The sequence below is a fragment of the Nerophis lumbriciformis genome, linkage group LG08, assembly GCF_033978685.3.
Source record: "Nerophis lumbriciformis linkage group LG08, RoL_Nlum_v2.1, whole genome shotgun sequence".
NCBI lineage: Eukaryota > Metazoa > Chordata > Actinopteri > Syngnathiformes > Syngnathidae > Nerophis > Nerophis lumbriciformis.
In genome coordinates, this window is record NC_084555.2 from 30,464,187 (window position 1) to 30,729,500 (window position 265,314).

The 265,314-nt window shown below is 39.5% G+C and overlaps 11 protein-coding genes and 1 non-coding gene across 23 annotated transcripts; 5 read left to right on the top strand and 7 right to left on the bottom strand.

Moving 5' to 3' along the window:
* Positions 1-1,130: 1,130 nt before the first annotated feature.
* LOC133611645 (kelch-like protein 28) lies at positions 1,131-22,465 on the bottom strand. Its single transcript, XM_061968627.2, has 6 exons — positions 22,299-22,465; positions 21,281-21,568; positions 20,543-21,180; positions 20,016-20,459; positions 13,945-14,153; positions 1,131-1,960 (listed from the first exon to the last, which is right to left on the bottom strand). The coding sequence occupies exons 2-6, from the start codon at positions 21,566-21,568 to the stop codon at positions 1,797-1,799; spliced, it is 1,743 nt and encodes a 580-aa protein (XP_061824611.1). The 5' UTR covers positions 22,299-22,465; the 3' UTR covers positions 1,131-1,796.
* Positions 22,466-22,863: 398 nt separating this feature from the next.
* LOC133611646 (TOG array regulator of axonemal microtubules protein 1) lies at positions 22,864-59,860 on the top strand. 6 transcript variants are annotated; one of them, XM_061968628.2, is made up of 23 exons: positions 22,864-23,122; positions 24,246-25,403; positions 30,188-30,254; positions 30,601-30,729; positions 33,341-33,598; positions 33,683-33,960; positions 34,083-34,306; positions 35,812-35,912; positions 35,991-36,155; positions 36,225-36,290; positions 36,447-36,586; positions 36,679-36,775; positions 36,997-37,233; positions 44,874-44,997; positions 47,639-47,744; positions 48,330-48,565; positions 48,645-48,803; positions 50,078-50,204; positions 51,002-51,117; positions 53,862-54,045; positions 54,117-54,336; positions 56,361-56,447; positions 56,514-59,860. In XM_061968628.2, exons 2-23 carry the CDS (start codon positions 24,372-24,374, stop codon positions 56,771-56,773), a joined length of 4,413 nt encoding a protein of 1,470 aa, XP_061824612.1. In that variant the 5' UTR covers positions 22,864-23,122; positions 24,246-24,371; the 3' UTR covers positions 56,774-59,860. The 6 variants fall into 6 exon arrangements, with proteins under 6 accessions (XP_061824612.1, XP_061824615.1, XP_061824616.1 ...); XM_061968631.2 differs by having other exon boundaries at positions 37,036-37,233; XM_061968632.2 differs by having other exon boundaries at positions 37,039-37,233.
* Positions 59,861-59,987: 127 nt separating this feature from the next.
* ccdc28b (coiled-coil domain containing 28B) lies at positions 59,988-74,373 on the bottom strand. Of its 3 annotated transcripts, none has more exons than XM_061968637.2 (6): positions 74,221-74,373; positions 70,571-70,824; positions 70,272-70,441; positions 65,128-65,282; positions 60,633-60,655; positions 59,988-60,553 (listed from the first exon to the last, which is right to left on the bottom strand). In XM_061968637.2, exons 2-6 carry the CDS (start codon positions 70,804-70,806, stop codon positions 60,499-60,501), a joined length of 639 nt encoding a protein of 212 aa, XP_061824621.1. In that variant the 5' UTR covers positions 70,807-70,824; positions 74,221-74,373; the 3' UTR covers positions 59,988-60,498. The 3 variants fall into 3 exon arrangements, with proteins under 3 accessions (XP_061824621.1, XP_061824619.1, XP_061824620.1); XM_061968635.2 differs by having other exon boundaries at positions 70,571-70,834; XM_061968636.2 differs by having other exon boundaries at positions 70,571-70,847.
* A 919-nt stretch (positions 74,374-75,292) lies between these two features.
* On the bottom strand, positions 75,293-98,935 carry tmem39b (transmembrane protein 39B). Its single transcript, XM_061968638.2, has 10 exons — positions 98,424-98,935; positions 96,864-98,353; positions 96,168-96,352; positions 92,848-93,067; positions 90,970-91,053; positions 89,183-89,337; positions 79,143-79,476; positions 75,937-76,124; positions 75,719-75,839; positions 75,293-75,645 (listed from the first exon to the last, which is right to left on the bottom strand). Exons 3-10 carry the CDS (start codon positions 96,296-96,298, stop codon positions 75,412-75,414), a joined length of 1,467 nt encoding a protein of 488 aa, XP_061824622.1. The 5' UTR covers positions 96,299-96,352; positions 96,864-98,353; positions 98,424-98,935; the 3' UTR covers positions 75,293-75,411.
* A 165-nt stretch (positions 98,936-99,100) lies between these two features.
* Positions 99,101-102,499, bottom strand: khdrbs1a (KH domain containing, RNA binding, signal transduction associated 1a). The gene is made up of 9 exons (XM_061968641.2): positions 102,135-102,499; positions 101,686-101,813; positions 101,361-101,477; positions 101,143-101,289; positions 100,954-101,069; positions 100,603-100,861; positions 100,411-100,487; positions 100,267-100,328; positions 99,101-100,156 (listed from the first exon to the last, which is right to left on the bottom strand). Exons 1-9 carry the CDS (start codon positions 102,223-102,225, stop codon positions 100,047-100,049), a joined length of 1,107 nt encoding a protein of 368 aa, XP_061824625.1. The 5' UTR covers positions 102,226-102,499; the 3' UTR covers positions 99,101-100,046.
* Positions 102,500-107,484: 4,985 nt separating this feature from the next.
* Positions 107,485-112,239, bottom strand: zbtb8os (zinc finger and BTB domain containing 8 opposite strand). 3 transcript variants are annotated; one of them, XM_061968643.2, is made up of 7 exons: positions 112,048-112,239; positions 111,145-111,169; positions 109,068-109,189; positions 108,906-108,988; positions 108,182-108,234; positions 108,023-108,059; positions 107,485-107,939 (listed from the first exon to the last, which is right to left on the bottom strand). In XM_061968643.2, exons 1-7 carry the CDS (start codon positions 112,127-112,129, stop codon positions 107,853-107,855), a joined length of 489 nt encoding a protein of 162 aa, XP_061824627.1. In that variant the 5' UTR covers positions 112,130-112,239; the 3' UTR covers positions 107,485-107,852. The 3 variants fall into 3 exon arrangements, with proteins under 3 accessions (XP_061824627.1, XP_061824629.1, XP_061824628.1); XM_061968645.2 differs by having other exon boundaries at positions 111,096-111,169; positions 112,048-112,123; XM_061968644.2 differs by lacking the exon at positions 111,145-111,169 and having other exon boundaries at positions 112,048-112,213.
* Positions 112,240-112,244: 5 nt separating this feature from the next.
* Positions 112,245-122,773, top strand: LOC133611649 (histone-binding protein RBBP4). The gene is made up of 11 exons (XM_061968640.2): positions 112,245-112,411; positions 113,399-113,546; positions 113,633-113,778; positions 118,530-118,703; positions 118,786-118,901; positions 119,017-119,177; positions 120,879-121,005; positions 121,084-121,161; positions 121,362-121,496; positions 121,592-121,702; positions 122,246-122,773. Exons 1-11 carry the CDS (start codon positions 112,393-112,395, stop codon positions 122,306-122,308), a joined length of 1,278 nt encoding a protein of 425 aa, XP_061824624.1. The 5' UTR covers positions 112,245-112,392; the 3' UTR covers positions 122,309-122,773.
* Positions 122,774-122,818: 45 nt separating this feature from the next.
* Positions 122,819-125,035, bottom strand: LOC133611651 (syncoilin-like). The gene is made up of 5 exons (XM_061968642.2): positions 125,003-125,035; positions 124,356-124,810; positions 123,566-123,976; positions 123,144-123,268; positions 122,819-122,963 (listed from the first exon to the last, which is right to left on the bottom strand). Exons 2-5 carry the CDS (start codon positions 124,803-124,805, stop codon positions 122,891-122,893), a joined length of 1,059 nt encoding a protein of 352 aa, XP_061824626.2. The 5' UTR covers positions 124,806-124,810; positions 125,003-125,035; the 3' UTR covers positions 122,819-122,890.
* Positions 125,036-127,931: 2,896 nt separating this feature from the next.
* LOC133611653 (uncharacterized) lies at positions 127,932-198,230 on the top strand. Of its 3 annotated transcripts, none has more exons than XM_061968647.2 (8): positions 127,932-128,212; positions 152,739-153,057; positions 184,928-185,071; positions 185,198-185,241; positions 185,324-185,450; positions 186,459-186,566; positions 193,262-196,909; positions 197,530-198,230. In XM_061968647.2, exons 2-8 carry the CDS (start codon positions 152,763-152,765, stop codon positions 197,583-197,585), a joined length of 4,422 nt encoding a protein of 1,473 aa, XP_061824631.2. In that variant the 5' UTR covers positions 127,932-128,212; positions 152,739-152,762; the 3' UTR covers positions 197,586-198,230. The 3 variants fall into 3 exon arrangements, with proteins under 3 accessions (XP_061824631.2, XP_061824630.2, XP_061824633.2); XM_061968646.2 differs by lacking the exon at positions 127,932-128,212 and adding an exon at positions 128,974-129,088; XM_061968649.2 differs by lacking the exons at positions 127,932-128,212; positions 152,739-153,057 and adding an exon at positions 181,493-181,764.
* Positions 198,231-198,448: 218 nt separating this feature from the next.
* LOC133611654 (zona pellucida sperm-binding protein 3) lies at positions 198,449-209,716 on the bottom strand. Its single transcript, XM_061968650.2, has 8 exons — positions 209,245-209,716; positions 209,066-209,178; positions 201,125-201,231; positions 200,887-201,061; positions 199,422-199,539; positions 199,267-199,346; positions 199,116-199,204; positions 198,449-199,034 (listed from the first exon to the last, which is right to left on the bottom strand). The coding sequence occupies exons 1-8, from the start codon at positions 209,641-209,643 to the stop codon at positions 198,508-198,510; spliced, it is 1,608 nt and encodes a 535-aa protein (XP_061824634.2). The 5' UTR covers positions 209,644-209,716; the 3' UTR covers positions 198,449-198,507.
* Positions 209,717-210,053: 337 nt separating this feature from the next.
* On the top strand, positions 210,054-210,127 carry trnai-aau (transfer RNA isoleucine (anticodon AAU)). Its single transcript has one exon. It is a non-coding gene; the product is annotated as a tRNA-Ile (tRNA).
* A 14,891-nt stretch (positions 210,128-225,018) lies between these two features.
* On the top strand, positions 225,019-227,282 carry LOC133611655 (protein L-Myc-1b-like). Its single transcript, XM_061968651.2, has 3 exons — positions 225,019-225,210; positions 225,447-226,030; positions 226,523-227,282. The coding sequence occupies exons 2-3, from the start codon at positions 225,499-225,501 to the stop codon at positions 227,104-227,106; spliced, it is 1,116 nt and encodes a 371-aa protein (XP_061824635.2). The 5' UTR covers positions 225,019-225,210; positions 225,447-225,498; the 3' UTR covers positions 227,107-227,282.
* Positions 227,283-265,314: the final 38,032 nt, after the last annotated feature.

Sequence of the window (265,314 nt, forward strand, 5' to 3'; positions counted from 1 at the left end):
AAACCATAGCTGATTCCATCTGCAGGGTAATCAGTCACAGTAAGAGCCTCCGCCCAGTGAAGAGCACCGCTTTCATCAGAGCTGGGGAGAAGTAAACACCGGCTGCCCGGAACACCTCTTCTGGCCTGTTGGCAACAGCACGCGACTGGGAGCTGTCAGTTGATCTAGGCAAGCAGTTTAAGTTCCCTGACGTGGTTGCCAAAACAACACTAAGGCCAGATATTGTGCTTACCTCAGTGGCCTCCAAGCAGGTAATCCTCTTGGAGCTCACAGTGCCTTGGTAGGACTGATTGGAGGAGGCCAATGAGAGGAAGAGCGCAAAGTACTCTCAGCTTGTGGAGGAGTGTCGGAGCAATGGGTGGCGAGCGATATGCAAACCCATTGAAATGGGATGTCAAGGGTTTGTGGGCAAATCCCTCTGCAGGGCCTACAGAATGCTTGGCATCACAGGGGCCAGCCAGTGAAGGGCCATAAAGATAGCCACTGATGCAGCAGAAGTGGCATCAAGGTGGCTGTGGATCAGGATTGATTGATTGATTGAAGCTTTTATTAGTAGATTGCACAGTACAGTACATATTCCATACAATTGACCACTAAATGGTAACACCCGAATAAGTTTTTCAACTTGTTTAAGTCGGGGTCGACGTAAATCAATTCATGGTAGGGGAGAGGCGTGGCATATAGGGCAGTAGCACTACCTGGACACAGGCTGGGGGCCTGATCAACCCTGGCTGGGTCGCCTAGGGGAGGGGGTCTGATTGTTGAAAGACCCGAAACCCCCTTTGATCCTAGGTTACATCACTAAAGATGTGTCCAGTTGCACCATTGGTGTATTTAAAAAGTTAATATTTTTAGATGGCATTATTTGTTATTCTCCAGTGTGGACGCCTCAAAAGGTGGCGTTTTTCCTCAAATCTTCAGTGCCATCATGCAATGTTTTTTTTTCATTGTTGCCAAAAGAGCTTTGTGTGTGTTTTTGCATTCGTAATGTGTTTCCTTCTCTTCTTTCTCTTGTATAAAGCACTTTGTGTTTGCCACTTACCTGTGTATGAAAAATGTGTGGTATTAAAATCAAATTGAACGAATTGATTTAATGATTTTGATGACGCAAATATTTTTTTAATCTTTTATTTTTAATGAAGATTTGACTGTAGTTTGTGTACAGAAACAATCAAAAGGTGGATATGACAAACTGTACGTGCAGATTTGTGCTAACCAAATATGGCATCACTACTACAGTAAAGCGACATGCACATATCCCTTTGAGCATACACACAGACATACACACATCTACAAACACATTGTCACAAGCAAACTACGGTGTTCTCCAGAAGTTGAACACGTGGTCCTTGTTGCAGCAAGGAACATTAGAAAACAGTATTACAAGACATGGAAGAAAAAAAAACTGGTCAGAGTAACAAAAATATTTAAATAAAAGTGACAGGTTTCTTCCCCAATCCTCTGGGAAATGGCTCCAAGTCCTCATTGTGTTCCCGCAGCCAGAGCAGAAGTCTCTTTTGTGGCCGGCAAATGATCATCAGGTCTTTTTTGTCGGCACAAGAGTGCAACTCTTCATCTCTGTAGCCACGTCCCCCTGGCCTATATTCCTCATGGCTAGCTAACTAGCCCATCACATCCATCCATCCATTCAGCAGGTCCAACGCCAATCATGCTGGTGTTTGGCAATCCTCTGCACCAGGAGGATGAATGTGGGACAGGAAGAGGATCCAACGGGGGGGAAGAGTCTTTGTGTCTAATAAGGTGTCTCATTAAGTGCTAGCTGGCTGGGCCATGGGTCAAAGGGAAGTCAGACCAAAGTTACAGCGACAGTAGATCATTCCGCTGGAGTCCAACCAGCGGTCTGAAATGGGATCGTATCGCTGGACAGTGTTCAAGTAAAAGGATCCTGAGTGACCTCCCACCACGTACAGGTAATTGTCCACAATAGCTGAGCCAACACCTGCAAGGCAATACAATCATCAGGTACAATGTAATATATATTTTTGATAAAGGCTAATTGTCATATCTTAGTGGAGATTACAATTTGGTCAAATAATGTTACGGTCAATGCAGAACTTTGGGTTACATTTTGCTGACAACACATCTTACAGCCTTGGAGTTGGTGGTGACACCACAAAATCTTTACACTTCAAATAAGACCATATCCACAATCACAAACATTGATATTTTCTTGTAGGAATGTAACAATTGATCTATATTGCAATAGATCAATTTATATATTCCTAAATTTCAACTATATCCATCTTGCCTTCCGGAAAATAGGTATTGATCTAATATCGTTTAAAAGGGAATTGATCGATTTTATCGATAGCAAAAAAAGGAAACAGATATAGGAACAGCAGACTTTATATGAAGTTTAGCACTTTCAATGGTAAGGACATTAAACAATAAGTCAATTGTGGAGTCTAAACAAAAATGGTGGATACCTACGGTGGTCCAAAAATGTCACAACAAATGAAAACGCTACAAGACAATATCATAAATTACAACACAAAAACTTTCAGTTACAGCACGATTGCAAAAGTCACAATTAAGACAAACGACAACACAATAACATAAAGCCGCAACACAACTTCAAGCCGCAATTGACACAACGGAAGTGACAGCACAGTAAGTTACGTACGACAATGCATAGACTTCCGGAACACAACATGAAGCGACAACAACTGGCAGCTTAAGAGAAATTATTTAATCAGAAACAAATACTGTGACTTCCGGTTGAGGACGCATGGCGTGAAGACTTGTTAGCCTCTAGCTCCTGCTTTACTCTTCCTTTTAACATGCACCCCACCTGTATTTCACGAGCATTTAACCTCTGGTAACTTTTTTTCTACCACAACAACGCATAACACGCTTCATGACCGACAATGCCTCCCAAATTCGCAAAATCGCAAGAGAAGGCAGAGGCCGATGCTGCAGCCGTTAGCAAATCTGAGCTGATTGCTATACTATCGGACCACACTTGCTAACTGAGCTCAAAACATCCTTTAGCGAGGTGAACGAGAAGCTGGTCGGACTTCAGGAGACGGTCAACAGTCATAACTACAGACTGACCTCTCTGGGGGGAAATGCTGAATCCCTACATCAGCGGGTGGAGCAGGTGGAGGCGGTTTGTGATATGCTACAGGCCAACAACCAGAAACTAAAGGCAAAGCTAACCGACCTGGAGGGAAGGAGCAGGCGGAGTAATGCCCGGCTCATTGGCTTACCTGAAGGGATAGAAGGCCCACAACCTACCAAGTTTTTCTCCCTGTTGCTGAAGGAAGTACTTCAATCAATCAATCTTTATTTATATAGCCCTAAATCACAAGTGTCTCAAAGGGCTGCACAAGCCACAACGACATCCTCGGTACAAAGCCCACATACGGGCAAGGAAAAACTCACCCCAGTGGGACGTCGATGTGAATGACTATGAGAAACCTTGGAGAGGACCGCATATGTGGGTAACCCCCCCCCTCTAGGGGAAATATTCGCCTCTCCACCGGAGCTGGACTGCGCTCATCGCAGCCTGGCTCCCAAGCAGGGACACGGGGACAAGCCCTGACCTATCCTGCTCTGTTTTCATCGCTTCCAGAGTAAAGAGCTGCTGATCCGGGAGGCTAGGAAGAGGGGTACGCTGCAATACCACGGGCACGCGTTCGGAGTTTACGAGGACTACTCTCCAGAGGTAGTGAATCAGCGGAGGGCATATCGGACAGTGATAGCGTCGCTGTACAAGATGGGACTCAAACCCTCGCTACTCTACCCGGCCAAGCTCCGCATCACACAGATGGACGGCACCCGCGTTTGGCTCGGGTCAGTAGCCAAGGCAGATAACTACATCAAGGCGTATAAAGACTCTTCATAACGGTCTCATCAACAAAGTGTGTTTATGAGCTACAGTGAGTTTAAGACCTGGACTCTATAATCAAATTACACGTTATACTCTCTACCTCAATCTACATCACTGTTGTAATATAACTCATTTAGACCAAATATGAGGGGAGTTTTTTTTTTTTTTTTTATTATTTTTTCCTATTTTATTTTTATTTTATTCCTTCTTTTATTTAATTTTTTATTTCTCCCTCTCACTGTGTTTCACCAAATACATATGTGGATGAGTAAACAATACTGGGTTGTTTATAGCTAGTTTTTATATCTGTGTAGATATAAGTTTGTAAAGTTTCAGCAGCATATAGTACATTCATTTAAGCCTATAATTTATTATTTTCTATTATTTTCCCTACCCCATTAGAGATGCACGTGTATAAAGGAGCCCTTTTTTTCCATTTTATTTGTATCTTTTTTGAAAATAATCAAGCTTCATTGGTTTATTTCATTCTGTAGGGTTTTGTCTCTATCAAGTTTTAATTTTATTTATTTTTCCTCTCTCATTTATACTTCTCCATAGGGTCCACAAATTGCAGACTGGTTTAAGCTGTAAAGGTTTAACATAGTTAATTTTTATTTCAATTTTGAAATGCTGCTGATCTAAATGTACTACTTACATGCAAGCTATGCACATGTAACAAGAATAGCTATTGAATTGTATTTATAGCTTTTGTTTTTTTTAAATTTTATTTATGTTTTGATTATATATACATTTAATAGTTTACCTTGTTCTATTCTATTTACATCTAATGTATCTCTCTGTACTCCGTTATTTTCCCTGTATCAGGTGGGGTTTTTGGGTTTGTTTTTTAAAGAAGTAATCTGGAAGTCTTTAAGTTAGTTAGGGAAGGTGTGCTGTTTTTTTAATAGCTGAATTCACTTAGGGTTAGGGGAAGTTGTTTTTGTTTTGCTGTCACTCAAGGCATAAAGGCTGTTCATTATTACCCGAGTACCTGGTTTAAACTTAATAGGCACCGTATCACCTGTTTGATGTTTAACTGTCTTTCCATATCACACATAGAAGCAGCATGAACTGTGACATCAACCTCGTTAACTGGAATGTCAAGGGCCTGAATCACCCGGTAAAGAGGAAAAAAACACTAGTACACCTCAAGCGTCTGAGGACGGGAATTGCCTTTCTGCAGGAGACCCACCTTCCAAGGTCAGATCACTCTCGTTTAAAATGTGGTTGGTGGGACAGCTCTTCCATTCTACTTTTCAGGCTAAGGCGAGAGGCGTTGCCATATTGATAAATAAGGATATATCTTTTACCCCCTCTGACACCATAGCAGACTCAAACGGACGTTATATTATAGTTACTGGCCAACTCTATAACACCAAGGTTGTACTGGCTAATGTATATGCTCCGAATTTTGATGATGCCCAGTTTTTTGATCGTCTCATCAAATTATTTCCAGATCTAAACTCTCACCAGCTCATTATGGGAGGTTATTTTAATTTTTGTTTAGAACCTGGGATGGACAGATCAACAGCCAGAAAAAGTTATGTAGCATCCAAATCAGTTTCCTATATACAAACCTTTCTTTCAGAATTTGGCATATCCGATAAATGGCGTTTTTTGCATCCAAAAAGTAGGGAATACTCCTTCTCGCATGTGCACCACACATATAGCAGAATCGACTAATTTTTCACTGATAATAAATTAACTCCCTACATAAGTTCTTGTGAGTATCAAACCATATTAATATCTGACCATGCTCCCCTTTTATTGAAGCTGAATTTGCCTGAATCAAGGACAATTAGAAGAAACTGGAGGTTTAATTCTCTATTATTAGCAGAGGAAAACTTTGTACTGGACGGCGTGGCGCAGTGGAAGAGAGTGGCCGTGCGCGACCCGAGGGTCCCTGGTTCAATCCCCACCTAGTACCAACCTCGTCATGTCCGTTGTGTCCTGAGCAAGACACTTCACCCTTGCTCCTGATGGGTGCTGGTTAGCGCCTTGCATGGCAGCTCCCTCCATCAGTGTGTGAATGTGTGTGTGAATGGGTAAATGTGGAAGTAGTGTCAAAGCGCTTTGAGTACCTTGAAGGTAGAAAAGCGCTATACAAGTACAACCCATTTATCATTTATTTATTTACTTTATCAGAACAAATCTTTCAATTTTTGGAAATAAACATGACCACAGATGTTTCAGTTGCAACTGTTTGGGAGGCCTTTAAGGCTTACTTAAGAGGGCAGATAATATTTTTATGGCTAATAAGAGAAAGAACTCAGAAGCAAAACAACTACCGGTAAGTCTGGACAAGCAAATAGCTGAGCGGAGGGGGGGGGGGGGGGGGGGGGGTCGGCCTGTGTGGAGGTAGCGGGGGTGTATATTGTAGCGTCCAGGTGTTGTGCCGGATAATGCACCTCCGGCGTAGAATGCACCCCCTGACGTGAGTGTTATATCAACTAAAGCCCACACTTAAAGTTTCCACGTGCAAGATTGAATCTATTTAAAGAAGTTATTTAATAAGAAGCCAAAAGTACAAAAACAATAATGTTCGTGTTGGAGGAGTTGTGAATGAATGACATGAAATCCGTGCTACAGTCTGCAGGTGTACCTAATGTTGTGGCCCAGCAGCGACTGCAGCACGGATTTCATATTTCATTCATTCACAACTCCTCCAACACGAACATTATTGTTTTTGCACTTTTGGCTTCTTATTCACGTCAGGGGGTGCATTCTATGGCCCAGGTGTATTATCCGACACAACACCTAGTGCTGCAAAGGGTTCTGGGTATTTGTTCTGTTGTGTTTATGTTGTGTTACTGTGCGGATGTTCTCCCAAAATGTGTTTGGTGTGGATTCACAGTGTGGCGTATATTTCTAACAATGTTAAAGTTGCTTATAGGGTCACTCTCAGTGTAAACTGTATCGCTGTTGATGAAGTATGCATTGCATTTACGTGTGTGTGCGTACAGGAGCCGCTCATATCTTGTGACTAGGCGGGCACGTTGTTAGAAAGGATGAAAAGCGGACGTGACGTCAGCTCGTAGAGGACGTTAAAAGCAGTGCCTGTAAGGCACGTTCCCAGGACTGTGGAATACGAGATATAATGACTGATTAACACCTTCGTTCGATTATGAAGGTTGCTTCAGCTCAAAGCCTGAGCCCTGACATTAATGAACTAGCATCCAAGAAAAGATGCCAGGTATCTGGCTTGGGCACATCAGATTAGATCAGTGTGTTGCAAACTGAGCAGTTTAAAGTCCTGAATGGTTGGTTTATTCATTATTATATTTTCAAATTTATTAGCCTGTGGAAAAAGTTAATGTTGATATTTACCTCAGAAGGCTGCAAATAGAAAAGAGGCATTCAATTTTTATTTAAATTGTTTTTGATATGCCATTAATATTTTTTAATTTTATTATTATTTGAAACTCGATTTTGCAGGTCACTATAAAGTTATATAAGCCTTGCTTGTTCAATATTCAATGCAAAACTTGTTTGGATCCCTATTAAAGGTTAATTTGTTCAACCTTGGCCCGCGGCTTTGTTCAGTTTTAAATTTTGGCCCACTCTGTATTTGAGTTTGACACCCCTGCTGTAGGGGGTCACAAAATAGTTGCCTTTACCACCCTCCTCGCACACCGCCTGATATTGTTGAAGTGGAAGGAGGCTGTCCCACCCTCAGTCTCAAACTGGATAATGGACGTGCTGGCAAACCTGAAGCTCGAGAAAATAAGATATACATTGCGGGACTCTGAAAACAAGTTTTTTAAAGTGTGGAGACCTTTTTTGACCAATCCTCTACACAAGTGCAGGAATAGCCCTAGATATGTACCTAAATATGACTGCCGACGTTTCAGGCCTTGTCATGCTGCTTCTACAGTGTGTTTCAGCTTTCAATTACTTTGTCTCAAGTGCCTTGTATTGAAATTTTTTTTTTTTTTTTTAAACTCCGGGTACTTTTTTACTCTTACTTTTGTTTTGAGTGACAGCAGGGGTAGGGGATGAAGAGGGTTTGAATTTGTTGTTAATGTGAAATCAATAAAAAGAACTATGAAAAAAAAAATGAAAAAAAGAAAAATACTGTAAGTACAAAATATGGATCAAAGGCTATGGAGATTAGGAAGCGAGGAGCAAACACCGTCAACAGGGACGAGGGGGGATATATACTTCCGCACACCAGGGACGCTATCAGTCATCGGAGACGCCAGGGTGGAGAACAAATACTGTATGACCAGGTCGGGTAACTTTATTTAGCATAATATGTTAGTCACTCTGGTTTTATTTAAAAATTACTTAAATGTTGAAAATGTGAGCAGAAAAGGTTTCCTCTTGTTAATTCAACCTATGGTGTCGGTTGCACTTTATTAAAATAAGATGTGGTGCATTAGCCATTATTTGTTGTTTACTTAGTTGTTTGTATGCATAATTCATTAATACAAAATTCCTTTACAAAAAATTTAATCATTAGAGGAAACTTCACCTGCAGTGTCCAGTATCCAGTATTTATTTCACAGTCACAATGCTTGATTTTTTTTTTTTTTTTTTGCTTAAAATGTTACTGAATGGATTACAACTCACTGAACCGTTTTAAACGTATGGATCGTCCCTGAAACATATCGGCAACCACAAAAATCAAATCTGATCATTGTAAAAACTAATCTTTACACACTTTCATTCATTACCATATGTGTACAATTAATATCTCATGTAAAATTATATTAAATGCTTATTATTAATGTGGTTTAATGCCCACTTTTGATCAGATTGCTACAATTATCTAATAAGACAAAAAAAAGACCCAGAAAGGTCCCATATGATTGAGTATTAATTTAAATGACTAATTATTGTATTTACAGTAGAAGAATACAATCTACCGAAACATTAAACAACAAAATTAAAACTGGCAAAACTAGTAGAAAAACATAGGAATTCATATTCCCTAGAATACAGATCGATCACTCTGTTTTAGGAGCGCACAGCTTGTAAATTTAATGAGAATATTTTAATTGCTTTGTTGCTCAGACAGCAATGTGTTTGTCTAAGTTTAGATTGGGGTACATCGTTTGTAACTGGGAAATACTTTAAAGTCTCTTGTTTTCATGTTAGCATTTAAAGGGATACTATTGGTATCCCCTAAACTGCCAAGATACCTGCGGCGGTAGGGGCGTGGTCACCATGACATTATCAAGTAATTTGCAATGATATGATTTTCTTTATAAAAGACAAAAAAAAAATATATATATATACACACATACATACATTTAAAACAAATCTGTTATGATGAATTAGTATTAACATATATATATGTAACGTTTTTCCATATTTACAATTGTTGCTGCTTTTTGTACAATGTACTTTGTTGAGATTTCTTCAAGTGTTACCAGACTTTTAATGACTTTTTAATTTAAAAAAAATAGCAACAAATCTAGCATCTTCTTCTGGTGGTGTTATAAAATGTAGTCGTGTTTAGGAACCCTTAACTTCTGCCCCTCGATGTCGCTGACAAAAGAGGCTAGCGGCAGCCAGCATGATGTCACACTTGACACACACACACACTAACTGGTTGTTTGTAATACATACATATACACACACACATACAGGTAAAAGCCAGTAAATTAGAATATTTTGAAAAACTTGATTTATTTCAGTAATTGCATTCAAAAGGTGTAACTTGTACATTATATTTATTCATTGCACACAGACTGATGCATTCAAATGTTTATTTCATTTAATTTTGATGATTTGAAGTGGCAACAAATGAAAATCCAAAATTCCGTGTGTCACAAAATTAGAATATTACTTAAGGCTAATACAAAAAAGGGATTTTTAGAAATGTTGGCCAACTGAAAAGTATGAAAATGAAAAATATGAGCATGTACAATACTCAATACTTGGTTGGAGCTCCTTTTGCCTCAATTACTGCGTTAATGCGGCGTGGCATGGAGTCGGTGAGTTTCTGGCACTGCTCAGGTGTTATGAGAGCCCAGGTTGCTCTGATAGTGGCCTTCAACTCTTCTGCGTTTTTGGGTCTGGCATTCTGCATCTTCCTTTTCACAATACCCCACAGATTTTCTATGGGGCTAAGGTCAGGGGAGTTGGCGGGCCAATTTAGAACAGAAATACCATGGTCCGTAAACCAGGCACGGGTAGATTTTGCGCTGTGTGCAGGCGCCAAGTCCTGTTGGAACTTGAAATCTCCATCTCCATAGAGCAGGTCAGCAGCAGGAAGCATGAAGTGCTCTAAAAATTGCTGGTAGACGGCTGCGTTGACCCTGGATCTCAGGAAACAGAGTGGACCGACACCAGCAGATGACATGGCACCCCAAACCATCACCCAACCATGCAAATTTTGCATTTCCTTTGGAAATCGAGGTCCCAGAGTCTGGAGGAAGACAGGAGAGGCACAGGATCCACGTTGCCTGAAGTCTAGTGTAAAGTTTCCACCATCAGTGATGGTTTGGGGTGCCATGTCATCTGCTGGTGTCGGTCCACTCTGTTTCCTGAGATCCAGGGTCAACGCAGCCGTCTACCAGCAAGTTTTAGAGCACTTCATGCTTCCTGCTGCTGACCTGCTCTATGGAGATGGAGATTTCAAGTTCCAACAGGACTTGGCGCCTGCACACAGCGCAAAATCTACCCGTGCCTGGTTTACGGACAATGGTATTTCTGTTCTAAATTGGCCCGCCAACTCCCCTGACCTTAGCCCCATAGAAAATCTGTGGGGTATTGTGAAAAGGAAGATGCAGAATGCCAGACCCAAAAACGCAGAAGAGTTGAAGGCCACTATCAGAGCAACCTGGGCTCTCATAACACCTGAGCAGTGCCAGAAACTCATCGACTCCATGCCACGCCGCATTAACGCAGTAATTGAGGCAAAAGGAGCTCCAACCAAGTATTGAGTATTGTACATGCTCATATTTTTCATTTTCATACTTTTCAGTTGGCCAACATTTCTAAAAATCCCTTTTTTGTATTAGCCTTAAGTAATATTCTAATGTTGTGACACACGGAATTTTGGATTTTCATTTGTTGCCACTTCAAATCATCAAAATTAAATGAAATAAACATTTGAATGCATCAGTCTGTGTGCAATGAATACATATAATGTACAAGTTACACCTTTTGAATGCAATTACTGAAATAAATCAAGTTTTTCAAAATATTCTAATTTACTGGCTTTTACCTGTATATGTATACATACACACGTGTATATGTATACACACTGTCCTGGGCATGACGTTAAAGTGCATCCGGCAGTGGAGGCTCCTCTATGGGGTCTTGGGGCACTAGGAGGTTAACCCCTTTCCTACTATTATCCCAGGTGGCCCTTGGCAAAGGCCTAGTACCTGACTGCCCCCTAGCCAGGGACCTCAACGGCGGAGCAGATGATGTATACATACAATATAATATAATATAATATAAAATAACAAAAATTTTGCTGTTAGGCCACAATACCCAGCAATATGTTTGGAGGAGAAAAGGTGAGGCCTTTAATCCCAGGAACGCCATGCCTACCGTCAAGCATGGCGGTGGTAGTATTATGCACTGGGCCTGTTTTGCTGCCAATAGAACTGGTGCTTTACAGAGAGTAAATGGGACAATGAAAAAGGAGGATTACCTCCAAATTCTTCAGGACAACCTAAAATCATCAGCCCGGAGGTTGGGTCTTGAGCGCAGTTGGGTGTTCCAACAGGACAATGACCCCAAACACATGTCAAAAGTGGTAAAGGAATGGCTAAATCAGGCTAGAATTAAGGTTTTAGAATGGCCTTCCCAAAGTCCTGACTTAAACGTGTGGACAATGCTGAAGAAACAAGTCCATGTCCGAAAACCAACACATTGAGCTGAACTGCACCAATTTTGTCAAGAGGAGTGGTAAAAAAATTCAACCAGAAGCTTGCCAAGGGACCATCCATCTATTTGCTACCGCTTATTCCCTTCGGGGTCGCGGGGGGCACTGGAGCCTATCTCAGCTACAATCGGGCGGAAGGCGGCGTACACCCTGGACAAGTCGCCACCTCATCGCAGGGCAACACAGATAGACAGACAACATTCACACTCACATTCACACACTAGGGCCAATTTAGTGTTGCCAATCAACCTATCCCCAGGTGCATGTCTTTGGAGGTGGGAGGAAGCCGGAGTACCCGGAGGGAACCCACGCAGTCACGGGGAGAACATGCAAACTCTACACAGAAAGATCCCGAGGCCGGGATTGAACTCACGACTACTCAGGACCTTCGTATTGTGAGACATGTAACCAAATATTAACATTGCTGTATGAATACTTTTGACCCAGCAGATTTGGTCACATTTTCAGTAGACCCATAATAAATTCATATAAGAACCAAACTTCATGATTGTTTTTTGTGACCAACAAGTATGTGCTCCAATCACTATCACAAAGAAAATAAGAGTTATAGAAATTATTTGTTCTTTACAAGTGTGTGCACACATACGCGGGCGCACACACACGTGTGGTGCTAATCAAAATGCCGTGGCGGCGCACTATATTCAATTACATTAAGGGGGAACCCTTAAAACCAACCTCTTTTATCTAATGTGCCGGTTTTGGTGTATTTGGGATCCCCAGAAGTCCCAAAAATGTGAAATCAAACCATGGAGACATGGCGAAGATGTTTAAAAAACAATTTTGGCTTATTCCGAACTTGCTCCAAACGAACCGTTAGAAAAAATATGTCACTAAAGTCTAAAATTCCAGAGTTATGTCAGCGGATATCTTCATATATGGTAGAGGTTTACCTGAAGAGCTTTGCGTTAGTACGCCATTTTTATTCAGTTGTAGTAAATAAGTTCTCTATTTTTCTCTATCCTCTTGTTGTGGGGCCGACAGGTTCGTACATGTGCATGCATGCTAAAATCATCTCCTGTTACCATTTCTAATAAAAAGTAGTGTATAGTTCTTGTAATCGGTCAAGAGACGCACTCGAAAGGATCTTGGCCAGAAGGACGACTTTGGCACGTAAAAAAAGACCACCCACAAACGGCGCATTTCTAAAGAAACAGAAAGCGGCTTGAATATGGTCTGTATAACAAAATCTATGCAACATTTTCACCAAAGCACCACCATTATGTAATGTACACCACAAAGAAGTGTTTTAAATGTAGAAAAAAATCATAATATGACCCCTTTAAGCTAGCTAGTGCAAGAGCTAGCACAAGCTTGTTTCTCCAGTAAATGAGCAAAGTCCCCAGTTTGTGAAATTCTCAAAGTGTGGTTATCAATCACAATTTTACAACAATTTAAATAAAAAAAAAAAGGTAATTCTTACTGTCGGGAGTTTTATTGCGGTTTATCATTAATACAGTTTAACGTTACATCCCTCGGCTGCACGTTCACTTCAAAACAGGTGACTAAGAGCCAAGGATAATTTGCAACCGACCGAACACTACGGTCTGTTCACCACTGCATGAACGTGCACTAAACGTATGGCAACAAATTATTCACATTGGGTTAGGCTTATATCTATGAAATAATGTACATTTCTTACGACACAACAAAGCAAGAATTCAGGAAAGTCCACTGAAATCATCAAAAACTCTTTCTTTAGGGAAAAAAGCCTATGTGTGTACAGTATGTGGATGACAAGCCAAAAGGAAGATAGCCAAGGCTAAAGAGGGAAGTGACAGCGTGTTAGGAGCATCAAGTTAGGCTAAGTGAGTCATTTACCTCACCTTTAACAAATTAATGAACATTTTAACAACAAATGCATGATTCGTAGTTAATAAGTAAAACTAATAATATAATTGTCCGGTAATGGTTTTTTGAATGACATCGATATATAAAAACAAAAAAAGGTAATGAATTCATGAACAAATGAAGAAAGAGATAAATCTCAGTTACTTGACTACAAGGGTTTTCCCTGAGTTGAAATTTATTTGATTGTACTTCCTGTAATTCCAGTTCAACATCTGGTGCAGTTGAGCCTATTCAATTCAAATTCTTCAAATTTAATTCCAAAAATTACACAAACCTGCTCCGCACAGCGCCTCATAAATAAATGTGTGGTTCTGTTATTTTTATAGGGGGAAAAAAGTAAAAGCACATTTCCCTGTACTATATGACGCTTACTCACCAGTGCGTGGATCATTCATTGGTCTACAGGCTGTCCACTGGTTCTGATGGGGATCGTACCGCTCGATGCTGGACAGGTGAGAGACTCCATTGTGTCCTCCCACCACAAATATGAAACCAAGCATGACGCCAACGCCAAAGTTGATCCTCTTGTCTGCCATGGGGGCTACCATTTCCCAGGCATCCTTGCTCGGGTCGTACCGCTCCACACTGTGTAAAGATGACACACAGTAGTTTATACTTACTCCTAATCCACAAGTGTAAGTGCATTTCTTTGTTCCTTAAACGTACCATATGAATATAGAACGGGTAATTAAGAGAATAAAGCCAATACAGTTAGACATTCAAACGCTACAAAGTTTAACTTACAATTGTGACATATAGACATGTATTTGTTAAATCTGTTCTCACTATTGGTAACTGCTAATGATGGGTCGTACGATACCGAAGCATCGATGCCTTATGAAACACAAGATGTGATAGTGTTTCTTGAAGCCTCAATTTAAGAAAAAATGTGTGATCGATACAGCTATGTTATTTGACTGTGAAGCGCCACACTGTTTATTAGGGAAGGCTTTGTTCTGCCTGCAAGTGACACCTCATAACCCACTAAAAGACAAAGTCGGAGGACTGTCACGCCACGCTTGACATCGATTTCCATCACCACCATCGATCTAAATGGAACTAAGTAAACAAACATTTCAGGATGATTTTAATCTTTTAGACCAAATAGCCTTTATTTCTGCTTGCTCATTGACTGGAATTACGGTTTTGATATCTTTCTTGCGCAGCCATTTGTTAAAAAAAAAAAAAATTTGCTAACAATATATTCAATTTATACGTAAAATGTAGTGACTTTTTAAATCCAATAGATAGCGGATGACCATTATTAAAAACAGCAACACAAACAGTATCAGAGCAGTGTCAATACAGCTAGTGAGTGTACCCCACTTTCACTGAGAAGTTATTTACCCATCAAAAGTAACACCATTGCTAAGATATGCCAGCCGTTAGTAGCGGTCTTATAGTTTTGGTTTGAAAAAAACAATTATACATCGGTACCCGCTGTAAACTGCACAATTACATTTGTGGGTTTTTACTGCTTTTACATTTGTAATGTATCTTGATAATTTTTGTATTTTTATTATTGCACTAATGAATAGCTACTAAGCTACAATGGACTGTACACCTCTCTGGCATTATTGTTTGGCCTTGGCAGAGGGCTGTGCTCTCGTAAATGGTCTTGTTAACCTGTACAGCAGTGACATATTTTGACCTTGACAAGTAATTCATTTTTATAATATTAGTATCACATACTTAGCACCTTCTCAATTATTTATTTTAACAAAATCAAAAAACATTTGTGGTCTTATCTTTTATTTGTATCAGAAGTAAATGTGGCTATCCTTCTCTATAAAAACTTACTATTGTATGATCACTTTTTGCAAAATTCAGTTTGGGTAGGTTTTTGAGCTTCCTCCATAATGGCAGCCATTCATTCAGTGGTCCTTAACGTGTTTTTCTTGAATTTGACTTAAAATAACATTGTTTATAGTGACAGGCACCTGCTAGCTCACGTTCACCCCCACTTCATGGTGACTCACACACACATTGTGGTAAGTCAGAATACTACAGCGCCTTTAAGTGTGTTTTTTCTGTATTTATTAATAAACCGATTAGCAAAAATAATCATCACATTTACATTCAATACATTAAACAGGCTGCCGATTGAGTGCAAACTAGAAAGTGGTGGTGTATAAATGTTTATATTGGACACATGCTGAAAAATAGCACAGCCAGTAAGCTACGTCCTCAGCTTCAGTTTAGCGGGCAGGAAAGCCAGCAAACCAGTCAGCCTTGAGATTTTTTTATTTAAAAAAATAAAAAAATAAAATAAAATAAATTCTAATGATTCTGATCAAACCAAAAATACATTAATAGCATAGTTTAATTAGCACATTTTTATTTTATGTTTATTTTTTTTTCATAATGACAAGAGGGGCTCTGCTTCACGTGCCTCATGACCGCACATCCCTGCTATATGGTAATAACAGAAATGTAATGTTTTAAAATCAAACAAACACACCAAGCATTACAGCAGTAAACTGACGGCTTCCAAATGTGTATTTGGTCATTGTTACAAATGGAATAGGTTCCATAAAGACTCACAGGAACATCAGCAATCAGGGATTGTTTTGCTTGAAGCACATGCACAAAAGCCATAGGGAGAAAGGGGAAAAAGCGTCTCGAGAGAGTCTCTGTCCAAACAGAAACTCTCAAAGGTATTCGGGAGTCTAGGAAACGAGCAACAGAGACAGTGCACACTGGAGATCCACAGCAACAGCAGAAGTCTTAGAGGCTGCAGGCACTCAATGAAACTTCAGCTACCACCATATCACTTTTGACTTCACTTCTCTGCAACATTTGACATCCTTCACTTAATTGCAACTTCTATTACCGTAGATAAATAACTACCGGACTAAGAGAGATGACAGGGCATAGGAGAGCAGTTTATTTACTTGCCAATGTCCACTGTTATTTCTTAAGTATCCTTTCAATCATGTTCCCCATAAAATTTACAGATAATCCTGTAATCATGTTTAATTGTGAAAAAAAACTGATTATTAGGGATGTACAATATTTTTTAAGTCTATACCAATACCTTCCTACTTCCCAAGAATGACGAAGACCAGAGGGCGGGAGCACATAACACCAGTTTTAAAATCACTGCATTGGCTCCCCGTCTGCTTCAGGGTTCATTTTAAGTTATATCATTAGTTTTTAAAATGTCCTAATGGCCTTGCGCCTTTTTATCTATCTGACCTGCTTTTACCGTACCAACCCTCGCGGATCCGGAGGTCCTGTGCCACTGGCCTTTTATCTTTTAGCAAAAAGGCAGCATTTAACCACTATGGCCCCCAGCTGTGGAACAGCCTGCATGAGCCTCAGGACTGCAGAAATGACTGAGAGAAAAACATTTTAAAAAGTCCAAAGACACACCTTTTTAAATCAGGCTTTTTACTGATCATGTTTTTATTTTATTTATTTTCTATCTTATTTATTACTATTATCACTAGTATTATTCTCTCAATGTTATGTTTTTATTAATTTACTGTTTTATTTAATTTTTTTTTTTACATACCCGGTACGTTTTATTATATGTTTCATACTATTTTTAGATGGCATTATTTTGTTATTCTCCAGTGTGGACGCCTCAAAAGGTGGCATTTTTTCCTCAAATCTTCAGTGCCATCATGCAATGTTTTTTTTCCGTTGTTGCCAATAGAGCTTTGTGTGTATGTGATGTGTTTTTGCGTTTGTAATGTGTTTCCTTCTCTTCTTTCTCTTGTATAAAGCACTTTGTGTTTGCCACTTACCTGTGTATGAAAAATGTGTGGTATTAAAATCAAATCGACCTAATTGATTTAATGATTTTGATAAAACAATATTTTACAATTTTTTTTTATTTTAAATGAAGATTTTACTGTAGTTTGAGTACAGAGTCAATCAAAAGGTGGATATGACAAACTGTACATGCAGATGTGTGCTAACCAAATATGACATCACTACTACAGTAAAGCAAACATCACAGCAATAAATCAGTGAAGTTTATGTTCTGATTAGGGATATATATCGTTTAGATTTTAACCAATAATAGTAGCAAATTGGAACTTTAAAAAAAAACGGTGCAGGTGCTTAAATGGTGGCCAAATCAGTACTGGAAGGGGAACTGCACTTTTTTTGGAAATTTGTCTATCGTTCACAATCATTATGAAAGACATGACGGATGTATTTTTTTAATGCAATCTCTGGTAAATAAAAGTCTGCAAATGGGTGGTCCTCTTTTCTGCCCAAAAAGCTCCAACAATACTCAATTTACATGTTGTTACTTAAATATTAACCAAGTATTGGTAATATTGTTATTATAAGCGCCAACGCAGACAAACTATTTAACGGCGCCGTGATCACAAGCTTGTGCACCTATGTTGACATGATTGACTGATCAGCTGCTTCCTCGTTTTTTTGCTCATCAAACTTTATTCTAGATCATAAATAATGCCGCTCACCTGGATAGTATAAGGACAAAATCATATTCCGACAAGGGAGTACACTTTGACAGTCAATTTAGACCCAAGAATGGCGGGAACAACATGAAAAGATGCTTGGTTCCAACCCACCTTTTCTTTGTGAGGATTATGAGTCATTCTTCATCTAAATGGTAATATATGAACATCCTAATGGTCGCATCCTAATGACAGTCACTCTACCACAGAGGTCTGATTGGTGGGTTGCTGCAGAGATATTTGTCCGTCTGGAAGGTTCTTCTCTCTCCACAGAGGAATGATGTACCTCTGACAGAGTGACCATCAGGTTATTAGTCACCTCCCTGACTAGGGCCCTTCTTCCCCGATAACTCAGTTTCTTCGACTGGGCAGCTCTAGGAAGAGTCCTGGTGGTTCCAAACTTATTTCATTTACGGATGATAGAGACCGCTGTGCTCATTGGGACCTTTAAAAGGCAGCAGATATTTTTCTGTATCCTTCCCAAGATTTGTGCTGCGAGACAATCCTGTCTAGGAGGTCTACAGACAATTCCTTCGACTTCATTCTTGGTTTGTGCTCTGCATGCACTGTCAAGAGTGGGACCTTATATATAGTACACATGTGTGTGTGTTTCCAAATCATGTCCAACTAACTGAATTTACCACAGGTGGACTACAATTAAGCTGTAGGAACATGATCTCACTCTCAAGCTTCATGGCAAAGGTAGACATTCTTGTATCTTGGAATATGGCTGTAACATAACAAAATGTGGAAAAGGTGAAGCACTGTGACTACCTCCCGGATGCACTATACTTGAGTTGTAATGTTTGATGATCAAAATTCCGGGTGTTCCTGAATGCAACCTCACTCACAGTAAAGTCATGAGGAAGTGATGTGTAGTTTTTCGTCGTGGCTACTGGGTAAGCTAGCGCTACAGTGCCAACAGTGTACCAAGGGTTGCTGTTGGCATGTTAAAGTCGTAATAAAGTGAAAAACAAAAGCGTCAGACTCTGTTTGCTCCTGTCAGGAGGCTACATTACTTACAAGAATGTTACTTGCAAAATTTTACCACCGAGCCCTGCTTTCACTTAGTAGGACCAATAGCTTCTTCTTTTTCAGTGTGGATACCAGTGACTGAGGTCTGATGTGTCAAAGATAGGTGTTTTTTCCCCTTTCCTCACAAAGTAGGTGGGTTTTTTTTTCCATTTCCTCGCAAAGTCTTTGCGGGGCATTTGGTTTGGGTGGCACAAGGTATGTCTTACTCGGATGAGTAGTGAAGTCCCGCAAGACCAACGCCATGTTTAACACATTGAGGTCCTATGATTTCAGAGGTTGTTTAGAACAGCCAACGAGGTAGGAGCGCTTGATTTGTTCACCCAAACCCAGTGCTTCTCAAATATTTTCTGTTACGCCCTCCAAGAAAAAATAAAATATTTCACCCCCCACTGAGACTATAAATAGTATAATTTGTTTATAAAAGTGTTATAACTATACCTCTGCATAACATTGTAAGCTTATTAACATTAAAGGAAACACACCAGTCTTTCGTCTCCCACCGCTACATACCATACGCTTCATCATATTCTGATACGGCAAAAAAGAGCATGTTCTCCGAGGTCACACGTGCCCCCTTTGGCATCGCATTGCACCCCCCCAGGAGCACCCGCCCCACTATTTGAGAAAGACTGCCCTAACCATGTACGAATAATGTCATTGTAGCGTTTTTTTTGGGGGGGGGGGGGTCCAGGGGTTGGATTATCGGTGTGACACCATAATTCCCCAATAACTATTGTCCACCTCTACCTATTAATGTATTATATAAATCGCTGGCTTACTTTTTTCCTCCTAGGCGGGTATTTGAGGAGAGGCATTTATTGAGGCATACCACTATTTGATTAGATAAGGTATAGTCCTGATTAGACTGTACTATTATTACTTTGATGTCTGTAACTGCTTTTGTATTTTTTTGGTTTCTTAAATAAACAAGGAAAATGGACATACCTCAAAATTTAGACAACCACAACAGTACCTGTTCATATGCGCTGGTCCATATCCTCCAATGGCATACACCATGCCGTCCAGCACAGCAGTGGCAAAGCAACTGCGAGACTTGGTCATGGGCGCCACAGGTTGCCACTCCTTCAACTTGGGGACGTATTTTTCCCCAGACTGGAGGTAATATTGGCCATCGTAGCCTCCCAGTGCGTACAGCTCTCCGGCCAGGACCACTACCCCAAGTGTGCTGCGACACTCTGTCATATGCTCTACCGAAGACCAGGTGTTGCTTTCTGGGTCCCAGCTCTCCACTGTGCTTTCATGTCTCCTGTAGCTGATGCTCTGACGCATGTGTGTCGCGATGCCGCCCACCACGTACACCTTATGGTCAAGCACTGCCACTCCAAACTCGTACCTGGGTACGCTGAGAGGGGCTAGTCCTATCCATGAGTCTTTTTGAGGGAAATACATTTCCATGCTGCCAGAGAGAAGGTACAAGACACATTAAGATTTAATTAAATACAATTGAGAAAATGCAGACATTATTTTAAGAGTTATTACCTTTCTAAGGTGGCAAACAGTCCAGCCTTGCCTCCTACTGCCAGCAGCACCTTTGGGGCACACCTGGGTCGTGCAGACAGGACAGTCTGATACGACAACCGGTGCTCTGGCATAAAATGATATTTGAGGGCCTCGTTTAGCAGGTGCTTGCATGCGTGGTCATCTCGTATAAGATGGTTGGCTTCATATAAACGAGTGAGAAATTTGACGCTGAGGAGTGGAAGGCGCACACAGTGAAGCAGCTGAGCTAAATGTTGTTGTCGTTCAGTTACATCATATTTAATCCACGACTCTAGGGCATAAAAAACTGTCTCCTCTGTCACCACTTTAAGGCAGTCATTGGACACAATTTCATCCAACTCAGCTCGTGTTAGTTCAAAAAATTCCTCAGTCTGACATACTTCCTCAAAATTTTCACAGATGAACTTAGTTGCAGCTAGGCACAAATCATGACAGCCATATGTCTCTGCAAAGCGGGAAATGCCGATACAGTTCCCAGCATCCAGCTGACTCTTTAAGAAGGAGCAACATTCCTTTAGTACTAGCTTGACCTGCAGTAGGTTGGCTGCTGGCAGCAGAGATTCCACAGTTTCCTGGGAGATAAACACTGTGCCAGTGTAAGCATACTCAACAATGGCCTACATGGAGTAAAAAAAAAAGAAAAAAAAAAAAAAAAAGTAATTAGTAAAAACTAGAACATAAATTAGTGAATACATTTTTAACTGTCTCCAAGCCTACCTGCAAGGCAGTCTCGTCAATGCATTGGAATTCGACTTCAGCAGTCTCCTTTTCGGACAAGTTACCCGTGAACATGGCCTTGAAGTAAGGGCTGATACTGGCCAGCACTACTTTGTGGGCATGGATCTTGGCGTCACCCACACGGAGCACGATGTCACATAGTTCGTGATCTTTCCGTAAGAGCTGAAGGCCTTGCAGCAGCTGTTCTGAATGAAGACCTTGCAGCAGCTGTTCAGAATGTGGTCGTGTGAGACGGGCAAACATATAGGCCTGGTCCTGTTGATCCATCTGACATGACAACAGAAGTACATAAATTAGTGCAATGTTGACATTTTGTACCACGAGTGTTATTGTTTAGCAGTAAGTCAATTGATTTTAAACATGATTTTATGTGAGAAGCCTAAAAAATATCAAAATGTATACCATGATAAAAACACACCACATATTAGGAAAATATGCTTTGCTCCCAGATATTGATAGATACATTGGTAAAATTGCAGCAAAGCACTGGTGGTGTTAGCTTCTATGCAAGAATGATCAGTCAGTGCTAACGATGTTAATCGCCCGTAATAATAGCAAAACGTCTAACGCTGCAGCGTGTCAGTGAAATTCTGCCACAGTGCACAGAGCTGTTTTTTTTTAAATGCGTTATTTGTATGATTGCATGATAATAATCCAATAATCACAGCCATGCTAGCTTTACACCAGTAGATGCTACTGCGCTAGCAAGCACACAGGGTACATTCAAACACCAACGATTTTAGCATTAAAAACGTTCCTGCCGACTGCGCGTTGGCACTTGCACTGACATTATGAATCGTCACAAATATTACATATTGATAAAAAAACCGAAATATATTTTGGTATTCGGCACACAGCAGAAAATAGCTGATAAAAATAAACACGGGTAGCTGCATCATTGATTGATATACACAGTAACATGGCTGACTGACACCAAACATAACGTTTTGGTTAGTTGTCCGCTAATGACTCGCGTTGCGACACAAGTAAAACCAACCTGGAACGTAATGTCCACCTGGTTAGCCGCTGTGGTATTCGATTAAGCAGTGATGGAGTTCAGCAGCGACGACGAGTGGTAACCCCGGGTGGCAATCAGGAAAACAAGCAATTGCCAAGCTAGCTACAAAGCTACGGATGAGCTCTTTAAATAAACGAGCGAGTAAACAGCACGCACACGCTTCCGCTACTTTCAAAATAAAAGCTGCTCAAAAAGCCTTCCTGTGTCGGACTTGCGGCGACTTATTCCTTTAGTTTGTATGCAATATAACACTATTGAAATAAAACAATATGAAGAACACAACGATTACTGATCGAGACATTTGTAAAAAATAAACACAGACGTAGACTACACAATATCGATCTAATCACGCAATTATAAGAATACTACAAAATACTTGTGAAGCGCCCATTGTGAATGTTATATTTCATAGCATTGATATTTTTTTTATACTTCAATTTCATTCACTATCCAATTTATGTGCGCGTGCACCCGTGTGGCGCGTGCACGTCAGAGCTCAGCTCGTCACCATGGAAGCGCTCCGTTTGCGACCTGGAGACGCCATTTTGCTTCCCTCTGCGTGTGTGTGCGTGCGTGTGCGTGAACGAGTGTACGTGTGTGCGTGGGCGCCCATCGGCGCAAATACCTCTGTAGCTCCCAAACATTCAACACTCCTCACGTCAGCCAAAACACAACCAACATGTTAACGCTCGGACAACAGCTAGCCTGCTCCACACTGGACAAGTAGACATGGGAACATGGACTACGTGACGTTTAATGGTCTCGACGAACGTCGTCGAAGTGTCACCGGATGGAAATACAAGGTCTGTTTTTTATTGTTAGTCCTAACTTTGCTAGCTTCAGGCAGCCAGCGTTAATTAACAGTAGCGAGCTAGCTTAGCACCGGCCACTGGATGTAATTATCACTTGCACGCCCTCAATGTATCGATCTTATGTTTGCTTCTTTACGGTGGCGTGTACAGCCAGGGTTCGGTTCGTTAACCCACTGAAGCCACGGTCGTGGTTTAATAGCCCAAGGCTGCAGTCTACATTTCTGTTACTTAATACTCTGACATGTTACACTAGAAGGGAGTCATGCACATCAGCAGATGTTATTGTAACCATGTGCAGAGAGGCAAAAAGCCACAGGTGGTTGGATGTCCAAGTTACTGTGTTTTGTACAATGCTTACATGAATCAGTGCTGCAACAGGTTTGCATCAATGCCAGTGTTGTCTTGATTTTTTGGGGATCTATAATCTACTCTGTGGTACAAAACACTATTCGGGTGCATTCTTCTGATTTTAGGTCAAGTTGATTTTTGGTAAGTGTGCTAGTGCGGTTCGTTCATTTGCTCGAGCGTCCAAAAAGACTGGACTAAAGTGTAGTTTTGGCAGGTGGTCTCGGTCCACCTGCAAGTGGACTGTAGTCCTGAGGGAGGCAAGTGTGAATGTGGACACGCCAACGGACCAAAACAACGGATATGATGTGATCAAATGTGACTGTACTGGAAAACCCCCAACAGAAAAACTGTTAAATGTAAGCCCAAAAGTGTAAACACAGTAAAAGTATACTAACCAACCTGACATGTTTTAACCAATGAGTGGTTTTGCTCATTAGAATTTGGTAAAGTCATTAGAAACGCTATCTGTTTGCAAGCACATCCTTTTGACGTCTTTGTATCATTAGCTAATGAAAACTTGGAAGACATGCTGTTTTAGATGCGTGAGGTAGTCTGATAATGTACTCGTCACATACACGTCTAACTTTATTTTTGATAAACCAAGGGCATTATTTTATCTGCTGCCAAAAGCACAAGTGGAAACACAAATCAGACCATACCAAAGTGGCCGCCAAGTATTAAGCTACCTAATTGTTAGTCTGTGAAAACAAATGGAGTTTGGCAATGCAAATCCAATCCTTTTTCATTTTCTGTGTTGCCTTCACAGTTGAGTGGCTTCCGATCATCAACGACTCAGGATGAACGCCAGAAGGAGAGAAGAGGAATGTATTCATCCTCACAAGATTGCCCCTGATTCCTCTCATGTTTGACCACATTTGCTACATCGTCAATCATGATTCTTGGCATAATCTCCCAGGAGTTGTACCAGCAGCTTCTGGACCCAAATAATTACCAGAATCGCACAAATGGCGTGGAAGAGCTGAAACAAATCCTGTCGGAAGTAAACCTGAAACTGGTCTCTTCTGACAGTATTGAAGAGTTCATTAATTTTCTCTCTAGACTTTTGGACGACAGTAATTTTAAAGTATTGTATGGCACCTTACAAGTTTTAAATTTACTCATTCGGAGATTAGACACGAGCATTGACAAATATGTCAAACAGATAGTCTTGGTGGCCCATAAGGCTCTAGGCGACACTTGCACCATTGCCAGGAATGAATACATGAACATATTTCAGCAGATGATGAAAACTGTTGCCCCGCAACAAGTTTTAGATCTTGTCATTGGCAACTTGAAACACAAAAATTCCAGGGTCCGGGAGGATGTTATGAACATTATTATTGCAGCAATGCTGACTCATCCAAGGAAAGAGTTCAACATCCCAAATCTTTGTTTTGAAGTTGCACCATACTTGGCAGACAGCAAGAAAAAGGTCCGCCACGCCGCCCTTGAGTTGTTTGCTGTTTTTGACTCCTGCCTGGATGCTGGGAAAAAACAGCCTCTCACAAAAGCGGTAGACATGGTTGAGCTGAATGAGGAGGCTGAGGGTCTTATGGCAGCTGTACAGGCCAGACGAGCAAGGCGTGTCCTCCCTAAACTTTCACCAGAGGGGGTAGTGGAGTACGGTCTGGTGGTACCTAAATCAGGCTTGCGCTGCTCGCCACAGGCTACTTCTGGAGCTGATCTGGACTGGGTGATGAATGGAGGACGTCTGAGTAGCGCAAGGAGTCAGAGAACTGAACTGGACTGTGATCAACTGCATGGCTATGGCAGCTTAGGCTGCCTCACTGATGAGCTTCCGTCTCAACGGAGGATTGTCAGCGCAGGTAAAGGGAAGAACAAACTACCCTGGGAAAGGTTGAGCTTTACATCTACTGAAAATAATCATCACTGCAGCTCCCCCAGTGGAAAGTGCTCGGAGCAGGTGAGGTCAAACCTACTACTGTGTTGTTAGTCGGTGAGAGTCAGAATGTTTTAGTCAGTCATCAATTTTCTATTTTTTCACATGCAAAATGATTGTTTATTGCATCTGCCTCACAATACGAAGGTCCTGAGTAGTCTTGGGTTCAATCCCGGGCTCGGGATCTTTCTGTGTGGAGTTTGCATGTCCTCCCCGTGAATGCGTGGGTTCCCTCCGGGTACTCCGGCTTCCTCCCACTTCCAAAGACATGCACCTGGGGATAAGTTGATTGGCAACACTAAATTGGCCCTAGTGTGTGAATGTGAGTGTGAATGTTGTCTGTCTATCTGTGTTGGCCCTGCGATGAGGTGGCGACTTGTCCAGGGTGTACCCCGCCTTCCGCCCGATTGTAGCTGAGATAGGCTCCAGCGCCCCCCGCGACCCCAAAGGGAATAAGCGGTAGAAAATGGATGGATGATTGTTTATCATTAAATATAAATACAAATATAATCCATCAGTTCTAGTGTCCCAAAGAAATTGACATTATTTTAAAAGCAATTGTTGTGAATACTGCTAAGTGTAGCTCAGTGAAATTGAACAGTTTAGTTGTTAAACATCATAAATTCAACATGTGCACCGCCTGGAACACGGCACATGTCAAGTCGGTAATTAAATTCTTGCCAAATACGCTGTAGCATGACTGTGGTAACATTATCAAGTGCGGAAGTGATTCTCTGCTTGAGTTCATCAATGCTAGTAGGAAGAGGGGGGACGTAGACCAAATTTTGATCTGTTTCTATGCATTTTGTGTACATTTTAGATTACTTCAACAAGATTTGCCCTAATTATTGGCCTGCTAAATGTCAAATTTTTTGGGACACCCTGTATATTAACCGTATGGCAATGTTTTTAAGCAAACATAATGGACAATAATTTAATTGTATCTTTTGTGAACCCTAAATTGACTACACATGGCCTGCCATAATCTTGGAGTTGGTGTTGATATAATAGAAAGCATCATTGTCATCGTTATAAATACTTAACAAACAATTGTTGCCACTCATGATCTGTGCTTTAAAGCAGTGGTCCCCAACCATCGGTACCGGTCCAAGGATCGATTGGTACCGGGCCGCACAAGAAAAATAAAAATAAAATAATGTTCATTTATTTATTTTAATTAAATCAACATAAAAAACACAAGACACCCTTACAATTAGTGCACCAACCCAAAAAACCTCCCTCCCCCATTTACACTCATTCGCACAAAAGGGTTGTTTCTTTCTGTTATTAATATTTCTGGTTCCTACATTATACATCAATATAGATCAATGCAGTCTTACAGTCTGCAGGGATACAGTCCGTAAGCACACATGATTGTATTTTTTTATTTGTCCCCTGGTCCGTGGGACAAATTTTCAAGCGTTGACCGGTCCGTGGTTCCAAAAAGGTTGGGGACCACTGCTTTAAAAGGATCATACTATATACTTTTTGTCTACATTTAAAACACTTAGTCTACATAAAATGTAATGGTGGTTCTTTGGTCAAAATTTTGCATATATTATATTTTACAGACCGTCTTTAAGCTGCTTTCTGACCATCTCTTCAGAATACAGCAGTTTTGTGGGAGGTTTTATTTACGTGCCTCAACTTCGACTGCGTCTTCTCCCTGCAAGCCAAGTCGTCGTTTTTCGCGCTTCCATATGGAGTCTACTGACTGATATAAGTTCGATCTATACCCGACTTTGTATTAGAAATGGAAACAGCGGGGGATGCATGTGCATGTACAAGCCAGTCAGCCCCACAACAAAAGGCTAGAGAAAAAGAAGGAACTTATTGACGACAACGTCGGCCGTCGGACTACAATGGCGGACTTGTCCAAAGCTCTTCTGGTAAACCTCTACCATATATGTAGCTATCCGCTGACATCACACTTGGGAAAAACGTCACAAATTTGGCAAATTCGTTTGGAGGGCATATGATGGAAGGCAAAATGGTTTTATAAATATCTCCGCCATGCCTCCATGGTTTGATTTCAAATTTATGGGACTTATGCAGATCCCAAGTACACAAAACCAGTACCGATAGGAAAGAAAAGTTGGTTTTACATAATAGGTCCCCTTTAAGACAATACAATACAATACTATTATGATACAATACAAAAACACTACTAAGGCTAAGACTACATGGATAAGACATGTAGCAAGTAAAACACACACTGTTAAAGATAAAACAGTTTGTAGAAAAGGGTTTTATGAAATTCAGGCCATTCACTTTCATTAGGCTGTTTTGACTCATGCTAATAATTGGCGAAAGGCAAACTAGCTCAATGCAACATGCAAGTATTGTCAGGACTTCCTGGTGTTTATGTTTTCCTTAATGTCGATTGGTGGAGAATGAGGAAGTAATGTGGTGTTGGTGCTGTGAGAACAGAGAGGGACGTGGATGCGTAGTTGGAATTGAGCCTGCTGTTGGTTTAGGTAGGACCACTCCTAGCTAAATTGGGTCACTGAGCAGAATTTTACTTTGAGGGGCCCCCCATAACGATTTGTTTTACAGTTTTCTTTAATGTGAAACAATTGTTATAATTTTTTTTAATATCAAACTTGAATTTAATTTGACGCATGTTTTGTACTAAAATGAATTGGTGGGAAATAAATTGTTTAACATTTAAGTTTATTTTGTGCAAAAAACACATTTTCCATCATTAAAACATAAATTGGCATATTTTTGGGATGCGATCCTTGTACAAGGGTTTACTAGCCCAGCACTGACGCTTGCGCGCCAATGCACATCTGTTGGGAAATTTGCCATTATTGTACATTATTATCAGTAAAGGAGCAGGAAGGGGGCTAGAAATATGTTTGCGGTAAAGTTTCATATAAAGTGCCTTGTCATTCATTAAATTACATTTTGAATGCACTTATTCTCACAAAACTGAGCATCAGACTCTGGGTGACTCTGTTTTATGCATGGAAAAAAAGGGACCATTTGTTTGTAAGGCAGTATTTAGTACTTTTTTTAATTTGTTACTATCCCAGGACTTTGTTAGTCATAGGTTTGCTCGGTAGCAAACCGAGTCGTTTGTTTATTAATCTTCACAGTACCCCACATTTTGTTATGTTACATATTACAAAATTATTATTATTTATTGTTTTCTTAAAATTCTACACAACACTCCATATGACAACATTAAAAAAAAATGTTTTAAACGTACTAAATAAAAAAAGAAAATAAACATCTCTGCAGCAATCCGTTAATCAGGCCGAAATGTTAGAATGGCCATACGGAAACCCCTCCTTAAAGGTACATTGCATTCTGCCTGAAGTTTGCCAAAAGGCCATTTCAGGGCCCTCAGACCACGAGAAACAAAATACTAAGGTCTTATGAGAAGAAGTTTTAAAATCTTTAGAAACCAAACAAGGCTCATCACTGCTCATCCCTACAGTCCAGCATGTTAGTCACTGGTGGCAGCATTGGGCTGTGGGGATGTTTTTCAACAACAGGATAGAAGAAAAGATGATTGCGCTAGTGGATGAAAATCTGATCCAGAGTGATCTTGACCTCAGACAGTGACAAGGGTTCATTTTTCATCACTCAGTCAAGATGTCAAAATATAGGTTTTTTTAAGACGGTTCTGTGATTGTTCTTGAGTGGTCTAGCCAGACCCCAGACCTGAAACTGATTGAACATCTCTGAAGGTACCTGAAAAGGGCTGATGCTCCCCATCCAATCTAGTGGAGCTTAAGCTGCAAAGAGGGAATGGGTATAACTGACTAAGCTTGTGGCAACATATTCAAAAAGACTTGAGGCTGGATTTTCTGCCAAAAGTGCATCAACAAAGTATTGAGCAAAGATTGTGAATACTTATGTTAATGTTTTTTGTTTTGTTTTTTTGTTAAAAAATAAATAAATAAATAAATAAAAGGCCATTATGTATGTAGAATTTTGAGAGTGGGAAATATTTATTTTGTCTTGAAATAAGGGTGTGACATAGCCAAATGTGGAAAAAGGGATTGATTGGTGAGTAGTCCAGGGTGTATCCCGCCTCTGGGATAGACCCAAGTGCATGAACATGATAAGCTGTACAAAAGGAAGGATAAGATGAAGAGACTTGAATGACTAACGAGAAGACAAACGACAGTAGAATCTCACAACACCAATCGGTGATACTATTTGTGGAAGATACTCTTGTGGGGATTCATTTTCTGGCACTTTTCATCACAATGCAATGCATAACACAAAAACAATGCTACAGTATGAGACACAATCTAATAACATATATGGATTGTGATGTTTTTCTTTCAGGTGATAATTGACTATGCTGTATTCTGTTCTGGTAACTGTTGCCCAGTATAGAGGCTTTCATTTCAAAACCTTCTGTTTACAGCAGAATCTGTTTCCCAGCAACCCTATTAGAGCACCTCTTATGGGTATGCATGTGTGTGTGGCAGATATAATTGGTAATATCACAAGGTTAGACTTGCAAAACATGGTTTATTTACCGGGTACAGCTCTAGTGTTAACTGCACGCTCATCAAGCGCTAGAGTGTTATCAAGCAGGCATATAGTGCCCTCCTTAATTGGAATTCAGACAGATTCTCATAATACATGAGATAAAACAGAATTGTTCCTGTGCTTTAGTTCTCTTCTTTAAACCACAGTTTTACACATTTCACTGTGACAGGAACAGAACTGAGGAGAGGTGACATGTGAGCAGTGGCAGCAATGAAAGATAAACTTAAAGGCAAAATATCTGCTGCATCCTATTGTTTGGGCTTGTGTATGGAATTGCACTTGTCTTTCCCCAGGTAACCATCGGAGATGTTATTCCGCTATCCAGGAAACTGAGCCCAGAGACCTACATCCCCACTTTTAGTAAGTCCCAATGTATACTTCTCTAATTCTCACATTAATCTGTGGTGACAAGTGCTGTTGTCATGGTCAACTTCAGCTGGCACACATTAGAGCCGCTTTGAATTGGATTAGCATGCTGAGTCAAAGAAGTCACATGGCCACGTGTTACAGAAAGCCGTGAGATGTGTGTGGCTGTAAGTCAACTTGGAAGATAACATCATACCAGACAAGCTTGCCCGGAGCAAGTATTCCGTGATAAAAACAATTATTTGAATTGACTCTACCACAGTTAAATACGGTTGACAGGTTTCGAACTGCCACAATGTTAGTTGCAAAAAGGAAATTGAAAGAAATTACTTTGTCTAAGGTTCTGCAGAACCACAGACACCCCAAACCTCTAGGAGAAGGCTGTCTCCTGCCCGGCTGAGAAGAAGCGGAAGCCTCAACTTAGATCCAGACATCTTTAAAACCACAAACTTCACAGAGACTGATAGCGGTAAGGAATCATTGTCTCAAAACAAATAATTCTGAATTTCATTGTCAACATAACTAGAGAGGATTAATAATAACCATATGGCACAGTGCCACAATTAATTGTTGGGTTCTTTGTCCACCCGAGTAAATAAATGTTACTTCTCATAATAACAAATGGTGTCATGAGCTAGTTTTAATTATATTTACTATGACATCAGATACCAGCAGTTGTCACAGTACATGTCCTTACCATAAGGGTGGCATGGCTTAAATGGTGGAGCGGTCATGCAGAAAAATAAGGGTTCCTGGTACAAATCCAGCGTCCGCCATTTTAGACACTGTCATTGTGTTCTTAGACAAGGCACTTCACCGATGGTGGTAGATGAATGTTTGGTGGTGGTAGGAGATGCTGTTGGCACAAATCGGCAAATATGTTTCCGTGGGGCTACAGATGCAGCTTACCACCATCTGTGTGCAAATGTGGAGGGAATAAATACAACGCCTGGCAATCATATGGAATCACCAGACTTTGAAGATGTTCATTAAGTTGTTTAATTTTGTAGAAAAAGAGCAGATAACAGATACAAAACTACAGTAATTTCAAATGGCAACTTTCTGGCTTTAAGAAACACTAAAATAAGTCCGGAATATAAATTGTTGTAATCAGTTTCATTTTTAGATCAAACAGGGTTAAAAAATTATGCAATCACTAAATTCTGGGGGGGGGGGAATAATATCAGCTTATACATTTTTATTTCCAAAGCTAACAATTGCATCACATTAAATATGTTAATTAGTCTGCAGTTAAAGAGAAGCATGCACTTCTTGGAGAGCAAATGTACCGGGTAGATTGACATGAATTATGGCTTCAACACAAGAGATGTAATTTGAAACAAAGAAGAGGATTATTAAACATCTTCAAGAAGGTATATCATCACACAATCTTACAACAGATGTTGATTGTTCACAGTCAGCTTTGTCTAAAATCAGGACAAAGTACAAACCACATGGGAAGGTTGTTAAAGTACTTTCTATTCTATTCTATTCTATTCTAAAAGGCAAGCACACTGGTAGACCAACGAAAACATCAAAGCGTCAAAAAAGAAAACTTAAAGCAATATGTCAGAAGTTGCACAGAAGAACAAATAAGCTGAATGAGAGTCACAGTCTGTGACCGATATGTAAGAAATTGTATGAAGAAAATAGGATTTAAATATAGAAAAACTAAACGAAAGTTGTCAGTAATATCTATAGAATAACAAACGACGTTCCAATGGGCTAAGGAAACAATTGTAGATTATGGATCACTGGATGAACGTCATATTCAGTGATGAGTTGTGAATCTGCATTGGGCAAGGTGAGAGATGGCTGGCATTACTTCTTCAATAAATGCACAAGTTTACATTGACATTTTGGACACTTCTTGTATTCCATGAATCAAAATGATGTTTGGGATAATGACATAATTTTTTCTAAATGATAATGCATCTTGCTATATAGCAAAAACAAGACTGTCCTTGTAAAAAAGATACATATGGTCAAAGTCATGGTCTGCAAATAGTCTGGATCTAAATTCAATTGAAAATCTGTAGTGGAAATTGGAAAAAAATGGTCTATGACGAAAATACTACATCCTGTAAAGCTGATCTGTCAACAGCAACCAGAGAAAGTTGGCGCAAGATTGATGAGTACTGTAATTACTGTTTGTCTCTGGTTTAAGCCCATGCCTTAGAAACTGCAAGCTGTTGTAATTGTTTGTTTTTCATGATTCCATAATATTTTTCTCAGAATTGAGGTATTCCATATTTTTTAACTCTGTTCAATCTAAAACGTAGTGTTTCTTAAAGCTAGGAATTTGCCATTTTGAAATGACTGAAGTTTTGTGTCATGTCTGTTATGTACTTTTTTTTTACAAAATTAAACGAAATGAACGTCTTACAAATCTGTGTGATTCCCTAATTTTTTTTAGGTGTTGTAATGGGTTACACTGTAAAGCGCTTTGGGTGTCAAGAAAAGCGGTATATAAAACCGAATCCATTACTGTTATAAGATCATGCATGCGTACCATGCATAGAGCAGCATCACATGGTTTCTATGAAACTGCAATTTATAATGCTGTAAAGAGAAAAGTGCTTATTAATGTTGCATAGCATTCCATAGAAAAAGTGCTAAACTCTCAAAAATTTAAATTGGAAAAATTTAACAATTTGATGTCCACCGATATGAGCATAACAAAATGAAAGTCAGCAAGTATTTGGCTTTATTCCATGCAGGACAAAAAAAAACAAATTAGTGTTCATTAAAATGATTTAAAAAGAAAGCAATAGATAACAATCCACCAGTGAGATACAATACAAAATATATATTATATATTCCCCATAATAAATGAAGAGTTAATTTGTGAAAACAATTTTCCCCTTTTACACAATGTTGATCTGATAAATGTTCTAAATTGAATTTTTTTGATGCAAATTCTCTCATCATATATAATTTTATTTCTGCAAAAAACTGGTACGCTCTGCAGTTACAGTAAAGTAAACACCCCACAGTCACTAGGTGTAATACAATGTTATCATACAGTTTTGATCGCACTTGATTTCTGGACGTGATAATGTATGAAACGTTTCTTACAGCGTCTTCCAAAGGACACATTCTCTCAAGGAATCCCAGTGTTGAGCGCACGCTTTCTCTCCCCTCAAACCACACGATCTCAGGTTCCTTCCTGCTGCCTTCCTACCCTCTGGCTGCACTCCCAGGAGGCGGGCTGACTCCAACACTTTCCCGTCGCCATGCCGACTCGTCACTCTCTATGTCCAACACCTGGCCCAACAAGCGAGAGAGCAGCCCTCAGCAGCGAGACACCAGCCCCTGGAGAGACGCAGCAGGAAAAGGCAGGGGTCATCTTGTCAGCAGAATACAGATTAGCTTGGTCATGATTTTGTAATAATCTTTTTTTCTGCTCCCATCCAATCCAGGGGACCAATCTATCAGATGTTCTCCAAGGCCAATCCGTGCCGCCCTAAAGAGTTCTTCTTCAACGTTGTCATTCCGTCGGGCGCTGAACAGTAATAAGACAGCACTCCCCATTTCACCAGTCATTGCTGCAGCGGATCAGACACATTTTTATGACCAGAGCTCCAATGCACGGTACAGCCCCCAAAATCAGCAACTCGAGAGAGACCATCACCTGGAGCCTGTTGGCTTTAACACAACACAAAACAATCAAGAGGAAGATGCTTTGGACATGCAGGAGGTATTTTCTTATGCATTCGTCTGATTGATATTTATTATAAAAGATTTAATTACATTAATTATGATTTGTAATCTTACACATTCCTCCTCTTGCTTTTATTTGCCAATCTGGTGTGCTCACAGATGTTGAACTCTCTGCGTTCCCTGCGAAACAGTGCTGCTAAGAAGAGGGCCAAAGTGAGCCTTAGCAGTTCAGACCCAGACCAGGAGAGCCAGGATCCTGTAAGGTTAGACCTGAGTCAAGACCCAGCTGTGCACACCTCTCGCATGCTTACCAGCTCAGCCAGCGAGAATGGTCTCTCCAGTTTGAGTCTCACCAGTTCCAGTGTCTTTGGCATCAAAACAAGGTAATAGGACCACAACTTTCAATATGCGGCCATTGTGGTACGTGCTTAAGTGTGCCTTAAACTTAAACTAAACAATAAACTTTTTTTTTTGTCTAGATCAGTGGGTATCAAACATTTGTTTTAACAAGTACCACCTCAGAAAACACTTGGCTCACTAAGTACCACCATAATGATCTAAATTAAAATACAGTGGCATAGTAGGCCTAAGTATTCATTTAAAACAAGGCAGAAGTTTTAAGATTTTGGGCCATCGTAACATTACACACAGTTTGAACAGTAACACTATGTTTGAATGAAGGAAAACAAAACTATTTTATTTAAGTAATTATTTGGTGTACCACAGATGTTACACCAATGTAATGTATTGGAGATATGCTTTGGTGTAAATTTTGCTCCACAGTCATTTTTATAACCTGTCTGTGTGCAAGATGTTTGTTTCTGGAGGTATTCTCAGATTGCAAAATAAACCACACCCACCCTCTCAAAAGTATCATAATTTATTTTTTGAAAATGCATACTGTTCAAATACTTATCTTGAAGTTGTCACTGGTATTTCTGTTCCAAACACAGTCAAAAATAAATTTCATAAACATCAGGATTCACCAGGTCACCTAGTATTCTCCTGGTCACAACATTACGTACACTTGCACACTCTCCAGTCGATTTAGACCTGCATAAAAAACAGCGGCTTTTAGCAGCATTAATGTCACTGCATGTCACACATGTCAGTGTTATTATGCACATCCCACGATTAGATTAAAATAATACTTTATCCTACCTTTTTTTGTGTTTCCTCATGGTCTAAAGCAGAGGGGGAGGAGCTCGACGTAATGTACAAATAAGTATGTCCACCTCTCTGTGACATCACAACGTAGCCAGACTGCAAATCCACGTCCACACAAATTCATGAACCCTATGATTTGACGCTTTGACATTGTTTAAAACAAGTATCTAACATTGTAACAAAATGTATAAGTCAGAAAAGACAAAAATCATCATTACGCCCCTTCAATAGAATTGAGGCAATGGAGATTTTGTACCAATCACATTTTTGTATTCCCTTTTAGCTAATGTAATGCCATTCAGTGGGCCTCACTGCTATGTAGATGAAGTGAAATAGTCAAGTGTTAGGGCATTATGAGGTTTAAATTCACACTCTTTTGTTTTTGTTTTTCTTTCAGCTGGTTATAATGTTGAGTCTGTTTCCCTACCGGCCTTGTCTGCTCTGTATCAAATGCACCAGGCATTTGATTATTAAGATGTTGGCTTATGGCCTAACTATTGCAAGGGAAACCCTGAGCTTGGTTGTGGTTATGGTTTAAGTGAGCTTGGACTAGGACTTATCTATGAGAGGCAGGAGTACTTTCTGTATCAGTGTCTTTATTCATGCTTGAACAATACACATGCCTCCATACCGATAGTTATATTTAATACAATTCAGCCAGTTATAAAGGGTGCAAGATTATTTTTTTCGGCCTAGACTCTTATTCTCCACCTGTCAATAGTCCTGGAAGCATGACCTCCTCAGGAGTGAAACCTCGTATGGCAAGAGTGTCTTCTGCAAAATTGAAGTCTTCTGTGTCCATGGACTTAAGCAGCCTTTCAGGTACAGTATTAAATATAATAATGGTTTAGCCTGTTTGCGTGTTCTTAATTTCATTATTATTTCTCTTTCGCGTCCAAGGATTATATCAGAGGAATGAACTGTCATCCCAGGTGGGTGTTGTTGGGCAGAGAGTCAGCTACTCCAATGGAACTTTTAGAAGCAATGAGGACACAACAGTACCCTCACCCCCCTTGATCAAACCAGCATTAAGTGAATCACCGAGAACTCTAAAGTCAAGTAACGGTAAGTCAACATGGGAAATAAAATAACAAGTTTATGGGTTGCATTGAAAGTTATTTGTATTTGTTTCAGAATCTCGCATCAACGGAAGAAGGAATTCACTTGCAAAAGACGTGTCTGAAGGAGTCATTGGAAGAGGTGGGCCAAAAGTTGTTAAATTGCATTTTCTTTGCTTAGCAAACTGAAAAGCTACAAATACAATGTTAAACCTTGACCATCTCTAACTTCCGCATCATATAGTCTACTTCACTGGTCCCACAACCTATCTGCAGATGTCCTCCTCATGTGTCTTAGGTATGTTTGATGCTAAAGTGTCCTCACCTCGTCCAGGGTTGTCATTCGAGCAGGGTGATACGGTGGCGAAACCCTCTGTTGAACCCCTCGGATGCCTCCATCTTTTGTCTGGTGATCACAGAACCACAAGTCCTGATGAGGTAACGTTTGCACCTATTTTTTAAATCACAGTGGGCCTTCTGTGTTTGTCACAGCCTGATGTGTCTTCCTCACCCCACCAATGTGTGAACAGATGACGAATACACGCTCCAGGCATAGGGACAAGATCCGGCACCGTGTCAGACAAATGCTTTCTGACTCACCCACTGAAGAGAGTACGAAGATTAAACGTAGGTCATTTTACAAAAATACATTTTATTCATATAGATTCACATTTGTAATGGTTTTTAAAAAAATGTTTCTGGCTTTTTTGTTAAATATTGAAATAACATGACTAAAAATCCTATCAGTTATATTTTTCCAACAAAAGAAAAGAAAATCGATAAAGCTGCCTTTCCCATGCAAAACACTTGCATGGTGAATGTTTTTGTGACCATCATCTCTGTTGTAGATCTCCATCTAAATGGTAGCACAATCACGTTCTGTACAGCAGACCTCTCCTCAGATGGGTCACCCATTAGCCCCACCAGCCCGCTCAGTCCACCTGGACCCCACAGCCCCATCAAGTGCCTCACTCCGCCCCACCAACCAAGCCCCCCCACTGTGCCTCCTAATCCCCAAAACATGTCCCGCGTGAGGAGAGCACCAAGCCTCACCAGGACGCGACCTTCGCTGTCCCACAGCTCAGGTCAGTGGCAAATTAACTACATTTGGTTTCAAAGGCCACAAGATTATATATATATAGTTATACATATATAACCGTCGAACCTCCACCTGATAGAAAAACTTTTACAAGCAAGACTTTTTGCTCTGTGTCATAAGAATTATGCAACATTATCTCATGTTTTAGTCGTTATTTAATGCCAAATCGTGAAGTTAGCTTACGTCTTACGTCTCTTCCATTTGTTGAGATAGAGCCGGGCACAACCGTGCACGCGCGTAAAAAGCGACTGAGCAACTAAAAAAAAAAACATGATGTAGCATCCTCCTTGTAGTGTGTATTGATGTTAAAGACAACATCTACTCCATTGCACATGTACTATATCGATGATTAAATGCTTTATAACTCACAAGAGTTTTGCAGCAGCACACGCACGTCTGTGCGCTTTATATAGGCACTTAAAAATGCAAAAAGGTTTCCTTGTCTCGTTGCTGTGTGCTGATTTTCGAAATATTGTACACTTCACTGCACATCTAATACATCACCATGTTGCTGAACATGGCATCACCATGTTGCTAAACATGTTATAATTCTATAAGTGTTGGGTTTCAGCAGCACGGTGCAACACTGGAAAAAAAGATACATAATGTTCCCAGGGCTCTGTGTACGTGCAGGCTGATTGTAAAGATAATGTACATGTCATTGTACGTCTAGTATGTCAAAATAAACATAATAGAGGTGTAATGCCACCAAATCAGCTGTTGCTGCTTTTTTCAGGCTTCTGATTGGACAACATGTGCATGACAGCAGATGTATGCTTTGTGTTTAGACAGACAATTTTGAAACTACACTTGTTTGGATGGAGATCATTTTAACCCCAGATATGCGTTTTTTAAACTCTCCATGTTCGTGTGTACGTGGCCTAAAAGGAGCCAAGCCCTTCGTTTAACTTCCTTTCCCCTTGCTTAATTTCCCTGGAGTCCCGGCGTGTGTTCGAGAGCGTACTTCTGCTATTAGATGACTACAGGTGTGGACAAGACAGACGCATTTGTCCCACGCTAAAAGTATACCGTGGAGGAGATGTGGCTTTCATTTTCCAAACACAGCGTCCTGCTGTGACCGAGAGTTAATGACGTGCGGAAACATGCAGCAGGCGATGTGTCGGGAACGTTGCCACAACTTGTTTATAAGGTCTTGCTGTTTGTTTATTGGAATGGTCACTCGTCCTTTATTTAGCTGATGACTTTCTTAGTGTTCCAATAACATCAATACTAGCTAAAATGTTTTGTCATCTCTTCGAATTGAACACAGGCTTTGAAGATTGTGTATTTCATGCGAGAGGTATCACTCCTGATTATTTTTGTTGGCTAAACTGTTGCACTGAACCACTTTGAGATGTTGTTAGAGAAGAACAAAGCTTGTTTATTTGACTTTATCTGCCAAACTGCCTTATGTTTTATATTGATATCAAAAAGTATACACCATATTTTTACATGTTGTGGATATGTTCATTTCACAAAGTTACTTTAAAAAAACATTTATGTGGCATAGCGCTTTGTTAATGTTTTATGGTGTATGGTTAATTCCTATACGACATATTTCTGCTCAAACTCTTAATGGATCTGTCCTAATACAGCATTTATATCTACATGTAAATGTACATAACTTAAAAAAATACTTCTCTCTTTTAAAATGTAAAAATAGAGTTAAAGGCATCATGTAATGTGAAAAGGTTGACCTGTTGATATTATTAATGAACATAAAGACAAATATGGATAACGTTTATAGTTTTATTCGACATTACATTCACATCCCAAACCAACACTGTTTTACCTAACATAATAAATAATCCTGATTAATTATCGGGATTTTACTATTGATAAAAAATAATCTTAATTATTCATTTGGCCATAATCGTGCAGCCCTATGTATAATATATATATATATATCAGCGACGTGCGGTGAGGTTGATGGCTGGTGAGGCACTGACTTCATCACAGTCAGATTTACAAACATATGAACCCTAAAGAGTATCTTATTCACCATTTGATTGGCAGCAGTTAACGGGTTATGTTTAAAAGCTCATACCAGCATTCTTCCCTGCTTGGCCCTCAGCATCAAGGGTTGGAATTGGGGGTTAAATCACCAAAAATTATTCCCGGGCGCGGCGCCGCTGCTGCCCACTGCTCCCCTCACCTCCCAGGGGGTGATCAAGGGGATGGGTCAAATGCAGAGGACACATTTCATTACACCTAGTGTGTGTGTGACAATCATTGGTACTTTAACTTAACTTTAACTTTACACATACAAACTGTAGCACACAAAAAAGCACATTTAAAAAAAAAAAACGTTATTATGGTCTTACCTTTACTTATAAATGAAGTAAAGTCCGCTGTTGTGCTGGATTAATGCACCCCTGATGGGAGTGTTATATCAACTAAAGCCCTCACTTAAACTTTTCACGTGCAAGATTGAATCTATTTAAAAAAGTGTAACCGAGGGTTTATAAATGTCGCCAATACTGTATGAAACCACAAAATAACAAACACGGAGGCTCCAGTTTACACAAGGACCACTTTATTTACCTTCTTTCAAAAACTTCCGCTCCACTCCCAACGTTTTATCACTTCCGCTCTTAGCGCCTTCAAAATAAGAGCTCAAGGCATATACTGTACAACAGCCCATAACAGGAACTTAACATCACAAAGAGGAAAGCCCATAAAATAGGTTACAAAAGTTATTTAATAAGAAGCCAAAAAGTGCAAAAACAATAATGTTCGTGTTGGAGGAGTTGTGAATTAGGTACACCTGCAGTCTGCAGGTGTACCTAATGTTGTGGCCCTGCAGTCATTCACAACTCCTCCAACACGAACATTTTTGTTTTTGCACGTTTTGGCTTCTTATGAAATAACTTTTTTAAATAGATTCAATCTTGCGCGTGGAAAGTTTACGTGTGGGCTTTAGTTGATATAACACTCCCGTCAGGGGTTGCAATCTACGGCGAGGGTGCAGGAGGCGGGATTACTGGAGCCTCAGCCAGTGCGTCTTTTGCAGCCGTTTTATGATCGCTCAGCACAAGAAATACGTTACACACATACAGTTGTTGACAAAATACACTGTACATTATATACCTCAGCTAACTAAACTATGGAAATATATAATATAGTTCATATAGCAATACGGTCTCACTGCACAGCAGGCCAGCAGTTAGCCGAGTCCGCAATCCATGGTGAGGCACAATTGAGTGACGTGCCTCAACTGGCTGCTGTTCACCGCACCGTCTCTTCTCAGTATTTGAACGGCAAATGTGAAAATCCAGCTATTTTGAATAAAAATAATCTAAAACTGGTGAAGTTAAATGGAAAATAACTTTATAGTATAATCACTGGATACATATAACAATTTAATAAAAATGTTTTCTTTAAATAAAATACCTTTCGGTCCAAAAACAAGATGAATATAGCAATAGCAATAGAATTATTGAGTGGGCGAACACAAGTATTACTGTTTCTCAGGCAACTACAGGTGTGAAGGCCAACTCATTCTTGACAAAATTTTAAATGTGCTGTAAATGTATTGAATCTCATTTAATTGTACAATTGTACAGGTGTACTTATTCCTTTGCCCAATGTGTTTAAATCTTGATATTGATTTGCACATTTTATTTGCATTATGAATACGGGGGACGGCGTGGCGCAGTTGCTAGAGTGCCCGTGCCAGCAACCTAAGGGTTCCTGGTTCAATCCCCACCTTCTACTAACCTCATCACGTCCGTTGTGTCTTTGAGCAAGACACTTCACCCTTGCTCTTGATGGGTCGTGGTTAGGGCCTTGCATGGCAGCTCCCTCCATCAGTGTGTGAATGTGTGAGTGAATGGGTGAATGTGGAAATAGTGTCAAAGCGCTTTGAGTACCTTGAAGGTAGAAAAGTGCTATACCCATTGTATAACCCATTTACAATTTATATGAATACAAAACAACAATGCTAGGTTGTGCATTTTGGCTAAACCATTAGATCAGGGCTAACTGGCGGCCCGGGACTGACACTATATCGGCCCGCGAGTTCAGCCTAAAAGTTGGAGACAAATATTTCTAAAGCAAATTCCTAAAAACACTAAAGTGCTCCTGTTGTATAGAGGAACTTGGACCACTATAAACACATTGGCAGATCCTTGCATTGACATTTTAACCTTGCTAGAAAACATAGAACACTGGGGTCCAAGCTTATGATTTACATAACTGAAGGGTTCCTCAAAGCACCTCTTTGACCTTGGATATGTGTTTTATGTTGCATGATTGCGCCAAGTAAAATTCCTAGTTTGTGAACCCGTTCTCAAACAATGGCAATAAAAACTCTTCTGATTCTGATTCTTCTGATTCTGATTCTGATTTCCACTGGATACCGCCACGGAACAGCGCCACCATTAACAGTCCAGCAAATCCCCGCCGCTATTCTGTTTAGGCTCTTTCATGCAGCAAAATATTGCAGACCTTTACGAGATCTTGTGAATCCACTCATAACCATGTGTTAAGGGAAGTTGTCGAAAAGCAAACCACAAACAGTTTATTCTCTCCTTCTAGGAGCAGAAGCAAATAAACTTGATCCTGCCATAATAACAGGTGCTGAACGGCAACAACAAGGACAGTTTTGCCTTGATAAACAACTTAATGTATTTATTATTTAGTAATAAAATTGCTGGCGAGCGTGTCACAACAACCACTCCCCTGCTTTCCTGGCCCCTGTATCAGCTGGTATTTGACACAGAGCCCCATATCCCATATAGTTGCCCGGGATATGCCTCTATGTTCTTTAACTTTGGACCTTCAGAATCAGCATGTCCTCATCCATTTGTGTCAACAAGGTGTTGAAATTACATTTGAAAACCTTTGACAAGTTGACTTCATGTCGGTCGCCACCCATTAGGATGTTTCAAAGTGTAAAATACGATTTACCTTGAAAACGGAGTATTTTATTTTAAAAGTAAACCAGATAATTTATTTTGTGTTTGTGCGTGACTTCCTGTCCAACGCAAGCAGATTTGAGCTAAATTAAACTGATTTGTTGCGGCGTCCGGCAAATATAGAAGCTCTGCATATATCTAGCGCTGAAACGTGGAACGTCAACGGCATGTGGGTGACGTTCCGCAGGCAGTAGAAACGGACACATTGACTTGAATTTTTTTTAAACGGAAAGAGTCCTTCGCTGTGCAGGTACTGATCCGCAGTCGTTTCGCATCCAATGGAAATCCGGGGTAGGTCCTCTCCTTTTTGGCAGTTACACATTTTTTTGTAATGTCATTTTTGTAACTAAGGTGTTGCTTTAGCTTGTGTACTTCAGATGCAGTCAGTAGTCACTTGTTCAACGTCTTTTACTTACAAGGCTCTTCTAGGATTATTGCCTGATTACATTTGTACAATAATTACAGAGAAAAGTATGCGCTCTTATGCTCTGATATCCAACGATTAGCTGTTGCTCTCTGTCCCTCTTTCTCGCACTGAGCTGGGGAAAAAGCTTTTGTCTATGCAGCTCCTTGTGCTGGAACATGTTACAAAGAGACTGGAAGCTGACTGAATGTTTATCCTTAAATGCTATTAAATCTAAACTGAGAGCATTTGAAGGAGCCTCAGTCATCTGTAGCTGTTTTACAAACCCCGTTTCCATATTAGTTGGGGAATTGTGTTAGATGTAAATATAAACGGAATACAATGATTTGCAAATCATTTTCAACCCATATTCAGTTGAATATGCTACAAAGACAACATATTTGATGTTCAAACTGATAAACATTTTTTTTTGCAAATAATCATTAACTTTAAAATTTGATGCCAGCAACACATGACAAAGAAGTTAGGAAAGGTGGCAATAAATACTGATAAAGTTGAGGAATGCTCATCAAACACTTATTTGGAACATCCCACAGGTGAACAGGCAAATTGGGAACAGCTGGGTGCCATGATTGGGTATAAAAGTAGATTCCATGAAATGCTCAGTCATTCACAAACAAGGATGGGACGAGGATCACCACTTTGTCAACAAATGCGTGAGCAAATTGTTGAACAGTTCAAGAAAAAACTTTCTCAACCAGCTATTGCAAGGAATTTAGGGATTTCACCATCTACGCTCCGTAATATCATCAAAGGGTTCACAGAATCTGGAGAAATCACTGCACGTAAGCCCGTGACCTTCGATCCCTCAGGCTGTACTGCATCAACAAGCGACATCAGTGTGTAAAGGATATCACCACATGGGCTCAGGAACACTTCAGAAACCCACTGTCAATAACTACAGTTGGTCGCTACATCTGTAAGTGCTAGTTAATACTGTCCTATGCAAGGCGAAAACCGTTTATCAACAAGACCCAGAAACGCCGTCGGCTTTGCTGGGCCTGAGCTCATCTAAGATGGACTGATACAAAGTGGAAAAGTGTTCTGTGGTCTGACGAGTCCACATTTCAAATTGTTTTTGGAAACTGTAGACGTCGTGTCCTCCGGACCAAAGAGGAAAAGAACCATCCGGATAGTTATTGGCGCAAAGTTGAAAAGCCAGCATCTGTGATGGTATGGGGGTGTATTAGTGCCCAAAGCATGGGTAACTTACACATCTGTGAAGGCGCCATTAATGCTGAAAGGTACATACAGGTTTTGGAGCAACATATGTTGCCATCCAAGCAACGTTACCATGGACACCCCTGCTTATTTCAGCAAGACAATGCCAAGCCACGTGTTACATCAAGGTGGCTTCATAGTAAAAGAGTACGGGTACTAGACTGGCCTGCCCGTAGTCCAGACCTGTCTCCCGTTGAAAATGTGTGGCGCATTATGAAACCTAAAATACCACAACGGAGACCCCCGGACTGTTGAACGACTTAAGCTGTACATCAAGCAAGAATGGGAAAGAATTCCACCTGAGAAGCTTAAAAAAATGTGTCTCCTCAGTTCCCAAACGTTTACTGAGTGTTGTTAAAAGGAAAGGCCATGTAACAGTGGTGAACATGCCTTTTCCCAACTATTTTGGCACGTGTTGCAGCCATGAAATTCGAAGTTAATTATTATTGGCAAAAAAAAATAAACTTTATGAGTTTGAACATCAAATATCTTGTCTTTGTGGTGCATTCAATTGGATATGGGTTGAAACGGATTTGCAAATCATTGTATTCTGTTTAAAATTACATCTAACACAATTTCCCAACTCATATGGAAACGGGGTTTGTACTTGATGTACATCCTGTCATTTTAATGTGTAATGTAAATGTAATATTGTGTGTAACTTTGCTGCCTCTTGGCCAGGACACCCTTGAAAAAGAGGTTTTTAATCTCAATGGGATTTTTTTCCTGGTTAAATAACATTTTAAAAAAATTACTTAGACTAGTAGTGTTCCTCAAGGTACTATTTTATGTCCTCTCTTTTTCATCCTTTGGGCTGTTATTTAACAGGTAGGCTGTGAATTCAGTTCTAAAAACGTTTGCAGCAAATATCCCTGCTCTAGATCATGGTTAAATATGATGTTTGGTCAAATATACAACAGTGCCTTGTTTTGACAACTAATGACAGTACTACCGCATCACCAACCCACCCCTATGCATGCACTCTTTGTTGTGAGCTTGATTGGGTTGGAATAGAAGACTGAATGAGTTGCACTTGTCTTTTCTCGTTTTCGGTCTTCTTAGAGGATCTTTCCTCTGTTGCTGTGGGCCACAAGAAAAACTCCTCTCAGCCTCCAGAATTGTGTCTTTCTTCCAAACCTGATCAAACACTGGTGCAGAGCTTGGACCGGCTGAGCTCAGAGTGCTGGTGAGAAATACTCACTTTAGACCAAAAATCCATCCCATAATACTGATAACATCATACAAAGGAAGTACGCCCCTCACATTTTAGCAACAATGTGAATATACAGTACTTTACAGTAGTCTGTGGACAGCTTGTAACCACTTAAAATGACTTGGGAAGCTGGGCCAAATGGCTGTTTTACAATATGATAAGTAGCCTAAACACACCTCCAATATGACAAGAAAGCTGAATATGATGGGCTATGATTCTAGTTGACTACCTGTGCATCTTGGGCAAAGTCCATGCCCAAGAGGATTAAAACAATGCTAGACAACAATGGCGCCAACACAATTTGGACATTCTCTGAGATGTACAGTGCTCACATCTATTGAGACAATGCGCGTTGACTTAGTTGCAAAGGACAGTAAATATGTGCTGCTATCCAAGCTGTACTACTTTAAATTGATATTTATTGTTTCATATTACTGTCACTTGAGAAGATATGATACGATTGATGAAATGTGAGGGGTGTATTCACCTTTGCAATATGCGCTATGTTTAACCCATGTGCAACCCTAGAGCCCAAAACGGGCATTACATGTGTTCCTTATGTGATAGAATTGTTCAGTTTGAAGGTTAGCGGTCTGAAATTTTGCCAGGGAGTTTTTCACAAGTTTCTCAATAATACAATTGCATTGTGTTTTTGATTGTAGCGTTGTTAGAATAGTATATGAACAGAAAGTATACACATCTTCTCTTAAGAACCTTTTCGGCCCCATTGAATCTTCTTATAACTACTGTTTTTTTTTTTTTTAACAAACTGTAATCCTGGTATATTATGATGCTTTTTCTCACGAAAGCCAAATGAATCCCATTAATGTTGTTTGAAATACAAGAACATATGGTTTTGGTATAATTGTGCTTGTTAACCACCAAATGGTGCCAGAAAACCATTTGCATAATTCTCAGAGATTTGATTAGCGTAAATGAGTTTAATTGCCATTAAACCGCTGAAATGCTATAAAAACGATCTTGGGCAATATATGTAACATATATAATACTCAGGTCTTGAAATGTCCGCGGAAATACGAAAGTCCATGTTTTTAAATATACATTTTCATGTCAAAATGTCACTTCTGCATTTTTTTTTAAATATAAAAAAATACAATCCAAACTAAATTTTTTGACCGCTCTCCTCAGCTGCAGGTACTCGCTTCTTCTTCCCTCTTGCCTTAAAGAGGAACTGCACCTCTTCTTTTTTTTGCCTATCGTTCACAATCATGTCAATCAAAAGTCAATGTTGTGTTGAATTATTGACCTATTCTAAGCTATAATTACCTAACCTTAAATATTCCACTCAGCAACTTATTTTTAAAAATAGTAATTTTTTTTGCATTTTCCCTTTCATAAAAAAATACTTATTTTTGACAAAAAAAGGCCACTAAACATAAAAAAACATTAGAAAATAATAGAAACATATCAATAGATAGCGCTGAAGTTGTCTAAATATTTCAAATGTTACACAAATGCATTGCTGACTTATGACACTTTTTGTGTGTGTTGCTTGGATTCAAAATGACGTCACGTCAGGCTCACGTCCGGACCATTAAATATGCATGGTGGTCAAGCCAGCGTCTGTTCTTATTGGATAGTAGGTGCCATTTAGCCTTTCTCGAAGAAAAATGGCTTACTCTTGCGTTGTTTTTCGGCTGTACAAATCGTTTAAATCACAAAAAGGATAAACGTGTAGAGTGCAAGATTTTATGAAAAAAGATGACAAAAGTACCACACACTACAGTACAAGGGAGCAGAGCCAAAGAACGCACAAGTTTGCAGTGATCACCTTGTTTGTTTGATATACTTTTAACATTTAGTGTTTCCCATTTAAGTATTATCTTGATTTTATTTGTATTTCTTAAAACACATTTTTGCTACAAGTGTTCTGTAAAGCACCAACTCAGCAAGTCTAAATAAAAGAAATGTGAGCAGAGCCTAAAAGAGTTTTAAGCTTTTACCAAAGGCAGCAATCACTAATGAAGCTTTCAGCACATACACAATGTTGACATCTATAGTTATGTTTTGATAAAGATGGGGGAAAATTCGCATGCAACGGCAACAAACATATCAGTAGACGTGAAGTTAAATCATGAAATGCAACCTTACCCGAGCAAAAACAATGCATATTTATCCTGAAGAGTCTTGATACCAATGTCCTTGACCCAGCCACCCACAAAGAAGTTGTAGTCCTCCATTGGTTTGCCAAGTTTTCATCTGTTTTGTCGTGTAGAATGGAGCATACGATAACTCAATATATATTTGGAAACTCCACCGACAAAGAATCCTTTATCACTCGACATATCTTTTTTTTTTTAAGAAAGTATAGGGATTTATTCCAATGCATACTTAGATTTTTTGCTCATATCTGCTTTTGGCAGGAATATATAGGCCCCTTGTGTACTCAGTGCGCACGCTGCTTGCTGTACAACAGTCATCTTAGCTCGGTTGACCACCACTGATTTTCACTTCCGGGAATAAATCAGTTGTCGGAATACACCTAATAGTCAATTTTAAGGTTGCACAAGGGTTAAACAACCTAAGGACCTAAAAGTTGACATCAATATATTTCTTCCAGAATGGGAAATGTCAATATTGTTTTGCTTTTAAGGGAGAAAAAGATTGAAGGTCTGACACTGCTGCGCTCTCTGGCTCAGTACCACTCAGACATACTTCAGGGCAGGCTTCATGATGTCTGCATCGCTCTCACTCAAGAGGTAAGATCACATTAATTTGTGCATCTGATGAAAATACAGTTGGCATCATGAAAATACAGTTGGCATCCCACTGCTCTAACACAATTAGCTTTTATTCTGAAATAACTATTACAGTGTGTCAGCATTATAAATATTGAAGGCGTAATGTAACATTGATCCACACTGCAATGTTTCTTTTATTGATATTTTTAGTGGATGCAGAACTTTGGAAATATGGTAAATGACAACTTGAATTATAGTATTGGGACACTGGCGAAGGCTTACTGCTTTGAATTAAGTCAGCTTATCTTACATAACTTTTGGTATAGTTTTATTCTCTTTTTTGAAGACTCCGTTACTTTCCTTCTTGCTGAGCTAAGATCTTCTGTTATGATGGTTAAAACTCAAGGTTTTGTTCATAATTTGGTGAAATTCTGAATTGCACAACTTTTATTTTGATTTCTGTAATAAATTCCTTTTTACTGTCAGTGCATTAAGCACATCTTCTCACCTCCCTGTAACAAACACTTCAACATGTTACGTTATTTGGGATAGAAGTCATATGTCATATGTATGTATACATATGACAATGTTTTCCTGAATTAGGTGAAGAACCTTAGATCAGGCGTGTCTAGGGCTGCAGTGAGCACACTTGGCGACTTTTACACGCACCTACAGAAGGCAATGGACCAGGAGTTGGAAGGGACCGTTAAAGCCTTGGTGCACAAGGGAGGAGAAACTAATGCCTTTATTAGGCAGCATGTTGATGACGCTTTAGACTGCATGGTGCAGCACTGCACTCCCACCCGCAGCATTCAAGCTTTACTCTCTGGGGGAGTTAGGTCAGTATACATTCAGCGCACCCAGCAGTGCACTTGAACTGTAGTTGTTGCAATTAACTGTTTTTGCCACCGCTCGTAGTCACCTCAATCCAGTGGTAAGGAAATGCACTGCCCAACACTTGGCCAATCTGGTGGAAAAGGTCGGTGCCGGTCGTCTCCTCAGTGGAGGTAAAGATTTATCGGAAAGAATTGTACCTGCAGTCAGCAGGCTGGCACAAGACTCCTCACAAGAAGCAAGGTGTGTAGTTGTGTCAGCGCACAAAATAACATAATCTAATTCATGACTTGAACAGTAACAACCCCTACCACAGTGCATCTGGAAAGTATTTACAGCGCTTTTCTTTTATCACATTTTGTTATGTTACAGCCTTATTCCAAAATGGAATGAATTCATTTTTGTTGTCAAAATTCTATCGACAATACCATATATGACAATGTGAAACGTTTTTTTTTATTTTGTAAATGTATTACAACTAAGAACATCATATGTACATACAGTAAGTATTCACAGCCTTTGCTCAATACATTGTTGATGTACCTTTGGCAACAATTACAGTCTCAAGTCTTTTTGAATACGATGCCACAAGCTTGGCACATCCATCTTTGGGCAGATTCACCCATTCCTCTTTGCCCATTCCTCTTCGCCCATTCCTCTTTGCAGCACCTTTCAAGCTCCATCAGGTTGGATGGGAAGTGTTACTTTTCATCCAGGATGTCTCTGTACGTTGCTGCATTCATCTTAGTCTAGTCGGGGAGGTGACCAAGAACCCGATGGTCACTCTGTCAGAGCTACAGCCTTCCTCTGTGGAGAGAGGAGAACCTTCCAGAAGGACAACCTTCGCTGAAGCAATGAACCAATGAGGCCTGTATGGTATAGTGGCCAGACGGAAGCCATTTCTTAGGAAAAACTTTGCCACATGCACCTGAAATACTCTGACCATGAGAAACAACATTTTGTGGTCTGGTCAATACCATCCCAGCAGTGAAGCATTGTGGTGGCAGCATAAGCTGTGGGGTTGTTTTTCAGGGGCGAGAACTGGGAGACTAGTCAGGATAGAAGGAAATGTAAAGGCAGGAATGTACAGAGACATCCTCGATAAAAACCAATGCTTCCCATCCAACCTGATGGAGCTTGAGAGGTGCTGCAAAGATGAATGGGCAAACCTGCCCAAAAATAGGTGAGCCAAGCTGTAATTGCTGCCAAAGGTGCATCAACAAAGTATTGAGCAAAGACTGTGAAAACATATGTACACATGATTTGTTTTATTTGGTTTTTATTTTCAATAAATTTGCAAAATAAAAATAAAAACTTTTCACATTGTAGTATGTGGTATTGTCTGTAAAAAAATGAATTTGTTCCATTTTGGAATAAGGCTGTAACATTAAAAAATGGTGGAAAAAGTGAAGCTGTGTGAATACTCTTCCGGATGCACTGCAAGTGTCTACTCTATGGATAGAAACACATGTGAAGGTTATAAATGAAGTAACCCTAACCCTCTATCTAATCTTTAGACACTATGGTCGTCGAATGCTGTTGTCCCTGTCCTACCATCCAGACTTTGATAAGATCCTGGAAAGAACTATTCCGTCGAAAGACCTGCAGCCTACCAGAGACACAATCTTAAGTCTCAAAACCAAGGTATAATCATTGTCCCCTCAGCCTAAAACATGTTTTTTACTAATGCTGTTAATTGATTATTTTGAATAATTCCACTTTTGAATGTGGATTCATTATGATTAACCAAATGTTATTAACCTGGTAACTGTTTAATCTAAAGTCCACTCAGGCTTTATTTTGAAGTGAAATTTGCCAGTGAGTACAACAGTAGAAGTCTCCTTACTTATCTTCGCATTGTTAAATGTTATATCACCACACCGCCTTTCAGGTAACCATCTGGGCTTAAGGTAAAGGAGCATACAGTATATGGTCAAAATGATTTTTGTGATTAATCAGCATGATTAATGTAATGATTTTGATTGGATGTATCTCATTAGGGGCAGCACGGTTGAATAGGGGTTAATGCTGGTGCCTCACAATAAGAAGGTCCTCGGTTCGATCCCTGGCCTCGGGGTCTTTCTGTGTAAAGTTTGTATGTTCTCCCCGTGGCTGTGTGGGTTCCCTACGGGTACTGCGGCTTCCTCCCTGCACCTCCAAAGACATGCACTTGGGGATAGGCTGATTGGCAAAACTAAATTGGCCCTAGTGTGTGAATATGAGTGTGAATGTTGTCTGTCCATCTGTGTTGGCCCTGCGATGAGGTGGCGACTTGTCCAGGGTGTACCATGCCTTCTGCCCAAATGCAGCTGGGATAGGATCCAGTCACCCTCGCAACCAAGAGAGGCACAAGGGGTAGAAGATGGGTGGATGGAATCACATGAGTTAACTTATTTTTGACAGCCCTAGTTTATAATATTGTCTACTGGGGGTGATTTTAGGGGCTAGGTGAGATGCCCCAGGACACCCACTCAGCGAGAGGCAGACGCTCCCTCCCAGGAAGTGGCACAGTCCGAGCCTCATCTCTCAACAGAGAGCCAGTCAACCACAGCATCAGGTATGTGTGTCACCGCCCGTCAGTACCACAAAGACAGACACTAAATGCACAAAGTACCCGGGGCACCTGTCTCTATTACTGTATAAATTGCAATACTTTCTACAAGATTTCAAGTCTGACTGTTCCAGAAAAAAACATGTGTGAGGTCAGAGATCAGTGATCTGAGACAAGAGGGCCTTATTCACAATTTGTTCACATGTTTAGCCCAAAGGTGTTTGAGTAATCAGGTTATTGTCAAAGATAGTCCTTGCAAAAAGTGGAAGTATAGCATTGTCCCAAATAACCCCTTAAAAGAAAAAAATGCAAAAATATTGTAAAAGAGGCATCTTAGTTTTTAAACATTTTGCAATTTAGTGTTTTTTTTACAGAAATATTGTAATGTTGCATCCCTGTGCTTGAAATAGCATAAGAAAAATCATCCAAAGAACTACTCAAATCTGGTCTAAAAAGATCAACTATTCAAACAAATCGTACAGTGGTACCTTGGGCTATGGCGTGTTGAATTGGTTCTGTGACGCAGCTCATACCTCGAAAAACTAGTATTGCAACACAGCGACACATTGAAATAAATCGAAATTAATTAACCTCCTTAAAACAATTTAACATTTAACATGCCTTTTTAAGAGAAAAAATAACTTTTACATAGGAAATATTGTATAAAATCAATACAATAGAATGTACTACAAACAACTACAGTAGGTTTATAAACTAATGTAAGAATAATAATGTACAGCATTTACCCCTATAGAATGGATTTCTACAGTATCTCTTTCCCGCTGCTTCTTTGTTAAACACACATTCAGCAGCTTCTCCATATTTTCATGGATAATTCTGCTTTGGTATAGTGCAGACTGGCAGTGCTACGTTTAAACTGCTTGCAAGTCGGCATGTTTTTGATGATTTCTTTCTTTAATTCAATAAATATCATCCAGCTTCTTTTTCTCTGCACTGTCCTTTACACTCGTTTTCTTCCTTCCCATAGTTTAAAATACAAAGTTATGTCGATCTCTGGCTATAAGCTAATGCTAGCTAGTAAGACTCCTAATGTTTAGGGCAGATCTAAGAAAGTTTACTGTGGCATTTGCTAAGCCAATTGTCGGTGGGGGGACCTGTACCCCGAATTTTTGCTTGCAACATTTAGCCGAGAGACACCTATTCATTGGCCTAGTGGTTAGAGTGTCTGCCCTGAGATCGGTAGGTTGTGAGTTCAAACCCCGGTCGAGTCATACCAAAGACTTTAAAAACGAGACCCATTACCTCCATGCTTGGCACTCAGCATCAAGGGTTGAAATTGGGGGTTAAATCACCAAAAATTATTCCCGGGCGCGGCACCGCTGCTGCCCACTGCTCCCCTCACCTCCCAGGGGGTGAACAAGGGGATGGGTCCACCTAGTGTGTGTGTGACAATCATTGGTACTTTAGCTTGTATCACAAAAAACTGCTAAGGCGAGAGACACCTGTATCCCAAGTACCACTGTACTTCTAAAAAAAAGTTTAGTTTTTTTTTTTCAACTGTGAACATCTGAGAAGTGCCCCCTCCAATGTGCAAAGTACATATGCTATTTTACTACCATTCACACCCAACATTTTGAAATTATAACAGCACATAACAACCTAAAAGTCTAATTTGATGAATGCATTCCACAATGAATTAGTATTTACCTGTTCAACACATTCTAAGAAACAAAAAAAATGTCTCTCAAACGATTACAATATTTAAGAACATTAATCACTGGGTTGCTGTGTATTTTGTTCAATTATAGCAATATATATTATTATGTATATATAACTTTGCATAAGCAGAAAGCAGGAAATATATAGTATATCCACTTAACATGTTTATTTAACCTCTTTAACATCATGTTAGCAAAGACTGCTCTGTTTTTCTGATTGACACACCTGTTTACTAGGGTTGTGCGATATAGATAGTATAAATTGGACAATAGACCTTTTAATGTTATCATCATATCATAATAATGCATGTTGATGACACATTCTTGCTGTGTTCCGCAGATTTGATCGTGACAAGCAAACAAATGCGTCCTCAACGCAATGTAGCATTCTCGCTAGCAGCTAACTAACCCTTGTTTCCATGGCGACAAAAAAACTATGTTTATTTCAAGTATCAGAAGAATAGCTAATGCTACACTCCACAATGTAGGAGGATACATTGAGCAACTATAACCACTTAGATAGAGCTCCTGAATGTATACATCAGTGGCCAGATGGATACAAATACTAAGAGTAACGATACTTAGTCTCAGAATATAGTCGATACTACAGCAATTAGATCCCATACTTTTTTTACTATGACAAAGTTGTTTTTTGGTTATTTTTGTTCTTTACACACTTGGAAAATAAGTCCCGGGAGTCTTTGTAACTCGTTTTGAAATGTTCTATTATCATTCATATGCCAAATAATATATTGTGAATTTGTGATATATATTGTTGTTGCATGGAGCTGCAATATAGATTTCAGGCTACGTCGCCCCCTTCCTACTATTTACACATTTACCATCAACTGGCATTGTAAGGATAATCAACATTAAATGCATTTACCGGTAAAAAAACCCAAAAAAACATTTACAGGTTTGTTTTGTGGACAGCTAAAAATGATGTTATTTTAAAAGAGTTGATGTTGCAGGGTTTTAATGAAGATTCAGAAGGTTGATTATCGTAATACTTTTGTCTGTATATTGGACTGTAAATAGATGACGCTGATGTTGATTGTGTGTCTTTTACAGAATGGTCAACAGTAATTACAGCAGCAGACATCCCACACAGAGCATCGCCGACAAGAATGACTACATCAATCAACTAACTTGCATGCTGGGATCGAAGGACTTCAGAGAGAAACTTAAGGGCATGGACCAGCTCGTGTCTGACTGCCAGCAACACCCCAACCTGGTCATCCATAGTTTATTCCCGGTATGTTATGTAACTAACCACAATCATGTTTTTAACATGTTTGACCTGACCTCTGCTGTCTTCATGTGCAGCTTTTTGATGCCCTAAAGGCCAGACTGCAGGAATCTAACAGCAAAGTCAACCAGCACGCCCTGGAGTCGCTGCAGAAAATCATCCCCTTGATGAAGGACAACTTGTCTCAAGTGGTCAACCTTCTAGTCCCGGCTATTGTGGACAATCACCTCAACTCTAAAAACGACGCCATTTACTCCGCTGCTATTGGTGCAATCGATGCACTTATCCTCAATCTGGGTATGAACCGGTTCATCAGGAATTTTCAATGTCTCGATCGCGCAAATTCAACCGATCCCTGCAAATTATGCACGGCCTCGCATTTTGGCCAATCAGCCTAATTTTCGTCAATACAATTTGTCTCTGAGCGTCGACTGTCTAATCAAAACGTATGTTTATTTTTTTGTGTAGACAGCAAACTCTTTATTGATCAATTGGCAATACTGTCCTCTTGCATAGCTCAAACCTACTTGCTGTTCCAGAGTTCAATTTAATAATAATAATAATAATGGATTCGATTCATACGGCGCTTTTCTATACACCCAAAGCGCTTCACAGTGAAATGAGAACACATCATTCATTCACTCCACATTCACATTGCTGGTGGTAAGCTATATTTGTAGCCACAGCTGCCCTGGGCTAGACTGACGGAAGCGTGGCTGCTAATTTGCGCCGACGGCCCCTCCAACCACCATCAAACATTCATTCACACTCATACACCAGTGTGAGCAGCACTGGGAACAAGGTGACAACGGCCGTGACTAGGATGGCGGAAGCCGGAATCGATCCTGGAACCCTCAAGTTGCTAGCACGGCCGCTCTACCATCTGAGCCACACCGTCCGTTTAACCTTTATTCATCCAAGATAAGACCATTAAGAACATTTGTAATGCTGACCTGGCAAAGGGGCAGCATTTACATGTTTGAGATGTTGAAGTATGATGATAATCTCTCATTGTCTCTCATTTACCAACATTTACCGCTATAGATCGCTCTCAGTAATTCATAAATGTTCTTAACGTGCGGTGGTAAATGTGTAACATAGCATAAAGGAATGAACATAAATCAACATTAATGAAAGCCTAGGATGGACAAATGCTTTTCAAGTGTAAAACATACATAGAGAATGTCTGCAACATAGCAGAGAGCGGCCAATAAAGAAGCCTTTAGTGGGGTTTATTTCTATAATTATAACTAAATTACAAGTATATAATAGTAACATACAGTATACAAGTAATTAAAACATTACAGTAATTTGTATGTGCTGCCATCTAGCGTCTACTTTTAAGTAGGGATGTCCGATAATGGCTTTTTGCCGATTTCCGATATTGTCCAACTCTTTAATTACCGATACCGATATCAACCGGTACCGATATCAACCGATATCGATATCAACCGATATATACAGTCGTGGAATTAACACATTATTATGCCTGATTTGGACAACCAGGTATGGTGAAGATAAGGTACTTTTTAAAAAAATTAATAAAATAAGATAAAAAAATTAAAAACATTTTCCTGAATAAAAAAGAAAGTAAAACAATATAAAAACAGTTACATAGAAACTAGTAATTAATGAAAATGAGTAAAATGAACTGTTAAAGGTTAGTACTATTAGTGGACCAGCAGCACGCACAATCATGTGTGCTTACGGACTGTATCCCTTGCAGACTGTATTGATATATATTGATATATAATGTAGGAACCAGAATATTAATAACAGAAAGAAACAACCCTTTTGTGTGAATGAGTGTAAATGGGGGAGGGAGTTTTTTTGGGTTGGTGCACTAATTGCAAGTGTATCTCGTGTTTTTTATGTTGATTTCATTAAAAAAAAGAAGAAAAAAAAAGAAAACCGATAATAAAAACAATTGATACCGATAATTTCCGATATTACATTTTAACGCATTTATCGGCCGATAATATCGGCCTGCCGATATTATCGGACATCTCTACTTTTAAGTCTTGAGTGTTATAAAATGAGTAAAACATGAATACAGTATTTGTTCGATCATTTTTGTTGCAAGTATTTGCTTTTTAAGATTAAAGTTACAAAGAACACTTAAATCATTGATAACTTACCGGTAGTCATAAAATCCCAAGTAAAAAAAAAAAAAAAAAGACTCAAAACAATTCAACTTTTTCTGAAACCTTCTAAAAAAAGCAGCCGCCAAATATAAAATGACAAAAACAGCCCGCGAATCCTGGTGGTACTGATGAAGTCATTTGGTTCTTTGGAGTGAACTTTTCTTCTCTGGTTGGCAGATAACATGCTCCTCCTTCAGCCTTTCTGCACCAAGGCTCAGTTTGTAAGCGGTAAAGCCAAGCTGGATCTTGTGGAGAAGGTTGCAGGTCAGTCCCAAAAGAGAAGACAAATCCAAACATTCCTTCTTTGGTTGACCGTCCGCTTTCCTGCAGATCTGGTGACCAAGCTGTACTCTCGCAAGCCGCAGATGGTGGAGCAGAAAGCGCTGCCCTTGCTGTGGCACATGCTGGGCACGTCCAGCCACAGCGGCACGGTGCACGGCCGAGGCGGCAGCACGCGCGCCGCCACCGCCGTTCTGTGCCAAGCTCTTCGCGCCCAGATGGGGCCCGGCCTGAGCGAGTGCGCTGCGACGCAGTCCGCCACCACCCAAAAGGGGTTGAACGAGCTTCTGAGGAACTTGTCCAAAACATAAAGCCGAGTCCGAGAGCAACATTCAAACACTGACCTTACTTGAAGACGGAGATGTTCTACATTTCTTAGTGCCTGCACTTTTATCGCAATGTCCTCGTCGAGTAGGATTTGAACTCTTTTCTCAAGTCATTTCTCTTCCTCTGGCAGACCTGCCAACGTGCAGGCTTTTTTTGTACACATTTTACTCGCTACTCTCCAGATACACATTTTGTTGCATCTTGACATTCTCCGCTTGGAGTTGTGAAACCTGGATCTTGATCTTGTGTCGAGGCGCCAAGCGGCTCGAACCTTTTTGTGCATTGTGACTTACACGGTGCACCTCCAAAAAAAAAAAAAATCTAACCTCGCAAAAGAACGTTATTACTGCGTGTATACGGCTCGTTCAGTCTGTTTTGCAGTAAAAATTACTACTTCGATAAGTTCCAGCTGCAGTAACACTCCCGTTTATTCTTTAATTTGCCATCATTTACTTACAACAAGGAAGCTACCAAGAATCTAAGCTCGCAGAAGAACTTTACTACCCATGTGTATATGACTCGTTCAGTCTGGTTTGGATCAACATTTGCATTAAAAACGAATGCATCAATAAGTTCCAGCTGCAATAAGGTTCCAATTTTCTCTTCAATTAGCATCGTTTGCTTGCAACAAGGAAGCTAATAAGAATCTAACCTTGCAGAAGAACATTAATACCCGTGTGTTTACAACTCGGTCAGTCCGAGTTGGATCAACATTTGCGGTATAAATGACTGCATTTATAAGTTCCAGCTGCAGTAACACCCCTCCTTTTATTTTTAATCGGCATTGTTTACAGCAAAGAAGCTAACAAGAAACCAACCTTGCAGAAGAATGTTAATACCCATGTGCATTCGACTCTTTCAGTCCATTTTGGTTCAACATTTGCAGTACACATTACTGTTTTGGTAAGTTCCAGCTGCAATAACAAGCCCCCTTTCGCTTAAATTGCCATCGGATGCTTGCGACAAGGAAGCGTAATAGTCGAGCTCCTGAAATGTATTCAAGGTTGGCAGGTCTGCCTAGGTACAGAATCTCAGACTATTGCATCATTCATCAGGTCCCACATCCACAAACACAGCACTGCTCTCTTTGCACATCGACAAGGTAGCGCTTGTGATAAATATGACAACTCCTACAATTGTCTCCGCTTTTCTTAACGCTCCGAACTTGACCATAAACCAGAGAGCCATTTGCAGAATGTAAAAATGCGCACACACAAAAAAGACAAAAGACAGGGAAGGTGTACAATTTTTCTGTCATAAAATGTTTTGTGATATTTTTCAATATGTTTAAGTGGCTGTTCTTTTTTTCCCTTGCAGAATTAAGATTTACAAGAATAGTGCAATATTCTTTTGTACAGCTGATATGTATTTGCACAGTATTGGCATCTTCTGTAATCATAAGTTGTATGACGGTACCGTCAACAATTTGTTGTGTACTTTGGAGTCATCATGTACTGGTTGCTACAGACATTTTTTTTTTTTTTTTTTTTGCATGGCCAGTTCACTGGCAGGAGTTGCTGTTGGCTAACTCTTGAGCATCGGTTCCTGGATCAAGGTTGGCTAAGAAAAGGGGTTGAGCTTCACTCCATCGCTGTTGCCTGGGAAACCAGGGAGGCACAGATGGAGGATTCTCAATACAGTGCCAGTTTTCAAGTGGCCTTTTAAACTTCTATTAAATTATATTCAACATGTTTGGGAACAAGGACAAAGATTAATTTACAAATATAAATATATATAGATATAAATAAAGTGTTTTATTTCTCTAAATTTAACTTTTAATGTGCATTTGTATGACAGTATATTGCTTCTACAGACGGGATGTTCAACTAAAGTGTTTTGGAGGCAACATTTCCAGAGAAGCTAAGGACCGAGGGGCCGGACTTCTCCCTTCACTATTAGACTTATTTTGTATATTCCAGAGAACCAGCGTCTTCTACAGTAGACATTTGATTTTGGTCTATTATTTTTTCAGTTACAGGAGTGCTCTGTTGTTTTTGAAGTCCTTCTGCAAAAATGTAAGTCTCTCACAAGTTTTATGAACTGAACTCACGGGCCACGAGTTGATTAGCCCAAATGATGAAAAGGAGAGAACCTAAAATGGAACCTTCAGGAACACCACTCGTATAACTAAAGAAGTTGAACAAATGACAACTGACTGCATCTGAAGTAAACACGCTGCACCTTAGTTACATAATGTCAAGACTTGGACTATGGAGTTTTTGTTTTCCCGAGATGCAAGTGAACTTGGACCGGACATGGCTTGGAGGTGAGTACATCTTTTAATTTTACATTAACAAAGGACAAAAAAAGAAGCAAACAAAAGGCGCGCACAATGGCGGAGAACAAACTATGAAACCAAAAGACTATAGCACAAAGGCAATTAACTAAGAACACGAAACAAAAACACTTACTGTGGCATGGGACTGTGAACATGGCTTGAAGCATGATATGAGAGGATAATGACACCAGGAGGAACAACAGAAACAGACAGGCTTAAATAGTAGTGACATGATTAGTGACAGGTGTGCGAATGCAAAGCGTGAGACAGGTGCGTGACAAGGACAGGTGAAAACTAATGGGTAGTCATGGAAACAAAACAATGGAGCGTAAACAGAAACTAAAGAGTCCAATAACTAAACAAAACATGACCAAAACAAAACATGATCACACAGACATGACACATAAATCACAATACAAAAAAATGAACTGCCAAAAGGGGGAGGACTTTAAGGAGTGATTTGAGGAACGCCTCAGTTATTTAAATCATAAGTTTGGCCCCCAGTGTTCTATGTTGGCTCGTAAGGTTAAAATGTCAATGCAGGGATCTGCCAATGTGTTTGCAGTGGTCCAAGTTCCTCTATTTAACAGCAACACTAATGTTTTTAGGAATTATCTGTAAAAATGTTCATCTCCCAAATTTTGAACTGAACTCAGGGGCCGGTGTGGTGTCATTTCCGAACTGGATTTGGCCCCCGGGCCGTCAGTTGGATAGCAGCTTTATGACGGTAAGGAAAAGGAATGAATGTTAGCATAAAAAACGATTTAATTGCCAATAGTATAGGAATTAATTCCTAAGTAGAAAATTTAGAATCAGTGGGGACATTATATAACGCTGAAGCGAAGACATTGAGTATGTATATACATCATTATATAAACATGTTATTCATTATATTTGAATGTGAATTTCTAATACAGCTCTAGGATTGGAAGAGTGATCTTTATTTGTCACATGTACAGTAAAATCCATCGCCATAGACAATAATAACACAATATGTTAAATATTGCCTTGTAGTTCTGTTTTTTAAATCCCAGTAATGTTTATAAAGCGAGATTCCTCTGCCAGTACTAACTTCAAAGTACTGTCTAGGAACACATTTCATATTGAACACGATCTAACAGATGAAATTCAATAACATTTGGAAATAGCTGCCATTTTTTTATATCCAGAAAAAAATGCTTGTAAAAATAATTGGAAGACCCCGCACATTTCTAGACACTGTCCTCTTGCTTTAAAACCTTAGCAGAGATTTTTTTTTCAAATGTATCATACAACAAATGAATGTCTGTTCCTCATTTTGCATTGCAAAATAGATTGAAGAAGAAGAAATGCATTCAACTGGTTTGTTCCTACGTGTCCATTGTGTTACAAGGGCGGCTGTGGGGAGGATCGCCATGGCAACCTGTGCTGCAGAGATTTCTGCGCCCTCCATCAGGGAGCAGATGTCTTGGGCAGTTCCTGGTTCTCAGCCAAGTGGAGCTTTTGTCTGAACATTCGCATGTTAAATATTCAAATCTCATTTATGGATTTTTAGATGGAAATGAAACAAAACAAGAAAAGGATACATGGAGGTGCTGAGCTCCTCCAGCTGTGGCAAGAGGAAAAAACTAAAGTCAGACAGGACTAAAAGGTGGCACCAAACTGATGATTCAATGTGCTTGCTCAGCAATATTTCAATCATCTGATCCGACTATGCTTAATAAACCACTGACACTAATATGGAATAACAAGCGCTCCTCCATAGTGTTTTTCAGCTCTGGGTAAATATTTAATGAGCTTCCCGTGACAGCCTAATTGTTTTTCCTCGCAGGAATATTTAAACATTTATTTTCGGACCAGAGTGGAACATCCCGTAAGTGGAAATGACAAGACAACAATATATACAGTAAGAAGAGGATTAATTGGAGGATGCACTTTCCACTGTAGCTACCAAATGGCAGTTGAGTGTTGAATATCTTAAAATGTGTTTTTATTATTGTTATTATCATCAATATTGTACAGTCTGCATATACAATTATTGAAGATCAATCAGTAATTGCTCAGACTTGTTTAGGATGAATAAACTCTGCTTTTTACTCCTTTTTTGACGTGTTGAACTGTGAAGTAAACCGATAATTATGTTGGAAAAATCTAAACCATTACCTTTATCATAGTAAGACAAAAATATTGTTAGTTAAAAATACCAAGTAATATATTTTGCATGCTGATGATGTGTAAGTAAATCGGACCTGGCGTTGACATACAGTAAAGAGGTGACGTGCTTACTAGGGCTGTGAATCTTTGGGTGTCCCACGATTCGATTCAATATCGATTCTTGGGGTCACGATTCGATTCAAAATCGATTTTTTTTCCCCCGATTCAACACGAAGAAGACCTCTATGAAGAACACTAACAAGAAACCCAGATTTCCCTCGCCCGGACGCGGGTCACCGGGGCCCCCCTCTGGAGCCAGGCCCGGAGGTGGGGCACGATGGCGAGCGCCTGGTGGCCGGGCCTGTCCCCATGGGGCCCGGCCGGGCACAGCCCGAAGAGGCAACGTGGGTCCCCTCTCCAATGGGCTCACCACCCATAGCAGGGGCCATAGAGGTCAGGTGCAGTGTGAGCTGGGCAGCAGCCGAAGGCAGGGCACTTGGCGGTCCGATCCTCGGCTACATAAGCTAGCTCTTGGGACGTGGAACGTCACCTCGCTGGGGGGGAAGGAGCCTGAGCTAGTGCGTGAGGTGGAGAAGTTCCGGCTAGATATAGTCGGACTCACTTCGACGCACAGCAAGGGCTCTGGAACCAGTTCTCTGGACTCTCTTCCACTCTGGCGTTGCCGGCAGTGAGAGGCGACGGGCTGGGGTGGCAATTCTTGTTTCCCCCCGGCTCAAAGCCTGCAAGTTGGAGTTCAACCCAGTGGACGAGAGGGTAGCCTCCCTCCGCCTTCGGGTGGGGGGACGGGTCCTGACTGTTGTTTGCGCTTACGCGCCAAACGGCAGCTCAGATTACCCACCCTTTTTGGATTCACTCGAGGGAGTACTGGAGAGTGCTCCCCCGGGTGATTCCCTCGTTCTACTGGGGGACTTCAACGCTCATGTTGGCAACGACAGTGAAACCTGGAGAGGCGTGATTGGGAAGAATGGCCGCCCGGATCTGAACCCGAGTGGTGTTTTGTTATTGGACTTTTGTGCTCGTCACAGATTGTCAATAACAAACACCATGTTCAAACATAAGGGTGTCCATATGTGCACTTGGCACCAGGACACCCTAGGCCGCAGTTCCATGATCGACTTTGTAGTTGTGTCATCAGATTTGCGGTCTCATGTTTTGGACACTCGGGTGAAGAGAGGGGCGGAGCTTTCTACCGATCACCACCTGGTGGTGAGATGGCTGCGATGGTGGGGGAGGATGCCGGACAGACCTGGCAGGCCCAAACGCATTGTGAGGGTTTGCTGGGAACGCCTGGCAGAGTCTCCTGTCAGAGAGTTTCAATTCCCACCTCCGGAAGAACTTTGAACATGTCACGAGGGAGGCACTAGACATTGAGTCCGAGTGGACCATGTTCCGTGCCTCTATTGTCGAGGCGGCCGATTGGAGCTGTGGCCGCAAGGTGGTTGGTGCCTGTCGTGGCGGTAATCCTAGAACCTGCTGGTGGAGACCAGCGGTAAGGGATGCCGTCAAGCTGAAGAAAGAGTCCTATCGGGCTCATAGGACTCCGGAGGCAGCAGACAGGTACCGACAGGCCAAGCAATGTGCGGCTTCAGCGGTCGCGGAGGCAAAAACTCGGACATGGGAGGAGTTCGGGGAAGCCATGGAAAACGACTTCCGGATGGCTTCGAAGCGATTCTGGACCACCATCCGCCGCCTCAGAAAGGGGAAGCAGTGCAATGTCAACACTGTGTATGGTGAGGATGGTGTTCTGCTGACCTCGACTGCGGATGTTGTGGATCGGTGGAGGGAATACTTCGAAGACCTCCTCAATCCTACCAGCACGTCTTCCTATGAGGAAGCAGGGCCTGGGGAATCTGTGGTGGGCTCTCCTATTTCTGGGGCTGAGGTTGCCGAGGTAGTTAAAAAGCTCCTCGGTGGCAAGGCCCCGGGGGTGGATGAGATCCGCCCGGAGTTCCTTAAGGCTCTGGATGTTGTGGGGCTGTCTTGGTTGACAAGACTCTGCAACATCGCGTGGACATCGGGGGCGGTACCTCTGGATTGGCAGACCGGGGTGGTGGTTCCTCTCTTTAAGAAGGGGAACCGGAGGGTGTGTTCCAACTATCGTGGGATCACACTCCTCAGCCTTCCCGGTAAGGTCTATTCAGGTGTACTGGAGAGGAGGCTACGCCGGATAGTCGAACCTCGGATTCAGGAGGAACAGTGTGGTTTTCGTCCTGGTCGTGGAACTGTGGACCAGCTCTATACTCTCGGCAGGGTCCTTGAGGGTGCATGGGAGTTTGCTCAACCAGTCTACATGTGCTTTGTGGACTTGGAGAAGGCATTCGACCGTGTACCCCGGGAAGTCCTGTGGGGAGTGCTCAGAGAGTATGGAGTAACGGACTGTCTTATTGTGGCGGTTCGCTCCCTGTATAATCAGTGTCAGAGCTTGGTCCGCAGTAAGTCGGACCCGTTTCCAGTGAGGGTTGGACTCCGCCAGGGCTGCCCTTTGTCACCGATTCTGTTCATAACCTTTATGGACAGAATTTCTAGGCGCAGTCAGGGCGTTGAGGGTATCTGGTTTGGTGGCTGCAGGATTAGGTCTCTGCTTTTTGCAGATGATGTGGTCCTGATGGCTTCATCTGGCCAAGATCTTCAGCTCTCACTGGATCGGTTCGCAGCTGAGTGTGAAGCGACTGGGATGGGAATCAGCACCTCCAAATCCGAGTCCATGGTTCTCGCCCGGAAAAGGGTGGAGTGCCATCTCCGGGTTGGGGAGGAGATCTTGCCCCAAGTGGAGGAGTTCAAGTACCTCGGAGTCTTGTTCACGAGTGAGGGAAGAGTGGATCGTGAGATCGACAGGCGGATCGGTGCGGCGTCTTCAGTAATGCGGACGCTGTATCGATCCGTTGTGGTGAAGAAGGAGCTGAGCCAGAAGGCAAAGCTCTCGATTTACCGGTCGATCTGCGTTCCCATCCTCACCTATGGTCATGAGCTTTGGGTCACGACCGAAAGAACAAGATCAAGGGTACAAGCGGCCGAAATGAGTTTCCTCCGCCGGGTGGCGGGGCTCTCCCTTAGAGATAGGGTGAGAAGCTCTGTCATCCGGGGGGAGCTCAAAGTAAAGCTGCTGCTCCTCCACATCGAGAGGAGCCAGATGAGGTGGTTCGGGCATCTGGTCAGGATGCCACCCGAACGCCTCCCTCGGGAGGTGTTTCGGGCACGTCCGACCGGTAGGAGGCCAGGTGGAAGACCCAGGAGACGTTGGGAAGACTATGTCTCCCGGCTGGCCTGGGAACGCCTCGGGATCCCCCGGGAGGAGCTGGACGAAGTGGCTGGGGAGAGGGAAGTCTGGGCTTCCCTGCTTAGGCTGCTGCCCCCGCGACCCGACCTCGGATAAGCGGAAGAAGATGGATGGATGGATGGATGGATGGATGGATGGATGGATGGACGATTCAACACGATTCTTGATTCAAAAACTATATTTTCTCGATTCAAAAGGATTCTCTATCCATCCCAGTCTGCTGACATGCAAGCAGAGTAGTAGATTTTTGTAAAAAGCTTTTATAATTGTAAAGGACAATGTTTTATCAACTGATTGCAATAATGTCAATTTGTTTTAACTATTAAATGAACCAAAAATATGACTTATTTTATCTTAGTGAAAATATTGGACACAGTGTTGTCAAGCTTATGAGATGCGATGCAAGTGCAATTGCTCTGTTTATTGCAGTTCTGAGTGTTGCTGGGTCGGGTTTGGTTTTGGAATTAGATTGCATTGTTATGGTATTGCTGTGGATTGTTTTGTTGGATTGATTAATTAAAAAATAAATTTAAAAAAATGTTTTTAAATGAGAAGCGATTCTGAATCGTACAACGTGAGAATCGCGATTCGAATTCGAATCGATTTTTTCCCACACCCCTAGTGCTTACATTACACAGCAGGTGTTCCAGGTTGTGGTCAGAGGCGCACTTCCTCTGGTCCTCCGAGAGCTCCTCCACATGGCTGTCCAGGCTGAAGTGAAGTCGCGCCAACTTCTCCTGCATCTCACGCACGTGCTCCAGCTGCTCGAAGGAACACACCTTCCCTGCGACACAAGACAGAAGCTCTTGACATCACGTCATATTTTATGTCGTCATGTATTGTGTCATCAAATATATCACGTCATATATTATCTCATCGCATAGTAGTCGTCGTATATTATATTATATTATTTCATCCCATGTCGTCATATATTTGTCGTTCTATGTTGCTTGGTCGTCGTATATGATGTTGTCACATATTAGTTGTCCTATATTATGTCGTCGAATATTATATTACTTCATATATCATATTGTCTTACATATCGTCCTACATTATATCAGCTTATATAATGTCCTATATTATAATTGGTCAAATGTTACATCATAATATACTATATCACATCATATATAATGTAATTTATATGTCATCATTTAATATGTCGTTATATATTATATTACTTCATATACTGTAATATATCCTATTTCTCATATATTATCATAATATTATATCACACCATATATATATATATATATATATATATATATATATATATAATGTAGTCATATATTATGAATTGGAAGTGAAGTGAATTATATTTCTATAGCGCTTTTCTCTAGTGACTCAAAGTGCTTTTACATAGTGAAACCCAATATCTAAGTTACATTTAAACCAGTGTGGATGGCACTTGGAGCAGGTGGGTAAAGTGTCTTGCCCAAGGACACAACGGCAGTGACTAGGATGGAAGCAGGGATCGAAACCTGGAACCCTCAAGTTGCTGGCACGGCCACTCTACCAACCGGTAGAGTGGCCAGTTTCCTTCGAGATAGGCTCCAGGACCTCCCGCGACCCCGGAAGGGACAAGCGGTATAAAATGGATATTACATCGTGAAATATCCTGTCGTATCATGTCATGATATAGTGTCATCACATAGTAGTTGTAATATAATATGTTGTCATATACTATGTATATCACATATATTAGTTGTCCTACATTATGTCATCATATATTAGTTTTCCTATATTGTCATATATTACTTCATTTTATGTCACCATATATTGTCCTAACTTCATTATCTTCCTACATTATTATATGGTCATGTTTCATAGTGAAATACTATATCATCATATGTTATGTTATCTGATATCATTTAACGTCATATGTTAAAGTTAAAGTAGCAATGATTGTCACACACACACACTAGGTGTGGTGAAATGTGTCCTCTGCATTTGACCCATCCCCTTGAGCACCCCCTGGGAGGTGAGGGGAGCATTGGGCAGCAGCGGTGCTACGCCCGGGAATAATTTTTGGTGATTTAACCCCCAATTCCAACCCTTGATGCTGAGTGCTAAACAGGGAGGTAATGGGTCCCATTTTTATTGTCTTTGGTATGACTCGGCCGGGGTTTGAACTCACAACCTACTGATCTCAGGGCGGACACTCTAACCCAGGGGTCACCAACCTTTTTGAAACCAAGAGCTACTTCTTGGGTACTGATTAATGCGAAGGGCTACCAGTTTGATACACACTTAAATAAATTGCCAGAAATAGCCAATTTGCTCAATTTACCTTTAACTCTATGTTATTATTAATAATTAATGATATTTACACTTAATTGAACGGTTTAAAAGAGAAGAAGACACGAAAAAAATGAAAATTAAATTTTGAAACATACGGTAGTTTATCTTCAATTTCGACTTTTTTTATTTTTTTTTTTCAACTTTTTTTTATTGGCATTTTCAAACAGACAGAAAAAAGTACAAGTCAAAACAGTACAATTTTAAAGGCAGTAAATGATTCACACCCTTTTCCCTTAAAACCCAAACAAAAAAGGGCTCCATGAGCTTTCAAATGCTTGAACCGAGCCCTTTAGCGAAAACCTAAGTTTTTCCAGTTTTAGATTGTAGAGAACCTCTCTAATCCAACGGCCGTGTGATGGGGGGCGAGCCAGCTTCCAATTAAACAAGATCAATCGCCTGGCCAGCAAGGTCGTAAAAGCAACAGCGCGTTTTAGTGGTACCGGGCACATGTTATCGGGGCATACGCCAAAAATGGCTGATAATGGGTTTGGAGGAAAGTTTTGACCGTATGCTTTTCCAATTGTGTCAAAAATGTCCTCCCAAAAGGAACATAGTTTAGAGCAGGACCAGAACATATGGACATGATCAGCCGGAGATTGTTTGCATCTATTGCAGGTATTGCTAACAGTGGGGTAGATTTTGGATAGTTTTGAATTAGTGTAGTGAATTTTATGGATTACTTTGCATTGGATGAGACTATGACGGGCACATATTGAGGAGGAGTGAACCAGTTTCAGGGCCGAGTTCCAGTGTTGATCGGATATGTTGGTATTAAGATCGCTCTCCCACGAGGCTCTTATCACTGATATAGAGTTTGGAGCAACTGAGCTTAAGGAGGTATATAACACGGAGATACATTTTTTATGATTAGGGCTCAAAGATAACAATGTATCTATAAGAGTTTCCGGAGGACGATTTGGAAAGTGTGGGAACTGCTTCTTTACGAAGTCCCGCGCCTGAAAGAAACGAAAAAGGTGGGAGTTCGGCAGATCGTATTTGGAAGAGAGTTCAGTGAAGGATGAGAACACTCCGTCTGCATAGAGGTCTTTCACAGTGGTGATACCATGATCGTGCCAAGTCATAAATGCGGGGTCAGTACGGGAAGGTTTAAATAATTGTTTTTTAAGTAGCGGGGTCAATATAGATGGGCCCTGAGAACCCACGTGTTTTCGTAGCTGGTTCCATATTTTAATGGAGATTGATACGATGGTATTTGCGCCTTCAAGTTTAAATGGGAAAGGGAGTGATGAGCATAAGCAAGAATGTAATGAGGAGTGTGGGATTGCCGTTTCAAGGGATACCCAGGCCGGAAGGGTCTGAGAGCCTCCATCCATCCAGTATAGGAGTTTCTGTACATTAGCCGCCCAATAGTATTGTCTGAAATTGGGGAGAGCAAGCCCTCCTTCAGATTTGGGAGACTGTAGGACAGACTTGCGGATTCGAGCCGATCCGGCCCCCCATAAAAATTTAGATATTGATTTGTCTAATTTATCGAAAAATGATTTAGTAATAAATATGGGGATATGTTGAAAAAGGTAAAGGAATTTAGGCAGAGTGATCATCTTGATCAGATTGATCCGGCCAGCGAGAGATAATGGTAAAACAGACCAGCGGGCAAAGTTCTTCTCCATCTTTTCAATTAGAGGTAAAAAATTTGCCCGGAGCATATCAGACATAGCCGGAGTAATAAGGATCCCCAAGTAATGAATCCCGTCATGTGCCCATTTGAATGCCGCTAGAGATCGTGGTAACTGTTTAGCTAAGGAATTAATCGGAAACAGCTCACTTTTTTGGTAGTTAAGTTTGTAACCAGAGTGTGTGCCAAACCGCTCCAAAATGTCAAATATTACCGGGAGTGAGCTAGCAGGGTCCGAGATGTACAGGAGCAGGTCATCCGCGTAAAGCGAGACTTTGTGCAACGTGTCCGACCGGGTGATACCTTTAAAGCCCGCCTCAGCGCGCAGCCAAAGAGCAAGGGGTTCTATCGCAATAGCAAACAGTAGTGGAGATAACGGGCAACCTTGTCTAGTGCCTCTTTTTAGAAAAATTGGGGCGGATAGTGTATTATTTGTACGTACCGAGGCTACTAGGGACAAGTACAAAAGTTTAACCCAGAGAATGAAATCTTCGTTAAAACCAAACCGACCCATCACTTCAAATAGATATTCCCATTCAACCCTGTCAAAGGCTTTCTCCGCATCGAGGGACACTACCACCTCCGGGGTCGAAGGGTTTGGCGAATGGATAATGTTTAGGAGGCGCCGAGTGTTGTGTGAGGATTGCCGGCCTAGCATAAAACCTGTTTGATCCAACGAGATGATGGAAAGCATCACCCTTTGGAGCCCAATTTCGACTTTTTAAAATTCAAAATTCAACCGAAAAAAAGAAGAGAAAAACTAGCTAAGTCGAATCTTTTTGGAAAAAATTAAAAAAAAAAATTTATGGAACATCATTAGTAATTTTTCCTGATTAAGATTAATTTTAGAATTTTGATGACATGTTTTAAATAGGTTAAAATCCAATCTGCACTTTGTTAGAATATACAACAAATTGGACCAAGCTATATTTCTAACAAAGACAAATCATTATTTCTTCTAGATTTTCCAGAACAAACATTTTAAAAGAAATTCAAAAGACTTTGAAATAAGATTTAAATTTGATTCTACAGATTTTCTAGATTTGCCAGAATAATTTTTTTGAATTTTAATCATAAAAAGTTTGAAGAAATATTTCACAAATATTCTTCGTCGAAAAACAGAAGCTAAAATGAAGAATTCAATTAAAATGTATTTATTATTCTTTACAATAAAAAAAATAAATTTACTTGAACATTGATTTAAATTGTCAGGAAAGAAGAGGAAGGAATTTAAAAGGTAAAAAGGTATACGTGTTTAAAAATCCTAAAATCATTTTTAAAGGTTGTATTTTTTTCCCTAAAATTGTCTTTCTGAAAATTATAAGAAGCAAAGTAAAAAAATTAATGAATTTATTTAAACAAGTGAAGACTAAGTCTTTAAAATATTTTCTTGGATTTTCAAATTCTATTTGAGTTTTGTCTCTCTTGGAATTAAAAATGTCGAGCAAAGCGAGACCAGCTTGCTAGTAAATAAATACAATTTCAAAAATAGAGGCAGCTCACTGGTAAGTGCTGCTATTTGAGCTATTTTTAGAACAGGCCAGCGGGCGACTCATCTGGTCCTTACGGGCGACCTGGTGCCCGCGGGCACCGCGTTGGTGACCCCTGCTCTAACCACTAGGCCACTGAGTAGGTGGCCTTGTGGTTACATCACATCATTTATTGTCATCATATACTATTTCATTCATATGTTATCGTTTTTTATGTTATATTTATATTACGTCATATATTATATAACGCCATTCATTATGTTGTCATGTATTACATCATGCCATAGGTTTAGGTTATATTATGTCCTATATTAGGTCATATACCACTGTCCGTACAGTGAGCATTTACCAAACGCCTGCAGTTTCCCCGAGTGGAAGTCGTTGAGGAGGTTTAGGAGGCCTCCCTCCATCTCTCTCACATCAGACACATCTGTAAGGAAGGAGTGCTGCAGCGGCGAGGACTGGACCACTTTACTGGGCCCTGCGGGCTGGGGGGCCCGGGGCTTCTCCTTGTGAGTCCTGTTAAGAAAGTAATCATAGAAAAATAATAGTATGGTGCTGCATGAGTGCGGCCTGCAATGAGGACAAAGTACCACACCCACATAAAACCTGCACACAAGCATGCTGTGTTAAACAGGGCCCATCTACCTGGCGGTCTTCGGTGGAGCGACGACACCAGCAAACACCTCTTTGGGCTGACCCGCCGCCCCCACTGACTTTTTGTACTTCCCTCGGTTTTTCGGGGACGGCGGCTGCGGCAGGCCCAGAGAGAAGGTGGCGCTTTTGCTGGCTGGCAGAGCAGAGAGCTTGCGCGGGTTGATGGGCGGAGGAGGGGGCTGCGGGAGGGACACCTTGGGGCTGCGCTTCTTGCGCTTGTCCTCCATCGCCGACGTCACGTCTTCCTGTGGAGCTCTGATATTGAAATCTGGATTTAAAATAGTTTTTTTTTTTTACCACACACAAACATACCTGAAAGAAAAAGTGGTCTTATATCCAGGGTGGTCTTACAGTCGGATCAATGTGGGAAATATTAAAACACAGTTCAGTCTGATACAAGAGCCACGGTTTCCCAACATTTAGCTATTCATGAACAATTACATTTGGACCACCACAGAAGGATTTGAGGTGCATTTTTGGTTGATTAAGTGCGTTTGTCCTTCCAACCCTGTACAGCAGATGGCACGGTAACTCTGTTTAACCTCTTACGCACATACCACAGCCCACTTGCTCATGCATTAGAACAGTGTTTCTTAACCATGGGGCCCCTAAAAAGGGGCCACCAAAAAAGATCTGTTTCTCAGCTGTGGTCTGTATGGGCCGCAGCGGTACTCAGTTGTAATACACTTTTACACCACTTGTGGCAGTAATGACAATATCAAACAGAAGAAGCCTGGAGCTAAAGTCATAGAGAAGTTTCTTAAGCGCAAAAATTATAACTAAGGTGGTGAAGCTCTATTTTAATTTGCACTTTCATTTTATTGACTATTCAGTTAAGAAATATTCATCATCAATTTGGTTTATTTCAGCACAACATAATTGGACATAAGTATATGTTTATGAGTCCCTTCTTTTGCAGTATATTTGGTTAGTATTTATTTTTCTAATCAGCCTGACCTAAGTCTAAGATTTATATGTTAAATAGCTCATCTTTGTTATCAACACGTGGTTTCATATCAAACTGTAATTAGGTTAGATCAGTGGTTCTTAACCTGGGTTCGAACGAACCCTAGGGATTCGGTGAGTCTGCCTCAGGGGTTTGGCAGAGCCTCCGCCACGGAGGTCAAGACACGCCCGACTCATCGTATAAACAAAAACTTCTCCCTGTCGGCGTATTATGGATACCCCCAAACAATGTTCCCTCTAATTTTCCATATGTGTGTGCAAACGCAAAAACTCCTTGAGCATTCAGTGGAGCACATGTGAGCGATGTCAGACGTGCACATGCACTGTGGTCACACCTGCAGCACACCTGTCCCAAATCTGACTAAACAAAAAGTTCAATGTTTTATTATTATAATCAAATGACAGCAGTCATTTCCATGAGATTATTTTGTAATATAAGTGTTTTGGCCCACTTACAATGACTATAACATATTGTTTTTCATGAGTTGTGTACTAGTATTATATGTCTGGGTGGGGGTCCTGCTTTGGAAATAATGTGTACCCCTTTCAGATATCGCATTCAGTTTCCACTAAAACATTCGCATGCTGCACAATGAGATGTAAACATGGGGTCATGTGTACATTCCTGTAACTTTCTGTTTGTAAAATGATGATGATTACGGTTCGGGTTCGGTGAATGCGCATATGAAACTGGTGGGGTTCGGTACCTCCAACAAGGTTAAGAACCACTGGGTTAGATATAACTATTGAATACGATTAAAATCAGGAGTTAGATAACTAATTCAGTGTTAATATTTGAGTGGGCCCCGGGCCCTGAGGTCAAAAAAGTTGAGAACCCCTGCATTAGAACACATCTGTTCATATACTGTATAACATGTACACCAGCCAGCGTTAAAATCTGTCATGATCCATGTCCCGGATCATGTTTTATGTTCTGTTAGTTTTGGACTTCATACTTCCTGTTTTTTGTGCACCCTTGTTTGTTTTAGTTACCATGGTTACTTATTATTTCCACCTGCCTCTGATCGGTGTTCGCCCGCTCACCTGCTGCCTAAGCACTAATCAGAGGCATTATTTAAACCTGCCTTGCCCCCCAGTCAGTGCTGGAGTATTGTTTGTTGTATGCTGTGGACTCCCTGTTTCATGCAATGCTCTGTTCATGCTTGTTTTCTGTAGATACCATAGTTCATGCTGATGATTTCATGCTTAGTTCATGCTGCTCGTGCCTTGCCAAGTAAGTTTTGTTTATTTATGCCACAGTTTTTGTTTCATTTCCATAGTTCAGGCTAAGTGTTAGCTTTTGTTTCCTGCGTTGTACCTTCGCCTTGTGCGCCTTTTTGTTTTCACCTTCTTTTTTTTTAACATTAAAACCATGTTTTCTTGTACACCGCCTGTCATCTCTGCATCTTGGGGTTTGTCACCTCCACATCATGACAAAATTAGTATGTGGATCCCAGAAAACATCATGAATATTTATTTGGGGGGGCTTTTTTGAACAAAATTAACCTACACTTGTAAGTCAATAACTTCATGTTGTAATGTCGCACATTTTTAATGACACAACTCAAAAACGGCAGTTTATTCGATCTCATACAAACACAAACTTTTGTGTCATGGCTAATTTTGCAAATTAGATGATGATGGCATTAACCCCGCCTCCCCTTTAACACCAACACCCCCCGAACCCCATTTCATGAAATACAATTAATTGTATTTAATAAAAAAATACAAAAGTAAAAAATACAAACAAAAGGTCCAAACACATTTTTACGTGACGACCTCTAAGGAAGGCCACAGATGTAGCCGAAACCGTCAGGTACGGAAATAAGCACACAGGTCTGGCTATAAGAATAACAAATTGCATAATTCTTTAAAGCCCTAATGAACTTAATTGGAAAAATGTGCAATACAGGCAGATCAACCCCACTGCAAACTACAATCAAATCAATCAAACTACATCTATATAGCACTTTTCATGCACGGGCAAGTGACAACTCAAAGTGCTTTACAGAAAAAAAGAGATGAAAACACATACAAGCATACATGCACACATGTACACACAATAAATAACAAAACATGGAAGAATATCTCAAATTAACACCATCTAAAAAATAAAATAAAAATACTCTGATATATAATAGAATATATGTAAAAAATAAAATATAAATACATTAATTGATTAAAATATAATAGTGAGAGAATAATAGTAGTAATAATAGCAATACATACAATAGAAAGGTGTGTCTTTAACCTCCTTTTTTATAAATAACAACGGTCTTATTGTGATCAAAACAAAGCACTATTACTTTTGAATAGGCAGAATTAGTACATAAAAACCATGTGTGCTTGTATTTGCCACTGGAGTATTTCTGTACAGATAATTGTTGTGTTTTTGCTCCAGTTTTCTCCTTCAAGCTAGTTGTGGGAGTTTATTTGGACAAGACGCTCAGGGCAATAACACTCACTGCATTGGCGCTGCTGTCGCCATTACAGTAGCTGCGGTCCCAGTAATAATAACGTTTAACCACAAACACACATGGCCACTTGACACACACGCAATTGGAACTTATTTCACAAAATATGCTTTGTTTCCTGGACTTATTACGCTGTAGTGGAACTGACATTAAACAGAAATTCAATGTATATCGACCGCAGAGGAAACAAATGACACTCACCGAAACAGAAACGGACTGTAGAATGGACAGGTCGAAGAATTACATTTCTCACAATGTAATTTTCTTCATTTATAAGTATAAAAAATGAACAAACACGCTGAATGTGCCTTTAGTTACAACGTCCCTGTCAATAATGTTATAGCGCGGCTGAGCTGAGCGACGCTCACTGCGCAGCCGCAGGCTTTATTCCCCTTAAAGGGACAGTACATGAAGTGCCCTAAATAACCCTGGAGTTTGTCTGACAGGTACAAAGAAACCTTTTGCGGTGACTTCGTAGACCTCCCTAGTCGTTATCGAAAGCCACTGCAACGGAGCAAAGCTAGACTAAATACATAATTAGCCACTTGCTGGCCAAAGCAAATTACACAATAAAATTACTCCCGTATGAATTGTTTATGGCCCAGACTACGTACCTTCCAGGTAAAACCGCTTACTCAGCGTTCAACTACGTCAATGCTGATTGGTCAGTTCATTTAATTAGCTTCCGGTTGCATTGTTCCTAACGCAGCTTTCAAATCAAATCAAATCAACTTTATTTATACTTTGTCCTAAGTGGGGCCCAGAGGGCATTTGCAGCTAAAAACACGCCAAGTCATTTAAGCAGATCAAATATATAAAAGTATAATTTTCAGTAACTGGAAGAAAAAAACCACTGTCAATACAAACTTGCAACATTCCATTACCATCTCACTTGTCATTTTAGAGGACCAGTGTGCAGGTTAATCTCAATTAAAAACAACAAATTAATGTATTAGTGTGCCATGAGACAAAAAGGATTAGTTAAGTTAGTGAAATAGTTTCATTTTATTTTTTATTGAGACAAAGATTATTTATGTATTTAATATTTGTTTGCGTACTATGGTATATTATTTATTTGTTTACTGTTCTGTTACAGCGAACAAGGGAATTGGATAACATTGCCGTGCTGTAATGAAACAACTGGAAATGTGTGATGAATTACATTGTATCGTATGCATGTTCGAAATAAACTGAAACTGAACTGAAGTGTTGCTTCAAGTATTGGAACATCATTTTAAAAATGGTGTGGACAAGAGAGACATACAACCAGACATTTTAAGTAATACAAAAATATCTCCTTTTATTATCATGGCAGATCAGAACAAAATCAAAATGACGCACAATGCAATATGTAGAAAAAATACAACGCACTTGAGCCACAATAACTTAGATCTAACTGACTTTCTGGTCTGATGGACTGTTTGAGTAGGAGTATGCCTTTCCTAAGACAATTCTGTCTCTTAGAAGCTTGAAGAAGGCATAGTAGTTACTGAAGAGGATCAGTGCCAGTGATATTGTCTGATGCCACTTTTCTGAGCATATCAACGAGTACAATTGGTAGAATATCATGGCTCCTTCCAGGATGATGAGTATGTTCAATATTCGTAATGGCTTGTAAAAAAAGAACTGTGGAGGGTAGAAATGACAGAACAGCATATTACTAACAAATAAACTAATAATTGTAATTATTATTACTCACATAAAAGCGATAATGGGACACATCTGATGGTACTGCCACGTTGTAGTGGCCCATAGCTTTGTAGACATTCTTATTATGTTTGACCAGGACTCCATAAGGCCACATGTACTCATCTGTCCAACTGAAAGGAAAAACACATCCTAATCAATTTAAAAATATTTTTTAAAAGCCTGTTTCCCATCATCGGACTGGAGTATTGATCCATGAGAAGTACGTACAAGTGCTGGAGGACGTTGGAGCAGAGAGAGGGGTCAACTTTCTGCCAGCAGCCGAGATGCGCTGCAGCTTTGTGGAGCAGGTCGCAGTATCGAGGTGGTAATAAGTGCCTCATGAGGATGACGGACGTGCTCACCGACACCAGGATGAAGAGTTCGCAAGACCAGCGTTTGTCTACATACTGTGTGCTCTGGATAAAAACAAATTAGGAATATATTTAAGATGATGGCAGGAATAGGAGTACAGTGGAACCTCTAAAGGTCAATGCGCTGTGGGCTGAAAATAACAATGTACACTTTTTTCCCACACTTTGAACCCTGTGATTTATACAATGCTGCTGCTAATTTATGGATTTTTCCAGGTGTAAGAGCTTCAAATGCTCCCAATAAAGTGATGGGCGTAAGTCAATGTATTGCAAGTCTCAAGTACGTTTTAAAGAGGAACTGCAATTTTTGGGTAAGTTAGCCTATCATTCACAATCTTTACGGCAGACAAAAACATATCAAGATTAAGATTAGTTTATTTCAAAGGGGACAATGCAATTTCATAAAAACATACGACTACACATGGTTAAAAAATATATTTTTTGGTGGGTTTTTTTGCATTCTAATTTGTGAAAAACGGATTGTCCTAGGAAGCTAGCAATGGTGCAAATGAGAGTAATCCATTTTGCCTCTATATCACTCTAAAAATGCATCCGATAAGCTCGAACAATACTCCATTTACATCTCGTGACCTGAATATTAACCAAGTATTAGCAATACTATTATTATTATCGGTGTTTACACGGACAAACTATGTTTTGCTGCGCCGTCATCCAAGCGCGCTAACTAGCTTGTGCAGCTGCAGTGTTGACATAGTGAGCTGCTGCTCATGCCTGTTAGCTGGTGAAAGTTAATTCTAGGCAATAAATCATGCCTCTCACCTGGATAGAAAAAGGTTGTGGACATAAACTGAGAAGTTGGTCATCTGTGACATTCTACTTAGACTTGGTGATGGCGAGAAAGACACAGAAAGACGCTCGTTTGCAGCACCAACTTTTGTTTTACCCCTTCGCAAGAATTCTGATTAATTCCTTATCCAAACAGCAACATTTTAACATCACAACAGTCAGCATCCTGGTGAGAGCAGACATTGTACAGTAAGTGATTGTTTTCTTATGTTTGTTGTCTCTTATGAAGTCTGCCATTATTAGTAGTTTTTGTTATTGTTGAAAGGAAAAAGCAAAAGTGGTGCATCTACGAAATTAATACGCTGTCGATGCTTATCAGAAGTCAGAAGTACTTTATTATTACCCGAGGGGAAATTATAATTATAATGATCATAATACTTAAATATTACATGTTTTTTTGAATGTGCCTGTTACATTACATATATACTTACAGTGTGTACCGTATTTTTCGGAGTATAAGTCGCACCTGCCGAAAATGCATAATAAAGAAGGAAAAAAACATATATAAATCGCACTGGAGCCCGGCCAAACTATGAAAAAAACTGCGACTTATAGTCCGAACAATACGGTATATAAAATGTTGATGGAGGTTTTTAGATGTTTTTAGAGCGCCTCATAGGCAGAAAATAGCAACTCCCATCGACTACATTGTTAGCTGACTTTTATTTACATTTATTTATGAGTTAGAATGCATACAAAAAGTGTACTTATCTTACATAAGGATAGTTAATGATAAGCAACATTCCAAAAAAGTGCAGTTCCCCTTTAAGTCTTTAATCCCAAATCCACGTCAAGTCTCAGGACAAGACAGATCGAGTCAAGTCTCAAATCACAGACTTGTCATTGACAGTGTTAAGTAAATACTGGAGCCAGAATAACACAGTATGCCACTTTTTTAAACAATGATCCGATTTACTATGTTTATAACATATATATCTAATGTAATTCAATTATATTACATTCTCAATCATAATTAATCAAGAATAGTATATATTTAAGTGACAATTTTTATTGCTATTGCTCTAACTTGATCGTTAAAGTGAAGGCATGTACGTTAGAGTGGTTACACACAGGACTGTGTTCACTGACGGTTAAACAAAAAAAATAGGGGGCATAAGTAAAATAGTCACACACAAAGATTACTTTTATATACGGGAACAAAGAACAACATATATGTTAACAATAAACACATAACTTTAGAAATGATGCGCTATTGTGCATGAAAATAATTAGTCACAACAGGAAGTACTCCGGACACAAAAGCCAAGCGCCGACATGCCCTTTTAAAGGGGAACTGCACTGTTTTTGGAATTTTGCCTATCATTCACAATCCTTATGTAAGACACAAACAGATATGATTTTCTGTTTTTTATGCATTCTAAATATTAAATAAATACAATCAAAAGTACACTTACAATGGAGCCTATGGTAGCCGGTCTATTCTGCCTATAAAGCCCTTAAAAAAACATTGTAACATCTCCATTAGGGTTTTATATAAATGATGGAAGTATATATCTAATGAAGTAACAAGCACATTCATAATAACATGTAATATTTACGTATTTTGATCCTTATAAGAATACGACGGTGCAATAATTTCAAAAACTTTTTTTCCACTCTCTCATCACTGATCATTACTCACTGCAGACTTCATGAGAGCCAACAAACATAATAAAACATCACAATGTCTGCAGTCACTAGGATGCGACTGCCAAGAGGTTGTTATATTCTCGTTTGGATGAAGAATGACTCATAATCCTCGAGAAGAACGAAACGTCGTTTTGCCATTTCTGGGTCTAAATTGGCTGTCAAAGTATCGGATTATGTCCTCATCCTTCTACTATCTAAAACTTTCACTAGCTCCGATGCGAGAAGAAAGCTCACCAGCCGATTATGCCGACATAGCCACACAAGCTAGTAATCACAGCACTGCTTTATATAGTTTGTCTACATTAGCGCTTATAATAACAATATCACTAACACTTGGTTTTTATATATATATATATATATATATATATATATATATATATATACACACACACACACATATATATATATATATATATATATATATATATATATATATACTGTCATACCTGCTTAATGCAATGTTTACCAGTGTACTGTATATAATATATAATACACATAGAGCAGAGTGTTTCTCATATTTGAGTTAGCAAAATGGTCACGCTAAGACTTTAGAAGTGTTCTAAATTAGAGTTTCCACTGTAAGTCACAAACCTCCAAGGGTCTCACCTTGACAAACCAGACGGGGACAAAGGCCACATAGTAGGCACTCAGCATAGAGCTGACCAGCACCTCCTTCATTCTCCAGTTGAAGTCCATCTTCAGGTACTCCACCTCTTTGCGGATCAGGTCCGGGGAGAGGCAGCAGGCGTGGGTCGGCATGACTTGAACGCCGTAAAGCTGGCTAGTGTGCTGCTTCCATGTTTCCTTCAGCACTGTCAGGTAGTCCCGCCCCCGGCCGACGCTTCCCATCTCCTTAGAGCCGATGCTGGCAATGGGGGAGAGGGGACCTGCCCGCCGGAAGTCACAGCTCAGGCGAAAGAATGGAATATACATCCCAAACCTGTTGGAAACCAAAAGTACAATCACATTGTTAGTAGATTATAATGTCAGGGAAGTGAAGCCGATAAGAAAGATGTTCAACTCTGCAGCATGTCCACCTGGTGATGAGGAAGTGAAAGCCAGTTTAAAGACGACAGCAACAGTCCATAAAGGGCCAAACTGAATCAATGTGCTCTTGTGTTCGTGCACAGTGTCCACATTGTCTGCCTCAATTAACAAGCAGAGGACTCTCTAAACAACATGCAAGAGTGACTCTACCTTTTTGGGATTACAAGCAAGATTGCGGCACCATTATCAATATAATGGTCACAGAGGTGAACTATTGTTGACACACATGCATTTTTACAACAACATCAAATATACAGAAGATCCCAGCTATTGAATTGAATGGCGGAAAACTCCAAATAACAGACTCACCCATAGAAAATCCCTAAAGAAAGTCAACTTTTGAGACTTTAAACCAGGGGTCTCCTACCAGTAACTCGCCAGTGGATTTCAAGTAGCTCGCCGAAGGGTCAAAAAATGCTTAAACTCTCAGCATTTGTTTAACGGTTCAATACCAGACAATAGGCCTCTATTTAATGACAAATTACAACAAAAAAGGAAAAAGACAATCACAGCACTGTTTGAAAGGAGATCTCCATCCTTATCAAAGTACAATCTACAGTCAGTTTTTTTAAAGCATATTCTACAAGTTCTTTGTCCGAGGCTAAGTATTTTCAAACACAAAAATGGCTAAATGAACTAAAAATATTAATACTTCAGAAGTATTGGCACTTGAGGAGACCAAACCAATCAGAGCGAGTTGTTCAGTATTGTGGCCACTGATTGGCTCAACGCTCATGCTACATTAAGCGAATAAAGGTGACTAAAGGGTGTTATTTCATGTCTAGAGATCTCTCACACTGTTAACAAATGTATTTTAAAGGCAGTAAACAGGTTTAATTGCTCTTCCGCGGTAATTCTTTTATCGCAGTCATGTCTGGAACCAATTAACAGCGATTAACGAAGGATGTATGAAAATGTTGCTTATTTATTTTTGTCTAAGTAGATTTAATAGGCATAGAACAAAATCCTGAATAACAAAGAAATGCATACTGGAATCCAACTGGAGGGCCGCGGGCCACATCCGGCCCGCCAAAGCTTTTCATTTAGCCTGCCAAACATCACCCAAATAGGCTTCACGAAACCCTTCAAACAAAGGTTGCTCATGAATGTAGTACTCCCGCCACCCCACAGGGGGCAACAGCGAGGCATATGCGTCACGATGAAGTAGGAGTGGGTTAGTAGAAGAAGACTACTCAAAAAATAGCACTATCGACCTTGAAAAAAATAATCATTGTTTCTTGTTTTGGACGTTTTAAGCGGCGGACGTTCCAGACCAGCAACAACAGTAGAAATCCACACGTGTAAAATGCATCACGAAAATTGGTCAGATCTTTTTACATAGATATTGTACATAAAGATATTGAGTTTGTTTAAATTGCTGACTTCATGATGTCTTTAGTATTCGTGGTCGTGTTATTTGTCTGAGCAAAGCTCGTTTAATACATATAGTGCTAAATTCAACAAGTAGAGGGCGATAACACTACACCTTAGGTTTATTGTGTTGAGCGAGTTGTTGTGTGCAAGGTTTATTTCTCACTATGCGCACACATCTGTAGTTTATTGTGTTAATGTATGAACACTAAACCTATTTACATCTATTTTCTATCCATCTATCTGCTTCCGCTTATCCGAGGTCGGGTCGCGGGGACAGCAGCCTAGGCAGAGAAGCCCAGATTTCCCTCTACCCAGCCACTTCATCCAGGTCCTCCCGGGGGATTCCGAAGCGTTCCCAGGCCAGCCGGGAGTCATAATTTCCCCAACATGTCCTGGGTCTTCCCTGTGCCCTAAACACCTCCCCAGGAGTCGTTCATGGGGCATTCTGACCAGATGCCCGAACCACCTTATCTGGCGCCTCTCGATGTGGAGAGCCACTTGTACCCGTGATCTTGGTTTTTGGTCAAAACCCACAGCTCATGACCAAAGGTGAGGATAGGAACGTAGATCGACCTGTGATTGAGAGCTTTGCCTTCAGGCTCAGCTCCTCTTTCACCACAATGGATTGATGCAGGGTCCGCATCATTGCAGACGCCGCACCGATCCGCCTGTCGATCTCACGATCCACTTTTCCCTCACTTGTGAACAAGACTACGAGGTACTTGAACTCCTCCACTTGGGGCAAGGTCTCCTCCCCAACTCGGAGATGACACTCCACGTTTTCCGGGCAAGAACCATGGACTCAGGCTTGGAGGTGCTGATTCTCATCTACCGGTATTTAATTTATGTAAAATACATAATGAACATTATTAAGTAAATTTAAAAAATGGACATTATACTTTTGTAATGTTTATATTATGTTTATATTTTCAGTCTAACAAACCTAAATGATAGAAGTGTAAATAAATAAAACTGAGGAAGGAAAATAATTCAAAAGAAGGAACATCCATCCTCAACAAAACTTCTGTTTCTTCATGCTGTTAACTATCTGTCCAGCTGCACACGCTGGAAAGGAGTGGCGAGGGCAGAATAATGAATTTATTGACAGTGCAGTGTGAAAGCTGATGTGTTTACTTTGCAAAAAAGTAAACAGTCTCAAAGGAATATAACCTGTGGAGGCACTTTGACAAAACAGATGTCTGGTCCCTGAGCCCTTGGGCTCTTGAAACAGCGCCCCTCTTCATTTTGTAGTTGAATAGCCCTGATGTAGAGTAACAAAAAGTTGTTGATTTTTTTTATATATACAAAATGTAGGTTGTGGTCTGTATAACAACATTTTTTTAATGTCCTGGCAAAACAAGCCAATTTCTTATTTGAATTGTGTTTTGACATTAGCAAACAATTACAGACACACAGTGTATAACATGGTCTAAACCTTTTTGACGTCAAGGCCCAACCTTTCCACCAGGGAGAGGGGCCCACTCAAATATTAACACTGAATTAGTAATCTTACTCTTGATTTGAATCGTATTCAATAATCTAATTTCCTCACACTAAGATTGATGCAATTCTCTTTATTTTAGCTTTCACCACCAGTCTTGTAATCACAGACTACAACTGGTCCAAAATGCTGTTACACAGTTGCCTACGAGAAAGAGTGGTTACAAACATACTACCCTTCTGCTTGCTTCACTCCACTGTTGTAAGACGTGCAGAATGTGGCTTGGCATTGTCTTGTTGAAATAAGCAGGGGCGTCCATGAAAAAGACGTTGCTTGGATGGCAACATATGTTGCTCCAAAACCTGTATGTACCTTTCAGCATTAATGGTGCCTTCAGATGTGTAAGTTACCCATGCCTTGGGCATTAATACACCCCCATACCATCACAGATGCTGGCTTTTGAACTTTGGGCCTATTACAATCTGGATGGTTCTTTTCCTCTTTGGTCCGGAGGACACGACGTCCACAGTTTCCAAAAACAATTTGAAATGTGGACTCGTCAGACCACAGAACACTTTTCCACTTTGTATCAGTCCATCTTAGATGAGCTCGGGCCCAGCAAAGCCGGCGGTGTTTCTGGGTGTTGTTGATAAATGCCTTTTGCTTTGCATTGTACAGTTTTAACTTGCACTTACAGATGTAGCAACAAACTATATTTACTGACAGTGTTTTTCTGAAGTGTTTCTGAGCCCATGTGGTGATATCCTTTAAACACTGATGTCGCTTTTTGATGCAGTACCACCTGAGGGATTCAATGTTGGTCTCCGGCCTTGTCGCTTACGTGCAGTGATTTCTCCAGATTCTCTGAACCTTTTGATAATATTATGGAACGTAGATGGTGAAATCCCTTGCATTTGTTCACAAAGGACTGACCCTCGCCCATCCTTGTTTGTGAATGACTGAGCATTTCTTGGAAGCTGCTTTTATACCCAATTATGGCACCCACCTAGGGCTTGGCGATATGGCCTTTTTTTAATATCGCGATATTTTAAGGCCATATCGCGATACACGATATATATCTCGATATTTTGCCTTAGTCTTGAATGAACACTTGATGCATATAATCACAGCAGTATGATGATTCTATGTCTCTACCGGTACATTAAAACATTCTACTTCATACTGCATTAATATATGCTACTTTTAAACTTTCATGCAGTGAAGGAAATCACAACTAAAAAAATCACTATTTTTTTCATACGGTGTTGATCTGGAAATGTTTTCCTCGACATTTTGATGGTGCGGGGGTGTGGCACCGAACAGAGATGTTGACATGCGGAGTAAGCACTCTTCATTCTCTAGCAGGTGACTTTTCAAATGATGCTACATATTAGCAGTAATGCTACTTTTTATAGCAACGCTTTTGCCCCACACTTGACAAATTACGGTTGTCCGTTCGACATATTCCCACTTGAAGCCAAACCACCGCCAGACGATGGACCCCCTGCTGTTTTTTGGGGGAATTAATTATTCCTTCATTTGTTACCTGATTCGCACCTTCTTTCTCTCGTATTACCACTCGCACGGCTGCGCTAGCATCACAGCTAACGTTACCCATGCTGTTACCTCTCTGCTGCGCGAGGTATGTGACGTATGTAAGAAGGTGCGCTTGTCTGTCTGTGAGAAGGAGACACAGGAAAGAGCGAGTAGAGCATGTAGTGTAATGCCAGCAGCTAAAAGTAACTGCGTGAGAACGCATACTCGAATATCACGATATAGTCATTTTCTATATCGCACAGAGACAAACCCGCGATATATCGCGTATATCGATATATCGCCCAGCCCTACACCCACCTGTTCACCTGTGGGATGTTCCAAATAAGTGTTTGATGAGCATTCCTCAACTTTTTCAGTGTTTTTTTGCCACTTGTGCCAGCTTTTTTGAAACATGTTGCAGGCATCAAATTCAAAATGAGCTAATGTTTGCAAAAAATAAAGTTTACCAGTTCGAACATTAAGTATTTTGTCTTTGCAGTCTATTCAATTGAACAGAAGGTGAAAAGCATTTGCAAATCATTGTATTCTGTTTTTATTTACGGTTTACACAACGTGCCAATTTCGCTGGTTTTGGGTTTTGTAGAATTGCTAGGTCATGTGACCAGTATCTTCTGCATTGCCCAAAACTAGAAAAAAAAACTAGAGGAGACAGAACATTTGCTGTTGCAGGACCCAAACTGTGGAACTCTCTCCTCCTGCAAATTTAAACGGCAAGCGACATTTGTGGAGTCTTTTAAATCAGTTCTTAAAGGACATTTTTATGCACTGGCTTTTAAAAACAAGCTGAGCTAAACTTTCTAAACTATAGTGATGTTTTAAATATTTTATTCAGCTTTATTAGGCTTTTATTAGCTATTTTTAAATTTTTACTTTAAATCTATCAAATGTTTTTAATTATATTATTAATCAATTTATTGATTGATCTTTGAAATTTTTTTCCTAACTTGTACAGCATTTTGGGGCAACTTGACCTGTTGTTTTAAAGGTGCTTTATAAATAAATAAACCTCTACCTTGTTGCCATTCTCAAAGAAAAATGCCCCTATGCTTACATTGTTTTTAGCTGTATGAACCATTTAAAGCGTGGATAAACGTTTCTTCAGAGTTCCCCGAGAGGTAATCAAGAAGGGCGGAAGAGTGCAAAATGTTATGAAAAAAACGAGAAAAGTAGCAGGCACTCCAGTACAAGAGAGCGGAGCCAAAGTATGCACGAGTTTGCAGTGATCACTCTGTTAAAGGTTTGTCTGATATACTTTTAATGTTTAGTGTTTCTCACTATTTGTATTTCTTAAGACCAGTGTTGATCATCTTACCTTAAAAAAGTAATTAATTATAGTTACAAATTACTTCTCCCAAAGAGTAATTGAGTTAGTAACCCAGGTACCTCATTGTAAGAGTAACTACGGTAGTTACTCAGCAAAGTAACTGCGACAATATTTTTCATTTTGTTATTTTATACGCTATTATGTTTGATGACATCTTTAACGTCAAATGTTTATATTAACTGATTGAAGAATAACACTATATACAGTATTTTAGAACATTTGGCACTTATCTGAACTGAATAGATTGCAGAGTGGCATATGATATGCATAGCATTAAAAATGTATTTTAAAAATTCCGTAAAGTAACTAAATATTGAATATTAAATATTGAATTTACATAAATTTACGTAAAAAGACACAAAAGAGCAATTGGCCTTTAAGTAGTGCAACAAAAAAAACAAGTAGAAGAAAAAAATATATATATATTCTTCATCCACAACCATGACAATAACTTAATGGCCTAATTCTTAAATTTAATTTAACCTTAAGTAAGACTTCACACCCAATAGTCAATGTTTACAAAACTGAAAAATAGTAGTCTAATGAATATTACAAAAACATTCTCAAACTAGTTCATCATCAGGTCAGCTGCATGATGTCTCAAAAAGTTTCTGTATTCTCCACTCGTTTACAAAGAGAAACTTAAAAACATTTTTCTATGCTAAGCAGGTATGTATGTGTGTTGTGAAACATCAAAATGTGTTCATGAGTGCGGTAGAAGCTGCAGATACCCATAGCTCACTTACAGTCTGTCGATGACTCGCCGGCCTATAGCGTCAAAAATAAAAGTGCCCTCTTTACTGTTCACATATTACAGCGTGGAACAAATCCACAGAGAATTTCAATTGCCTAAACAAGGAAGGAAAAGTATCAGATTTGCTCTACATTGTTGCTAGCCCCCTGTCCCCACCCTCTCATTTTTTGACGCTATTAAGTTAAAAAAGTTAAAGTACCCATGATTGTCACACACACACACACTAGGTGTGGTGAAATTATTGTCTGCATATGACCCATCACCCTTGATCACCCCCTGGGAGGTGAGGGCAGCAGTGAGCAGCAGCGGTGGCCGTGCCCGGGAATCATTTTTGGTGATTAAACCCCCAATTCCTACCCTTAATGCTGAGTGCCAAGCAGGGAGGTAATGGATCTCATTTTTATAGTATTATACTCGGCCGGGATTTGAACTAACGACCTACCGATCTTAGGGCAGACACTCTAACCACAAGGCCACTGAGCAGTATATTAAAGAGCTGTGTTTGGATATATTCTGAATTTGATACTAGAGACTTTTTTTCTGCGGATTTCTCCACTACTGCCGATAATTTTACCATCTGACCCTTGCTCTCTGCATGCAGAAAATGTATGCCGAAACCAGACACTTTGCGCTTTATTCAACCAAACTGTAGAAACGCGACACTTCGCATTCTCAGTAACGGAAACGGCGTTGCAACGATAGCAACAGTAATTAATTAGAATAATCGTTACTGAAAAAAATCATGCCGTTAGTGACGCCATTATACTCTAATACTGTTATACTCTAACGCCGTTATTACCAACACTGCTAAAGACACAACTTTACTACGAGTGTTCCGTAACGCACCAACTCGGCAAGTCGATATAAAAGAAATCAAACGTGAGCAAAACCTAAAAGAGCTTTTACCAAAGGCAAATATCATAAATGACACTTTTACATACACATGTTGTTATATTTTGGGAAAAACAGGGAAAAACACGCATACTCGTAAACGGCGCGTGCAAGAGCAAGGGCAAACAACAAACATGGCAGTAGACTTGAAGTTAAACCATGAAATGCATCCGTACCCGAGCAAAAAATATGCATATTTATCCTGGAGAGTTTTGATACAAATTTCCTTGACCCAACCACACACAAAGAAGTTGTAGACTTCCATGCTTTTCCAAGTTTGTATCTGTTTTGTCATGTGGAAAGATTTCTGGAGCACATAAATTTTTGATACAAATTTCCTTGACCCAACCACACACAAAGAAGTTGTAGACTTCCATGCTTTTCCAAGTTTGTATCTGTTTTGTCATGTGGAAAGATTTCTGGAGCACATAAATAGTTTGATATGTTTAGGAACTCCACTGACGAAGAATCCTTTAACACAAAACTTTTTTTTCTTTTTTATAAAGTATAGGTATCTATTCCATTGCATAGTTGGATTTTTTGCTCATATCGTTTTTTTGCAGGAATACATAAGTCTCCTGTGTACTCAGATAGTTCAGGCGCTGCTTGCAGTACAACAGTCATCTCAACTTGGTCGACCACCGATTTTCACTTCTGGGAAGGAATCACTTGCCGGAATACAAGTAATAGTCCTGAAAATACGGTATTAAAAGCTCTATTGTTGGCTAAATTAATATCATTTATGTCATGCAACTACCCTAATACATACTAGTAATTTTACAATTTAAGTAGTTGAGGGCAAAAATTATCTTAATTTTCATAATAGGGGTCCTATTTTGCAAAAAACAACTTTTCGTACATGCACAAGCATGCTAAAATCCTCCGCTATTGCCATTTCGAATAAAAAGTATCGTATAGTTCTAACTTATATCTGTCAGTAGGCTCGATATGAAAGCGCTAAAAACGACAAGATGGCTGACAGGGTGGAGGAGGAGGGTTTCGGCACATAAATAAGACCGCCCACAAAGCTGCACATCCTGAAGTGGCTTGAATACGGTCTGCAAAACAAAATCTATGCAAACTTTTGACTAAATCATTAATGTGACCCCTTTAACTGTAATTGGTAGCTCAGTATTTGAGGAAATGTTCATATTTTTATTACACCAATTTTGGAAACACTGATTTTCAATACACACAACAACTGAACTGTGTCATGTTCCTCCTCTATGTGTAATTAATTTGCTAGTTACAGTGTTACACTGGTGAGTTGTGCTATTTTCATAGCTGAAATAGCTACCACGCCCCGCCTACACACTACTCAGTGGAAAAGCAACAAGATTAACAGCACATCTATACAAAGAACATTCCGTTGAATTAAGTGACCAATAACAAGGTATTACTGAGCAGAGATGGCACTTTTAGGGGGAGAGAGTAATTACGACAGTTAGTGTTGGAAACAGGGATGTATGATGACAAATGTGATGAGCAGTGAGTCAAAGTAGAAATAAAACTGTCACACAACAAAATGCTGAAATGAAAGGCACCAAAATGGTCACGATCAAAAGAGTAAAGAATTCAATTCTGATTCTTGGGGTGACAACTGGATTCAGAATCTATTTAAAACGATTCTCGTCATTTATAATTTGGTATATGAAATATAATAAAACCTTTTTAAAACAGGTTACGGGTAACAAAAGCTGCTCTTGGTAGCTGATGTACAACTTACATACCAGCTTTACAATACTTAAATTTACAAAGCAACTGAGAAGACATACAAGTACAATACTTAACTACAACACTCAAAAAAAGGAAAATCTAAAATCTATAAAAACAACAGTATCAATAATGTAAAGTAATAATGTCCTAAATTCAAAAATGAATTCTTAAAAAATGCCACAAAAATATATGTATATACTGCCTATATTTATGTTTAATCTTTTTTATTATATATTATTAAATGGATGGATATTTTTATTAGATTTATAATTTTCTTAATTTTTTAAAAATTGATTCTGGGAAGTTAGAAATCATTGTAGATTCGGAATGAAAATCGCAATTTAAATGTGAATTTATTACTTTGAGCACCCCTAGTAAAAATGGTCATCCCAATAATTTGGCAAAGCTCCTGCCATATAAATGAGAAAACTAGTTATTCAGGAAAACCTTGGATACATCAGTCACTCGAGGGTCAAAGTCTACTGAACAGAGCAAATAGCATGTGTGATCAGGATGCAACTTTTTCCCTTGCTGATACTTACGGGTAGCAGAGGAAGAGCAGGCTGAGCACAGAATACGTTCTGAAGAGGTAAATGAGTGAGCGGCACAGACTCCAGCCGGTCAGCGTCAGCACAGCAAAGCGTGCCATCACTAAGAAGATGGAATGAGGGAACGATAGCTTCCCGCTCTGTGAGGCCTGCAGGAGAGCCACAAGAAAGAGGCAACATTTAGCTGAATGACAGATTACGATACGCCTCAAAGTATGCTGCAGTGCACGCACAATAATAATTATATCTTGTTAAATTATTACATTTTTCCACACTTGTATGAAATGGTTTGAGTATACTGTCTCGGTTATCATCATACTGCAAAGCATTGCGCATCGATTTTCCTGCATATCAAGCGCCCAAACAAAAAATCTCACACGTTGCTGACTAAGACTTGCTTTTTTTTTAATTGAGTACGACTGCAAAACAAGCCACCATGAGGCCAAAAAAAGTAGCTGGCACTTTTGATAAAAAATGTGAAAAACACTTTTGAGCGCAAGATAGAATTTATAGCCAGGTTTTCCTCTCCACTAATCGCCTTCTTTGCCAACGAGAGTCTTCAATAAAAGTTAAGATCTTCATTTAGCCATTTTATTCATCATTTATACACTGATGAACCTAAAAAAAAGGATATATTCCACAAAGTTTATTCATGTCAGCAATTCAACTTCATGTGATATTTTACTCATTACAAACAAAGTGAGATATGTCAAGCCTTTACTTCTTATAATTTTGATGATCATGGCTTACAGTTCTTTAAAACCCATAATTTTCTGAGATTTTAAATTTGATGTTTTCCTAAGCTGTAAACCATAATCATCATATGATATGAAAAAAATGGCTTGAAATATCTTGAGTTGCATATTATGAGCATATGTCATATTAGTTTCAACTTGTTAATCTAATTGCTGGAACAAACAAATATTTGCACAATATTTAACATTTTGACAGTCACCTGCATATATTTGGCATGGTTTTCTGCATGTAAAACTAAAATTATTTTCTATGAGTGTGGTTTTTTTTTTTAGGTGTCTAACGGATTGATTAGGTTTAGATAATTTCTTTAGGGATAAATTCATACAAAAGGTCTTCGTCAGACCTTTTGGAATGATTACTGATGAAAAGTTCCCATGATTATCGCAGGGTTTAGGTGTTAGAGCATATTACTGTAAATGGAAACACATTTTTATGCGGTACATTCTACGGTTGTTCTTCATACGGTGTATTGCTGTAAATGGCACCATAGTTTTTATGGTAAAATTCTGGCAAATGAGCCAACCTTTTATTGGCGTAATATTGATTGTAAAATGTATAGTGTACAATTTAATAGACAACTTGCATTAAAATCATAAATCAAGCAAATATTTGAGAATGTACTTTTATTCTAAGATATTGTTTGGAATGTATGATAATATAATATTTGATTAATTTCCCCGAGGGACAAGCGGTAGAAAATGGATGGATGGAAGGAATACCATAATAAAGTTTAAAAGATGTGTACCGGTAATTGCATGCCGTACATGCATTTTGTCCTGTCAAAATGGAAAGAAAGAATATATTTAGTAAGAAAATATAATGTACTTTATTGATGCATATTATTTCAAAATTTTCGCTGGCTATATAAAATGATGTGGCGGGTCAGATCTGGCGCCCAGGCCTTCCTTAAATTTGACACCTGTGCTCTACATTGTAAAGACTAAAAAAATTGGTTTGGTCGTACCTTTGTCAAAAATGTAAACAAAATTTGGTAAATTCTTGTTTCCAAAAACGCTATATCTTACCTCTTTTACAATTGCTGCAATTAACCTCCTTGCCAGAATGATGATTGTGAACACCAGCATGTTATAATCAATCAGGTGGAAGTTCTGTAAAAGCAACACAAGTGTTTCAAGATAACTGTGCCTTTCTGACATACAGTATTTCCACAACACCAAATATTATATAAAAAACAGGCAATGCTGGAACATATGACAGAGAGAGTAAAAGGACATGAAAACATTACCACACATATTGTATTTATAATATTATTGCAGTGGAATGACTATATTTGCTTCCACCTGAAGCTGTGGCAATCAGAATTGAACCAAAACTTTCAGAAAAGTCTGCCTCTAAAGTTGCACAAAACGTGAGAGGTCAAGCCACCGCAACGCATGAAGTCACACGAGACTTCATTAAATCTCAAGAGACTGTAGTCCACTGCAACATATACACTGTATACAATGTACAACAAAGTCAGCAGTCTTTATGTAAACATACTCAAATTCCTGGTGCACAATACTCACCCTCTGCATGAGTGGAAATGACAATTTAAAAACATGTTGCTTGATGTGTGTTGGTGTCTAGCCAGTGTTTTGTATTTTGTAAATATACAGAATTATTGATTGTTATGATCATGCTTTCATTGTCAAAGATGTTTTTGTAACGTCCAACCAACCATCCAATTTCTACCGCTTGTCCCTTTAAGGGTCACGGGGGGCTGGAGCCTATTCCTGCTGTAATCTGTGATATTTCTACCTGAATAAATGCTTCTGATATTCTGTACATTACATGTTGTACAAGTTAATGGTCTCCATATTGCTGCATGGCAATGTTTTAACCTTCTCTAATAATTAAGAACATGTAATATTCAGCCTGCTAATCATTTTGTAATTGGGGACTCAACCAGAACATGTTATAAAATAATTTACGCAATATTTTAGCAAGTCAGAATTTTTTTTTTTAAGTAGTAAACTACAAATGAAAGTGAAGCAAAAACATTACATTAACATTACAAAGTACAGTACTAGGAATCAAGCTATTGATAGTTACAATGCAAAGCTAACATATTATTGTACAGTAGGCTTTTTACCTGGAGCAGACATAGAGGATGTTACTGTTATCATCACCAAATACTTTTTAATAATATTGGGTGCCAGTTCTATGGTTAACTACATTTATCAATAAAATAGATAAACAGCACTGATACATTTCTATCTTACTTAAAAGAAAACTGGTTTTGTTTAATAAAATTCTACTTAAACATTTATTAAAAGTCAAATATATATAAGGCAACAGGAGAAGTATCCCACACTTCTCTTTTCTAAAGTAAATCTGTACAGCAGATACGAGCATCTACATCAACAATATGATTTGCCTGAATGGCTGAACAGGAGAGATTTAAAAAAATAATAATAAAAATGTTTTTGAATTTTATAATTTGATTAAGAATCGTTACAAATAAAAATTGAACTCAGTCGAAAAGTTTTTTTTTTTTACATCCCTAATATATATATGCATACTTATACTTTATATAAAGATAACTGTATATTGTCCTGGATGTACCCCACCTTCCGTCCAAAGGATAGGCTTTAGCACCCACCACGTATAGTTCAAGACTTAAAGGCAATTTGAAGATGATACTGCATTTTCATAGTTTCAGTGTTAAAGGTTTAAAAATATATAATTTGGAAACGTTTGGCGGGGCGGATTGAAAAGCTTAACGGGCCGTATCCGGGCCATATTTTGCCCAGATCTGATATAAACAAATCAAAGACAGACCAACCTTCCAAGGACTGATTGTGCATAGCCATATGTAATGTTCGACATTGTGGCAGAAAAATACTAATATGTCTAGGAAACAGCAAACGTTAATGTTCACACAGCACAGACGATACACTTACCAGTGAAGTGTGTGAGGGAGGATGTGATGGGGGGTACCACCATACAGTCTTGTAGATGTTGACGTAGTGGACAAATAGTGCAATGAGGTGGCAGAAGAAAAGGTGCAGCTCAAACAACACGTTCTGATCCACAGACAACTCTGGGATCTTGCAGTGTTTCAGGGGCACCACAGTCTGCGCAGCCAATGGAGGGCTGGACATGCACGCTCCTGTCCCACTCCTGCAAGAAAAATTTGCCATTATCTACAATAGCCGATGCGGGCAAATTTGCAGCAATTGCTACAAACACAGAAATGAATTAAACCATGCAGGCATGGCAGAGATTCATATGAAAACAATTTTGCTTTTTTCCATACTTGCTCCAAACGAGCTGTTTGGAATTTGAGATTTAAGTGACATATTTTACCTTAGTTACATCAGCTGTTTATCTGAAGAGATTTGCACGGAGCCGCCATTTTTATTTAGTTGTAGTCGATAAGTTCCTTATTTTTCTTGTTGTGGGAAAGACTGGCTCGTACTTGCACATGCATGCTAAAATACTCTGCTGTTGCCATTTCTAACCAAAAGTAGTGCATAGTTCAAACTTATACCTGAGAGTAGACTTCATATGGAAGCGCTAAAAACTACAACATGGCTGATGCGGTGAAGATGCAGTCGAAAGGTGCTTGGTCTGGAGGAGGGCTTCGGAACGTAAACAGGGCTACCCATAAAACGCAGCATTCTGAAAGGACAGTCAGAAAACGACCTGAAGACGGTCTGTAAAACAAAATCTATGCAAGATTTTCCCCAAAGAACCCCCATTACATGTTATGTAGAACACAAATAAGTGTTGTAAATATAGAAAAAGAAACATAATATGACCCCTTTAGGTCAAGCTCTCAGTCAGAGGGGATAGAGCCCCTCGCTCTTTGCTTCAGGCTTTAGAAAAACAAAAAAAGGTAGGATAAATTATTATTTTCATCTAATCTTGGCATGCACATACAGTAATTACGATGCACATACAGTGATATAAATGCAGTTAAAAACAGCTTTTTTATGCAGCGTCTAATTGACCGCAGAATGTGCGGGTGTACCTAATGTTGTGACCGGGTAAATCCATATATTTTTTTTAATGTTGATTTTACACCTTGTCTGGGAAAAATAGCAGTGATGACTTCAAGATATATATTTTAACAGAGTGCATTTTCAAAAAATAAATTATGATACTTTTGGTGACGGTGGGGCTTGGTTTCATTTGCAATCTGGGAACATCTCCAGAATCTTGCAAACAGGTTACAAATGTGACCGTGAAGCCAAATTTACAGCGGAGCAAATCCAATACGTATTTTCTAACCCACAAGGAAGTGTTTTAAATTTAGATTCAAATCATAGGTCCCATATAATAATGAGAAGTGTTGGAATGAAAAGATAAATTTTTCTTGAACACTTAAGGGCCTGATTTACGAAGGGTTTGTGTGTACTAAAACATGTGCAAACTTGATAGCACACACAAAGCTAATCTACTAAATGTGTGCGAAGTGGATTGTGTCTGTTAAGTGAGCAGAGTAAGGCGCACAATCCATTTTGCGTCTATGTCTTCATTAATATACAATTATATATGCTGATCATCAAAACACCCACAATACTGGCCGGAGAAGAGGTAAATATAATTATTTACCATGAGCAATGTTATTCATTCACACTCATCACTGTTTTCAAAGCACTATTTTGTGTTTATATAGCGCGTGTGGGAAGGACGTTCAGACAGTTCCCCACACAACTGCAGGATCAGTGCTCACGCTACACAGACGAGAATCCTCCGTCCATTTTGGACGGTCAGACAAAATATATATTAGATAGTCTATTCAACATCATTTTATAATATATAAATATATATATTTATAATATATATTTTTGTTGCGTTTTGAGCAGGGTAAGCGCAGCCTCTCTCCAATGAGCGCACCTTCAGTGGTAAATTAATTCCAAATGCACTGCACGAGTATGTCTAAAATGCCCGAAAAAGTACTTCATGTCTATTGCATGTTTGAAAACATAGCAAAATGCCGCAGGCAGAACATGATAACTTGAATGTCCAGTAAATGGGAGTGTCTCCGTGGTGATACAAAATCCTCATTTAAATAAGGCAAGCTGCACCACTTTACAATTGCACACGCAACATGCCCACTACTGGTGCACGCTATTTCATAGATTGCACATGCTGATAAGCGCACTGTATTAGTATAGTAAATCAGGATCTTAGTCTCATTGGTCACTGGCAAATGAGGAAAAATAGAACATTCTACCTGTTTTATGGTGAGTGTGTGTTTGGGGGTTTGAATCATTTAGTGTTTGGAGCAGTTTGTGCATTTATTTACAGTGTCATGACCAAAGTTCCCCCTAAGGTGCGCGCCTGCGCAATTGCGCACTGCTCAAGCGTCCTCTGCGCACAGCAAATCTATGCCGCGCACCAAATCAAACCCATTTGAATTCTAAACAAAATAAACACATTTATTCTCTGTAATTTAGCAATACAACTCTGAGTGACAGTGACAACAAGCGGCCCTAACGGTGTTCGTCAACACCGTTCAATTATTGTAACGTCTATCGAGATGCTTCGAGGACAGGAATTATATCGATCACTTTATTGAGCAAAACTGTTTGTATTTGGCCATAACCACAACAAAAACATGAGTAAAAAACTTATATCTTGAAAAACTACTAATTTTCTGCCGTACAAACCAGGCCAAAACCAACTTGTCATCTGTCACCAACACGCATACCACTAAGCCACTGGTGCATTTATGGCCACACAAAAAGTCAAACAACTCAAACACCACACAAAGTTACACTATGACTCCTCAGTCATACATGTGCTTATTCTACTGTCATGTATTATTAATGTTAATTTATTGATATTAATCATGGAATGCTGTTACTAGAGAAAGTTACAGGAATGCACACTTCATCCTATGCTTACATTTCATTGTGCAACATGAGGATGTTTAAGGGCAACTAAATGTGATCTCTGAAAGGGGTACAAATGATTTCCAAAGCAGGACCCCCACCCAGACATATTGTACAATACTAATCCATAGCTTATGAAAAACAAGATTTCTTTTATTTTCATTACAAGTGGGCCAAATCACTAATATTACAAAATAATCTCATGAAAATGACTCCTCTCATTTGAGTGTTATTACAAAAGATTGGTTTGAGACAGGTGTGCTGCTGGTATTGCCACGTGTGCTCCACTGAATGCTCAGGGAGTTTTTGTGTTTGCTCACACACATGAACAATTAGAGGGAACATTGGTCATGACTAAATGGCCAATCCAAACTCACCTTGTGCGAGATCGTACCCCTGTGACCGGGGAGCTGGTGGAGTGGTTACTGTTGCTAACTGAGCCTGGGTCACTGCTTAGTGGTGGTCTGCAGTAAGTGGTGCGGTTTGCCCCTCGCCTTCCACCTGCCATTGCAGACACACCCACGGCTCAATCCTTTGGGGATTCCTCTCCTTGCTTGAAGACCTGTTTGTAGGAAAGGGAATTGAGACGCTTAATTCAGTAGTAAACAGATTGCTCTTCTATGATACAATTGGCAACAAAAAATGGACTCTCTCTTGCTAGACTCTAAGGTGTGGTCTAAAAAAAGCACAAAAGTTGGAACTAAGCCATGTCATGACGACAGTATAACAAATGACTAATAAATGATAATAAATGCCAAATTCGGCTTATAATACGCCAGTTATCCGTGCTAAACATGTATCTTTTAAAACTTAAAACTATTTTGCACTAGCTGCATGAGCATCACTGAAAATAATTCAGACTGTCTACACAACGCCAAGTAGCAACATGTCTAATCATATAGGATCCAACGTGCTCTAACAACGTGGGAGCTGAGGGATGGACTGCAGTGTTTCCGCTAACACCATGCTTGATTAAATACAAAGATCTGAGGCCTAAGCTAAGTGTCTGTGGGGCGAGCTAGCTAGCTGCCAACCAAGATATCAAACTGCTCAAAGATATAACGAAAGCTTACCTGTGACAGTGTATTAAATGTCGACTGGCGGGATAAATTTGAACCTAAAAGCAATAGAGTTTCAGAATCCTTATGAATGTGTTGAAGGTGTGATTTTCATTTAAATCGCCAAAGACGTTCATTGTTATTGTACAAGAGCCCGCAGATATGGCACCGAGGATATGGTAGCAATTTGTGGGCGGAGTCTTATTTAAAGGGACAGTGCAGCAAAATGGAACCCGGAAGCGGAAGCGCAACACAAACCCTTTTTCGGGTGTAATTTGCAACTGATAGGAACTATGTTATGCAATATTTATCATATTGATGTAGCACACTGATCGACAATCCCAAGTTTCCAAGAAATTGCTGTATTTGCATTCATATTGTAACAAAACGTCCATTGGTGGTTAGCTTTTATGGGATTATAGATTTTGACGAACTTTTTTCAACGCCAGTGGGAAATTGTGACACAGTACAGAAACGGTAACTAAACCACTCTTAAGGGCACTAAAAAGAGGAATAAATAAATGACATAATAGACAGTACCAACAATACAACAGCAATAAAATGATACGACTACAACAGTATTGTAACAAACCAGCATTACGCACTACATAAGGTTGAGGGATTGTACACAGGCATCGGCAAATCGTATATGCTTTTAATGAAACTTAAAACACAAACAATGCCCATGTCCAACTGCATATCGGCATAATATGGTCAAAAGCATACAATTGGCTGTATAGACAAAAAATGTAAGCTTTTGACAATGTTGAATAGTTAAAAAGTTTACATTAACTGTAGCCATGTAATCATTAGATGTATCACCAATGCAAGCAGCCCCGTCAAGCGCAATAATCATATTTAATATTGTGTACTGTTGCTATTGGAAGGTGGGTAACTCAATTATCCTAAACCATCAAAATAACATGGGACTTATTTTGTCAGCAGAATAGCACTTTGAATATCGGACATCTTGAAATAGATTCCCCCCCTTATTTGGAGAAACTGGGTCGGGGGTTTGTTTTTAGTTGTATTTATTGTTGCCAATTGTACCATCTTTTTAACGGCTCCGCATAGCGTAGCTAATGCTTTTTATAGCACTCATTTTCGCGAATTCCATCATGGCCTTTGATTTTTAGTGCACCGCAGAATCCTTGGTACATCTAGAGTGAAAAATACACTACATTGACACTAGTATCTAAAAGTTTGCATTCCAGATTTATAGATCTTGTGTGTACGTTCATCTGGAAGACGGGTAATTTTCTGTGTAGTGAAAAATAAAACGGTATGTTTCTTACACTTTATTTACATGATCATAAAACAAGCTGCAAATCTTAATTTCCACTCCCAAAAAATGGGTTTTATTTAATTATGAAACACTTCCTCATAGAGGAAAATAGATCAGAAGAGCAGTGTGCTCAGTAAACATCTTGGAGGTTGTAGTGACAGAAAGGCTTGTATGTGAAGTCACTGCAAAAGCCTCCCTCTTTCCCAAGACACTCAAGGATCTGTAGAGAGATTTTAAAGATGGTGTCAAAAACTAGGAATCTTACAAGTGTTAATTTCCTTTCAACTGACCTTAAGTCTTGGAGATTTGGAAGTCATTGCATCATGAGACAATTCCCTGTCAACCTACAAAGAAATATCAATGAGCTCTCGAACTCACTCTGCACAAGCATGCATTCTAACAAAATTCCCCTTAGCAGACATGCAAAGTATGATGCTACTTAAGATTCATGCAACTCAAGCAAAGTTTTTCCCAGTATAGTATTACTATAACATTAAATGATATGCAGATAATGTTGGCAAAACAAGGTATTAAAAATAAATTTAGACCAGGTTTTTATTGAGTTGCATCACAACCATTTCTGATCGTTTTGTACGGCTTATTTTGCTCGGCATAGCTACAGATAGCAAATTTTGCACTTCAATGGTTTTGGATGTTTTGATGACATTGCATTTCCTTATGCGTTGCACATAAAATAAAACAATATCTATTAAATGAGTGTTGTTAGTTTTACCTTCTTTGTGGCGATCTTTTGGCTTTTAGAATCCTCCCCTCTGCGTTTTGTTTCTTTTATAAAAAGCAGCCAGCATGACTTTGAAGCAAAGTCAAGTAAGACCCCTGCAAGCTTGATTTGGAATACTGTTGAGATTCAGTTACTGCAAGTAGCTGAAAATATGTTGCCTTTGAGAGTTGGTTGACAATACATATTCAAGCAATATAGCAAGTTCATTGTATATTTGGCAGACCATTACTCGTGGAATGATGAGCTTTATTTTTGTAGGTGACATTACAAGTGTAGTTTAGAAAATTTTGAAAGAACAAACTAAGCTCAATGTCAACATTTTTTGTTTTGGTTTTTAAGGACAAAAAAAATTAAAAAAAAAAGTACACAGTATACATAGCTTAGTCAGTGTCAAATACACTGTGGTACACTTTCAACGAAAATCCTTTTTGGTACAACAAAATCAAAATACCATGTTTATCTCATTTTAACTGAAACTACAAACTTTATTGAAAAACGCAATGCAGAGAAGACATTTGGGGTATATTTAGTATACTATTTAGCCAAAAGTACACAATTATGCATTTTAGTGCGGCTTGAAACAAACTGTCCTACATTATGTACAAAATATTGATGTGGCTGCAGCCTCCCATACACACATTGAGACCTAGTGGCCTTTTGTTTTGCAAGTACTGGTAGGACAAAGTATCAGGCATTTTTCTCTGTTGGATGTCTTAGAATAACATCAAGAAGTTATCATTCAATAAAAGATTACAGTTGTATGTATTTGTGTTGCACCACAAACATTTTGTATATCTTACTCAAACCAGGCTATTTTAGTTTGCAAAAAATCTGTCTATTAAAGTCAGATTTAGTTTTTCCTCGCCAGATTTAACATCTCTGGTACAATTAAAAAATAACCATCAAATATCGTTAAAATATGAATGCCTTAGGTTTACGTCACGCTGGACCTCCACTGTTTACTACTCTATTGTAACAGTTACTAAATAGAAATATCTTTAAAGACAATAACTCTTAACCCCTAGAACTGTGACAGCCAACAAAATGTGTACCAAGTTTAAAAAATAAAATAAACTATAAAAAGAGGAAAACGAGAAGGAAATTACTTTTGAAACGTTAAGTGGGTTACAATCGAAGACAGTTGCTATAGCAACTCTCTACCAGTAGCCGCTCAGTATCTTCCATAGGGATGCTCTCTATAGTTTCCTTTATTCTGCCTGGCTGGAGCAGCCTTGCCTCCAGCTGCAGCACCGGACCATGAGTTATCCCAGTCATCTTGAGCTTTAAAAAAAAAAAGGGGGGGGGGGGGAAGAAAGGGGAGTAGGGGTTCAATCAAGACATTAGTGAAAGGTGCAAAATGTACTTAAGCACCAGGAGAGTTGAAGGCTCACCATATTGCTCGTAAGAGGGTTCCTGTGGTTCTCCATGCCCGTAGTCATAATATTCAGTATCCCTGAAAAAAAGATTTCAAACGTGAGCAAACTGCTTGTTTTCAGTACTGTGGGTGTATGCTGTGTATTTGAATCTTCACTTACGCTGGCACAGGCTGCTGGCTATAATAACTTTCATACCCCTCATAGGCTGGCTCTGCATATGAATCCTCATAAGCAGGCTGGAAGGAAGATAAATCACTGAGTACATTATCATGGCAAAAAGATGGCAAGCCTTGCGTTTGAATAACCACATTTATTGAGATCTAAAATAAGAAATCTGTGTTAACTTCTTACATATTCTTCATAGGACTCAGGTTTGGCTTGAGCCCCTGAAGAAGGAACTTGCTGGTGGGAAAGGGCAGAAGGGGGAAGCATCCTTGGTGCCCCAACTGAAGGAGGTCTGGAGCGGGAAGCAGATGCACCCCTACCAGAAGCATTGACTGGTCCTCCCCTACCGGATGGCGCACCTCTGCCATTACCCCGGCCCATTGCACCCCGTGGGGCTCCACCACGCATTGCTCCACGAGGACCACCGCGAGGCATTCCACGGCCTCTAAAATTGACAGTAAAAATGTGCAGCTTGTTAGCAATGCCAAGCATATCTTAAAAGCACAGACCGGTGTGCTGATTGCCTGTGTGTCCTACCTTGGTCCTGGTGGTACACCACGCCCTCTTGGGTGCCCACCACGCCCCCTGCCTGAACCATCCTGTGATCCGTTGAGGAAGTGGGGGTCCATGTATGGGTCATACTCACCAGGTTCCTAAACACAAACACTTGTTCAAGCATCAAAGATATCAAAGTAGACAACTTACTATGAAGTGTGATTGACATACTGGGATAAGGAACTTCTTGACCTCATCCATAGCATGAGCCATTCTGAGGTATGCTTCTGGGATAGGCGCCATCACCTCAATGAAAACATGCAACTCCATAGAAAGGTGAGCATATTTAGCCTCACCACCATTTCGCAGCTCTTCCTCCTAAAAAGGGAAATTCAAATTGTGAGGGAATTCGCATAAATTACATGTTTAATTAGAAACGTAACACTTACCTTAGACTTATCTCTCATGGATCCCTTTCCCAAAACTGAAATCTTTGCACCAGTCTCCTCCTGGAGCCTCTTGATTGTACTGCCCTGGGGTCCCAAAAGCTTACCAACAAAATTGACCTTTTGGGGTCGAAAAGAAACATGGAAAGATCAGCACACCTTAACGGCCTATTCTCTTCCCAACGCACCAGTATCAGTTTGCTCATGCAGAAATACGAATGTACAACCAAATTATAGGTCGTTGAAGCCAAAAGCAGAAAAATACACAAACTAACAATATTGAAATCAGCGTTGGCTAAATTGATGTGACAGAAAATTCAGTACTCACCCTGGGAAACTGCTTGGATGGAATGAGCACTCGTTCTTTGAGCTTGTGAGTCTTTGTGGCAAATATATCCAAGTAGGACTCTTTCTCAGGCTCCTTCTTTGGGCCTCCTGTCTGGATCCTGTCAATCTCTGCAGAATGATATTACAAATTAATTATCTGCATGTACCACGTCGAAAATAAAATAAATCGTCCACATCATCGAATTTCACAATTGTAACAAAAACACAGATAATCGGCATTAGGAGGTTAAATATGCATACAAAAAAATAGATATCAGCGAAATGAAGATATGTATATAGGACGACGAAATAGCATGAGGTTGACCTACATCGCTAAACCACGTGTTAACTCGCCATTGTTCTCTGCAGCCGAGCGATTAAAGCAGAGGGCCCAAAGCCGGCTATTAGTTTATAGCCCCACAAGAATACACGCTAAACGAAACAAATTACCTGCAGAAATAAGTTTCATGGCGTGTGTGAAGGATGAATCCAGGCTGTCTTTCTCGGCAAGGAGTTCGGGCAGGTATTTACTGTCTTCCATTTTGCTTTTCTTCTGCTGGGTGCTCGACGCAATGGCGGAATCGTTTAGGCCTTCTTTGTTAGCAATAGCTTCGAACACAACCAGAAAACACGATATAATTTAGCAAATGAAGCGTCGCCTGCTTCGCTGAGTTATTACGGAATAAAAATCAAGCTCAAATGATGATAACGATAATATGATTATTCGTTCTCGGCAACAGCGTGTAGATACTTCGTTGGAGCGTCCGCTGCAAGCCGTTGCCTCTCCTCAATGGACAAAGGGGAAATGGCGCAGCTGTATTTGAGCGAGAAGAAAGGCGGGAGCTGAGCGTGACGTCACAGGCACGTCACAGCCACAGTTTCGCAAGATTAAACCCACAAAACAAAAACAAAATCCACTGATATAATACCTAAAATTAAGACAGCTAAGATGTGGATGTTTTGCTCAGATGACTTAGCGTATATTTGATATGATAGATTGATTACATGTATTTACTCCGCTACAGTATGAACCGTCTTAAAAGTATTTTAACGTGGCCCGCGAAAAGCCTATAAAAAGGCATCAATGAAGTAGATTTATCTTCTCTGACTAAATGCATTTGTTCTTTTATTTTTACTGAAATGTACTGCATGCAATTGCATACATTTTTATTCAATGTTATTTAATAATGAAGAACATTAGTTTCGTGTTTTCTAATGTAACAAATATGATGTTGTCATACATTACATATTTTGCAGTTAAAATAAAAATAAATATCTGATTTGACTTATGATTTCAAAACAAATTATTAATTAAATTGTAGATTTTAAAAATAATAAAAGATTTTACAGTTAAAAAATGCATCAGTCAGTGACGTCTCTGCGTGTCTACATGCAAGAGGATCCCCGCTGGCCCCACTATGGACTGGACTCTTACATTATTAACTGTATCCACTCGGCATCCATTGCACCGGTCACCCGGGGGGCGGGGGAGGATCCCCACATCTGTGATCCCTGGCTTACAGGGTTTCCCGTTGTTCCCATTGGGTTGAGTTTTTCCTTGCCCTGATGTGGAATCTGAGTCGAGGATGTCGTTGTGGCTTGTGCAGCCCTTTGAGACTTTTGTGATTAAGTGCTATACAAGTAAACTTTGATTGATTGATTTATTGATTGATAACTGTGAAGTGGCCCTGGGCCACATCACAGTGGTCCTGGGCCACCTCACAGTGGTCCTGGGCCACATCACAGTGGTCCTGGGCCTCTGGTCTACAGTATAGCCAGGACAGAAAGTAAAAAGGAGGAGTAGTACAATAAAAGTAGAAAAATCAAAACAAATAAGTAAGACATTATAAACAGACATCTAGCACACATATTGCATCCCATAAAAAATATATAGTTTACGCCATAGTCGTCACATCAAATATTTTAGTTTCACCACATTGCAGATATTTTTGTTTTTTAAAAGCATATTCTACGACATCTTTGCCCTAAATGTAGTTATTTTAACCATACAAACCGCTAAATGAACAAAAAATATCAATACTCCAGCAGTATTGGCCACAAGATGAGACCAAACCAATCAGATCACGCTGTTCGGTATTACGGCTCCCGATTGCCTCAGCCTCAGACAGTGTTACTGTATTGGAATGAGAGTGTAAAGGTGATTTAAAAGTTGTTTCATGTCTATAGGGCTCTTATGTTGAAAAATTTATTTAGAAACTAGCAAACAGGTTTTTAATGTTGTAGCAATGAACATTTTTGAGTAATCTAATTGCATCCTATGGCAAATAAATGTATCCATTTGAGTGATACAGCTAATTCGTCTATCAAATAAATGCATTTGAAATATTGTAGGTGATTATTTTGTCTACAACTACAACCACATTGTACATTGTAGATTACCTCGTCCTGTCCCACAGACACAATCCCCCCTCGCTTTTTTAAAGAAGTCTGGTATTCTATTGACTTGTCTGTTAGGGACATCATCAACAGCAGCTTGATTTCTGGCAGTGTCCCCTCTTTTTGTAAAAGAGCTATTGTTGAGCCTTTGATAAAAAAAACAGGTCTTGATCCTACAAGTTTGTCAAATTATCGGCCCATTTCCAAATTACCTTTTGTGTCAAAAATTTTGGAGAAATGTGTTTTGGCGCAACTGCAGCCTTTTTTTTTAGATGAAAATAGCACGTTAGATCCATTTCAGTCTGGATACAAATCTTTGCATAGTACTGAATCTGCACTTTTAAAGGTTTTTAATTACTTGCTTTTAATGTCTGATTCTGGCAGCTCTGCCATTTCAGTGCTTTTAGATCTTACAGCTGCCTTGGACACAGTCGACCACACAATTCTTTTAGACCGCCTGAGAGACTGTGTGGGTGTCAGGGGGACTGCATTAGAGTGGTTCAGATCCTACCTGTCAGAGAGGTCCGTCTCTGTCAGGCTGGGGGACGCCACCTCTTCTTCTGCTCCGCTTTACTGTGGTGTCCCCCAGGGATCTATCCTAAGCCCCATCCTGTTTGCACTGTACCTTCTCCCTCTTGGAGAGATTTTTAAGAGGCATAGAGTGTCTTATCACTTTTATGCAGATGACTGCCAAATTTATATGCCGATTTCAAATGGCCACTCCTTCTCAACTGTCTGTGCGACATCAAGGCTTGGTTAGCCCATCATTTTTTAATAATGAATGAGGGAAAAACGGAAATTTCAGTTTTTAGTCCGGCCCTCACTGACTTCGAATCATTGCAAAATTATGTGCGTCCCAAAGTCACCAGCCTTGGCGTCACTATAGACAGCGATTTTAAACTTGACAAACAAGTCAATGCCGTTTTAAAATCGTTTCTATCATCTTCGTCTTTTAGTAAAGGTAAAACCGTTTTTATCTTTTAACCTTTTTGAACAAGTCGTGCATGCTTTTATTTCAAGTGGCCTGGACTACTGCAATGCACCTTATGCTGGCATTAGCCAAAAAGCTCTCTCCCGGTTGCAGTTAGTCCAGAACGCGGCAGCACAACTTTTAACAGGAGCATATAACCCCAATTCTTCAAAGTTTGCACTGGCTCCCGGTTCATTTTAGAATAGATTTTAAAACCTTGCTGTTTGTTTTTAAAGCTTTACATGGACTGGCACCTCAGTATATCTCGGACCTCATCCAAATTTACACTCCTGCGCGCGCTCTGAGGTCCGAGAGCCAGCTCCAGCTCGTGGTGCCCAAGACCAGACTTAAATCCAGGGGAGACAGGGCCTTCTCTGTGGTCGGCCCTAAGCTCTGGAACACTCTGCCCCTCCATGTTCAAACTGCTCCCACAGTGGAGTGTTTTAAGTCTCGTTTTAAGACCCACTTTTATTCTTTGGCTTTTAACACTACGTGAGTTGTGTGGTCCTCTGTTTTTTTTAATCAATTTTGATTTCTATTTTTATTTTTCTGTTTTAATTGGTTTTATCCTTTAAAATCGTTTTTAATCATATTTATTTTTATATTAGTTTTATATTTATTTATTTTTTGTTTTTATTCAGTCATTGGTGGCGCTAAGGATAATATTTGAATATTGTTTTTAATATTGTTGTGCAGCACTTTGGAAACATTTTTGTTGTTTAAATGTGCTATAAACGTAAATAAAGTGGATTGGATTGGATTAGATTAATGTGATGATTACTTTAGTTAGATAACTATAGTTATGATAAATATGTGGAAAATATGCGCACCTGACTAAAATGTTTAAAGCGTGCAGCAGCAGTCAGTGTATCTTTAAGAATGTAAGGGTTGGTGTAGCCTATTTACAGTTACTGGACTACTTGCATCAAAAGTATCATAGTGACCACTTTTGTTGGAGTTTAATGTGCATTTAGAATACATTGATGTATTTAATGCTTAACTAATATGGCATGTTAATGTCACAAATCAATTCAGTACTTCTCAAAAACCTCTGTTGAAGCAAAACATCAGATATGAAACTTCCTCTAAAAATCAAGATCAGATTTGTAGATATGTATATTTATTTTTTCAGCAGTGTAAACCACAAAAACGATATATTTCCATATCTTAAAAGTTATTAAAGATTATTAAAAACAATTGAGGTACAACAAAAATAAACAGTTTGGAGTTGGTTAACCTAAGACAGTCAACAATTATTTCATTATTAGTGTAATTCACATCCCTGAAAGGAGAAATGCACTTTTTTTTTTTGCCTATCCGTCACAATCATTATAACAAAATTTTTTGTTTTTACATTCTAAATGGTAATAATCGTCTCGTTCAAGGTGGATAGCAATGCAGCTAATGGGAGCCATCAATTCTACTTCTTAATCACTTTAAAAATGCATCAAGAAACCACCAACAATACTTAATTTATGTTCCGCAACCTGTATAATAACCAAGCTGTGGGGACATTGTTATTGTAGGATAGTAACACATCGCTTGGACAGCATGCAACGATACTAGTCATAAGCTAGCTGCGGCAAGCTAGCTTTTACACCAGCAGCTGAATAGCTTTTGAGTTTGTAATGCAGAACACAATGAAATATTACACCAATCTGTACTGACTGAAAAACATGAACCATCTTATTGCATGATCTATAAAGTATTAGCCCACATTTCCTGTTTTGTTTGTACACAGGTAGCTCGACAGCATATGTACTGTAGTTGCAATAACAAGCATGATGTGCTCCGTGATGATCAATATCATAATGGTTCACTCGACGGACAGTTGTTTGTTTGGTCTAGCTGGCCAGGGACTTTTTTCCCGGTTTATTTCGGGTAAGAACTCTAATTATGTCGGCATAGCTTGGCTCCAAGTTCCAAAGTCACGCCGACCATACTCTCTCGGCTTCTGTCTGCTCAGTTTCACCCTTCCTTCGTGCCTGCTTCTATAAGCAGCAATTCATCCTCCGTATAGTCAGCTTCAGATAGATAAGGTTGTGAATCCTTATTTGTCAAAAAATAGCCATCTTTCTCTTCTATTACCATGATTACAATACATACATTTGTAGCCAGAAGTGTGCTGCTATGGAAAGAGAAATAAGTGTGCTAAGGAAAGAAGTTCCGGCAATGATTAAAATGACAAAAATACGGTAAATATTGTACATATTTTCATATTGTTATGAACATGTCTGTTACTACATTATATATAGACTTGCAGTGTGTACAGTATATAAAACGTTAATAGAGGGTTTTGAAGGTTTTTTTTAGAGGGCTTTGAAGGCTTCAACAGTGACTCCCATTAGCCACATTTTTCTCATCTTTAGAAACCTAAAAAAAGAAAAGAAACGTGTGTACTTGTCACTCATTATGATTGTGAAAATTCCAAACTTGTGCAGTTCCCTTTTAATAGCAATATGTTTAAAAAAAATCAGATCATGATTTAGTTATTATTGTCTGTCTATCTGTGTTGGCCCTGCGATGAGTTGGCGACTTGTCCAGGGTGTACCCCGCCTTCCGCCCGAATGCAGCTGAGATAGGCTCCAGCATCCCCCGCGACCCCAAAAGGAACAAGCGGTAGAAAATGGATGGATAGATGTTTTTTGTTGAAGCACTCATGATAAATAATTAATCTGCTACAGAATTTAGAAGGAAACAATTCAGATCTGTCATTTCTTATGTAAAAATAATGCCACTTAATATGGCTAAAAAGTATTGCAGTCCCAACGAACCAACACGTGATGAACATTTTTCAGGTATCAGATATCAACAATTGCAAATATCTCAGCTTTTTCCTTGTCGTGGATTTGCATTGCAGAGTATGTAATGGCTTTCACTTCTGTACCCTAGAATGACAAACACAGTCATACTGTATGCTTCCTTTCATTCTGTAATTTTCCTTTTACCAACTGTCAAGCAGGATTCTTACCTGTGGATGCTTTGCCAGTGAGAATTCTTCACCCCACCTTCAACACAAACACACACACCAGAAAAAAGTACAAGATGAGGAAGATAGGATTTAAGAGAATGCATTTTTTTTTTTTTTTACTTATAGGTCTTATTTTACTGAGGGGCTCAAAATACTTACCCGATGGAACGAATCTTAAAGTGCAATCTGTCTAAGTGCAAAACTTTAACTTCCTGTTAGAAGAAAACAATAAATCATGCACTGCAGTATTTAATGACGAATACAACAATGTAATGTATGTGCCTTCACATTATGACATTAACTCAAAAATACCTGGCTAACAGATGATGTGCTTTAAAAGTCTGTGGCCTCTCCATTATGCAGTTAGAAGAAAGTGATTACTAAGTTTGAAGCCTGGTTGAGGGAGCCAGTGGGAATTCTACACATTGAAAAACTGAGATATATCTGGTAAGTTACAGAAATGTTGTGGTGTGTGGAGACCAATCTTGGAATACCCGAAACTGTAGTCAACCCCCCTAAGAAGTATCTGTCTTGGCATAATTGATGTAATTGATGAAAGTGGACATTCAACTGATATGTTAAGCCTCTTTGTGTGTATTTTGTTTTTACATGTTATAATCTGTGTAAAAATCTTCTTTATTCATTATTTTTATTTTCATATTTTATTTATTTATTCATAAATTTTATTATTACATGTGTATATGTTTATCTGTTGTTTCAATTATTAAGAAAACTGACAACAAAAATACTTTGAAAAAAAAAGAAGAAAGTGATTACCAATTTATCTCTACTACAACTTGTGGATAAGAAGACAGCCCCGATTTTTGTATCTATAAATTCACTCTATGGCGTGCGCCCTTTTAAGCAATGTCTGACTACTCACCCTAGGAATAAAGAATATTTCTGCACTAAACTTGTACAGCCAGTCATCAAGGAAATGGAAGAGCAGAGATTCCATGTCATCACCTGAATACAGCAGGAAGATGGTATTAATATTTGTACAGGATAAATCATTTTGATTAGAAAACTGTATTTGCGCGGTTACCTTCTGACTCCACTTTAATAGTATCAATCGGTTCAACTGTTTCCGTGTCTGTCATGTAGCCGAACATTCCCATGGCACATTGCTCAAAGGCTTCCTCCAAAGATCCTCCCCAGGAGTGGATTCTTAAAAGGTGGATCACATTTTAACATAAATGGAACTGCACTTTTTTGGAATTTTGCCTATCATTCACGGTCCCTATGTGAGACAAGAACACATGTTTTTTCTTTTTTTTTAATGCATTCTATTTTGTAATATACAAGGTGGCTAACAAAGAAGCTAATGGGAGTAATCTATTACGCCCATAAAACCCTGTTAGAACACATCCAAAAACAGCCAACAATACTCCACTTACATCTCAAAACCTGACCTGAATATTAACCAAGTATGAGTGCTATTGTTATTATAGGCGCTAAGGCCAAGGTACTAACGGCGCCGTGATCACAGAGAGGAAATTTGCTTATGCAGCTATTGACATACTAAGCCGGTGAGCTGCTGCATCGCCTCTGAGTTGTTAAAAGTTAATTCTGGATTATAAATCATGCATCTCACTTGTACAGTAGAAGGTTCTGGCCATTAGCCGAGAAGATGGTCAACTTTGACATTCAACTTAGACCCGGAGATGGCGAGAAAGACTTGATGCTCGTTTGCGCCTCTTCTTTTTTTTCTCACCTGTGTGAAGATTATTATTAATTCTTTATCCAAACAGGAAGTTAGGAACATCCCATCAGTCGGCATTCTCACAGACAGCAAACATTGTACAGTAAGTGATTGTTTTATGTACATAGTTTGTATTTCTTGTTCAGCATGGTGCTGCTTGCTGGATCTGTTTACCACTCAACTTTTAAAACTTGTTGCACATCCATCCATCCATTTTCTACCGCTTGCCCCTCTTCGGGTTCTCTGTATATTCAGGCTGATAAAAATAAGGTTTTGGATCATAATTTGTCCCAAAGTGGTAATTGTTTTCTTTCATGAAGTCTGCCACGAGTATTAGAAGTAGTTGTTGTTGAAAGAAATAGCGAATTTTGTGATGCGTCTGTGTGTCTAAAACAGTGGTTCTTAACCTGGGTTCGATCGAACCGTAGGGGTTTGGTGAGTCGGGCTCAGGGGTTCGGCGGAGGTCAAGACACACCCGACTCATCGTGTAAATAAAAACTTCTCCCTATCGGCGTATTAAGGATACGGCAACAGCAGAACTCAGACTGATTTGCAGGTGTGTAATTTGTTGTGAGTTTATGCACTGTGTTGGTTTTGTTTTTTGAACAAGGTGATGTTCATGCACGGTTCATTTTGTGCACCAGTATAAAAACATAGTAACACTTTAGTATGGGGAACATATTCACCATTTATTAGTTGCTTATTAACATGCAAATTAGTAACATATTGGCTCTTACCTAGTCATTATTAAGTACTTATTAATGCCTTATTCGGCATGGCCTTATTATAACCCTAACCCTCTAACCCTGACCCTAACCCTCCAACCCCAACCCTAACCAAATAACTCTAAATTAAGTCTTTGTTACTTAGAATATGTTCCCCTAGTGTCCAAAAAACTCTAAATTAAGTCTTTGTCACTTAGAATATATTCCCCATACTAAAGTGTTACCAAAAACATATAACTTTTTCTTGAATTTGAAAACAATTTTTTTTTTTTTCACTAAAGAAGGGTTCGGTGAATGCGCATATGAAACTGCTGGGGTTCGGTACCTCTAACAAGGTTAAGAACCACTGGTCTAAAATGACCAAAATACATATGTATTACATGTTATTATGAATTTTCCTGTTACTACATTACACATATACTTACAGTGTGTATATAAAACTTTGGAGATTTTTAGATGTTTTTAGAGCGCACAATAGACCGAATCTCATTACCTCCAACATTAGCCTACTTTTGCTCATGTTTCTTTACAGTTTTAGAATGCATAAAAAAAGAAAAACACATGTGTTCTTGTCTCACATGACAATTGTGAATGATAGGCAAAATCCTCAAAAATTTAGTTACATATACATGACTGAGTTTGTCACCAAAATTAGTCAGATCTGCTGGTAATTTAGCCATCCATGAAACACTCACTGTACATCTGCTGTATGATCCAAGTCTGTAATAAACAAACACATGGTGATAAGATTTGAAGTTTATTTTAGTTACTGAAAACTGGAAATCTGTTCCGGTAATTAAGTTTCTAAATGCAAAATGAAATAAGTATTCTCCGTCTTGTGGTCCTGATCCGATACAATCCAAGAAAGGGCAAAATAACTAATGACTCTAATTCAATTACTTTGCATTTATTTCCCCAGAGCCTTCCTGTGTCTCAAACTCACTTGCAGTATTCCCATCCATCCATCCATTTTCTACCGCTTGTCCCTTTAGGGGTCGCGGGGGTTGCTGGAGCCTATCTCAGCTGCATTCGGGAGGAAGGTGGTATACACCTTGGACAAGTCGTCACCTCATCGCAGGGCCAACACAGATAGACAGACAACATTCACACTCACACACTAGGGCCAATTTAGTGTTGCCAATCAACCTATCCCCAGGTGCATTTCTTTGGAGGTGGGAGGAAGCCAGAGTACCCGGAGGGAACCCACGCAGTCACGGGGAGAACATGCAAACTCCACACAGAAAGATCCCGAGCCCGGGATTTAACTCACGACTATTCAGGACCTTCGTATTGTGAGGCACATGCACTAACCCTTAATTCAATTACTTTGCATTTATTTCCCCAGAGCCTTCCTGTGTCTCAAACTCACTTGCAGTATTCCCATAGTTTGTAAATAATACATAAATACTATACCTGTAAAAATAATAGAGACAACACAGCAAATAGACAGACATTTGTAAAAAATAATGATATCGACACAACACTGTACTAATACAACCGTGGTGTCGACACTATCAATGTGTGTATCTAGCCTCTAGCAATACTTAAAATTAGAACAATTTAAGCTAGCTCTTAAACTATCACAACATGTCACTTACATTCATATTTCTTGTCAATTGGCGGGTATTTTGATTTGGTTTTTTCCTGGGCCTCCGTCAGGTCTAGCTTGCGGTCGTCCATTTCGGCCACAAATCGTTTAGCGTTAAAAGAGTTTGCCGGATAAGAACTTTGGGCACGTCGTGTAGAACAGGCTCTCTTGGTTTCACTACATTCGGTGGGCGGGACCCTCAAATTGTGTCGCACTTCCGGTTCAGTTTACTCTACAGCGATTGGCTGATCGTCTTCTACGGAGTTGGCGCCATTGCAAGCGCTCGTGCAGCCTTCAAAGCGCTCTCCTATAAAATACGCATTTTTGTATAAGTATTAGCGGTTAAACAAGAAACATGATGGCGGACAAAGAAGGTAAGGCAGATGGCGCTCCTAATTCATATGATGAAACCGTGTTTGTCGGAGCCCGAAATATGGAAAGTGTAAGACTAGTTGGACCGGTGTTGGCGCGTTTGCCCGCATCTCAGCTCATTGTTACAAACTAGCGAGCTAGCTGCTAGCTACTGTAGCGTTAGCTGCCACGAGAGTGCTAAATAAGCCGGTTTGAATTTACTAATGAGAGGAAACATTTTATTCCACGTCTAGTTGTGGCTTGCACTAACAGTCTAGTTGCGGGTTGAGTCGCACTTTTGCATTTAGTCAACTTACTGTAGCAGCATTTATTATGTTAGCTTAATACACCTCCAGGTAACTTCAACCCTAAACTAACACCCTCCCCGGATTGTTGTTAATAATCAAATGTAAACCGTCAAATGCAGATATTTTTCTTATGTCTTCTGATCTCCCTCTCTCTCTCTATGTCCACTACTTGCTGTACATATCCTACCAAGTCAGACCTACACAGTTTCAATATCAATTTCTCTGTTTTCAATTGTTGATGACTGATGATAACAAGTTAACAACCAAACCTAACCCCCACCCCCCACACACCGAATTGTAAATAATGTAAATAATTCAATGTATATACCCTGATGATTATCTTGTGTGATGACTGTATTATGATGATAGTATATATCTGTATCATGAATCAATTTAAGTGGACCCCGACTTAAGTTGAAAAACGTATTCGGGTGTTACCATTTAGTGGTCAATTGTACGGAATATGTACTTCACTGTGCAACCTACTAATAAAAGTCTTAATCAATCAATCAAACCCTACTGCGAGCAAGTAAGGTGCTGTCTCACTTCTGTACCACCAAAATGTAAATTAACTGCACTATGTCCATCTTCCTTATGTTGTTGTGTTAATTATGTGATGCATCGAGATGATAAAAAAAACTGCCTAGTCAAACTTTGCTTCATTCAATTATGCTGTCTCAATCAGTTTTGCTCTACCCACAGCTGCGTTTGATGATGCTGTGGAGGAAAGGGTAATCAATGAGGAGTACAAGATCTGGAAAAAGAACACCCCTTTTCTCTATGACCTGGTCATGACTCACGCCCTTGAGTGGCCCAGTCTCACTGCCCAGTGGCTGCCAGATGTCTCCAGGTAGGTGGGCGATTCACCTGCAATAAAACATGGCAAGAAGAAAAGGATGTTTGACCTACTTACGTTTTGTTGGTCCCTTTTTACAGACCTGAAGGAAAAGACTACAGTGTGCACAGGCTGGTTCTTGGGACACACACTTCAGATGAGCAGAATCACCTTGTGATTGCTAGCGTTCAACTACCAAATGATGATGCTCAGTTTGATGCCTCACATTATGACAGTGAAAAAGGCGGTAAGAAGGCATTATGTAGGCTTTAGGAATAGTATAAAATTAAATGCAGTTCAGTGCTTAAGTCTGTAAATGATTTTATTTCTTTTTGGGGGGCTAAATATGTTTTGGGAGAATATAGTTTGGGTTCTCACCATGGTTGCTTCTTTTTATTTGACACAGTGCTAGTATGCCTAATCAATAATCAATAAAGTCAACCAAGAAAAGTAAGGCGTATGATTTCCACGTTAACGTAACTGCCAACTGGATCATAGAATTGACCAATAACGCGGTGTCCTAAAAAGTCTTAAATACAACAATTTGAAATGTCTCCAATTTTCTTAAGATCTCATTAAGGTCTATAATATGATTTTGAAAGGTCTTTAAAAAAACTAATTTTATTAAAAACATGCATGTACTTCAGTCTTGCTTTTAATATTTGAGGACTCTATGACGTAACTACAAAACCGAATTTAAAGTGGTCTACCTGTGCTTCCTGGTCAGAATTTATTGAGCACCATAAGCTAGTGTGCTATGCCTGCGCAGCGGTGTGTTGTTATGGCTTAGCATAGCAGCGGAGAAAACTAACGAAAGCCCACAGCAAAGCCAAATTACTTGCATATTATGGGTATATTCAAGTTCAATGTTTTGTGACTCCAAAATGATCAATTTAAAAGGGAACTGCACTTTTTGGAAATTTGCCAACATTTCTAACATGCAAAAATCGGCTCGTTCTAAGTAGCTAGCAATGCAGTTAATGGGAAGAATCAATTCTACCACTAAATCACTTTAAAAATGCATTCAAAAACCATCACCAATACTTCATTTATGTTCCGTAACCCGTATAATAACCAAGCTGTAGCAACATTATTGTAAGAGTGAACACTGAGGAACTCTCTTTCTAGCATTGTAACACATCGGCGTGCTTCTGTATTAGCCGTAGAAGCTATCTACTGCAAGAGATAAGCCCGCTTCAACGTCAGCATGAAATGCGTTTAAGTTTGTAGTGCACAACACTGCGATACGACACCAATTTGTACTGACTTAAAAACATGAACAGTCATATTTTAATATCTGTACAGTATTATCCCACATTTCATGTTTTGTTTGTACAGAGCTACCAGACAGCGTATATACTGTAGTTGTAATAACATGCATGACGTGCTGCGTGTATCATGACCAATATAGAGTGTGACTCACTCGATAGACTGTTTGGTCCAGCTGGCCAGGGACGTTTTTTTCCAGTTAATTATGGGTAAGCACACCATTTATGTCGAAATACTTTGGCTTCAAGTTCCACATTTGCAGCTTTGAGTCTGTTTCACCTCTATCTGCTTCTGTCTGTTCCAACGTTTCACCCTCTTCTTCGTGCCCGCTTCTATAAGCAGCAGTTAATTATTCGTTCTTTCAGCTTCAAAAAGATAATGTTGTGAATTCTCATTTGTCTAAAAAATAGTCGTCTTTGTTGTTTGTTACCAAGTCTGCAATGATTAGAAAACACAAGCGTTTTGTATCCAGATGTAGGAACACACACTGCTATGGAAACAGAAATCAATGCACGAAAGAAGTCACTCCCGGAAATGAAATGATCAAAATACAGAGTGCAACTGGGATAGGCTGCAGCACCCCCGCGACCCCAAGAGGGACAAGCGGTAGAAAATGGATGGATGGACGGTAAATATTGAACATATTACATATCGTTATGAACGTGTTTGTTACTATATATAGACTTGCAAAACGTAGATGGGGTTTTTAAGTTGTCTTAGAGGGCTTTGAAGGCTACAACCGTGACTCCCATTAGCAGCATCTTACAAGCATTTTTTTATCATCTTTAAAATCCTAATTAAAAAAACAGACGTACGTGTTCTTGTCTCTCATAGTTATTGTGAACTATAGGCAAAATTCCAAACAATGTGCAGTTCCCTTTTAATGCATGGTTGAAGTCGGTGGATGGAAACGTGTGTAGTGTTTTCACAGATGTCACAATTTGGGTTAGGCGCCAACTGCCTAAGGAGATCAATATGAGAGGCTTACTAGTGAAATCATACTATTACATAAAGTAAGCACATGATAATTTGTCTGATGTAATAGTGCACTCAAAGAAGTAAAACTATATAAAAACATAATTTTATGTTATTTCTGTTATTTATTCGAATAAGCTTGTCACACCTAATCAAGTTTATATGGCAACTGACATTAAAAGCTATGAAGGCTGTCGATTTAGTGTTTACACTGTGTGTGGTGGGGTGAGGAAAGCAAGGACGATTTACAAATATCATCTTGTCATGTTAGTCCTTATTTATTAGCAATATGTTTTCAGAAAAAGTCACAAACTGGGAAAATGTATTCATACATACCAGATACAAAATGAGCTGAGCAAATTTGAATGTTATCCACATTATTCACATCTAAATTCTGTTTGAGGCTTGCAAGCCATAATCGGGTTTTTTTTAACCATCTGCACTGTTTTTCACAATTTTGTGCAGATACATTAGTAGTAGTGTATATGTTTTTATCTGTTTTCTCAACCACTAAAACACTTTAAAAGTTAACCATTTAGCTTTAGTAGAGATAACTGTCCCCTTTCACAGACAATATAGTTTTATACTTTCCTCTACTGTTATGTGACAACACTTGATATAAAGCACACCGCACCCTTTGCAAGACAACAGTTCTTTGGCAAATCTGAAAAAGCTCAGTTACTTTACAACAGAGAGGCTTCTGGTATATTTTGTTAATTTAACCATTTTGTTTTCCAATGTGAAAGAACAGTAAATTAATTCATATACTTCAAATTCATTCTGGCTCTCTGATTTTCCTTAATGTTTTTGTATGTTTGTCTGTATTGATGTGAACTGGTCTTAACTTATATTCATTATGGTCTCAAAAAAGTCTGTCTTAAACTTAGTTTGTTGAAACCTGCAGAAACTCTGAAAGAAATAGAATCCCTTGTTAAATGCAGAATATCATGGAAATTGACATAAATGTGACTGAAATGCTGTCATTATAAGCAGAAGGAACATTTGTTTGGAAAAACGTGTCCAGTACCGCTCATTAATCCCCAAAACACTGAACAGCCCCCTCCAAAACTAAAAAATGTAGAGACAGCTAACTGAAACACAGACTAAACTACAAAGCTAAAGCTATCAAGAACAATCCATACACCCACAACACATCTCATCTGCTGGTGGTGTTGTGAACGACATCATAGATGTAAGATCAATGTTCAAACTGAGCAGCATTTTCAACTTGAAAGGCTCTACCCTTTTTTTTGTTTTTTTGACAGCCCAGGATTTCTCCTAGATTTCCAAGATACTTGTGGCGGTGGGGGCATCGTTAGGGATGTGGTCAACATGACGTCATCGCATAAATGTATACATTTTAAACTAATCAGTATTAACATATGTTTTATATCGTTTTGCCATATATTCAATTGTTGCTGCTTATTGTACAATGTACTTAGTTGAGAATGTTTCAAGTGTCTAGAGACAATTAATTAATTAAGAATGACTAGCAACAAATCCAGCATCTCGCTGCTGCTCCAGTCGACTTTCGCTCCTTAAAAGCCGCCACTGTCCTCTTAATATTTGCACATATTGTAGATCGCTGTCTGCGGATATATCTGGGATATATTAAACTTACATCGCACACATGCTGACTCACTCCAGACAATCGCGTGTGTTTTGTTTACATCCGGTTTTGGCAACGCTGTTCCAGTGGTCAGTCTTTTTCCGGTTGCCGAGTTTTCGGTGCATCACTAGTCAATAGTGCACACTTAATAAGCTAAATATAGCCATTCATACTGTAACGATCTGCTGGTGATAATGTTTTATGTTTGTGTGGTTTTGATTTGATCAAACGCACTGTTCGTGCCTGAAAGGGGATTGACGGAGAATGAAGAAGTGTTTTGTGTCTGGGGAAGCATGGAGACGAAAGTGTTTGCACAGGAGGTAAAACCTGTTGCAATTTGTTATACGATTGGAAATAAAAGTTAAAAATTGTGTCGGACTTTGTGATTCTTCTGGAAGCTACATTACATTACTTACATTTCTTTTCATGTTAAAAAACCTTTTTATTTTCAATGTGTGGCGGCAATGAATGTACTGTGGCGGTGCGTCATATTCAATTATACTAAGGGGAAACCTTGTAGCCTCGAGTCGTCTCCAAACTTGTCATGCTCAGAACAGTACCAATCCCCCCCCCCACCCACACACACACACACAATAGCAGCCCTGTGCACAACACCCTGTCTGACTGCTGATAAAATTTAAAGTTTCAAAAAAGTACCTTACACAAGCATAGTGTACTTAAAGCACTTATTGATATATTAGCACAATTAAGCTTTGACTTAAAATACTGGTCAAATTGTCTAAAGATGTATTGCACCAAAATCTTTATTAAATTGTAGTTATGACACAAAAGCACACACTCTGTGGTGGTAAAATAAGAGTAAAAGGTAAAAAAATGGAATTTGAAAAAATTTAAACGGAAAAAAATATTTATTTTTTCATCTTGCTTCTATTATTCAAATGTATTATTTTTCCTACTTGTTCATTCATTACTAATTTATATCTAGTTCTTTTAAATTATTTTTAAAATGAGTAAATCGTGTTATTACTCGTGATTTCAATATCAATCAAAATAATTGTGATTATTTTCCATAATCGTTCAGCCCTATTATTTAGTGCTTTACTGTGCTGATCATTAAAGATCATAAAAAATGCATCATGGCCATTATGACTTTTAACTTGTAGATGTGTTCTTTGGCGTTTCAGAGTTTGGTGGGTTTGGTTCTGTAAGTGGCAAGATAGAAATTGAGATCAAGATCAATCATGAAGGAGAAGTGAACAGAGCCCGCTACATGCCCCAGAACCCTTGCATCATCGCCACCAAGACCCCCACCAGCGATGTGCTGGTCTTTGATTACACAAAGCACCCCTCTAAGCCAGGTGACAGCCAGGCCACACTTCTTAATTTTGGATTAACAGGTGTGGCTTTTTTGTTTTTAAAACATTCGTGTTGTCATACTAGACCCCTCTGGAGAGTGCACCCCAGACCTCCGCTTGAGAGGTCACCAGAAAGAGGGTTACGGCCTCTCCTGGAATCCAAACCTAAGTGGCTGCCTCCTCAGTGCTTCTGATGACCATGTGAGTAAGCACTTTGTGGCTACCTTTTACCGTGAAAAGTTCAACTGTTATACTTTTAAAATGTGTTCTTGCCAAGTTTGTTAGTTTCTTAACTTCATCTGCTTTATATTGACAGACTATCTGTTTGTGGGATATCAGCACAGTGCCTAAGGAGGGAAAGATTGTGGATGCCAAAACCATCTTCACAGGCCATACTGCTGTTGTGGAGGATGTCTCCTGGCATCTGCTCCACGAGTCGCTCTTTGGCTCTGTGGCTGATGACCAGAAACTGATGATGTAAGTAGGGCTGGGCGATATGAACCTAAGCTCATATCCCGATATACATGTATTTTGGCTGGATATTGATATACTACATATATATCGTAATATAAAGGTTAGACTAAGTCAAACCCAAATATGTGTCCATCCATCTATTTTTTTGGAGTTGCGGGGGGGCTAGAGACTATCCTAGCTGCACTCAGGCAGAATGCAAGGGTACACCCTGGGCAAGTTGCCACCTTTTCACAGGGCCAACACAAATAGACGACATTCACACACTAGGGCCAATTTAGTGTTGCCAGTCAGCCTATTCCCAGGTGCATGTCTTTGGAGGTGGGGGGAAACCGGAGTACCAGACGGTTGTTTTATTGAAACAGATACTAGTAATTTTCTGGAAATTTTTAAGTGTAATGCATGAATAGTTGTACATAAAAATATTAAAAAGCCTTAGAAAAATAAAAGAATAGTAAAGTATGATCTACATGCACACGTTCCAAGTAGAATTCCCTAATCTAACATAGATTACTTTAGTAAAATTTAGACGTATGGCATGTTAGTTCAAGAGTTGTCCTTGAAAAATGTTTTTATTGCTTTATTCGCATTTTTTCTGGATTCTAAGCGCAATTCTGTCATTGTGAGGAAAACGTGTTTTCCCTTTTTTAGTTCTGCTCAAATCCTCAGCTAATAAAAACACAAAAGGCCAAAATATAGAATAAAATCCCTGGTTTATGATGACATGTTAAACATCAGCAGCAACTTGAAAATAATTAAACAATAGTGTTGTTGTTTTTTATTCAACATTTCAAGAAGAACTTTATACCCATAAAACTTTAAGCCAGTAACACCCAAGCTTGCCAACTGCAGGATGCTGTATGGCAAGTGACAATATTGCCACTGCAGCTAATACCCTTTCAGATTGTGTGCGTGGGTGTGTGTGTTCCCAAATGCAGCCATAGAGTCAAAGTTTGGACACTCCTGGTTTAGGATAAACACACTGTAATTGAACACAAACATAATGCTTAAATATTGTAATTATATTTATTACTACAAACTACTGTTTTTAAATGCAAATAATTGTGCGGGAACATCCGCTGTTTGTGTCAACTTTTACTTTCAGAGAAGAGAGGACATTTTTTTCTATCAGTTTTGAAAATGCTGTTTCTCAAAAGTTAAATTACATTTTAACTTTTAATAATGTAAATACCTCACAAATGGACACTCGAGATGAACGTGGAGTGCATCATTACCTCCGCCATAGAGTTATGTCTTTGCCAGGGTTTGTTTGTTTGTTTGCAACATAACCTAAAAAGTTATGAACGGATTTTAGGGGGGGAAAACAATTATTTTGTCTACTAAGAAATGGGACACACTCCACTTCCTGCTTTAATTTTCGCTCCATGCCCCCATAGTGCGGCTCCGCGCTGCACAGAGGATTATGGGAGATGGAGTTTATTTTCAGACCCGCCAAAGTAAAAGAGCCAGAAAAAAGACACCAAGTTTTCATTTGATACTGTCACACATCAGTGACGTCGTTGAGAAGCTTTTGAATCTTAACACCGCTCTATTTACAAAACTGTCTCAATTACATACCTTTTTCCAAAATATACCGATATAATTTGTAATACCGGGGTACCGCACAACCCTTGATGCAAGCCAAGTTTAAGTTAAGATAAACATTTTCTTAGTTTTAAAACTAATTAACTTTTTTATTTTTTTAAGCTGGGACACACGGTCCAACAACACCTCTAAGCCCAGCCATGCAGTGGATGCTCACACTGCTGAGGTCAACTGCTTGTCTTTCAATCCTTACAGTGAGTTCATCCTGGCAACAGGCTCAGCAGACAAGGTGAGTCCGCCCTCTCTATCATAGTCACTGTTGACATCATTCTTTCAGTGGTACTTCATTATTCCAATGTGTTTTTAGACTGTGGCTCTTTGGGACTTGAGGAATCTAAAACTGAAGCTGCACTCCTTTGAGTCTCACAAAGATGAGATATTCCAGGTAGAACTAACTTGATCAATAAATGGAATCCTCGTTTATAAAATTGTTTAACAATAAATCATACTAAACAACTTTTTTACTTAAACGACAGAAGAAGTACCGGTAAGTTGGTAAACTAGTCAACTGTCAAGCTTAATTGATGATTATTCCCTTGTAGAGATAGTGTAGTAGAGATGTGACATCCCACCTTTGCAAAATAGGTGCAGTGGTCTCCTCATAACGAAACCATCCTGGCCTCCAGCGGCACAGACAGAAGGCTCAATGTGTGGGACTTGAGTAAGATCGGAGAGGAGCAGTCTCCTGAGGATGCAGAAGATGGCCCACCTGAGCTTCTGGTGAGTTTTTACAAATAGCTTCCTGACAGATATTTTAAAATATAAAAAGTAGCGTGAATGTTATGTGTCTAACACATGTGTTCTTTATTCTTAAGTTCATCCATGGTGGACACACGGCAAAGATATCAGACTTTTCTTGGAACCCCAATGAGCCATGGGTCATCTGTTCTGTGTCAGAAGACAACATAATGCAAGTCTGGCAAATGGTAATATTTCAGGGTATCCACAGGGTCTTAAAAAGTCTTTAATCTAATAATTTTATTTTAAGGCCTTAAAATGTCTAAAATTCTCATACAATCTCATAAAGGGTCTCAAATACGATTTTGAAAGGTCTTAAAAATTGGTAAGTAAAAGTTCAACGACTTGTGTCTGCTGAACGATCCATTTAATGCACGGTTGAACCCGGTGGATGGAAACATATAAAGTGTTAAGTACCCTTATGTTTGTAAACATGGCGGTGAAAGTGAATGGAATGATAATGTAAAAGTAAAAAATCCAGGATAAGTCGGTGTCAAAAGATGCTGAAACGCCACAAACACTTGCACAACTTTACAAAGATAAACGTAACTGATTTTACTTTGTCTTCATATTTTTGTCCATATGGATGTGAAATGGTCATAAATTATTTTCAAGATGGTCTTAAGTCTTAAATTTAACATGTTGAAACCTGCAGAGACTCTGTATTTGTGATTTAACACAATATTTGTTCTAATTAGAAATAATAATAGAACATATTCTCTTCTCTACAGGCAGAAAACATTTACAACGATGAGGACCCAGAAGGAGCAGCAGATTCTGAGGTCCAAGCATGAATCCATTCAGCACATTTTTGATCTGCTTGTTGAAATAATCTGTTTCCAATGTGGTGTGCAGACTCATGTATTTTTTAATATTCATTTTGGATACCAGTGTTTCTGGATATAATGCTCTTGTGACATATTTAAATCTGTCTGAACTGGTCTGTATTTGTCATAATCCTAGTTATTCAACCTGATGAAACCATCAAGGAATTGTCCATTATTCCAATGTTTTTTGATGGTTTCATTATTCAAATCTTTCTTGAAATTTAGTTGTGCTCAAGACATTTCTACTGAGATCCATTTTTATAAACAATGTACATATGTAGGTTTTCACTTTATTTGTGCAAAAAGAGTAGTAAGAATTTCCAGCTTCTGTGTTGTCTCGTCTACATTTGTTCCCCTCTGCGTTTCTTCTATTTGTGCTGCATCAGTCCTCTTGTGTACTTAAGTATATTCCTAATAAATATTTGCAGTAAATTTGTGAGCTTTGTTTTATAATGTAGTTTTGCTAGCAGGAAAAGGTATTTTGCAATTCAGTAGTTAATGTTTCATGTTGTATTGCCACAAAATGATGTGCAAAACTGGGTCTGGAGATCAAGTGGTTTGACTACAAGTAGAATCCTGGGCATGTTCCTTTGCAGGAGCTTCACTTGGTTCATCACGGACTCTGGACAAGGAAGAATACTTTAGTATTAGTGTTGCTGTTGTGTCAAAAATACTTTATTAGCTTGTTTTTTCCTCAATGTAATGTAATGTAACTACAGTACACTTACAGTACTCAGTTAATTTATTTGTTCAACGGCATTACTTTTAATGAGTTTGAAATGTAAAGCTTGTTAAAACCCACCTGAGTTGTGATAGTTCTTTTAAGATATCACTTGTGAGAGTCTGCAAATCTCTTGAATGTCTTTTTTTAATCTCAAACTCCAGGACCAATTTCCTCAAAGTCTCCTTTAACTCCTCCTCGACCTCCTGAGTGGAGAAGCATTCTTGGTATCAATTGTCTGAAATATCTGCTCGCCAGCGCCTTGAGGAGCTGTAACTTGTCAGAGCATTCAATTGATTGCAACTGAACTAGAGGATGTTTTGTCCCTCATCCAAGCAAGTTCATGCTCATAGATTGGTCAGTTCTGGTCTAGATACTGGTGTCAAAAATCTTAACTATTTATACTCTTAACTGAAAAAAACAAAAGTCCGGTTGCAATCGATTGAATACTTTGATAATACAACAACCTGGATGAATGAGAACATCTCTAGAGGCTATTGTACCTTGTGTTGTGTGGTCAACTCCTCCCTCTCTTGCTCCATCAGATTAATTCTTTGCTCCATTGAAGATCTCTTCTCCTCCAATCTTTGTACCTCTTCTTTAAGGGTCCCCATTTGAGATCTTAAGCCCACTGCCTGTTCCTTACTCATTCTTAAGGCCTTCTCTCCAAACTGCCTCCTCTTCAGCAGTGCTATAAGTCGAGGCTCGTACCAGCCCTCCAACTCCTTCATGCTGACGCTGAGCCGTCGCTGCAGGCGTACAGAAGCTTGGCGACACTGGCTGACATCGCTCATGGCTCTCGATCTGTAGGGCTTTTTGGCCTGATCCCTCAAAGTGGTGAGCTGGTTCTGGTGGGCCTCCTGGAGCTGAGACAACTCTTCCTTTAAGCTTTGGACATGAGCGTTGAGCTCCTCCTGTGAGAAATGTGGTAAAGTGTTCTTACTGTAAAATGTATATTTAGCAGTGTATTCTCTGGGTATTTATTCAATCACAACAGGGCTGATCAGTTTGCCTTAGAAGACTTGTCTGGTTAGGCTTCATTAGTTCATAGTTTTAGATTGGTCAGATCTAGTCAAGCCTGCTCAAATGAGAGACAAGGAAATCTGAACAGTCTAGTTGCGATCGATTGAATGCCCTGAGAATATATTGACTTGGGTGAATGAGAACATCCATAGACATTTAGCAGTGGAGTTAACATGAAAAGCTTCTAAAATATACTTTTAAAGAAAAGTGTACGGCACACCACTGCAAAAGGAAATGAACACTTAGGCCACAGAGACCCTGGTTTACTACCTTAGTAAGTGCTGACTGAGCCACCTGGTACTCTTGTTGAGCCAGTGTTACATGGCTGCCAATGCAGTCTCTGGTAGTGACAAATAGTTTCCTTTTTACCTGCTGCACTTCTTCCAACACAAACATGTAGTCCATCTCAGCCAGTGTGACCAGCCTGCGCTTATCTATCAGCGCTCCCCTCAGGTGCTCCACAACACTCATCATGGGTTCTTGCAGAAACCGGAGCTCTTTTATCAACTCATCCCTCCGCATTTCCAAATGAGACACCTGCTTGATCCATTGCTCAAAAATCTGTCCTAGGTTTTCCATGTCTGACCAATCCATCTTTGGAATGTTGTCCAAGTTGGTATCACAACTTTGTCTATTATCCTCAAAAATGGTGTGCTCCGTGTGTGACTCCTTAGTTGGTGCCATGTCTTTCCCATCGTCAATTGATGTGTGTTTTTCCATGACAACTGCAAGACGAACCAGAGAAGGAAGTCATTAATCAGACGATGATCAAATAATCACACTAGTAAAAGATTAGATTAACAAGTCAAAGCTCATGTAATCATGATGGTGATTGTTGTAAATCACACTTTAAGTACAAAACATTTAACATTAATTAAGGATTACAGGCCGGGGTACAGTATGTTATTTCTACTTACTTGATTTGTAAAAAAAGAAATGGTTGGTCCAGGTCTTTCGCAGCTTTAGAACTCTCCCTGCCTGTTTATGACTCCAACAAAACAGAGGCCCACTTTGCGTTTATTAATAACAACTCGAGTCAGAGTGGTAATACTATCCTTGGCTTAGGCAGAAGTCCGTCTGAACCCCACGGAGGATCAAATTAAGGTGTTAGTGCCTAGTGCAGAGTGGCCTACATGCTCCAAATGACCCCATACAACCATTTGGCAGAAATGTTATGTTTTATAGAAAATCTAAAATAAGGTCTAGGGATTCCCAAAATGTGGTATGTGTACCACTAGTGGTATGCCAAATAATCAGATAATTAAAGTAGAGTGTTTTGTTTTCCTATATATTCAAACATAATGTTACTGTTCAAACTGTATGTGATATTACAGTGGCCAAACATTTTAAATATACCAGTTAAATAAAACCTCTCCCTTGTTTTAATGAATACTTCGGCGTACTACACTACTAGTATTTCTGAGGTGACACTTGGTGAAAGAAGTTTGTGAACCACTGCTCTACAATCTAAGGCTGGGCAGTCCAAACTTTTTTCACAGAGGGGCGCACAATCAAACGATGAGAGGCCAGGAAGGCGGGTTTGGTTTGGTTAGCTACAAACACAACTTTCACACCTTGAAGAAAATCAACATATTTTCTTTCCATATCAGGTTATTACATTTAATTCCATTCAAACCAAATCCAATCTAATTTCATCTACCATCCTCTGTATATCCATCCACCCATTCATTCATCTACCCACCTACCTATGCCCTCCATCCATCATCCATCCATCCATCCATCAATCCACCCACTATACCCTCCATCCATCCATTCGTCCATGTACCCACCTAACCTCCATCCATCCATCTACAGTATCTATCAATCAATCAAAGTTTATTTATATAGCCCTAAATCACGAGTGTCTCAAAGGGCTGCACAAGCCACAACGACATCCTCGGCTCAGATCCCACATCAGGGCAAGAAAAAACTCAACTCAATGGGATACAATGAGAAACCTTGGAGGGGACCGCAGATGTGGGGACCCCCCCCTGGGTGACCGGTGCAATGAACGTCGAGTGGATCTAGTTAATGGTGTGAGAGTCCAGTCCATAGTGGGGCCAGCAGGGGATAATCTTGAGTGGAGACAAGTCAGCAGCACAGAGACGTCATCAACTGATGCACATATGAGTGGTCCACCCCGGGTCCCGACTTTGAACAGCTGGCGCTCATTTGTGGTTACCTAATAACCTCTCCACGCAGGAGAGGGGGGCAGAGCAGAAAAGAGACGGCAGATCAACTGGTCTAAAAAGGGGTCTATTTAAAGGCTAGTCCATACAAATGAGTTTTAAGATGAGACTTGAATGCTTCTACTGAGGTAGCATCTCTAACTGTTACCGGTAGGGCTGGAGCCCGAATAGAAAACACTCTATAGCCCGCAGACTTTTTTGGGGCTCTGGGAATCACTAATAAGCCAGAGTTCTTTGAACGCAGATTTCTTGCCGGGACATATGGTACAATACAATCAGCAAGATAGGATGGGGCTAGACCGTTTAGTATTTTATACGTAAGTCATACTTGCCAACCCTCCCGGATTTTCCGGGAGACTCCCGAAATTCAGCGCCTCTCCCGAAAACCTCCCGGGACAAATTTTCTCCCGAAAATCTCCCGAATTTCAGGCGAAGCTGGAGGCCACGCCCCCTCCAGCTCCATGCGGACCTGAGTCCGCTTTCCCACAATATAAAGAACGTCTACAGTAAAGCAGTCCGCCGTAAACAGCAATGTTGTGACACTCTTAAACAGGACAATACTGCCATCTAGTGCATTTGATGGAAGCACTTTTGTGCGTGCCACACAGCAATGCATAATCAGAGAGGGTGTTCAGCATGGGTAGAAAGATAGTGACAGAGAATAGAACAAGGATGGACAATTCAACCCTTAACTCAACAATGAGTAGATGAGTGTTATGTGTGTGTATATGTGTAAATAAATGAACACTGAAATTCAAGTATTTCTTTTATTTATATATATATATATATATATATATATATATATATATATATATATATATATATATATATATATATATATATATATATATATATATAGCTAGAATTCACTGAAAGTCAATTATTTCTTATATATACATATATATATATATGAAATACTTGACTTGGTGAATTCTAGCTGTAAATATACTCCTCCCCTCTTAACCACGCCCCCAACCACGCCCCCCGCACCCACCCCCCGAAATTGGACGTCTCAAGGTTGGCAAGTATGACGTAAGTAGTAAAACCTTAAAGTCGCATCTTAAGTGCACAGGAAGCCAGTGCAGGTGAGCCAGTATAGGCGTAATATGATCAAACTTTCTTGTTCTTGTCAAAAGTCTAGGAGCCGCATTTTGTAACAACTGTAATATTTTAATGCTAGACATGGGGAGGCCCGAAAATAATACGTTACAGTAATTGAAGCGAGACGTAACGAACGCATGAATAATAATCCCATCGACCCACTTACTTACCAAGCTATCTATCTATCTATTGTCTGTCTGTCTGTCTGTCTGTCTGTCTGTCTGTCTGTCTGTCTGTCTGTCTGTCTGTCTGTCTGTCTGTCTGTCTGTCTGTCTGTCTGTCTGTCCGTCCGTCCGTCCGTCCGTCCGTCCGTCCGTCCGTCCATCCATCCATCCATCCATCCATCCATCCATCTATCTATCTATCGATCTATCTATCTATCTGTTTGTTTGTTTATCTGTCTATCTGTCTGTATGTCTATCAATTGCATGAGCGTTGAAATGTAGTTCTCCATACTGGCCACTAGATGTCCCCTTGACACAGACCGCGGGACTTCTCCCTCACCTGAGCGGCCATCATCCTCCAGGTGGGTCGCTGTGCCTTCTCGTCCACTTCAGCGCCAGCGCCACCTTCTTGTCATTTACCCTCCGCAGCCCGGCGGGGCGTCCTCAGACGGAGCCGCTCTGACAACCGGGAAACATTTGAGCTGACTTCCCGACAAACATCTGCGTCGACGCTCTCACCCTAGTAAAGCTTCCTGACTACTTTTGCCTACTTTCCAGCAGAAATGTTTCACCTGAAGTCTGCTGTCTCTGCTCGGTGAAAGTTTGGACTCGTAGAGGAAATTAAGGCTGCAAATGGAGAGAGAAGACGTCCGGATCATTGACATTTAAAACGGTAGATATCTTTTTTGATCGTCATTGTTTCTACATTTGTTTTATTCTCCCGTGTAACACGACAGTGATACACGTATTAAGTGTTTTAAAAAGTTCATTATTAGGACTATATTGTCCATGAATGGAGTAAAACGCAGGTGTTACCTTTGACATTAACGTGAGAAATAGCGCTGAGAACGTTCAGGTTGAGCACAGGCATGCAGGGGGAAAAAGTAGGTGTGGGAGATTTGCTTAGCTTGGCCTTGAGGGATCTAAGCAAAGGTAATTTAAGACCTGTCTTGCTTCTCTCGTGACAATGCAGACTATTGTGTTGGTGACCATCACTGAGTTGGCCTGACAGCAAACTTGAATTAGGCTGCATTCACACTTGCCAATTTTGCTCTTGTTTTAGTTTGGTTCTTTTGAACGCAGCCCACAGAGCCCAACTTGGTGAGGCATAACCTCATCAACTAAAAATATATCAATGATACGTTGGATTTTAGAAGTTAAAGTCTCAATCCTAACTTTGCACAACAGCGCAGACAGGTCACACAGTAAGGATATGTTTTTTTCATAGCTGTTGTACCTACTGGTAAGGTGAGGTTGAGACATTTGTTTAGAAAGGGTGTGTCGCATACTGGTGGTGCTCCTTATTTCCCGGCCTTGCCATGCCGGGGCACGTACCCATGGAGATTACAGGTGAATTATGTAATCGCCGGAGGCGCAGCTGATGCTGGCTTGGCTTGAGAGATACCGTATATAAAGTTTGAGACAGGGTGATGACACAGATGTGGCTGCTAGGATAGAAAGCATGAAGTGCTTCCCACCGCCTCACACCAGACAAGCAGCTGACGGGCCAGGAGTGGGTTACGGGAAGAACAATGAGGTGTTGCAACAGGTACACACTCATTTGTTTGAAAGTTGCGTGTTTGTGTCATCCTGCAGGGAGAGGAAACTCCAAGCTGATGAGTGTGACTGTTGATCGATAGGATTAGCTGATGAGTAACTCATCAGTGGCTTTCTTATCGCAAACAATATTTAGCATACATGTTGACTGTTTTTCTACCTGTAATTTCAATGGGGGGGGGGACTTTGTACTGAATGGAAGCTGCTGCGTTTGTATTTGGTCTGGCAGATTGTCTAGCTGTGTTCACTGGCACTAAACAACATAGTCGTGTCTGACCTGTCAGTTCAGGGGGTCACACAGTGCTCATTTGGACCCCTGACAACCTCTGGAAGCAAAGCAAACATCTCGCAATACCTCAAGGGAGAATTGACATTTTGAAAAGAACAAAAGACAAGAAACACTGATATGTTTTTGGAGTTTTAATGTTCTCTTGGGTTTCCTCCCACAGTGAAACATTTTTGGGTAAATTCCAGACTCTAAATTGCACTTGGGTGTAAATCGGAATGTGGAGTTCTATGATACCTGCAAAATGATTCACTTTTTCAACATCTTACAAAACCATATCAATTATTTCCTCAGGAACATTACTTTTTTTTTTTTTTTACAATGTTCAATATTTTCAAATAAAAAAAACCAACACATAGGACTTATTACTGTGTGGGAATGTGAAAGATCTTAAGAAAAAATGTATGTATAAAGGAAAACTGGTTATTTAATTGCACAAGCCATTGCACATTGGGTGTGTAAGCCCTCTTTGATGCACCTAAGGGACTTTGCATGTTCTAAATCTGACCAATCTAAGTCTGTGAGAGGTGAAAAATCTTCTGAGACAAACTGAACAGTCCAGTTGCGATTCATTGAATGTACTGAGACTACGATGACCGAGATGAAAGACAACATTCATGTTTAAAGCAATGGGACTCAAGTAAATAAATAAATGTAGTCACCCAAGTAATTACTTGAGTAAGTATTCAGTGAAAAAACTTCTCAAGTACCGTGTAACTTCTGATTTGTTTAGTAACTACAACCGTAATTAGTGTGTGTGTGTACATGTGTGCGTGAGTGTGCATGTAAGAAACAGTACTGCAAAATATACCATATTACAGTTACTGTTGACATTGTAATAGGGCTAATGTTAGCATCTGCAAAGCTAAAACATTAAAAAGCATCCACAACTATTGATTGATTGATTGAAACTTTTATTAGTTGATTGAACAGTACATATTCCGTACAATTGACCACTAAATGGTAACACCCGCATAAGTTTTTCAACTTGTTTAAGTCGGGGTCCATATTAATCAATTCATGGTAACTAGAGTTGTCCCGATACCAATATTTTGGTACCGGTACCAAAATGTATTTCGAAAGTTTTCGATACTTTTCGATACTTTTCTAAATAAAGGGGACCACAAAAAATGGCATTAATGTCTTTATTTTAACTAAAATTTTTACGGTACATTAAACATGTTTCTTATTGCAATTTTGTCCTTAAATAAAATGGTGAACATACGAGACAACTTTTCTTTTAAGCAAACAAAGGCTCCTAATTTAGCTGCTGACATATGCAGTAACATATTGTATAATTTATCATTCTATTATTTTGTCAACATTATTAAGGACAAGTGGTAGACAATTAATTATTAATCTACTTGTTCATTTACTGTTAATATCTGCTTACTTTCTCTTTTAACATGTTCTATCTTTACTTCTGTTAAAATGTAATAATCACTTATTCTTCTGTTGTTTGGATGCTTTAGATTAGTTTTGGATGGTACCACAAATTTGGGTATCGAGGATCATGCAATGGTCATAATTGAAGTCCTCATTTGTCCAGGGACGTATTTCCTGAGTTTATAAACATCATTTTAAAAAAAGGAAAAAAGATTTTGTGACGATAAAAAATATCACTGTAATCATAGTAGTATCGACGAGATACGCTCTTGGTTTTGGTATAATTACAGTGGATGTTATTAGGTGTAGATCCACCCATGGCGTTTGTGTACATTGTGACGCCGGTGAGCTACAGTATGTAGTGAAGAATGTTTAGCTATTCCTCGTCCTGCAGGGATGATACTTGTAAGAAACTTACTTTATTTGTCGCCACCAAGGCGAGGATTAGTGATTTAGAAGTAGCTAAAACACTGCAGACTGCAGCTGGATGTTAGCCGCTAGCTAGCTAGCCATGTCTTAAAGCACCTCTTCCTGAGGGCATTTCAGTGTTATAGCTTCACCTTTATTGTTAGTTTTTAAGCCAAAATGCGTCCATTCTCCCTTTTCTGTCTACACACATTGTTTGCTTGTAACTACTCTGTGATTGTGCGTTGCCGAACATGCTCCTCTGCTTGTAAAACCAGCAATGACAATGCGCCGTCATGCCCATTAAAAAATAAAAGGGGTGTGGAACCGGTACTTTTTAGAGGCGGTATAGTACCAAATATGATTAGTTAGTATCGCGGTACTATATTAGTACCGGTATACCGTACAACCCTATCTACAACTTACTACAACATGTTTTCTGTAGTTGGAAGTGGAATTCTTGTAGTGTGAACAGGAAAATAATCCACATGACGTCACATAAACCGGATGTGCAACGCCCTTTTTAGCTTTATCATTAAATAATATTTAATGTTATTCTGCCAATATAATTATAATGTGTGTTTGTTGTTTATGTATTTAATGCAATAGATACAACTTGCTTAAAATATTTCAGTGTGTGTACAACAACATTTTGAGCATATTAACAACACTGTGATGATGATGATAACCTGGATAGTTTTGGTCACAATAACTGTGATATAACATTTTCACATCGTTACATCCCTTTAGCGGAGTAACAAAAGCATTTCTTCTTTACAGAAAATACTCAAGTTAAAGTAAAAATGATGTTTTATTGAATTACTGACAAGTAAAATTTTTAACTATTCCTTAACTACCCACCTCTGTGTGTCACAGTGACTACATACTGTATATTTGTGCCACTTTAAGGGTGTATCTCTCAAAAATATAGTTTAATTGCAAATTTTACAACCTCAGGGGTGTTTAAGATTAGAGCTTCCCCTTTGCCCCCGCCTCTATCCTTTTGCCTTGGCATGGAGGTGAGGGAGGTGCTGAGGTGGTGAAAGGAATAATGGAGTGGGTGACTTCAACAGAGAGGGTGGGAGGATGCAAGCAAACTTGGACTGAAAAGTTTCTCTGAGGGTAATTATCAATCTGTCAGGAATGTAGCCTGCTCCCCTAGCAGACATGCTGTTGCACGGCTGTAGCGGCTTCGTAGCATACTAATTTGCATTACTGTGCAAACATCAGTTGGCTCACTTACCGTATAGTTTTTTCTGCTTTATTTATGCTATTGTAGACTTACATTACTCTTGTATTTAACAATATATCGTCTCTGTCTACAACTTCGTCCTACAGGATTGCAATCTATTTGTGGCAGTGGTCTCTACTTATTGAGAAGAACTATACACTCACAGTTCGATATGACGCAGCCTAACATAACGCGATATTCTATATAACGCGATTGTGCCATTGACCACAAATTTTCGTCTGTTTACGTCGCGGTGTGATGGCCGGTAGTCTGGGGTGTAGGACTATCTAACGAGCTAAATCTGTTATACATCTTACCGTACCTTGTAGGCCATTTAGGGCTACTACAAACTGGGCTAGTTAGTTCAATACGGCTAATGCCAGCAAGCGTGTCCACGGCCTCTAAAGTTAAAAAGTTACTCTGCTCTAACTGGCGGACACGTCCCTCTAGAAGGGACAACCTCTCCATGAGAAGGGTGCAAGAAGAACGCAAATGCATGCTCACGTTTTTTCTTTCACGGAGTCTAGTTCTTGCTGTCTTCGGAGTGGGGGACCTCAGCTTAGGTCCGCTAGCTTAGCAGCATACTAGCTATAAGTGAATTGGTGAAACAAGGAGAGCAAGTGCTTTGTAAATTCGGTAAGACTAGAAAATGTGTTAGAGAAGGGCTAAAGAAGGCTATAAAATATTTAGACGCACACAAAATAGAAAAATAGCACTTAGCTTTGACGACGACGAAGGAGCACAAAAGAGCACAGTTGAACCAACAGCCGAAAAAAATAAGGATTTCTATATAAAGCGATGTCCAGAATAACGCAACTGGTATTTTATGGACCCCGAGGACTGCGTCATATCAAACTTTGAGCGTACATACTATACTTTCATGTCAGTCTCCAAAGCCAACCAAAGGGCTTCTAAAAACTTGCTAAATTTAGCAGTAAGTTGGTTGCAACAGAATATAAAGTTAAGCTTTTTTCTAATCAAATGAATGAATTAATTTTAACTGATTAATCGTTGCAACCCTTTACTGATCCTCCTTGCTACATCTGGCAGACCAGGTATAAGGTTTGTATAGAAGCGGATGTGGGATGCATATAGCCATTTACTTTCCAGCGAGGTGACGACAAGTTACATTTACAAACAGTGCCGTTATAATATGTTTAATGGCCCACCACGTATAAATTAATGTGTGGGAAACACAAAACATTCTTGTCGTAGGATTTGAAATTTACCTTCAGGAAACTCAGGGCTTCCCCCAGTTCTCAGCCTGTAGCTATGGAAATTAAAATATGTATGTGTTTTTTGACGATTGGCAGATGTTGCTAGACATTCAATCAATTGTAATCTTTCAGAAGAATACGTAGCATTTATGTTTTGGCTTAGAACTAAATAGATTCATTCTAAACTATGGTTGTAACATTAACTGTTTTTAACTCTCCGAGAAGGCTGGTTTGTGTGTCTGCTCATATTAACAAGTAAAAAAAATTGGGACTTCTGTACAAGGGCAGGCCAATCCTGCACCCTCTTCTTTTGCAACCAGACTTGATGATTTTGCACTGCCCTGGTAGAATTATGAAGAGGACTTTAGAATGTTGCTTCTAAAGGTCTGGATTGTCCCTCTCATATGGATTCAAGAACTGTTATTTGTTCCAAAAAAAGTTTTAAACTTGGATTCCACTGTGATGTTCCATATTGGATGTAAAACAAAGTTAACAGCAAACATTATGTTGTTGTCTTTTCTCAACAAGCACTAGTGATGTGCTATACCACTGATTTATCTTTCCGATCCGATACCGAGAAAAATTCAGTCTGGAATCAGCGATATGGATCCGATACCGATATTTTGTGCAAATTTACCTAATGTGTCTGGTAAAATTTAAAAAGTAGTGTATTTCAAATGTTGCAGCTCGTGGGGAATCATCTTCAAACGATATAAAATGGAGTTATTCTGCACTTAATGTGTTATCTAAATTCAACTCTGTATGTCCTGTCTCCAAATAGCCAACAATAAAACGATACACACACTTACTGTTTTAGAATACTGAGTAGCTCATTTTAATTTCCAATAATTTTCTTAAATGAACAAAAATAATTTGCAATGGCTGTTTTATTACAATTGCTATGTATAATTTAATGGGCTGGTGTGGTTACACGTGGTCTGCGGTTGTGAGGCCGGTTGGATGTACTGCCAAATTCTCTGAACCGCTTTTGGAGACGGCTAATGGTGGAGAATGAACATTCAACTCACAGGCAACAGCTCTGGTGGACATTCCTGCACTCAACACACCAACTGCATGCTCCCTCAAAACTTGCGATATCTGTGGCAGTGTGCTGTGTGATAAAACTGCACGTTTCAGAGTGGCCTTTTATTGTGGGCAGCCTAATGCACACCTGTGCATTAATCATGTTGTTTAGTCAGCATCTTGATATGCCACACCTGTGAGGTGGGATAGATTATCAAATACAAAAATGCTCACTAACACAGATTTAGACATATTTGTGAACAATATTTTAGAGGAATAGATATTTTGTGTATACTGTATCGTAAAAGTTTTAGAAGTTTGAGTTCAACTCATGAAAAATGGGAGCAAAAGTGTTGCGTTTATATTTTTGTTAAGTATAAATGACGTATAAGACTCAAAAGCGCAAATTCCAACCATTGGAATACTCTCTATAGTTCAAGACTTACAGTAATTTGAAAAATACACTTCACATTGTATAGGCGGCCCCAGCTTCAATGGTAAAAGTAAAGAATGTATATATAATTTTGAAAATTATTTTTTACTTTTTAAATTCATCTGCCTCACAATACGAAGGTCCTGAGTAGTCTTGGGTTCAATCCCGGGCTCGGGATCTTTCTGTGTGGAGTTTGCATGTCCTCCCCGTGACTGCGTGGGTTCCCTCCGGGTACTCCGACTTCCTCCCACTTCCAAAGACATGCACCTGGGGATAAGTTGATTGGCAACACTAAATTGGCCCTAGTGTGTGAATGTGAGTGTGAATGTTGTCTGTCTATCTGTGTTGGCCCTGCGATGAGGTGGCGACTTGTCCAGGGTGTACCCCGCCTTCCGCCCGATTGTAGCTGAGATAGGCTCCAGCGCCCCCCGCGACCCCAAAGGGAATAAGCGGTAGAAAATGGATGGATGGATGGAAATTCGTAATAGTTATTCTTCAAATACTTTTTTTAATTAAAAAAATATTTATTTCAACATTTTTTTTTAAATTTATTTGGAGACCTGCATGCTTTAATTTGCCCAGGTCTGGTGTAGAGTTTAGGTTGTATTTTGGATTTTGATTTTGTACGCTGCATAGATTTTCCATGCACCCAGTACACAGGAGCAGTGCGCAATTGTGCAGGTGCGCACCATGGAGGTAACATTGCTCATGAATGATGGGTATCGGAATCAGCAACATAAAACAATAATCAGAACATTCCTACTTTCCACCTCTAGCGTCAGCAAAACTAAACCTACTTCAAGCAAGTAGTTGAACAAAATAAACAATCATTGTCTTCATTTGTCTGAAGTACAGTACCGTATGTTCTCCTGAGAACCAGCATCCTCTGCTGTGGAGATTTGTTTTTGTCTATTTCTTATGTCAGAATTACACATTTCGGAGAAAAAAACACAAAAATCCACTGCAGAAGTTACTATATGTTCCAAAATATTTGGTTTGGTTCGGAACATAATGTTGTATCACACTGTATGTACTGTATGCAATTGATTTGTTGATCTATTAGGAACATGGAGTGGAAGCTCTTGACCCACAACAGTGATGGTTAATGTGTTGTAATGCAATCAAGATTATTGGTGAAATTGTGCTTGGACCGCCCCCACCCAAACCCACCCCCACAGTCCCCACTCGTGCTTTCCAACGCCCAGACTGAAGTGTCCTGGTTCTGCACAGTAACTCCACATAGCTGAGAAGTTAAACATCTACTGATTAAACACACCAGTATTAGATGAAGCGAAGCTGCTGGTCTGGTGAGGGCAAACTGGAAAAGATTCAACATTCTTTCACTCTTTTGACTTTAGATGTGTTATTTCCCCTGTGCAGACACAGACTAAGCACATCCAGCAGATCCTTGACTCCCATGTTGGGCCATGTGAGGCACTGTAGCTCAAGAACATGTAGATGTGAACGTCCTCGTGGTTAAACTGAGCTAGTCCAAACAAAGGTGGCGGTCTGCATGTGCTGCCACGCCCTCTTGGCAGTGCCTTATCCACACGAATCAGTTTGCTACCTCAACCTCACTAGGCTACAGTTCCTGGAGTACTCTCGCCAACTACGCTCCCAAAATGGACCTTACATTGTTCATATTTGCCGGTGTTGATGGAGGGTGATTTGCTTTGAGCCTGTAAGGAACTGTGTGGCCTCATCTTAAGCCTGCATGTAGGTATTGTGCGTGAAAATGTGGTGTGGTCCAAAGAAACCTTACAGTGCATCCAGAAAGTATTTACAGTAATTCACTTTGTCAATACATCCTTATTCCAAAATGGAATAAATTAATTTTGGTCCTCAAAATTCTTCACACAATACCCCATAATGGCGTTTATATATATATATATATATATATATATATATATTTTTTTTTTTTTAATTAGCAAATTTATTAAAACTAAACTCATTATTACATAAGTATTCACAGCCTTTGCTCAATACTTTGTTGATGCACTTTTGTCAGTTTCGCCAATTCCTCTTTGCAGCACCTCAAGCTTATCAGGTTGGATGGGAAGCGTCGGTTTTCATCCAGTATGTCGCTGTACATTGCTGCATTCATCTTAGTCTAGTCAGGGAGGTGACCAAGAACCCTATGGTCACTCTGTCAGAGCTACAGCATTCCTCTGTGGAGAGAGAAGAACCTTCCAAAAGGACAACCATGTCTGCAGCAATCCACCAATCACACCTGTATGGTATAGTGGCCAGACAAAAGCAATTTATTAGTAAAACGTTTAACAAAATGCACCTGAAATACTCTCAGACCATGAGAAACAACATTCTCTTGTCTGATGAGACAAATATTGAACTCTTTGGGGTGAATACAAGGCATCATGTTGGGAGGAAACCAGGCACTGTTCATCACCAGTCTAATACCATCTAATGGCATCATGCTGTGGATGTTTTTTAGTGGCAGGAACTGGGAAAGTAGTTAGGATAAAGCGAAATATGAATGCCGTAATGTACAGAGACATCCTGGATGAAAACCAACACTTCCCATCCAACCTGATGGAGCTTGAGAGGTGCTGCAAAGAAGAACGGGCAAAACTGCCCAAGGATAGGTGTGCCAAGCTTGTGGCATCGTATTCAAAAATACTTGAGGCTGTAATTGCTGCTAAAGGTGCATCAACAAAGTATTGAGCAAAGGCTGTGAATACTTATGTACATGAAATCTTTTTAGTCTTAAAAAATGTTTGCAAATTTAAAACAAATAATAATTACGGGGTATTGTGTGCAGAATTTTGAGGACAAAAATACATTTAATTGGCGACCCGTCGGGTAAATCCGGCCCGGAAATGACGCCAGACCAACCACCGAGTTCAGTTTGAAAACTGGGGAGACAAACATTTTTGCAGCAAATTCCTAAAACACTGGAGTGTTCCTGTAGTATAGGCAGATAATCCATGCATTGACATTTTAACCTTGCTAGCAAACACTGGGGACTCATTTTTTTTCATAGAGTGACTTATGTAGTCAAGGTGTTGCTGTAGCTTCTTTACTTCAGATGCAGTCAGTAGTCATGTGTTCAACTTATTAAGTTTTAAGTGGTGCTCCTCAAAGTTCCATTTAGGTCTCTCTTTTTCTTCATTTTGGGCTATTCAACTGGTGGTCTGTGAGTTCTGTTAAAAGAACTTGTGAGAGACACACATTTTTGCAGCAGATTCTTAAAAACACTAGAGTGCTGTTAGAGAAATTATCTTTGACTAGCTTTGTTTTCCCCAGAAGGACCTTAAAAACAGCAGAGACCAACATAAGCTATCATCAATTGTATACTGTAGAGGTTGCTGGCTCTTCGGACTATCTAAAATAAGACTAACAAAAAAGGGACAATCCAGCCCCCCGGTCGTTAGAAATGTGACCCCTAAAACATTTAGTTGGATATCCCTGGCGTACAGTAACGATGTGACGTTCGCAAACGAGTCAAATCTTTAAATGGCTCATTTACATGAATTATGAGAATACATTTGCAATTGGGAGTGGTTTGTTTGCAAGCCCTTTTTAAATGAAAATTTCCCACATTGCCACTTTTACTGCTTCGCCAAGAGGGATATTAGCACCTGATAAAAAGCTGTTCAGCAGGTTCAGTAGTGCTGGGTTTTTTTTACGTCATGCGCAAATTTGTATTCTTGTTGTGTATTTAATGTTACAGTACCAATGATTGTCACACACACACTAGGTGTGGTGAGATTATTCTCTGCATTTGACCCATCACCCTCACCCCCTGGGACACCAGTAAGGTGAGCAGCAGCAATGGCTGTGACCGAGAATCATTTATATATGTATTATAAAAATAAATACATTTAATTCTTATTTGTATATTTATTTCTGTATTGTACGTTAGTAGTAGAGATTTTATATCTCTACTCAACACAGAGCAAATCAAGCAACACCAAGATAACTGCCTTGCCGACAGTGAAGCATGGTAGTTGTGTCATGGCCAGGGTCTGCATGACTGCTGCTGGCACTGTAGAGCTAGGGTTTGAGGAATATGTGAATTAGAGTATGTACGTTAAGGCCACATGTGAACACAGATGATGGACTAGCTGTTCAAAGCCGGGACCCGAGGTGGACCACTCTGTGCATCAGTTGGGGACGTCTCTGCGCTGCTGACTTGTCTCCATTCAGGATGATCCCCTGCTGGCCCCACTATGGACTGGACTTTAACATTATTAACTGTATCCACTTGGCATCCATTGCACTGGTCACCCAAGGGGGAGGGAGGAATCCCCACATCTGCGGTCCCTTCCAAGGTCTCTCGTTGTTCCAATTGGGTTGAGTTTTTTCTTGCCCTGATGTGGGATCTGAGCTGAGGATGTCGTGGTGGTTTGTGCATCCATTTGAGACACTTGTGATTAAGGGCTATATAAGTAAACTTGGTTGATTGATTGATTGATTGATTGATTGATTGATTGATGGATGTCCGTCTTCCAACCTGATATGCTCAAACAAACTTCCAAAATGACAAGTGCCTTGCTGAGGAAGCTGACAGTAAAAGTGATGGGCTGGCTATGTATGTCTCCACACCTGAAACCCCAGTGGCTCAATTGCCTCTGGTGAATTACATGCCCAAGAAGGTTAAAGTATGGCTGAATAACAATGTCCTCCTGAGAGACAGTGATCTCTGCAGTAGACATTTGTGTTTTGCATAATAAGTTTTTTTTTATTCTTACCAAAAATTTAACTAACAAAAGAAATAGACCAAAAACAAAGGTCCACTGCAGAGGACGCTGGTTGTCAGGAGGGTATACTACTTTTTAACCTGTACACTGACTACTCTAAGTTAAAAAAAATTTTTCCCCCTCAAATAATAGTTGCAGAAATGTGAGTTGTTTGCTTAATTTTGTGAAATATTTACTTTATTAATTCTTAGAGAGAAGTTACCCTCATTATTTCCCATAGTTTCCACAGTAATTCCTATACCACACCTTTTAATCAGACCCTCACAAAAATCAAGTATTCCCTCTCTTTAGTCTTTTTTTGTAAATCCATCCATCCATCCATCCATTTTCTACCGCGTATCCCTTTCGGGGTCGTGGTGTAACTCCGTTTTGTATTTTTTAATGTGTAATCCAGCTCCTTGTATCAATCCAACTCTGCGGTTTTGCTATGTCAAAGTGACTTTTGCACTGCGTAAATGTGTTCTCTTAAGCACAGTACTCCTAAAATCAGCACCCTGATCATTTTTGTAGACATGTCCTACTGCTTCATAACAATAAGGCACACATAGTTGTCTTTTAAAAGAAGAAACTCTATACAAGCACTGTACTTGTAGTTTTGGAAAATACGCCCCTGGCCCCTTTTCAGTAACCTTAAACACAGTTTGCATGTGGAGAAAGGAAATATATCAGTTCTTTGAAATATGCTCGTTCGTGTGGACATGGCGTCAGAGTCTAGAGTCGTGAGTCGTGGTTTTTCTGAAGTCTTTAAACGGGATCAAATAAGTCTTTTATTGAATCTTTAAATCAACTCCTTACCATGCAGGATCACATGACACATCAGCTGCAGTTTAGTAAAGTTGTGGTTAGCATCTTGTGGTTTGAATACCACTTTAAAAAGCATTGCTGACAAACTCCGGTAAGTAGCTGTTTGTAGCAAAAAAAATTATTATGGTCTTTCCTAGTGCTTCATCAAAAAAGGTAGCACTAGATTTCTTTTAATGTTTGTGATACTTCACTTTAGATTTGTGAATTTGGCTTACAGGTACTCTTTTCAACTCATGCCTATGTGCTTTGCTTTAGGTCGGGCATGTGTCACTACATTGTGTTTCTTTAAAGGGGAACTGTACTTTTTTTGGAATAAAAAAAGAAACGCTTGCAAGTTACGGCTGATGGGAGTCCCCTATGTTCCCTTGAAAGTCCTCTAAAACAACTTCAAAACCCTCTATCAACGTTTTATACATACGCTGTAAGTATATATATATATATATATATATATATATATATATATATATATATATATATATATATATGTGTGTATATGTATATATGTGTATATATATATGTATATATAAACACATTCATAGCATTTGTACATAAAATATTTGACGTATTTTGGTAATTTTAAGCATTACCGAAATGTATTTCCTGTGCACCAAGCCTAGAAGTTGGTCAACTTTGAAAATCCACACGCTCCTAACGCACTATATGGCTCTCTTCTTGGCCCTCAACAAATGGAACGCAGCGTAAAACCCAACATTATTAAGAGGATTCTGAAATTACCAGCTCAAAGTGCACATGTGCTGAAAGATACAACCATCCGACCAGTCCTCATCCCAGTAAGAGCGGACATTGTAAGTCACTCTTTTATGTTCATATTTGAAATGTTTAGCATTAGTGTTACATGATAACGCTGCAAGGCTGTCACAAAGTTTGCCATTAGTTGTAGCAAACACAACAAGTGATTCTATGTTGTTTTTGACAGAAGTAAAGTTCATTGCTGTGCGCTCTGTGAAACCAATGCACCAAGCAAAGAAGTCATGGTAGTGATTAAAATGACAAAAATACTGCAAAAATTACATAATTATCATGAGTGTGTTTGTTACTACATTACAATATACAGGTATATACACTTACAGAATGTATATAAAATGGTGTAGTTTTTTTTGTGTTTTTTAGAGGGCTTATTCGGCAGAACAGAATGTATCCTGGCAGTCGACACTCCTGTATTTAATACCTGCATTGTTAGCCGACTCATACCAGCAGTTTTTGTTCAAATGCATAGAAAAAAAGAGGCATATGAGGATGATAGGCAAAATAAAAAAAATTGAAAGTGCATTTTTCCTTTAACTATGTTTACATGCATTCATGAAAGCAGAGGAGACCTAGATTTGGTCTGAAGTGTATGCCCTTAAGTTCCAGTATAGGCAGAGTCAGCACCTACCATTTCTTCATAATCACTTTTACAGTTTATTGACATATTAAAATGAATATGTATTCAAATATTTATATGACAGCATGCAAACCATAGCAAGTCTTTGTTGACTTGATGCGCACACACTGCCTTTAATGTCAGCTAAGCTGGGGACAATGCTGCAGGTATATTGACTCTGCACAGGGAGTTGTGATAGTCTAACATCCATTGTAAACGCCAGGTCTCAAATAGGACCAGGGCAGGACTAGGAAAAACAGGTTGAGTGTGGGTTTATGTAAGAGATCGATACCATTCATAAATACAATTGTCGTCTGGCTTAGCCTTCATGACGATCCTACATCAAGATGCTGATAAATGGTTTTTAATGTCTCTTCAAAAATTAAGTTTAGAACTTTGTGTTTGATAGTTGCTAATAATGGTAGTCCTTTAAAAAAAATCATGCTCCATTTCTAGGATAAGAGATACAAATGAGTGTGTGTGTTGCACCCATGTAAATTATGCCAAATGTTCACAATTTATTCTGCTGTTGTTATTGGCTATTGGTTTTAGCTTTCAGCTTTCATCCATTTTCTACATCGCTTGTCCTCATTAAGGTCACTGGTAAACTAGAGCCTATCTCAGCTGACTTTGGGTGAGAGGCGGGGTACACCCTGGACCAGAGGTGTGGACTCGAGTCACATGACTTGGACTCGAGTCAGACTCGAGTCATGAATTTGATGACTTTAGACTCGACTTGACAAAATGTAAAGAGACTTGCAACTCGACTTAGACTTTAACATCAATGACTTGTGACTTCACTTGGACTTGAGCCTTTTGACTTGACATGACTTGCCACTTTCCCCAAAATCCAAAGCTTAAAAAGTTATTTGGGAGCGCTCCGTATTTTTCATTTTCTTCGTCTGTGTCGATCAGCGTGTTGTTCCTGTCAGCTGGTGTGCTGTCAGTACAACAGCCAATCAAATTAGATCTACGTTGTTTTCATCACACAGCATTCATCCAATCAAATTGCAGTACAACCAATGAACAAGAGTTGTTAAACAACGTGCCAGTGAGAAACAATTATGTTAAAGTTGGTTTCGTTCGGGTATAAAAACTACGACTTGGTCAACAAAAAACGAATTGCCGTATGCAAATCACGCAGTTCGAATATTACAGACGGAGACGCAACAACATCCAACTTCGTTCAACATTTGAAGTTGCACAAAGAAGGGTAAGTTTTGAATGTAAGATAACGTTTATTGGCTAAGTAACGTGACTTTTATTTGCTGTGTAGTTAAATCAGTGAGGCTGCAAACTCACTCCTAACGTTATAACCATAGACATCTTCTAAGTAGACGCAGCATCGAGCGCTACTGCCTACTGGTGCAGACGAGACGCGTGGCCGCCATCTTGGAGTGGTGATCCGCTCCACTCAGTGCAATTCATTTGGCAGGAGCAATGAACTGTCAACGCATTTAATTCATCTTACCTCACTGAATACCACTGATTTTCACCCCCTTTTTTGTCATACGTGTAGCTATGATAACAGACACATGTTCCGGCGTGTTTTATTATTCATAGTTTGCTTAACAGTAATATAATATTCTTATATGCTATAAGTGACCAGATGTCCGAGATCAAAACTGGGAATATAATTCCAGAGAAGGGGGAAACAAACGGTAAGCTATTTTTAAGTTGAAGAAACAATATGATTAGGTTATATATACATGCGTGTATCCTACATAAACAATGTATGAATACATTAGATATCTATATATCTTAGGGACCTATAGACTGTATCTCTGTTGCTTCAGCAGCAGAGAGATTATTCTGTTTTGACACTTTGTATTGATATTTTGTATTACATTCTTCCCTTAAATGATAATGTTTGCAGTGATTGTTTTATATGTATTTTTTATGGAAGTCGCTTTGGATAAAAGCGCCTGCCAAATACTTAAACATATATAAACACCTGAAAGTCTTTATATCAGCTAAAACCACCAATCTGTTTCACTGGATTCAGAATAAAACCAAATTCTGTTTTACCCAACAATGTTAGTATTTGAATATTGTTACTTGAAGACTTATTCCTGGTTACAATTATACTGTTAAGAATGTATTGTCTTATACTTTGCCTAAAATGAGAATGCATCATAATCAGTGGCGGCTGGTGAATTTTGTTTTAGGTGTTGCTGAAAGTTTGTAAACCAAACCCCTGTAGGGCGTCATCCTCCCCCAGAAGATTTCTTTGTGATTTTCACATACAAATATTGAAGATCTTTGCTCCTTCTCAACTCTGTGGTAATATTATTTTCATAAAATACAACCAATAGTACATTAATGTTAAATCTTACTTGTGAAAAGTAATCCCCCGATTCCTATTTTCAACAGTCTGCTCATTTGAGCAGGAAAACGCTGAACACCAGCCCGGCATCTTTATTTTCTACCTGTCAACTGTCAGTTTAGGCTGCTCGCCGGCTCTTCATCACCACTTCAAGATGGCGGCCAAATTGCTCACGTCACAGCAACCAATGATGCGTCTACTTATAAGATGCCTATGGTTATAACGTCATTGCAAACACAGCAATCTGTTGCGTCCACTGCAGTTCGCTACCTTATTCATACTTTTTGTCAAGTGATTTTTTTTAAGCAGGGTTTCATGAGATACCTACACATAACGTTACGTTAGTCAATGTATCACACACAGTAACGTAACGTTAGTCAATGTATCACACACAGTAACATAACATTACGTTAGTCAATGTATCACACACAGTAACGTAACGTTAGTCAATGTATCACACACAGTAACATTACGTTAGTCAATGTATCACACACAGTAACGTAACGTTAGACGGCGGTCAGCAGCACCGCATACTTTAGCCACCTACAAAAAGACAAACATAGTCAAATAAAGGTCAGTTAAAATGTATACTATATTAAGAATATGTGTACATATTGCATAGGGCCCTGACATCTAAAAAGTACAACTCTGTTCATTGTTATGTTCATGTATTTGTTATGTTTTTCATGTGTACGCACACATAAACACACATACAGTATGAGATGAGATCAATGAGATAAGGTAAGAATAGGACAGAAACTGCTGTGGAACTAGTTACAATGCAATATGCCATGGAAATACAATGTTAACACTTTTGTGCAAATAAGTACAGTTGCACTTGTTTTTTCAAATGTGTTTATTCTGTAAAGGAATGAGTTACATGTTTAAAATGACTGGTTAATAGTGCTATTTTGAAGTGCAATGTCACCACTATCTTTTTCCCTGCAATTTCAAATGCACTTGTTTTAATAAATAAATACAGCGTTTTAAAAGTATACACAATCTGTGTAAATACATTAGTCTGTGGTTAAAACGACTTGAAAGGACTCGAAACTCAAAATGCAGGACTTGGGACTTGACTTGAGACTTTCCAGTCTTGACTTTGGACTTGACTCGGACTTGCCTGTCTTGACTCGGGACTTGACTCGGACTTGCCTGTCTTGACTCGGGACTTGACTCGAGACTTGAGGGCAAAGACTTGAGACTTACTTGTGACTTGCAAAGCAATGACTTGGTCCCACCTCTGCCCTGGACTGGTCGCCAGCCAATTAATCGACGGGCACATAGAGACAAACTCTCATGTTCGTCCAAGTGAAGTGTAAAGCGTGATCCTAGGATGCAGAGACAGCAGGCATAGTTAGGCCTGGGCCGATAACAACTTTTGCTGGAAGATATATTGAGCTACAAATTATTGCCGATAAACAATATTATTGCCATTATTTTTCTGAGACCAAATTAACCACTGATGTATACACAATGATGATAATGCAAGTATACCCTTTCAAATGCAATAAACTTGTATTTCTCGTATATTACTAATTGTAATTGTAATTAAAATGTAAACTTTTAAATACCAGGTTAAATAAAACAAACGCACGATGAAAATAAAATATAGCCTGTCTGTAAGCAAAACTTTGCACTTGAAAAAAAATCCCAACCAAAAGCAATAAAATAGGTTCTGTTTTTGTTAAGGAGAGGTTTGGGGACCCTCAAATATACACAACCAAAACAATAAATAAAATGGCTAAATAAAGTTATTGTGACCAAAATTTTAATGTTTATCATTATCAATGTGGTATTGTTTAATGTGCTCGAAAAGTAATTACACACACACTGAAATATTTTGTCCAAGTTGCAGTGTTCTGAAATTATTTTTTTTTAATTAAATGCTTATAGGTACTCGTTACTTTACCAAAAAAGTAATTTAATTACTAACGAAAATAGTCTTTAATAAATGTAATTAATTACGGGGGAAAGTAATTTGTACGTTACTTAAAAAAATATACACTTTAAATATTTGGCATATGCATTTGAGAGATGTTTAATATAAGAGCACAGTGTGCAGAGTCTGTGCTTTTAAAAGGTGGGGCCTGTTGCCTAGTGACGTGTGACATCATCGAGGGGTTTCAACAGAGCTGTGTTTAGCTGTAGCAGTTAGCAGTGCACTTTGTCGGCTTTGACGCCAGCTCTTTTATTGTGTTACCTCTGCTTAATAAATAGATTGAACGTGCTTTGATGGCTGTCATTTCTTGTCAACAAACGGGGTATATTTTGGATGGCAAGTTTGTCACTTCAATCATTGATTTGTTGTTCAATATTCCCATCGTGTACGTGTGTGTGTATGTTGTATGCTGTGTCACAGTGGGATGGTCCCTCTTCCTAGTTCAGTGGTTCTTGGGTTCGATCGAACCCTAGGGGGTCGGTGAGTCAGCGTCAGGGGTTCGGCGGAGCCTCTGCCGTGGAGGTCAAGACACACCCAACTCATCGTGAGAATAAAAACGTATCCCTATCGGCATATTATGGATACCCCCAAACAATGTTTCCTCTAATCTCCATCTGATTTGCAGGTGTGTAATTTGTTGTGAGTTCATGCACTGTGTTGGTTTTGTTCTTTGAACAAGGTGATGCTCATGCATGGTTCATTTTGTGCACCAGTAAAAAAACATTTTATTTTTCACTAAAGAAGGGTTTGGTGAATGGGCATATGAAACTGGTGGGGTTCGGTACCTCCAACAAGGTTAAGAATCACTGTCCTATTTGATATCAAGTTCATTTTTGTGCGGTGCTGCTTGTTGCTTTCACGAGTAAAAATATATTTTCTATATATTATATATTATATATATCTATTTATATTTTGAACTTGCTGCACTTAAGAAGCTGTCTTGTTTTCGACATAAAACCACATCAAATGTAGCGTGCCACGTTACATCAAGCTATCGTTAACAGCGTTGTAACGGACCTAAAAGAAATTCATTAGATTACTCGTTACTAGTAAAAGTATTATATAACGGCATTATTATGAATGCTTTTTTTAATAAGTAAAACGAATAGACACGATATTTTTTGGCAGAGGAAACATCAAATATTGTTCTGGCTTCGTTAGAGCCACATTATTTGTAGTTCTCTGTTGAAATTTACTTATCTTTATCTACTCAGTGGCCTAGTGGTTAGAGTGTCCGTCCTGAGATCGGTAGGTTGGGAGTTCAAATCCCGGCCGAGTCATACCAAAGACTATAAAAAATGGGACCCATTACCTCCCTGCTTGGCACTCAGCATCAAGGGTTGGAATTGGGGGTTAAATCACCAAAATGATTCTCGGGCGCAGCCACCGCTGCTGCCCACTGCTCCCCTCACCTCCCAGGGGGTGATCAAGGGTGATGGGTCAAATGCAGAGAATAATCTCGCCACACCTAGTGTGTGTGTGACAATCATTGGTACTTTAACTTTTAACTTTAAATATATTTATTTTCTTCCTTTTTAATTTGTAAATGTTTCAGAATGTTTAAAAAAAATGTGAATCGCGTGACTTCTAGTTTGGACACTGTGGAGTTTATATAAATCATTTGGTTTAAAAATAGCGCAGCCTTTATGTTCAATGTGACTACTGTAGCTCAGTTGTTTAGACAGTAATGTGTTTGTACGAGTTTAGATCGGGGAATGACGTTTCTTAATGGGGAAAGATGTTAATATCTCTTGTTTACATGTTAGCATTTAAGCTAGCTAGAAAGCTAACGTTCGTTGGTCTCAAAAATGTTATCAGGTGTGTGGTTATCAATCAGGTTTTTTTTAATATCTTTATTTAATACGGGAATACTAACCGTCTGGAGTTTTACAGAGGTTATCATTACTACCGTTTATTTGTAAAACAAACACCCGCAGCTGCTGAAACTGTTGCGACAGAGTGACCACTCTTATAACCTGTAACAAAACATACTTACCGACTTCATTTTCATTTATTGTCCGGTTAATTGACTTATCGAATATCGGCCCAGGCCCAGGCCGAGGCATAGTGTGGGCAAAAATTTATTTAGTGAGCTCAAGTGCAGCTCGGAGATATAATGCAGCTAGGAAGTGCACAAACAAGTCTACACTTGTTGAGGTAGCAAAAAACAATGATCCAGCCCTGTCCAGTGGAACACTCTGATTAACAACCAAGTACATGTGTCTGAGCCAGCGCTGGAAATGGAAATACCATCCAAACAGTATAATAACCACCCTCAGTCCAAACTGTCATGGAGGATCGTGACACTAACAACCTCATATTCATATTTATGAAAAAGTTAGTGTCTCCAATTAGCCTAATATGCATATCTTTGGAATGTAGGAGGAAACCTGAGTATCTGGAGAAAACCCACGCACAGGGAGATGATGTAAAATCCACACAGAGATGCCCAAACTAGGGTTTGAACCCTCGTTCTCTAACTAACAATGAGCTGTTTGGAATTGACAGGGAATGTTTTACACGAGGCATCATTTCAAAAACAGGCTTTCCATAGCTATACAAACTTCTTGTTGTGTTAGTTTATACTGTGTGTATTTCAACTGTTAAGGTGGTTGTATGGTTGTAATTGCAGAGCCAGTGCAGTTAAGGTGTTTAACATTTCATGTGGCTAGCTTAAGTAAACCCTTCTCCACAATGTGCACAAAAAAGGCTTCCTATTAATTTCCCAGGTTTGACAGTTTTATTCTTAGTGTTTCTTCCTTCTTTAAACTTGTCGGCAAGACTAATACTCACAGGCTTTTAAGTGTAACCGTGGAAATAGCAAGCAGCGTGAGTCAACTCCTTGAGAGCCGACTGCAGGGCAAGTCACTGGGTGGTCCTTTCGCCACATCCTACGACAGAGGAACTACTCTGGTTCCTCTTTGGAGCAAATAATCAGGGAGGTTGTGGCGCTCACAGCGGCCCCTGGGCTGTAAACAAATGAGGCAAGCCTTGTTTCCAAAGGAAAGCTTCTAAATCTTGGGGATCCAATACACATACCCAGGTCTTAGTCATAGCCTTAATGACTGTAATTTAGAGCTGCAGAAACACCGGGATCAGTGCAGCAAGGAAGACCTGGTGATTTTGTCTCATAAAGATGTATGCATTGTCTTGTTAAAGGCCTTTCACTGTGTCAAACACTATGCTGTAGCCAAGTGGAACTCCGCCATGTGAAAATAAGAAACCCCACCTACCGAAGCTGTGTACATATATTTTGAGGCAAGTATTTAACTTTTATAGCATTTCAAGGCATATTCCCTCCCATTTCTCCACAATGTTCCACACAGCTTTTGGCGAGATGTGATAGCTAAAAAGTTGCCCAAAAATGTTCCTGATCTTTCTTCCAAACTGGTTTATGTCTGCTGCTTTGACTGTTGACACCCTGGTTATTTTGGAACAGGGTTAGTTTTAGGCTGTTTGTGGCCCTAAACAAGGTTTTGTTTGTGGCCACTTTTTGGTCTTTAATATTACCGTTGTAACACACCAGTGCAGGGCTATTCCGAGAATGACGCCATACCCACCCCCGACTTCGGTTCAAAACTTGGGAGACAAACATTTTTGCCGCAAATTCCTAAAAACACAAGAGTGCTCTGTGTTGTAAAGAGGAACTTGGGCCAATGTAAACACATTGGCAGATCCTTGCATTGACATCCTGGAATATTGGGGCCAAACTTGTGATTTACATAACTGAGGCGTTCCTCAGGGCAGCCCTTTAAGTCCTCTCCTTTTTTGTCCGTGAAACGTTATTTTGTAATGTGATTGAAGTAACTAAGGTGTTGCTGTAGTTTGTTTATTACAAATGCAGTCAGTAGTCATTTGTTCAACCTATTTAGTTATACTAGTGGTGTTCCTCAAGGTTTAAGCTTAGGTCCTTTCTTTTTCCCTTTTTGACCCAACATAAACTATCACAAAGGACATGTTGACTTAGTAGTTTAGCAGAAACGAAGTAGGCTATAATTTTATTCTTTAGACAGTTCAGTCCATCAAAGTACAAACTCCGTTTCCATATGAGTTGGGAAATTGTGTTAGATGTAAATATAAACGGAATACAATGATTTGCAAATCATTTTCAACCCATATTCAGTTGATTATGCTACAAAGACAACATATTTAATGTTCAAACTGATAAACATTTTTTTTGCAAATAATCATTAACTTTAGAATTTGATGCCAGCAACACGTGACAAAGACGTTGGGAAAGGTGGCAATAAATACTGATAAAGTTGAGGATTGCTCATCAAACACTTATTTGGAACATCCCACAGGTGAACAGGCAAATTGGGAACAGGTGGGTGCCATGATAAAAGTAGATTCCATGAAATGCTCAGTCATTCACAAACAAAGATGGGGTGAGGGTCACCACTTTGTCAACAAATGCGTGAGCAAATTGTTGAACAGTTTAAGAAAAACTTTTCTCAACCAGCTATTGCAAGGAATTTAGGGATTTCGCCATCTACGGTCCATAATATCATCAAAGGGTTCAGAGAATCTGGAGAAATCACTGCACGTAAGCAGCTAAGCCCTTGACCTTCGATCCCTCAGGCTGTACTGCATCAACAAGCGACATCAGTGTGTAAAGGATATCACCACATGGGTTCAGGAACACTTCAGAAACCCACTGTCAGTAACTACAGTTGGTCGCTACATCTGTAAGTGCAAGTTTAAACTTTCCTATGCAAGGCGAAAACCGTTTATCAACAACACCCAGAAACGCCGTCGGCTTCGCTGGGCCTGAGCTCATCTAAGATGGACTGATACAAAGTGGAAAAGTGTTCTGTGGTCTGACGAGTCCACATTTCAAATTGTTTTTGGAAACTGTGGATGTCGTGTCCTCCGGACCAAAGAGAAAAAGATCCATCTGGATTGTTATAGGCGCAAAGTTGAAAAGCCAGCATCTGTGATGGTATGGGGGTGTATTCGTGCCCAAGGCATGGGTAACTTACACATCTGTGAAGGGGCCATTGATGCTGAAAGGTACATACAGGTTTTGGAGCAACATATGTTGCCATCCAAGCAACGTTACCATGGACGCCCCTGCTTATTTCAGCAAGACAATGCCAAGCCACGTGTTACATCAACGTGGCTTCATAGTAAAAGAGTGCGGGTACTAGACTGGCCTGCCTGTAGTCCAGACCTGTCTCCCATTGAAAATGTGTGGCGCATTATGAAGCCTAAAATACCACAACGGAGACCCCCGGACTGTTGAACAACTTAAGCTGTACATCAAGCAAGAATGGGAAAGAATTCCACCTGAGAAGCTTAAAAAATGTGTCTCCTCAGTTCCCAAACGTTTACTGAGTGTTGTTAAAAGAAAAGGCCATGTAACACAGTGGTGAACATGCCCTTTCCCAACTACATTGGCACGTGTTGCAGCCATGAAATTCTAAGTTAATTATTATTTGCAAAAAAAAAAAAAAAAGTTTATGAGTTTGTACATCAAATATGTTGTCTTTGTAGTGCATTCAATTGAATATGGGTTGAAAAGGATTTGCAAATCATTGTATTCCGTTTATATTTACATCTAACACAATTTCCCAACTCATATGGAAACAGGGTTTGTAGAACAAGCAACACCTGCAGACTACGTTGATGAGCTACTAAAGTGACCATGTGAATGACGTGGCCCTAAACAACTGCATAGTGTTTATTGCAGGGGCCAACAGGCCCTGTTTGGGAATTTTACTTTTAATATGATTCATGCTGAAGGACACAAGCTATGAAGTTCGGTCATGCTTAAATTAGTTTCTGGGGGGAGGGGTTGCATGAACCAACAACATTTGAGCAACTTGCTTGAAAAATAAAGTAAGGATTCAATAATCTGTCATTCTCAACGTTCATTGTAGGTGACCTTATTCCTGTACAACTGTTTTTAGACTCTAAGTAGAATATTTAATAAAGTATGAAGAGACTCTTGGATTCCCAAGAGGAGAAGGAGTTTAGTGAGGTAAAGGAGGGAGGAAGAGGGAAGGCAATGAGCTCATGGAGAATGAAAAAAGATGAAAGAGCGAAGATGATTGAAAATAACATAGAGCTGCTCAGATATGAACTTTGATGCTCTACAGGGATTGTTTATATCCCTGCTTTTAGCTTCCTAGTGTGTTCGTGTGTAGTAAGTGTGTGTGAGTGTTGGTGTGTGGGTTTTGGGGTGTGGCTTGTGAGTCATGACTCCATGTTGTGGAATGAAGGGAGCGGTGCCAGGCCTTTCTTTGCAGAACTGAGAAGTTTGGTTTGAGGCTGTAAACGGGACCAAGGTTGGCTGCCATGTGCGTCGTGCCCACAGAGATTCACAAACACAACAACACACACAGACCCACTAATGTACACTATAGGCTTGAGACCTGTTTATGGTGGATAATCTGTCACTGTCTCTATAGTTACTTTTGTGGTTGTCCAATAAAGCTTTAAAACATCCCAGGAACAACATGGGCTTTGTCCTCTTTTTCAGGGAATATTTCCAGAAAGTGGTGGGATGTCAAACCGTGACTCTCTGGGCTTCGGGGAGCTGATTCCCCACGATGTGGTTGAGATCTTTGCTCAAGAGAAGCACAGTATTAAAGGGAGGAAAAAACGCAGTCACTCCCTGGGCCGGGCCTTGGGCTGGCTGAAGGGCAAGAAAAGGAAGGATCTCAGAGCTAAAGGACAGAACCCGGGTCTTGGTCCTGCGTTGGACTTGGCTTTGGATGGACACGTGGCTGCGCATCCTAGTGGAAACAAAGGTGGACACAAATCAGGAAGATCGTCCCAGACTCAAGGAAACAGCCATGGTAAGAACCCACAAGAACTTTTTGTCCTGTTACTTTCTTTTTGCTGCACTTGGACTGTGGGACATTAATAGATTTTCTTTCAACATACTGTTCATACTTTGGTGATATCATTACTCTGTGTACTGAAACAAAACCTTCTCTGAACTCAGTCTACAATCCATTTCTGCTAAGCTTTTCAACCTTGTTGGTCAGATTACGAAATACATTTTTCCATAGTAAAATATTAAAGGGCACCTATGATGATTTTAGTCTACATTTTAAAATACTTTACTTGTGGCCTAGAAGTATTGGATATACCTGGGTCAAAATGCTGTGTAATATTTTCTCCACAGTCACATTTATAACCTACTTTGTGTGTATGTCTGTTGATGTTTGTTTCTGGAGGCATTCCCAAATTGTAAATGAAACCACGCCCCAGTCTCTCCAAAAGCATCAGAATTTATGTTCTGAAAATATTCACAGTTTAAATATATATCTCAAAGACGAACATCACAACTATTTTAATTTCCAAATACTGTCGAAAACAAACTTCATAAACATTATATAGATTCACCCGGTCACATAATTAGGTACACCTACACACCCGATCTGCATAAAAAAGCTGTTTTTAGCAGGATTTATGTCACTGCATGTCAGTGTTTTTATGCTCATGCCAAGATTAGATGATAATAATATTTTATCTTACCTTTTTTTTGCGTTTCCTCAAACTCAGCTGGCCTCATACAGAGCTCCCCCGCCTCTGGTTGAGAGTTTGACTCCATGTCCAAACAAGTACGCCCAGCTCGCTTTGATGTCACAATGTAGCCAGACTGCAAAACCCCGCGGACGGAGGCATATATAAATGATATAAATGACGACAATAGAGCTTTTAACATTATTGTTGTAACGTGATAATGCATGTTGAATGACACATTCTAGCTGTGTCCCAAACATTTGGCAGCGACAACCAAACCGACGCATCCTTAAAGCAATGTAGCATTGTTGCTAGCGAGCTAGCAGCTAATGTGCAAAGCCATTTTTAAGTCGGTAATCATCGCCTTAATGGCGGTATATAAACAAGTTTCTTACAAGTAATAATGAATGAGGAATAGCTAAACATGCTTCACTACACACTGTAGGAGGATACAATAAGCCATGCTAACCGCTAACAGAACGCCTTGAATGTAAACAAAAGGGGTGGATCGATACAAATATCGACTGTAATGATACCAAGTATAATAGCCATATAAAGTCGATACTACAATGATTAAATCGATAATTTTACTATCACAAAATCTTTTGTTATTTTTGTTATTGTTTACAAACTCCCTGGAGACAGGAGGACTAGCCAAATGTGTAGTATCTCTCAAAATGTACAATATATAAAGTCTCCAAACAACAGAAGAATAAGTGCTTATTATATTTTAACAGAAGAATTGATCGAACCATGTTAAAAGTTACAAAGTAACCGGATCTCAACAGTAAATTAACAAGTATATTAATTATAATTTTGATAAAATAGTACATTAAGATGACCAAATGACACAATATGTTATTGCATACGTCAGCAGCCAAATTAGGAGCCTTGGTAATCCGTTTTGAAATTATTCTATTTTCATTTATATACCAAATAATATGGATATAGTGATATATATCGTTATCGCAAAAGGCTGCAATGTATATCGCAATATAGATTTTAGGCCATATTGCCCATCCCTAGTGCAAGCTCAAGCATTGTAACAATATTTTTAAGTCAGACAACACGAACATTTTCAGGGGTCATACAAGTGTAAATATAAGTTAACCATTGTTAATATTTAGACATATAATCAATAAAACTAAGATGATTTGTTTCACTGATGTACTTCACGCAACTCACTTGATGCCCTTAGCTGTAAGACAAGTACACAATGAAACAATTACAATTTACAAAAATAAACCAAAAGACAAGTTTTCTTTTAATATCTGATCACTTTTTTAAATCATGAAACTCTTTGCACGTTCTCCTAATAACACTAGTTCTTGAAGCAGGTCTTTTTTTTGGAATACAGTCGTACCTGCAAGTGCTTTTATCCTACACATTTTTCGGGATATGAGCTGTCTCTCTGCTAATTGTTGCTTTTGGTTGCAAGCAAAACATTTTTTGTTGATGAGGCAGGAGTTGAAGATGAAGAGCATCAAGAAGTTGTTCTGCCAAAAGTTGCTCAATTTGATTGTCGTGGAAAGATAGCGGCAAGATTATTGTTAGCATTGTTCACCATTTACCCAGAAATGAACGTTCCACTTGGTGACGATCTTCAATGATCGCCAAAACATGATAGAAAAATAGACAAATAATGCACTGTAATGGATATAAGACATGTCTTGTATTGGTTTTGATGCCCTATAAAAGGCCATGTTACATGTTAACATGGTGCTGTTCTGTGGGGTCCAAGCACCAATTAAATGGATTTAATTTTAAGCATTTAGTATAAAATCACAATACCACAATAACATAAGATGCAAAATACTGAGCTCGAGTTCATTTTTTAATTTTTTTTTAATGGGGGAAAAAAAGCCAGAAAAGACAAAATAATATACTGCAGTCCTTTGTTTTACATCTTATGTCATCATGCATTAAATCTGTTTATTCAACTCTAAAGACGTTTTCCAGTTTTTTGTCTGGTGAAATTCTAAATTTTCTAAATCTATTTTGAGGAGCCATTTTTCTTAGTTTTTTTTAAGTTGAAATAAATATTTAAATTTTTTTATTTAAAGATTTTTTAAACTCTGAGTTCATACGAAGTTTGGCTTATGTTTTTTTTTTTTTAAGAAATAATGTGCTTTGTTACAATACAATACATCAATCATGCAAATTTAACAGCCTTTTCAAAATATTTTGCATAAATACTTAAAACACAGATACACACACCTCAAAGGGGAAAATGTACTGACAGAGAGCACCTGTTTGGGAAATTAATCTAGAGGTTAAATTTAAACATTTTCGATAAGTTACTGGGAACCAGTATACTATCCTGCCTCTTTGCCTCAGGGCATGCATGTTTGTTCATTGCAGGGCTGTTTCAACAGACCGGCTTCCAACTCACCGGCTGAACTTTAGGTTTGCTTTCTTCGCTGTTGTCTGTCTCATTCTGTGATACAATCACTGACTTACCTGGTTCTTGTGTTACACCATTTGCTGCACTCAGACTTCCTAAAACAGGGCTTTTTCCAGACATGAAGTCACGCTTGCACATCTATATGAAGGCAGTTTAAACAAAACACACACACACACACACACACACACACACACACACACACACACACACACACACACACACACACACACACACACACACACACACACACACACACACACACACACACACACACATATGGAAGGCAAAAAATTCACGCCCTCTTACGAAAAGTGACTTTTCCCAGAGGTGTGCTCAACAGATCTTGTCTGAGCTTGCACAAACCCAAACCAGTTTTCACTTTGCAGTCTGTTCAACAAGTTGAGTGAACATGATGTTCTTTAGTTTTGTGTACTGCAAAACTGCATACTTTGTTCTTTACTTAACCGAAAATGCTTGTTCATCAAACCTCTTTGTCACAGACTCCTACACCAGATAAACAAGCACTACTTTGCCCAAACGAGGCTGCTTGTGTAAAAACACAAAAGGTACTGTTTTTCTAGGAGCTGTTTTAAGTATGCTGTTTTGGCAGCACTTTTGTAGTCTTGGCTAATTAATTTCTAGCCAGAGGAGGGTCCTCCTGTCTCGCTTGCTGCTACTGGTGCAATTATGAATCCACAACTTTATGTTACACTTATATATGTTCCACAAGGCCCAATATAATTTAGACCCTTGCTGATGTTTTATTTCCACAACATTCGTTCATATCTACTTTGATCAGTGATGAAAACCTGGACAACACACATTCTTATACACTCACTGGTCACAAAAAACATTGCTATCATTATACTATTTTCCATCCATTTTCTACCGCTTGGCCCTCTCAGGGTTGCGGGGGTGCTGGAGCCTATCCCAGCTGCATCCAAGCGAAAGGCGGGGTACACCCTGAACAAGCATAACATGTAATTATTGTTATATAACCTTATTGTATCCCACTGGAAAAACACTGCCAAAGCTTTTTTTCTACACAGAACACGGGTCAGTTTTTCCCATACATTCATTTATTTAGCCCCTGCTAATTGTAAACACATTATAATAAGACTGTCTGCGAATGTAGATTGTCGTTCCAACACCGTACAGTAAGTGGTGGTGTGCATCGTAAAGTTGCGTCTGTAACACATCTCCAGGGCTGTACGCTTAGCTTTTTCACTTAGTTTATTTAGTTTCATTTAGTAGGACCAAAATGAAAAAAAAAATGGCAGCACAGACATTTTTTTGTTAAACAGAAATAAATTAGGAGCAATATGAAATGTCTTAAATATCACAATTTCATTATTAACACTCAAACAATGTACATGTGCACTCATACATACAGTTGCTGTCATAAGGGCAACTGTAATGCTCAATTAAACACAGAGAGAACATCCCTAAACTCTGCTAGCATTGTCGGTAACACGAGTGTAGGACTGGGCGAAATGGACCAAAACTCATACCCCATATAGTTTGGCCCATTAACTAACCCATATATGGAAATATCCGTTTATGTAACTAAATATCTCCACCATGCCTTGATTTAAAATTTTCGGGACTGATGGAGATCCCAAATACACAAAACAGGTACCAACAAGTAAGAAAAGTAGGTTTTGCAAAATAGGATCCCAACTTCAGAGGTGTATTGAGAGAAGAAAATAAGCCTTGAAAATAACATAAGAAAAGTCAAATATAATCTCCAATCTTCTTTAAAAAAAACATTTAGCAATGCCCAGTTATTCAGCGAACAAAAAAACAAAAGAACAACATTTGGTTTAAGGGGTCATGTTTAAACGTCAGCACAACATGAAAACAATTGACCTTTAACAATGGTGTTTTTATAGGCAAACGTTATTAGAGGACATACACACAAAGATTTTAGCCAGGAACATCAACCTGCCAACTGCTTCATGATGCTGTGTGGCAGGCTGTTACTTTTAAAAATAAATTATTATAGTTAGTCGTTACTTTACCAAAGAGTCATTGAATTACTAAGGTAATTACTCTTTAATGCATGTAATTAATTACTAGGGAAAGTAAATAATGTGTTACTTAAAAAAACTTTACATTTTTGGCATAATGCAATTGATTCATATGAGAGCATAAAAATGATGCTATGAGGGATTAACCTAATTAATTCTCAGATGGGAATGTAAACAATTACAATGTGAACGAAGTAGTTGAAAGCTTCAATAAGTACTTTGTGAACATTGGACCAAATCCGGAGGAAAAGATTCCAGATCTTGAGTCATTTGAGGACTTCAATGACACCATAGATAAAAACCCCAACTCTATGTTCCTCGAAGGTGTGACAAAAGAGGAAATTTAATCCAAGACCTTAACTGATTGAAACATAATTGATATGAAAACTATAAAAAAGGTTATTGAAGAGATTTCAGAACCTTTAACATATATCAGCAACCTACCATTTCAAACAAGCAAATTCCCAGATAAAATGAAAATAGCAAAAGGTTTACCAATTTATAAGACTGGTGACAAACACCAGTTTACAAACTACAGACCTGTTTCTCTACTTCCATAATTTTCTAAAATGATTGAAAAAACTGTTTAACAATAGATTGGACAAATTCATAAATGAAAATGAAACACTCACAGACAACCAATACGGATATAGCCAACATCTCAACATCAATGGCATTAATCGAAATAACGGAAGAGATAACCAATGCAATAGATAGCAAAACATGTGCTGCTGCAGTGTTTATGGATTTAACAAAAGCATTTGACACAATTAATCACAGTATCTTAATAAACAAATTAGAAAGGTATGGAATCAGAGGGTTGGTCTTGAACTGGGTAAGAAGCTACTTAACCAACAGGAAGCAATACGTGAAGATAGGCGAACACACATCTACACAGCTGAACATATCTTGTGGTGTACCTCAGGGATCAAAACTTGGACCAAAATCGTTCAATCTTTATAAAAACGACATTTGTAAAGTTACAAAAGACTTAAAGTTCGTATTATTTGCAGATGATACAACTGTGTTTTGTTCAGGAGAGAACACACAGAAGCTAATACAAATAATAGAAGAAATTAACAAATTAAAAAGATGGTTTGACAAAAAAGACGATCTTTGAATCTCAGTAAAACTAAAGTAAAGCTATTTGGTAACAGTAGAAGGGAAAGTCAAACACAAAACACAAAAAGACGGAGTAGACATTGAAAGGGTAAAATAAAACACATTTTTGGGTGTCGTACTAGATGATACAATTAACTGGAAACCTCTTGTAAAAAATATACAACAAAGTAGCAAGAAACATGTCAATAATGAATAAAGCAAAATATGTTCTGAATATAACACCATACAAACAAAATGTGAAAGTTTGGTTTCTCCAACGTTATTCCTCTCTTCTACAGCGTTATTATATTATATGCAAATGAATCTTGGTTACTTATGCAAATTAGAGGATGACATCCATTGGACGACTACTGTCGTCAAAATCAAATTTTCAATTTTTATTAACTTTTTTACATCAACTTACTTGTGTTGAAAATCATTGTCGGCCATTGAAATGAATGAAAATCTATTTAATTTGGTGCTTTGCTTACCCAAAACACCATACATTTAACATGTAACATGCCTTAAAAAACCCCCACTCTTTTAAATAAAAAAAAAGGGTAAAAACAATATAATAGAATGTTCTACAAACAACAACTACAGTATTTTTATGAAGTAAAGTGATTATAATTGCATTTACCTTGGAGAGCGGACTTCTATGGTATCTCTTTCCAGCTGTTTCTATGTAAAACACACCATCAGCAGCTTTTCCATATTTTCATGGATACATGTGTGTCGTTTAGATATTATTTTAACGTTCTTGGCTGGGGTTATTTACTCATCCTGCTTCAGAAGGGTGCAGACAAGCAGTGATGCGCTCCAACTGCCTCAACAAGTTAGCCATTTTGATGATTTATTTTTGTAATTCAATTAAGATGATCCACTTCTCCTTCTCAGCACTGTCCTTCACACTCATGTTCTTCCTTCCTGTGGTTGGAAAAACACATTTGTGTCAATCTTTAGCTAGAAGTTAATGTTAGCAAGTAACACCGGATGTTTTGGTCGGATCTTACCAGGTTCATTGTGACAATCGCTATGCCACTTAGGTGTAGGGAAGCCCGTAACCAGAAAGTTTGCTCTTAACTTTAAAGCATAACAATTAGCCGAGGCACAGCTTGTATCGCAAATCACTTTTTGTGTTGCGTTAGGAACACTGCCTCTTTCCTGCATGCAATCTCTGTTTGTTAAATAATATGAATATGATTAACATTATTACAGATGTTTAAGAGATATTGCCTTTGCCATTTTTTTGTTTGCGCTAACTGTTGAAGTATTCATTGTCAGTCACACTATGTTCATTATTGCATCAGTGTAAAATTGTACTGTATCATACTGAGAATAAACCTATTTTAATATTTTAAGCCTACTTCGAAGCATTACAGTTAAACTGAAATCAAGCCAATGCATATTTTTACCAATGTACCTAATGAAGTGACTGGCGAGTGCAGAGACCTTGTTGCAAAATGTTTGCTTCACATTGTGTGACGTTATGACCGCCACAAAACAGAGTTTTGTAAGAGAAAGTAAACTTAAGATAACATAGATATGCGAGGACAATATCTGTTATGTGTATCAGCAGAGGCCACAATTCCCTCCTATGCACATTGTTCACATATTATAGCATTTAGAATTAGTGCAAGCATTTCTGGATTCAAAAAAATGTTCTACCACATTGTGACACTTTTATAATGATTAATTTAGAAATAATCAGGCGATTCCTTTCCTGAACTGTACATTCTAACTTCCTATTTGTTTCATGTATTATGATTTACATACATATGCAAATGAGCCAGCAAGCATTCATTAAAGGGGAGGTTTAAGGGCGCTGTAAGAAAGTTGGCATCTCTTTAATAAGCAGTCCTAAATATACTTTTAACTCGCAAGTGTTTGATTCGCATGTGGTCTTGAACCAGCAACCCTCTTGGTACCCATGTCAAACAACGTACGTAAATAACTTCTGCTGCTTGAAGATTATACTAAATATTATGCTTGCATATACAGTAAAGGCTAAACAAACCATCCTCTATTATGTAATAATGATTGACTTCCAGTATTTATTATTTTTCTTTTTTAAAACAGGAAGTGAACTTAGGTCAATAATGTAAAGGTTATGGTGTTAATGAAAATAAGGTAAGAATTAAATTTGCTTTTTCCTACTCCTTTTCAGATGTGTTAATTGAGGCAAATATAACCACATGGTGTCATTTAAAGTAACTTGTAAAACATGTCTGAAACAAATAAATCATGACTGTCGTACAAGTGTAAAAATAAGTTAACCACTGTATAAGAATAAATACAAATAAACCAGAATATGATTAGTCCGTTTGCAGCTGAGATAGGCTCCAGCACCCCCCGTGACCCCAAAAGGGACAAGCGGTAAAAAATGGATGGATGATTAGTCACTTGTCTATGATGCATCAGAGCAAACATGGTAGTGCTGAAGATGTATAGCTTGAGTTTTTTCACATTAATCTGTCATCCTACTGCACCTTACTTTCTGGTGCATACATATTTTTTATATATTAATATCACCGGTCACTGTATAATTACAGTATTGTACTAAGGTGCCAGACCGAGATGTGCTTACCTCGTTGCAATAAGTTCAACTTGCAGCTCTATGGCCATTACCACACATTTTTTTTGTTACTTCTCTCTGTGATGTCATCACACAAAAACACAACAAAGTAAAATAAAAATGTAAACTGCAATTGTATTTATGTTTTAATTGCTCACAGACCAAAAATTTCTCAAGATGTGCTGATAGTTTTTGTTCAAGTTTCCTAAGCCGTGGTTCTCAAACTAATGACCAGCATTAAAATACAGTAGCATATTAGGCCTAAGTACTCATTAGAAAACAGGCAGAGCAACAAGTATATGTAATGTTTTGGCCACTGTAACATTTCACACAGTTTGAACAGTAACCCTGTGTTTAAATATAGAACTATAAAACACTGTACTAAGCAACTATTGAAGCATTTGACTTCCGAGGCTTTGTTGTCATGCCTGTTTGTACAAATGGTTGCTATTGACAACAAAACACAGGAAACTCCTGATCATGTGGTTTCTGCAAGAACACCAACTGTAAGAGAAACATTCAGGCGTACACTAGAGTGTAGCAGTGAATTAGATCCCTCCAGATGAACCTGTGATGATGATGATGAGGACTGATGCCAGAAAGGGGCCCCTTGGTCAGTCAATGCCTGGCAGGAGGCCAGTTCATTAAAAGGCTATGCCAGCACTGTTACAGTGAGGAACGAACAAGAGGTTTTGTTTTTCCTAACCTCTCCACATACACCGCTCCTCCTCTCTGAGAAACTGGCACCCACAAAGGATTACTATGTGGCGAGTACAAACACCTGCGTGCACCGCTTTAGTTGCATTCTTCCATGGCACAATACAAGCACATACAGTCACTTTAAAACTATCGGGATTGTCAATAATTATGAGTTGGTAATTCATTGAAGAAATCTCCTAAATATTACCATGTTTGGGGTTAAAGTTAGAAATGCAGGATGTATATTTTTTCAAGCCAATATGGATAACTTTCTGCTTCTCAAGACTGATAACTTCCATCCATCCATCCATTTTCTACCGCTTGTCCCTTTCGGGATGGCGGGGGGTGCTGGAGCCTATCTCAGCTGCATTCGGGCGGAAGGCGGGGTACACCCTGGACAAGTTGCCGCCTCATTGCAGGGCCAACACAGATAGACAGACAACATTCACACTCACATTCACACACTAGGGCCAATTTAGTGTTGCCAATCAACCTATCCCCAGGTGCATGTCTTACATGTATACTTTAAGGAACACAGAGGACATTAAAGATATTAAAAGAGCACAGAGATGATGCAACCAGCTGCCACTTCAGTGGCGCCATTTCTAAATCAAGCTCAAAGTAAACTAATTTAATAATAATAATAATATACAATAGAATAATTAAATATGGATAAAAACTTTTTTTTTTTTAGTATTTCTTACCTTGAGGTGTGCACAAACTACAGATTAGGAATGTAACGATATTAACATTTTACATCACAATTATCATGACCAAAATGATCACGGTTATCATTATTAATGCGGCATTGGTAAATGTGCTCAAAAAGTATTTATAAACACAAATCTTTTGACCAAGTTTTTATTAATAACAAAAAAGTAGACACATTGTTTGAAAACTCACTATTTTGCATGACTTGTTTTTCTTAAGCTTCACTGATAGTCTTTGAATTATCTCTATTATTATTTTTTACATTTATATTCAACTGTCATAGGGATGGAACGATAAACGATAATAATGCTAACTATGGTAAAAGCCCTGACGGTTAGTATTACCTTTCTAAATTAAAATGATCAAAAAACCGTGATTGATAACTGCACTTTGATAAAATCACGGACTGACTGGTGCCAGCTTGCTAGCTTAAATGCTAAGATAAAAACAAGAGACATTAATGTATTTCCCCATTAAGAAGCACCACACCCCAATCTAAACTTATATGAACACATTGCTGTCTGTACAACTAAGATATTCAATTGTGCACATTGAACCTATGAGCTGTACTCTCTTAAAACAGAGCGATCGTTCTATACTCGGAGGAATACAAGACCGATGAACAGAGTAGGACGCCACAACACCCGCCAGAAATAATAAATTATAATAATAATAGAAAATATATTGTATTTGTTATATAGTTTTCATTTAAATAAATCTCAAGTGTGCAGTACAAACCAATATTTAAAACAATACATTACTAAAAGACTATCAGTGAAGCCTAAGAAACACAAGACATGCAATATAGTGGGTTTTCTAACAATGTCTACATTTTTGTTATTGATAAAAACTTGGTCAAAAGATTTGTCTTTATAAATACTTTTTGAGCACATTTACCAATGCCGCATTAATAATGATTACTGTGTGATCGTTTTGGTCATGATAATTGTGATATATAATTGTAATATTGTTACATCTCTAATCTGTAGTTTGTGCACACCTGAAGGTAAGAAAAAAAATATATATATATATTTATCCATATTTGATTATTATATTGTATATTATTATTTTTAAATTAGTTTCTAATATAATAAATTAAATACAAAAATAATAACACTACATTTTGGGCCATCTAATGTGTTTCATGGGCGCTCGTATGACAATAAAGTTATGTAATCCTTAAATAGCAATAATAATTATTGTTATTATTATTACTATTAATATTATTATAATTATTATTAATACAATGTATTATTATATTATTGATCATATATATAAGGGTCCACCTTTGGCTGCTCACATATGTTGTGACATTGCGCCACTTACGGTTTTCAGATGTGATCGTGCAAAGTATAGATATACCGTAGATATAGAAGACTAGCTACGTGAGCACTGAGCAGGCGTCCTGCTGCTTTGCTGTTCTCTCCTGACCTATTCATATACTTGCTAATTTCCTCTTCTTAGCTGGTTACTCTCTGTTGCCCTTGTGCTAAAGTACTACTTCACAATAAAGCAAGTTCTCTCCTCCTGCTTGTGTATTTGCTCTTTGTCAGTGATGTGCGGATCGATACTGAAATATTGATACTGCCAGATTTTTATGCTCTAATAACGATTCTCAAATTAAAATATTGTTACTTTCCATACTTAAGTTGTTTGTGATAACGGATATGAGATATGTATTTGTGATAATGTAACAGGAACACAGTGTAAAATAACTAAATCACTGAGAGCTTGTCTAAATGTAACGTGATTGGTGGGAGCTACTTTTTCTTCCGCCTAGTTAAGTAAATGCAAGCGCAATGGCACACTGTGCTATTCTCGGTCATTCAGTCTGTCATTTGTTTATTTAAGAAATTTACCGGCAATTAAAATGAGTCACTACGTCTTATAAAACAGCAAGTGTATGTATCCATTTATAGTAGGCTATTTGGAGACACTGCACACATACAGAGTTGAATATAAACATAAGCTAACGCATTCAGTGCAGAATAACGCCATCATTTGTTTCGCCCTGTGATTTTATATTATTTGTAGAATGTAGATGATTTCCCCAAAACAGCAACACTTGAAATTCACTACGTTTTCAATTTTACCAGACACTTTAGGTTTATTCGCACAAAGTAGCGGTATCAAATTGGTATCGCTGACACCAGCCGGAAGTTCACTCGTTATCGTATCGGAAAGAAAATCTGTGCTATCGCACGTTAGTTCTCTTTGTAACTATGCTACTTCTACATTTTAGTCCACCAATGGACATTCATTGATTTAAAATCGTCCATGTTCCAATTGTGATGCATCTAAGAATCGCTAATTTGTCCAGACTTTCGGGGTGGCTGGTGAGGTTTGATGTGTTGGAGCCTGTGTTTTAGTCTCTCCTCGTGTAGTTTCCTGTAGTGTTTGTATGAGGTAGAAGCACTTGATTGTGCCTCATTAGAGCGTTTTTAAAATCTTAATCTAATATTTTCTTGGTATTGTATTTATTGCTGTGACTGATAATGATATGCTCCTTTATCTAAACAGTGGATGGTTACCTGAAAAGTGACGCGTTTTTCTATACCATACCGTGTAACAATGCATACGAGTGAGGAGACGAAAATCTAAATAACTTTATATCAAACTGTGACCAAGTTTTGAGCAAATAAATGACATTGTACATCAAACATAAAAAAATGTTTACGTATAACATTCTGATGATAAAAGCACATTTGTGTCAAAATATTGCGGTCAATCTTAAGGTTTATTAATTTTGATTATTTAAATTATGCAAAAGAGTAACTTACTGTGATTAAACGTGATTATTTTAAAATAAAGAAAATTTATTATTCAAACTAGGGCTGGGCGATATGGCCTTTTTTTAATATCTCGATATTTTTAGGCCATATCGTGATACACGATATATATCTCGATATTTTGCCTTAGCCTTGAATGAACACTTGTACATATAATCACAGCAGTATGATGATTCTATGTGTCTACATTAAAACATTCTTCTTCATACTGCATTAATATATGCTCATTTTAAACTTTCATGCAGAGAGGGAAATCACAACTAAGTCAATTTAGCAAAACTGTATTTATTAAACAGTTATTAAGCAGTGGCACAAACTTTCATGTCATTTCCAAAACAGAAAGTGCAAGATTGTCAGAGACATTTTAAAACAAGCTATAAGTGCACTTTTGTGCATGATGACACACAAGATATTTCAATAAGTGTCACATACAAATGAGCTGCATATCAAATAGTATATGTCCTACGGTGTTGATGTGGAAATAGTTGCTTCGGCAATTAGTTGGTGTGGCACTGAACGGAGATGTTGACATGTAAAGACATATTCCCGCTTGAAGCCAAACCACCGTCAGAAGATGGACCCTGTGCTGTTTTTCTTGGGAATTAATTATTCCTCCATTTGTTACCAGATTCGCACCTTTTTTCTCTCATATTACCACTCAAACCACACGCTTAGGTGTTAGCATCACAGCTAGCGTTACCATGTCGCTATCTGTCTGCTCCGCGGGAGCGTGTGACGTTGCTCACGTGACAGTATGTGACGTATGTAAGAAGGTGCGCTTGTTTTAAGTCTCTGTGAGAAGGAGAGACATGAAAGAGTGAGAAACGCATGCAGTTTAATGCCCCGCAGCTAAAAGCAACTGCGTGAGAACGTATACTCGAATATCACGATATAGTCATTTTCTATATCGCACAGAGACAAACCCGCGATATATCGAGTATATCGATATATCGCCCAGCCCTAATTCGAATTTAAAAACAATTTCAAATGGTTTGACAGCACTAATTTCCAAACATTATTTTTGCTATTCATGTTTTTTCCTAGCTTTTTGCATCCATAAAATATACACGCGTATGCTTTGTGGCCATTTATGCAAATAAGACGATGATGTAATCTAGCCATCTCCCACAAAGCACTGCCACAAATAGATTGCTGCAACAATCACTTTTTATTTCATCCCCCAGAGTTTTCATCACGTTTGTCGATTTGTATTAGAGTTATGCAAAATTATCGGACACGACGACTTACGCAAAACCTGCAGCAAAGAAGAACCCAGTACACTTGTGTGGAATCGAGATCGAGATTTTCCTTTCAGTTTTGACAGCAATGTGTGCAAAATATTTGTTTTTACATTTTTTTTAATATTTTCCTTCATTTCTTTCTGTTATACATATTTCTGATATTATTCTGGCTCATGTAGGAGGAGATCGGGAAGAAGTACAATTTTATGCTAATTAATATTTGAATTTTCTGTTCTTGATAAATGTGTTTTTCAATTGTGTGTAACCTAATAGGTAATAAGTTTGTTCTTTATTTACCTATTTGTTTACAAAAAAAACCCTCATGCATTGCATGACAGCAAACTGGCTGCAACACTTGGCCATACCCTAGGCATTTATTTGTAATTTGTAAACTATACAAGTCAAAATGTCTAATTTGATTATTGGAACATTCATATATAAAATTATAGCCGTATAAGTGGTCATTTAAAATTAGCAATACTAATATTTTGTGATTATTGTTATTTATATTGATAAATGATGAAATGCCTAGTTGAAGGCTGTGGGGTTCTTTTGGGCAGTCTTTCAAAAGCCGTCATTGTGAAAGTTTGTCTGACCCATCACCCTTTGCCCAAATGTATTTTTTGTAAACAAAGTTTGTGGAATTTGACCGACAGTGGCTGGATAGGAGTGATAACCTCTGACCTTCTGGACCTTTCAATTCTACTAACTCTGCTTTTTCTCCCTTGACAGCCATGTTATATTTTTTAGGATGAACTCAAATCTAGAGGTTATCCATGCTGACATGTGACAGTTTTGGATGCTATTGGTTGATATTTCATTGTAATTTTTCTTGATCCAAATAAACATGTCCTTTTTCCACTTTTATTATGACTTTGAGGAAGATTTTTGGCTAAGGATGAGGATGATAGAATAGGTCATACAGTCCACCCAAAATATGAGTAGGGTTACCTGTTTGCTCCAAATGCTTAATGCTCATTCCGAGATTCTTCTCATGCCTTAACTTGATGAAGATATTTGTTTCAGAAGAGCAGGTTTTTCAGATCCACCAGTAGGTTCGTAATTTGTGTAAAAATAGCGCAGTGCTTTTAAGATGGCCAGTAAAGAAATGAAACATCTTTCTTTGGAGAAGTGAAAGGGGCAGCAGCATGGAGAACAGTGCGGCAGATACCCACACAGAAGAATTTATATTATTCATGAAGGATATGAACTAGTAGGATGTGAAATGATTAATTGTTAAAATCAAAGTAATCACACTTTTAAATTTTGGATTAATCATGATTAATCGCAGGTTTTTACTTGCTTGCATAATTTAAATTAACCTAAAATATTTGGGCACAAATGTAATCTTATTGCCAATGCCATACAGGAACAATTTTATAAAGTGTTACTTGAATGCACTTCATTTATTTGCTCAAAACAGTGTTATATAAAGTCTAGTCAGGGTGGATTTCGAAGCAAAATTTGCCAGCAAGCACACCAGTCAGAGTCTCCTCACTCATCTTTGCACCAATGTTTGCATTGACATGATCACTGACAGTATAACAACTAGAGGTGGGGGAAATAATCGATTTTTAGATGCATTGCAATTCGGACATAGATGATTATAAAATCGATTAGTAAACATCAATAATCATCTATTTAATTCTTGTAGATTAAGTAATGCAGACAGTTCTAAAATTCATCTGACTGCAACGAGACACCTCACCAAGAGATCCGACCAGCTCCTTTATTATAGGGCACTTATGTTCCAGCTTTGCACACATTTCCATTAATTTAATAAATGCGACGGGAATTAATTTAACTGTTCCTTATTACAAATGCACAGTTTTTAAATATTGCAAGTGATAAACGCTTATTTAGTGAAATGAAAAGAAATGTAAAACTGTGTCAATGTACAATAAGACAATATAACATACATCCGTAAACGTGGATGCATATGCAAAAGTGCAATATATTTATCTGTACAGTAAATCTATTTATATCTGCACCTTATTGCTCTTTTATCCTGCACTACAACGAGCTAATGCAACATTTCGTTCTTATCTGTACTGTAAAGTTCAAATTTTAATGACAATATAGGAAGTCTAAGTCTAATTAAAGATGCATCAATAATCGATTTTTAATCGAATCGTAACTCCTAAATTGTGATCATAATCGAATCGTAAGGTGCTCAAAGATTCCCATCTCTACTGTTGAGTACCAGTATTGGTTCCCAGGTACCGGGAATTGTAGAGATACCTCTCCCTACATGTGCTCAATGAAAACATAAACATGTGCAAGTAACCTGAGTCAAACTGTCTCCATCAAATCTTTAATCATTTCTTCTTTGTTTTAAATTTAATAAATGTATTATTCTTTTATGATCATTTTATTTTATTTATATTTATTCATGATTTTTTCCTGACTTCTTGTAATTTAAATTAACATACTTTACCTTATGCAAAAATCTATAGGCAAACTGGTCCATTGATTGGTCAACAGATAATTATCACACCCATCTTTGTGGAAATAAGGCTCTATGTTGATGTTGTCGGTCCTAAGGTTGTTTGTCAGGCTGTTTTTGTGCGTGGTTCACAAGATGTCGTGTTATTGTTGTTGTCGTGATGATTATGCAATGACGGCAGACAAACAAAACAGGTTTGACTTACTCTCCTCCCTTCAGTTTGGAAAGTGATGAAGCATCTTATTACCGGTACTATGTTTTGACCTCCGAGTTGAGGTTCAAGTCAGGCTCCAAACCACAGTTTCTCAAAAAAGGCGCTATGTTTTGTAATGACACTCGCTGACATGAGGGGACTTTTTTCAGCTTGACTGGCTGAATGCTAAATGGTGCTTATGTATGATAACAGGCTTTTGTGGGGATTGTATTTAAGTTGAGTCATTACTCTAAAATGGCTGAAGAGGTCATTTCAGGTCATTGAAATGAGATTTACAGAGTACCAATTTCCACCTTTTATTTGCGTAATGCACTTGGATTTGATGTCGTCTGGGGTTGACTGCCAGAAGACGCCACCTAATAATGACATCATCAATCATTCATTGGCAGAATACAGTACGCTACAAAGGACCTTTGTCAAGAATGGAAAATGTTTGTCCGTGCAGTGTTGCATGGACACACAAAGACTGACAAGCGTTGGTTTTGTGTCTCACCAGCTCGTAAATTGCAGTCAAATGAAGCTGCTTTAAGCAGTAAGACTTAAGAGTAGAACTATATCATAATATTCCAGAATTTAAGTACACTGTTATCATGGTTTGATATGTTTCTCAGTTTTAGGTTTAGTTAATTTCCTGTACAATAATGGAACAAAGTGCAAAATATCCTTAGCTTCTCTGTAAACAGCTCCCCTTATGATCAAAATAAAATAAAACAATCAATGGATGAATGGGCTACTTTTTGTGGATGAAATATGCTAAAACCAGGGGAATGTACGTCAACATGCCAACATTTTAGCGTATTTTATTTTAGGGACAAGTATGGAGCTAGCAGAAAGGTGCAACAGTAACTAAATTACTATCTTAGGGAATGGAAGTTCCTTCTTCTTCATTAACAGTCCAGGTTGACGTACCGTTTTTTTGTTTTAGCCTGAATAATGGCGGCACACTTCCTTCGTCTCATCAGCTTGTATTCACTCGTTTAAGTATTTCCCAGCGAAGTGTAGAAAATAGACTTTAATGCCCTGTCTTCTCCTGAGCCCTATCGCAAGGGATGGGTAGTGTGTACATCTTAATCAATACTAGTACCAAATCGGTACTTTAAAAACAGTGCTGATGCTTAAACAGTGCCCAAACCTGTGAATGTGATGTATAATGTAAAGCGCTTTGGGTATCATGCAGGTATAGTAAAGTGCTTTATAAATACAGACCATTTACCATTTTACCATTTACTTACAAAATGGGAAGCATACATAAAATATATATTTTTACATAATTTTGTGGCATTTAAGTTGTAATGGACTAGTAATTTAAATAATTCAATTATATAAATATAATTATTACTAAGTAATATATTCAAATTAAGAAATACAACTACAACACATTGTCATCGTTATTGCAGCAAAACATAACATATAGAATGTGCTAAAAGACAACTTACTTAAGTAGTATTGTTTGATGCTCATAATTCCGAGGGTTCGTGAATGCAAATTCGCTCACTGGTGAGGAAGTGCTGTGTTATTGTTATTTTGTTAGCGATGTTGTAAGGGTTGATGTTATTACTTCGAAACGTTACTTGCACAATATCACTGCCAAGGTGACTGAGTCTGTATTCATTTAGCACCAAAATAAAGCACACATAGCTACTTCTTTTTTCGGTGTGGTTACAACGGTTCATGTTGTTTACATGTGCTTTTATGGAATCCGGTTTTACTTCCCCTAGCCCAAGTCTGGGATGTTCTGTATTTGTTTTTTGGGTAGACTTATATTTTATATTTATATTTTTAATGTGTAGCGTGTGGGGAATTGGTTTTGCCTCTCAGCTTTTGTACCGTACCGAAAAATCCGGTTATGAATACACATTCTATTACACCTTTACTTAGCACCATCATTACAAATGGTTTTTGGTGAGAAAAGGTGCTGGTTTGTTTCCTCTCTTAGAACACAGTGTTCTGTCGAGGTCACCTTCAGCGATAAGCTCACAGAAGCCCTATTTACATTTGTCCCAACTCACCCTGTTGTAGCGTGGAGCTACGTTGTAACTTCAAATCTAATTTTATTGCTGTACAGTCGGTAAAGCTGCACTTAAACAAGCACTTGGCAGCCTAAATAGTTCCCATTCTCCTGTAGAGAATTTATTGGGATCTGACTGAAGCCTACCAAGAGAGGCTCAGTTACAGTATGCTATGTAGTCTGTTCTCAAGTCTCGCAACAGGACTGCTGGGAAAGGGGTTGACTAAAGCTCGATTCGAATTCTCCCCCCTCCTCCTTGCCTCTTCTAATTGACCTTCCCAATTGGTTCTAGAATCTAGTGCCATGGCGAATACGGACATTGCTCAAGTCTCGCTACGTCATCAGCCCTCCCTTTTGCCAGCAGTGACGTTAGGCAGACGCGACAAATGTTTACTTTCAGGATGCTGTCGCACAGAAAGTTCGGCTTTGCTTGTGCTCTTTCTATTTTTCCACTTGTCTTTATTAAGAAGACCCTTTAGAAGACGTTTTTGGCAAAATTCGCAAGTGCTGGCGCATCAGCTTGAGGTATGTAAAATGTGTTTCATTGTGTATTTGTGTTTGAAGACAATATTTACGTGCAGTAGCAAAGGTTTAAAGTCTAAATGAAAATCATTAATTATGTTTATTACTTTTGTACGCTTCTCTGGGTTTCTGGTCCGCACATCTTTCTCCTTCGCTTCGAGGGAGGTACTTTGCCCTTCCCCCGTACCTGACGGATAATTTGAACGCCTCTTTTTGGCTGTTGATTTTCACTATTGTACATTATTAAGGTTGACGGTTTAGACCAGGGGTCTCAAACTCAATTTACCTGGGGGCCACTGGATGCAGAAACTGGGTGAGGCTGGGCCGCAAGAAAAGATTTCTTTAAAAAAATCTAACATGCACTTTTTAATGAATTCACCTTCTTCGAATGGCTTTCCCGCCCTAGCAACCATTTCACTCACCATGTAGCTAGCTTTGACTGCTGCATCGCTCTTTTCGCTTGCTTTCTTGACAAAATCTTGTTGCCTCAGTAGACTTGTTTTAAAATTTGCAACCCGGTTCACTCTCTCATCTCCCTGGTATTTTGCATACTCCTCAGCATATCTAGTTGTATAATGATGTTTTAAATTGTATTCCTTGCGCACCGCAACTTTCTCTGTATCAACTACAGAAAAGAGCTATAAGGATTATTCATAAAGTAGATTACTTAGAACACACTAAAATATTATTTATTAATTTGGGTTTATTGAAATTACAGGAGCTAGTAAAGTTACAGACATTATGTGTCATGTTTAAGGCGGGGTTGGGGGTAGCGGGGGTGTTTTTGTAGCCCGGAAGAGTTAGGGCGGCAAAGGATTCTGGGTATTTGTTCTGTTGTGTTTATGTTGTGTTTAGGTGAGGATGTTCTCCCGAAATGTGTTTGTCATTCTTGTTTGGTGTGGGTTCACAGTGTGGCGCATATTTGTAACAGTGTTAAAAAAATTTTTTTTTTAAAATATGACCACCTTCAGTGTGACAAGTATGGCTGTTCCTCAAGTATGTCTTGCAACAATTTGCGTGTGTCTGCAGAAGCCTCATACAACATGTGACTGGGCCAGCGCGCTGTTAGTATGGAGAAAAAGATAATGTGAAAAGATGATGTGGTGACAGTTTCTAGAGGATACTAAAGGCAGTGCCTTAACCGCACGCCCTTCGATGTTGTCTAGAGCCTTATACCACACCGTGATTGGTAGATTCCTTCAGCTTCGCACACAACGCTGTCAAGCGCCATTCATGTAAAACTCGCGGGCCGCACTAACATTAAACTTTCATATTAAGGTGGGGGCCACAAAATAACTTCTCGCAGGCCGCAATTGGCCCGCGGGCCACGTGTTTGAGACCCCTGGTTTAGACTAATTTGTAAAAAAAAAGATGCATGCATGTTAAGTGTTCTTTACCAAACAACAAAAGTGTATCATACTGCTGTTTTGGAGTAGTGTTTATGTTTATATTGCTTCTCCGGCAAAGAGTAAGTACTGCATGGCTCACCAAAGACTTCTATCCAATAACCCGTATACAGTATATGACAATGATGGGTAGGTATACTACCTGGACAAAATAGCTGGAATGTGTTGCCAGAGACTTATCATAAATATACATTTTTTGAATTTTTCATTTTGCGCTGCAGATTGGTTTTCTGCGTTACACATTTTTATCAGATTAACAATGGTGGTGGATTAAGCGACAGCCCCAAAATAAAGTAAAACTCACTTTTGAAGAAGAGAGGGAACATAAACTACTGACACATAGTGGCGTTCTATAGGTATTGCTGTAATTAATAAACGAAAAAAAAAACCTGTAAAATTCACTTGTGGATGACTCTTGTGAATTTTGGTTAAAGGGAAGTTAAAATTTTAGGATTTCTGACCTGTCTTTGTCAAGGTAGAATTTCCGGTCCAATGCTTACTAGCATAGTAAGCAACATTTATATAGATACCGTATTTACTTGAATTAGCGCCGGGGCGCTAATTAATTTAAAACCTCTTCTCTCTCCGGCGCTTACCAAAGGCATGCGGTAAATTTAGGCCTGCGCTTATAAATTTGAGTGTGTTGTAAGGATACCATCATGAAAAGCACATTTAATTAAAAAAAAACAAAACTTTACTTATAAATGAAGTCCATGCGCCGCTCCTTCTTAACAAAAGCATCGATAAGTTGTTTATAGAAGTCTTCCTTATCTTTCTTCAGTTTTAAAAGTCTCTCTGTCTCGATGGAGATCTTCCTTTAAGTATTACCTTCTGCTTCGATTGAAAGTCCAGTTTAGAAAACTGTTGTCACTTCTTCTGCAGCCGAGTAGTCACAAGAATGATTCCTGGGATCACTAGCGCCCCCTACCACCATGAGGCGGGAGTCATTCATTGATTCATATTTGACACACGCAGCTATATTGATAAAACGTTTTTACTGTTCTTTTTAGCATATCCAATAGCTTGGACCTTAAATCCTACTGAATAGCTCTTTATCATCTTCCCTTTATGCGATTTTAAATTATTGAAATTAGCCTCCTCCATTTTGGAAAATGATGCCTTGAAAGGTGAAGTGTCACTCGTGACGTGACGAGTTTGACCCGGCGGTAAAACGAGGCATATGCTAATTATTCTGCGAAACGAGTTTGACCCGGTGGTAAAACGAGACATGCGCTAATTATTTTGCTAAACAAGTTTGACCCGGCAGTAATTCTAAGCATGCGCTAATTCTAAGCATGCGCTAATTATTTTGCGAAACGTGTTTGACCCGGCGGCAAAACGAGGCATGCGGATAATATATACCTGGCGGCAATTCAAGGAAATACGGTACATCATATTTAGCGTTAACATTTATGTTTAACATTTAGATTTAGATTTAACATTTACATTCAATTTCTACTTAAAATGTGAAGAAAGTGAGCTAAATAGTCAACATACATCAGCTCGAAAAGTTTTTACCATATACGAGACATTACAAGTAGACCGCATGTTGTAGAGGGTGCATAAACCCTCCACCTTTTAATCTCTAAAACTGTCAACTGAGAATGCAAGAACAGACATCTTTCCCACTGTCTTTGTGTTTAGATGGTTGTGTTTGATAAACAAGGCGGTACCAGAGTCTGAATGTCTCTACATGGCTGTCAACCAGTAAAACGAGAGCGAGGGACAAGTTAGGGCAAGGACTTTGAGGTGTGTAAGTCTATGTGCAGGATTTCCATCAGGGGATTGTAGTCACATATCATCAGTAGAGACTTCAAAAGAGCGCACATTCTACATGTCACCAGAATGACTTTTCCCCAACTTGTGAAGCTGTATATATTATAATAGCTACCTGTCAACAGTAGCATTAAAAAGTCATTGTTGTGTCACTGTTGTGACTACATTAGTTTGTATTGTCGTTCAGAAAAGTGAAATTTGACTTATTTTAGGTCAATAATGACGCATTCAGTAGATACAAATGTTAGATCAAGGAAAATAAATGACATATGTTGTGTGTAAGTGACCCCTGGTACTGTCCCCTGACCCCTGTACTTTAGTGTTGGATAAGTGTCGTGATTGGAGGACAGTTTATTCATTTGCCACAAAAAAGAACTGCTAAAGATACTGGCGAAATATGATAATAAAGATGAACAATATTACACATACACTCATCACCCATTTACTTGCACAATCTAATGGGAACAACTGTATCGAAAATGTAAATCAGTTTTGATTAATTCAAGGAATTCATTTAGTAACATTTTTAGTATTGTGGTTGTATTTTTTAAGAATATAAAACTAGCAGGTTTTTGTAATATTTTGGTCACATGGTTACAGTACACGACTTGTCGATACTAATCAATACAAGAATATGGTCATAAATTATTATTGTTGTAGTTACCATTACCTCCGCCAGTAGGTTATGCAATCGCTGGGGATGTCTGTTGGTTTGTTTAACTCAAAAAGTTATGAGTGGACATTGATGAAATCTTTAGGAAATGTCCGAAATGGGATAAGGAACAATTGATTATATTTTGGGCCTGAGCCTGATCCTTTCTACTTTGTTACCTTATGTTTATGAAGTGAGCTTCAAATTTTGTGTGCGCATGCTAGCGGTTTTGCAGAGACAAAGAAAGTGGAGACAAGAGAGTTCACTCTGTTTCTTTCATTTCGCTATAGATAGCTCAAAAACTTATGGGTGAATTTTCTTTAAACTTTCAAGGAATGTCCGTTTTGGGATAAGGGAAAAGTCATTCCATTTTACATATTTTTTACCTCGACTTGTCCAGGGTGTACCCCGCCTACTGCCCGAATACAGCTGAGAGAGACTCCAGCTCCCCCCGCGATCCCAAAAGGGACAAGCGGTAGAAAATGGATGGATGGATGGATATACTTTACCTTACGTTTAAGTTACCAGCATCTGTTTCTGCGTGTGTATACTTGTGTCCTCGCCTCCACCCTGAGATACAAAGAGAGTGGATGACGGACAAGTTGCTTCACTCCATTTATTACATGACAGTGTCAATGAAAATAAAGCTTTGTTATCTTTGTTAAAGGGGAACTGCACTTCCTTTTGGGATCATTCACAATCCCTATTTAAGAACACATATGGTCGGTCATTCTTTTTTTATGCATTCTAATTTGTAATATCCGGCAAGTACAAGGTAGCTAACAATGGAGCTAAGAGGAGTAATCTATTGCACCCATACTTACATCATGTTCATACAACGTTGATGGAGGTTTTTTTAGAGCACTTTATTGGCAGAATAGTGTGAATTCCATTTTTTGTTTTTAAACGTCTTATGATGTGCATGTCACTGCACTACATAGTTACTGTATTGTCCAAAAGCATGTGGACAGTGGCATAGTTTTTATGGTTTACCACCGACGTCAACAGATGCTTCCCACATGTACGCTGAAAAGCTGGAGTTATTTACAGTATAACTTTACAAACATAATCATATTCCCTTAAGCAGATTTTCTGTCGTACAATGTTTTCCCTTTCTAGAGGTGGGAATGTGAATAAAAGTAATTATGCAGGATCATGCCCACTGGATTAAAATCCAAGATGTAAACATCCGCCGAGGTTTTATACAGAATCACTTGCAGCCTGTTAATACTGTCACGGACAGATGGGGGCTTTTTAATAGGTCATGGTGACTAATATGGACACATATTTGCGTGTAACCACTGATAGTTACACTGTAAAAGATCCTCATTAACTGGCGGCCCCACCCATGTCTCCATGCGTGTTCAGTCTTGGTAACGAAACACTGCCAATGTGTGCTGTTTATATCCGTATACACGCCTTTAGCGGCCAATTGTATTCATTTTGTTCATTTGTAACACACTAGTTCTGCTCTTTTCTTTTGTAAACTGCTTTTTGTTTGAGTCAGGCATGGGAATGGTTGCCATTTGTTCAGATGTCACAAATGGCGTGTATCATGTAAGCACAGCAGGAAGGCAAGCACCACTTTTAATGGAGAGAACAGTCACATTATGACACACCTCACCCTTACGAGACGCTTAAAGTTGTTTACATGGAGAAATAGATCACCTGGTTTCATTTGTGCTCAATATTTCAACCTAGAAATGATCCGCCCAAAAAACAGGAACAGAGTTCACATGTGTGACCATGTGCTGTGAAGCTGCAGGCCCTCTTTTAAAACATGTTTTTAATCTCCTTTTTAGGAAGAATTAGCTCAATCCACACGCTCCCCCTTGTGTCTGAATGAAAACATTACTGCCAAAGTGCAGAGTTCAGCACAATGACTCACATTATGTTTCAATGTACTCTTGGCCAGAGTCGTGTATGAAGAGAGTATGGCCTACTCGGTTTACACTTTAGACCATCTCCTAAATGATTGGGTAAAAGGCACTTATATATATATATATATATATATATGTCTTAATAAGGTTATCCAGAAAATAGTGCTCGATACCGTAGTAGAGCGCAATATATGTATGTGTGGGAAAAAAAATCACAAGACTATTTCATCTCTACAGGCCTGTTTCATGAGGGGGGGTACCCTCAATCATCAGGAGATTTTAATGGGAGCATTCGCATACCATGGTTTATATAGGGCACAGAGTGGGTGGGTACAGGCTGGCTTAGGGGCATGGTGATTGGCTCATGTGTTGCCTAGGAGGTGTTTCCGTCTATGGCGGCATGCTGTTACAATTTCGCTGCGCTTGTTGAGGTATGACAGGTCTGGACGGTAAATAATAAACAGTTTCTCTTTCAAGCATAGGTTGCATCTTTTATTACCACTATTGTAAGGTGTGCTGGATGCAAGAATTTGCCATGTTATTGAATATTCAACATTATTGTCTTTGAGGTCCCAAATGTGTTTGCTGAGTTCTGTGGTATTTCGCAGGTTTTTGTTCCTGAAAGAAGCCTTGTGATTGTTCCATCTGGACCAGCCTTGTGATTGTTCCATCTGGACCAGATGGAACAATCACAAGGCTTCTTTCAGGAACAAAAACCTGCGAAATACCACAGAACTCAGCAAACACATTTGGGACCTCAAAGACAATAATGTTGAATATTCAATAACATGGCAAATTCTTGCATCCAGCACACCTTACAATAGTGGTAATAAAAGATGCAACCTATGCTTGAAAGAGAAACTGTTTATTATTTACCGTCCAGACCTGTCATCCCTCAACAAGCGCAGCGAAATTGTAACAGCATGCCGCCATAGACGGAAACACCTGCTAGGCAACACATGAGCCAATCACCACGCCCCTAAGCCAGCCTGTACCCACCCACTCTGTGCCCTATATAAACCATGGTATGCGAATGCTCCCATTAAAATCTCCTGATGATTGAGGGTACCCCCCCTCATGAAACAGGCCTGTAGAGATGAAATAGTCTTGTGATTTTTTTCCCCACACATACATATATATATATATATATATATATATATGTATATATGTATGTATATATATATATATGTATGTATATATATATATATATGTATGTATATATATATATAATATATATATACATGTATGTATATATATATATGTATATATATATATATATATATATGTATATATATATACACAAATCTCGTTTCCATATGAGTTGGGAAATTGTGTTAGATGTAAATATAAACGGAATACAATGATTTGCAAATCCTTTTCAACCCATATTCAATTGAATGCACTACAAAGACAAGATATTTGATGTTCAAACTCATAAACTTTATTTTTTTTGCACAAATAATAATTAACTTAGAATTTCATGGCTCCAACACGTGCCAAAGTAGTTGGGAAAGGGCATGTTCACCACTGTGTTACATGGTCTTTCCTTTTAACAACACTCAGTAAACGTTTGGGAACTGAGGAGACACATTTTTTAAGTTTCTCAGGTGGAATTCTTTCCCATTCTTGCTTGATGTACAGCTTAAGTTGTTCAACAGTCCTGGGGTCTCCGTTGTGGTATTTTAGGCTTCATAATGCGCCACACATTTTCAATGGGAGACAGGTCTGGACTACAGGCAGGCCAGTCTAGTACCCGCACTCTTTTACTATGAAGCCACGTTGATGTAACACGTGGCTTGGCATTGTCTTGCTGAAATAAGCAGGGGCGTCCATGGTAACGTTGCTTGGATGGCAACATATGTTGCTCCAAAACCTGTATGTACCTTTCAGCATTAATGGTGCCTTCACAGATGTGTAAGTTACCCGTGCCTTGGGCACTAATACACCCCTATACCATCACAGATGCTGTCTTTTGAACTTTGCGCCTATAACAATCCGGATGGTTCTTTTCCTTTTTGTTCCGGAGAACACGACGTCCACAGTTTCCAAAAACAATTTGAAATGTGAACTCGTCAGACCACAGAACTTTTATATGTATATATATATATATATATATATATATATATATATATATATATATATATATATATATATATATATATATATATATATATATATATATATATATATTAGGGGTGTGGGGAAAAATCGATTCGAATTCGAATAGCGATTCTCACAATCAATCCAACAAAACAATACACAGCAATACCATAACAATGCAATCCAATTCCAAAACCAAACCCGACCCAGCAACACTCAGAACTGCAATAAACAGAGCAATTGAGAGGAGACACAAACACGACACAGAACAAACCAAAAGTAGTGAAACAAAAATGAATATTATCAACAACAGTATCATTATTAGTTACAATTTCAACATAGCAGTGATTAAAAATCCCTCATTTACATTATCATTAGACATTTATAAAAATTAAAAAAAAAAAAGAACAATAGTGTCACAGTGGCTCGCATCTCATAAGCTTGACAACACATTGTGTCCCATATTTTCACAAAGATAAAATAACTCATATTTTGGTTCATTTAATAGTTAAAACAAATTGACATCATTGCAATCAGTTGATAAAACATTGTCCTTTACATTTATAAAAGATTTTTACAAAAATCTACTACTAAGCTTGCATGTCAGCAGACTGGGGTAGATCCTGCTGAAATCCTATGTGTTGAATGAATAGAGAATCATTTTGAATGGGTAAAAAAATCGTTTTTGAATCGAGAATCGCGTTGAATTGAAAAAAAAAATCGATTTTGAATCTAATCGTGACCCCAAAATCGATATTGAATCAAATCGTGGGACACCCAAAGATTCACAGCCCTAATATATATATATATAATGTATATATATATATATATATATATATATATATATAATGTATATGTATGTGTGTATATATATATATATATATATATATATATATATATGTATGTGTGTGCGTGTGTGCGTGTATATATGAATGTGTGTATATATATATATGTGTATATATATATATATATATATATATATATATATATACCGGTGTATATATATATATATATATATATATATATATATATAAGATAAAATTCTGCTTATGGCTCCAACTAGACAAACTCTCTCTTGTCCATCAAATCCCTGACAACAAGTCGTCAGTGTTTACATGTATGGTCGTTGTTTGATCGCTACCAACCAATCGGGTTTGCAGATGGGCAGCAAGAAGGGATGGCAGGAATTAGGCTGCACAGGATTAGCGCCTGAGCTCTGATTGTCCATTGGCTGTTTAGACCTTCTCTGCGTTGAAAGCAACTGACAAAAACAACTTTATCAAAAACAACACAGATGATCATCCCATGCTGGCGTGTGAATGTGTTCTTTATTTGGCATCCTGCACTTTTAGTCGTTCATTGCTGCTAACTTCTGTCACACTTTTGGATTCTAAACAAGCTATAAGAGAAGTCATGGTGGTGCTTTTGACTAATGACCTCAGCGCTAACTTCTACTGCTTTACCACAGTCAAGAAGAAAGGTAAGAGGAGGCAGGACACATTTAGGGTTATTTTAAATGATCAGTTTAATAGAGCAGGTGTGTGTGCTTAGCCCAATGTGGACCACTCTTAGTCTGTTTTCATCATGTAATTGATGTCATTCATTCTCCAGATTTAGTCAAGTTTTTAGAAATGGTTTTCAAAATGTGGCTTAGGGTCCACTCACAGCCCGCAGCTTGTTTTTTTTTTGGCACACGTCACTTTGTAGAAATTAAAATAAACCATAAAAAAAAAGAGGAAAAATCTTTCAGTCGGTGACGTCTCTGCGCTGCCGACTTGTCTACATGCAAGAGGATCCCCTGCTGGCCTCACTATGGACTGGTCTCTCACGTTATTAACCCTATCCACTTGGCATCCATTGCACCGGCCACCCAGGGGGGTAGGGGGGACCCCACATCTGCTGTCCCTTCCAAAGTTTCTCATTGTGCGGATTTTTTTCTTTCCCTGGTGTGGGATCTGAGTCGAGGATGTTGTTGTGGTTTGTGCAGCCCTTTGAGGCATTCGTAATTAAGGGTTATATAAATAAACTTTAAATGATTGATTGAGTTCATACTGATAACACTAAAGTACTGACATAAACTTTTGAGTCTAAATATACAAAAGTTTTTTTTTTTTTAGAAAATTACAAATATTAAAATAGCTCCTCTATTCCTTGATTTTTAATGATGTGCCTTGGACATTCCTGGTTTTGAAATGCTCTTGTATTGCTTTTACAAAACTGCTGTCAGTTCATCACATGGCCGTTGAGGCTAATTCCAGCATGGCCTTACAGTGTGTAGCCAATGTAGTACAGTAGGTGGCTAAATGTAGAGCAGCTGTCTGCATTACGTAAAAGTGTCTTAGCAGGTTGTTAGGCTAATGATCCCCCATGCGTCTCCTGGCAAGTGGCCTGGACATTGAACTAACATTTTATTTGTTTTTAAATAAAATAGAATAGAATGCTTTTTATTGTCATTAAACTAACTCCTTCTCTGGTGCAGACATGCAATCGAAAAACAGACTACTTTTTCTATTGCAAAACTTAAGAGATGAAAAATTTAAATTGTGTAATTAGATAAAGAAAAATGAATAAGGAATAACAGGTGCAGTGTTCTGACTATAAACGTGTGGAAAAAGTAAATAAGGCAATAATAAATGTAAATATTGCACAGATTAAATGGTTTTGCAGTATTAATGAGTGAATATTGGACAATGAGAGTTATGATACATGACACTATATATAGATATAGCACAGTAATCAAAGTGCTCAGTAGGCGGATCAACGGGTTTGACTGTAGTTCCGTGCATGAGAGGACTAAGAGCAGGGGTGTCAAACTCATTTTTATTGAGGGCCACATTGTAATTACAATTTACAAGCCCTTTGATGGTTGCTTGTAACAGTAAATATGTATAAATATAAATGTATAATAGTCTCGTTACACAATTTGCATAGACAAATGTTTTCGATTTTCATATTTTTAACATATTGGTAAATAATGTTGGAATTGGGGGTTAAATCGCCAAAAAATGATTCCCGGGCGTGGCCACCGCTGCTGCTCACTGCTCCCCCCACCTCCCAGGGGGTGATTAAGGGTGATGGGTCAAATGCAGAGAATAATTTCGCCACACCTAGTGTGTGTGTGTGACAATCATTGGTACTTAAACTTTAACTTGCTTTGAACCTAAGTCAAGGTGACGAGCAGATATTTAGGCATTTTTGTTAAGCAGAACATAAACTGCTTGGAACATCTTGTTGCATGATCAGATAACATTAAAGCGTAGAACACATGCAACTGCATGCAGTTTGTTTTTCTGTAAAAATAAAAAAAATCTAATATATTTAGTGCTATATTATTTCCAGGTTTTTGCAGGCCAAATAATGATGAGGTGGGCTACGTAAATGACGTGACGGCCAACAAGAAATAACACGACGGACCACATAAAATATTGTGACGGGACCACATAAAATATTGTGACGGGACCACATCAAATATTGTGACGGGACCACATAAAATGATGTGGCGCACCGCATAAAATAGTGTGTCGGACTGCATAAAATAGTGTGTCGGACAACATAAAATAGTGTGGCGAACCGCATAAAATTGTGTCAGACCCCATCAAATAATGTGTCGGACCGCTTAAAATAATGTGTCGGCCCTCATAAAATAATATGGTGGACCACATAAAATAATGTGGCGAACCGCATAAAATGACGTGACAAACCACGTCAATTGACGTCACAGGCCACCTAAAATGACGTGACAGACTGCATAAAATGAAGTGGCAGACCACATAAAATGAAGTGGCAGACTGCATAAAATTATGTTGCGATCACATTAATGACGTGGCAGACCACATAAAATTATGTGGCGGATCACATAAAATGATGTGGCAAACCACATAAAATAATGTAGCGAACCACAATAATGACGTGGTGGACCACATACCATGCATGAGGTTGCCAGATGAGTTTGACATATGTGGTTTGGAGTAATTATGACTTTCAGGAAAAAACTGTTCTGGAATCTAATCATCCTTGTTTTAATGCATCTGTAGCGCCTCCCAGAGGGTAACAGGTCCAAGAATTAATTATAATATATACTCTATTATTCTATTAAGTTGTTTTTTTTAACTGAGATGTAATATAAAAAATAAATAAATGTTGCATTCAATAACATAGAAAGCGGTGGTGATCGCAGTGTGAGCAAGTTGTTTGAAGTCAACATGTGACTGAATACCATTTCTATCTCAAAGGTTATCTTTTTCCTGGATGGCGTCCACTGTCCTTGTCACGTAATCACAGAGTCTCCTAATTAGTTCATACTCTGCTTGCACAGACATATTCATTCTCTTTTCACTGTCTAATGAGATTAGATGGAGTCCAGAAGAATGTGCAAATCCCATCATAAACTGTACATATTTTGACTTGATAATCCTTTGCGTCATTCTCAAAGCCAAAGTTTAATCCTGAACCAATGAGTAAAACAAAGATTTAATCGCAAGAATATTTTTTCCTGTTGTTGCAGTCGGCCTCTTGTTTTGTTTGTTTGGGATTAAATGTGTTTTGCAGCAACATGATTGCTGCTTTGGTGTCCGTATGGGCAGCTAATCTGCTGTTTCAGTCCCAATGCTGATCACTTCTCTTGGCTTTCTCTCTCCTTCAAGCTGCGTTAAATCTGCATGAGGATGACAAGACCTCGCCTCCGCCCCTGCTTCAGGAGAACGTGTTCATTGAAGGTAGCAGGCCCAAGTACCTGGAGGACCTTCACAGTGAGGCCTTGGAAGGCTTGAAAATGATGCGGCAGGAAGGTATGAAGCGCCGCCGACAGTTTCATAGCGTAGTGCTTTATTAGTGCCAAAATATTCATAACGGCACGGGTGAGTTATGCCAAAGAATTTCACCTAATAAACACTTAAATGTTGCTCTCCTTGTAGAAACCAACACTGGAGTAGATTTCCAAGATAATGAAAGCACAATTGTAAGTGAAAATCCACCAACTATTCAAACTTTCCAAGATTCTGAATGTTTTTCATGATTAATGTGTGTTATGCTCCTGTTAGTCGATGATGACGGTCCAGACAGACGGAGAGGGTGGGGGGTTTACGTCTGACAGCACCATTCCAGACGCGGCCTCTGTGAAGTCGTCTGTGTCTTTGAGGTCTTCCCGCTCTGGACTCACCAGGCAAGGTAACTGCAAAAAACAACAACCCAAAAACATGGTAAATCAGTTGTTAGAAACTATCATGCAAGCCGCACAATGGCTATGAACATTAATTAACATTCAATAAAGTGTAAGCCATTTTTGGGAAATCATTATTTTGGGCCGAATGTGACGTGTAGCGCTATTATCGTTAAGGCCGGAAGTGTGTGACTGGTGGGAAAAAGAGAGTTCTTGACGTTGGACGTGTATGAACAAGACGAGACTGTTGCCTCTGGAGTTCATACATGCCAAACTTGAACTACATCTTACCAGACCCTTAATTACAATAGTTTACCATTTTGAGCACTTTAATACTCACATATTTGTGATAAAAAGCGCCACTCCCCACTTGCATCTTGCACTGACAGTGCTTGCTGTGTTGATGACATACATTCAGTGTCACTAAGGTTGGCACCTTGGCTAGTTTGTCTTTGTAATTTTGTCATGCCCTCATGTTTGATGACAATAATGCGTTCTATTTTTTTTTTTTTTTAATCATAAAAACTTGAAAAAAACGTTCTACTCGTCTTCTCTGTTCTACTTGGGTAGCCCTGTTTCATCTTCATAAAACTGTGCCAACAGGTTTGTTTCGATGCGTAGAAGCATGGATAGTCCACTGCGTAAGCAGGAAGAGGGGTGGGGCTGTTGAAAATGATCATGCTTGATTAGGTATTTTACCAAGCCCACAAGTTACAACCAAAAAACAAAGCATTGTTTTAGATGGAAGAAAACTTTAATAATAGTTTTCTATGAGACATTTTGGGGCCCCTGGAAATATGTGCCCCTGGGTTTGGCTAATGGCAAGGCCTTCCCTGACTGTTACTAAAATAAACAGGACTTCATGTGCAGTAACACATTAGTCATGATAATGTAAATAGTTGGCATATGCAGATTGATTTGACTTTAATTATGTTGATGTGTGGAAAGTGAAACAAAATGATTTCTTAACTAACCTTATGCAGAGTCTTCTTTTCTTATTGTCTCTGTTTGTCCAGAGTCAACATTCAGGCCATTAAGCTCTGGGAAACCGTCGGAAAAAGGCAGGACAAGACGACGACGCAGGAAGACGACAGGCATTCCTCAGCATGTTCAACGAGAACTAGGTATGCCCCTTATGTTTCTAAGTAATAGGTTTTATTCAGTTACGTGACTTTTGAATGGGAGTAAACGATGTGGTGGGCCACCAAATAAAACATGGCTACTGTGCAGCAAACAGTGTGAGAACTATAGGAGTAGGCAAGGGGCCTAGATCTTCCCCATTAAAAGCAGATTAGGGCAAAAAAATCAAACTATGCAATGGCATCCATATACTATATAAAAAAAAAAAAAGATTTGGCGAATGAGCTCAAGGATTATCCATCGGTCACTTTCCCAGATATGTCGAACTATCTGGTGCGCCAGATGTACATCATTCTACATGACAAAACAGATGAAAACTTGGAAAAGCATGGAGGTCTACAACTTCGTTGTGTGAGGCTGGGTCAAGGAAATTGGTCTCAAGACTCTCCCGAATAAATCAATCAATCAATGTTTATTTATATAGCCCTAAATCACAAGTGTCTCAAAGGGCTGCACAAGCCACAACGACATCCTCGGTACAGCCCACATAAGGGCAAGGAAAAACTCACCCCAGTGGGACGTCGATGTGAATGACTATGAGAAACCTTGGAGAGGACCGCATATGTGGGTAACCCCCCCCCTCTAGGGAGACCGAATGCAATGGATGTCGAGTGGGTCTAACATAATATTGTGAGAGTCCAGTCCATAGTGGATCCAGCATAACAGTAAGAGTCCAGTCCACAGTGGGGTCAGCAGGAAACCATCCCGAGCGGAGACGGTTCAGCAGCGCAGAGATGTTCCCAACCGATATACAGGCGAGCGGTCCACCCCGGGTCCCGACCCCGGACAGCCAGCACCCCATCCATGGCCACCGGATCTGTGTGTCTCCCCTTCCACAAGGGATAGGGGGGAGCAGAGGAGAAAAGAAAAGAAACGGCAGATCAACTGGTCTAAAAAAAGGGGGGCTATTCAAAGGCTAGAGTATACAAATGAGTTTTGAGATGGGACTTAAATGTTTCTACTGAGGTAGCATCTCTAACTGTTACCGGGAGGGCATTCCACAGTACTGGAGCCCGAATAGAAAACGCTCTACAGCCCGCAGACTTTTTTTGGGCTCTGGGAATCACTAATAAGCCGGAGTTCTTTGAACGCAGATTTCTTGCCGGGACATATGGTACAATACAATCGGCAAGATAGGCTGGAGCTAGACCGTGTAGTATTTTATACGTAAGTAGTAAAACCTTAAAGTCGTATCTTAAGTGCACAGGAAGCCAGTGCAGGTGAGCCAGTATAGGCGTAATATGATCAAACTTTCTTGTTCTTGTCAAAAGTCTAGCAGCCGCATTTTGTACCAACTGTAATCTTTTAATGCTAGACATAGGGAGACCCGAAAATAATACGTTACAGTAATCGAGACGAGACGTAACGAACGCATGAATAATGATCTCGGCGTCGCTAGTGGACAAAATGGAACGAATTTTAGCGATATTACGGAGATGAAAGAAGGCCGTTTTAGTAACACTCTTAATGTGTGACTCAAAGGAGAGAGTTGGGTCGAAGATAATACCCAGATTCTTTACTGAGTCGCTTTGTGTAATTGTTTGGTTGTCAAATTTTAAGGTCGTATTATCAAATAAATGTCGGTGTTTAGCAGGACCGATAATCAGCATTTCCGTTTTCTTAGTGTTGAGTTGCAAGAAGTTAGCGGACATCCATTGTTTAATTTCATTAAGACACGCCTCCAGCTGACTACAATCCGGCGTGTTGGTCAGCTTTAGGGGCATGTAGAGTTGGGTGTCATCAGCATAACAATGAAAGCTAACACCGTATTTGCGTATGATGTCGCCTAGCGGCAACATGTAAATACTAAAGAGTGCAGGGCCAAGAACCGAACCTTGGGGGACTCCGCACGTTACCTTAACATAGTCCGAGGTCACATTGTTATGGGAGACGCACTGCATCCTGTCAGTAAGATAAGAGTTAAACCACGACAAGGCTAAGTCTGACATACCAATACGTGTTTTGATACGCTCTAATAAAATGTTATGATCGACGGTATCGAAAGCAGCGCTAAGATCAAGAAGCAGCAACATAGATGACGCATCAGAATCCATCGTTAGCAGTAGATCATTAGTCATTTTTGCGAGGGCTGTCTCCGTAGAGTGATTTGCCCTGAAACCGGATTGAAAAGGTTCACAGAGATTGTTAGACACCAAGTGTTCATTTAGCTGCTGTGCGACAATTTTTTCGAGGATTTTCGAGATAAACGGAAGGTGGGACACCGGCCGGTAGTTTACCATGAGGTCAGGATCGAGCTTAGGTCTTTTGAGCAAAGGATGAATAACCGCTTTTTTGAATGCTAGTGGAACAGTGCCAGAGGAAAGTGATAAGTTTATAATATTTAGCACTGATGGACCTAATAATACAAAAAGCTCCTTAATAAGTTTCCCAGGAAATGGGTCAAGTAAACATGTTGTTTGTTTTGTCCCATTGACACATCTTAACAATTCCTCTAATGTTATTTCATCAAAGAGAGAGAAACTATTTTGGAGGGCGGTATCCTTCGTAGATACAGTCGTATCTGTGTTAATAGAACCCAGTTGTAGCTGCGATGCATTGTCTTTAATCTCCTTTCTAATGAGTTCAATTTTCTTATTAAAGAAATTCATAAAATCATCTGCTGAGTGGGTGGAGCTACTGGGAGGAGTCCCTTGTTGGGTTAGCGATGCTACTGTACTAAACAAAACTTTCGGATCATTTTTGTTGAGGTGGATGAGATTTGAGTAATATTTAGCTTTAGCTAGGGTAAGCATGTGTTTATAAGTTATTAAACTATCACTCCATGCTTGATGGAAAACCTCAAGTTTAGTAGCGCGCCATTTGCGTTCCAGCTTTCTACATGATAATTTATGGGCTCTAGTTTCTTCTGTAAACCATGGGGTGCGCCTTTTAGGGGCTCTTTTAAGCTTTAGCGGTGCTATACTATCAATGGTGTCGCGCAGGGCGTCGTTAAAGTTGTTAGTGAGGTTATCAATAGAGCCGACATAATTTGGGAATGGTGCCATTACCGAAGGCAGTAGGCCAGCAAGAGTCATCGTTGTGGCAGCATTAATGTTGCGGCTGCTATAGTAGTTATTATTATTAGTTTGTTGACAATGAGTCAGAACTTCAAATTTTATAAGGTAATGATCGGACATTACTTTAGTATACGGGAGTATCGTAACTTTGGAGGTGGTGACACCCCTGACCAGCACTAGATCTATCGTATTACCGTTGCGATGCGTAGGTTCATTTATTATTTGTGTAAGACCACAGCTATCAATTATAGTCTGGAGCGCCATGCACTGAGGGTCCGATGGGGTATTCATATGGATATTAAAGTCCCCCATTATGATTATATTGTCGGCGTGCGTCACTAAATCAGCAACGAACTCTGAAAATTCACTGATGAAGTCTGAATTGGGTCCTGGGGGGCGGTAGATAACAGCCAGGTGGAGAGGCAGCGGTGTGACAAACCTCATAGTAAGCACCTCAAACGAGTTATATTTATTATTTAGGTTCGGGGTAAGATTAAAGTTTTTATTGTGAATGAGTGCAACTCTCCCACCCCTTTTAATGGGACGGGCAATATGCGCTCCCGCATAGCCAGGAGGAGACGCCTCACCCAGCGCAAAGAAATCGTCTGGTTTGAGCCAGGTCTCGGCGAGACCAATGACGTCAAGATTATTGTCTCTAATGACCTCATTAACTAATAACGTTTTGGAAGATAATGATCTTATGTTTAAGAAGCCCATATTATAGGTAGTGGGCTGTTTTGAGGAGTTTTTGTTGAAATTATCCGTAGTAGCAATATTAATAATGTTGTGTTTATTATGTGTAGTGCACTTTAAATAATTTCGACCATATCTAGGAATTGATATGACGGGAATTTTCCGATTGTTTGCTTGATGTTGTGATAAACCGAACGCATCATAACTTGCCACCTCAGTAGAGCGCATGTCTACTTCTGACACAGAAAAAACATTTTTTGAGTTGTGTATTGTTCTAAAATAGTTGCTATGTGTGCAGGTATTATCCAGCCTGGCGCTGGCTAGTTCTATTTTAACAAACTTCTCACCCGGACTAGCGCTTCTTTGAGGATTAGCCTTTCGCTTTGTTGTTAGCCCCGCTCGGCATCCCCGCTTCTGCTTCCGCTCACACCGCTTACGTGTCTTCTGTTGACGGTCCCCGCTGGCACTTAACTCCGCTGCTTTAGAGGCCGCTGGATGTAGCCAGCGAAGAATCCCCATGCTAGCGAGGAGGTCGAAAGTACCCGCATCTTTCAGCCTATAACGGCCCGATCTATCCACATCCAGAATCGTCTGTCGGTCGTATCTGATCACGAAGTGTCCACGCTGTGAGCCAGCCATGAAATAGACAGAATTGACGGGTATTTTTGCCAAATCGCTCTACACCTCCAAGAGCGTCTGCAAGCCGCTGCCATCAGGGCGCCGCCATCTTGAATTCAATCATACATACAAATCATACATAGTTTTTGCTCGGGTGAGGTTACATTCATGATTTAACTTTGCGTCTACAGTAGAGATGCGCGGTTTGCGGGCACAACCGCGGAGTCCGCGGATTATCCGCGGATCGGGCGGATGAAATAAAAAAAAATTAGATTTTATCCGCGGGTCGGGTCGGGTGGTTGAAATAAAAAAAAATTAGATTTTAAATAGATTCAGGCGGGTGGCAGTTAAACCAATTCGGAAATATATATACATAGTTAAATGTTGTTACCCACATACGAAAAACGAGCAGGCACCTGCTGCATATGCCACAACAGAAGAAGAAAAAAAAAAGAGATGGACACTTTTACGGAGCGGAGAAGGGACGCCTCGCCGGGGGAAGGGGCCTCGGTCCCTGACGTCCAGGGTCACCACCGCGCCCACCGCACCGACACCCCGCCTCGTCCGCCTTCGCCGCGGCCGGCGTCACGCGCAGCAGGTAAGCAGCTTACCTGCCCGCCACCCCCGTGGCCGGGGGCTCGTAACAGGGGTCACTCCGCGCGCTCCGCCCGCGCAGCTTACCTGCCCGCCACCCCTGTTGCCGGGGGCGCGTAACAGGGGTCACTCCGCGCGCAGTGCGCTCACGAAAAGGGTGGGGCTCACCCTGGTTGATATAGACAGCAGGACGGTGGCCATGGAAGTCGGAACCCGCTAAGGAGTGTGTAACAACCCACCTGCCGAATCAACTAGCCCTGAAAATGGATGGCGCTGGAGCGTCGGGCCCATACCCGGCCGTCGCCGGCAGCGAGACGCGCTTGGAGGTGCGCTCAGCGCGGCTCCCATATGATTGCGCACTGGTGTGCGTCTGGGTCGTGACAGCGTGGCACGCGAATGTCTGTACTGCATTGGATCAGTCTCCTTTCTTTAACAGGCAAAAGCTTTATAACCTCACTAATGCCTTGCATCGTCTATATTAGATATATAACAACGGGCGGGTGCGGTTCTGATCAAATGTTACATCGGGTGGATGGCGGATGGTTGACGACTTTCTGATGCGGTTGCGGATGAAATAATTGCCTATCCGCGCATCTCTAGTCTACAGCTATGTTTGCTTTTGTTGTTGTTGCATTCGCCATTTACGAGTGTGCATGTTTTTCCTCGTCTTTATCAAAATATTATATATGTCAACATTTTGTATGTGCTGAAAGTTTCATTTATGATCATTGCCTTTGGTAAAAGTTTAACTCTTTTAGGTTTTGCTCAAATTTTTTTTATTTAGATTTGCCGAGTAGCAAAAATATGTTTCAAGAACTCTGAAACAACATAAAATGCAAATAATGTCAAGATAATACTTAAATGAGAAATACTCAACAGAAAAAATATATCAAACAAACCTTTAACAAAGTGATCACTGCAAACTTGTGCGTTCTTTGACTCTGCTCCCTTGGTCTGGAGTGGGTGCCACTTTTCTCGTCGTCTTTCATAAAATCTTGACATCTTTTGCTCTTCTTGATTACCTCTCGAGGAACTCTGATGAAACCTGTATCGCTTTTGCAATTTGAACGGTTCCAAAAAGGCAAAATGCTGCCAGAACACACTGACAATGGACTGTCACTGGCCCACCACTTCGAGCCTCGCATAGTTAATGAGCCGGATGTGACGTCAGATAAATAAAACCATTAGCAGAAGTTAATTTCGATAGTCAAACATAATCTAGAGTGGAATTTCTGAATAGGAAAACAGTCTGATTAAGTGCTGTGATTAAGGATGCTGGTAATGCAAATTGTTCATATTTTGATCCAATTTTCCTACAATAGTAACACGAATAATCTTTTCTAAGGTCAATATGATGCCCTTTTTAAACTCTTAACTGGTAGTGCAGACAGCACTTGAAATGCCTTATGCATTTGTACTTATTATAGATGTGTTACTTTAAATATTAAAATAAAACACAACTTAAACACTCTTCCTTAACTCTGATAACAAGTGAAGTTTTGCACTTTCCAGTCGCTTCTGGTGTTAATGCTCACTGTCTTTGCTTAACATCCCTTATTGAGACCAGTCCTCCTGGAATGTGTCCTAAATGCTCTCACTATGGTGACATAATTTTGTTATGTGTAACAGTTTGAAATCTTGTGTGATTTAAAAGTCCTATTTAAAAAATAAAAAATAAAAATCTTCAATCGTATGACTTTAGAGGTTTCATTGTATTAGTTAAATGAGCTTATATTAACGAGCCCTTCTTTTATTAGGATTGGACAGGATGCCTTCAAAATTTGAGAGAGAAGAGGGATTCAACGATGAATGTGACAGCGACCATCAAGGACCCCTAAGTGTGGAGCAAATGACGACCAATGCTAGTCATGTGGATGACCTGGCGCTGCTGCAACGATTGGGCCCTGACTTGTTGGACGGGCAGAGGCCTCAGTCAGTGGCTTTTCCCTCCATGACCACTGCCAACAGTCTCCAGCAGGAGATGCCCTCCCCTGTAATGTTAATTTCTCCGCAGGCTACTTACATGTCCAAAATTATCCCAAATGCTGTTTTGCCACCATCTATTGAGGTGGTGGAGATCAGCCGTGGCCAAAGTCGCAACAGCCTCCGCACTGTCAGCAAGAGTAGCCTGCTTTTGTCTAGCCCTTCCCCATCCCGCACCTCCTGTAGAACTACTTCTTCCAAAGCCTCCAAAGGCACCTATTCCTCCCACCACAACCCTTACAACTTGTCAGACACCTCCTGTTGGAGCCACTCTGAGTCCTCAGAGACTTTGGTGTCTGACTCTTCAACCATCTCCAGCGGCAATGCCTCTAGAAAGGATAATTCTCACGACAATGAGACTTCCTCTAAAGTCACCTTCAATGGCAATCTCAGAAACAAGGAAAATGAAGGCAAGAGGGATGGGCATTTTCGCAGCCTTTCCATCATGAAGCCTAAAAGGGCCCCGCCTCCCCCAAGCCGTTCTTATTCTCTGCACAACAAGATGAAGCGGCGGTCACGGGATTTAGCAGAAGCGGTGGACATTTTAAAGGAGTCCTCTCCTCAAAGTGTCTCAGCTTCAACTGGGGGAAATGATGAACCCGAAGCTTCTCCTGTTACAACCATGGACAGTCCTGGCTACAATGGGGACACCAGCTCGCTGGAGGACTCCACAGGTTCTGTGTTATTTAACTTGTCAAAATTACAACAGGCAAGTGATTCGTCCAAGGCGGGAAAGATAATTTCTTCTTCACAAGGAAAGAGAGAACCACTGCAAGATTCTAGCAAAATAATCTCCCCTTCCAGTGGCTACTCAAGTCAAGACTGCACATCCCCGCAACTTCAGCCTGTTAGCTCCTCGCCGAAGCACAAAAGAGGGATCCTAGCAAAGCTTCAAAGGTTATTTCCCAGTTCCTCAGCTCCATCCCCCCTCTCACAGTCTGAAACCCATGAAAACAGCAAATCCATGAAGGATAAGATGTCTCAACAAGACAACGTGGAATCTGCAAGCGTCAGCCCCTCTGTGAGGACCTTGCGAGAACTTTTTGACATCCCTCCACATCCCAAAGTCCATGCACCTCCAGCTCCGCCTCCAGAAGTCTGGGCTCATAACAAACGCACCTTTGAATTGCTCCTGGGACCCCCAGCTCCGGACAATGTATATGCCATTATAAAAAAGAATCCAAAAGACAGAAGGCAACAAAGGCCATCTCCTTGTGTGTCTACATCTGTGTCTACCGAGGGCTCTGTGAGGAGTTTAGCAGGAGAAAGAAAAGGGAACAATCAGACGGTGGGGGCTATGGCTGGAATTGCACATGCGCTAGAGACACAGAAAGTTGAAGAAAGTGCACTTTTGAATGCGAATGAGGTTCACCAAATAAGCAACGAAAGACTGACTCAGAAAGTTGATTTAGAAGGGAATGGGAACGTGAACGAGAATGATGAAAATGTACGAGTAAATGACATACTGAACGGAATGTTAGTGAAGGCTGTAGAGAAACGTGAAGAAAGGCTAGCGGCGAAGAGAGACAAAGACACAATGTCATCCACACAATCATCAGAAGTGAAGACTAAAGTGGATGTTGTACATGCCATTTCATTAATACGCTCAACTCCATCCCCATCTCCTCCTCCGGCACACCTTCCTCCTGAGCCTCCTGGCAGACAGGTCAACAATGCTGTGTCCTATGACTCTTCCTGGCCCCCACCACCTCCACCAATAATACAAGTGGTGAGTGTGCCTGATGAGAGAGATTTCCCCCTGCCACCTCCACCCTTAATTAGTGAAGGAGGGTTAATTGCGCCCCTGCCGGCATCGCCACCCAAGTCAGTACCTGCTGCAATGATAATTACAGAGCTTCACTCCTCCAGTACCACTCCATCTGTTGTTGTGGTCACAGAGCCTGAACTGCAGGGGTCTGGAACGTCACATGTGGTTGCACCTCCGCCTCCTTCAAGTATACCACCTCCGCCATCGTACACAGCCCCTCCTCCGCCATCGTATGCCGCCCCTCCTCCACCAGTTACGGTTGTAACCCTTCCGACGATTACAGAGGTCATCTCTCCTCCATCCAAAGATGTCTCTTCTCCAAAACCTAAAAAGGGTTCCCCGCCACCCTCTAGAGAGGTTACAGCTGTGATAGCTAAAGCTCCCTTGGTTCAAATGCTCCATTCTGCTATAACAAGAAACATCTCTCCACCTTTAGTCAAGGCTAAAGAGGATCCCTCTACTGAGGTTGCTGAAACAATCTCTGTTCAGTGTTCTGAGGTGGTTGCTCCTGCATATTCTCAAGAGAGTTGTTCTCTGTCTCCTGAAGAGGAAACCCCGGTTTCCAATCTCTATCCACCGCAAAGTATTCCTCCTCCACCACCCCCTATTGAACCCCTAAAGTTACTCCAACGTTCATTGGAAGCGAAAATGGCCCTTCAACATGAGACCATCTCATCTGAGTCTCAAAGTGAACAGATTTCATGTAATACAATTCTCACTTCGCCTCAAAGTGTTCCACCGCCACCTTCCTTGGAACCCCTCCCTGCATTTAAAGCTGCACCCCCAAACACTGATGAGGTCCCTGCCAATGAAACCCTTCCTTCGCTTCAGAATGAAGCTATCATCCCTTCTTCACCAGAGAAGCCTGAGGAACTCACTTGTTCTCCACCTAATGGCATTCCTGTGCCACCACCTCTTCCCATGGGGGGGCTGGACTCTCTTTTGCACCCGACCAGTCCTGTAAGCACAGCGAAAAAAAGCCCTGAGCCCTCATCTCCTGTACAAGAAGAATCTCTCCGTGTGGTAACCCCTTCCCTTCTGCAGATGGTCAAACTGCGGCCTGTAAAAAGCAGCCCTGAACCTCCCATAGCAGAGGAGCCAGCGAAAGATAAGGACTTTTTGACAATTCAACAACTCAATGACCAAGTCCAAACAACCCTGCCCATCAGTGAGGCTCCTCAGAAGCCCATTAGAAGATCCTTAATCATACTGACACCTTCTCCTACAGCCACATCTCCACCCGCCTCCCTACCAACTCCACCCCAGTCCCAGTCGGTTGTTGTTCCACCTGCACCCACGGTCCTCAAGTCTCCAGTAATCACAAGCCCTCCCTCCATGAACCTACAGGAGGCCATACGTATGAGGACAGCTGCCAGGTCAAAAGACAGCTCTGCGCCTCGCCTCAGCTTCCAATTGCCTACATCGCCAAAAGACGCCTGTCACTCTCCCACCAGCACGGCAAACTTTATTTTTTCGAAGAACAACAAGAGAGTGGTGATAGAGACCAAGCCACAGGGAGACATTTCTACAACGGAGATTAATGAGACAGAGTTGATAAAGAAAGTAAAGAGGCCACCACCTGTTGCAAAGAAACCTAAAACAAAGGCCATGGATGCAGAAGGCAGTGATGCAGCACAACCAGAGAGCATCATGGGTAAGAGAGAATACTCTGCAATGTTTATTTGTTAATTCCCGATTACCATAATGCCCTTTGTATAAGACAAACTGTATTTAACACACAAAATGAAGCTGTTTTTATTAGTGAAATGACACCTGCTAGATTATATTTGAAAAAGGATAGATTCCTTTGCTACACTGTCAGTGTTTCCTTCAAAATAACATATTTTGACCTATTTCGTAAATAATCAGACCCTTTTAAATGTTTCACTCTGTTTTGCTGCAGCCTTTTGCTAAAATCATAGGTTATTTTGTTACTCATTAGTTTACACTGAGCACCCCATCTTGACAGAAAAAAACAGAAATGTAGAATTTTTTGCAAATTTATTAAAAACAAAAGAACTAAAAATTACATGGACATAACGATTCAGACCATTTGCTCAGTATTTTGATGCACGTTTGGCAGCAATTACAGCCTCAACTATTTTTTAAGACGATGCCACAAGCTTGGCAAGCTTTATTTGAAAAATTTAAATTATGGCTTTCTTCCTGTTGTTTCTTTCCATTTGTTGTAAAAGTGCAGAGCAGAGCAGAACACTGACTAAATCTTATCAGATAGTTTCGTAGAAAATAACTTTGTACTTTCTCCATTTCCAGATTCAGCGGAAAAAAGGCATGACTCAGCAACAGGTATTGCTGAAGGAGAGACATGATCCTTCCACAAGAAGACGAGATGGTTTCACTGCAAGTTGTGAGATGACAAGATGTCACTTTGATGCAAATGGTGTGGGTCTTTTTCTCCAGCGGACATGTAACTTTGTAACTCAGTATGTTTTCTTCGTTCTCAGCTTTACTGGTGCGAGAGAAAAGTACTGCCTCCTGCTCTTTGAAATCGATTGTACCGTATGTCCTGCTGAATCAATGTGGGATCAAAATTCCAACAACGGGACTTAAGGGCGCTGAGCTGTAAATATAGCATGTTGATGTCATTTACCAAAGACGTTTCCAAAAACATGTGACAGAAAATGAATCTTAAGTTATTTTTGCTGTTGAAAACAAAAGAGGGTCCCAACAGATGTAAGTTGTGACTAATAAATCAAGTGTTTATGCATAGCTCTTATATTAATGTGTGTTCTTTTCTCACAAATTCACTGTCACCCTTTCATTTAAGGTTGTGTTCATGACCCATAATGTAATCTGGGGTCAGTAAATGACGAGTTATACTGAAATTCCTTTAGAACACATTTTTTGCTGCTTTTGGCTCAAATAGTGGGATATTTCTGCTTTGAACCCTAATTCAGAGACTAATGTAATAAATCATGTATAAAAAGGAAAGAATAAAGATTTATGGACACTAAGATTCTGCTTTTTAATGCATTTGATTGAAAGATTTTTCATGCGCTTATTTCATGGTTGACCTGAATACCTGTAGGACAGAACGATGAATGAACTACCGAATATATTCTATATTTATTAGTGTTCAGGAATGTTTAACATGATATTCATTACTAAGTCTTTTTCATACACGTCGAGCCGATTGGAGATTGTTCACATGTACTGTGCTTAGTTGAAAGACAAAATAATGAAGCCCTTAACTGAAATGTGACATTTTATTGAGATGGCAGCGTGAAGAAGCTACCTCCATGGGAAATACCAGGTCTGCTCTTTATCATCTCCTTGCTCATCATTGTGGACCTCAAAGAATCGTGTTCTTGTCCCATTTGTGGGATTACGCTTTTCTTCGTCGCCTGGGTCTTCAAGTTGCTTCACATTTCTCTGCTGTGTGACTTGTGACGCCAACATTCCCTGCGACTGCAGCCATTCATGCAACGCTTTCCCTTTTGTTTGATTGACTTGGACTAACTTTCTTCCAAGTTCTTCCTTCAGCCTCTCTGAAAAGTCGTCCTCAACTTCATATCCCGATCCATTTTCTCCGAACTCATTTGAAACGCTCTCTTCTGACTTTTTCCTCTTTGGGTTGGCAAACTTCTCGACTGCAAGTTCTTTCTTTTTTTCTAGAATTAGACTTTTTGTTCCTTCATCTTCGTCATTCTTGAATCCATTCAAGGATGGGTGTTGGAGATGATTTGGTCTTCTGACAGGCAGTAATCCTTCCTCTGCAAGCGGCTCATCGGCAACCAGCAACGCAGTCCTTACGGAACCTTAAAAGATTTGACATTTATAATGCAACTGAACTAGTAAAAAAGATATTGGCAAAAGGCAGCTAAAGTAAAACCGCACACCTTCCATGAAGGTTTTGTGCGACTTGAAGGTCTCACATCGTGAATCACAGCACTCACATATGGAGTCGTCCCCTGAGAGAGCCCTCCACCTAACATATGCACAAATATTTTCATTCCACTTGGAAAGATGTGAAATTATCATTAGGCTCACCTGTCCTCTTTGTAGGTGCATGATTTGTGTGCTGGACCTGGCTTCTCTGATGTGACAAATAATTTGCAGTGAATCCTGATCTAAGAACAGACACAAAAGCTTAAATAACTTTTTTTCTTTTTTTTTAAAGCTGAACAATGGCTGCTACTTTTCACCTCTTTGTCTGGGTCGGAAATGAACTGGAAAGCTTGGAATGAGAATCTCAAGGTCTTGTTTGTGTGAGAGATGAACTGAGAAGCCCCTCCTGGGTAGCGCTTGCTGTCCAGCATGCAACTGTGGATAGCATGAACGTCTTAAACACCACCAATGGAGTAACCAATATGTGGGCCATTCCACCCCATCGGTGCCATTTCCTTTTAACTTGTAAGTAAACGTACATTTCTGTCTTTTTTCAACTCTAAATTTGTATTATTTATAGCATATTAGCCCATCTCAGGCAACTGGTTTTGTTTTTGTACATGGTCCCGAAGTGACTCATTTGATTAACATGACTGAAAGTAACATGTGAGTTCTTAGCATAGATGAAATACATGAAATATAGCAAAAGAGCACTTATGCTATTAGCATGTTGACACTCAGCAGATCAAAAGTGATTCAACTAAAAATGAAAATACAATTTAGGGTAACAGGACTGTACTGAGATCACCCCAGTCGTCGTTGAAATATCAAACAAACGAGTGAAATTACTTTTGGATTTGAATGATACATCCCGGGGACCATGTGATTTATGGCATATTCCACATTTTTCAGAGGGGCTAATATGTTAGGGTAACAGGACTGAGTGAAAACCATGGGACAAAATGTGTGTGAATCTTAACTAAATTGTGTGGTTTTTAAATTTTTTTTAAAGAAAATAAGCTTAATGCATAGTTGACATAAGTAGTAATATACATTTGTACAAAAAATAGAACATTTCTGAGGGATTTAAATTATTGTATTTCATGGTAAAGTAAAATTATAGGACAGGACAAGCAACAATTGCTATTTTACCAGTGTTAAAATAGTTTTTAAATTGGCATTCATTAATTATGCAATCAGTTCAATGCGCCGGTTCATTTTAAGGCACATTTATACATTTTATTTCCTGGAAATTAGGGCTGCAGCTATCGGTTATTTCAGTAATCGATTAATCTATTTTTTAGTTTGTTCAATTAATAGAGTAATCGAATAAAACACTTCATAGCTTCAATGTGTGTTTCAGAGAAAATAGTTCAAACTTTTTTCTGCTTGCCATTACCATTCTTTTTCCAAATATATGCACATCAATATTGAAACTGCACTTTTAACGTCTGTGAGTTAAGTTAAAAAAAAAGAAAAGAAAACTGCACTGTTAGCAGCTCACTCACACCACCGCGCTCATGTGCATTACATTGCAGCGGCCTTGCAGGAACTATTTCCACGTATTTAAATTTTTAAATTTCCGGGTGCTCAATTCGTTCCGTATTTTACTAATGTTTATTAGTTACACTCAAACGATTAACCAAAGCAACTGAATATAAACGTAATCTTTTTTCTAATTGAATTACCAGATTAATCGTTGCAGCTCGAAAGGGGACGCAGATGGCATTGATTCACTGGAATGGCCCTGTAGTGTTAATAGTTGCTGTACTCTATCCATACCCTAAATCTCCAATGATTGTGTATTTGTGGGATGAAGAAGAGCTGCTAGCTAGTGAAGCGTGGCAGCTGTTGATGTACAATTTCCTTCCAGCGGGCAGATGTGGAGCAGAGACTTGGACATGAACCTTCTGACCAAGTTGGTACACCCGAGTATCGACCGGGTTCGTCCATGAATCTGAATTCAACACACTGGTTTTACTTTGACATTATATTCCATGTGTACAGTTTTAAGACATACCATCCATCATTTGGATTAGGAACACGTTTCGACGCGCTTTCAGGGTTTTACGCACAACAGCAGCTTGCCATGTGGGCTTGACTGCCAGCTTGTACACATGGTGGTACCTGTACAAATACAGTAGGGGTCAAGTTCTCACTCACAACAAAATAAAGGATATACTTCCTTACATCCCAAAGTCAAAATCACACATTTCTTTCAAATGTTCAGCATGATTTAACTCATGCTTCTTTGCATATTTAATTTATGTAATAGACACCATGAATTGATTAACGTGGACCCCAACTTAAACAAGTTGAAAAACTTACTCGGATGTTACCATTTAGTGGTCAATTGTACGGAATATGTACTGTACTGTGCAATCTACTAATAAAAGTCTCAATCAATCAATCAATCAAAACACCCACTATATATATATATATATTTTTAAGAATATCACATTCTAACAGATTGTTTTGTGCTGTGAGCAAAACATGGAAATGCATGTTCGTATCAAACTACATAAAATCCCAACAAGTATCTTGTGGAATTTATTTTACATTCCACTATAAAATTGAATGAAAGTACTAAATGGTCCCTAGTGTGTGAATGTTGTCTGTCTATCTGTGTTGGCCCTGCGATGAGGTGGCGACTTGTCCAATGTGTACCCCGCCTTCCGCCCGATTGTAGCTGAGATAGGCTCCAGCGCCCCCCGAGACCCCGAAGGGAATAAGCGGTAGAAATGGATGGATGTATGGATATAAAATTGAATGAAAGCCAACTTTGAGTCCAACAGCGCTACTTACTGGAGAGGTTTGTGTATTACAGTCAATTATTGCAGTTAAGTTTTTGTTAATACTTTCAATTCAGATTAATCACGTTTGAATTGTAATTACGGTAATCGCAATAATCAGTTATTTACTTGTTTGCATAATTGAAAATTAACTTTAAAAACACCCCAATATTTTGGCACAAATGCAATTTCACTGTCAGAATGTCAGACAAAATGTTTTACTTGAATGTAAGTGATTTTTGTTCTCAACACCTGGTAACAGTTTCATATAAAGTCTAAATGTGTATTTTGAAGTCAAATTTGCCACCAAGCACACTAAAGATGCCCAATCATCTCATTTTATGCTAAACTGTTTTTATGCCACAGACCAGTGTGAATGCTAACTAATGTTTTTACCGTATTTGTCGGAGTATAAATCGCACTGGAGTATAAGTCGCACTTGCCGAAAATGCATAATAAAGAAGGAAAAAAAACATAAGTCGCACTGGAGTATAAGTCGCATTTTTGGGGGAAATTTATTTGATAAAACCCAACACCAAGAATAGACATTTGAAAGGCAATTTAAAATAAATAAAGAATAGTGAACAACAGGCTGAATAAGTGTACGTTATATGAGGCATAAATAACCAACTGAGAACATGCCTGGTATGTTAACGTAACATATTATGGTAGGGGCATTCAAATAACTATAACATATAGAACATGCTATACGTTTACCAAACAATCTGTCACTCCTAATCGCTAAATCCCATGAAATCTTATACGTCTAGTCTCTTACGTGAATGAGCTAAATAATATTATTTGATATTTTACGGTAATGTGTTAATAATTTCACACATAAGTCGCTCCTGAGTATAAGTCGCACCCCCGGCCAAACTATGAAAAAAACTGCGACTTATAGTCCGAAAAATACGGTAGTTTATCTTAGAGAGCCAAACCTCATGTATGATCACCTATTTCAAGTTAATGCGTAATATATCCCTATTATTTTAATCTACCACTTGTTATTTTACTTGAAAACAATGGATCATCTTAAATTTGGGGTGGTCTTATATTTGTTCCAATACTGTACAAGCCTGTAGGTGTAGTCAACAAATTGATGCTACTCTGGTGGTACCTGAGAGTTCCTGCTAGGTGTGTGCGATACTGTACATTTAGAACCGACAGCAAATAAACACAAGGACAGTATTACCAATACTGATAGTGTTTTACTTGTAAGTTTCACATGAACATCACAAAACGTTGCAAGATCCAGAAAAATGTTGCACATGGCAAAAATCCACAATAATAAGAACAATAATAATAGATCTTATTTGTATTGCACTTTACATTTGAACAACATACCCCAACACCAACTGCATGGTAGAAATGCTGCAAGTTGACTGAACAAAAACGGAAGTTAGTGATCCTACCGGACAGCCAGACCTTCACTACAGTAACATGGTTGTCTGGCTAACTTCCAGTTTCTTCTATTAAGTCGAAGCATTTGTCTCATGCAGTTGTTTTCGATATTGCATTGTTTTAGGTGAGTCACATTTTTTTGATTTGCAATATTTTACTGTTCATTAGTCATATATTCGTATCACACATTGTTTGTATTATTATCAATTATTCTATGCAATGTGTTTTGTGTTAATATTTTTGGTTGTCCAGAATGGATTAATTGGATTTCCATTATTTCTTATGGACAAAAATGGTGTTGATTTTCATACGATTCTGTCTATGACAGACTTTTTGCAACGAAAACCGAAGTACCACTGTATCTGAGTCTAACAATATCGACACTAACAATATGAACACAAAAATAAAACTAATTTCTTAAAAGAACCAGAAAATATTGATCTCATGAGACTAATATTGATCTGACACCGATACTACTGTACTATTAGTATCGCTCTTATCAATATTGGATTGACTCGCACACCTCTAGATCCTGGGTCAGAGTTCAAGCTTTCTTTCGAAGAAGAGGCCGAGTGATATATCACAACATCATTAAAGTTGCAAACACACTCGCTAACTCTCAGGTGACCTATGTTAGCCTAGTATGGACATTTATGGCAAGTAACCCCAGAGGTGCAGTGAAAGTGAAAAAAAGAGAACGTTTTTACTCATAATATTTTTCATTAGGTAACCCAATACCCATATTACAATATCTTCATAAAATATCTGTATGTAAACAATCAGATTCCGGTATGGCGTTACTAATATGACAAAGTTTTAATAAAAGTAATCTACATGTTTCTATTTCCAAACCAGTACTTGCAGGTTAAAATTACTTGTCAGTCATTCTGCGTCACTATGTCATTTTTCTTAGCAAAAATACATTGGTGTTCTTGCATTCTTGCAGATTGCTTAATCAATGATGATAGTTTTGAAAATTATTTGACTGCCCTTCATTGAGTCGACTAATGTTTGGTTGGACTATTACTTCCACACTATTTAGGGATGTAACAATGTGAGCATTTCATGTCACAATTATTGTAGTATCGTTGACTGTTCTTAAAAAGTACTAATACACACACACTGAAATCTTTTGATCAAATCTTTTTTTAAATAGCTAAAATAGACAGAAAAGCCACTATTTTGCATTTGTGTTTCTTATGCTTCACTAAGAGGGTTTTAGTCCTAGTATTTTTTCTGTTTTAATGACTAAGCATCGTTTTAAACATTGGTTTATACTGTAGTAGATTTATTTAAATGAAAATTGCTTGACAAAATCTATTGTTTATATTTTCTGACAGACATTGGCGTTCTACTCTTTTCATGGTTACATGGTCTCTACTTAGAGGTCGGTATCGGTTTTTGTATTATCGGTATCGTTTTTATTCATTTATTATTAAATCAACATAAAAAACACAAGATACATTTACAATTAGTGCACCAACCCAAAAAAACTCCCTCCCCCATTTACACTCATTAACACAAAAGGGTTGTTTCTTTCTGTTATTAATATTCTGGTTCCTACATTATATATCAATATATATCAATACAGTCTGCAAGGGATACAGTCCGTAAGCACACATGATTGTGCGTGCTGTTGGTCCACTAATAATACTAACCTTTAACAGTTAATTTTACTAATTTTCATTAATTACTAGTTTCTATGCAACTGATTTTATATTGTTTTACTTTCTTTTTTAATCAAGAAAATTTTAATTTATTTATCTTCCATCCATCCATCCATCCATTTCTACCGCTTATTCCCTTCGGGGTCACGGGGGGCGCTGGAGCCTATCTCAGCTACAATCGGGGTACACCCTGGAGAAGTCGCCATTTATCTTATTTTATTAATTTTTTTAAAAAGTACATTATCTTCACCATACCTGGTTGTCCAAATTAGGCATAATAATGTGTTAATTCCACGACTGTATATATCGGTTGATATTGGTATGGGTAATTAAAGAGTTGGACAATATCGGAATATCGGCAAAAAGCCATTATCGGACATCCCTATATCATATAGCGCTTACCTGGAATGAGACCCAAAGCGCTTTATATTATAAATAACATTCACCCATGCACATACACATTCTCGCACCATAAAAACACGTCCATCCATCCATCCATCCTCTTCCGCTTATCCGAGGTCGGGTCGCGGGGGCAGCAGCCTAAGCAGGGAAGCCCAGCCTTCCCTCTCCCCAGCCACTTCGTCCAGCTCTTCCTTTGGGACCCCGAGGCGTTCCCAGGCCAGCCGGGAGACATAGTCTTCCCAACGTGTCCTGGGTCTTCCCCGCGGCCTCCTACCGGTCGGACGTGCCCTAAACACCTCCCTAGGGAGGCGCTCGGGTGGCATCCTGACCAGATGCCCGAACCACCTCATCTGGCTCCTCTCGATGTGGAGGAGCAGCGGCTTTACTTTGAGCTCCCCCCGGATGGCAGAGCTTCTCACCCTATCTCTAAGGGAGAGCCCCGCCACCCTGCGGAGGAAACTCATTTCGGCCGCTTGTACCCGTGATCTTGTCCTTTCGGTCATAACCCAAAGCTCATGACCATAGGTGAGGATGGGAACGTAGATCGACCGGTAAATTGAGAGCTTTGCCTTCCGGCTCAGCTCCTTCTTCACCACAACGGATCGATACAGCGTCCGCATTACTGAAGACGCCGCACCGATCCGCCTGTCAATCTCACGATCCACTCTTCCCTCACTCGTGAACAAGACTCCGGGGTACTTGAACTCCTCCACTTGGGGCAAGATCTCCTCCCCAACCCGGAGATGGCACTCCACCCTTTTCCGGGCGAGAACCATGGACTCGGACTTGGAGGTGCTGATTCTCATCCCAGTCGCTTCACACTCGGCTGCGAACCGATCCAGCGAGAGCTGAAGATCCTGGCCAGATGAAGCCATCAGGACCACATCATCTGCAAAAAGCAGAGACCTAATCCTGCAGCCACCAAACCAGATCCCCTCAACGCCTTGACTGCGCCTAGAAATTCTGTCCATAAAAGTTATGAACAGAATCGGTGACAAAGGGCAGCCTTGGCGGAGTCCAACCCTCACTGGAAACGTGTCCGACTTACTGCCGGCAATGCGGACCAAGCTCTGGCACTGAGCATACAGGCAGCGGACCGCCACAATCAGACAGTCCGATACCCCATACTCCCTGAGCACTCCCCACAGGACTTCCCGAGGGACACGGTCGAATGCCTTCTCCAAGTCCACAAAACACATGTAGACTGGTTGGGCAAACTCCCATGCACCCTCAAGGACCCTGCCGAGAGTATAGAGCTGGTCCACAGTTCCACGACCAGGACGAAAACCACACTGTTCCTCCTGAATCCGAGGTTCGACTATCCGGCGTAGCCTCCTCTCCAGTACACCCGAATAGACCTTACCGGGAAGGCTGAGGAGTGTGATCCCACGATAGTTAGAACACACCCTCCGGTTCCCCTTCTTAAAGAGAGGAACCACCACCCCGGTCTGCCAATCCAGAGGTACCGCCCCCGATGTCCACGCGATGCTGCAGAGTCTTGTCAACCAAGACAGCCCCACAGCATCCAGAGCCTTAAGGAACTCCGGGCGGATCTCATCTACCCCTGGGGCCTTGCCACCGAGGAGCTTTTTAACTACCTCAGCAACCTCAGCCCCAGAAATAGGAGAGCCCACCACAGACTCCCCAGGCACTGCTTCCTCATAGGAAGACGTGTTGGTGGGATTGAGGAGGTCTTCGAAGTATTCCCTCCACCGATCCACAACATCCGCAGTCGAGGTCAGCAGAACACCATCCTCGCCATTGGTGTTGATAGTGCACTGCTTCCCCTTCCTGAGGCGGCGGATGGTGGTCCAGAATTGCTTCGAAGCCGTCCGGAAGTCGCTTTCCATGGCTTCCCCGAACTCCTCCCATGTCCGAGTTTTTGCCTCTGCGACCGCTGAAGCCGCACACCGCTTGGCCTGTCGGTACCTGTCCGCTGCCTCAGGAGTCCTATGAGCCAAAAGAACCCGATGGGACTCCTTCTTCAGCTTGACGGCATCCCTCACCGCCGGTGTCCACCAACGGGTTCTAGGATTACCGCCACGACAGGCACCAACTACCTTGCGGCCACAGCTCCAATCAGCCGCCTCGACAATAGAGGCGCGGAACTTGGTCCATTCGGACTCAATGTCCAGTACCTCCCTCGTGACATGTTCAAAGTTCTTCCGGAGGTGGGAATTGAAACTCTCTCTGACAGGAGACTCTGCCAGACGTTCCCAGCAAACCCTAACAATGCGTTTGGGCCTGCCAAGTCTGTCCGGCATCCTCCCCCACCATCGCAGCCAACTCACCACCAGGTGGTGATCGGTAGAAAGCTCCGCCCCTCTCTTCACCCGAGTGTCCAAAACATGAGGCCGCAAATCCGATGACACAACTACAAAGTCGATCATGGAACTGCGGCCTAGGGTGTCCTGGTGCCAAGTGCACATATGGACACCCTTATGCTTGAACATGGTGTTCGTTATGGACAATCTGTGATGGGCACAAAAGTCCAATAACAAAACACCGCTCGGGTTCAGATCCGGGCAGCCATTCTTCCCAATCACGCCTCTCCAGGTTTCAGTCGCTGCCAACATGAGCATTGAAGTCCCCCAGTAGAACGAGGGAATCACCCGGGGGAGCACTCTCAAGTACTCCCTCGAGTGAATCCAAAAAGGGTGGGTACTCTGAGCTGCGGTTTGGCGCATAAGCGCAAACCACAGTCAGGACCCGTTTCCCCACCCGAAGGCGGAGGGAAGCTACCCTCTCGTCCACCGGGTTGAACTCCAATGTGCAGGCTCTGAGCCGGGGGGAAAAAAGAATTGCCACCCCAGCCCGTCGCCTCTCACTGCCGGCAACGCCAGAGTGAAAGAGAGTCCAGCCCCTCTCAAGAGAACTGGTTCCAGAGCCCTTGCTGTGCGTCGAAGTGAGTCCGGCTATATCTAGCCGGAACTTCTCCACCTCGCGCACTAGCTCAGGCTCCTTCCCCCCCAGCGAGGTGATGTTCCACGTCCCAAGAGCTAGCTTCTGTAGCCGAGGATCGGACCGCCAAGTGCCCTGCCTTCGGCTGCCGCCCAGCTCACATCGCACCCGACCTCTATGACCCCTGCTATGGGTGGTGAGCCCATTGGAGGGGGGACCCACGTCGCCTCTTCGGGCTGTGCCCGGCCGTGCCCCATGGGGGCAGGCTCGGCCACCAGGCGCTCGCCATCGTGCCCCACCTCCGGGCCTGGCTCCAGAGGGGGGCCCCGGTGACCCGCGTCCGGGCGAGGGAAATCTGGGTTCCTTGTCGGTGTTCCTCATAGAGATCTTCGAGCTGCTCTTTGTCTGATCCCTCACCTAGGACCAGTTTGCCTTGGGAGACCCTACAAGGGGGCATAAAGCCCCCGGATAACATAGCTCCTAGGATCATTGGGACACGCAAACTCCTCTACCACGTTAAGGTGGCAGCTCAGAGAGGAGTAAAAACAACAAACAAAAAAAAAAAAAAAAACGTCTGTCTCCTATTATTTTTTTCAAAGTAACTGTAGCAACGCTAAGCAATTGCCATTTACCATGAATTGATTAACGTGGACCCCGACTTAAACAAGGTGAAAAACTTATTCGGGTGTTACCATTTAGTGGTCAATTGTACGGAATATGTACTGTATTGTGCAATCTACTAATACCAGTTTCAATCAATCAAATTAATTCATTTCAAGAGTGGCGGGAACACGGTACCTTTGATATCGACATTCAATGTCGACGTCAATCTGAGGCTTCCTTCTTGGAAACCTATTGCTCGAAGGTTCATAATGGAGGATGTATTTGTAGACCAAAAAGTCGCGCGTCGCCTGTAAAGGGAGTTATTTGGAAGTCGTTTTGGAAGCAGAAAAACATGAGCAGTCACGACGCGGTACCTCAAGCCTGGAGTCGCACGCCGTCAGCGGGTAGGTGAAGAGGAAGTCTCCGTACGGTCGGAGGACACCGGTGCCTTTGCAGTTGCTGCCCAGCTTGAGCTCCGACTCATCCGCACCGAACCCGAAGAAAGAAGGCTTGACTCGGACAACAAGGTCGGTGGTGGAGCAGGTGACGGAAACGTCAGGAAGGTAAGCAAAGTCGAACGATGTCGACCTGGGTTGTGATGCTCGCTGAAAATGGCCCAGCGAAGCCATTAAAACTGGGGCAGGAAACTTGTTTGATGTCGACGCTTTTTGAGATTTTGATAACTTTCTTTCTCTCCTGAGAGCTAACGGAGAGCCAATAAGGCTATCAAGTGCTAAGACGCCAAATAAGACGTAAAGATGTCGTCTTTGCATGGTCTTTCCTCGCTAATTGCGCGCGTGTAAACACACGTTATAATCACAGCTGGAGACAATTAGCCGTTAGGGTTGGTTTTCAAGCTCATTTTAATGACCTTGGTACAAACATTTTAATGACGTACATAAAACTGAATCACTTTAATATCAATAAATATATTAAAGAAATGTACTGCCAGCCTTCCTGAGTCCCAATCCACCTGTCCGCCATCATTGAACCCATCACTTGTAGACTTTAAAATGTATTAGTCTTGATTCAATTTATCATATGGAAGAATTGCCCTGAAAATATCAGCATATCAGTAACATTGAGGCACTCTATAAAAAATGTCCATAACATCCGTTACAACACAAAAGCCGCGGTTTCGTTGCAATAACAAAAGCCGCGATTTCAGCCAGTCATTCATCGTGGCCGGTTAGCTCAGTTGGTTAGAGCGTGGTGCTAATAACGCCAAGGTCGCGGGTTCGATCCCCGTACGGGCCACTCTTTTCTCTACTTTTTATTGATTGTATGTAGTTTATGATATATTTGAGGTGACATGTAATTTACGTAACCTATCAGATAATCACATAGACTACATCACATAAAACAACATAGTTAATGGCCACTGACGGCAATCTATCACACATTTTTAAAAATATCAGCTAAATTAAATGACATCTACTACAAGAGAACTAAAAAATGAAAAAGTCTTTACAAAGTTAATATAGAGGTGCGTCCTAGTGATTAGCATTGTTACAATTGTCTTAGTAAACTGATAAGATGTAAATGATAAAATGATTTTGCACTTTAACCACCAGGTGGCAGACCACTACAGGCAGTAATAGCATAAATGTGTAACTGGATTTTTTTGTATTCAATAAAAGAAAAGCCTTTGTTTTGTTCTGTTTTTTTTTTTGTTCTATTAATTTCTAAAATATCGTATCTGTGAATGAAACAGCTATATCTGTGATGCAGACGCATGGTTGCTTAAAAAAATATTGGAACTAAGTTACCTGACTTAATAAGACTGATTATTAGACTTAGACTTAGACTTAGACTTCCTTTTTATTGTCATTCAAATTTGAACTTTACAGTACAGATAATACGAAATTTTATTACATAAGCTCATAGTAGTGCAGGATAAAAAAGCAATAAGGTGCATATACAAATAAATAAATAAATAAATAGGTTATTGTACAGATAAATATATTGCACTTTTTCACATGCATCCACGTTTATGGATGTATGTTGTATTGTCTTTTTATTCCAGCGAGTTAATCCATTTTGGGGGGAGTTGAGGGGATAATTTAATTATGATGCGTTCAAGAGTCTTACGGCCTGAGGGAAGAAGCTGTTACAGAACCCGGAGGTTCTGCTTCGGAGGCTGCGGAACCTCTTTCTAGAGTCCAGCAGTGAAAACAGTCCTTGGTGGGGGTGGTTATCTGATCGGCAAAGTAGTGACGTAATGTAATGTCATATTATCTTATTGAAAATAATATTTGCAGGTTGAACGCTTGCCTAGCTCATGATCACACTGCCACAATGTGGAGGGGATTTGTGTGAGTAGGGTGTTTTTACCTCCCAGGGGAGCTATAAAACTTGAGTGAATTATTTATGTTGTCGTTCTCATCTGCATGACTTTCCATGGTCTCTGGTTGACTGGTCCCATTTTAAAACCTCATCCTCCATGGCTCGTAAAGGTCAGAGGTTAGGGTGAGAGGTCGTGGGGAAAAGGAGGGCTACTTTCGTATTTAACATGGAGACATCCGACCATCCAAATTCCCTCACTGACTAGTGTGCGATATTCCTCAGAAGACTTGCTGGGTCATGTGGATGACATGAGCGCTCAGCTGAGATGAAGCCCACCCCCCTCATTCTTTTCTTTACCATTCTTGCACATATGCTACTAGAACAATAAAAGACAATGGTAGCCACTTGAAGTTAAGCTGGGTGAGGGGGGGGCTTTTGTTTGTGTTAAGCATTGTTACCCCAATAAAGACTCCACTGAGGAACAATAACTTTTAATGAGGGAAGAAGATAGGAGATTTAGAAGAGCCCTCGTCAAATTTGTTTGTCTTCTCTTGCTTCTTTTCGACACAAATTAAATGATACCAGAGACTTGAGGACTTCTCAGTTTTTAATTATTATAGGATGTGAAGTTTAACTGGTAGGCCGCATTTTAAGAAAGCTTAGGACTGTGAGGATGGACAATTGTATATAATGTCAATGCAAAAACATACTTTTAAAGTTTCACTGCACCAAATGGCTTAGATTACTTGCATAGATTACACAAGCAATACTTCACAGTGGTCAAAGATCCTCCATATGGAACAGAAGATTTGCCCTTTTTAAGGACCTACTGCAAAAATGCTAGTCAAACATCCACTACGACAGAGATTGGAGAGTATTGTTAGGTATCTAATTCTGCAGAAATGTTAGTCTCTCTCTGGTTTTGAACTGAATTTGTAGGCTCTAAAACCTGTTTTTACCTGTTTTTGTGTATTTGGGATCCCCAGAAGTTCCGGAAATTTTAAACCAAACAATGGAGGCACGGCAGAGATATAATCTTGCTTTCTTCCAAACTTGCTCCTATTTAGCCGTTCGGAATTTGACATTAGTGAGGTATTTTGCCTTATGTCAGCGGATATCTCCATATATGATAGAGGTTTACACAAAGAGTTTTGCACCAGTATAACATTTTTTTTAGTTGTTGTCCAAAGTTGTAGTCAATAACTTCCTTATTTTTCTCTATCCTCTTGTTGTGGGGCAGACTGTCATACATGCATGCTAAACTCCTCCACTGTTGCCATTTATAATACAAATATCTAACTTATATCTGTCAGTAGACTCCATGTGGAAGCGCTAAAAACTACAACATGGCTGACGGGGTGGAGACGCAGTCGAAGAGAGCTTAGCCTACAAAACGGTGCATCCTACTAAAAAATGGGCAGAAAGTGGCTTGAAAATGGTCTGTAAACCCTAAACTATGCAAAATGTTGACCAAAGCACCACCAATAATTGTTATGAAGACCACAAACAAGAGTTTTAAAAGTAAAAAAAATCTATTTATTTCAATTAAATTTCATTTATATTGCGTCAAATCACAATGGAAGTTATTTCAAGGCCCTATTCACATGGAGAAGGTCTAGAACCACTCTCCTCATACCTTAAAGACAACCAACTGCCTCACATGAGGTTTGCTTGACGATGGAGGCAAGAAAAAATACGCTGTGGGGTGGTCGTCTGTCTCGACCAGCTGGAAAATGTTAATTATGGTCAACCTTGGGTTTGTTTTGATTTCTTAAAGGGGAACTGCACTTTTTTATTTATTGTGCCTATCGTTCACAATCATTATGAGAGACAAAAAAAAACAATTTTTTTTTTCCCCCGCTTTCTAACATATAAAGATCTGCTCTTTCTTGGTGGCTAACAATGCAGGTAATGGGATCAATCAATTCCACCTCTAAATCACTTTAATAATATATTCAAAAACCATCAACAATACTTCATTTACATTCCGTAACCCTTGTAATAACCAAGCTGTAGCAACATTGTTGTTGTAAGAGCGAACACTGAGGAGCTCTTTGTTTAGCATAGTAACACATCGGTGTGCTTCGGTATTAGCCATAAAAGCTAGCTACGGCAAGAGATAAGATTTGAGTTTGTGATGCACAACACTGTGATAAGACACCAATTTGTACTGACTGAAAACCATGAACAATTATATTACAGTATCTGTAAAGTGTTATGCCACATTTCATGGTTTGTTTGTACACATCTAGCCAGACCACAGAAGACGTACTGCGTGTATCATGATCAATACAAAGTGTGACTCACTCGATAGACAGTTGTCTGTTTGGTCCAGTTGGCCGGCAACATTTTTTCTGGTTTCTGGTATGGAAATGCTAATAAATGTGCGGAGGAATGAGTTCCGGCTGTGCAAAAAATGACCAAAATACGGTAAATATTGAACATAATACATATTGTAATGAACGTGTCTGTTACTACATTATATATATATATATATATATATATATATATATATATATATATATATATATATAAACTTGCAGTGTGTATACATAACATTGATGGAGGGTTTTGAAGTTGTTTTAGAGGGCTTTGAAGTAGGGCTGGGCGATATATGGCCTTTCATTAATATCTCGATATTTTTGGGCAATGTCACGATACACGATATATATCGCGATATTTTGCCTTACCCTTGAATGAACACTTGATGCATATTTTATAATCACAGCAGTATGATGATTCTATGTGTCCACATTAAAACATTCTTCTTCAAACTGCATTAATAAATGCATAAACTTTCATGCAGAGAAGGAAATCACAACTAAGTCAATTCACCAAAAGTGTATTTATTAAACAGTTATTAAACAGTGGCACAAACATTCATGTCATTTCAAAACAGAAAGTGCAAGATTGTCAGAGACATTTTAAAACAAGCTATTTTTCCACTTTTGTGCATGATGTCACTAAGATGACATATAAAAACAACACTAAATTAAAGTGCACTTTTTGTACAGAACGCCACTACAATAGTTTAAAACAAATAAAGTGCACTTTTGCGCATGATGTCACACAAGATATTTCAGTAAGTGTCACATAAAAATGAGCTGCATATCAAATAGTATATGTCATACGGTGTTGATGTGGAAATAGTTGCTTGGGCATTTAGTTGGTGTGGCACCGAACGGAGATGTTGACATGCAGAGTTGGAAGCACTCTTCATTCTCGAGCAGGTGACTTTTCAAATGATGCTACATATTAGCAGTGCTGCTACTTTTTGTACGCTTTTGCCGCATAGTAGTTCAACATATTCCCGCTTGAAGCCAAACCACCGCCAGACGATGGACCCCGTGCTGTTTTTCTTGGGAATTAATTATTCCTCCATTTGTTACCAGATTCGCACCCTCTCTCTCTCGTATTACCACTCGCACCACACCGTTAGTTGTTAGCATCACAGCTAACGTTACCATGTCGCTACCTGTCTGCTCCGCAGGAGCTTGTGACGTTGCTCACGTGACAGTATGTGACGTATGTAAGAAGGTGCGCTTGTTTTATGTCTCTGTGAAAAGGAGAGACAGGGAAGAGTGAAAAAAGCATGCAGTGTTCTGCCCCGCAGCTAAAAGCAACTGCGTGAGAACGTATACTCGAATATCGCGATATAGTCATTTTCTATATCGCACAGAGACAAACCCGCGATATATTGAGTATATCAATATATCGCCCAGCCCTACTTTGAAGGCTACTGTGGTGACCCATTAGCCGCATCATGTAAGCGTTTTTTTAATCATCTTTAAAATCCCCCCCAAAAAAAGACATGCGTGTTCTTGTCTCTCATAACTGTGAACATAACTGTGAACATAACTGTGGCAAAATTCCAAAAATAAGTGCAGTTCTCCCTTAACGATGTTCCCAAGAAAGTAAATTCTTGCATATTCACATATTTCTTCTCTCTCTCTTTTAAATTGTAAGTCATTTGTTTTTGTTTTTACTGGTAACCTCTTTAAGAAGTGGTTTAATGGAATCATCTTTTGGGGAGAAAAAAAATCCAGCAATCAATATTTCCCAGTACCGACAAGCTGACCAGACAATACTGACGACTGTATGCCCGTAATGTTTTCTTAGTAGAAATTAATTTTAAATGTGTTTAATGAGTGTAACAGATCTAAATCTAAGTCCGCAGTATATTTTTTTGTTTTCCGGTTGACGTCACACTAGGCGTCTGTGGCTTCTAACAAGCAAAGAGCCTAGTAGCTATGTTGTGATGTCTGCTGTAATACTGACAGATGAGAAATATTACGTCTGTAATGGCTATGCTGATGTTAAATAGCAAACAGCATCAAGAAATGATCTTCGATTGCGCTACGAACATGACGCTACTACCAAAAATGTATAGAAGCGGAGGCAGGTCCGAAGTAAAGAAAGACCGACGGAAGACGGTTTTTATGAAGGAATTTTTAAGAATTATGAAAACAAAACTTTTTCAATGTCTCTAAGTTCATTGATAAGGCAGCAAAGGCTCTGTGGATTGATTGAAGGAGTTTTAAATCTGAAGAAAAAGATGCCCCAACTGGATACTGTTCCAGATTAACTTTGTTGCTATTTGTCTGGACTATCTTGCCAGTTGTGTGGAATACAGCGTTATTGTTAATAATTTTGGAAAGGTTTGTGTACGCTTTATTTCCTTGTACTTTGTAATAAGTGCTTCATTCTCTTTCATATTTCGTTTGGGAGTCTGCATTAAGCCGGTATTCAACATTTCCTTAGTTACGTCATTAAATTAATCTCTGTTTCTTTTTTTCTACCCTCGATGCACTTTGAAATGTTCTGTTCTTTTAATTTGAAAAGCAAATAAACATTCTCCTCTTCATTATGATTGTTGCTGTTTTTATTGAATGGTATCTGCTTCCAGGTTATATCCAGCGCTCTGAGGCTGGCGCAAGCGCGACTGGTTTCCAATGGCATACTCCAAGTGTATTAGTCCGGTGTTTCCATGGGCTGTAGGAGGCATATTTAGAGCTGAACTATTCAGAAATCTGACTACCGTATTTTCCGCACTATAAGGCGCACCTAAAAACCACAATTTTTCTCAAAAGCTGACAGTGCGCCTAATAACCCGGTGCGCTTTATTACGATTCATTTTCATAAAGTTTCGGTCTCGCAACTTCGGTAAACAGCCGCCATCTTTTTTCCCGGTAGAACAGGAAGCGCTTCTTCTTCTACGCAAGCAACCGCCAAGGAAAGCACCCGCCCCCATAGAACAGGAAGCGCTTCACCCGCCCCCATAGAACAGGAAGCGCTTCACCCGCCCCCGGAAGAAGAAGAAAAAACGCGCGGATATCACCGTACGTTTCATTTCCTGTTTACATCTGTAAAGACCACAAAATGGCTCCTACTAAACGATCCGGTTCATAAAAAGACGCAATCTCTCCATCCGCACACGGATTACTACCGTATTTCACAGCAACTGAACCGCACTGTGGAACGGGAGCACGTACGGTGAATATTCGCTCCACAGGGAATGAGAAGTCATCCTTCACTGTGGTTCTAGCTTGCCATGCTAACTTCCACTCATGGTGATATTCAAAAGGAAGACCTTGCCAAAAGAGACCTTTCCAGCCGGCGTCATCATAAAAGCTAACTCGAAGGGATGGATGGATGAAGAAAAGATGAGCGAGTGGTTAAGGGAAGTTTACGCGAAGAGGCCGGGTGGCTTTTTTCACACAGCTCCGAAGGCGAACACACCTTCACTAAGACGGGCAGACAGCCTCGGACGACATACGCCAACATTTGCCAGTGGATCGTAAATGCTTGGGCAGATATTTCGGTCACAACTGTGGTCCGAGCTTTCCGGAAGGCAGGATTCACAGAACAACAGCGACACTGACTCCCGATGACTTCTACGAGACGGAACCGGCCATTTTGGATCCCACGCTTGCGCAACTTTTCAATTCGGACACCGAAGACGAAGAATTCGAAGGATTTACGAATGAAGAATAACTTCAGAAGGTGAGCGCTATGTTTATTTTGTGTGTTGTGACATTAACGTTCGAGCAACATTATGTTACTATTGCTCTACACCATTTTGAATTTTACTATGTTTGTGATTGCACATTTGCGTACATTTTGGGACAGAGTTGTTAGAACGCTGGTTTTCAATATATTATTAAAGTTTGACTGAACTATCTGACTGTTTTTTTGACATTCACTTTAGCGCAGCGTTTTTTTGACATTCACTTTAGCGCAGCGTAGGCGCGGCTTTTAGTCCGGGGCGGCTTATTGGTGGACAAAATTATGAAATATGTAATTCATAGAAGGTGCGGCTAATAATCCGGTGCGCCTTATAGTGCGGAAAATACGGTAATTTAGTGCATGGACACGTACTGAGTGAAAATTAAACAAATGTATACAATAGTTGAACGCATAGGCAATTGTGTGATAATATAAGTTAAATCCTGAAACTCTACACTTACATTCACATATTGTTCACAGTTACAAGCGGCCCTCTGATGGCAGTCATAAGTGTGATGTGGCCCTTCAGGGATTTTTAAATTTTGTTTAGAGTATCCAAAACAGGCTTAGGGTTCGTAATGAAAATAGAAAAAATATGTTCCATGTTCTAAGAGGAAATGTAACATTTTTAAATGATTGACTGTCATACAAGTATAAGGTAACAGTGTAAAACATTAAAAAAATATACTGCATTCTTCCATAACCTTTTCAATAAGTGATGATGCACGAAGTGAAACATGACTAAAATATTAGATCATTGTTAAGAGTCCTGTGCCCCAACAAAGATAAAATAGTGTACTGATGTCTTGTATGGTATGTTGACGTATATGTAATACAAGAGGTTCCAGAGGTTAATCTTTGGGAAATAAGTGTGGCAAAAACACCAAACACACACAGATTTAACAAGTTTCCTGTTTCGTGAACAGAGGTTTTGCGTGATACGCTGATTGGTGTTGAAACACTGACACTTTATGGACATACTGTACTTTTCACAAATTGTCGAACTTCAGGGGCATTTGCCTTTAGTATTACCACTGTACTTGATTTCATGTAAAGAAAGTACTGTGATTCCATTGTGTGCTCTATTACTATTGAAGTATTTGTTTGTTTTTAAATAGCATAGCATTTTTCATGTCAAGTCATGAATGAGCCGTGTTAAAAAGCCAGTTTGTATCCAAACATGACACCACTAAGGCTTTCCTCCTTTATGTCCATTGTGGTAGTACACAGAGGTATTCAAATGGTCTGAAGGGGCGTCATAGTCATGTGTTTCAGGCAGATTGCTGACAACAGATGACCGTCACTAATCAATGTCATCCACTCAGCTTGAACATGATACTGAAGCTTTTGTGTGGCCCACTGTGATGTGCAATTAGGCGAGGTTGAGCATGTGACGATCAACCAGATCAATATGTTAGACGCTGTGAGGTGGAGGCCCTGCGGTGGCACATAAGTTTGACCTGGCGTTGTCTGGTCATGAGACGTTGGAGAACTTTGACCTTTTCCTTACAAGGGAGCCTATAAAGCATTGGTAGTGACAAATGATGTCTCCACTTAATCCTCGCTGTCTATTTTTTTTTGTTGCGTGAGGATTCATCCACTCATCACCGCTACGTTCTTCTTAAGTGTCTGGCAAAGCCGGCTACAGATGAGTTTACAAGCTTTTGACCAAATCATGTAAAAGTACTTGTTCAGTGTCTTTTAAAGATGAATACTCCTGGGACACTTCAGCTACTGAATCTCAACTGTTTGTGGTCGTTTGGGTTTCATTCAAAGCTAAATAACACGCCGTTCTCTGTGCTTTACTGTCTTTTGACATTCAGGGACCTTCTATTGTCAACATGCTGAGTATGGAAATTAAGTGCCCTTAGACGGCTCTGAATTATTTGCCCCCCCATTATAATACAAATGCTTTAAAGTATTTTACCTCTGCAGAACTATTTAACCACTCAACCCCAACTGTTACTTAAGTATCTCTCAACAATAGTGCTTAAAAAAATCAGCGCACACAACATTTTCCGCTTGAGCAACAAGAGAAAAAGTACTTTTGTTTGAGTTTGACTATATCTACTAGTAATTGAAATTATGAGGAACCATCCAATCCTAATTCATCTCTTGTTTTTCATTAAATGACCGAATGCAGCTGAGATAGGCCCCAGCACCCCTGCGACCCCGAACAGGACAAGCGGTAGAAAATGGATGGATGGATGGACTTACAATGGCTTACAAAGGTGTGCTCTAGTGTACCGCATGTTTGTTTGCAGCATTTTGTTTTACGAGAGCAATAGAGTACCGAACCATGACTTCAATAACTTTTATACTTGCAAATTATGAGGAAATGAAAGGGACAAGCAATAGAAAATGGATGTATGGATGGATGATCAAAGATGTTAAAAGATGTTAAAATCTGTTAAATGTCTTTAATGTCCTTTGTATCTTTGATGTTTGATGTTTCCCTCTTACACACATGTAAGAGGGATGTGTGCTATGGCTATGAGTTGTTTTTTTCCTTGGCCTCAGTCTGGACCCCCTCTCCAGGGGCCCAGGCTTAGACAACCCCCTCCCCCCCTCCCCCATTGTTTACCTGTATCTCACCTTCTTTGTAAGGGGCGCCGGAAGTTGGCAGACCCGTCAGCGATCCTGTTCTGTCTCCCTGTAATGTTTGTCTGATCTTGAATGGGATTGTGCTGAAAATTTTAATTTCCCCTCGGGGATTAATAAAGTATTTCTGATTCTGATTCTGATTTACACTGGGTTATTTATGGGGATTCTGGAGTTTAGGAACATGTGGCAATTCACATCAAACTATGCACTGTTGATGCTCTTAACTTAATTTTTTAGTTATGAGAAAAAACAAAAAAAATACTAATTCATTCATAAATATTTTTTTATATTGTAACTGTGCTGCTCATTTGGCTGTTTCAAAAATAAAACAATATTAAACTTTTGTCCATTTAAAGCAAGGACAGGCAAATTGCTAAAAAAGACAAAAACCCAAAGAATATTTTTTTATGTTAAAAATGTACAATTAAAATATCAATAACAACAAAGGATAAAAAACCAAAACTATATAACTTGCTCAAAAAGAAACAAGCATTTTGTGATGGCGTGATTTAAAAGCTGCACATTGGTATAATATTGATCATTGATTAACTCCAGGCATTTTTTTTTAGAAAACTAATAGACTCAATGTATATAATTGTATCATTGATTAATTCTTAACATTTTAGCTATCTAAAAGATTGCATGTTTAATCTTATGATACCGCCGCGTTGGAGCCTAATGTTTTGTGTGTTTGTGGGCGTGTGTGTGCGTATATGTGTCTGATTGGCGTTTATTATTTTGCCTTTCTTCATTGCACTGCAAGTTGAAGCTGCTTTACAGAGTACATGAATTGATATAGACAAAGTTTGACTAGCGGACATTGGCTAATATGATAATTAAAGCTATTTTTCACACAATTTTGTCTCACACTTGTTAGCATGCTAGAACAAGCTCACTATTTTACCAAGTTGAGACCACATCCTCCAGATGTCCGACATTCACACGCTCCCGAATAGTATACTGTCATAAAAACAAGGTCTTCTTTGCAAAATGAGCAGGGTATTCATGTTTTTAACAATAATAAGAGTAAATTGTTGTTGTAGTTGTTTAGGTTTATTTCAAACATGTTAGCAGTTACAATATGATACACATATTTCCATTTTCTTATTACATGTCTGAAAAGGAGTAGCAGAACATATTTAATCCTACCCTTTTTCTACTTGATAACAATTATTAACATGTTTGTTCACTTCCTGTTCCCAATTTGTAACACAATCTAAATCAATGAATATTAAATACAACAGTTCTCATAAATGAATAGTTAAATAAGTTGTGATTCACATAATGAAATGACTAACAATTTTATTAAGTTAAAGTTAAAGTACCAATGATTGTCACACACACACTAGGTGTGGTGAAATTTGTCTTCTGCATTTGACCCATCTCCTTGTTCACACCCTGGGAGATGAGGGGAGCAATGGGCAGCAGCGGTGCCGCGCTCAGGAATAATTTTTGGTGATTTAACCCCCAATTCCAACCCTTGATGCTGAGTGCCAAGCAGGGAGGTAATGGGTCCCATTTTTATAGTCTTTGGTATGACTCACAACTCACAACCTACCGATCTCAGGGCGGACACTCTAACCACTAGGCCACTGAGTAGGTTTTATTTGGAACCTTATTTACAATAAGGTTCCAAATATTTATCAGGATTCTTCTTTTTACTTTGTAAACACTTTGAGTTTGAACAGTTTCTTAAACTGGATTATATTAGTACATTATTAGACTTTTGCGTAATCCGTTCCATAATTTAATTCAGAAAACTGATATACTAAAGGTTTTAAGTATTGCACGTGCATACCAATGTTTTAAATTCGATTTTTCTCTAAGGTTATATTTCTCTTTTGTTGAAAAAAAGTGTTGTATATTTTTGGGTAGCATTTTATAGTGTGCTTTGTACATAATTTTAGCTGTTTGCAAATGCAAAAATAATATTTTTTAATAAATAAATAAAGTGTTTGAATGTTCTCGATATCCAAAAACTTTATGTATTATTTTAACTGACATCTTTTGTAACACAGTGAGTGAAGTGTTATTTTGTAGTTATTTCCTAAATTTCTACACAATAACTCAGATATGGTAACACAGTAGAGAATAAGGAATTATTTTTGGTCCATAACAAGGAATTATTTTTGGTCCATAACATATTTTGCTTTATTGATTATGTAAATATTACTTGCCACCTAATGTTGTATATTTTTATAAGAGAGATGAGATTTATGAGTTCATTTCATCATCTATTATTACACAAAAAAGTTTATTTTACCCTGTTAATATCTACTACATCCATTTGTATTTGTGTTTGACCTTCTCTTCTACTGTTGCAGAATATGATTGTTAGCTTGACTGAGATTCAGGGATAGTCTGTTTTTGTCAAACCATGTCTTTAATTTGTTCATATACTTTATTATTTATTTTAGCTTCTATGAGTTCTCTCCTGACTCAAAACACAGTTGTATTGTCTGCAAATAGAATTAATTTTAAGCGCTTCATAACTTTACAAATGTTTGTATAAAGATCGAACAATTTTGGTCCCAGTATTGATCCATGGGGTACGCCTAAAGCAATATATAGTGTTGTAGACATATGTTTGCCTAGCTTCACATATTGCTTCCTGTTGGTTATGTATCTTCTTACCCAGTTCAAGACCAACCATCTGATGCCATATTGTTGTAATGTGTTAATTAAATATTAGAATGAATTGTTTCAAATGCTTTTGTTAGATCCACAAACACTGCAGCTGCACACTGTTTAGTATATATCACATTGGTAAACTATTCTATTATATCCATTAATGCCATCGATGTTGAAATGGTGGCTCTGTAACTGTATTGAGTTCTCTGCGAGGGTTTCACTTTTTTTAAATGTGTCCAATCTGTTGTTAAATAATTTTTCAATGATATTAGAAATGTGTGGAAGTAATGAAACAGATCTACGTAAGATGGTATTTTTCTGTAGTCGTATAAATCGTTACAACTTTTGCTAATTTAATTTTATTTGGAAATGTACCTTTTTGAAATGATAAGTTGCTGATATATACGTTAAGGGTTTTAAAACCTCTTCAATAACCATTTTTTATTGTTTTCATACAAATACCGTTACAATCAGTATAGGTCTCGTATTTACCTTTATTCATAATTTTGATCATTTATTTTCCTGTCAAGTCCGTGAGGAACATTGAGTTGAGATCTCTGTTTATGGTGTCATTTAAGTCCTCATCTGACCTGGGATCTGGAATTTATCCTTCCAGATTTGGTAAAAAATGTATGAAGTACTTACTAAAGCCTTCAACTACTTCATTCATATTGTAATTTTTTTACATTGCCATTTGAGAAGTATTGAGGGTAAGTCTTCTTCGTATAATTTTTAATGATATTTAGGATACCCCATGTTGCTCTTATGTTGTTTTTCTTCCTGTCTGTAATGTTCTTTCCCACATGCTTGTAAAATGCTGGTTAACTTGTTGTTGTAAGTTTTGTACTCATTATCTGCCTTGATAGATCTTTGTGTTATAATTTGCTTTATAATGTATTTTTCTTGTAACAAGTATTTTTCTGTCCTTTTGTCAGGTTGATTGTTGTTATTTTGCTTTTTGATAAGTTGTTTCCATGGACAATGTTTTGTCATAAAGCATCATGAAAGTGTCAAAAACATTACCATACATCATCAACATTAGTACACTGTTGCATTTTCCCAACTTTGATCTTTCAGATAATTCTTTAAATGCACTCATGCTTTTCTTTGTGCAAAGTATTTGAAATGTGTTTTTGTCTTCTTCTTGAAGTTTCTGTCATGGATTGTAAAAACTGATAGATGATCACTGATGTTGGGCATTACCAGACTGCTTGTAGTATTGTTATCAAAATGATTAGTAAAAATATTATCAATAAGAATGGCACAGTGTTCTATGAGTCAGCTTGATCTTGTGATTTTAATATATAAACTCATGCTATACATAGTATCTATAAAGTCATCAATGTTATTTTGTTTAATAGGGTTAAAGAGGTCAATGTTGAAGTCACCACATAAGAAAATTACCTTTTGACTGATTTAAGTGAAGGTTGCCTTAATCCAATCCTCAAACATTTCAATACTTGACGTAAATGTTGTACATACACATTGATCAATATGAGTTTGCTTTTTTTCATGACATATTTCAATGGGTATATTTATCTCAAATGTTATCAATAACAAAATTACATGTTATTCTACGACTTTGTAGTTCATGTCATTCATCACGTACACATGCAACTCAGCCTCCATTCTTGTTGGTTCTGTTGATGTGATTTAGTTCCTCACCTCCCAGATCAAAATCTCTTCCTTTTTTAGCATTGATCCATGTCTCTGAGATAGCGATCACTCTGAAGGGTTGGTTGAATTGTAACAAAAACTTCATGTTGGTGTAGTTTGCATACAAGCTTCTGCTATTGAAATTAATAATTGACAGTTTGTTTTCGGAATTAATGTTGGTATTGTATTCTTTATCTGTATAATAAAAACTATTATTTCTGATGTGAGAGAAGAAAATCTGTCTGGGTCTGTATTCTCCAATTGCAGACTTTTATGTTCTATGTTGCAAAAGGTTTTCAATTCCATATTGGTGTGAGTGCATGCCTCAGTCCGGTTCCTGTTGTCCACTGATAAGTCCTCAACTTCTACAACGTATCAGTTTATTTTTAGAGTTCATGGTGTTAAATGTATCTGTCCAGATCGTTGATTCTTTTCACCACCAAAACTTTAGCTTTTTTGGTGAGCCATTTAACTTTAGGAATATATTGCAGTTTAATATCCAAGTGTGTTTTATTTTTCCATATTTCTTCAAGCATCTTGCTTTTTTGTATTTAATTCACAAATGTACAATACCTGCCCTTTTATACATAGACATTCTTAATCTTGCACAAACATATACATAAATAAAGTAAAATGAAAAAAATTATTTTGAATAAACCCAATACAATAAACACAACTATGTACATTATGTCTTATAAAAAGGTATCGCTATTTTTATAACACATTTTTGCAAATACTGTCATTTGAAATCAGCTTTGCACACAGATACAACATAGATATGTAAATATAATCATTTGACCGCTCTCATGTTATTAAGTAATCATAGTATGTCAGCGTTTGCGACCATATTTCAATACGCCCATATTTGGAGACGCAGGCGGGCGGGCCGAGGTGCTCGGTCCCACCCCTTATGCAAATGAAAGGCTTACCCGGATCTACTACTGCAGATATTTGCCCTGGCCCCGCCCTGCACTTTTGTCGTCTTATAACAGGATTTCTCACTGGCGCGAAAAAACGCACTGCGCGGCTTCTCTTTCACAGGACAACCGCCTGCTTCCTGTTTGCCGTCTTTACAAAGAACTCACTTCAAAACAAAGAAACGCAGCTTCACGTATGGACTCTACCGGTGGGAATTGTCAATGACCTACATTTACTCGGTGAGTATTATGAAAAGTCAAATAAATACGTGTGCAAGTTTCCCACCAAGTAGTTAGATGGGCCGAGCTAACTTCACGTCTAAATATACATACCAGCTGATGTCGTAATCATAGGCAGTTCGTTTCATTCAAAGACTTCAAAGATTCTCACTTGCAGCAATTATGTATTTGATCTGTATAAAGTGGCTGTGATGACCCACCCACCGGATGTTCATGCATTCTACATTCCCATTCAGGTTTAAAAGGATTCCATAACCCTAAAGGAGGATTGTTTAATCAGCGCGAACAATGGAGTTGGACTGTTACCAGCACTATTTCTTCGATGACTTTGACACAGAAGAGGATTTTTACAAGTCAACCGCACCGAGTGAGGGCATTTGGAAAAAGTTCGAGCTGCTGCCCACCCCTCCCATGTCGCCAACCCGGACTCTGCAGGGCGGGGATGAATGCATGTCGCCGGGAGACAAACTGAGCTGGTTGTCCAAAGTCCTGGGTCAGGACGAGGAGTACGAGGGCGAGGGCTTGTTCGGCAACCTCAGCTCCATCATCATCCAGGACTGCATGTGGAGTAGTTTCTCTACCAGCAAGCAGCTGGAGAAGGTGACCGGGAGGCAGTTGGCACCGCCCCAGCGACCCGGAGCTGCTCCCGCGGGGACACAAGCACACCCGAGGCCGAGCAAAGCGCAGTGCGTCTCGGCCGGCGCTCCGCTCCCCACGTCGGCGGCAGACTGCGTCGACCCTGCGGCGGTTCTCACCTACCCGACCAGCAGCTGCAGGAAGCCGGCGTCGTCTGGCTCCGAGTCTCGGTCCGACTCCTCCGGTAAGATAGATCCATTACTGCATAAATGTTCGTTGCGAATGTAATTTCAAGCGCAAAACGGCTTGTACTTTTTTCCCGCGCCACATGTGTCTTCTGCGTGTTTAAAAACCGCGCCCCCGTCACTTTTAGCGTCATATTAATCACCCTCTGCATTGCTATCAGATGCGCCATAGGGGCGGTGATTTATAGCGGCATGCACACTAAACTTTCAGATGGCGTCCTGCTGCTATCAGGTCCCCTCATTACAATTGCTGATGAATGTTCCTTGTGGTCCATGACAAAGGCTCGAATTCTTCTCTGCTTCAATGCCCTGCAGCGGTGTGTGTGTGTGTGGGGGGAGTTGTGATGTGCTTGCTTGACTATGGAATGCACTTCCTCATTGCCACATAATTTGGATTGAGCAAAAGCAGTTGTCTCTACTGCACGTGTGTTTTAGCACATCATCCTGATAATGGATAAAGTATAATTCTATATCTTTTCATATGATCACAGATGATGAAGAGGAAATTGATGTTGTCACCGTGGAGAGCAAACACAACCAAGCCCGGCCAGCCAGTGTCCGTAAGCCAGTGACTATCACAGTCCGTGCTGACCCCTGTCCCAGACGCTTCCACGCGTCCGTGCACCGACAGCAGCACAACTATGCCGCACGCTCCCCAGACAGTGGGCCTGAACCCGATGAGGACGACGATGACGAGGATGATGATGATGATGATGATGAAGAGGAGGAAGAGGAGCTCCAAAGTAAACGTATGTGTTGTCCGAGATCCAGTCAGCCCACCTCTCCCTTAGGAAGCCCTTTGAACTCTGACACGGAGGACACGGACCGCAGGAGGAATCACAACTACCTGGAGAGGAAGAGGAGGAACGACTTGAGGTACAGGTTCCTCGCACTACGGGATCAGATCCCGAGTCTGCAGTCAGCCAAGACCCCTAAAGTGGCCATCCTGACCCACGCCACGGAGTACCTCACAGAGCTTCACGCCAGGGAGAAGCGACAGCTGCAAGAGCGCAAACGCCTCAAAGCTCGACAACAGCGTCTTCTTCGCAGGTTATCTGCATTGAAGCGTTGTTGAAACTTCCAAAGAGACATTTTAAAGCCACCCTTTTTATATGACAACAGGCCTCAATGCGAACAGTTGTATTCGGAATAATCTCATTTAAGACTGGACTTCTTGATTTGATCTCGTCATTGATCTTTGTGTGCCTGTTTTTTTTGCACAGTTTTTTTAAAGCGAGGTAAAAACAACGAGATATTTTATTGTTATGCTTTGTTTGGAGTTGAGAGAATCTAATGTGTGATTACCGGTGTGATATATCCTTGTGTGGAAGTGGGCTGAGATGACTTCATTCCATCATTGCACATACATATTGGAGTGGAGTGTAAACAAGCCTTGCTGTGTACAAACGATGAGTGTGAGAGCTGTTTTGTAGTTTTGTTTCTGCGGCTATTCAAATTATTCTGTAAATAATATCTTATTTCTCCTGGTGGAGGAGCAAAAACAAATTTAAGGATCATCACAAAGCTTTGCTCTTTTGTATAATTTGCCACCAGGCATTGAGGAGCCTCTATTTTGTTAAGAAAAAGCGGGGGAGGAGTGGAAGACAAAAAAGTTTGATAAGTAGCACTGCTGTACTTTATTCTCACGTGTCACTTTGTGATCTCAATGCATCTACTGATATTGGTTAATCCAACAGCAACATTACATTTTATACCCTATTTGCAAACAAATAAGTAGATTTTTTACTCACATGGTAGACATTTTTTGTGAAAATTGGAGCTGTCAATTATTGAGGTGATGTAGATAATTCTATTGTCTTTAATCTGATTAAAAGTTTTAACAGTGAACCCATTTTGCAGTGCAAAATCTCTGAAATGTATCTGGTAGTGCATTTTGGGCAGTTTGTCAATTCAGACATGATGCCTACATTTTAATGACAAATTACCACAAAATAGCATAAAGACAATGGCCGCACTGTTTGAGTAGAGATCTATTTCTTACATAATGTACAATTCAAATGTCCACAGTCATGAATGTAGCACAAGTTCCTTTCTTTATGTCAAAGTATACTTAAAAATAGTGCTTAAAAACCTACATTACAAATAAATGTATGCTGAAATGCAAGATGCAGCTGAACACATTTTTTGTTGATATTTTAAAACAAAATATAAGTTAGCCAACACGGTGCGACATGGGTTAGTGCGTGTGCCTCACAATACAAAGGTCCTGGGTTCGATCCTCGGGCTGGGGATCTTTTTGTGTGGAGTTTGCATGTTCTCTCCGTGACTGCATGGGTTCCCTCCGGGTACTCCGGCTTCCTCCCACCTCCAAAGACATGCACCTGGGGATAGGTTGATTGGCAACACTAAATTGGCCCTAGTGTGTGAATGTGTGTTGGCCCTGCGATGAGGTGGTGACTTGTCCAGGGTGTACCCCGCCTACTGCCCAAATGCAGCTGAGATAGGCTACAGCACCCCCCGCAACCCTGAAAGTCACAAGCGGTGTAAAATGGATGGATGGAAGTTGTGGATACCAACATTTTGTCAATGTCCTGGCAAAAACAAATTGTTTCCCTTTGTTTGGGTAGAAATAAGCTATGAAAATAAACGTTACAAACGAGAGTATAGCTCGCGGCCATTTTTATTTTGTAAAAGTAGCTCTCAGGGGAAAAGGGTTGGAGACCCCTGAACTACAGTAATGTTACTGTTGCACATTTGCAATTGGGCAGTTGATGCGGTTGTGACAAGCTGCAGAATCACTATATACAATAAGTTAAACAGCACGTTGGCCCCCTCAATGGGAAATGTGAATGCAAAAAATACCACATTAATAAATCAAAATGAGTATCTGGTCCACACAAGTGTATACATGTTTGTTTAGAAAGACAGACACTTTTTTTGTGTACATGAACAATATGTTAAAGGTTGTTTAATAAACACATTAAGTGCTTTTATATTCCCTTCTTTCTGGAGTCTCTTTGCTCTTGCAAAATGAAACGCGATTAATAGAGACAAAAATTAATCATAATAAATTCATAGCGACCCTGTGATTAATCTGATTTAAAAAAATCAGTAGTCAAAAGGCCTGATTTCCTAAGATTCAAATACTTTGCGCTAAACAGTGTAAAAAAGAAAGCGTATACTATTAGTGGGCATGTTGCATTTGATCTCCTAACACCATGTGCAATTGAAATGTGGTACAGACCGCTTTATTTAAATATAGGCTTTTGCGTGCATACAGGGCTTTTACAACAGAAATGATCATTTTTGTCCAGGGTGTACCCCGCCTTCCGCCCAATTGTAGCTGAGATAGGCTCCAGCGCCCCCCGCGACCCCGAAGGGAATAAGCGGTAGAAAATGGATGGATGATCATTTTCTGCATATTCACGTTATCATGCTCCGACCTGTATGTGTTGAACCAGCAGCACACATCTCTAATCTGTAACACCTTTTCTGAATAGCAATCTAAACAACAGAAACGTCGTGCACACTGCCACTTAATTCTGTGCACAAAGCTGTGTATCGCATCACCGGCGCATTTCTGCTTCTGGAATGACTAATGTAAGAAAATGCATAATGAAAGATGTCTTTTCATGTTGGAGTTATGTTATAGTAGTGTATTTCCTAAATAAAAAAAACATTTAAAAAAATAATGTCAGCAGACAGCCAAACGCCTCAGTTGAATTTGTTTTAATCAGCCTCTAAGTCATTGGGCAGCAATAAAATTAGAAAATTAAAATGCTGAATAGACGACATGTTTAATAATTCTATTACCGTTAGTCCAAAATGTTGCCAAAAGTAAGACGGAAGCTGTCCATCGTCTGTCTGTGCAGCGCAAGAACTGATCCTGCAGCTGTGTGTGTCTGTTTGCACGTACTTCCCACACATGCTTAATAAAACGCAAAATAGTGCTTGCAAAACGGTAAGGAGTGTTGATTAATCAAATTGCGCTTGCTAAATAATCATATTTGCATTTTCTTCTCCCAGTGTCGTGGCCGTTTTGATTATCAGACTATATTTTGCATGCTAATGAAGACAGACGAAAAATGGATTGCATGCCTTATTCTGCTCACTTAACAGACACAATCCACTTTGCAGACATTTAGTAGATCAGCTTTTTTGGTGCTATTTGCTGTTTGCATGTGTTTTAGTACACGCAAACCTTTTGTAGATAAGGCACAAAATGTGTATCTCACATCTTTAAAAAATCTGTTTTTTGACAACACTAATCAAAATGTGTATCCCACATCTATAATAAATCTGATTCTAATAAGGGGAAGATCTTAGAAAGATAAATAGATACAAAATAATAACCAACTGCCTGGTTTACTGCCGCTTCCAGCCACGGTGCATGTCGCGTAAAAGATGAGCGTTGGCCAGCTGCTGGCCTGCATGAGGTTAGACGCCGCTTGTCCTTGAGACTTGCGTGATATCGCGCAGGATCCTTCTCTCTGCAGCGGCTGCACTTGATGCACTCTCATCTAGGCTACACACGTGTTACACCAGGGATATTCAGGTCAGTTGTTTTGTGGGCCACATATCCAGAAAGCTAAAGACGTGGGGGCTGAACTTCTCCCTTCGGTCTTATTTTGTATTTTGCGCAGAACCAGCGTCCTCTGCAGCAGACATTTAATTTTGGTCTATTCATTTTGAATTTGAATAAAATGGAGTGATCGGAATGGAATGATCTTAATTGTCATTGCATGCACAAGTACAACAACATTTTGTTTGCAGCACAAATCTGTTCAAGATTAGACAAACATTGTACAGGGTTACAGGACAGGAATGCTGATGAGTCGCCAGGCACGGAGCCCTCTAGAAGGTGGGAAAAAGGTAGACACTTGGGGAGGATGAGTCGAAAAAGTCGATTTCAGACTGGGCTCCTATTGATGAGGGCCCAGTCTAGAGTGAGAAAAAAACTTGATAGCAAAGCACATATACATATTACAAAATACAACTCGAGACTTGCAACAAGGGGTAAGTAGTAAGGGGGCGGGCATCCGACCCGAAGCTTCCAGCCACTAGGGCACTGCTTCGCGTTCCATCATACCATGTGGGGTGAGGCGAAGGCGTGTGATGGGGGGTGGGCTGTGTGTGTACATATGGCCATTGTTCAGGGTGTAGTGTTGTGTTTATAGGCCTGGAGTCTCTTTCTGCAGGCATATTTTGTCAAAGTTACAGGAGCGCTGTGCTGTTTTTAAGGATCTTCTGCCAGAAAGCTATTATCTCTATGACACTAGTGTTTTGAAGAATCTAAATCTGAAAGTGTTTTTAAATGAGCTCGCGTGCCACCAGTTGAATAGCCCAAATGATGAAAAAGAGAGGACCTAGAATGGAACCTTTAGGGACACTACTAATATCACTGAAACAGTCGAATAAGTTACTTCTGACTACATCTGAAGTCAACAAGCTACAGCAACACCTTGATTACATAAATCGGATAAAAAAATCAAACTGCCAAAGTGAAGAGGACTTAAAGGGGTGGCTTTAGGAACGTCTCAGTTATTTGAATTACAAGTTTGGACCTCGATGTTCCATGTTTGCTAGCAAGGTTAAAATGTCAGTGCAAGGATCTGCCAATGTGTTTATTGTGGTCCAATTTCTTCTGTACAAAAGGAGCCCTGTTTTTTGTAGGAATTGCTGCAAAAATGTTTGTCTCCCAAGTTGTGAACTCAACCAGAGGGCCGGTATGGTGTCATTCTTCAGACAGATTTGGCCCCTGGGCTGCCAGTTGAATAGCCTTGTGTTACACACACACACACATACACATATACTGCACTTTTGGTATGTTAAGAACAGCCTGATGGGTGCGGACCTCTACTTTTATCCACCTCAATTCACCATACTACAAACCCCGTTTCCATATGAGTTGGGAAATTGTGTTAGATGTAAATATAAACGGAATACAATGATTTGCAAATCATTTTCAACCCATATTCATTTGAATATGCTACAAAGGCAACATATTTGATGTTCAAACTGATAAACTTTTTTTTTTTGTTGCAAATAATCATTAACTTTAGAATTTGATGCCAGCAACACGTGACAAAGAAGTTGGGAAAGGTGTCAATAAATACTGATAAAGTTGAGGAATGCTCATCAAACACTTATTTGGAACATCCCACAGGTGAACAGGCAAATTGGGAACAGGTGGGTGTCATGATTGGGTATAAAAGTAGATTCCATGAAATGCTCAGTCATTCACAAACAAGGATGGGGCGAGGGTCACCACTTTGTCAACAAATGCGTGAGCAAATTGTTGAACAGTTTAAGAAAAACCTTTCTCAACCAGCTATTGCAAGGAATTTAGGGATTTCACCATCTACGCTCCGTAATATCATCAAAGGGTTCAGAGAATCTGGAGAAATCACTGCACGTAAGCAGCTAAGCCCATGACCTTCGATCCCTCAGGCTGTACTGCATCAACAAGCGACATCAGTGTGTAAAGGATATCACCACATGGGCTCAGGAACACTTCAGAAACCCACTGTCAGTAACTACAGTTGGTCGCTACATCTGTCAGTGCTAGTTAAAACTCTCCTATGCAAGACGAAAACCGTTTATCAACAACACCCAGAAACGGCGTCGGCTTCGCTGGGCCTGAGCTTATCTAAGATGGACTGATACAAAGTGGAAACGTGTTCTGTGGTCTGACGAGTCCACATTCAAAATTGTTTTTGGAAACTGTGAACGTTATGTCCTCCGGACCAAAGAGGAAAAGAACCATCCGGATTGTTATAGGCGCACAGTTGAAAAGCCAGCATCTGTGATGGTATGGGGGTGTATTAGTGCCCAAGACATGGGTAACTTACACATCTGTGAAGGCACCATTAATGCTGAAAGGTACATACAGGTTTTGGAGCAACATATGTTGCCATCCAAGCAACGTTACCATGGACGCCCCTGCTTATTTCAGCAAGACAATGCCAAGCCACGTGTTACATCGACGTGGCTTTATAGTAAAAGAGTGCGGGTACTAGACTGGCCTGCCTGTAGTCCAGACCTGTCTCCCATTGAAAATGTGTGGCGCATTATGAAGCCTAAAATCCCACAACGGAGACCCCCGGTCTGTTGAACAACTTAAGCTGTACATCAAGCAAGAATGGGAAAGAAGACCACCTGAGAAGCTTAAAAAATGTGTCTCCTCAGTTCCCAAACGTTTACTGAGTGTTGTTAAAAGGAAAGGCCATGTAACACAGTGGTGAACATGCCCTTTCCCAACTACTTTGGCACATGTTGCAGCCATGAAATTCTAAGTTAATTATTATTTGCAAAAAAAAAAAAAAAGTTTATGAGTTTGAACATCAAATATCTTGTCTTTATAGTGCATTGAATTGAATATGGGTTGAAAAGGATGTGCAAATCATTGAATTCCGTTTATATTTACATCTAACACAATTTCCCAACTCATATGGAAACGGGGTTTGTACATAGATAGCGCAGATGTTGCCTTTAAAGTGTCTTGTAAAAATGTCTACTAGAATGTTATATTATTGGACCGGGTGTCTTTGTAACCTCCACTTTACTGCCTTTTATTAGATGATTTGTTACTCTGACCTATGGAATTGGTGGGTTTGCATGCTTGTTACTGTTTAATGAGCCAACTTAGGTTTATTTAAAGGACGTGTTTAGGTGCAGATGCTTTCACAAAACTTCACACCATAATAGGGTCTCGAAAAAGTGATGTAGCGAAATAGAAAAAAACGTAATGCATTGTGGGCTTTGCGGGTATCTGAAGTGTCTTTTTGTGTTTTTGCTTCGGGGATGTGTTGAGTACTGGAGGGGGCGTTTCCAAGAAGTGCATATCGAAGCTTGCTTCATGTAGGGGAGGAGCCGGAAATGATGTTGTGTGCAGCCTCGATGCCAGGCTGTACCACGTGACTGCTTCGGGACGCAGTTCAGATTTTGCCGGAAGATTCGACAACTCATAAATTGCCCAAGCTCCATTGAAAATGTGGGCATTTCAGAGTTATGGTCAGTTCGGAATCTGGATAGAGAATAAAAATAGTTTTTAAAATTCCAATAGAATCAAACAATGACAGCAAACTTAATCCATACGGTGTACGGCTTTAAATATTAAATAGCTAACCTGTATTAAGTTCTTCAGCAGACCTTAGGTGTTGTAATGGTGTACACTTGTTACGCCACATGACATGGGTTCGATTCTCGGCCAAGTCACTTTTCGAATGTGTTTATCACTTTACACATTACGTTTAATAAAGTAGCGCAGTCTGTATTTATTCTTTTTTAACCAGCCGACAGAAATCAATAGCTGGATGATGGAGAGTTTTGTCAAGCAAAAAAAAGAATAGCTTAAAACCAAAAAAAAAAAAATCTCCTCTGTTCTGTACATCATTGTCCAAGTTACATTATATTGTCATCTTCCTCTTTTTGCCATTTTCTCAAGGTGACAGAAAAACATTAAACAACCTGCCATATCATGTAATACTACCATGCTGGCCAATTTAAGTTGCTTGTTAAGTTGATGTACTCATACGGATCAATTTCAGTCTGTCAGTCTCGGTACAATCCCTTGCTTTTCATTTTTGTACAGTCCATTTTCTTATTGGTTTGTTACTCAGGACCGTGTCCAACTCACTGATGTAAACAAAAACTTTTGTCTTCAAAAATGTCAGTCAAATATATTATGTGGCCAACAAGAATGTGTTTTAAATGTACCTGAATGTAGAATCCGTTAGTGTCCGAAGTACGGCTTTGGGGCCTTGAAAGCCTACTGCTGGTTTCCACTGGCCCACACAGCACAAATGTACAGGTTTAATGGTTACAAGAAAAAAAGTATACAGTATATCAGACTATTGACTAATTACAAGACTTGAACACTTAGTGAACAGACAGTTCTGCTTTCTTGTAAAAATAGTAGTTTGTCACACAAGAAGATACTACCAGAATATTATGCATACACATAAAACCACTATTCAGTTTTGTTTGTTTATAAATAATCTTTAATGAGTAGGGATGTGTTCATATGAGTGAGGGTGCCCTCACACTTAGTCACCTAAAGTCAATTTTGTTTGGCTGATGTCAAAGGACGGCACATTTCAAATGGCCCAGTGTGAGCATGCCCTGAGTTACTATACCGGTTGACCTCGCTGACGAGTTCCGACACGTATATACGACTCAGCTGTGGAATTCTGTCAGTTGTATATCAAATTCAAAGCAACAGTTTTTGTTCAGGTACATCCAGACAGGTGAGACAGGCACACCCTGCACTCCAACCGTCTCACACTTCACCTTTGTCAAGCTCAGTATTGATAGTTGTTGAGTTCTCAATGCACATTTCCACCCCTCGGGGCACAGTTTCAGGATAAAGTACCTCTGAGTGGTATTTGCAGAAACTCAACAATTTTAATTTGATGTCTAGTCACAATTCTTTTGCATGATAACGTAATTCCCATGGTCTTAGAAAAAAACTATAGAATTTAACATGGGTAATAATTCATACCAGGGATGGGCAATATGGCCTAAAATCTGTATCGCGGTATATATTGCAGTGTCCTATGATAACAATATATATCACGATATATTAGATAGAACCGGTATGTAAATTAGAAAAAAACCATTACAAAACGGGTTATACACGCGGCTAAATACGCGGTAACATATTCCGTAATTTCCGGTTTGTTATTTTGTCAAGACTATTATTAATCTACCGGTTCATGTTAATTTATTGTTATTATCTGGTTACTTTCTGGTTCTATCTACACTTCTGTTAAAATTTAATAGGCACTTGTTCTTCTGTTGTATGGACACTAGTTTTGGACAATACTACAAATTTGAGTATCAATCCAAAACAAAGTAGTTACAGTGGCAGTATTGATCATACCAATGCTGATACTTACAATTTTAAATGTCATTGAATGACTACATTTTTATCATAATTATAATCAATTGTCCCGATACCAATGTTTTGGTACTGGTACCAAAATGTATTTTGATACTTTTCAAAATAAAGAGTACCACAAACAAATTTCATCATTGGCTTGATTACATCAGAAAATCAAAGAAGAATTTTGGCATTAAATAAGATAGTTAACATACAAGACAACTTCTCTTTTGGTAGTAGGCAAGCAAACAAATGCTCCTAATTTGGCTTCCTATGTATGCAGTAACATATTGTGTCATTTCTGATCAAAATTATGAGGGACAAGCTGTAGAAAATGGATTATTAATCTACTTGTTCATTCACTGTTAATATTGGCTTACTTTCTGTTTTAACATGTTCCATCCACACTTCTGTTCAAATAAGCACTTATTCTTCTGTTACTTTACATAAGTTTTAGCTAATACTACAAATTCTGGTATCAATCCATAACAAGTAATTACAGGATCATACATTGGCCAATATTAAAGTTCTCCTGTATCCAGGGACATTTTTCCTGGGTTTATAAATAACACAATTTAAAAAATGTTTTGTGATAATAAAGAAATTTGACGTAGTCATTGTAGTATCAGCTATTTATGAGTCTTGTACTTGGTATCATTACAGTTAATGTCTTTGGAGACCCACTCATGGCATTTGTTTACATTCAGGAGTGCTAGCTTGCTGTTGTTATTAAATCTTCCTACGGTGTGTAGTGAAGCATGTTTAGCTACTCCTCGTCCTGCAGGGATGATACTTTAAAAAAAACGTACTTTATTTGTCGCCATGACAGTGAGGATTGGTGATAGTGGTAATGGTAGTGGTAGCTAAAACGCTGCCGACTGCGGATTGACGTTAGCCGCTAGCTAGCTGTGTTTTAGGCACCTCTTGCAGAGCGCCGCTTCAGTAGCTTCATTTCTATTATTGGTTTTTAAACCAAAATGCGTTCATTCTCCCTCTTTTGTCTCCGCATGTTTCTGCTTCTAAATACCCAGCACGTGTGCGTTGTCTAACATGCACATCTGTTCGTTTTACCAGCAATGTGACGACGGCGCACCGTCATGTCCGGAAAAAAGGACAAAACTACCCGTATTTTTCAGAAGCAATATAGTACTGTTTTTAATTACTTAATTGCTTTATTAGTCCAGGTATACTGTACAACCCTCAGACAAAAACACAGGATGGCGGTGTAACAATGTCAATTAATATTTAAATTACTTCCTATTATTGGCTGTGATTAAAATCCTTAGGTTTTTTTTTGTTTGTTTTTTGCTCTTAAAGTCCTCCTGTGTACAGGGACCTATTTCCTGAGTTTGTAAACAATAACAAAAACTAAATAAGATTAAGATTTGATGTCTCTATACTTGGTATTGTTACTGTCAATATTTGTATTGATCCAACCACCATGGTATACATTCTGCTAGTAGTTAGCATATCCTTTGCAGGGGTTCCTAATGGTACCGGTCCGTGGCGCATTTGCTACCGGGCCACACAGAAACATTAAATAATTTATAAAGGACTGCATTTTCTCTGACTTAACTTTTGCCTGTCCGACTAGACACAACAATAAGCTTTTTTTTAATAGATGTACAATAAAACTCTTCATATGAAGTCACCATTCGTTATATTTGTTATAATTTGTGACACGATACAATGCACATTAACAAACATATAAGATTTTTATTTTTATTTTTTTAATTTATTTTTATTATTATTATTATTTTTTTTGTCCTGTCCAGATTCTCAGGCAAATCATATAGTTTATGTAGATACCCATGTCGGCTGTTCAGATTTACTTTACAAAAGAGAAGTGTAGGATACTTCTCTTGTTGCCTTATTTGTATTTGACTTTATTAAATGTATTTATATTATCATTTGAGGCAGCCGGGCCGGAGCAGGAGGGGATAGAAAGAGAAAAAAAAGAAGACAGGGGGAAATTGTGGGGACAAGAGGGGGATTAGACAGAGAGACAAAAACAACAACAGCAAACACAACAACAACAACAACAACAATAGAGCAACATCAGCAAATACGACATGTACAAATATGATAGTAAAAGTAATAGCAAATAAGCAGTTAGCGAAAATAAAAAATAATACAGAAATGACAATGAGCATTATTACACTACAGATGAAGCAATACAAATACCAATAGAAATAGCGCTATTGTTAATGAACAATACCAATACTTTACCTTTATTATCAACAATACAGTTGTTCAAATGCAACAATACATATACGTAATGATAACTTGAGATACGAAAGAATGCAGAAAAATGGAGGGGGAGAAAGAGAAGCAACCTACATTAACCTTGTAGATTGTTATAGTAACAATAGGTTAAGCTTTGTCCTTGTGCCATGTGTTATACCCAGTTTACCCTAGGGTAACAACGTTAATATATGTTTGATGCATATGTACTTGTATATGTACAGAATGTGTATATGTGTTTGTACAGTGAATATATATGTACAGAATGTGTATATGTGTTTGTACAGTGAATGTATATGTACAGTATGTGTATGTGTATTATAAGATTTAAATGTGGCAGATTGTAGCCAAAGGCTGATTTCCATCAGCAGTCTCCAGCAGGATGATGGTGTATAGTACCACCAACCTGCTGGGGATCTCAATGGAAAGAACCAGGCCCAGGGTTTCCACTAATTCCGCGTTATAGTGAGTCGTATCTTCCATGCACTTATTTTTGCTGTATTTATCTGCCACATGTGTCCGTGGTGCAAAAAAGGTTGGGAACCCCTGCTTTATAGCACAGTTAGCTTTTCGTTGTCCTCCAGTGATAATGACACTTTTAAGAAACTTGGTTTATTTGCTGTCATTGAGGCGAGGATTGTTGACTTAGAAGAGGCTTTGCACTGTGGAGGGATGTTAGCCGTGTAAATGCTACATGGCGTTGAGGATGCGTTTGTCTGCTTTTAGCTGTCAAATTTGCTGGAATGTGTCATCAACATGCATTATTCGTGATCATTTTATATCAAATATCACCTGTATTGCACATTCCCTAACTCATATAATAAAACGTTGTATTACCTGTAAAGTCGAATATCCCTGAAATTACACAAATTCTGTCAACATTTTTCGGAAATATTAGACTCATGACCCTCAAAACCTCAGGTGCACACATTCAAAGTTGTGAAAGTCTGCAGGGTTCTTTTGTGATAGTATTCCTTAAGTAACGGCGAGTGCTTTGCTGTTTTAAAGTTCTCTTTATGTATTGTTATTGAACACACTCAGAAGTTAACTTTCACTGTTATGAACTTCTTTTTACGTTTGTTTGACAAGCATCAAATTTAATAAGATGCATTAAACCCAAATTTGTGAAGTTGTTTCTATTTAAGTGCTAATATAAACAGTGGTTAACTGTTTCTTAGACGATTATGACAGTTAAGAATGTTACTGTAAACTACTTTTGCATCTTTATAGATGTATTGTTTTCTCTGTAAAAATATATATATATATATATATTTATTTTTTTTCGGACAAATTGAAACAATTGACCTATAGCATTGATGATTGAAAGGCAGTCCAGTCCATCACAGCAAACAGGGAGACGGACATATCTTTCTCCACTTTTGAGAGGCTCTTAACCTAATCAAGAGATCTTATACAATTCTGCTGCATGACTTTCTGCTTTCCCCAAGTGAAGCTTTGTCCCACACAATCAGGTCATACAAGCTTGCAAACTAACAAAGACTTTTAAAGTGTGAGCCAAAGCTTCAGTTTGTTACCAGTGGCTGAATGGTTTGGACTTTTACTTCACCAGGAAGTGAAAGAAAAATATCAGTATGAGAGAATCTTGTATTCACTTATCTACATTTATATTGTGAAACAGGATGTTGACAGATTAATTAACATTACAGTCCAAGTTAAAATAGAGAGCAATGGTGGCTGCTAGTGCAATGATAGGATTTGTTCAGGGAAATCAGCATAGACAAAAATGAACTTGTGTTTACTAACATTTACACAAACATTTGACACCCCCTTGTGCGTCTACAATCATGGAACTAGAACCTTTTACAACATAGAGAGACGCGCAGCCCTGCCGGTTTAACTCTACCGACTTGCTAGACCAGAATTTCTGCTCCATAGTCTCGCCCACTCAGAACTTCCGAAGTGCACATGTGAGCACTTTCACAAACATCTAGAACCTATGTGCCGCTTTCTTTACATGTTTAATTTAGTCTCCATCTGTGAACCACATGCAATGACTTTAACTAGACAAAGCTTTTTACTTCCAAACACATAGCCGTGCTGTCCTTTGACAATATCCACAACGTAAAGGCGTGTTGCTTGAATACACAACTGTATGTCTTTAGCTTGACCTAAGTGTGTGATCAGGGTGGGACTGTAAAGAATTGATGATTTCGTTGTGTGCAGAGAGGCTTTCTCCTTTGTACTTCCTCTTTACTCTCTCAATGTTTTCCTTTGTATGCTTTTTTTTGGTGCGAGATTTGAATTGTGCAATTCTTACACAGTAACCAGACATGCACTGATGTGACCTCTGACCGCTCAAGGCTCGAGCTATTTAACTAGTGGCATGGGGGCCAAATCCGGCCCGGGAAAGACACTGTACCAGCCCCCGAGTTCAGTTCAAAACTTGGGAGACAAACATTTTTGCAGCAAAAACCAGAGTGCTCCTGTTGTATAGAGGAACTTTGACCAATATAAACACATTTGCAGATTATTTTTATTGACATATTAGTCTTGCTAGCAAACATAGACTACTTGTGATTTACATAACAGAGGTGTTCCTCACGGCAGCCCTCTAAGTTCTCTTTTTTTTCGTAATGTGATTTAAGTAACTAAGGTGTTGCTATTGCTTGTTTACTTCAGATGCAATCAGTAGTCATTTGTTCAACTTGTTTAGTTATACTCGTGGTGTTTCTAATTGTTCCATTTTAGGGCCTCTCTTTTTTCATCATTTTTCTTCAACTGGGTGCTGGCGAGTTCGGTTCAAAAACATGTGAGCGACTAGCGGTAGAAAATGGATGGATGGATGGATAGTTAAAATTTTTTTTGATTGGTTTCTAAATTTTCTCATTTTAAACTTGTTAAACACACTTCTGTATGTGACCATCTGTGGAAAACCTTTGGACACCCTTGACTAAGGCCTTTTGACTTACTCCTCACAAAATGCAAAATGTCAAAGTATTTGTACACTTGTAATTTAATTTGATAGTTTTTTCTATTATTCTTATGTTAGTGATATCTCTATTAGTCCAGTTCTTCTGATCGCAGGATTACGAAAGAAAGGGTGTGTCACATGTGCAGAATAAATGTGGGGGAAATAATACATTTTAGATGCATCGTAATTCGGCCATGGGCGATTGTGCTATCGATTAGTAATCGTCAATAATCGATAATTTATTTATTGTAAATAAATTAATGCAGACAGTTCTAAAGTTTGGCTGACAGCAGCGAGCCAACTCAACAAGAGATCCGACCAGCTCCTTTATTTTAGAGCACTTTTGTTCCAGTTTTGCACACATTTCCATTCATTTAATTCATTTATTGGGAATTATGTCAACTGTTTCTTATTACAAATACACTGTTTTTAAAAGTTGCAAATGATGCATGCGTTTTGGTGAAACCAAAGTAAATTTAAAACTGCATCAATATACATTAATTAAAGATGCATTAATAATCAATATTTAATCGAATCGTAGCTCCTGATTCGTTATCGTAATTGAATAGTGAGGTGCCAAAAGATTTCGACATCTGGTGCGGAATAGGGATGTAACAGTATAAAAATCACGGTTATTGTGACAAAAAGTTATCACGGTTATTATTATTATCGTGGTATTTTTAAATGTGCTCAACATTTTTAAAATCTTCTTTTTTATCAATATTGAAATCACGATTATTAATTACAATTATTCATTGTGTTAGGTAAAACAGTGTTTGGGTGTGAACGCGATGCCATCATGTAATTTTTGTAATGTCTAACAAAAACCCTATTGAATTCAATGAAAAAATGACATTTTAGCGAGTATTAATGTTGTTGGAACACTGACAAAGTTAGCAGTTAAATAAAGGACATCCTATTAAACAAACTAAAGACATTATAAACAAGTTGTGGCAACGTTTCCGACACATGGCCTGCTGCATGGTAACTCTCAGTCCCAGCAGCTGATGAAAGAACGCGATGTTGCACTTTCAAAATGAAACTGCAACATCAAATATGTTTCTCTTCAAATACATACTTTTAGTGTGGGACAAATGTGTCTGTTTCCAATACTGCCCATAGCTATCGTCATCTAATAACAGCAGTGTGCTCTTAAATGCATGCCGAGACTCCACGGAAGTAGAAGCTAGTGAAACAAAGCAATGGGCTCTGTTAACTGGGAGGAAACATCTTCAGGGCAAAGTTCTCGAGCAAAGTCCGCGTAGTTGCCGCAATTTTTTCTTGAGTCTAATGGTGCTAGTGCACATGCGCCGTTGCTGCGTCGCTTCCGTTTCCAGGAAGTAAGCAGTGTTGCCTAAAATGCATTAACAAATGATCTTTTTTCGGTAAGCAAAAATTTAAACCGTGTTACTAACCGTCTGGTATTTTACCGCGGTTTATCATTATACCGTTTACCTTTAGATCCCTAGTGCAGAGTATGTGAAATTGTTTCAAGGTATATTGGTCAAGATATACTACGCTGTACAGTGAATGTATATGTACAGTATGTGTATATGTATGTTTGTACAGTGAATGTGCGTGTAGATGTACGAACTTTGAGTATGACACCTTAATTTTTGTGTTATAGGTGAACCATTAGTTATTTGTGTAATATCTAATGATATACAGCAAAGGTGTCCATAATGATGGGCATCATTTGCGGCCCGTGGCTTGATTTTTAATGGGCCCGCAACACATTTTAAAGGGAAAATAAACACATCCCAAGTTCAAACATTACACACACTACTATGTAAAAAAACAAAACCAAAAATGGGACCTGAAAACCAAACTGGCCGACTTATTGGGCTATGATGATTTCTGTGCATCCGTGTGTACTAATTTCTTCCAAGAAATGTTACATTTTCAAGTGTGCTAAAGCCCTCAAAAACAGTATAGTTAGCAGTATATAACAATAACATTAGTACAGAATACTAATAATAACAAATAAAATATATCAAGGGGGTAATATTTGGCACGGCAAGTTTTTTAGAGCACCATACGCAAGGCAATTCAAAGTGCTTTAAAGATTTATAAAATTACAAGGGAGTGAATAAAATCATAAATAATACAATAAAATAATTATGAAAATAATCATGAATTTTTATATTTTGCTTTATATATAATATAAAGCCAAGATATGGATGTTTTGTTCAGATGTTATGCATACTTAAATTTTGATGTATGTGGCTCTTGCTGGGAAAAGTTTTGACACCGCTGATATACAGTTATACTATTAATAATGAATTCATTTAAAATTTGGGATATGCCGAAGGTCATTAAAACGGGGCTATGGGCCAACTTTGGAAATCACTGAATAGGAGCTATCTAAGATCCCGTTTACACCGGCTAAGGTTATCCAGGGTAAATTACACCTAACCTTATCCGTGTCCACACGCAACAATGCCACTGTTTAAGACCCCGGCCCCCCTCCGTCCGCCGGCGCAACGCGGCCTAGTACGCATGCGCGAAAAAAAAACCCATCGTCCATCTGCTCTCCAGTAGATGACTTTACTTCACTGTGAAGTTATTTAAAAGAGCTATATTGTAAATAGTTTGCTGTGCATTTTACATTTGGTTGCTGTGTTTTGTGTGCAAGTTTTTAAATTAAAAATGTATCTCCTTTGAAAAATATCCAGTGTTGTGGTATTTCAATGAACTAGAATCCAGTGTGCTGTGGGGACCTATTATAGTGAATCACACCTGAGACATCATAAATTAATCAAATCTTTAATCGACATGAGAAAGTAGACTATGTGATAAAGAACATTTTACAACAATTACAACAATTAATCTAGACAGAGAATACCCAAAGTATTGTTGTTGTGGGTTGACTGCACCGTCGGGGTATTCTTTCATGAGATATGGCGTCAGGGGATAAGCTGGGTCACCCCAAAGAAAAACAGGGAGCGGATATTTATCTTGCAGCAGTTGTTTGGGACACGAGGGGATGGTTCCATCTTTCTGCGTGCTAATGGTGGAGTTAGCAAAGATGCGGGCATCATGCACGCTGCCTGGCCATTTCACAGTCACATCCATAAAGCAATATTTGTAGTCACACACTGGCTATCACGATCACATCCATGGGATGAAGGGACAAAGTTTTTCGGTAAATAGACTCACAGCTGACCCGGACATTAGAAAGTTCTCTTGCCGTCTGAGAAGTGTTGTATTGCCTTCTCTTAAGGTATTGATTTGTGATTTCCAAAAGCGCCTGTACATGTACAAGAAGGAGAAACACGGGCATGTCTGGATGATCCGCTTCCATCTTTGTTATGAAGCTGCCTGTGGCACGTTCTTTCTGACGGCTTTTCCTGTGTGGAGCGCAGGCTTTCTGACGTCACTTCCTGTGTGGGCGTGGTCTTTCTGGCATCACTTCCTCTCCGAACTCAGTTTGTAAACGATCAATGAGTCCACACAAAGCTAGGTGCCAGAGATTCAAGAATTACACGGCTGACTTACCCGTGTAAAAATTTGTCCGAGGAGGGCTGAAACGGGGCTTAGGCGAATCAGTAAAGAATCTGGGTATTATTTTCGACCCAACTCTCTCCTTTGAGTCACACATTAAGAGTGTTACTAAAACGGCCTTCTTTCATCTCCGCAGTATCGCTAAAATTCGTTCTATTTTATCCACTAGCGACGCTGAGATCATTATTCATGCGTTCGTTACGTCTCGTCTCGACTACTGTAACATATTATTTTCGGGTCTCCCTATGTCTAGCATTAAAAGATTACAATTGGTACAAAATGCGGCTGCTAGACTTTTGACAAGAACAAGAAAGTTTGATCATATTACGCCTATACTGGCTCACCTGCACTGGCTTCCTGTGCACTTACGATGTGACTTTAAGGTTTTACTACTTACGTATAAAATACTACACGGTCTAGCTCCGTCCTATCTTGTCGATTGCATTGTACCATATGTCCCGGCAAGAAATTTGCGTTCAAAGAACTCCGGCTTATTAGTGATTCCCAGAGCCCAAAAAAAGTCTGCGGGCTATAGAGCGTTTTCTATTCGGGCTCCAGTACTATGGAATGCCCTCCCGGTAACAATTAGAGATGCTACCTCAGTAGAAGCATTTAAGTCCCATCTTAAAACTCATTTGTATACTCTAGCCTTTAAATAGCCCCCCTGTTAGACCAGTTGATCTGCCGTTTCTTTTCTTTTCTCCTCTGCTCCCCTTTTCCTTGAGGGGGAGGGGGGGGCACAGGTCCGGTGGCCATGGATGAAGTGCTGGCTGTCCAGAGTCGGGACCCGGGGTGGACCGCTCGCCTGTGCATCGGCTGAGAACACCTCTGCGCTGCTGACCCGTCTCCGCTCGGGATGGTGTCCTGCTGGCCCCACTATGGACTGGACTCTTACTATTATGTTGGATCCACTATGGACTGGACTCTCACAATATTATGTCAGACCCACTCGACATCCATTGCTTTCGGTCTCCCCTAGAGGGGGGGGGTTACCCACATATGCGGTCCTCTCCAAGGTTTCTCATAGTCATTCACATCGACGTCCCACTGGGGTGAGTTTTTCCTTGCCCTTATGTGGGCTTTGTACCGAGGATGTCGTTGTGGCTTGTGCAGCCCTTTGAGACACTTGTGATTTAGGGCTATATAAATAAAGATTGATTGATTGATTGATTAGGCTAAATAATTATTCGTTTAAGGGGTTAAACGACTTAGTGTAGACATGGCCTCAGTTAACTCGGTCGGTTTCTACTAATGGCATGGCTCTTAGTATTGAATCCCTACCAGACCCATGACTACAACACACTGATAAGATATGACGCTTGGTGATATGTGATCATTAACTTTTACCTGCAAACAAGGTATGTACTACCTATTACTTTCATTTGATTCCTCTCATAAACGACAGAGAAGAAAACAGAGAAGCCGATCCTTGATATTTAACTAAAGTTTTTTGGGGGTGACATTTCCAGAGAAGCTAAGGACCGGTGGGACGGACTTTTCCCTTCACTATTAGTTTTATTTTGTATATTTTAGAGAACCGGCATTTTGTAAGGGTTACAGGAGTGCACTGTTGTTTTAAGGACCTTCTGCAAAAAATCTAATCAAACATCATCTCTACGACAGCAATCTAGGGATTTTAATAATCTGCTGCAAAAATGTGAGCCTCTCAAAACTTTTTTGAACTAAACTCCCAGGACACCAGTTGAATACCCCAAAAGATGAAAAAGACAGGCCCTAAAATGGAACCTTGAGGAACACTACCAGTATAATTAAAGTTGAACAACTGACTACTGACTGCATCTGAAGTAAACAAGCTACAGCAATACCTTAGTTATATAAATCAAGTTACACAACAAAATGTGTAACTGAAAAAGGTGAAGACTTAAAGGGCTGCCTTGAGGAGCGCCTCAGTTATGTAAATCACAAGTTTGGTCCCCGGTGTTCTGTGTTTGCTAGCAAGATTAAAGTATCAATGCAATAATCTGTCAATGTGGTTGCACTGGTCCAAAGAGCATTCAAGTGTTTTTAGGAATTTGCTGCAAAAATGTTTGTCTCCAAGTTTTGAACTGAATTTGAGAGGCAGGTGTCATTGGCCCCCGGACCGCCAATTAAATAGTTCTGCTTGAGGAGCTATTTTATAGGGGCTAGACTTTCACCAATGCATATGTGCTGATGACATCAACTTTACCTTTGCAGCCTTTTAAATTGCGCAACAAGAGAAAGAGCATCTTTGTTCTTGGTAACAGGGAGGATTACGTTTTGCAACATCCGCTGGCTTGTGATGAATCTCTTACCGCTGCAGTTTATAAGAAAAAAAAACCAAGCTTATTGAGCAATATTTCCACCATGTTGACTGGTTGTCTTTTACCTGGGTTGGCTAAAGTGCTCAGTTTATACAGTGAGGGGGTGATAGAAAAAATAATGTAAAAAAAATTACACTGCTTTGTGATTTGCAAGGCATGCTTTCTTATTGCTAACATTCCTTTGTCAAATATAGGTCACGCAATAAAGGGTGAAGATCAATAGGTTTATACTGCGGCATGCTGTGTGATAATGGTCGCGTTAAATAACGTCTCAGTTGGCGGTTATGGAAATATTTTTTACTGGCAGAAGGAAGAAGTTGTCCTAAAACTTGCTCAATATTCACACACCCTTCCCTTTATTCTATTTTCAAAAACACAAGCGGGAAGAGATGCTGATGGATTGGCTCCAGCCACCCGCCACACAGACACACAAGTTTAAAGAAACTTTCTCTGGTCATACTCTCGCTCTGCCTACTGACCCACATTCCAGCATGATTGTGTCACTGGAACTGAGCCGGCAGCCACCACTTGCTGGCATGCAAGTTGTAATCTTTATCCCTCGTCGTACTGTTTCTAACTGTCTGCCTATCCTCCACTCTTCTTGTTGTCATCTATTTTATTGACTTCCTATTAGCCACAGTTTGTTGCTCCCCAGGTATGTGTGTGTTTGCTGATCTGGGTCATGCTTCTTTGCTTAGTTCCTCCTTGCGTGCCTGTCCCTCGCCCTCCCCACCTAAGGTCAACGTTACATAACAGTGATGATTCAGTTGGAACTGGCTGCATGTGTTCTTCTTTCCCTCGACTGGTAATACACTCCTGTTGGGCTTGGGATGGTGTTATGTTCGACAAAGTGACTCTGCTGCCCAAAAGATCAAATAAACTCCTTCGACCTCACAAGTTCCTGTTTTAGCACCTGCTGGGTTTTGTCTGGATTTTCTGGGAGTTTCCACTGGTCACAAGCATAATATGTCAGTCTGTTAGTTGTGCTTCATTCACGCACAACTCCACTGTGGCAAATTGGGAACGATTATATACAGTCCTTCTAGGATTTAGGAGGCTTTTTTTTGTGATCGTTGCAGTCTAAAATGTCTGAATTCACAGCAGCTTTTTCAGAAAGTTGCGGCCAAAGTTGCAATGTTTTGAGGCTTATTTTTTCATCAACATTGAATTGATTTTTTTAAATAAATTAATCAATGTTTTAAAGGGGTCATATTATGATTTTTTTTCTACATATAAAACACTTCCCTGTGGTCTACATAACAAATAATGGTGGTTCGTTGGTCACAATTTTGCATATACTACAGCAAAACCCATGTCCCTTTGGACTGCGCGTCCAGCCTGCTAGCAATGTTGTAGTTTTAGGGCTTCTTTCGAGAATTTCTGGGACATTTGGGGATCCCAAATACGCAAAAACTGGTACCAGCTGGTAAGGAAAGTTGGTTTTGCATAATAATAGGACCCCAAAGTGTTCCTTGTAACCTTAACATCAAAAGCAAAGGATTTCAATACAAATTGGAAAACAAATACTGTATTGATGTTTTACTTGTTTTGTACCGCACAAACATAAAAGTACACTAAATGGCGTTAACAGCTCATTGTTAATTTACTGTACAGTTATAATTAATCATTTATAATAATAGTCATAATTAATTGAAATAACAGAAATAAACACTATTAAGAGTTGTCTGCTCTGTCGTCCACAATTGCAGACATTCTCCATATTTATTTTACGCTTGAAAAGTGTTTGTCCATCTTAAGCATTCATTTATGTTCCAACACATTTACCCCCAAACGTTAAAGGGGAACATTATCACAATTTCAAAAGGGTTAAAACCATTAAAAATCAGTTCCCAGTGGCTTATTTTATTTTTCGAAGTTTCTTTCAAAATTTTACCCATCACGCAATATCCCTAAAAAAAGCTTCAAAGTGCCTGATTTTAACCATCGTTATATACACCCGTCCATTTTCCTGTGACGTCACATAGTGATGCCAACACAAACAAACATGGCGCATAAAACAGCAAGCTATAGCGACATTAGCTCGGATTCAGACTCGGATTTCAGTGGCTCAAGCAATTCAACAGATTACGCATATATTGAAACGGATGGTTGTAGTGTGGAGGCAGGTAGCGAAAACGAAATTGAAGAAGAAACTGAAGCTATTGAGCCATATCGGTTTGAACCGTATGCAAGCGAAACCGACGAAAATGACACGACAGCCAGCGACACGGGAGAAAGCGAGGACGAATTCGGCGATCGCCTTCTAACCAACGATTGGTATGTGTTTGTTTGGCATTAAAGGAAACTAACAACTATGAACTAGCTTTACAGCATATGAAATACATTTAAATTTGGCAACAACATGCACTTTGAGAGTGCAGACAGCTCAATTTTCATCAATTAATATATTCTGTAGACATACCCTCATCTGCTCTCTTTTCCTGAAAGCTGATCTGTCCAGTTTTGGAGTTGATGTCAGCAGGCCAGGGAAGCTAGGGTCGATATTCTTCTCTTGATCATCTTTGGTGGCATAAGGGACGGTAGAAGCAGTGTGAGCCAAGACATCCAGGGGGTTTAGCTCGCTCGTCTGCGGGAACAAACTGCCGCCATTGCTTACCGTGCTACCGAGGACCTTTGTCCCTGAATAGCTCACACACTCCGGCAGATTCAATGGGGGTCTGGCGGCAGATTTCTTTGACTTTATCGTTGGAAATGCATCTGTTTTGAGTGTCGCAGGATATTCACACATTCTTGCCATCTCTGTCGTAGCATAGCTTTCGTCGGTAAAGTGTGCGGAACAAACGACTGACCATTTTCGTCGGCTTTCCCCACACCCTTGTATTTTGAACAATAATAACCGTTGGCCAACAAAAAAGTAACCACAGAACACTATACGACTATACGGTATAGTGTTCTGTGGTTACTTTTTGGTTGGCCAAGCGGACGTGATGGCAGGCTGTCCTCACTCAGGTCCGCACGGACCTGGAGGGGCGTGCCTTAAGTCCGGCTGGAAATCGGGAGAAATTTGAGAGAATGGTTGTCCCGGGGAGAGGCAAGTATGAGATATTCTCCCTTCTTTTCTTTTGTCGAGCACAATTTAATTAAATGTAAGTTGTGTCAACAATTCAAATCTGCCTGGTTAGGCTCTGTGTATGTCACGTGTGCCTTCCTTAGGTGAAGCCAGCTTTACAGCTATGTTGTTGATTGATTGATTGATTGAAACTTTTATTAGTATGTTGCACAGTACAGTACATATTCCGTACAATTGACCACTAAATGGTAACACCCCAGTAAGTTTTTCAACTTGCTTAAGTCGGGGTCCACTGATTCATGATACAGATATATACTATCAGATATATGGAACGACCTACCCCTGAGTGTTAGACAAGCCTCCTCTCTTCCTGTTTTTAAATCTCTCTTAAAAACATATTTTTATTCCATGGCTTTTAACACTGAGTGATATCCATCCTGCAATGGCGCCCCATAATACACCTGCTGTGATCCTGTTTTTATGTTTTTATGTTTTTATTAATTCTATTTTAATTATTTATTTTTTATCATGTTCTGTTTGTGTTGTGTTGTGTTTGCTCGATACTCGTTTTATCTTTTAACCTGCTCATTGTACAGCACTTTGGCTACCCCTGTGGTAAATTTTAAATGTGCTTTATAAATAAAGTTGATTTGATTTGATTTGATATACTAACATCATAATACAGTCATCACACAAGATAATCATCAGGGTATATACATTGAATTATTTACAATCCGGGGTTTGGGATATGGAGGGGGGGGGGGGGTTAGGTGTGGTTGGTATCAACACTTCTGTCATCAACAATTAGCATCAACAATTGCATCATCAGAGAAATGGACATTGAAACAGTGTAGGACTGACTTGGTAGGATATGTACAGCAAGTAGTGGACACAGAGAGAGAGATCAGAAATTATAAGAAAAAATGTCTACATTTGATTATTTACAATCCGAAGAGGTATTATGTGGAAGGGAGGGTGTTAGTTTAAGGTGGTGGTTGCCTGGAGATGTTCTTTTAGTGCGGTTTTGAAGGAGGATAGAGATGCCCTTTATTTTACACCTGTTGGGAGTGCATTCCATATTGAAGTGGCATAGAAAGAGAATGAGTTAAGATCTTTGTTAGTTTGGAATCTGGGTTTAACGTGGTTAGTGTTAGTGTTATTATGCTGTTTGTTACTTATGTATGTTATGTTGCAGCTATTTAAAATAGTTTTGTCAATTTGTTCTGGCCTGAAATAAATTGGACCTTTGAAACATATCTTTGTCTTTGTGTGTTGTATGTAGAGCACATTGCTTAGCAGAGTTCAGTGATGCAAATGCATGTCAAGTTGATCAACAGATTGTATTATTCTCCAGTGCAATAACAGTACTGAAATGAAGGCTAAAAGGGCATTAATGGGAGCTTTAAAAACAAAAAGTAGAAGAAGTAACTAAATAGTTACTTTTCACAGTAACGCATTACTTTTTGGTGTAAGTAACTGAGTTAGTAACTGAGTTACTTTTGAAATAACGTAACTAGTAACTGTAACTAGTTACTGGTTTTCAGTAACTAACCCAACACTGAATATAAATAATACATATATAATAGGAAGTAAAGATATACATTACACAGGAGGCTTACAGCCATTCACAGGTACCAGGAGTAGCTCTGAGCTATGCGCAAGGATAACAATTGTGTTGTTTTGATAAACAAATATATTTTAGAAGGTTGTTGTTCCTGCTAAAATATGCGGGGAAGTTGCAGGCATTGGACAAAGTTGTGAGGCTGTGCAAAATTTGCAGAAATTGGTTGAATTTGCGTGAATTGATGCGATCGCGACATTGCAAAATCCTGGAGAGACTGTATAGAGGTACACAGTGAACCACAAAAACAGAAACCATAAGAATTTAATTAAATCCTACTGTACTTTAAACTTCAGTCTGTGTACAATAATTCCCAAAAGTTTAAATTATCTTGGTCGCCTTGCATAAAAGTCATGTTTTTTCCAAAATATGCTCGAAACAAAGCAAACTTCTATACTGTACGTCACGCAAAATTGTCAATTACTTAAACACATTTCTCTTTGAGATTCTAGAATGAATAGAAATTCAAATTAACTGATTTATTCAAATATTTTATGTTTTTTGGGGGTTTACCCTATACTTTGTTTTTCGCACGGCCGACTTTGTGTAGGATTTGATGTTCGACGAAAATTTTCGACAAAATCTTACCCCAGTTTCTATACAGTGTCTTGGTTATTGTACAGCCAGATGTCACACATAACAAACTTGTACATGGAGTGCCCAAACATAGAATGCAAAAATACGACTGCAAAATAACAAGAACATGTTGATAGTGCTAGCACTTTGATAAAGAAGGTGAGACTATTCGTCGCAAAGTACGAAGGTACACCACCCGTAGCCTTCTCCCTCTCCAATCATCACGTCTTCGCCATCGAGTCTTCAATAAAAGTAAAAGTTATATTAAATGCTTATTTACCCATTTAAATTGTCATTTTTGTGTACTTCACATTGTTTTCTCCATGTCAAACTTTGATTATTCTCTTTGAAATGTGTTTTGTCTAGAACAGATTATTGGATACATCATACTCCATGGGAAAAATGTATTTAGTTTTTGGACGACATGGTTTTTGATTACTGACAAAAAATGACCAACCACTGTAATCACTGTATTATGCTTCTGCAAAACTTGAAACTAGACCTAACAGACATGTAACGCCTTAGAAGCTGAGAATGAAAATGGATTAACATTTTCAGTATTTCCCCACGGAACCTGAAAACACAAACAAGATACATAGCATTACCGCTGAAAACAGTCATCGGAGGACAGTTCAAAGCAGGCAAGGGTAAGAACAACACAATACAATACACCTTTATTTGGATCATATTAAAACTTCACAGCTCAATAAAACAATCACACTTGCACTTGACTAAAGCAATTTAACATGTCTAAAAGAAGCAAAAAGCAGATCTTATTTGATCCTACCCTCGTACCATGACAGTCACAATCAAAACACTGGCATTTTTAATAGGCCAACCTACAAAAGCCTAATAGTAATAACCAAAGGGGGATAGTGTCACCTACGGATGTGGATCCAGACATACTATAGACAATAATCTGAATCTCCTCCCTTGAGTGTTTACTAATACAACTAAACTGTGCATGTTAAGAGTGTTAGCTGAGGCTATGTAGCCATACCATGTCAATGCAGCAGACTGATCAATTTGTCTGTCTAATCTGGCGATAATCCTAATCCCGTTAGTGTAAACACTGCTGCCATCTGTGGCTGCGAAAAAGCCATGGCGGCCATGATAATGAAGCCATCAAAAGGTCTCCAAGGCGTCACGCTGCGTCAGCTGTCAGGGCTCGCATTAAACCCGCTGTCCGTTGCTTATGACAATCAAGTTGAAGGTGGACAGGTTCTGTCGGTGCAACAAGGTTCAGTTGGCAGTCTCAGAAAGTATTTTTTCTGTCTCTTAGAGTATCAGAAAATATTCATCTTAATGCGGTGTTAAAACCGCTCATACTATCCACCACAGTCCTTATGCAAATGATACATGCAATGCGTGACCTTTACCTCATTATAATACAAATAATTATAATACCTTATTAGGTATAGCTGCACAATGCAATCAAATCCAAACTGGCTTTACATATAGCAAATAATAATGCTCTTGTCATTGAGTAATTCATATGAAAATTCAATGGTTTGTTATTATATTTGTCTTATGTTTTAACTGCACTGCATCAGAGCCAATTGTAATATTTGTTTATACGGTAAACTAAATGTCATTATCACACTGATTGGCATAATTGGTTCTAAGTATTTGTGATAATATTAAGGGATGTGCGGATCGATTGGCCACTGATCAGTGTCGGACATTTTTTTGTGGAAAAGTATGTAATCGCCATTGCCGATCACAAACGCCGATCCCCTTTGGTTGACACTGTATTTTTTTTTAGTGCCCCGGCTGACAAGCAGCTAGCACCTAATTATGTGGAGATGCTCCCCTAAAATAATAATAATACTTTAATTACGGCAAAGAATTTGAATTTTTTTGTGTATCATTATCAAGTATCTTTCACTGGAGGACGAAGCTGAACATATTACACATAGAGAAAGAGATAAAGGAATTAGTTTAAATATTGTGTTCATATTGGTAAATTGTCAACAGCGCTCTCCATAAATACATTTTACATTTTACAGTATAACTATTGCTATTGGCCAATCACACTCATGGATGATCAGAATTGGCAGCATTAAACCCTGATCAGAACATCCCTAAACACAACATGTCATTTATTATAAATTAATAATAAATGACATGTCATTTATTAAAATACAACATGTATTTTTTTAATACATGTTGTATGAAAAACACTTCATTTAAATAAACACACTTCATTTATTTAAATGAAGTGTGTAACAAATAACATTTATTATTATTATTTCTGGTGGAAGTTGTGGCGTCCTAGTCTGTTCAGCGGTCCTTTAACGCACCATAACACCTCTGCCTCGTATTCCTCGTATAGAACGATCACATACTCGTTTATTAATGGGAAAAAACATTATTGTCTCTTGTTTTTATCCAGCATTTAAGATAGCTCGCTGTCACCAGTCCGCCATTGAGTTTATCAAAGTGCTGTTATCAATCACGGTTTTTCAATATTTTTATATTAAAACAGTAAAACTAGCCATAAACCATACATCCAACCATTTTCTACCGCTTGTCCTTTTCGGGGTATTAGCGGGGGATGGAGCTTATCCTAGCTTTACTTGGGCGGAAGGCAGTGTACACCCTGGACAAGTCGCCACCTCATGGCAGGGCTAACACAGATAGACAGACAACATTCACACTCACTTTCACACTCTGGGGCCAATTTAGGACCTGTTTACACTAAGCCACAGTGTAAATCACACCTAACCTTATCCGTGTCCACATACAACAATGCCACCGTTTAAGACCTGCGCAACGCGATCTAGTACGCATGCGTGGAAAATGCGCATGTCATAGCAATCTCCAGTGTTGTTTTGTGTGCAAGTTCTTAACTTTAACTTATCTGAACAATATCCAGTGTTGTGGTATTTCAATTAACTGGAATCTAGTGCGCTGTGGGGCCTTATTGTAGTGAATCACACCTGAGCCATCATAAATTAATCAAATCTTTATTAGACACGTAAACAATGTGATAAAGAACATTTAACATTAATCAATCTCGGCATCTAGATATCTGGTCAGGACACTCCTCACTCTTTTGCCTTCACCTTCATTGTCCATTCCTTTTTGGTGACTTTATATACTCTGGACCTAGACGTCGAGTCCGCGACATACATGGCGGACAATAACTGATACAGTCTGCCTTGCCAATCCGAATGCATTCGCCGTTTTCCTCGACGGCCAGGTAATACAAAGCACACTCTATCTTTTTCATCACATCCACGGGAGCTCGCATTCTCGTTGACTCTCCTTCGACAAATGGACAAAGTTTTTTGCTAAGTAGCATCGCAGCTGACTCGGCCGGACATTGGAAAGTTCTCTTGCCGTCTGAGAAGTGTTGTATCCCAAATAGCTGCAATCGCTTTCTCTTAAGGTATTCATGTGTGATTTGCACAAGCGTCTGTACATGTAGAAGAAGGAGAAACACGGGCATGTCTGGATGACTAGCCTTCATATTCCCAGTGGTTAGCTCCGAGCTACAAATCCGCTTTATTATGAAGCTGGCTGTGGCGCGTTCTTTCTGACGTCACTTCCTGTGTGGGGGAGGTCTTTCTGGCGTCACTTCCTCTCCGAACTCACTTTGTAAATGATCAATGAGTCCATACAAAACTAAGTGTCGGAGATTCAAGAATTACACGGCTGACTTACCCGTGCAAAAATTTGTCTGAGGAGGGGGACCTTAAAAGCTGGTTTAGTGTGGCTCAAACGGGGCTTAGGCTAAATTATTATTTGTTTAAGGGGTTAAACGACTAAGTGTAGACATGGCCTTAGTGTTGCCAATCAACCTATCCCCAGGTGCATGTCCTTGGAAGTGGAAGGAAGCCGGAGTACCCGGGGGGAACCCACGCAATCACAGGGAGAACATGCAAACTCCACACAGAAAGACCCCAAGTTCGGGAATTGAATCCAGGACCTTCTTGCTGTGAGGCACAAGCGCTAAGCACTGCGTCACCATGCTGCCCTGGTTGAAAACAAAAACAGAAAATAACAGCAATAAATTATGTTAATTATTATCTTTGCATTGTCTATGACTCTGTACTAACATCATTAAAATATAAAAATATTATCCTTCAAAGAATAAAACAACTATAAAAATTTTAAAATATGTATTTACCACTTGTATTCCAACAAAATACAATATAATATAATATTATTAAAATAATAATAGTAAAATAATAAATGATAGTCCAAATAATGAATGACACCAGACCGGCCTCTGAATCTCATTTTAATAACAGTGATTTTAACATTTTTACAACAAAACTCTTTTTTCCACTATTCTCCTCTCTAAGCGCCGGCTTGCGCACCTGTCCCTGATATTCAGTGAGGACAGACTTGTTCCTGGTTGCCAATCAAGATACTTTGAATGCCATTCCGGTCCTTTGGATTAATTTTGCTTTGCTTCATTGTTTTGTAATTAATATGTGCATAAGATTTCCCTATCCTTCACATGCACTTCCCTGCTGCACTAATTATTTGTTTTTGTTATTAAATATATTTTACCTGCGCCATGCCTGCCGTCTCTGCATCCCAGGGTCCAAACAAAGACCAGAATTTAACAAAAATAAAAAGACTAGAACATTCCTGTTGTAGAGAGAAACTTGGAGCAGTGTAAACGAGTACACATTTACATTTTAACCCCATAATGGCCAGCGTCCACTGCAAACAACACTTGTATTTTACAACACAGGGCTATTCTTTGTTTAATTTGTTACACAGACAAAATAAATAGATCCAAAACAAACATCCACTACAGAAAATGCTGATTTTAAATTTAAAAAAAATAGTGAAGCGAGAAGTCCGGCCCCCAATTTCTTAGCTTTTTGAATATTTAGCCCTGATATGTACATTACATACAATCAATCGAAGCGGGACTTTATGCATCGGATTAGCGGTTTCTGTGTCCGGATATAAAAATGTTCACTTCCGATACCGATATTGGAGTGTTGATATTGATCCGATACAATATCAACACAAATCATGCATATTTTTATTATTTTGTAGTGTGGAATGTTAGAGAAGATTTGATCAAGTAAATTACTCAAACAGAGAACAATGGTAGGTATGAAAAACTGTCTGGAAGAGATTTATGTTGTCTTTAGGTTAAAGTTGAGTCGTAATAGTTTTTTGGCGACACCAGGTGGCCACAAAAATAATTAGGAAGGCTCAGTTGTTAATGGATACTTTCTTTTGCCTTGGAGACTTTGTATCTGTGAGTAATTTCTAACTATAGTTATTTGATAATTGTGTAAATTGACAAATGGTGTGTTTAGACTGCAATATTGTTCAATTAAGGACACTTATTATGTATATCTAGCTTGTTTGCTATTGTGTGCTTACCTGTCGTGTAGCTGCTCGTTCCTAGTAGCCTAGAGCCTACTATGTTTATTTTAGTCACGTCATTTTGTAAATGACTTTACTAAGATACCAAAAAAAAACTACCTTGTGTGCTTATTGGAGGACTTTTAAATGTAAACTGTCTGTCTAATGTTGCACAAGTAAACACGCTGCAATACTGCTTGTATTGGAGCTTATATAGGACATTTTAGATGATTTAGATTTTTGCTGATACCGGACCAATATCCGATATCAATATCGGGTCAAGACCCTCTACACTGAGACCATTATTTGGTTTGCTGACAAAAATTCAAAGTGTGAACGCAAACTAGACCGTATTTAGGTGACCTCTAAATATCTGTAGTGTAAATGCACCCTCTGGGTTTATTGATCAGTAAACCATATTACTAAACTTGTTGCTGTGGCCCGAGAAGCAGTTGGACTCAGAGCCACTCCGCTTTGTCAGCCAGCAGATGTTCCATTGTTTCGCTCGGTGGTGTAAAGTTGCCTCAGCTGAAGTTGGGACTTTGCTCCATCTTTTGAATGTAGGCCCATTCATTGCTAACCCCCATCCTCTTCTACACCCCCAAGCTACTGAGGGAAAGGATTTCCCCCTTCCCCCGCTCCACTTTAACCCCCTGCAGACCTCATCGTTGAACCCCTACAACCATTAAAACCATTAAAGCCCCCACCCCACCCCCACAAACACACAAGGTATCTATTTTACTGCCTGTGTCTTATGCCCTGCGGGTAATCAGCCTCCCCCTCTCCAACACCACCAGACACATCAAAAGCCAATGTGTTGACCAATTACTGCATTGTGAGAGTACATGGGAGAGTGTATTTGCATTGATATGCATTTGAATAGTACAGATACAATCTCAGTGTTTTTATCAGATGGTGCCCAGCGTTAACCTTGTATATCGTCATGGCCCGTGGGACCGCCACAGTGGATCTTATGTAATAGATGGTGTCCAACTACAGAACCTGTGTTAAGTCAGGATGGGTATCGTTTAGATTTCATTGATGCTGGTGTCAAATCGGTACTTTTAAAACAGTGTCATTGCTTAAACGGTAGGGGTCATCGAAAAAATCCAACTTGCGATTCTTATTTGTACCTAATCTAAGTCGATTCAAAACAATGTTTCTAAATACCTTTTTAAAACGGAGTTGTATTTTTTTTAAAGAATCAATTTGCAAAAAGACACCTTCTCATTCAATGGGTTTTCTTTATTTTCATGACTATTTACATTGTATATTTTCACTGAAGGCATGGAAACTGTGAATGAACACATGTGGAGTTATGTACTTAACAAAAAAGGTGAAATAACTGAAAACATGTTTTATATTGTAGTTTCTTGAAAATAGCCACCCTTTGCTCTGATTACTGTTTTGCACACTCTTGGTATTCTCTCGATGAGCTTCAAGAGGTAGTCACCTGAAATGGTTTTCACTTCACAGGTGTCATAGTTGTGATGCCTTCAGTGACAATCTACAATGTAAATAGTCATGAAAATAAAGAATGAAATGAGAAGGTGTGTCCAAACTTTTGGCCTGTACTGTATATATATAATATATATATGTATATGTGTATATACTGTATTTGTATATATATAATCTATATATGTATATGTGTATATACTGTATTTGTATATATATATATATAATCTATATATGTATATGTGTATATACTGTATTTGTATATATATATATATATATATATATATATAATCTATATATGTATATGTGTATATACTGTATTTGTGTGTGTATATATATATATATATATATATATATATATATATATATATATATATATATATATATATATATATATATATATATATATATATATATATATATACAGTGTAAAATAAAAAAAATAAAAATAGAAAAATAGAAAATATATATATATATACTGTATATTTATATACAGTGTATATATACATATACATTGTACATATCATATCGGAACCAAATCAAATCATTGAAAGATTTGCATCCTTATTAAACGGTCCCCGAAACGGTACCTAAAAAATTCTAAACAGATTTTTTTTTTAAAGAATTTTGTAAAAAAAATATAAGTTAAAGGACAACAGAGAAATACAATTCAAAACAAATTGTCTTCATAATAGTCGCAACAACACCAGCAGCAAGAAACGTGCAAAAAAACCCCCACTTCCTTGTGTCGTGGCGTTGTTGTCCAAAATCCCAGAATTTGTAAAGGCACCTCACTCTGTCACCGTGATTGGCGCATAATCAGGAAGTGTTGTGTCACTGTGTTGGAACTGAGGGCCGCTCTTTGCGTGTCAAGGTTGGCAATCAACTTTTTCATAAAAAGCGTCAAATTCTGTGGGCCTCTGTTGGGATCCATCCATCCATCCATTTTCTACTGCTTGTACCTTTTGGGGTTGCGGGGGGTGCTGGAGCCTATCTCAGCTGCATTCGGGCGGAAGGCGGTGTACACCCTGGACAAGTCGCCACCTCATCCTCTGTAGGGATGCTATATTTATTACAAGACATGACTTGCACAATCGCACCTTCAAGCACTTGTTGCAGGTTTCCGAGTCTGCATTAGCTACTGAGCTTTTTGGTCTGGTTACACCGCGTATGTCCGTTATGGAACCGAGATTTGGCACCCATCCTTATTGTAAAAGCAGGGAAAGACAGAGCCTATTACAAGGCCCAGGAAACGCATAGTCAGTACACATATCCTGTTTTTGTGTTGAGCCAAACGGAGACAGGAAATGAGACAAAATTGCTGTTGTGTGACTTTGACCCACAGACACCAGTGATCCTTAAAGGCAGGACAATCATGTTTGTGATGACCAATGAAATTCCAAATCTAATTAAATGACTTGAGTGCTCGGTGGATGCTTTTAGTGGTCTGTGTTAGTCATGTGACCTTCCTGCGGTTTCTCTACCTTAGCGGGGGTTGAACCGCATCTCATGTCCCAGCACATCAAGTGTGTATCAGCCTGAGTCTCGGGTTCATTAGGTTCACGTTCCGTGTCTCTCAACAATACTAATTGTCACGCAGGTGTAAAAAGAAGTAAGCCAGTGTAGAAATTAGCTTGATAATGTATGTTTAATTGGGCAAAACAGTGAATAATGTGTGTTTAATTTTCTTGTCTTCTCAAGTTATTCTCTTGTGTTGTGGAATAGATCAGGTTCAAGCCAAATGTAGAAGAATAATGAAGCTGCAAGCTAAGGTTCTAACAGTCATTCATCATCTTGCCGTCAGCTTTCAGGGTGTGTTTTGGGGGGTGGGGCTTTGATCAGGGGTAAGGGTACCCTCTTTGTTCTGGTCTGCTCCACTCATGCTTGCCTTTGTCTCCTCCCACAGAGAGAGCTTTATCTCTCAGCAGTTTCGCGCCACAACAGGAAGGTGGGTGTTGCTCCACCCCCACCCCCCTCCTCCCCTTTGCTAGATTTTGTTTTGGGTTTCCACGGCAACCAGTGCAGTTGGTAGGTGAGCCGCTACTGCTCATTCATTTCTGTGTCATGCCCCCTCCCCCTCCCTTCTTGTCTTGCATTTCCCGCCACTCAGGCGGCAGGGAGGCTGGCGGGTATGAAGATGGGCGTGGTCTGTCGCAGCCTCGCGCCAAAACGCGGTGTTATTTAAATCAGCTGCGTGGGTGCGGCCCAACTGTCTCCATGTCCTGTTAACCCCATCGGAGCCTGAGAACACAAAGGCAGAGCCAAGTGTGAGCTAAGATCTTTGTTTCATACAAATGTTCTCCCATTTCCCCCACAAACAACAACAGTGCCTTCTCCAGCTGCTTCACACTTTATGTTCTGTCATCATAATAATGACACATTTTATAAAAGGGCGATAATAATTAAAATTTAATCGGGCTACCCACCAAGGATATAATTTAAACATATGCAGGATTTCAGGTCAAATAACTTTGTTTTCCTTCGCAATAGAAGGAGTGACCTCCAGGACTGAACTCTGCACTGAGAGGTTAAAGGCTTGCCTGTCCTCTACTGTTCTCTAGTGGCTGAAAGTGAGAAATGCAGGAAATAGCCTTTGACTAAAACCTGACATATTTACATTATACAGATATCCATCCATCCATCCATTTTCTACCATTTGTCCCTTTTGGGGTCGCGGGGGGTGCTGGAGCCTATCTCAGCTGCATTTGGGCGGAAGGCGGGGTACACCCTGGAAAAGTCGCCACCCTATCGCAGGGCCAACACAGATAGATATATGCTAATGTAAATATGTCAGGTTTTAGCCAGAGGCTATAATACATATATGTTTATTGGCAGCACGGTGGAACAGGGGTTAGAGCGGGTGCCTCACAAACGAAGGTCCTGAGTTTGATCCTGGGCTCGGGATCTTTCTGTGTGGAGTTTGCATGTTCACCCCGTGACTGTGTGGGTTCCTTCCGGGTACTCAGGCTTGCCCTTAGTGTGTGAATGGGAGTGTGAATGTTGTCTGTCTATCTGTGTTGGCCTAGGGCTGGGATATATATTGATATACTCGATATATCGTGGGTTTGTCTCTGTGTGATATAGAAAATGACTATATCGTGATATTCGAGTATACGTTCTCACACAGTTGCTTTTAGCTGCTGGCATTACATGACAGGCTCTTCCCACTCCTTCTTGTGTCTCCTTCTCACAGATAGCAAGCACACCTTCTACATACGTCACATACTGTCACGTCATACGTCACATACCTATACGCCAGGGGTGGGCAATTAATTTTTACCGGGGGCCGCATGAGCAACCCGAGCACTGCTGGAGGGCCACACCGACAATATTTCAATTAAATTTTGCTGAAATTATTTTTGATATACCGTAAGATAAATAATAATAATAATATTTTCATTTAACCTAACTTATATTTTTATAAAAGCAGATGGCTTTTGATGGTTTTATTTTTAACACTTTCTTACACAACACTTCCTGATGTATAATACAATGCAAAAATTTCAATTTCTGTCCCTTTATCCTGCATCCTCTTTGTTGTGAATGTATCACGCCTGTAAGGTGATTGGCGAAGAAGGAGGAAGCGTTGCTGTTGCGGAAATGAGGGGTGAGGATAGACGTGCGAGTGGAAAGAACAAGATACGTTGAGCTGTGTTAGTATAGGTTGCTCAATAAAAGTTTAAAAAGAGCGTCAGATTTGGTGTGCACTTCTTCTGGACGCTACAGTTGGTGTCAGAAGTGGGATGAAATGCCTCCCAGTTCGCCTTGCCATCAAACCTGGGAGTCTTCATTGAGGGCGGCATTCCCCCATGCCAAGCAGGGCGCGCTGCACCTGTAAACGCTGCCTCTCTCCTTCCACCCTCTCTCCCTCTCATTGCGACGAGCTCCTCACATCCGGGATTCACAGACATCTGCAGTCGCTGCCGGCACCTTTCAATCTTGACAAAGTCGCCAGGAAACATCGTGGCACGTACCTCCCGATGACGTAGCATGCTGAGCGCACAAGCAGCGCAGTATGCTCACACCAGCAGCGGCAGTATGCACAAAGTTTGACTTCTGACACCAATTGTAGCGTCCAGAAGAAGTGAACACCAAGTCTGACGCTCTTTTTAAACTTTTATTGAGCAACCTATACTAACACAGCTCAACTTATCTCGTTCCTTCCACACGCACGTCTATCCTCACTCCTCATTTCCGCAACTAAAGAACACAACATCAACTTCAGCAGGTCGTTACACTATATTCTTTAAACACAGCAACCTGTGTACCACAAATTAAGCACACAGCTTTACCTTTAATTTCTGTAAAGAAATACTTGGCAGTCCATGTCTTGTTGAAAACACGCCATTCGTCATCAACTTTTCTTTTTTTAGCGTCTCGGGGATAACCGGGCATCACGTGTTGCTGTGCACTTTCACTCACAGGCTACACACGGATATACGCCCATAAATAACACTTTTCAAAATAAAAGCAGCACAGTTGTATTGCACGCATGACATAGATGTTTTTTTAAATTTATTTTGTAATTTGTGATTGCAGCTGTTCACATTCACTCACAATCGCGCACGTGCATACGTCCACACGGAAGTAATACAACTAACGTTTTTCAAAACAAAAGCAGCACCGTTGTATTGCACACTCGAGATAGATGCTTTTTTAAATTTATTTTGTAATTTATGATTGGCCTCACGCGGGCCGGACAGGGACGTAGAAATGGCCCGCGGGCCGCAGAATGCCCAGGTCTGCTATACGCCCTCGCGGAGTAGAGAGGTAGCAGCATGGCTAGCGTTAGCTGTGATGCTAGCGCAGCCGTGCGAGTGGTAATACGAGAGAGAGAAGGTGCGAATCTGGTAACAAATGAAGGAAAAATTAATTCCCCCCAAAAAACATTGTCTGGCTGTGGTTTGGCTTCAAGTGGGAATATGTCGAACAGACAACAGTAATTTGTCAAGTGTGGGGCAAAAGCGTTGCTATAAAAAGTAGCATTACTGCTAATATGTAGCATCATTTGAAAAGTCACCTGCTAGAGAATGAAGAGTGCTCACTCCGCATGTCAACATCTCCGTTCGGTGCCACACGCCCACACCATCAAAGTGCCGGGGCAAACATTTCCAGATCAACACCGTATGAAAACATTTTTGATTTTTTTAGTTGTGATTTCCTTCTCTGCATGAAAGTTTAAAAGTAGCATATATTAATGCAGTATGAAGAAGAATGTTTTAATGTAGACACATAGAATCATCATACTGCTGTGATTATATGCATCAAGTGTTCATTCAAGGCTAAGGCAAAATATCGAGATATATATTGTGTATCACAATATGGCCTTAAAATATCGCAATATTAAAAAAAGGCCATATCGCCCAGCCCTAGTTGGCCCTGTGATGAGATGGCGACTTGTCCAGGGTGTACACCGCCTTCCGCCAGAATGCAGCTGAGATAGGCTCCAGCACCCCCCGCAGCCCCAAAAGGGACAAGCGGTAGAAAATGGATGGATGCATATATGTTTATTAATATGTGCTGTCCCTATTTTAAATAAATAATTTAAAATTTGAATTGTTTGGCGGCGTGGTTGACAATACTGGATGTACAATATTTAAGCCGTGTGTATTTTACCTATGCAGCATGAACAGGGCCGCCCTTCCCTCCCATGCTGTGTGCGTATGACCCCGTGATCTATGGAGGCCCCTGTTTTGCGTGAATAAGTAAAATGTCAATGAATGAATGACAGAGCGCTTCATTTGAAATTTCACCGCAAATGTGTTCATAGCCCATTCATGCTACGTCACTGATAAGAATGTAATGGCAAATTTCCCCGAACATCCTCATTGTACCCATGGTGTGCAGCGTTAGTACCAGGCTCGGTTTGATATTAGAATTGGATTCAAGTTTATGTTTTAATTATGTTAAATATGTTATTTTGCACCAAAAATACATAAATGAACAATTTATTTCCCATGAATTCATCTTAGTATCAAACATGCGTTGAATTAGAAAAATATCAAAATAGTTGCACATAAATAAAACAAGTTTGTCTCGGGAGAGAGGCAGGGGGCTCAAAATAAACTTCTGCTTAAGAATAGGATAGAGTAGAGGCGAGGTTTGGATTCCAAACTTTTTGTTAACTGCTTTTATATATGTATATACATATATATACATACATACATACAGGTACACACACATATATATACATATATATATATGTATGTATGTTTTAGGGCTGTCAACTTTAACGCATTCACGCATGTGATCAATAAACAAAATAAATTGCATTGCCATAAATAAATAAAGATAAATCACAGTTTGTTTTGACCACTAGAAGGTGGCGTGCATTGCACAGTCACACATGCCAGTGTGATGATAGTTAGAGCGATGTGCTCCGCGCCTTTCAAAACAAACTCCGATGGAACTTTAGATAAAACTAGGGTAA

Excerpts from the sequence above, each read along its gene's own strand:
- LOC133611645 (XM_061968627.2), bottom strand. The coding sequence starts at position 21,568 with ATGGATCAACAGGACCAGGCCTATATGTTTGCCCGTCTCACACGACCA. Across the intron at positions 21,181-21,280 it reads TTGACGAGACTGCCTTGCAG|GCCATTGTTGAGTATGCTTA; the intron begins GTAGGCTTGGAG and ends TACTCCATGTAG. Across the intron at positions 14,154-20,015 it reads GGACCAGCGCATATGAACAG|TGTGGAGCGGTACGACCCGA; the intron begins GTACTGTTGTGG and ends ATCTTTACACAG.
- LOC133611646 (XM_061968628.2), top strand. The coding sequence starts at position 24,372 with ATGATTCTTGGCATAATCTCCCAGGAGTTGTACCAGCAGCTTCTGGAC. Across the intron at positions 51,118-53,861 it reads CCAGTCAACCACAGCATCAG|AATGGTCAACAGTAATTACA; the intron begins GTATGTGTGTCA and ends TGTCTTTTACAG. Across the intron at positions 56,448-56,513 it reads TCTTGTGGAGAAGGTTGCAG|ATCTGGTGACCAAGCTGTAC; the intron begins GTCAGTCCCAAA and ends GCTTTCCTGCAG.
- ccdc28b (XM_061968637.2), bottom strand. The coding sequence starts at position 70,806 with ATGGAGGACAAGCGCAAGAAGCGCAGCCCCAAGGTGTCCCTCCCGCAG. Across the intron at positions 60,656-65,127 it reads TGGAACACCTGCTGTGTAAT|CTGGAGGAGCTCAGCACCTC; the intron begins GTAAGCACTAGG and ends CTCTTGCCACAG. Across the intron at positions 60,554-60,632 it reads GAGGAGCTCAGCACCTCCAT|ACAAAAGCTCCACTTGGCTG; the intron begins GTATCCTTTTCT and ends GCGAATGTTCAG.
- tmem39b (XM_061968638.2), bottom strand. The coding sequence starts at position 96,298 with ATGGCAGGTGGAAGGCGAGGGGCAAACCGCACCACTTACTGCAGACCA. Across the intron at positions 79,477-89,182 it reads CTGCTCTTCCTCTGCTACCC|GTTTGGGATGTATATTCCAT; the intron begins GTAAGTATCAGC and ends GGTTTCCAACAG. Across the intron at positions 75,840-75,936 it reads TCCAACGTCCTCCAGCACTT|TTGGACAGATGAGTACATGT; the intron begins GTACGTACTTCT and ends TTTTCCTTTCAG.
- khdrbs1a (XM_061968641.2), bottom strand. The coding sequence starts at position 102,225 with ATGGAAGACAGTAAATACCTGCCCGAACTCCTTGCCGAGAAAGACAGC. Across the intron at positions 101,478-101,685 it reads CATCCAAGCAGTTTCCCAGG|GTCAATTTTGTTGGTAAGCT; the intron begins GTGAGTACTGAA and ends CGACCCCAAAAG. Across the intron at positions 101,070-101,142 it reads TCAAGAAGTTCCTTATCCCA|GAACCTGGTGAGTATGACCC; the intron begins GTATGTCAATCA and ends GTTTGTGTTTAG.
- zbtb8os (XM_061968643.2), bottom strand. The coding sequence starts at position 112,129 with ATGGACGACCGCAAGCTAGACCTGACGGAGGCCCAGGAAAAAACCAAA. Across the intron at positions 108,989-109,067 it reads TATTAAAGTGGAGTCAGAAG|GTGATGACATGGAATCTCTG; the intron begins GTAACCGCGCAA and ends TGCTGTATTCAG. Across the intron at positions 107,940-108,022 it reads CACTGGCAAAGCATCCACAG|GGTACAGAAGTGAAAGCCAT; the intron begins GTAAGAATCCTG and ends TTGTCATTCTAG.
- LOC133611649 (XM_061968640.2), top strand. Across the intron at positions 113,779-118,529 it reads TTATGACAGTGAAAAAGGCG|AGTTTGGTGGGTTTGGTTCT; the intron begins GTAAGAAGGCAT and ends TTGGCGTTTCAG. Across the intron at positions 118,902-119,016 it reads TCAGTGCTTCTGATGACCAT|ACTATCTGTTTGTGGGATAT; the intron begins GTGAGTAAGCAC and ends TTATATTGACAG.
- LOC133611651 (XM_061968642.2), bottom strand. The coding sequence starts at position 124,805 with ATGGAAAAACACACATCAATTGACGATGGGAAAGACATGGCACCAACT. Across the intron at positions 123,977-124,355 it reads CTCAGTCAGCACTTACTAAG|GAGGAGCTCAACGCTCATGT; the intron begins GTAGTAAACCAG and ends CATTTCTCACAG. Across the intron at positions 122,964-123,143 it reads AAAGAACTATCACAACTCAG|AGTCCGTGATGAACCAAGTG; the intron begins GTGGGTTTTAAC and ends TTCCTTGTCCAG.
- LOC133611653 (XM_061968646.2), top strand. The coding sequence starts at position 129,002 with ATGAAGTGCTTCCCACCGCCTCACACCAGACAAGCAGCTGACGGGCCA. Across the intron at positions 185,072-185,197 it reads GAAAATGATGCGGCAGGAAG|AAACCAACACTGGAGTAGAT; the intron begins GTATGAAGCGCC and ends CTCTCCTTGTAG. Across the intron at positions 185,242-185,323 it reads AAGATAATGAAAGCACAATT|TCGATGATGACGGTCCAGAC; the intron begins GTAAGTGAAAAT and ends TGCTCCTGTTAG.
- LOC133611654 (XM_061968650.2), bottom strand. The coding sequence starts at position 209,643 with ATGCAAAGACGACATCTTTACGTCTTATTTGGCGTCTTAGCACTTGAT. Across the intron at positions 201,232-209,065 it reads ATTGAATGTCGATATCAAAG|GTACCACCATGTGTACAAGC; the intron begins GTACCGTGTTCC and ends GTATTTGTACAG. Across the intron at positions 199,540-200,886 it reads ACAATCATTGGAGATTTAGG|TTGCATGCTGGACAGCAAGC; the intron begins GTATGGATAGAG and ends TGCTATCCACAG.
- LOC133611655 (XM_061968651.2), top strand. The coding sequence starts at position 225,499 with ATGGAGTTGGACTGTTACCAGCACTATTTCTTCGATGACTTTGACACA. Across the intron at positions 226,031-226,522 it reads GTCTCGGTCCGACTCCTCCG|ATGATGAAGAGGAAATTGAT; the intron begins GTAAGATAGATC and ends ATATGATCACAG.